Source organism: Erythrolamprus reginae, chromosome 4, assembly GCF_031021105.1.
Source record: "Erythrolamprus reginae isolate rEryReg1 chromosome 4, rEryReg1.hap1, whole genome shotgun sequence".
Classification (NCBI taxonomy): Eukaryota; Metazoa; Chordata; class Lepidosauria; order Squamata; family Dipsadidae; genus Erythrolamprus; species Erythrolamprus reginae.
The window spans coordinates 27089063-27313479 of NC_091953.1; the positions used below are offsets into that span (position 1 = coordinate 27089063).

Genomic DNA, 224417 nt, shown 5'->3' on the forward strand with positions numbered 1-224417 from the left:
GTTACAGTAAGTTACAGTAAGTACTGTTTTTTACCTTGCTCAATACACCATAATATTTTTTAGTTGTTTTAGAACAATGATTTTTTTAAAATCCTAGATAATTGTGCTTCTCTTGTTCTATTTGTTGATCAATTACCTTTTTTTAAAAAAAATGGTTGTCTGATTGATTAATGAACCACCTCTACACTAGAAGAAGCAGGGAGTATGGATCAGACCTCTACACTAGAAGAAGCAGGAAGTATGGATCAGACCTAAGTCTTAACATGAGAATTGTTTGTTTGTTTGTTTGTTTGTTTGTTTGTTTGTTTGTTTCTCTGAAGACTTGGGGTGGCTAATATACCCTACAGATGGTGCTAAACAATTACTGGACAGCTGGGAACTGTAGTTCAGCAATATTTGGAGAACTGTTTGTTTCCCACTTCACTCCAATAGCATTGTTTAGACATCCAAACACCAATATTAGTATTCTGGCAAGAATTCCTTCTTCAAACTATTTCCCTTGTTATTGTCTCTGTACAGCCATGTCCGCTCTGCTTTTTTCCTGTATCCAAGTGATTTTTTTAAAAAACATATTTTGATTTTGAAAGAAGAGTTGCCTAATTAATGATTCAGAAATACCAGCTGAGTTTTATCTGTTTCTCCCCTTTGCAGGAGAAAATTTACAGAAAATCTAAGTGGCTGATGGATTTTATTGTCATGACACCCTACAATAAACTCATTCTGGGAACTGGGTAAGTATCTCACGTACATACACCCACTAACCTGATTAATCATTTCCTTTTATTTCAGGACATTGGGAGAGATGTTTACTAGAACACAGCAATAGCTACAGGATATGGTAAAAAGTTTCAAGATGGACATAGGTGATGAGCACAGCTTGTACCATTATGTTTTTAACGTCAGCCAGTGGTTGCTGCAATAGGGAAGGAAAATGAGGAAAAAATAGCAGTGCATGAATAACCAGAATTGTTACTCATGCCAACTGGAGGATGAATTATTCATGCCAGCTGGAGGAGATTCCTCTTGAGGTGGATGTTTTTAGGTGGGGCTGAAATTTCAGCCAAGGAAACCGACAACCACAACTCTCTGAGTATAGAAGAAAGCTGTCAAACTCGCGGCCCGCAGGCCGGATGCGTCACACGCTGGCCACGCCCACAGCTTTGCAAAGGGGGGGAAGTCCCTATACATCACATGACGCCACCAGGATGTTCTGCCTGACTGGGCTCAGGCAATGCGTAACAGTCCAAGGAAAAGAAATCAAACACACACGTGCTCTGCTAATCAGCAAACTTTTATTAGATAAACAAAAAAGGATTACTCAAAAACAGTTCTTAGTGTCCGAAAACAATGATAGTGCAAGGCTTACTTCAGCCGCATACAAAAACACAGGAAAAAACAAACAAAGACAACCTGGAATGAGCCAAGACGTTTCAGGAGTCCTTTTGAATCTTTGGAGCAAACAGCAAGTCCCAGAGTTTTCACCTCCCACTTGTTTGAAAAAGCTGGGTTGAAAACTCCAACGGCACGGAACAGAAACTTCAGAGCAGGAACCACAAAATAACACAGATAAGCAGCCACAGTTTGCCTTGGCCTTTGTTCCCTTTTATCCCTTTAGCCCTCATTAAGGGAACCACACCCAGCCCTCAGTATAAGAACCACACCCAGCCCAGGTGCTCCTAAAATGACTTGTAATACTCTTTAAAGCGATCCCTTCTTTGCATAGCTCTTCAGCTACGCAGATCAATATATTGATCTGCAGAAGAACCCAGAGACGAAAGACTGTCTGAGGGACTGCATGCCAAATCCCCTGGGCTGTCTGCTGAATCCTGTGTACCAGTGGCCTCATCCTCCTGGCTGTCTGCCACGTCTTCCTGGCTGTCTGCCACATCTTCCTGGCTGTCAGCCAGGCTTTCGCATTCACTTTGTGCCGCATCTCTCCCATCTGTGGGAGCAATGGCTGGCCCAGGCCCAAACACAACACAGGACGACGTGAGTTTGACACCCCTGGTATAGAACATTAATAGCCATATAGATAGAAACATAACATAGACCCACTCTGGGTATGCAGTAAAACCTGTTTGTGAAGGGAACTACGTTTGGATGCCTCTTTGGGACAAAGCAAAACAGCTATGTGGATGTGACCGATGGTCCATTTCATAAATGGATGCACCTCTTGCTTCCGGAAATGAAATGCTGCCCTCTAAGCTTGGCAGATTCCCCTCAGTAACTCAGACAAAGGAGAAGAGATGAAATTGACAAGAGTTCCGTCAGTTTCTCTTTCTCTTAGGTAAGGGGTTCTTATGGCTGCTGAGATTTTTGGTCTCCCCACCCAGTGATGGGTTTCTACGGGTACGGTCAGGTACACAGAACTGGTAGTAAAATTTTGGTCAGGTACACAGAACTCGTAGTAAAATTTAGGTCAGGTATGCAGAACCGGTAGAAATTTTTTGATTTTTTTCCTTTTTTTTCCTTCTGGGCTCTGGGTATGTTTTTTCTATCGCAGTAAATGAGGTTGAATGCGTATAATTTTAGAAGAGCTCTGTGTGTGTGTGTGTGTGTGTGTGTGTGCGTGTGTGTGTACATACACATACAGTTTATATAGAAGATAATGTATGTTTTTGAGTGTGTGTGTAATATGTATGTACACACATGGCATATGTACAATGTTCCCTCGATTTTCGCGGGTTCAAACTTCGCAAATATAAAAACCCTATAATAAAAACATTCAATACTTCTAGGCTGAATTGAGCTATTGCTCAATTATATTGCCCTATAATTTTATAATTATAGAAGACTTCTTTTTTCCATGTAAGGAAATATCAGATAGTTTGCAATCTGGAATAAGTGGGTACTGTACATACAACCCTAAATCAAAATGAAGCTAACCATACAATGTCTTAGGTTCGTGTCTATATAATCCCCCTTAAATCTGAATTCTGGAACTTTGGAAGAAAGTGGAATCAAATATCCACAACATCCATAATTTTACAAAACTGATGTCATCTCTTACAGTAAAACCACTTACATTTTTCTCATAGCAGAACTGCTATGAGGAGCATGTGGAAAAAGTCACAGCACCAACAAAATTACAATATGTGCTTTCTAACATCATTATATGAATGATTGATAATGTATTATTAATATTGTGGCCTGTGCTGCAATATTGCACCATTTGCATGACCGTATGATGACGCAAGTGTCAGAATATCTGAAATACAGAACAATACCGCATGTTCAATTACACTGTCACAAATATGTAGTGACATTACAAAATTGGTTTTATTTCCAATCCATTTTGAAATTAACCCTAACTAATCCTTGTCTACAACTTTGCCATAGTTTGTTTACCACTGTTTGTCTCACTTACGGGGGAAAAAAATCTATAAAGTCTGTGATGTTAACATCTGATCATATTTTAACTTGTGATAGGGATCGTGAACTTCAGTTTTATGAAAGCTCCAACTTTGAACCCTATCTTCAGATTAGCGGTTTGGAAGCTATACCTTTGAATCTAGATTACTGGTAAGCCAATCCCTATCATCTACCATTTATCATCATATTATTTTATTTATTTATTTATTGTATTTGTATGCCGCCCCTCTCCGTGGACTCGGGGCGGCTAACAACAGTGGCAAAAAACAGAATGTAAAAATCCAATACTACAACAGCTAAAAACCCTTGTTATAAAACCAATCATACATACAAACATACCATGCATAAATTGTAGAAGCCTAGGGGGAAAGATTATCTTAATTCCCCCATGCCTGACGCCAGAGGTGGGTTTTGAGGAGCTTACGAAAGGCAAGGAGTGTGGGGGCTATTCTAATCTCTGGGGGGAGTTGGTTCCAGAGGGTTGGGGCCACCACAGAGAAGGCTCTTCCCCTGGGGCCCGCCAAACAGCATTGTTTAGCTGACGGGACCCAGAGAAGGCCCACTCTGTGGGACCTAACTGGTTGCTGGGACTCGTGCGGCAGAAGGCGGTCCCTGAGAAGGCGGTATCATGGTCCTGTCTTATTATATATGATACCAGATCTATTACTATGCTCCATTTTGGCAGTTGGTACTCTTATATAGTTGTGGAAGGTCAGTGGGGCAATACATTTCTCTGGCTATGATTCTTTCTTTTGCTTCCTTTAGTTCTATGATGGTGAATCTATGGCATGTGTGCCAGAGGAGGCAAGTAGTGCTCTCTCTGATGGCACGTGAGCTGTTGCCCCAGCTCAGCTCCATCATGTATGCACATGGGGTGGGCAGCAGGCAGGATGGGGTGGAACGCAGTTCCACCGGTGAAAATGAAAATGCAGCTCCAACTGATTGGCGGCTGTCACTTCCTGGATTACTGGTCTCAGCTCACCTTATCTTTTTTCCCCCCTGCTGTTGCTGCTGTGTCTGCGCTCCTTGCTTTTTTCCTCTTTCCTCCTTCCTGGCCTTGGACGCGCTTCCCTCTCTCCTGCCCGGCTCCCCTCCAGCCTCTCGCGGCCGCCTCCCGCCTAACATGTAAGCAGAAGGCGTGGGTGGAAGTGGCGCTGGTAGCATTTATGCTTCTGGCAGCACCCGTTCGCCTAGCTACCCAGCCTGAGGTGGGGGGCGACCCAGGAAGGAAACGTGAAGCAAATTGTCACCCCAGCGAGTGACACTGGTAAGGTTGTATGTCGAGGACTTAACAGTTCATTTGAACGATGATGAACGTTCAAGCCACTCCCACCTGATCACATGGCTGGCAAGCCACTCCTACCCAGTCACATGACCATTAAGCCACACCCACAAAATAAGCCACACCCATAATGTGGCAGTAAAGATTTTGGTTGTCCATTATTGCACATATGTCTCCCACTGGCCAGCTGATTTGGGGTTTTTTGCTGTACATGCACAGGGGGCTGGGTGGATGTAGTATGTACAAGGGTGGAGACCACATGTTCATTCACGGGGCTGAGGGAGCATGGGGTTTTATGCATACATGTGTCAGGTATGTGAGGTGTGCAGGCATCACACATGCATGCATAGGAGATGGGGAGCATGGGGTTGCATGCACATGCATGGGGGGTTGCAAATACACTGCAGGACACGGGACAAATTGCCCCAAAACGGGACTATCTCACCAAAAGTGGGACGTCTGGTCACCTTAGTTTGGGAGGAGGCCCCAATAGTCATAAAGGTTGGGGAAACAGATTTCCTGTGGCTGTGCTAGCATTCCAGCCACACTAACTAGCATTGGTGGAAATGATAGTTCACTAGTATCCAGAGGGCCACAGGTCCTACACTTATGAGATAAAGATAAAGCCTCATTTATAGCTTTGATAATTAGGTTTCAGAAAATTATAGGAACCTGTAAACATGCAAACCTTTATAACAGGCCAGGAGCTTAGTGGGTTGAAAATGCCAATATTCCAAAAGTCCTGTTCAAAATCTCTGTGCATGATTATGCACATTTGGAAAATGATTCAGAGGACATCCTGTGAATTTTTCATGAGCATAACAGCTCCCTGCTGGTTATAAAATCAACCTAACTTTTCTTAGATTTCTTGCTCAAACGGGGGAAAAAAGATAGTGGTTACTTTAAGAATAGTTTTAATGAGGCCGTTCTTAAAGCATTTTTTAAACTTATACAGAAGCCTGAAGAAAAGTAGGTCACTTTAATAAGTAGCAGAGGGGGCTGCTAAACTTTTATGGGGTTCAAAGCCCCTTCTGAATCATTTTCAAAGCACATTAGCCTTACTCTGTTCGGAGGAGAACTGTACAAGGTTGGCTCATTTTCATTCATCTCCGACTTCCCCCGTTGACAGGAAGATAGGTAACCAAGGGATTTTGTTCAGCTCAATGTAGTTTAACGTGATTGGTAGAACTGATTGCACATTGCTACTCTTTGTGCAAATCATATTCAGATGAAACTGATTACAATTTGTTTTACAGATCTTCTGATGTACAGATGTCATAAGCATCAGAGTGAATATCTGTATTCTAGACTCAGGTGTGGGCTGCTGCCCGGATGGGGGAGGAACACAGTGGGGAAGCGAAAATGGACCCCCGCCCCAGAGCACCCGATTTGATTAGAAAGATTTATTTATTTATTTATTTATTTATTTTATTTATTTTGTCCAATACACAATACATATTGAAGAGGATAGACATGAAGTATTATATATAAAGAAAAGATATAAAAGTAGAGGAGAAGATATATGAAAGGAAGAAAAGATATATATGAGATAAAGAGAGACAATTGGACAGGGGATGAAAGGCACACTAGTGCACTTATGTACGCCCCTTACTGACCTCTTAGGAACCTGGAGAGGTCAATCGTGGATAGTCTAAGGAAGAAATGTTGGGGGTTAGGGGTTGACACTACTGAGTCCGGTAATGAGTTCCACGCTTCAACAACTCGATTGCTAAAGTCATATTTTTTACAGTCAAGCTTGGAGCAAGTAATATTAAGTTTGAATTTGTTGCGTGCTCTTGTGTTGTTGCAGTTGAAGCTGAAGCTGAAGTAGTCATTGACAGGCAGGACGTTGCAGCATATAATTTTGTGGGCAATACTTAGATCGTGTTTTAGGCGTCGTAGTTCTAAGCTTTCTAGACCTAGGATTGATAGTCTGCTTTTGTAGGGCATTCTGTTTCGAGTGGAGGAGTGAAGGGCTCTTCTGGTGAAATAACTTTGGACATTTTCTAGGGTGTTGATGTCCGAGATGTGGTATGGGTTCCAGACATGAACTGTATTCAAGGAGTGGTCTGGCAAACGTTTTGTAGGCTCTGGTGAGTAGCGTGAGATTGCCGGAGCAGAAGCTGCGTAGGATCAGGTTAACAACTCTAGAAGCCTTTTTGGCGATATTGTTGCAGCAAATGCTGGCTGGGGAATTCTGGGAGTTGAAGTCCAAATATCTTCAAGTTGCCAAGGTTGAGAAACGCTGGTCTAAACTCCTCTATATGCCTAGGTGTTTTTAAGAGTTTGAAGAATGCCATCTTGTTTACATTTCATTTATATACTTGCAGGATTCAGATTTCCTTGAAACTTTGTATGAAATTTATTTAATAATGCACTTTGGGAAAAGGAATCCTCAGTCTGAGTATTGTATTGGCAGTTCTGTGCTAGCAAAAACTTCAGAAGAGAAGGATATAGGGGTAGTGATTTCTGACAGTCTCAAAATGCATGAGCAGTGTGGTCAGGCGGTAGGAAAATCAAGTAGGATACTTGGCTGCATAGCTAGAGGTATGACAAGCAGGAAGAGGGAGATTGTGATCCTGCTATATAGAGCGCTGGTGAGACCACATTTGGAATACAGTACTGTGTTCAGTTCTTGAGACTTCACCTACAAAAAGATATTGACAAAATTGAACGGGTCCAAAGACGGTTTATAAGAATGGTGGAAGGTCTTAAGCATATCAGGAAAGCCTGGGATAAACATCTATCCATCCTAAGATAAATAGGAAATAGTATAAGGGCAGACTAGATGGACCATGAGGTCTTTTTCTGCCGTCAGACTTCTATGTTTCTATGTTTCTATTTATTTATGAGGGACAAGAAATTCTTCATTTTCTCCCATACTTCCTTTTCAGCTACACAGGTCATGATGAATGTATGATTCTTTACGGCGATGACCAGGTATGTATTCTGCTCGGAGAAAAGATAAATAAACAAACAGAAGTGTGATATTTACTTCTAAAGGTACAATCACGGAATTATGTGTGAAGTGGGAAGAGAGAAATTATAGGTCCAAAGTGCTGCTTATTGCAGGAATGTAAATGAAAGAATCCTGAACAAATGGAAAACCACCATTGACAGGAAACTTTTTCTAATTTTCAGAAATTCTTCCTCTTCCTGTAATTCAGATATATTATTCTGCATTCTAAAAAAAGAACAGGTTTTTTTTAAACTTTCTGCAGGCATTTGAATCCGAGTATCATGCAATAGTCCTCCAAATCCTCAGAGAGGGGTAGCATATAAATCCAATGAATGAATGAATGAATGAATGAATGAATGAATGAATAAATAAATAAATAAATAAATAAATATCTCTGCTGAATTGTTTTTGTTTTTTTCTGTTACAGTTAAATAAACACAACTTCCTCAATCTAAAATAAAAAATAAAAATGGAAATAAAAACTAAGCTATATGAAAAGAGATTTATTTATTTGTTTGTTTGTTTTGTCCAATGTACAATAATACACAATGAAGGTTATATCCTCTATAACCTTCATTGTGTATTATTGTACATTGCACAAAACAAACAAACAAATAAATAAATATCTTTTCATATAGCTTAGTTTTTATTTCCCTTTTTATTACCCTGCCTATCATGGTCATAACATGGTTGTAAAGTGAATTAGTCATGTAACCAGCCTAATTTGACAATCTTTTTTATACAGATTGCATCTGTAGCAAACGAATGTGTTGCTACAGATGCAGTTTGCCAAAACCAGAAGTTAATGCTGGTTTTCGGCAAAATTGTTGTAAAACATTGTTATGTGACTGTGAGGTGCTCCAAACTGCTATAAAGGTGGCTCAGTTGCTGAGCGCCAGAAGTACAGTCATGTGACCATGGAGGGGCGTGACCATTAGAACTTTGAATCCCAAGTTGAAAATACTCCCCAGGAAGGTCCTTTGAACTTCAAATGATCTCTAAGTGACCAGTCAGAAGTTGAGTACTATCTGTATATAGAAAGAAGCATTCCTCCTTGCAATGTTCTGGTCTTGAGTCATTAGAGTTAGAAAATGTTTCACATCCTAAAGATACATAATTGTGATCTTTCAGCACTTGACCAGAAATTTATAACTTATATTTTTGTAATCTATAATATAACAGGAATATATCTTTGTATTTTCCTTCCACCCACCCTTGCTTTCTTGTAGGGTTGTGTCAATATCTTGCAGTTATATTCTGTGGGTGAGACCCTGAGGTAAGCACTTACAAAAGTCCAAATATAATATAAATGTATCTCACACTACTTACCAGAGCTTACAAAACTTTTGCCAGACCCATCCTCGAATACAGCTCATCTGTTTGGAACCCATATCGCATCTCAGACACTAACACCCTTGAAAATGTCCAAAGATACTTCACCAGAAGAGCCCTTCACTCCTCCACTCGAAATAGAATACCCTATGAGACTAGACTTTCAATCCTGGGCCTAGAAAGCTTAGAACTAAGATGCCTTAAACATGATCTAAGTATTGCCCACAAGATCATATGCTGCAACGTCCTGCCTGTCAGCGACTACTTCAGCTTCAACCTCAACAACACAAGAGCACACAACAGATTTAAACTTAATATTAACCGCTCCAAACTTGACTGTAAAAAATATGACTTCAGTAACTGAGGTGTTTAAGCGTGGAACTCATTACCAGACTCCATAGTGTCATCCCCAAACCCCCAACACTTTACTCTTAGACTATCCTCGGTTGACCTTTCCAGATTCCTCTAAGAGGTCAGTAAGGGGTGTGCATAAGTGCACTAGAGTGCCTTCCGTCCCCTGTCCTATTGCTCTCCTATGTCTCCTATACCTTTCTTCTAGTCTTATATCTCTTCTTCTATTCTTTCATTGATATGTTCTATTACTATACCTTCTTTTCTATTATTTCTTAGATATATTTTACTATGAGTATCTCCTCTATAACCTTCATCATGTATTTTACTATGTGTATATATACATATACCCACTAAAACTCTCATTGTGTATTGGACAAAATAGATATATATATATATAGATAGATAGATAGATAGATAGATAGATAGATAGATAGATAGATAGATAGATAGATGATAGATAGATAGATAGATAGATAGATAGATAGATAGATAGATAGATAGATAGATAGATAGATGTAACAGAAAGCATTCATTTGGCAATTTGTAATTCGTGCCTGTTAGAGGGATGGCATCAGTTCTTTCAGATAAAATGATATACAGTGATCCCTTGTTTTTCGCAGGGGATGCGTTCCAAGACCACCCACGAAAAAACGAATTTCCATGAAGTAGAGGAAATATTTTTTTAATGTATTTAACAAGTATTTGTACTTTTAAAACCCACCCTTTGCATTAAACAGTCATTCTATAATGTTTCTCAGCTGGAGCTATATGTGATATCCTACTAGTTTCTTTAATAGAGTACAGTAGTACTGTAGAAGAATTTTATGAATTTTCAATGGATTTAATGAATTTAAGTCCCCTTTGAAAACCCGTGAAGTAGCAAATCCGCAAAAGATGAACCGCGAAGTAGCGAGGGGTTACTGTAATTATCTTTTCTGGATATCTTTCAGGACATGGAAGAAGCTGCCCAAAGTGGAAAATCTCCCCAATATAAGGCTTGAGAGTGCTATACTTTCCCCAAATGTCACTTACATCCGTTGGAAAGTTCACGGAGACTGGGTGACTCAGGTAAATAGAGAAAGGTCTTTGCACTTCTGATCTAGAGAGAACATGGGATTCTATTCAGTTTTTTAATACATTCAAGTGATGTTAAAGCTTCTCCCAATAATCCAAAAAACCTCACAATTTTTTCCAGAAACACAGAAAGCGTTCATTATTAAGAAACAGTTAAACTTTGACTCTGAATTGATGGGCGTATTTTTCCAGGGTTTTGTAATGTTTAGACAGCTATGTTATTTTTTAAAATATAAGTTAAGAAAATAAAATTGTATGTTAATTTTTATTGAAGGTATATGTGATGTATGTTTTTTTTTGTTATGGATGTGGAGAAGATTTTTTTAAAAAAAAAACTTTAAAAAAAATAACAGTAAATTAAATAACAACAATATTTTCATCTCACCAGGATCTGGTTGAATAATATTCTTTTTTCTGGCTTTTTAGCTGAGTTACTATGATTCAATTAAGGCAATAATTTCTGCTTCAAGCCATGAGCCTACAGCCTTAGTAATAGGTAATTATGTAATTCTTTATATTGTATATTGTTTGTAAAATCTCCCCTTAAAAATACTTCATGATCTTTTATATACCAACAGGTTGGTGTTGTCTCTTAGTAACTACAGGGGGTAGACAAAACAATGGAAACACCTTGCAGCTCTTCCGTGGAATTCAGATTTGTGAAGCTCCCTTCAAACAGTTTTTGTGGAAACTGCATTCTGTACATGTCTATTGAGCTCTGCAGTGATTTTAGGAGCTGCGGTCTTGCGATCCGCTCTAACAATTCGCTTTAGAGTCCGACGGTCTCTCTCCAACTTCGACTTTCGACCAGACCTGTGCTTGGCTGAGGACGTTTTCCCTTCTCTTTCAAAAGCAGTCATTACTTTTGAGACATTACCTCTTGAAACGCCAAGGGCACTTTCTGTTACACTAGCGCCTGCCATTTCAAGCACCAACAATTTGGCCTTTTTGAAAGTCTGAGAGGTCTGCCATTTCTAGAAGGTTATAACCAAAAAAAAAAAAAGGTAGTTTAAAAAAACATATCAAATAACAGAATTTTAAAAAAACACAAGTTTTGATTGATTTGAACATGTTCAAAAGTTATGATGCCAAAAAGTCACGTGTTTCCATTTTTTTGTCCACCCCCTGTATATAAAAAGATTTTCTTCATAAAGATCTATGTATACAAAATATTTCTCCATAAACACCTGATCCTTCAATACTTCCACCAGTGCATCTATGATCACTGTTACCAAGGTAGTATACCTTTCTGCTGTTCAACCACTTCTTCTTCTCCTTCCTTCACTTTCCCAGCATTAGAACCTTCTCCAGAGACAGAAGTCTTCGAGTAATAGCAATAGCATTTAGACTTATATATCACTTTACAGTGCTTTACAGCCCTCTCTAAGCCATTTACAGAGTCAGCATATTGCCACCTATAATCTGGATCCTCATTTTACCCACCTCGGAAGAATGGAAGGCTGAGTCACCCTTGAGCCCGGTGAGATTTGAACTGCCAAACTGCAGGTAGCCGGCAGGCAGCATAAGTACCTGCAGTACTGCACTCTAACCACTGTGCCACCTTGCCTTAAATGGGTCTAAAATAGGATAATTTGAGATTGCCTTTGGTGAAGACCTATAAGTAACACTTATATGTAAAATAGAAAATGTGTAGATTAAGCTTTCAGCCTTAAATGTACACTGCTCGAAAAAAATAAAGGGAACACTTAAATAAACAACACAATATAACTCCAAGTAAATCAAACTTCTGTGAAATCAAACTGTCCACTTAGGAAGCAACACTGATTGACAATCAATTTCACATGCTCTTGCGCACATTCAACTTTGTACAGAATAAAGTATTCAATGAGAATATTTCATTCATTCAGATCTAGGATGTGTTATTTGAGGGTGGGTTTTTTTGAGCGCTATATATATTTAGACATATTTCCAATTTTCTTTGTTTAATTAATTTATTTGCCTTTATTTTTACAAATAACACAAGAAACATATCCAACATGCCTTCATCCTCCTATTTTCCTCCCAACAACCCTGTGAGTTGGGCTAAGAAAAAGTAGCTGACTCAAGGTCACCCAGCTAGTTTTCATTTATTTTTATTTATTATTTATTTATTTATTTATTTATTTATTTATTTATTTATTTATTAGATTTGTATGCCGCCGCTTTCCGTAGACTCGTAAACAACGAGGGTTTTAGTGGGTATATATCTATATACACATAGTAAAATACATGATGAAGGTTATAGAGGAGATACTCAAAGTAAAATATATCTAAGAAATAATAGAAAAGAAGGTATAGTAATAGAACATATCAATGAAAGAACAGAAGAAGAGATATAAGAATAGAAGAAAGGTATAGGAGATATAGGAGAGCAATAGGACAGGGGACGGAAGGCACTCTAGTGCACTTGTACTCGCCCCTTACTGACCTCTTAGGAATCTGAATAGGTCAACCATAGATAATCTAAGGGTAAAGTGTTGGGGGTTTGGGGATGACACTATGGAGTCCGGTAATGAGTTCCACGCTTCGACAACTCGGTTACTGAAGTCATATTTTTTACAGTCAAGTTTGGAGCGGTTAATATTAAGTTTAAATCTGTTGTGTGCTCTTGTGTTGTTGTGGTTGAAGCTGAAGTAATCGCCGACAAGCAGGACGTTGCAGCATATGATCTTGTGGGCAATACTTAGATCTTGTTTAAGGTGTCTTAGTTCTAGACTTTTTTGTGTCTAAGGCAGGACTAGAACTCATGGTTTACTGGCTTCCTACTCTGGTGCCTTAACCACTAGATCAAACTAACTCTCATAATTCTTTTTTAAAAAATCAATGTACACTCACTCTGTGTAAGAATGTCAGTGTAGGAAGATTTTGTGCAGAAAGCTTTTACTGAACTCTCATATCCCTCTACAGGTTGCATTCTGGGAGCTACCAATGTTGAGCAACAAATGAGAGAAATAAAAGAAAATAAGAAAGAGTCAAAAATAAAGAAAGCACAGGAAATGTTAGGAACTCCCTCCCAGAGAGCTGAAGGGGATCAGCTTATTTTTCGGGTTCATAAAGGAGTCAAAACATTTGCACTTAGTAAAAAGAATAATGCCATAGTAACCGGCGGAATGGATCGAATTATTCGAATATGGAATCCATACATGCCTGGGTGAGATATTTCAACTATTCTATTCTGCTCTATTATAGTCCTTAGCCAACTATTAGTTATTTTAAATGCATAAGGTGCTATTTTTGTTTAGAATATACATGCATGGAATTAGTATGATTTGTAAAGAAAAATGTAGAACAGATGAATTCCTAATTCACCGTTAGTTTAATACCCCTTTAAGAGTTCCTTACTATAGTTATGGAAGGAGGAAATAATATTTTTCTTGTTGTTGTTGTTGTTGTTGTTGTTGTTGTTGTTGTTATTATTATTATTTATTATTATTATTATTATTAATTAGATTTGTATGCCGCCCCTCTCCGTAGACTTGGGGTGGCTCACAACAATAACAAGAACAATGTAAGAACAAATCTAATAATTTAAAAAACGCTAAAAACCCCATTATTAAAAGCAAAGATACAAACAAACATACCATGTATAAACTGTATAGGCCCAGGGGAGATGTCTCAGTTCCCCCATGCCTGACGGCAGAGATGAGTCTTAAGAACTTTACAAAAGGCAAGGAGGGTGGGGGCAGTTCTAATCTCCGGGGGGAGCTGGTTCCAGAGGGCCGGGGCCGCCACAGAGAAGGCTCTTCTCCTGAGTCCTGCCAAACAACATTGTTTAGTCGACGGGACCCGGAGAAGGCCAACTCTGTGGCACCAACCGGTCGCTGGGATTCGTGCGGCAGAAGGCGGTCCTGGAAGTATTCTGGTCCGATGCCATGAAGGGCTTTATAGGTCATAACCAACACTTTGAATTGTGACTGGAAATTGATCGGCAACCAATGATATAAATAAATCTAAGGAGTTGTTTATTATTTATTCATTATTCTTTAGATTTTCATTAAATTTCTTAAGGAGCCCGTGGCAAAATAGGATTTGTTGTAGAGAAGAAATCTCCGTTACCTTTTCCATTCTCACTCATGACCCATTCCTACTAAGAATTTATTAGCTTCATTTTCACCTCCCTTGACTGTGAAAAATAGAAAGATATGCCACTACCGTCCAATACTGCTTTGTCTTTTGGGACCATTGAAATATAGTTGCCCCTTCATGAAATCTTTAAAAGCTTGGCCTTAAGGCAGTTTCCCTAGTAATACTTTCCTAGTTTCAGACACCTGTTGGGTTTTGAAGAGTAATAGTTTGCATTTTTTCAACCATCCCACAAATTAATAATATTTTTGAAGATACAATTCAAGTCAGGTAAAATTATTTTTGTTGTAATATATTTGTAAATTTTACCATGTTTCCCTGAAAATATGACCTACTTCAAAAGTAAATCCTAGCTTAATTTTTGCATGTGTTCCCAATATAACAATATAACTCTCTACATGGGGCTACCTTTGAAGAGTGTTCGGAAACTTCAACTTGTCCAAAATGCAGCTGCGTGAGCAGTCTTAGGCCTTCCAAGAAATGCCCACATCTCACCATCACTCCGCGGACTGCATTGGCTACCGATTAGTTTCCGGGCACAATTCAAAGTGTTGGTTATGACCTATAAAGCCCTTCATGGCACAGGACCAGATTATCTCCAAGACCGCCTTCTGCCACGTGAATCCCAGCGACCGGTGAGGTCCCACAGAGTTGGCCTCCTTAGGGTCCCATCGACCAAACAATGTCGGTTGGCGGGACCTAGGGGTAGAGCCTTCTCTGTGGGAGCCCAGGCCCTCTGGAATCAACTCTCCCCAGAGATTCGCACTGCCCCCTCCCTCCTTGCCTTCCGAAAGAGCTTAAAAACTCATCTTTGCCGCCAAGCTTGGGACTTTTAGATCTTCCCCTGACCACTGAATGCCTTAAGTATGACTGCTGAATGTTTGGTTAATAGGTTAATTGTTTGGTTATTTTTTTTTCTTTTAATTGTTTTTAAATTGTAGTATTAATTGGATTACATTATTGTTCTGTATTTATATATGCTGTGAGCCGCCCCGAGTCCTCGGAGAGGGGTGGCATACAAATCCAATTAAATAAAATAAATAAGCCCTATTCCCAAAATAACCTCTAGTTAAGACCCCGCCCACTCTGGGGTCCATGGAGTGGGGCAAGGCACACGGATAAAAATTAAACTAGGGTGCAGTTTGGGGGGGTTGTAAAGATGCCTTATTTACCAAGCCTTCAAGATCCCGACATCTGCCTCACCTTGCAGGCCCACTTCTTCTGCGACCACTTGCCGCCGTTCATGTGCATTGGCCCCTGTCTTTCGTTTTGCCATCAAAGGTCTTCTGGAAATGCCTCTGCAGTTGATAAATGGGATCTGGATTGACATGTGCAATCCATAGCTCTGTCATCAGCCGCAAAGGGCTTTCAGGAAGGCATCTGAGGGCAAAACGGGAGTCGCGGTGGGTGGGGGTACAAGCATCAATCTGGAACCTGTTTCTCAGATGATGGTGAAACAGGCCAGGGATAATACATGCAAGTGGCGCCAAGCAGTCGAAGAAGTAGGCCAGCAGTGGGCTCCTGCTGAGTGGGACTGTTTGTACCACGAGGTGAGTCATTAATTATACATCCTCTAGAAATAAGATCTGGTGCCTTTTTTAATGGCAAAATAAAAGTAAAAGTAAAAGTAAAAGTAGAAGTAGAAGTAGAAGTAGAAGTAGAAGTAGAAGTAGAAGTAGAAGTAGAAGTAGAAGTAGAAGTAGAAGTAGAAGTAGAAGTAGAAGTAGAAGTAGAAGTAGAAGTAGAAGTAGAAGTAGAAGTAGAAGTAGAAGTAGAAGTAGAAGTAAAAGTAAAAGTAAAAGTAAAAGTAATAATAATTTATTAGATTTGTATGCCGCCCCTCTCCGCAGATTCGGGGTGGCTCACAGCAACAATAATTATTTATTTATTTATTTAATTTATTTATTGGATTTGTATGCTGCCCTTCTCCGGAGATTCGGGGCGGCATACAAATCCAATAAATAATTTGTTTGTTTGTTTGTTTGTTTGTTTGTTTGTTTGTTTGTTTGTTTATCTATCTATCTATCTATCTATCTATTTATTTATTTATTTATTTATTTATTTATTTATTTATTCTATTTTTATGCCGCCCTTCTCCTCAGACTCAGGGCGGCTCACAACATGTTAGCAATAGCACTGTTTAACAGAGCCAGCCTATTGCCCCCACAATCCGGGTCCTCATTTTACCCACCTCGCAAGGATGGAAGGCTGAGTCAACCTTGAGCCAGTGTTGAGATTTGAACCGCTGACATACAGATCTACAGTCAATAATAATAATAATAACAACAATATAACAAATCTAATATTTAAAAGACATCTATCTAAAACCCATCATTAAAACCATGCAACACAATCATGCCGTACATAAACTATATAAGCCTGGGGGGTATCTCAATTCCCCCATGCCTGGCGATATAGGTGGGTCTTAAGCAATTTACGAAAGGTAAGGAGGGTGGGGGCAGTTCTAATCTTTGGGGGCAGTTGATTCCAGAGGGCTGGGGCCGCCACAGAGAAGGCTCTTCCCCTGGGGCCTGCCAAACAACATTGTTTAGTCGACCGGACTCTGTGGGACCTTATTAGTCGCTGGTATTCATGCGGCAGGTATTCCGGAGGTATTCTGGTCTTATTTTCAGGGAAACATAGTTATATTTACAGCCATGATGTCCAGCTAGTTTCTAGTCGTCAAGAATGACTTGAAACATCAAATAAATAAACTACTATTATTACTGGCTCATTGTAGTATATACTCCATTGTGTCTTTCTAATTGGTCAAGATTTAATGTTCTTACTGAATTTCAGAAGACCCACAGGCATTCTCAAAAGTCACATGGCCCCCATTTTCTACGTCTATGTATCTGAGGAGGATAAAATATTTTCCATATCAACAGACAACACCGTTAAGGTCTGTCTTTTTCATGTTTCAAATTCTATTTTCTTTATCCTAGTTATTTCTCTTCAATATAACGCAATTCTTTCCTTGCAGATATGGGATGTGGAGGATCAGACATGCTTATTTACCGCTTGTTCAAAAAACAATGGAATTAAAGGAGAGATTACTACTTGCCATTATATATCAGGCACTCGATCACTCTGTGTTGCCACAGATACATTGGCCATTCTTCACCTAAGATTACGGTAAAGTAAAAAAGCAACATAATCAGAGTTCCTAATGTTTGGACAGATCCAAGAATTGCATTTATGGAAAACCCCAAATGTAAGAAGTTGTAGGATCTATTGAAATAATGTGATTATTACGTTGGGACATTTCAAGAGAATACTTGAAATGTTGTTGCATTTATTAGATGTTGTGGTTGGCTCTGGTCCAGCTCCTGCCCCAGGGAATGGGGAGGTAGATTCAGGGGAAACCTCAACATGTCACAGGCCTGTGTTATTGCTGACAGAATCAGTTCAGAGTTTAGTTTCCTCGGACGAAGAAGAAGGTGGGAGTGACTCGGCAGAGGAGGGCTTGGCACACAGCCCAGGCAGTCAATCTTCCTTATCTTCTATTGCTTCAGATGATGACGTTTTGGATCCACGCAAGCGCAGAATTATGCGTAGAAGAGACCAAGTAAGAACATATTACAGGAAATAAGGGAGGCCACCTGTGTTTGGGTGGGGCTCCAGGAATTAGGGCTGCTGCTATAAATAGCAGCATGTGGGTTTGGCAAATGTTGGAAGAATATCTGTTCGCAGTTTCGTCAGGAATCTTGTGTGCTGGACTTTGTTGCTTTTTCATGCCTTTGAAACCAAAGCAGAGCAACGTGTGTGTGTGTCCCACTTCGTTGGACGAAGAAGGGGTGTGAAGTTTCTCCACAGCTGCTGGCTAAGTACTTAATGACTGCTTAAGGGAAATTGTATAGACTACCCGGTTGTTTTGGGAAGAGTGCTCTTGGCAATACAAAAAGAGTGCTTGGTTTATTTTGACTTTTGTGATAAAGAGTATTGTTTTGAATTTTCAAACGTGTGTTTGCCTGAAATTTGTACCCTTGAATTTTCGGGAGCTCCTATCAGAGAGCCCGGCAGAACAATTAGAATTGCACTCTTAAGCAAAATGATGCAAAGAAATAACATTTTGTAAAATCTAGATGAACATTTACAGTAATTTCAAATAATTAGTGATGTGATTTTTGCATTAGCTTGTTGGAATCTATCAAAACATGTAACTTAAGGCATTTTCATTACTAGACCATGTCATTATGGTGTTTTGGGATAAGTAATCTCTAAATTTCCAATACTGCATTGCAATGCTGAATCAGGCTTAGCGGAATTGACATTCATAAACTTTAATTAAGTTATCTGCACATATTAAACTAAGACATATTAGGAGGGTTAGAAACCACAGAGGAAAAGTGATACCCATACATATGTAGGCACTTTTGGGAGTACCAAATTGTTTACCTAATAACAGTTTTATGTTTAGTTACAGGAGTGACATTAATTAAACCTGAAATACATCTTTTAGTTAATTTTTACTTCAAAAGTCTTTGTTTAAAGGTTTTATTTCCTTTATAATTTCAGATTCATTCAGAGAAAAACATAATTTCAATTTAATTTTACTGAGTGAAGAATTAGCTTCAATTAATGAAAGTAAAGAACAATAAATCTAAAAGATTACAGATTCAAATATGTGTTATTATAGTCTTAAATCAAAATATAACCAAAAACACAATCAGTAGAAATAAATAAAGCAAGTCAAAATTAAGATTTCAGCAGTATGATATAGTTAATTCAGGTTTGATGGATGCTTGTTAGCCAAATAATAGCCAATATGCTATATAAATGTTTATTTTAGCTTTCTGTTTGTCAGTTTATGTCAGTGTTATGTCTGACTAAACCAAGCGAGCTAGCCGCTGATTGGTTCTGACGCGGCTAGCTCTCAGAATGCCGCCAAAAATAAACGGCTGTCTGAAAGTTTTTCCCGCGCTGTAAAAAGTATATTTTTATAATCAATATGTATATTTATGTCAATATGTATATCAATATGTATATTTTATAATCAATATGTAAAAAGATAAAGGTTTCCTTGTTGGGATTTGGTGTTTCAGAAGAAGTGTTGGCTGTCCTGTTTAGTACTGAATAAATCGTTTGAATTGAAAAGTTGCCTCCCATGCACTGATTTTACAGTCAGAATAAAATTTACAATGTAAGAGAATATGATCAGTCAACTTGCTCTCCTCTGTTTCATACAGGGATAAATTTGGGGAGCTGGAACATTATTCTATTCATTCTGTAAACTTGCCAGTGGGAATGAATTGAAAAGGTGGGACCTAGGGGAAGAGCCTTCTCTGTGGTGGCCCCGACCCTCTGGAACCAACTCCCCCCAGATATCAGAGTTGCCCCCACCCTACTTGCCTTTCGTAAGCTCCTTAAAACCCACCTCTGTCGTCAGGTATGGGGGAATTGAGATATTCCCTTCCCCCTAGGCTTATAAAATTTATGTATGGTATGTCTGTATGTATGATTGGTTTCTTAAATTGGGGTTTTTAAAATTACTTTTAATATTAGATTTGTTATATTGTCTTTTTTACTGCTGTTAGTCATGTTAGTCACCCCGAGTCTGCAGAGAGGGGCAGCATACAAATCTAATAAATAAATAAATAGATAGATAGATAGATAGATAGATAGATAGATAGATAGATAAACAAACAAACAAACAAACAAATAAATAAATAAATGAACAAACAAACAAACAAATAATAAATATTGGGGGATACCCAGTGATATCTGGAATGAGTTAGTTTAGATAATCTGCAGGTGAATGTCATTGTTTGAAAGAAATCAAATTCAATTTATATGCATTCAATTTACTACTCTTTTAACACATACACTTTTTAAAAACCAGAAAATAATAATTCTGGGGAAAAAAATCATGGGATAGCACTTTCTTGTGATATTTTCCCAACCTAGTACATCTGTATGTATCAAAAGTGACTAATAAAAGCAGCCTTCGCCAAGCAAAGAGAATAGCGTGTTACCTAAAGATATTATATAAAGAATACTACAAATTGAAACAAAAGGAGGCACAAAGGCTTAGTGGTTAAAGACACTAAGCTTGTCAGCTAGAAAGTCTGGCTTTGAGACCTCAGTACCATGCAATTCCCCTTCCTTGCTCCAGCTCCTGCCTCACTTAGTACTTTGGAGGCATGCAAATGTGAGTAGATTAACAGGTACCACTCCAGTTGGGAAATAATAGCATTCCATGTGCGTTGGTGTATAATCATGCTGGTCACATAACCACAGAAATTGTCTTTGGACAACGCTGACTCCCTTGGCTCAGAAACAGTGCAGTACTGCAAGCTGCTTCTGCTGGCTGTAGTTCACCAGTTCAAATCTCACCAGGCTCAAGGTTGAACTCAGCCTTCCAGCCGTCCAATGTGGGTAAAATGAGGACACAGATTGTTGGGGGCAATATGATGATTTGTAAACTGCTTAGAGAGGGCTGTAAAGTACTGTGAAGTGGTATATAAGTCTAAGTGCTATTGTTATTGTTTGTTTATTTGTTTGTTTGATTGATTTTTATACTGCCCTTCTCCTTAGACTCAGGGCGGCTTACAACATGTTAGCAGTAGCACTTTTTAATAGTGGTGGGCGAACCGAACCCGCACAATTCACGTCCGTACTGAATTTTGCGGTGTTCGGTATGCCGAACCTGAACCTGACATTTTTTGAAACTTTGGGCAAAGTTCGGGGTTGTGTTTGGCGTTCGGAGCTTTGACGTCACCGGCAGTTTGCTAAGGACGCCAAGGTGATCACAAACATCTTTATTTTTACGTGAAGACCTCCCTTTGAAGGAGCTGGGGAATCCCTCCCACAAAGAGATTCCAGGGGCGGAGCCTTGACATCACCGGCAGGTTGCTAAGGATGCCAAGGTGATCACTTCCTGGATTCAATGGAATCCAGGAAGTAATCACCTTGGTGTCTTTAGCAACCTGCCGGTATACGTGACATCAAAGCTCGGAATGTCTTGGTGGGATTCCCCGTTCGGGTTCGGGTTCGGGTTCAGTTCGGGTTTGGCCGAATTTTGCGTAAAGTTCGTCCGAACTTGCCGAACCTGAACACCATTGGGTTCGCCCATCACTACTTTTTAACAGAGCCAGCATATTGCCCCCACAATCCGGGTTCTCATTTTACCCACCTCGGAAGGATGGAAGGCTGAGTCAACCTTGATCCAGTGATGAGATTTGAACTGCTGACCTACAGATCTACAGTCAGCTTCAGTGGCCTGCAGTACAGCACTCTACCTGCTGCGCCACCCCGGCTCTCGGTTATTGCTATAGAGTCAGACTCAAGTGGACAGGGAAACCTTTATCTTTTTACATATTGATTATAAAAATAATTTTACAATGAATAGATGTTATATTTATGTTTGGTTCCTGAATTTTTTTTTAAACACCCTATTGTGTGATTTAATAATTCTTAAATGTAGGAAATTTTTAATGTGTCCTATTTTCATCTGCAGTTTTAGAAGATTAATACAGAAGGCAAGAAAGGGGCATGTATCTATTCTGGTGAATATAGAAAAATGCAGACTTCACTTCCTACTATTTTGTTAATTTTACATAGACATAAAGTTTATCTTGCCACTAAGACTGAAGAATAGAACAGAACAGAATAGAATTCTTTATTGGCCAAATGTGATTGAACGCCCAAGGATTTTGTCTTTGGTGCATAAGCTCCCAGTGTAAAAATACTCATCAACTTTATTTAGAGATAATAAATTCAACAAAACATACTTATTAAGATTAATATATTAATACATTTGTTTGGACTGTTATTTAAGAAAAAGATAATCAAAATTGGGATTTGGAGGAAAGATTCATTTTTGAATAGTTGGGATGCTACAGGTTTGTTAGTGAGTAGTTGGGATGCTACAGGTTTGATGTACTGTAGTGGTAGTTTTTCCTTTTAATTATAGTATAGTGCATTTATGTATATTTTGCTAATTAAGCATTAGCAGCAAGACAAATAACATTTAAATTTATTAATAATTTGATTCTGTTGTTGTCTCTAAAGTAGATCAGCTCCAGATCTTTATGCAGTAACTTCCCATAAAAAACCAGTTTTGTGCTGCAAATTCAACAAAGTGTTCAGGCACGTTGTGAGCTGCTCTGAAGATTCTGTAAGTGAAATGATAATTATAAAATTCTCTTCAGTTTTGCAAAAGAAAAAGGATCTGTTTACTGGAGATGTGTGGGCTTCAAACTTAATTCAGAAGAAAATCAAGCATAAGCAGAAATATCCTCTCTCTCTGCTCTTCATTAAAGAAGTTACAGTTATTTTCCTGGGGCTTCCTACAAGATGACAATTTAATCAATGGGACTTGGAGCATGCCAACTCTGTCATATTGTGTGAGGTGGAAAGAAAAAATGAGATATAGGCTGTTCATAGAATAGAAGAATAGAATAGAATTTTATTGGCCACGTGTGATTGGACACACAAGGAATTTGTCTTGGTGCATATGCTCTCAGCGTACATAAAATAAAATATACATTTGTCAAGAATCATGTGGTACAACACTTAATGATTGTCATAGGGGTCAAATAAGCAATGAAGAAGCAATATTAATAAAAATATTAGGATATAAGCAACAAGTTACAGTCATACAGTCAACATGGGATGAAATGGGTGATAGGAATTATGAGAAAAACTAGTAGAATAGAAGTGCAGATTTAGTAGAAAGTCTGACAGTGTTGAGGGAATTATTTGTTTAGGAGAATGATGGCGTTCGGGAAAAAACTGTTCTTGTGTCTAGTTGTCTTGGTGTGCAGTGCTCTGTAGCGACCTTTTGAGGGTAGGAGTTGAAACAATTTGTGTCCAGGATGTGAGGGGTCAGTAAATATTTTCCCCGCCCTCTTTTTGACTCTTGCAGTATACAGGTCCTCAATGGAAGGCAGGTTGGCAGCAATTGTTTTTTCTGCAGTTCTGAAGTCTGTGTCGGTCCTGTTGGGTTGCAGCACCAAACCAGACAGTTATAGAGGTGCAGATGACAGACTCAATGATTCCTCTGTATGTATGTATGGTCTGGATGATCAGACCCTGTGCCATGAGGGGTTTTATAGGTTACACCCAGCACTTTGAATTTCATCCAAAAATCTACTGGCAGAGCAGCTTGTAGAATAGATTTCTCTGCAAGATAGTTATTTTAGAATCATGGAAGTAGCATTTCTATATATGTCTCTCTTTTTTTTCTTTTTAAGGTGGTCAAGGTATGGGATTTCGAAAGCGGAAACCTTTTATTTGAATTTGGCAATGCTCATGGTGATTCTGCAATTACGTGCCTCGCATTTGATTTTAGTGGAAGAAGGTACCTTTGGAGGGTTTCAGTGCATGAGAAGGGCTGTGATTTTTTTGCACGTTGCTAAATTGCAATCATGTTTCAGACTTATTACTGGAGGAAAAGATGGCTGCTTGAAAATATGGAATTATAATAATGGGCAGTGTCTTCACACTTTGAAAAAGGGTAAGTAGAACATTGATTGAATTATCTAAACATTCATTTCAAGAAAGGGGAAATAAATTACAAGTCCAGCATTATGTTTTTCTTCCCTACAGAAGACAAATATGATGAGGTTCGCGATTGTGCTTACGTGGAGATCAACAAAAATGAGTAAGTCATCCACATTTGTCACAACGTGTGACATTTTAGTGTAGGAAAGGCTAATAAAAACAATGTGGGGTTGGTTTGTTTTTGTGTGGCAGGTTCATATAAGCAGGCTTCTTAAAAAAATAAACTTCAATCCATCAGGTTGTTTTGACAGATGACATAGGAAAGATCTCATACGTTTTCCTTATGTTAGGGAACTATCTGAGTTTTCAGGTTCAGAAAAATAGGTACTTTCTCAATAGGGAGCCCTTGCTCACGGTCACTCATGCTCTTATCACGTCGAGGTTTGACTACTGTAATCCTCTCTACATGGGGCTACCTTTGAAGAGTGTTTGGAAACTTCAAATAGTGCAGAATGCAGCCGCATGAGCGGTCATGAATGGTGGAAGGTTTTAAGCATAAAACGTATCAGGAAAGACTGAATGAACTCAATCTGTATAGTCTGGAGGACAGAAGGAAAAGGGGGGACATGATCGAAACATTTAAATATGTTAAAGGGTTAAATAAGGTCCAGGAGGGAAGTGTTTTTAATAGGAAAGTGAACACAAGAACAAGGGGACACAATCTGAAGTTAGTTGGGGGAAAGATCAAAAGCAACATGAGAAAATATTATTTTACTGAAAGAGTAGTAGATCCTTGGAACAAACTTCCAGCAGACGTGGTTGGTAAATCCACAGTAACTGAATTTAAACATGCCTGGGATAAACATATATCCATCTTAAGATAAAATACAGAAAATAGCATAAGGGCAGACTAGATGGACCATGAGGTATTTTTCTGCCTTCAGACTTCTATGTTTCTATGTCATGGGTCCTCCTAGATATACCCATGTCTCTCCAATACTCTGTGGACTGCAGTGGTTGCCGATTGGTTTCCAGACACAATTCAAAGTGTGGTGATGACCTATAAAGCCCTACATGGCATTGGACCAGATTACTTACGGGACCGCCCTCTGCCACATAAATCCCAGCGGCCGGTTAGGTTCCACAGAATTGGCCTTCTCCAGGTCCCGTCAACCAGACAATGTCATTTGGTAGGGCCTAGGGGAAGAGCCTTCTCTGTGGGGGCCACGTCCCTCTGGAATCAGCTCCCTCCAGAAATTTGTACTGCCCCCACCCTCCTCGCCTTCCACAAGAGTCTTAAGACTCACCTATGTTGCCAGGCCTGGGGCAATTAGATCTTGGCCCCCTGACCAATAAATGTGATGCATGGTGTGATTGGATTGTCTGATTGAGTAATATATAGGGTTTTTAGCTGTAGATTTTTTAATGTATTAGATTTGTTTTGTACGCTTTGTTTCTATATTTATTCTGTGAGCTGCCCCAATTTTTTTAGAGAAGTGCAGCATACAAATCTAATAAATAACAATAATAATTCTGATTGTTGAGGTATTTTATTACACTCAAGGATATAGAGTAGCCCTGGAGAAGGGAATAAATAGCTTGGTTTGTTCTTGTCTTTAGCAGTTAAATATGCAGAAATAAGCATGTAAAACTTAATGGCATGAAGGTAGAGTTTCATACATACAAAATCCTGTGAAAAGAATTCAATGGTCATTCAGAAACTGATATATACCGAAGACAGAGTTACAGAATTAAGATGAATGCCTGATTGTCAAAACTTGGGAGAAAATCTAATAAATGAAACCTCTTACAGTAATAAAGAATGAATGAAAATTTTGAGAGTATACTGCTCAAAATACGAACTCCATTCTGCAGCATGACAACTATAGTCTGAACTGAAGAAAAAGATCTTTTTAGCTCAGCTCAGCTGAAAGCAAATGAACTCCTTGAAAAATTAGGGACAACCGAAGATTACACCTATATTTAAAAATGAATAGTAGATAATTCAACTCACTAACAGTTTAATAGCATAATTTAGATAAGAGGGATAGTGAAATATAGCTGGCCCTAGCAGCGACTGCTGTTGCATAGCAGAAAGACTATAATAATTCAAATTTCAAACATTAATTGCTTTTGCAGGTATATCATAGGTGTGGGATGGGACAGAAGAATAAATTTGTTTTATGTAAGTATACAAAAAATGGTATCATTCTTAATTGATTGTGGAAATTGTTGTGCCAAAATAGCCTTGCACATAAATAATGGCCTTGTAGTGATAACACTTTCCATTTTAGTGTAGGAAGTGACCCATGAGTTTAAGTGGCCAAAATTGCATTACAGTAAAACCTCGTCTTACGAACCTAGTTGGTTCCAGAAGGAGGTTCGTATGGCGAAAGGTTCGTAACACGAAACAATGTTTCCCATAGGAAACAATGTAAAAGCGATTAATGCGTGCAAGGGGGAAAAAAAATCGCAAAATGGCGCTCCGCTGGGCGCCACCACCCGGCTGTCACCTTTTAAAACAGCCACGGGGCTTCTCGGCGTTCTCCCGAACCCGAACCCGAACTTTTGCCGAACTTTTTGGGTTCAGGTTCGGGAGGCCGCCGAGAAGCGCCGCCGCCCGCCTGTCACCTTCTGAAACAGCCGGGGGGCTTCTTGGCGTTCTCCCGAACGCCAAACCTGGAAGTTTGGCAAAAGTTTGGGTTCGGGTTCCGGAGGCCGCCGAGAAGCGCCCGGCTGTTTCAGAAAGTTACAGCCAGGAGGCGCCGCCCGGAGGAGTGCCATTTTTACAAATCAGGGGCGGCGTTTTCAGCCGATCTGGAGGCTGAAACGGAGGTGGGGAATCCCAATAGGAAATTCCATGGGCGGAGCTTTGACGTCACAAAGACGTCCTTCCTGGTCGGCCGAAACGTGGCAAAAACGGCGCTCCACTGGGCGGCGGCGCCCGAACCCGAAAAGTTCGGAAAAAGTTCGGGTTCGGGTTTGGGAAAATGCCGAGAAGCCCCCCGGCTGTTTCAAAAGGTGAGAGCTGGCTGGCGGCGCCCAGCGGAGCGCCATTTTGCGATCTGCGGTGGGTTCGTAAGTCGAAAAAAGTTCGTAAGAAGAGGCAAAAAATTTCCGAACCCTGGGTTCGTATCTCAAAATATTCGTATCACGGGGGGTTCGTATCAAGAGGTACCACTGTACTTAATTAATTATGGTCCCCAAAAGCTGGTGTTCTGCTTTCACTGTAGTACCTCTACACTGCCAGTAGTAAATTCAAGAACAGATCAGCAAGAAAATCTGAGAATTATTATTATTGTTCTGTACCTGAATCTATGGGCAAATACCACTTATTATTCACAGTGATCAATCCACATGAAGCAATGAGAAGGCCCTTTCACAAGTGGAAGACACTATTCCACTTTGTACACAAGATGTAACGTAACCAGATGGATGGATTTGTGTGTGTGTGTATATGTATATGTGTACTTTAAATTCAATTTAATGTTAGAACTGGATAACTGTTTAGGAAAAATATAAAATCAATAGTAGCATTGTAAGTCTTCAATGGAAGGATGGATTGCAGTACAAACTTCAAGGGAAGCCACAATCTACTCACAGGAACAAATGGTGGTAATTTATCGAACGCACAACTCAGATGAGAAAGAGGCGAGTCAGATCTGGGTAACTATAAGGCAGTAATAGAATTAGAGCTAGATTTTATTTTTGTATGTCCGAAATGCAAAGTTCATGTTGGAGATTATAAATGATTATCTTAGATATAATTTTATTTGGATATTTTCTGTTATAGGATTCCACAGATGATTTCTATCATATTAAGAAACCTCAGCCCTACTGGCAGGATGACATAGTAAGAAACATTTGGCATATAAAGTGCCATATAAGCAGTTTGGGATGGGCAGTTTGATTATATTTGGGGAGTTGGAAAATGAATGAATAGAAATAAATCTCCGACGTGATCCATCTTTGTGGATTGGCAATGCCGGATTGATTTGATTTGATTTGATTTGATTTGATTTGATTTGATTTGATTTGATTTGATTTGATTTGATTTGATTTGATTGCCGTCCCTCTCCGTAGGCTCGGGGCAGCTAACAACAGTAAAAAGACAATATGAACAAATCTAATATTAAAAGTAATGTAAAAAACCCCAATTTAAGAAACCAATCATACATACAGACATACCATGTATAAATTTTATAAGTCTAGGGGGAAGGGAATATCTCAATTCCCCCATGCCTGATGACAGAGGTGGGTTTTAAGGAGCTTGCGAAAGGCAAGGTGGGTGGGGGTAACTCTGATATCTGGGGGGAGTTGGTTCCAGAGGGTCGGGGCCGCCACAGAAAGGCTCTTCCCATGGGTCCCGCCAAACGACATTGTTTAGTCGACGGGAGCCGGAGAAGGCCAACTCTGTGGGACCTAACTGGTCGCTGGGATTCATGTGGCAGAAGGCAGTCCCTGAGATATTCCGGTCCGATGCCATGAAGGGCTTTATAGGTCATAACCAACACTTTGAATTGTGACCGGAAACCGATCAGCAACCAATGCAGACTGCGGAGTGTTGGTGTAACATGGGCATATTTAGGAAGGTCCATGATAGTTCTCGCAGCTGCATTCTGCACGATCTGAAGTTTCCGAACATTTTTCGAAGGTAGCCCCATGTAGAGAGCATTACAGTAGTCGAGCCGCGAAGTGATGAGGGAATGAGTGACTGTGAGCAGTGAGTCCCGGTCCAGATAGGGCCGCAACTGGTGTACCAGGCGGACCTGGGCAAACGCCCCCCTCGCCACAGCTTAAAGATGTTTCTCTAATGTGAGCTGTGGATCGAGGAGGACGCCCAAGTTGCGGACCCTCTCTGAGGGGGTTAATGATTCCCCCCCCCCAGGGTAATGGATGGACAGATGGAGTTGTCCTTGGGAGGCAAGACCCACAGCCACTCTGTCTTATCAGGGTTGAGTTTGAGTCTGTTGACACCCATCCAGACCCCAACAGCCTCCAGGCACCGGCACATCACTTCCACTGCTTCACTGACTGGACAAAACCTGAAAGACCTACTTTGTACTTTCCATAGGAATACATCACATGAGCTAGCTCCAGATAAATTCACAAACCATCCTTCTGCCTAAAAGAAGAACAAAGCATAAATAAATCAGAGATAGAGAGAGAGGGACCCCCATCTATATCTTGTGGACTGGAAGCATTATTCTGGTGAATCAGATGAGGCCTGCATCAAGTTGGAGCTTTTCACTTTCAAATAGATGATCTGTTAATCCTGGGATTTACAGACCAATTTGTCTTTTTTACTTATCCAATGTCGATTATCAGATGTCACCCCATGAGGTTCAAACTCTCTTTTTCTGATGAGTTCCCATAGGATAAAATTAGTCACATGGTGCTTTCTTGTGGCCAGTGTGACTGAGACCACATTTAAGTAAATGAACATGGCAGTAACCAAAAATATAGGCTTATTCTTTTCATAAAAGTCAGCCTATTAACTTTATTTTATAAAGTAGATTTATTTCTAGGGTGTACGTAGTGGCCATGCTGAAAACTGTAGACTTTACAACTCATGAGATCTTATACTTACTTACTTATTTACTTATTTACTTATTTACTTATTTACTTATTTACTTATTTACTTATTTACTTATTTACTTATTTACTTATTTACTTATTTACTTATTTACTTATTTACTTATTTACTTATTTACTTATTTACTTATTTACTTATTTACTTATTTACTTATTTACTTATTTACTTATTTACTTATTTACTTATTTACTTATTTACTTATTTATTTATATTTATTTATTTATTTGTTAGATTTGTAAGCCGCCCTCTCCGCAGACTCGGGGCGGCTAACAACAGTAAAAAGACAATGTAAACAAATCTAATATTAAAAGTAATTTAAAAAAACCCAATTTAACAAACAAATCATACATACAGACATACCATGCATAAATTTTATAAGCCTAGGGGGAAGGGAATGTCTCAATTCCCCTATGCCTGATGACAGAGGTGGGTTTTAAGAAGCTTACGAAAGGCAAGGAGGATGGGGGCAACTCTGATATCCAGGAGGAGTTGGTTCCAGAGGGTCGGGGCCACCACAGAGAAGGCTCTTATATTGAATTGTGTAATTTCATCTAACTGTGGTTTGCATGTTGCGATGGATGCCGGAGAAACACACGGACCACAGAGCTGGGATTTAATGGATCACTTTATTTATTAAATCAGGATCTGTAGAGGTGAGATAAATGGGGCGGAAATTCAGATTCAAAATACCTGGGCAACTATGGGCAAAGCTCCCTGCTGAGCAAAGGAATAAAGCCTTTGACCTTGACCCTGGCCATGAACTTGGCCTTGGCCTTGACCTTCCTTGCTGTTAGCCATGCCCAAGGCATGTGGGAAGGCTCCACCCAGGAGGTCGCCTGTAGGCTTGCATGGGTGAGCCCCAAGGGTATACCCCCTCCTTCATCCTGGCCGGGTTGGCACTTGAGTCTCCGGAGAGGGGCAGTCCTTCACCTTCCAAAAGGTGCTCCAAAGGAGATCACGCAGTTGCTGTTGGACCCCTTTTTCTCCCCCATAACTGCCTTCCCCAGTGATCAAAGGGATTTAATCCAATTAACCTAGTCCTAGTAAAACGACCTATACTGGCAAACCCTGTCGCGGTGTGTGAGTGATTAAAGTCCGTTAGAACCTTAACCCCGCGGAGTCGACGGATAAAAGCCTTAGTCATTTGTTCAAACAAGATATATTTATTGTAAAAACAGAAATAAACAAAATAAAACATGTCTCGAGGGACAACGTAATAAAAACGTCTTACATGATGGAGGATTAGAAGAGGAAAAAAAAGGAGTGAAGAAGGAAGTGAGCTGGCAGGATATTGCATCATAATAGGAGGATCTAATAAGGCACACTTTAGTTAACTCTTTCATTACTAAATGTCTCTGAGGGGCTGTCAATATTCAGTGTGACACACCCTAACCACCCCACTCCCCAATCACACCCAGGGTGGAGTAGGCAAAAAAACGGCTGAAACGTAAGTGTGTTGCCACTGCAAAAAATTCCTATTTGGCTCCTGTAGGTGACCCTTAGTGTTAAATCACCCATCCTCGTCGCCACTGTTAAATCACTGCACCGGAGACTTCTGTTTGTTCATAACCGTTTATTCAATAACACACAACGAGCAAGCGTTCCCTTGAAAGGCAACTCCCAACAAGGGCAACGGCTAACCCGTTGCCCTATTTATACCTTTTTTTAATACGCGGGCTTTCTAACTGACAACCGTTTAACTTTGGCGGCAACTTACATTTAGCTGCTTCTTAACCAATCGGTGAATTTCTTCAATTTATTTAAACGAACACAACACTTAGTCACACTGAGATAAGGGGAGGGCAGGCAGGCGCCTGCAATCGTGCTGATGAGCCAAAGGGGAAAGAGGGCGGGTGGTGGTGAGCCAGCCTCTGTATGCGGCTCGCCACCCCGCCCTCCAGCTACGTCATGCCCCTGCACCAAACAAGGGGCATGATGGTTGATTGCGCAAGGGAACGATCAGCCAACAGTCCCTTGTGGTACTCCCGGTGGTCTGTGCTGCCCAACCCTTTCGCAACCGCAGACCAGCCTCGAGCGGCTGGCCCTCTATTTGTGTAAAATACAATCGAAACCAAAATGCGAAGAACTTGAATCAGTTTTGTTCATTTTTTTTTTTACTTTTTTTCTTACCTTTTTTTAATCCAGAAGTGGGGACACAAAGAAGACATTCTCTGCGTTGCTCAGTGTCCCCCAAATCTTCTTGCAACATCCAGTTACGATGGTGAAATTATTGTTTGGAATATGGTCTCAGGTCACATAGACCATAGATTCTACATTCCAATGACCACAGCTGCCTCTGTTCAGTCTCAGAGTAAGTTTACTGATCAAAAAAACCCCTGTAGAATATAGTTCTCACATTGCCATCAAGAATTATTTTTTATGAATCATTGCATATGGAATTGCATAGAAATGGAAAATATGGGGGAAATTCACATTTGAAGCCTAACCCATGTTTGGGATCGTTAAAACAGCTCAGGTTTTAGCACACTAGGAATAGTTAAGTCAGCCCATTTATTTTGTTGATGTTGTTTTAATATATATATGTCATTTCCTGATTTCCAGGTGGGTGGGCAGGAAATGATCTTATTTGCCATCAGTCCTTAAACTGTTTAATTAATGTATCTCAGTCATGTGTTCAACACAGACTTTTTGACTAACATTAGAAACAGATTTCTGCTGGAACTTTTTTATTTTATTTTATTTTATTTTATTTTTTTATTTATTTTTTTATTTATTTATTTATTTATTTATTATTTATTTATTTATTTATTTATTTATTTGTTCATTTGTCCAATACACAATACATATGGAAGAGAATAGACATGAAGTAATATATATAAAGATAATATGTAAAAATAGAGGAGAAGATATATGAAAGGAAGAAAATATATATGATATATGGGATAAAGGAAAGACAATTGGACAGGGGACGAAAGGCACACTAGTGCACTTATGTACGCCCCTTACTGACCTCTTAGTCTACGGCTCAGATCTTTGAAATAATAAGAACCTTAAAATAAGATCTCTATCCATTTATTTCATTCAGATGTGGCTTTATCTGTTGTAGTAAGATCTTAGGGCATAGCTTATACAATTAAGACGGATTGGTCACATTCACAAGCAAAAGACTAAAATAAAATAACAGGCAATAGATCAGGGTGGGAGAGGCTAAATTTTAGTAGATTAAAGCAACAAACCTTTCTGAAAGGTTTGATCCCCAAAAGACTTCGTCCAAATATACAATTCAGATAAAATTAAATTAAGTGTATTTGTAGCAGATGTCTACATTTACAATTGTAGCTTTAAAAAGTATTGTACATAACATTCCCAGAGCAGAGGGCCTCTTATTTACTTATGCTAAAATTTAATCATAGAAATTAAATTTTAACTTTAATAATATGATAATATGGATATTTGACTGCATTCACATATTGTGCCAAGTCTTGGTTAATTTAATTATGACATAATTGGCAAACAATAAATGTCTGGATGCAAAGCCAAGCCAAACTAATTTCATAATAATATATTAGGATAAATGCAGTTGGGCTATGGCTTTTGTACAGCGTAATAAAAAACTCACATTTCCCTACAGTGATTATGTATTTTTCCTTCCTCACCAGTTGATGTGACCAGGATAATTTTTCTAAAAGCTCGTGCTGTGAAATTCGATTCAACTACTGCATCTCTGGTTTCCAATGGGCCACAAGGTAGAATTCATGAATGATATAAATAATTAACAAAACAAGCCTAGCAATAACTTAATTAATTGATAACCCCAATTTGGAGATAAATTTTATTTCATTTCATTTTGCTTATGTTTTTACAGACTAGATGAGGAAATGATACCTCGGTGTGAAGAACCTTGTAAAAACAAGTAGAAAGATTGTAGAGAGAGTCCTAGCAATCTTAGTGAAATTTACACTCAGTGTAATTTTATAAATTTGCCTTCGGGCATTCAGTTACCGTTAGTACAAAAGTACCCTTGTTTAAATGTTACCAAATATTTCATCTTGTGTCTTTATGATCCTCCCACTGGCCAGGTTATCTGCATTTCTGGAGCCTGTTTTCAGAGGACCCACTCAGAGCAAGTTTTCAACCAGTAAGTTTAATTGGTAAAATTAATGGCTGTAAAAGTTAGAAAGAAAACTAGTTTGCTGTAGTGATTAAAGCTAGAAAGTGATTAAAGCCGCTCCGAGTCTTCTGAGAGGGGCGGCATACAAATCTAATTACAGTGTTCCCTCGATTTTCGCGGGTTCAAACTTCGCGGAATGTCTATACCACGGTTTTTCAAAAATATTAATTAAAAAATACTTTGCGGTTTCCCCCCCATACCACAGTTTTTCCTGCCCGATGACATCATATGTCATTGCCAAACTTTGGTCTGCCTTTAAAAAACATTTTTTTAAAATAAACTTTAATAAATAAACTTGGTGAGTAATAATCTAAATGGTTGCTAGGGGAATGGGAAATTGTAATTTGGGGGTTTAAAGTGTTAAGGGAAGGCTTGGGATACTTTTCATAGCCAAAAATAGTGTATTTACTTCCACATCTCTACTTCGCGGAAATTCGACTTTCGCGGGCAGTCTCGGAACGCATCCCCAGCGGAAATCGAGGGAACACTGTACTACTACTACTACTAATAATAATAATTATTATTTATTTACTTACTTACTTACTTACTTACTTACTTACTTACTTACTTACTTACTTACTTATTTATTATATTTGTATGCCACCCCTCTCCGCAGACTCGGGGTGGCTAACAGCAATAGTAAAACAGCATATAACAAATCTAATGTTTAATAATTTAAAAAACCCTTGTTAAAACCAAACATACACACAAACATACCATGCATAAATTGTATAGGCCTAGGGAGAAAGGGATATCTCAATTCCCCCATGCCTGACGACAGAGGTGGGTTTTAAGGAGCTTACGAAAGGCAAGGAGGGTGGGGGCAGTCCTGATCTCTGGGGGGAGCTGGTTCCAGAGGGTCGGGGCCACCACAGAGAAGGCTCTTCCCCTGGGTCCCACCAAACGACATTGTTTAGTCGACGGGACCCGGAGCAGGCCGACTCTGTGAGACATAATAATAATAATAATAATAATAATAATAATAATAATAATAATAATAATAGAAACTGGAACGCTCTCAGTTCTAGATCAGCTGACCTTGAGCCAGTCACTTTCCCTCAGCCCCAGGAAGAAGGCAATGCCAACCTCTTTCCAAAAATCTTTTCAGAAAACTGCTGGGACTTATTCAGATAACTGTCAGGAGTCAAGGCTGACTTGAAAGCAATCAACATCGTAATACGCTAAATCTAGTTTAAATATATGGCTGATTGTGTGATGAATTATAAATAGATCTTCAGCATGTATACTGATAAATTTACAGTCCTTCATTTCACTGATTGAAGTTTAAGATCTTCGTCGCAGGAAGTACTCATTCTGTTAAATCTTTATGAATGCAAAATTTTACGTTGCCTTGTGGTATAAACCAGAGATGGCCATTACAATATGGATGTTTGCTTGTTTGTTTGTTTATTCAATTTCTATGCCGCCCTTCTCCTGAGATTTAGGGCGGCTTACAGCAAATTTATGCAAAACATGTTGGAAATCTACAATAAAATCTACATTAAAATGTTGTCTTCAAACCCCAATACTTAAAATTAATCAGTCACATCCATACATACATTCAATCATTAGCTGGGGCTAGATATTAGCAGCTCAATGGCCCCAAGACTGTCAGCAAAGGTGGGTTTTCAGAACTTTACAGAAGGCAGGGAGAGTGGAGGCATTGCAAATCTCTGGTGAGAGTTTGTTCCATAAGGCTGGGGCTGCCACAGAGAAGGCTCTTCCCCTAGGTCCCACCAGTCAACATTGTCTGGCAGACGGGACCTGGAGAAGGTCAACTCTGTGGGACCTGACTGTTTGCTGGGATACGTGAGGTAGAAGACGGTCCCCTAGATCAGTGTTTCCCAACCTTGGCAACTTGAAGATATTTGGACTTCAACTCCCAGAATTCCCCAGCCAGCAAATGCTGGCTGGGGAATTCTGGGAGTTGAAGTCCAGATATCTTCAAGTTGCCAAGGTTGGGAAACACTGCCCTAGATAGTCTGGTCCGGTGCCATGTTATTGGACTTGCCTAAGGAATGCAGTCTCCCTGAAATCTCATTCTTTGTAATGTATACCTCTCCTTATACTGTATAGTCATGCAGTTGTGCAGTTTTCAAAATAGTGCATAATTTTACAGTGTACCTCTGTATACTCCAGTCTAGGGGGAAATCCCTGATCAGCAGCATTGCTGTGACTGAAGATGATTCGTATATATATGCAGCTGATGAAGATGGTTATGTGCATGTCCATGACATCCAGAATTATGCCCTTCAGGATGCAAAAGAAGAAACACCAAAATGTATGTGTACATGTATAATACAGCTTTGTATCTGGAACTAGAAGAATGAATGTTTAAAAATTAATCTAGATTGCATTATTTTAAAAACTTGAATTGGTCCAGATATCACTCACGGAGTGTATTCCTACACTGTGTGGCTTAATTTTGTAAATGGGCAATATTCTTCAATATGGCTGGTGAAATAATCACTTAAAACGTAAAATCAGAGCTGTTTTGATTATATTTCTCTAAGCAGTACTCCTATTTAATGAATGCAATAGACAACAAACAACAGAGAAGATATTATATTTATAAAAGCTGTAAGAGGCAAGTTTGGATGGAATATTAAAGTGACCATTCTGTACTCTTTCTTTTAAAAACTGGGTCTATATACTGTATTTTCTTGCTCTGCAGGCCACTTTCCTATCATTACTCAAGCTAGTTGTTTCTTAACAGGGCATATATGTTGCTCAAATCGTGTTTTGCGTAAATTATGGATGTTCCCATAGACCTAGCTAGATAAATTATGGACATTCCCATTGTTCTGCCGGCGTGTTTCAACCGCCCGTAATTACAGGGTAATTAGTCCAGGAAGACACACACCACACAATAAAAGGAAAACAAAAAACGTTTCTATAAACATAAAAACAGAAACAGCTCCCTTTTTAAATATCAAAGGGATTTTCTGGTACACACAAGGCACAGGTTAAATGCAATCCAATTGCTCACCCAATAACTGGGAAATTGAGTCCAATTCTAAAGTCCAGAGAGTCCACACACAATTTTCAACAGCACAAAAACCATGATCTTGACAAAACAATGAATCAGATAAACTGCCATGAGACTAAAACACCAGTCTGCACTTTTATCTATAACACTAATTGCAGCAGCCCCACCCAACCACAGGTGGCCTCATTTTCTCTTGCAATAATCCTTCAGTTGTTGTCTCCTATGCATCACTCTACGCATGCGTGGATGTGTCATTAATTCTTGTTCAAAATCCAAGGATGATACAGATGATTGATCTCCTCCTGGGCTGTCTGCCAAACTCCCCTCTTCCTTGTCACTCACGCTTCCTTGGTTAGAGGAGGTTTTGTCAGCAGATTCCATCGGGAGCAAAACAGGCCTGCGGCATGTGGATGTTTCCCCCACATCCACCTGCACATTCTTTGGGGCAGGAGCTGGGCCAGAGCTAACCACAACACCCATAGACCTAGAATTCTTTATTTTAGCAGGTAAAGACATTCCTACCTATATTTTGAGGGGTATGAATTTGAATCTTCCTGAAAGTTAAAACGCAATAAAAACGTGTCTGTTATTTTCTTCCAGTCCTGGTTATGGAATTATTTTTATCGCACCGCCAAGCCCGAAGTAAACGTTGTATGGTGGGTGTTTATGGGGGCAAGGGAAAGTGGTGTTATATAGACTGGAAGAATATTTGAGCCCATAAAATTTCCATTGATTTCCCCCCCCCCCCTGTTCTGAATGCTAGTGAGCAGAGGTCAAATTGGAGAAGGGTGGAATAGAAATCCAATGAAATTAAGAAAGAAAGAAAGAAAGAAAGAAAGAAAGAAAGAAAAAATGAAAGAATGAAAGAATGACTGATTAAATAAATTCAGCAGGTTCAGACAGGTTCTATAGAACGGTGGTGGCGATTATTCACAGTTCATAGAACTGGTAGATCGTACCACTGTCTGGCCCTGCCCACCCCTCCCACTCAACCCTTCTCTCCTCCCACTAAGGCTCATACAGAGGAAACATGAGAAGGTGAGAAGCAACCAGGTTGAACGCTAGAAGACTTGGCCGAACTTTTCTGTTGGTTCTGTGGGTGGGGCTTGTTGGCTGTGGCTTGGCCACGCCCACCAATCCATGCCCACAGAACCGGTAGTGGGGGAATTTGAATGTCACCCTTCTAGTGAGTATATACTACGGAGGTTTTAATAGGAGCAGAGCAAGGTGCTCCAAAATTACATCCCCACTATAACCTCACGCTACAATCCTGGACTCAGATATTTTTAAATAATACAGTCCTAAGGTCTCGTGTATTATATATTTAAACACGTCCTTAATATATATACTGTAGTGTTTTTCTTTATTAATATAATTCTGAACAGTCCATGAATAAACTGATATTTTTCTTTTTCGTTGCTTTAGATGTGAACCATTGGCGAGCTCATCTAGGTCTGATTCTAACGTGAGTATGATCTTAACCATTCCAAAAGAATAATTTGTGCTTATATAGTAGGTCTGATTATTTTCTTTCAATCCACAGGTTAGAAATTATAGATGAAGATAATATCCTTTTATCCTGTTCTATTGATTGTACAATTCGTTTGTGGAGCCTGAATGGAGAATACGTCGGTAAATCAATATGTTTGTAAAGCGTGAGCATAATTCGATACCCTTAAGTGTTAGTAAACATTTAGAAGAAGGAAAATTGGATAGTTGTAGTAACACATCTTTCTCCCACTAATGGATAATTAACCCTTTTTTGGGGTGTTCCTTTCTCAGCATTGGATTTTGAAGGCACCTACCCTCTGTTTTATTAAATCTTGTCTGGTCTCAGATTCTTCATATTTGCTAGTTTCAACATTGCAATATATTTCCTTCTTCCCTTCATAGGAACTTATGGCCAGGAAGAACCTTGGGAAATTTTTAACACATCCTCCTGGAAACATCCCATGGTCCCTTATGAGATTTTGATAGATCCACAGAGTATGCCCATACATCCTATGCTGGAAGACACTTCCTCTGACCTGCAGATCGACAGTCGAGATGAGAATAAAAATCCTTCCAAGGTTTTATTATGTTAACTTACAAGCTTACTCAGACTACGTTTTGGTGCAGCTTGCAGGAAAAAATTAAACTACTTGTATATTGGGATGGAGTATGGTCAGAATTCCTGTCACAGAATAACCAGATCATCTCTACTTTGCGGAAATTCGACTTTCGCGGGCGGTCTGGGAACGCAACCCCTGCGAAATTCGAGGGATCACTTTATAGTAATAATAATCCCTAGGTTCTATTTTTATACATAGTTGTTACAAAAATATGCACAGATAAGTTGTTTCAGCACGATACACACTGTATCTTATTATCAGGATTAGATTCTTGCCCTCACAGGAGAATTTGCGTATTATTTTTCATGTGTCGATAAAGGTTACATTTAATACCTTTTGAATATATAGAGATAATCCTCAACTTACAACCACAACTGAGCCCAAAATTTCTGTTGCTAAGTGAGACAGTTAAGTGAATTCTGACCCATTTTACTACCTTTCCTGTCACAGTTGTTAAGTGAATCATGCAATTGAGGTTCGACTACTGCAATGCTCTGGACATGGGGCTGTCTTTTGAAGAGTGTTCGGAAACAGCAAATGGTGGAAAACGCAGCCGCACGAGTGGTCAGGGGCCTCCCCTGATATGCCCAGGTCTCTCCTGCACTCCGCGGACTGCAATGGTTGCCGATTGGTTTTCAGACACAATTCAGTGTTGGTTATGACCTATAAAGCCCTACATGGCATCGGACCAGATTACTTGTGGGACCGCCTCCCACTGCATGAGTCCTAGCGACCGGTTAGGTCCCACAAAGTCTGCCTTCTCCAGGCCCCATCAACTAGACCAGTGTTTCCCAACCTTCGCAACTAGGAGATATTTGGACTTCAACTCCCAGAATTCCCCAGCCAGCGTTTGCTGGCTGGGGAATTCTGGGAGTTGAAATCCAAATACCTTCAAGTTACCAAGGTTGGGAAACACTGAACTAGACAATATCGCTTGGTGGGGCCTAGGGGAAGAACCTTCTCTGTGGGGGCTGCAGCCCTCTGGAATCATTTCCCCCCAGAGATCCACACTGCCTCCACCCTCCTCCTTCTGTAAGAGTCACAAGACTCATTTATGCCACCAGGCTTGGGGCCATTAGACCCTAGATCCTGGCCAAACAAATGTAGTGTATGTTTGTTGTGTGAATGGCAATGACTGATTTTAATACTATCAAAAACTACCCCCCACGCACCCTTTTCCAAGGCCGCGCAAGGAGCCGGGCTTGAAGTTGGGGGTGGGGAGCGACGAAAGTACGGAGGCCGGTGAAGATTGTTTTGAATGTTGGCCGCCCCCGCCCCCCCAGTGCCTCCAGCCCCCTCACCACTACCCCCTGCCTGCCCGATCCGCCCCTCTCACCGGCTTTCTTGGGGCGCGGCTCCTCCTGCAGCAGCGCTGGCGGCTACGGCTTCTCGTCCTCCTCATTTGGCCGCTAGCCGCTCTGAGCACTTTGAGAATGCCCGCCCCGCCCCTCTTACTGAGAGCGCTTTCGTCCCATCAGCAATGACGGGCGAAATTTTTGAGATGACAATGCTGATTGACCGAGATTTCGGCCAATCAGCAATGGCAGACGAAATTTGGTGATGACGTATGACATCATCGGGCAAGAAAACCCGTGGTATAGAAAAAAAAACCGCGGAGTATTTTTTTAATTAATATTTTTTGAAAAACCGTGGTATAGCCGTTTCGCGAAGTTTGAACCCGCGAAAACCGAGGGATCACTATATAGCAGTTAGAAAATTAGAACGCTTCCTATCCTTGTTTCGGTCTTTTTCCATCTGACATAATTTTCTGAACAGCGTTTCAAGAGTTCTGTAATGCACATTATGATCGCAGCAATTTTGTGACAATGCTAACATTAGCTGTCTATACTTTTCATCAGAAGGTTACTTGTGATCCACATTCATCACGAATTACTGTTACTGATGAGGATATTGAAGAGGAAATTAACAAGAGGCTTTATTCGCAAACTTCAAGCAGGCGGTAAGAAGTTGTGGTTGACAAATGAATGGATGCATTTTCAAAGTGTTGTTTTTCTACCTGAAATTTCCTTTTTCCTTTTTTTCTTTTAGAATAAAGTATGAGAGATTCAAGCTTTCAAATAAATGGATTAAACACAATGGACCAAGCATTTATCATGCCATCGACTATTATGAAATTGATAATTTCCCAGGAAACTGTGAAAAACCAGACTTGTCTGTCCTTGGGGTAGACATATTCAGTGCTAATTATCAAGGAGAAACAGAACAGTAATACATTAAAACACTTCAGTAACTTGTTAATCTCATAATTGGCATTTACACAATTCAGAGAATTTTCTCCCTGTTAAAATCTAATAAATGGTACTGTTTTGCAGACTTGTTTCACACATGCTAAGCCCTGGTTTGACTAATTGTGTTTTACTGAATTGGGCACGGTTGGTTGGGTTCACATTTAATGAAAGATAACCATGGTTTTCTAAACCACTGACACAGGTTGTAACATACAGTACCAGGCTAGAGTACAGAGACTAAAGCTAAACAAATTTTATGTGACCAAGTTTTCTCCATGGACCACCAAAAATTTTTCACAGACCACCAGTGGTTCACGGACCGCAGGTTGGTGATTTGTGTTCTAGACAACTTTAAAATTGAAGCTTTCTAAAATAAAAGCTTGATCTGAAGAGGCCCAGTGTATCTTCTTTTAAATAATAGAGAATAATGTATACTTTCAGAAAGCCACGTCAATTTTAATAGCTCTGTAGAAGTATAGGCTGAAGTGTAACAGTGTCCTGTTTAGTATTACTAAGATAAAGCAGTTGAGCTAAATCCTGACTTAGTCACGTTTGGAGTAGATCTATTTAAATAATTGGGAGGAGTTAGACCAGTTAGACCAAGCCCCCTTTCTCTGTTTACGAGATGTAATGTGTGGTTGTGAATGAATTGACTGACTGATTTTATTATATATGGCATTTTAGTAGTAGTTTTTAATTAATTAGATTTGTTGTTGTGTTGTTTTTGTATCCTGTGAGCCGCCCCAAGTCTTCGGAGAAAGGCGGCATACAAATCTAATAAATAAAATAAATAAATAAATTAAATAAATAAATAAATAGTGTGATTACATTTAAGAAAACTTTCTGTTATTATATTAACACTATTATTATACTGCTACATTTCTCCTATTCTTTTCTCCCCTGGGCCTATACAGTTTATGCATGGTATGTTTGTGTTTATGTTTTCTTTTAATAAGGGTTTTTAATGACTTTTAATTATTAGATTTGTTATATATTGTGTTATTATTGTTGTGAGCCACCCCGAGTCTACAAAGAGGGGCAGCATACAAATCTAATAAATTGAATTGAATTGAATATTTCTATGGATCAGGCACACATGCACAGAAATACACAGCAAACAGTGTATATCATCTGTGCTGTTTGGCAAAATAATAATAATAATAATAATAATAATAATAATAATAATAATAATAATAATAATTTATTAGATTAGTATGCCGCCCCTCTCCGAAGACTCGGGGCAGCTCACAATAATAAAAAACAATATTATAGCGAAACAAATCTAATATTAAAAAAGAAGCATATAAAACCCTATCATATTTAAAAACCAAAAAGCACATACATACCAAACATAAAATATAAAGAGCCTGGGGGAAAGGTGTCTCAACTCCCCCATGCCTGGCAGTATAGGTGGGTCTTGAGTAGTTTACGAAAGACAAGGAGGGTGGGGGCAGTTCTAATCTCCGGGGGGAGTTGATTCCAGAGGGCCGGGGCCACCACAGAGAAGGCTCTTCCCCTGGGGCCTGCCAAACAACATTGTTTAGTCGATGGGACCCGGAGAAGGCCAATTCTGTGGGACCTTATCAGTCACTGGGATTCGTGCGTTTGCAGAAAAGTTCAGGAGGTATTCTGGTCCAATGCCATGTAGGGCTTTAAAGGTCATAACCAACACTTTGAATTGTGACCGGAAACTGATCGGCAGCCAATGCAGGCCACAGAGTGTTGTAGAAACGTGGGCGAATCTGGGAAGCCCAACGATGGCTCTCACGGCCGCGTTCTGCACGATCTGAAGTTTCCGAACACTTTACAAAGGTAGCCCCATGTAGAGAGCGTTACAGTAGTCGAGCCTCGAGGTGATGAGGGCATGAGCGACTGTGAGCAATGACTCCCTGTCCAAATAGGGCTGCAAGAGGTGCACCAGGCTAACCTGGGCAAATGCCCTCCTCGCCACAGCCGAAATATGATGTTCCAATGTCAGCTGTGGATCGAGGACACCCAAGTTGCGAAACCTCTCTGAGGGGGTCAGTAGTTTCCCCCCCCAGGGTGATGGATGGACAGATGGAATTGTCCTTGGGAGGCAAGACCCACAGCCACTCCGTCTTGTCTGGGTTGAGTTTGAGTTTGTTGACACCCATCCAGGCCCCAACAGCCTCCAGACACCGGCTGCGAGGCAAGGGCCTTTTTTCCTTGTTTTCGTCCCCCAAAACTAAGGTGCGTCTTATACTTCGGTGCATCGTATATTCTGAAAAAATGTGGTAACTCATGCTCTCATTACCGTCTGAAAAGACTGTTACAATGTGCTTCACATGGGCTTTAGAAGTTATCAGGAAATTGCAAATCGTCCATAAAGCAAAAGCCTGCGCATTTCCTTGCTCTCATGGCCGGGAGCAGGTAACACTAGGTGTGCTGGCCCTGCATTGCAGTGTTTCCCAAGCTTGGCAACTTGAAGATATTTGGACTTCAACTCCCAGAATTCCCCAGCCAGCATTCGCTGGCTGGGGAATTCTGGGAGTTGAAGTCCAAATATCTTCAAGTTGCCAAGCTTGGGAAACACTGCTGCATTGGCCATCAGTTGATTTCTAGATACAATTTATAGTGTTGATTTTGACTTATAAAGCTACTGTCTTGGCATTTAAATACCTCCACCACCACCTACTTCAATCACCATCAGACTCACGTATTAGAACATCCAGGGAGAAATGGCACATGATGTTTCCAAATAGACATCATGTACAGGCGGGGATTGGCATTCACGGAGGGCGGCATGCGCAGCTCTACCTCTCCGTGCGCGTGTGCGTCCAAGCGAGATTTTGCTTTGCTTTGCGCAGGAAGAAAATTTTTGCAAGGGGATGCATGCAACAGAGAGATTTTGGCAATTTTTTTGCTTCCAGACATGAGCAGAAGCCAAAAAATCACCAAAATCTCACACACGCGCAGGCCCCTTCACAAGATTTTGCTTCCTGTGCATACGCAGAAACAAAATCTCACTTGGAATTGTTCGCGCCACACCGGAGATGCAGAATGTGTGCAGTTCAATTTTTGCTACCGTGCGATGGCGTCAACCCTACTGGTAGGAACCCGCTACTGATCGCGTATGTGTGTGGAATCTAAGGGACCGCCTTCTGCGACACGAATCCCAGTGACCAGTTAGGTCCCACAGAGTGAGTCTTCTCCGGGTCCCGTCAACTAAACAATGCCGCTTGGCAGGACCCAGGGGAAGAGCCTTCTCTGTGGCGGCCCCGGCCCTCTGGAACCAACTCTCCCCAGAGATTAGAATTGCCCCCACCCTCCTTGCCTTCCTAAGCTACTTAAAACCCACCTCTGCCGCCAGGCATGGGGGAATTAAGATTCCTTTTCCCCCTAGGCCTTTACAATTTTATGCATGGTATGTTTGTATGTATGTTTGGTTTTTTTATATTAAGGGGTTTCTAATTCGTTTTTTAGTATTGGATTATTATTGTACACTGTTTTATTATTGCTGTTAGCCACCCCGAGTCTTCGGAGAGGGGCGGCATATAAATCCAATAAATGAAATGAAATGAAATGAAAAAGTGCTGATTTTCTGTTAGAACAGCCTCCTGATGAAGATCAGGTTAAGCCTCGCTTGGCCGGATTCCCACAAAAGGTTACAAAACATATTTTGGAGGTCAGTTTATTAAATTTACACTGAATGCTATCTGGTTCTTGGTTTTTGTTTTATTATCAAATCCTTTTTTTAATGGTCTTGGGTCAAAGGTCTTACTATGGGTTTTGAGATTGGTTTTAACCTGACCTTGATGTCAGCCCTGACGCATCAAAGCTGCCATGGGAAACACATTCAGACTGACCTCCAGTTGCTACCGCTTGAAATCCAATTGCTGCTGCGGGGGAGTTGTCAGGAGGCAGCTCTGTTTACTACTGCCTGAACTCCCGTTGCTGCTGCTGGGGAGTTGTCAGGAAGCAGCTCAGCTGAGAGGCCTATTTATTTATTTATTTATTTATTGGATTTGTATGCCGCCCCTCTCCATAGACTCGGGGCGGCTAACAACAATAATAAAAACAGCATGTAACAATCCAATAATAAAACAACTAAAAACTCTTATTATAAAACCAAACATACACACAAACATACCATGCATAACTTGTAATGGCCTAGGGGGAAGGAATATCTCAACTCCCCCATGCCTGGCGGCATAAGTGAGTCTTGAGTAGTTTACGAAAGACAGGGAGGGTGGGGGCAGTTCTAATCTCCGGGGGGTGTTGGTTCCAGATAGCCGGGGCTGCCACAGAGAAGGCTCTTCCCCTGGGGCCCGCCAAACGACATTGTTTAGTCGACGCGACTTGGAGAAGGCCAACTCTGTGGGACCTTATCGGTCGCTGGGATTCGCGCAGTAGCAGGCAGTTCCGGAGGTAATCTTGGACAAGTGGAGAGGCCCAACTGCATGGGGAGAGATTTTAGCCTCCTAATCATGGCTTGTGAAGTTCCCTCGATTTTTGTGGGGGATGCTTTCTGAGACCGCCCGTGAAAGTCGAATTTCCGCGAAGTAGAGATGCGGAAGTAAGTACACCATTTTGGTCTATGGACAGTATCACAAGCCATCCCTTAACACTGTAAACCCCTAAATTACCATTTCCCATTCCCTTAACTACCGTGTTTCCCCGATAGTAAGGCAGTGTCTTACTTTCTTTTTACCACCAAAAGCCCCCCTATGTCTTACTTTCGGGGTATGTCTTATATTGGAAAAAATAAGACACACCCGGCCAACCCACCTACCCGAACCCGCAACACCCGTGTCCGGTAAAAAGTAGTAGCACCCTCCCCCCCACACACAAACACACGGAGACACATTCGCATCCCCGCCTGTCCGCCCCGTCCTTCTTCGCCCGCCTCCTTTCCGGCAGCTCCGGCCGCTCGCCTCGCCCACCCACCCGGCGTCTCCGAAGCTTACCGGTCTCTGGCGGGCGCCTTTCGGCAGGAGAAGCCTTCGCCGGGCTGCTTCGCTGCTTGTTGCTGTTCCTGCTGCTCCCGCCGTGTTGCCTGTCCCGGCCGGTAAGCTTCGGAGACGCTGGGTGGGCGGGCGAGGCGAGCGGCCGGAGATGCGCCCTCCTTCGCCCGCCTCATTTCCGGCAGCTCCCCGCGCGCCCTTCGCCTCGAGCTCCCTCCGGAGCCTGCCGCCACCGCCGCGCTTCCTCCGCCGGCCGAGGAGTCCTCCTTATCCGCGCCGGGTTTGGAGTAAGGCTTGAAGCTGGACTTGTCCTCGGCGGGCGAGGCAGCGGCCCAGGCCGAAGCGGCGCGGCTCTGGCGGCGGCACGAGCGGGAGCTCCGACTGCGCTTCCTGCGCAAGCCCAACATCGACAAAGAGACGTCCAAAGGCGGACCCTTGAAGCTCAGCAACATCGGCGCCGAGGACAAGTCCAGCTTCAAGCCTTACTCCAAACCCGGCGCGGATAAGGAGGACTCCTCGGCCGGCGGAGGAAGCGCGGCGGCGGCAGACTCCGGAGGGAGCTCGGGCGGTGGCCGCTCCGCCGCTTCGGCCAGGGCCGCCGCCTCGCCCGCCGGGTGGCCCAAGCTCTGGGCGCAGCGCGCCACCGCGCACAGCTCCCTCGCTTTTAGTACCGTGTTTCCCCGAAAGTAAGACATATGTCTTACTTTCGGGGTATGGCTTATATTAGCCGACCCCCCTGAAACCCCCCATATGTCTTACAATCGGGGGGGTCTTACTATCGGGGAAACACGGTATTTGTCCACCATTATTACTGGTACTCACCATTGAATAAGACACAGTGATCCTGATATTTCTAAACAAAATTTATTAACAATAATTACTTTTTTTGTTATTTATTTGCAAAAATTATTAGTTTGGCGATGACGTATGATGTCATCGGGTGAGAAAAACTGGTATAGGAAAAAAAACCTGTGAAGTATTTTTTAATTAATATTTTTTGAAAAACCGTGCTGTAGGCTATTTGCGAAGTTAGAACCCGCAAAAATCGAGGGAACACTGTACATGCTTATGGGGGTAGTGGTGGAGCTGATAGGTGGGCATACAAGGTGGAGCACGGTCCAAGGCTGACATTTCATTTCATAACTTTGAGTGATTGTGAGTATATATGCCTGCACGTTGAAGATAAATATACTGCTCAAAAAAATAAAGGGAACACTCAAATAATACATCCTAGATCTGAATGAATGAAATATTCTCATTGAATACTTTGTTCTGTACATAGTTGAATGTGCACAACAGCGTGTGAAATTGATTGTGAATCAGTGTTGCTTCCGAAGTGGACAGTTTGATTTCACAGAAGTTTGATTTACTTGGAGTTATATTGTGTTAAGTGTTCCCTCTTTTTTTAGCAGTTATAACCCTATCCCTTGATTGTTGAATGTTTTCTTGTTACGTGGATATGGAATCTGACAGTTTTAATCTTGTCTTCTATATACTGTAAGCTACCAAAAGACACTTTGATTGTGACAAGGTAAGGTAAACACTACCCAAGTGTGATACAAATAAAGAAATAAAAAATATTGTGGTTATCTGGATGTTTGAAGATTATCTTCGCAACTCCTAATGTAGCATTGGCTCTTGTTCCAGTGGTTGCATTTTTTTGGCCATTAGCTTTTATCAATGAAATGTTACAGGGAAATATTCTGAATGAAACAGTTGAAATTATTATTTGAACTATTCACAAAATGTGGACCTCAACCTTAGTCTTGGTTTATTGCTTTATTTCACTTTCCATTTTCAACTTTTTTGCATTGTTACTTACTGTGTAATACTCAAGCACATTCACCTCTTTTTCAAACTACACTCCTAACCTATCTACTCAGCTTCTTCTTATTAATTCTTTTTTCCTCAAACTACCACAGTAAAATACTTAATAGGCCTTTAACATTTTGGATTTAGTAGACAAAATTTATGTGCTACTACACATAGATACAATCCTATCCCAAATTTATCATGTATAAAATGCATAAAAGGGCATGGGCAAAACCCCAAATTTAAGACAGCTGCTCACTGTCCACCAATTCTAGCATTTTTTGCTGCATTTTCATGAAGATTCTTTTGAAAGCTTTTTATCTTTCAAAAATTCCCAGTCTGTTGCTAAGCATTCATTTTAGCTGAAATGAAGTTACCAATACAGTAATACCTCGTCTTACGAACTTAATTGGTTCCCGGAGGAGGTTCGTAAGGCAAAAAGTTTGTAAGACGAAACATTGTTTCGGCTGGCCAGGAAGGACGTCTTCGTGATGTCAAAGCTCTGCCCATGGAATTTCCTATTGGGATTCCCCACCTCCGTTTGAGCCTCCCAACCGGCCCGACAGCTCCGCGGCTCTTTTGAAAAGCTGACAGCCGGGCGGCGGGGCTTCTCGGCGGCCTCCCGAACGCCGAACCCGGAAGTTCGGCAAAAGTTCGGGGTTGGCATTCAGGTTCGGGAGGACGCCGAGAAGCCCCCCGGCTGTTTCAAAAGGTGAACCGACGGGCGGTGGGGCTTCTCGGCAGCCACCTGAACCCAAACTTTTGCCGAACTTCCGGGTTTGGCATTTGGGCGGCGGGTTCGTAAGATGGAAAAAGTTCGGAAGAAGAGGCAAAAAATTTCCGAACCCCAGGTTCGTATCTCGGATTGTTCGTATGGTGAGGGGTTCGTATCATGAGGTACCACTGTATCTGGTTACATTTTTTGTCCCCCATTCTCACTGCCCTTAAATCAGGCAATCCCTCGCCACTTTGCGATTCACTGTTTGCTGCTTCGGTGCATCGCGGGTTTTTATAAAATATTTTAAATATATATACAATAGCAGTTTTCTTCAGACAGGCTCCTCTCTTTTCCCCAACCCCCGATTGGAGGCGAAGCTTTGTCAGAGCCATTCTGTTGCGATTCTGGTCCAGCAGATGGGTGGGACAGGGTGGGAGGCCATCACTACCTTTTTCCCCAGCCGACAGGGAGTGCCAGCAAGAGCCAAGCCCGCTGGCGGCAGCCAAGTTTAGAAACTCAGGGGGCTGTTTTGGCTGCCGAGCTGCTCTGGCGGGTCCCCGGGGAGCGTAAATGTCCCGCCCCTGCCCACCGCCTGCAAAATGCCTCTCCGCAAAACAGACAATTGCTCCGAGTCTTCTTCCCTTCTCCCTCCTTTGCCGAGCTGGCCTGCTTTCTTTGCGTGTTTTGCGCTCCCCTTACCTGCTCTGTGGTGGACCCTCTCCTCTGGTGTGTCTCTCTCTCACCACAATTACCCGTCTCTTCCCCTTCTCTCCTAGTTTAAGGCACAGGGAAAAAGGAGCGCTGGGTGATGGGCGGGCGGCATTTTTTAACGTTATATTACGTTGTAAATACAGTGTCCCTACTTCGCGGTTTTTCGTTTATTGCGGCTGGTCCTGGAACGGAACACCTGCGATAAACGAGGGATCGCTGTACTGTACTTGATCTATATGCCAGTTTCAGCCCAGCTTGTACATACAGTGGGAAAACAGAATGGAGACTGTGATCCATAGGGATTTATATACCGGTAAATCTTTTCGGCCCTGAGAGGAGAATCTAAGGATCACATTTAGATTTGCGACATAGGAACAGAATGGGTGCTGCTTGTGTACTTCTCCTCTCACTATATAGACAATTCTTAATGTGCTAGAGTGCCTAAGGGTCCAGAAATAGGGACCAAGGCTCGAAGTGGAATTTGTTGAATGCCTATTGATGGAATCAGTTCAGCAAAAAATAATCAATTTTGGTTGAATTTTAAGTGAGACTTTTAAAAATATTGTGTCCTACTATTAGCTTCCAAGACAAAGGTAGAAAATTGAACAGGACAAATAAACAAAGCTAATGTTTTAAGAATTGTAACCATTTTCATGAACTTTATTAAAGCTCACTAAAGGCATCACAGGAACCAACAACAAAACCCATGTATTATACCTTCATCTGGTTTTCCACACATGAAAATGAAATGTAAGCAATTGTGCATGCTGCTTCACATACGTCTTCTCATCCTCTAGCAAATGTTTTTGACAATGATAGAAATAACTTTTTTTAAAGCTTGGCTTTCATTTTGTTTTGGACCGAATGCCTTTTCAATGGAAGGAACAAATAATTTTGGAGACAAAAAGAAAAACTACCTTGGCATCTACAAAAGGTCTAAGTGCACTCATTTCAAAGGAGCGGTGCCTTTTGCAACAATTTCAAGACACTTTGGCCTTAATTGATACAAAGGTTTAAATTCCTGCACAGAAGATTTTAGTCAGTGTTCACAATTCCACAGGAATCTGAAAGTTACCAAGGCAATTTTCCTTTTAAAATTAACATGATTTCAACTTCTAGCTTGTCAATATATTCGTTCCCCACATAATACAACAGAATTCCAAAATATAAATAACTCCCCAAACATATCTTCCCTAATATCACATAATACATTTTACCACAATAAAATTCCTCACTGAAATGCGATAGGTCTAGTCCAAGTCCATGCTAACTGGGCTTTCGTTCATGTGGCAATTTCCATTCTGTTGCATGGTCTCAATGTTTTTGATTTCTTCTTCTAATTCTTCAGTTTTGTTGATTGAAGCTGTATCTGGTGGCTCTTCCTGTTTAGGAGACTCTATTTGTGGCTTTGGTTGGTTAACAATGGGGTCACATAAACTGTGCATTTCCTACAAGAGGGAAACATTACAAGAGTGACAAAAGGCAACTTTCATTGTGAGTCCAAAAAGCAAATATTTTGCTTTTATTTAGGCTTGAGTTAGATGGGATACATACAGATGGGAGGTTGAACAACTAATCTTGTGGTGTGACAGTCTAGAACTGAACACACTAAAAACTGTAGAAATGGTGGTAGATTTTAGGAGAAACCCTTCCATCCTTCCACCTCTCACAATACTAGACAACACAGTATCAACAGTAGATACCTTCAAATTTCTAGGTTCTATCATATCTCAAAACCTACAATGGTCACCTAACATCAAAACCATCATCAAAAAGCACAACAAAGAATGTTCTTTCTGTGCCAACTCAGGAAGCTTAAACTGCCCAAGGAGCTGCTGATACAGTTCTACAGAGGAATCATTGAGTCTGTCATCTGCACCTCTATAACTGTCTGGTTTGGTTCTGCAACCCAACAAGACTGACACAGACTTCAGAGGACAATCAGAACTGCAGAAAAAACAATTGCTGCCAATCTGCCTTCCATTGAGGACCTATGTACTGCACGAGTCAAAAAGAGGGCGGGGAAAATATTTACTGACCCCTCGCACCCTGGACATAAACTTTTTCAACTCCTACCCTCAAAAAATCGCTACAGAGCACTGCACACGACACAAGAACAGTTTTTTCCCGAACGCCATCACTCTACTAAACAAATAATTCCCTCAACACTGTTGGACTTTTTACTAAATCTGCACTTCTATTCTACTAGTTTTTCTCATCATTCCTATCATCCTTTTCCTCCCGCTTAGGACTATATGACTGTAACTTGTTGCTTGTATCCTAAGATTTTTATTAATATTGTTTCTTCATTGCTTATTTGACCCCTATGACAATCATTAAGTGTTGTACCACATGATTCTTGACAAATGTATATTTTTCTTTTATGTACGCTGAGAGCATATGCACCAAGACAAATTCCTTGTGTGTCCAATCACACTTGGCCAATAAAATTCTATTCTATTCTATGTAATGACTCTGAAAGTAATGCTAAAATTATTTTGCAGTGCAAGTTTACTAACAAATGTAGGAGCCCTATTGATTCTCAATAACTGATGAAATCACAATACATACATGTAGAAATTAAATAAATAAATAACTAATACCAGACATCATTCATTTTTATCTTGCTCAATTTCTCCCTCATTTTGGCATGCAATAGTTATATAGGAAATGAGGAGAGACAGTGGAACTGTTTTATTTTATGTTAATACCATTACATTTGTTATGCTCTGTCCTTTTTTTATTCAGACCAGGTTTAAATTAGAAAAATGAATCATAAAAAACATATGTGATTACAAGGAAGCTTTTTTAAAAACATGTAGATCTGCATCGTAATTAAAACTTACCCTCAGCTGTCTTCTGATTTCACTTGCACGCATAACAGGATCTTGATCAAGATTTTGTTTGGCTTGGATGTTTATAATGTTGTTTAGCCATTCTGTTGTGTCACTGATACACTTCTCAACTTTATTCATTTCACTTTCATCAATATGAATATATTTCTCATCCTGAAACAAAAATGCAACATGTTAGTTATTGATATAGGCATTTTTTCAAGGCCATCTCAAGCTTTAATTATCAGCACTAATATTATTGTTCACCAATTAAGGGCTATTTTATTAGTCAATAATATTTATTTATTAAATTTATATAGCCCTCCCTAATTCCAGGCTATCCCCCATCATACTCCATAGCAGTAACAGAATCAGACAAGTCACTTGATAAGCTCCGAGGCTCCCAAACCCATTGACAAAACTATGCCCTTCAAGGTATTGTGGAAAAATAATGTGGGTTCCAATCTCATCCCTGAAAGAATGATGTTCCAGTGGCAGGAAACTTTTTTTGAGATCACATCAGATGTACTTCCCTGTTGGGATCTGCAATAGTTGTGACCTGCTATCTGTCCTGCCTTCTGCTTTAGAAACATAGAAACATAGAAGACTGAAGGCAGAAAAAGACCTCATGGTCCATCTAGTCTGCCCTTATACTATTTCCTGTATTTTATCTTACAATGGATATATGTTTATCCCAGGCATGTTTAAATTCAGTTACTGTGGATTTACCAACCACGTCTGCTGGAAGTTTGTTCCAAGGATCTACTACTCTTTCAGTAAAATAATATTTTCTCATGTTGCCTTTGATCATTCCCCCAACTAACTTCAGATTGTGTCCCCTTGTTCTTGTGTTCACTTTCCTATTAAAAACACTTCCCTCCTGAACCTTATTTAACCCTTTAACCCTGTTCTATTGGCCAGAATTGGGCAGAGATGTTCCATCAAATAACAGGGTCACAAGCCATGTAGGGCTTTTAGAGATGATAAGATAGAGGTACCTTGAATTGTACCCAGAAGCAAATTGGCAACCAGTGCAGCTTTCACAATGTGGCTGCTTCGTTTTGAGTCAACTGAAGCATCTGGATGCTCTTCAGAGACAGATCTATGTAGAATAACTTATAATAACCCAAATGAGAGGTGACCAGGGCATGGATGACTATAAAATATAAATAAGTTAATCGTAATTAATTTAAACTCAAAATGTAAATTCATCATGTATATTTTTCCTGTCCCTTCCATTCAGTCTCAGCAAAGCCACTTATTACAAGGCCATACTTTCATACACCCAAATTTCTGACTTATTATATAAGAAATAAGATTGCTTGTTATGTTGGCTTGCTGCTTAAGTAAACATCAGTCGCAGTCGGTGTTAATGGGGGGTCAAAGGTTGACCCCTAGGTCTCTCCCTTGTAGGGTGCCTCAGGGTCGGTCCTCTCCGCCCTGCTATTTAACATCTACATGAAACCGCTGGGTGAGATCATCCAAGGGCATGGGGTGAGGTATCATCAATATGCTGATGATACCCAGTTATACATCTCCACCCCATGTCCAATCAGCGAAGCAGTGGAAGTGATGTGCCTGGAGGCTGTTGGGGTCTGGATGGGTGTCAACAAGCTCAAACTCAACCCCGACAAGACGAAGTGGCTGTGGGTTTTGCCTCCCAAGGACAATTCCATGTCTGTCAATTACCCTGGGGGGGGGGAATTATTGCTCCCCTTGGAGAGGGTTTGCAATTTGGGCGTCTTCCTTGATCCACAGCTAACATTGGAACAACATCTTTCGGTTGTGGCAAGGAGGGCGTTTGCACAGGTTCACCTGGTGCACCAGTTGCGGCCCTATTTGGACAGGGAGTCATTGCTCACAGTCGCTCATGCCCTCATCACCTCGAGGTTCAACTACTGCAACACTCTCTACATGGGGCTACCATTGAAAAGTGTTCGGAAACTTCCGATCATTCAGAATGTGGCCGCAAGAGCTATTATGGGGTTACCTAGGTTCGCCCACATCTCTCCAACATTCTGTGGCTTGCATTGGCTGCCGATCAGTTTCCGGTCACAATTCAAAGTGTTGGTAATGACCTATAAAACCCTACATGGCATCGGACCAGAATACCTCCGGGATCATCTTCTGCCGCACGAATCCCAGCGACCGATAAGGTCCCACAGAGTTGTCCTTCTCCGGGTCCCATCGACTAAACAATATTGTCTGGCGTGCCCCAGGGGAAGAGTCTTTTCTGTGGCGGCCCCAACCCTCTGGAATAAACTCCCCCCAGAGATCAGAATTGCCCCCACCCTCGTCTTTCGTAAATTGCTTAAGACCCACCTATATCGCCAGGCGTGGGGGAATTTAGACACCTCCTCCAGGATTACAGAGTTTTATGTATGGTATGCTTGTGTTGTATGGTTTTTTAAATGACGGGGTTTTAGATGCTTTCTTTTAATTATTAGATTTGTTACACTGTATATTGTTTTTATTGTTGTTGTGAGCCGCCCCAAGTCTACGGAGAGGGGCGGCATACAAATCTAATTAATAATAATAATAATAATAATTATTATTATTATTATTATTATTATCATTATCATGGAAGGTAAGCAATCTCTAAATTGTGGAGATTTTTGGGGAACTGTAGCTTACTGAGACATTAGATTGTTATATTTTAGATCAGGGGTTCCCAGCCCCTGGGACAGGAACCAGACTGTGCAAGTGGTGGGTGAGCATGCGCGTACACATAGCTCCATCTGCACGAGTGGCAGGCGCTCATGCTTGTTCATGTGCAAAGTTCCATGGAGTTGTGCCACTCACAGAGAACCATTATCTCTTTGCCCCATCCCACCCCTTGCTGGTCCACCAAGCCAGAAAGGTTGGGGATCACTGTTTTAGGTTAGAAAACAGATTGATTGATTGATTTGATTTTTATGCCGCCCTTCTCCTGAGACTCAGAGCGGCTTACAACATGTTAGCAATAGCATTGTTTTTAACAGAGCCAGTATATTGCCCCCACAATCCAGGTCCTCATTTATAAAATTCACATTAAATTACATCTTCTCGCTTTAAAATAGCCTGCTCATGGTTCTTGCACTGAGAAAAACTGTTCCCTCTCCATTTAATTTTCTCATAAAACTTTTAATTCATCAATATTTCAACTTCACAAACATAAATTTTATGCAGATTTTAAGCGAAAACAAGTATTCACACAAATATAAGGATAATGGAAATAAAAACAGTTCTAAAGCTTGATAGGTGGTTGCAATGACCAAAATGTGTTAATATAAATTAATGTAAAAAGTACCATATTTTCGGAGTATAAGACGCATCCATTTACTCCCCAAGAGGTGAAAACCTGGGCGCGTGTTATATACCAAAAGTAGCCCCACCTAATTGTTCAGCCTAATTATTAAAACTCGGTTTTCTATTTTGTGTCCCCCTATTGTCTTGTACCAGAATGATAGTCATGGCATTTCAGTATCATGTATATAAATATTATTATACCTTTGTATACCCCAATACATACTGTTCTGTCTGGGTTCCCCCAGACGTCAACACCAACTAAAAAGAGTAGCCAGACATGCTGGCAAAAAGCAAAGTCATTTTATATCTTTGAAAACAAACACAGATAACAAAAACTGTTCTTACAAACTGGAATGCTATGAAGCTTCACAGAAAAGTCACGACGGCCAGACAATACAACAGGCTTCTTGCTGGCACACACACCACTGTAGATAATAAAACCCACGCCTCTCCCAAGTTTTCAGCCTTCGAGGCCACAAGCCAGAATCAGAGACGCCAAGGATCGAAGCAAGGTCACAGGACTCCCAAAAGATAACTCTCCACAATACAGGAAGGGCGGGCCTGCCTTTTCAACCTTTCTGAGGAGAACCACACCCAAACCCAGCTGCTGCCTATTAGGGATGGAAATACCTGGCTAATTGTCCCCTTCGTTGTGCTGCCCTTCTCTGCCTCATATCTATGATGGCTTGTGCGTTCTCATCTAATGACTCCAGGCTACTCGCTGGGGAGAGCTCCCCCCGGGGGTCTCAGGCTGTTCTCCCTCGTCCTCGTCCTGACATTCCTCTTCCCCGTCTGCCTGTTCCTCCTCCTCCTCCTGTTCCTCGTCCTCCCCCTCTGAGCATGAAGCCGGCAGAGTTCCAGCCGTTCCCTGAGGAGCCTCAGACTGAATCACAACACATACTTGAAAAAACAAACAAAATAAACAATCCTCTAAAATCTGGGATTTCTTACAATTTATTGTTTTTGTAGCAGTGGAGTCTATATAACCATAAGCTGTAAAAAAAATTATCAACTGTTAAGTAATGTCATGCACCACTGATCTGAATACATTTTACAAAGAGAATTTAGAGCACTTCACAGTTCAAGTATGTACTATAACTGCAATTACATACTTTGTTCTTATATTCCTCTGTAATCCCAGCATATATGTGAAGTTTATGCCCCAGTTCCTCTACCAGCTTTGGCCGCTCCTCTGCTTCTTGATATCTCATTTCAATGGGAGTACCAAATTTCTAAAAGAGATCAGAATAGAAACGGGCCATTTTAGCAATCAATAGCACTTTTAAAATCCAACGTATAAAATGAAAGTTAGCTATACCTTTAATCCAGTCAATTTGTCCATGTAGACTTGTTTAGCTTGGTCTTCTCCTTCTTCATATAGCCAATCTTCTATTTCTGACAGCAGTATAGAAAAATTTTGGCGATCCTAAGCAAGAGTTAACAAGTAGTTTATTTTTTAACAGCACCGCCCACCAGCTAATAGTTGGATTAGTTATATTCATAATATAAAATTGCTCTTAATCATATATAAAATAATAATCACAATTAATACATGTTAAGAAACATAGAAACATAGAAGACTGACGGCAGAAAAAGACCTCATGATCCATCTAGTCTGCCCTTATACTACTTTCTGTATTTTATCTTAGGATGGATATATGTTTATCCCAGGCATGTTTAAATTCAGTTACTGTGGATTTACCAACCACGTCTGCTGGAAGTTTGTTCCAAGCATCTACTACTCTTTCAGTAAAATAATACTTTCTCACGTTGCTTTTGATCTTTCCCCCAACTAACTTCAGATTGTGTCCCCTTGTTCTTGTGTTCACTTTCCTATTAAAAACACTTCCCTCCTGGATCTTATTTAACCCTTTAACATATTTAAATGTTTCGATCATGTCCCCCCTTTTCCTTCTGTCCTCCAGACTATACAGATTGAGTTCATGAAGTCTTTCCTGATACGTTTTATGCTTAAGACCTTCCATATGTTTCCATATGTTTAATATATTAATACATTTTTAGGAAGAAAATGAATACACAAGCAGAAGGGAGGTAGATTTGCTGAATAGAAATTGAACAATGGAATCCAAAATGCTATTGCAAACTTAAGAATTTGCCACTGAAAGCTGTGACCATAACAATTAAAGCAGATTTAAATGGCTTTAAAGGAGAATTAAATTAAAAGGATTATCCTTTTTTAATCTGATACTTCATAGTATGTTACACCTCTACCCAGAGAATCCCAAGGCAGCATATGCAATGAGCAATTATATTTAATTAGTGCACTGTAAATATCCTAAACTGGCATTCTGGATGAAATATTTTAAATAAATAAAACAACTACCTGCTCACACACAAATTTTTCATAGGATCCAGACAGCTTGTCTCTAAAATCATAAACGTATTCTTCGACTGCATTCTTTGCGTCATTTCTTTCCTTCTCCAATTTGTCCTGCATGATCATCTTGCCCTGTTTACAAAAAAACCCAGTAATCAGATCAGTCTTTAGTGGTACAGTATAATTGCCTCTTCAATTAAATCCCTTCAAAGCCTTTATTTACAACTCAATGAATGATTCACAAAATGCATTCTGTGTTGCAAAGCTGTGCTTTTCTTTTTAAACACTCACTTTGATAGATAATAATGCAGTAAACAGGATTCTAGCGCACACAAGAAATTTATGACAATAATGAGAGTATCTAAAAACATGCCCAGAAATATTGACCAGGTTTACAGCATCAAGTGTCAACAGCACCTATTGTGGGCTTTGAGCATTTATAAAATATTTTTTTTTACAATATACACTGAGAGATAAAATTTGGCAACCAACTAAATGTAAGTTCTAAAGGCTGAACATTCATTGCACTCCATGCCCCTCCTATACTGTACATGGAACTGATTTAACTAAGTCAACTGCCACTCGTGGAGGGAGAAGAAATGAAACTACACTTGGTCTAAAATACCTAGTCAGTCAGGTTTCAAGATTGCACAGTAATTTCCCATAGTGTCAGGGACAACAACCCTAAACATGAGTAAAATTGTATCAACAAAATTGTATCTTGATTATTGCAATGCGCTACCCTAATAATAATGGGGCTATCCTTGAAGAGTGTTCAGAGACTGTAAATAGTCCAGAATGTAGCTGTGCGAGCCATCATGGGTGTACTTCGATACACCCATATAACACCAACATTCCATGTGCTGCACTGGCTACCGATGTGTCTCCGGTCACAATTCAAGGAGTTGGTTATTACCTATAAAACCCCATATGTCTTAGGACCAGACTATTTACGGGACCGTCTCCTGCCGCATACGTCTCAGATACCAATAAGATTTCAGAGGGTTTACCCTCTCCAGGTCCCATCAGCTAAGCAATGCAGGTGGGCAGAACTGCAAGGCAGGGCCTTCTCTGTGGCTGCCCCGGTTCTATGGAACCAACTCCCCCCCCTCCAATGTCCATACTGCTCTTACCCTGCTGGCCTTCTGAAAGGCTGTGAAGACCTGGCTTTGCCGGCAGGCCTGGGGGCCGTGAATATTACATTTGTATTGGCCAAATTGTGCATGATTGGTATGCAGGTATGTTGATTGGACTGTTTGCCTTGTGGGTTTTTATAATGGGGTTTTATTGTTGTAATATTTAATATCTGACTTATTTTTATATTGTACTGTAGTTTTATATTGCTGTGAGCCACTGTGAGTCCCATTGGGAGTGGGCGGCATAGAAGTCAAATTAATAATAAATAAATAAATAAACAAACAAATCATTGATATTAAAAATCAACATAGTCTCATCCTCAACAGTATAACTCAGAGGTCCCCAACCGCCGGTCCGCGGACCGGCACCGGGCCGTTGGGGGTTTTCAGCCGGTCCGCGGCGCCAGGGCCCCCTCGGCCTTTCCGCACCACCAGCGGCGCTCCCCCCGCCAGCCAGCCAAGCCCCGCACCCGCCGGAACCGGCTCCTCGCTCTCCCCCCGCCGCCCGCTGCGTTTGCAGGAGGTGGGGAGGGTCGGGCGGCCCGCCAAGGCCAGGAGGGACGCCGCTGCCCCCCCCCTTCCCTCTCCGCCCGCCGCTGCGCCTCCTTGACGCCGAGAGGAAATGCCGGCAAAGGCTTTTCTCAGCGGAGGTCTTCAATGTCGGGGGCGCACGGGCGGTTGCACGCGCTCCCTATCTCCCTGCTAGCCCACTCGGAGTATTCAAAATAAGAAAAACCTTTGCCGGCGAAGGCTTTTCTTATTTTGAATATTCCGAGTGGGCTAGCAGGGAGATAGGGAGCGCGTGCAACCGCCTGTGCGCCCCCGACATTGAATATCACCTTCGCCGGCCCCACCTCTCCTGCAAACCCCCTTGCTGAGAGCCCGGGGCGAAAGTGCTCTCGCAAAGGTGAGGCGGGCAGGGCGTGCGCGCGTCACCGCTGAGAAGAACAGAGAACGAGAGTGAGTGATAGCAACAGACAGCAAGATAGAGAGAAAGTGAGAAAGAGAGAGTGAGAGAAAGGGGGGGAGAAAGAGATAGCAAGAGAGAGAACAAGAGAGAGAAAGAGCGTGAGAAAGAAAACAAGAAAGAGTGAGAGAGAGAAAGCAAAAGAGACAGAAAGAAAACAAGAGAGAGAAAGTGAGAAGAAGAGAGAGAAAGAGGGGGAGAGAGAGAGAAAGAGAGGGAGAGGGAGAGAGGGAGAGGGGGGAGAGATAGCAAGAGAGGGAGAGAGAGAAAGAGAGAGGGAAAGTGGGGAGAGATAGCAAGAGAGGGAGAGAGAGAAAGAGAGAGGGAAAGGGGAGAGAGGGGGGAGAGAAAGAGAGGGAGAGAGAGAGGAGATAAAGGAAGAGGAGAGAGAGAAAGGAAGAGAAAGAAAGAAAGAGGGATAGAAAGAGAGAGAGAGTGAGAGATGCTCAGTGAGCCTTTCTTTGAAGTTGCCTTTCTTTCTTTCTTTCTTTCTTTCTCTTTCTTGCTTTCTTTCTTGCTCTTTTTCTTTCTCTCTTTTACCTTCCCTTCCTCTATTTCTTCTTTTCTTTCTCCTTCCTACCTTCTTCCCTTACTCTCCCCTTTCATAAGTTTCCTTGCTTCCTTCCTCTGTTCCTGTCCCTTCCCCCCTTCTTTCTTTCTTTCCTTCCTTTCCTCCCTCCATTTCTTGCTTTCCTTTTCCTTCCTCCCTTCTTTCCTCCCTCATTCCCTTCTTTCACTCCTTCCTCTCTTACTCTCCCCTTTCACACCTTTCCTTGCTTCCTTTGCACCCTTCTTCTGTTCCTGTCCCTTCCCTCTTTCCTTCCTTCCTTCCCACCCTCCGTCCATTCATTCACCCATTCCTCTCTTGATCGCCCCTTTTACGGCGCCGCTGACAGCTAGCTCCCCCCCCCCCCCCCCACCGGGCCATGGAAAACTGGTCTAGCTTAAAGCCGGTCCCTGGTGCAAAAAAGGTTGGGGACCTCTGATATAACTGATCAGTGAAATGTTCATTTTCAATTATTTTTTTCAGCTAATAATTAGCCTCAATACATTCCCTAGAACCAAAATTGCAACTAAGCGGAAAAAACAGAACAGGGATGCTGAAGATAATTTAACATACCTCTGTTTCAATATACATATTCAGCAGATCCTTCCCAAGCTGCCATACTAAATTAGTTTCAATAGGCAAATCAACATTTTTCACTTTTATTTTGGGTTTCTTAGCATCTGGAGGTTGATCACTTTTCTTTTCATTTCCCTAGAGTGAATAATACAATACCGCAATTACATCAGGGCCTAACAGAAAAAAATCCCAGTATAACAGAATCCAGTTTGTCCCAATACTGTAATTTTCTCTTGGGTGTAATTTCAACATTACACCTCCATGAGATCTAAGCTAATGCGGATTTACTAGAAGATTATCATTTATATGAGATTACTTTTACATAGTTACATTTCCCCCGCAACAGAACCCATTGAAAAGACACTCACTTTTTCACCACTGGGGATTTTATTTTCTTCAGAGGGAACCTCAGGAGAAGGGGGAGACTGTGATGTTTGCTGACCATCTGTTTGTACCTGGGACTGAGGTCCAGCCTCAGTGTTGTCTTGCTGGATATTCTTCTGAAATGAGAGCCCAGGCACAAAAGATGTGAAAATGTAACAACAAAAAGCCATTAAGGAAGCAAAAAACACTTAACATTTGATACCTCTGAAAGACAAGATAGAGGATTTCTACATACATAAGCATCATAAAATGGATGGAAATTCATCTCTTGAGAGCAAAGTGCCATTAAGCATCTCTTCAATGTTGCCAGATAGATGAATCACTAACACCAAGCAAATTATATAATTCATCACAATCTCTAACTCTCCTCTTGATGCTGCAGAATTATCCCTCTTCCCAGATTTGAGCTGAAAATGCCTTCTTTTAATGAATAAGCTATTTCATATCCAGGCGCATTTGAATTATTCCAAGACAGGTGCAGAAAAAATTGTCACTCAGTATCAATCAGCTATTGTGATTGATAACAACACTACAAAATGTCATTTCCCTCCATTACTGTTAACTGAGACTCATAGCTGAAGGGATTCAACACTTTGAACTCGTAACATATAGAATTCGTAGTCTATCAATAAGATAATGGGAGTTTACTAGATAATATTGTGCCCTCAGATATTGGGGATTAACATTTCAAAATACAGTAATACCTCGTCTTACGAACTTAATTGGTTCCGGAAGTAGGTTCGTAAGGCGAAAAGTTCTTAAGACGAAACATTGTTTCCCATAGGAAACAATGTAAAAGCGATTAATGCGTGCAAAAAGAAAAAAACCCGCAAAATGGCGCTCTGCTGGGCGCCGCCGCCTGGCTGTCACCTTTTAAAACAGCCGGGGGGCTTCTCGGCGTTCTCCTGAACCCGAACCCAAACTTTCGTGACGTCAAAGCTCCGCCCATGGAATTCCCTATTGGGATTCCCCACCTCCTTTCCAGCCTCCAGATCGGCCGAAAACGCCGCCGCCAATCGCAAAAACGGCGCTCCGCCAAGAGGCGCCACCCGGCTGTAACCTTCTGAAACAGCCGGGTGCTTCTCAGCGGCCTCCCAAACCCAAACCCAAAACGTTCGGGTTCAGGAGAACGCAGAGAAGCCCCCCGGCTATTTTAAAAGGTGACAGCCGGGCGGCGGCGCCCGGCGGAGCGCCATTTTGCGATCTGCGGTGGGTTCGTAAGCCGAAAAAAGTTCGTAAGAAGAGGCAAAAAATTTATGAACCCCAGGTTCGTATCACGAGGGGTTCGTATCACGAGGTACCACTGTACCTTACTGAGGAAAATAAAAATAAAAATTACACTCTAATAACTGTACTGCTCCAATAGTTGTTCCCTATTGATAAGTTTGCAAACATTTGTTTGGTTAAACTAAAAGCCCATTTCAAGTTAAACTCAGTTTTAAACAGTTTCTTGCACTTGGTACTTTTATCCATCCCTGGTTTAAAATTTGGAAGAGCTCAAGAAGCAAAAAATCTTCTAACTGACCCGCCCTTAACGCCCTTTAATTATTATGTTTTGAAATGCTACCATCTTCTAGAATAAAGAAAATTCTAAATTTTCTACAGGACGAGACCAACTTACATCACAGTTCTCAGGTTTTTGACTCTGAGGCTCTATTTCAGCCTCAATATTGGGACTTTCAGTTTCTTCTATTTTCATCTGCTCCACCATTGATGCAGTTGAGACACTAAAAATGCCATGGCAATTGATGCGAACTTTAACTTTAACTTTCGTTTTTTCTCCATCATTCTGAGCTGCTATGTTCTGGATAATGTATTTTCCTGAATACAAGAAAACAATCACAAATATGGAAGAAAAGTTAGATTTCCAAAAGCACGTAGATTTTAGAGTTTACTACAGCAACCATAGTTCCCTCTAAGCTGAGCAGTGAGCAATCGCTCACTTAAAAATCATCATCAACTCAGAGTTTTCCAAACCTGCCCAGAAGCCGAGAGGGAAAGAGTGAGAGGGAAGGAGAGAGAGAGGAAGAGAGGAAGAGAGAGAAACAGATAGAAAAAAGAGAGGAAGGAAAAGAGAAAGAAAAAAGAATGGGAGTAAGGAAGAGAGAAAGAAAATCAAAATCTAGTTTGAAACTAGCTCAACTATTTAAGTGGCATTTTGATATTGATAGAGTTGCCCTATTATGAGCTCACTGTTATAGACACACAGTACAGTATTTTATTTTGAAATTCTCTGAGGCAAACACAGGGTGGGTTTTTTATTTGTTTGTTTGTTTGTTTGCTTATTTATTTATTTATTTATTTATTTATTTATTATTTCTGTGCCGCCCAGTCCCGAAGGGACTGCCGCTCAGACACTATACTTTTCCGCCCACCCCCCCAAAAAATTAGAGGGAACACTGACAGCAACTTGTTTCTTTGGGAGATAGAAAATCCATGCCGCCCATGATATGTTATATAATCTTGTTATTGGTTTAATTTGTATGTTGCAAAGTGGAGGATTACCAGGACATATTTTATTCTTGCAGAGGTAATGTTCCAAATGAATTTCTGTTCTGATTATGAATGCTAAGATATGTTAAACATAAGTATGCTAAGTAACAATAATGGAATTCAGAACAGATGGAAATTTATAATACTGCTATTATGTTTATAAGCAGCAAATCAATTTTCTGCCAAACATATTGGTCTATAATTCTATGGGGGAAAAACTATTTTCATTTTATCAAAAGGGCCTATAGCTTCTAAAGTACTTGATTGTCTTATTTCTTTTAAATATTTCATTTCTACATAGATCTGTTTAAGTAGCATCAGTGAGTACAGAAACAGCATATGGCACAATGGTTTTCAATATATTATTGCAAGTTTTGAGGATTTTCTATAAATACTCACGTTACAAACAAAAAATATACAACTCTGCTATTTCATTATTCAGAATTCACTTAGCTACATAAACAAAACAGTAAAATAAACACATACAGGTAGTCCTCCACTTACAGCTATTCATTAATGATCTTTAAAGTAACAATGGCACTGAAAAAAGTGACTTAAGGCTTTTTTCACACTTACGACTGGTGAACATTTCTATGGTCATATGATATTTCAGATACTTATTTATTTATTTATTAGATTTGTATGCCGCCCCTCTCCGTAGACTCGGGGCGGCTAACAACAGTAGTAAACAGCATATAACAAATCTAATGTTTAAAATAATTAAAAACCCTTATTTAAAACCAAACATACATACAAACATACCATGCATAAATTGTATAGGCCTAGGGGGAAAAGAGTAGTTCAGTTCCCCCAAGCCTGACAACAGAGTTGGGTTTTAAGGAGCTTACGAAAGGCAAGGAGGGTGGGGGCAATTCTGATCTCCGCGGGGAGCTGGTTCCAGAGGGTCGGGGCCACCACAGAGAAGGCTCTTCCCCTGGGTCCCGCCAGACGACATTGTTTAGTCGACGGGACCCGGAGAAGACCGACTCTGTGGGACCTAACCAGTCGCTGGGATTTGTGCGGCAGAAGGCGGACCCAGATATATTCTAGTCCGATGACATGAAGGGCTTTATAGGTCATAACCAACACTTTGAATTGTGACTGGAAACTGATTGGCAACCAATGCAGACTGCGGAGTGTTGGTGGTAACATGGGCATACCTAGGGAAGCCCATGATTGCTCTAGCAGCTGCATTCTGCATGATCTGAAGTTTCCAAACACTTTTCAAAGGTAGCCCCATGTAGAGAGCGTTACAGTAGTCGAGCATTTCCACTTGGGAATTGGTTTGTATTTTTGATGGTTGTAGTCGTGTGATCTCGTTTTGCTACCTTCTGACAAGAAACCAGATTCACTTAACCACCACATTACTAACTTAAAAACTGCAGTGATTCACTTACTAACCGTGGCAATAAAGTTCATAAAATGGGGCAAACCTCTCTTAAGAACTGTCTCACTTAGCAGGAGAAATTTTGGGCTCCGTTGTCGATATAAGTCGAGCAGTATTGTCTATGGACATAGTTAAAGTCCTTTCCTACAGAAGTTATTTTTGTTGGTGTTAATTTATTCAGCTGCGAGAGCAATCATGGGCTTTCCCAAATATGCCCATGTTACACCAACACTCCACAGTCTGCATTGGTTGCAGATCAGTTTCCGGTCACAATTCAAAGTGTTGGTTATGACCTATAAAGCCCTTCATGGCACCGGACCAGATTATCTCAGGGACCGCCTTCTGCTGCACGAATCCCAGCGACCAGTTAGGTCCCACAGAGTGGATCTTCTCCGGGTCCCGTCAACTAAACAATGTCGCTTGGCGGGACCCAGGGGAAGAGCCTTCTCTGTGGAGGCCCCGGCCCTCTGGAACCAACTCCCCCCAGAGATTAGAATTGTCCCCACCCTCCTTGCCTTTCGTAAGCTACTTAAAACCCAACTCTGCCATCAGGCATGGGGGAATTGAGATCCTCTTTCCCCCTAGGCCTCTACAATTCTATGCATGGTATGTATGTATGTATGTTTGGTTTTTATATTAATGGGTTTTTAATCGTTTTTAACATCAGATTACTATTGTACACTGTTTTTATTGTTGCTGTTAGCCGCCCCGAGTCTCCAGAGAGGGGCGGCATACAAATCCAATCAATCAATCAATCAATCAATCAATCAATCAATCAATCAATATTATACCAAGGATATGAACATTTTATGATTGAGGAACAAATCATTCCTGGAAAGTCCAGAATGTTCTGCTTCATTCTGTGGCCTGGGCCATTTTAAAACGATTTACAGATTCTGGAAGCAAATCAAACTCAGAGCAGGGTATGTTCTCTCACAGACAAATCACCCCTGGCCTGGCATGGGTCAGAATTGCCAAATATTGCAAATATTCCTCCTATATCCAATCATAGAAACATAGAAACATAGAAGACTGACGGCAGAAAAAGACCCCATGGTCCATCTAGTCTGCCCTTTTACTATTTCCTGTATTTTATCTTACAATGGATATATGTTTATCCCAGTCATGTTTAAATTCGGTTACTGTGGATTTACCAACCACGTCTGCTGGAAGTTTGTTCCAAGGATCTACTACTCTTTCAGTAAAATAATACTTTCTCATGTTGCCTTTGATCTTTCCCCCAACTAACTTCAGATTGTGTCCCCTTGTTCTTGTGTTCACTTTCCTGTTAAAAACACTTCCCTCCTGAACCCTATTTAACCCTTTAACATATTTAAATGTTTCGATCATGTCCCCCCTTTTCCTTCTGTCTTCCAGACTATACAGATTGAGTTCATTAAGTCTTTCCTGATACGTTTTATACTTCAGACCTTCCACCATTCTTGTAGCCCGTCTTTGGACCCGTTCAATTTTGTCAATATCTTTTTGTAGGTGATATCATATTAAAAACATTTAGAGATTCTTACATACACAACCACTTACCTATCTTTTTTTCAGGGTAGGGGACATTACTGGGATCAGAATAAAATGCCTGGAGTTCAAATGGTCCTTTTCTGTAAAATGTCAAGACTTTGGAAAAAGGAGCTGCATGATGCCTGCTGAAAACTTCATGAATCCTAGTTAGATTAAAGAGGGAAAGGATTTGGAGGTAGTTATGTGAAAGTAGTTTTATTGAATTATTATTGCTCTGCCAGATCCTAACTGCTTAATTATCTATTTATTCCTGAATCCTATATGACTGCCCATTATAATCCAATAGTATGCATATTAAATAAAAAATACAGAAGCTAATACATAGTGTTTGATCCTCAATTTCAAGACTCACTTTAGCCTTTGGGATGGTACAGTGGTACCTTGTGATACGAACCCCTCGCCATACGAACAATCTGAGATACGAACCCAGGGTTCGGAAATTTTTTGCCTCTTCTTCCAAACTTTTTCCGTCTTACGAACCCGCCGCCCGAACGCCAAACCCGGAAGTTCGGCAAAAGTTCGGGTTCAGGTGGCCGTGCCAAACCCAAACTTTTGCCGAACTTCCGGGTTCGGAGTTCGGGAGGCCGCCGAGAAGCCCCGCCGCCCGGCTATCGCCTTTTGAAACAGCCGGGGGGCTTCTCGGCGTTCTCCCAAACGCTGAACCCGGAAGTTCGGCAAAAGTTCGGGGTCGGCATTTGGGTTCAGGAGGACGTTGAGAAGCCCCGCCGCCCGGCTGTTAGCTTTTCAAAAGAGCTGCGGAGCTGTCGGGCCGGTCGGGAGGCAGGAAAGGAGGTGGGGAATCCTAATAGGGAATTCCATGGGCGGAGCTTTGATGTCACAAAGATGTCCTTCCTGGCCAGCCATGTTTTTACTCCTTCCAACAGCCTATCTTAGTCTCTCCCTTGTACACTAATTGGATATAGTTAGAGAATAATCTAACATTTCAATTCTTGTGCATAAGTACAATATTTCAGTGTATACTCTTTCCCCAATTGTTAATAATTCCGAGAATAAATGGATTTTGTTATTATGAGGTTCTACTATCAAGCATGAACCAAATAAAAAGCTAATAAAGTATGCCTGCATAGTTCCCACTCATTTCAAGAGTTCTTTTAATGAGAAATCCCTTTTGTAAATATATATTCCAGAAAATCCAATGCAAATGAGCTGAAGCTTCAGGCAATAAGATAATTAAAATCTGAACCTGGCAATGTATTCATACCTGCCAAGTTATTGTCATATGAAAGATTTAGTATAATTGCAACATACAACTGACAAATTTATATTGTCTAAAAGGTTGAATATTAAAATCAATGTCACAGATGATTTTTTTTAATAGAAATTTTTTATTAATGTCACAGATGATTGTGACAAATGAATTTGAATACATTTTGAAAAGTATCTGAACAAGAATGAAAGAAAACCTGCTCCAGTTTACATATTGCATTACAAGTCTTGGTGATATAGATGGCTGTATAAATTGAATGAATGAATGATTACAAAAAATATGACAGGAGATCAAGAGATTTCTGAATTTGTCTTCACCTCATGTGCTTAGCACTGAACTGGGATCACTAACTACTCAATAACATACTGTTATTTATAACTTAATTTTTTGGTTGATGCTTCTGTAAGAATTCAGTCAAATGTGATCGCTTCAATTTAAGAGGCAGTATTTACATTACAGGGCTATAGCAGAGAAACATGAAATTTGATGTTATCACTCACCCATCCCCATCTTCAGTCTCTGTACTCCACAACAATGATATTGGAAACGTAACTGCATCTGTGATGGAGATTTCTCTAACTTTAAAAGCTGGAGACAGAATTGCACACTGGAAAATGAAAATGCAATACAAGATGTTTTGTTATTTCCTTTCCAAGAAGTCAGATTAAAATAGCTTATTAAAAGAAAGTGAGAATTGATAATTTTATTGATTGAAAAAACAGTGTTCTGGATAACTATTATGCAGCCTAATCAGTGTTCTCTCTAAATTTTTTTGGGGGTGGGCGGAAAAGTATAGTGTCTGAGCGGCAGTCCCTTTGGGACTGTGCGACACAGAAATAATAATAAAATTTCCCTCTCGGCTTCTGGGCAGGTTTGGAAAACTCTGAGTTGATGATGATTTTTAAGTGAGCGATTGCTCACCTGCTCAGCTTAGAGGGAACTATGAGCCTAATATCATAAAGGAGATTTGTAAAATATCATATTTTTAATTTCAACACAGTTTCAGCAAAGGAATATTTTTCCAATAAATACTATTAACTAATTTTTTATTTAAACTTACTATTATCCACAGAGCAAAAATTTCCAGATAATCCCATTAGTCTAAAACTGCAATTATGAAAGGGGGTGTTTTTTTTGCATAACCTTAAAAAAAGAATGGTTTAAAATTGAGTATGATGATATGAATCCACAAACTAAATTAAATTAATACTAATAGCCTTAATAGGGTTTGGCATGTCAAAAGATTCTTGCTTTTGTTTGTTTTTCTGCTTAAAAATTAAAGCTATTTTAGAAAAGACAAACACGGGAGTGGTTCAGGAGAACATGTTTTTACACGAACAATCCCTATAGAAAGGGGACTTTTTTCTACTGGATTCCAGGTATATCTTTATCAGGTCCCTATTTTTAACTTGAGAGAAAAGGTTACAGAATTTATTTAAGCATTAGTCATGCCTAATAGTTTCTTCCAAATTTTTTTCTCTTAGAAACTATCCACTTTATGAAAATAAATCAGTACTGATTAAAGCTTTCTTATTGCTTCAGCCTGACTTTAAACAAACTCTTTTTCCATGGAGACTTTTTCCACAATAAGCAATTGTTCAGTATCCAAACAAGGTCCATAAATACTAGAGTTGGTTAAGTACACACTTCAAATAAGCAATTATAATAAGGTTAACTTAACCCTTGTTCTCTTCTGTTTTCTGTTAATTTGCATGCAAAAAAAAGGCCATAAATAGATTTGGATGAGTTTGGGAACAAAATTAAACACATTTCTCCATCCAGTCCTACTTCTGATTTTAAAATTGCTTTCCTGAAAATACCTGCAAAGCACAGCCTCTTGCAACAGCTTCATCGGCATTCAGGGTTGTACTGACATCTTTGCCAAAAAACGTCCCTATCTTCTCTTTAACAGCTGGCATACGTGTGGCTCCACCCACAATTTCAACAGCATTTATATCTTCTACTTTGAGTTGGATTTGATCCATCAAGGAACGAAGGGGAATGTCTATTCTTTGCAGAAGATCATCACATAATTCTTCAAATTGGGACCTAAAATAAAAATATGTAAATAAGTATGAAAAACGTGCCAAATTTTCAGCTGGTTCAAGAATGGGCCATTCTAACTTCAAAAATAGCCAGTTAAATACAGAACAGACCAACCTTAACCTGTTCTAAAATGAGACTAAACCATTCCTGACAACTACGTAACAATGCCCATGTGATAAAATGTCACAACAAATGCTCAACGTTCCAAATACCTCAGTTAGCTTTGAAAGGTTGTTTACTTGAACCTACAGCTTTATTAAAATAGTAAGAAGGTACTAAGAATAATATACAGTGGTACCTCTTACTTAAGAACTTAATTCGTTCCGTGACCAGGTTCTTAAGTAGAAAAGTTTGTAAGTAGAAGCATTTTTTCCCATAAGAATCAATGTAAAAGTAAATAATGTGTGCAAACCCATTAGGAAAGAAATAAAAGCTCGGAATTTGGGTGGTAGGAGGAGGAAGAAGAGGAGGAGGAGGAGAGTCGCTGCTGAAGGAAGAAGGTTAGGTGAGGGGAATCTAAAAATGTTTAAAAAAAATAAAAAGAGGGACTCTGAGGCGGTGAGGAGCATGCGCCTCCCATACACCCGGCACGAGGCTGCCTCCCATACACTGCGCCAGAGAAACTCAGGCAGGCGAGAGGGGGAAGCCTCCCACTTCTTCGACTGAAAGGCGCCTGCTACTACCTGCTTCCTCTTCCTTCCCATGCTGAAGGGCTCTCCTCTCCTCTCGCTCACTGCCCAGGGCAAAGGGAGCGTTTCTTTTCTCTGGGCGGTGGCAGAGGTTTATTCCCTCTCCAAGCGCCCAGAGAAAGGAAAATGCTTTGTTCGCTCTGGACTGCCAAAGCCTCCTTAAGACCACCGAAAGGCTCCTCTGGCAGACCAGAAAAGCCCGAGATGGCCGGGATTAAAGGGGGAATGGCAGGAAACTGGCCGGGCCTTCGTGCCGCTCTCAAATTTCCTGGGAAATTTTTCCGGGCTCGGGTTCTTAAGTAGAAAATGGTTCTTGAAAAAAGGCAAAAAAATCTTGAACACCTGGTTCTTATCTAGAAAAGTTCTTAAGTAGAGGCGTTCTTAAGTAGAGGTACCACTGTATTCTGAAATGCCTGTTGGGAAGACTAAGGAAATTGCTAACGTTGTCATTTGTGTTCTGAATGTAGATTACCTAGCATGTTTATGTACGCTATAGACAACAACACATGCAAACAAAGGAATGAGTAGTAAGTTTCTGAACAGCTGGATCAAAGCAAAACCCCAAAAGTAGTGGAGAATAATTCTTTGCAGCAATGACAAAAAATAAGATGCCCATAACCAAGACAGTGTTCTCAAAACAAAGTTTATCTACATCAACATTAGTTTTTTATAAATTTGATGAGCTCCTAGAGTACAAAGGGAAATCATAAGTAACAGGGTCTCTATGGATTCAGCATGACAGCAACATCTTCCCAACTGTAATTTATGTATGAGGCAGCTTCCATATTTATGAACTGAACAGAAATATATGAGCAAGAGAAAGAAAATTCTACTGAATTCAGTGTTCTGGTTGGCCACTGTGGGGGAAAAGACAGAACAGCTAGATCGCAGCCTGAACCAGCAAAATGATTTTTTTTAAATAACTCTAGCCACATTCATCTCTTACCTATTCATCTTTGAAGAGATATCCGTATCATTCATAAAACATTCAATGTTAAGTGGAATATCTGTGCTGTTAGAGCTCATTAACTTTTTCAGCTTCTCACATTCTTGATATAAACGAAGGAGGGCTCGTATTTTTGATTTGGGGTCTAGTTTGTATTTGGATTTTATTTCTGCACAGAAGTAACCCACTAGTATTTCATCAAAGTTTTTTCCTCCCAAAAAGGGATCAAAAGCTGTGCCAAGAACCTAATTTGGAAAACAAAATGGAATGTGAATTACTGTTATCATCCATACTGTTATTATCCATGTATGAAACATTTTCAATACAGATATTAAGCCAAAGAGATGATCCTATGACCTAACATTCTTTTAAGAATAAAGTCAATGCTTAAGAATGGATTTATTAGTGTTTTCAAGGCATGACAAACAGTACTGCCAGGGATCAAAAGTTTCCATTTATCCAATCAAGTTATGGATTTCTACAACAGAGACTATTAATTATATTAATTCCAATGCAACATTTTGCAAGCATGCATAGATACCCCCCATTTTCCCCACTTCCATTTTCTTACTCTAGAATGCCTAGACAAGCTGAAGGCAGGGATGTATTGGAATATACTCTCATTATACCCTAATTTTTTTTAAAAAAATGCGAGGAAGAAGAGGCTGAGAAGGAATAACTGGTCAAAAGTCACCCAATGATCCCTGTGGTTGAATGATAAATGTCAACCTACATTTCTACAGATCTAATCCAACACATTCACTAATGGCCCTTCTTTGGACCATCCATAAAACTGGACTTCATATAAAGTCAACTTTGCTCTGTTTTCTAATCTCTGTTTACCTTGAGTTTTCCCTTGTTAAAAGCACAGGCCGATACTTGAAATGCTGAATAACCCATATCAATGAACACCACTGTTCGTGGCTTCTCTTCTGCAACTGGAAGGTCTTGCTTATAAATCCCATAGTTCAGGGCCACTGTAAAACAAAATGAAATAGAAATAATTGTTAACTTGCTTGTGCCCAGTAAAACGCAAGTGAGGGATGATGCAGCTGTAATCTAACATATATGAAAAACATTAGGCTGAGAAAGTCTGTGTTCTTTACAGGGCAGAACTAGAATATCAATTATATTAACACGGGAGAGAATTTGAATGTCTTGACTTGGAAATGTACACAACCAGTCCAGATCCTGCAGTGCAAGCTGTATCAACTCACCTTTGCTAGTCGGCAGACAGATACATTTTGTACCAGCTCCAGATGGTCTTCAAGGCGAGTTCCAATAAAGTGCAGTGAGTATGTTAATTTGGCATACCAATGGAAGCTAAACTGAACCAGTTGAGGGCTTCAAATATTGAGATGCTTTACAGAGAGTCCTCAACTTACAACAGCTCATTTAGTGACTGTTCAAAGTTACAACAGCACTGAAAAAAGTGACTTATCATTTTCCATAGTTGCCACCTTTGTAGCATCCCCGTGACCACGACCATGTGATCAGGATTCAGCAGCTTGGCAACTGCTTCATGATTATGGCCATTGCTGTCCCAAGATCATGTCATCACTTTACGCAGCCTTGTCACAAGCAAAGTCAATGGGGAAGCTAGATTTACATAATAACCAGGTTGCTAACTTATCAATTGCAGTGATTTGCTCAACAACTATGATAAGAAAGGTCATAAGAGGGGTCAAAGCTCAAAATATATTAATAACAGAAATGTTGGACTCAATTGTGGTCATAAGTCAAGGACTAGCTGTATTTCCAGCCACTAAATGTGGGTGGATAGATAAAAACCAACAACTAAATGTGGAATTCAACTTGTTGGTTTTTAATTTATAAAAGCCTGTTTAGTTTGGTTCCTAGCTAATTTCTGGACCACCATCATGTGGGAACAACTCATCCAGCACATGTTCCCAGACAAAATTTGTAAATAGTTGCATATTAACAAGAGATTAAGGGGGCTGGCACAGCAGAGTGTCTTTTTCTTGTGGCTTCATACCACTAAAATCAGATCAATGCCCATCCTAAAGGCCTTTCAGAAAACTAACAATCTTGACGAGCGGTGCAGCATTTGTATTATTGCAAGGGATTATTATTCCATTGTTATCTTGGTTGTGTTGTGAGTGGTCCGTGACCAGGTCAGCTAGTGACAGATTCTGAAGAGGATGAACCTATCTGTACAAAGCATCTTTAACCATATAAAAGTGTTTGAATTGAATCCTTTGCTCATGGGGGCTTCTTTGTTCCAATCTGTTAGGCCCAAAGCAGAACAGGTTTCAATATTGTTTTATTATTTAAAATTATTACCAGTTAAGTGCACATGTGTAGATTATGCTAGAAATAAATGTGAAATGAACTTAAATTACTCACCGGCTGTCATATCATTCATTAGTCTGAGACAATTTAGCCCAACAACCTGAGCTGCATCAAGCAGTGATCTTCTTTCAGCATCAGTAAAAAATGATGGCACCTGAAGAAAGCAATTATGCCCATGTAAACCAGATATCCATGAGGGGAAATATTTTGTTTTAAAACTCAATTTCTCTGAAATAAAAGTCACATGATTTTAACTAGCCATAAAGTCATCCACAAGTACATTCACTTTTCATGAGTGAAATCATTTCTCTTTAGAAACGTACTAATCAGTGCTTAAATTAGAAATTAAAACAAATGATATTTGTTTGATATAAGCAATTGTTGGAAAAAAAGCTAACCTATTTCAGTAAGGCAAACTAACTTAAGGAAGAAAAGGTGGACTCAGCGACTTGTTTTTTATTTTTTAGTCAATGAAAAGGAGAATAATTTTGGAGGTATCATTAACGTTTTTGTTTAGTAAGAATGCTTTCTCTTCCTGATAGGACTATGAAAAAATAAGCTCTAAGAGTTTATAGTATACCTTCCAAAAACCTCAAAATTCCCTTATAATGCACTGTTTTTAGTTTATTACATTTACATTAAATGTTATAAAAAAAACATTACATTAAAGAAACATTTACATTAAAGAAAAACAACATTAATAGAATTCTAACTGAAAAAACTTTTTAAAACTGATTACAGGCAAAACATCATTTGTTATATATAATGCTCCCCCACTTTAATTGTGTCCAATTTTCAGAGACTGCCAGGATAAGTCCCTGAAGATTTCCTGGTAAGATTTTTCAGAATTTGTCATTGCCTCATTCTTAAGTCTGGTCCAAGGTCACCCAACTGGTTTCATGTCCTGGGCAGGGCTAGAAATCCTAGTTTCTAGCCTAATGCATTAATCACTGCACCAACCTGGTTCACTTATAGCAAAATTATTATATAGAATTTAAGTCTTTGTAACTTGCACAACTACTCAACATGCAATTTTTGATATTACGAAAACCTGCTGGGCCAGTCATTGTTTTCAGCTCAACTCACCCCATAAGGTGATGGTTGTGTGGAAAATAGGGAGGAAGGAGTTTTAGGAATGTTTGCTGCCTTGAATTATTTGTAAAGTTATAAAGGTAAAATAATAAATGAATAAATGGAAATCATTAGATATTACTTTTCACCTGTTTTGTATACTAAAGTAGCACTTTGTGTTATTTTTCATTTTAAAGGATTAGTATCATAGAAACATAGAAGACTGACGGCAGAAAAAGACCTCATGGTCCATCTAGTCTGCCCTTATACTATTTCCTGTATTTTATCTTACAATGGATATATGTTTATCCCAGGCATGTTTAAATTCAGTTACTGTGGATTTACCAACCACGTCTGCTGGAAGTTTGTTCCAAGGATCTACTACTCTTTCAGTAAAATAATATTTTCTCATGTTGCTTTTGATCTTTCCCCCAACTAACTTCAGATTGTGTCCCCTTGTTCTTGTGTTCACTTTCCTATTAAAAACACTTCCCTCCTGAACCTTATTTAACCCTTCAACATATTTAAATGTTTCGATCATGTCCCCCCTTTTCCTTCTGTCCTCCAGACTATACAGATTGAGTTCATTAAGTCTTTCCTGATACGTTTTATGCTTAAGACCTTCCACCATTCTTGTAGCCCGTCTTTGGACCCGTTCAATTTTGTCAATATCTTTGTGTAGGTGAGGTCTCCAGAACTGAACACAGTATTCCAAATGTGGTCTCACCAGCGCTCTATATAAGGGGATCATAATCTCCCTCTTCCTGCTTGTTATACCTCTAGCTATGCAGCCAAGCATCCTACTTGCTTTTCCTACCGTCCGACCACACTGCTCACCCCTTTTGAGACTGTCAGAAATCACTACCCCTAAATCCTTCTCTTCTGAAGTTTTTGCTAACACAGAACTGCCAATGCAATACTCAGATTGAGGATTCCTTTTCCCCAAGTGCATCCTATATTATACAAAGAGCATGATACCCTGGTCTTTCGAGAATGAAAGATTCCAATGCAAATCCTATACTATCATGGGATTCATTCAGATTTTAATGTTTCATTTAGATGTTAATGTCAATATCAACTTTCTTTCATCAAGAGCACAACTGCAAGCATTCCACATAGCAGCAGTCCCTAACCTTTCCAGCTCTTCCCAGAAGCGATGCAGGGTGGTTATGGTGGAGGGGATGATTTTGCATTCACAACCTGGTGCATATGAAAATAAAGTTTCATGCGCTCACCTACCGCTTGCATGGCTCAATTCCCAACAAGCTGCAGACCAGTATTGAGCCAAGGACCGAGGGTTAGGCATTCCTGCCATACAGTTCTACCCTGCCTTCAGATCATTCAAGTGATATTCAAAATTGCTTACATTATTTGAGAAACTATTAAACAAATAAAAACACTTCAACTTAAAATTTAGTCAATTTACTTACTGAAATAACACAATCTGTTACAGGTTTCTTAAGGTTATTTTCAGCTGTCTCCTTCAGTTTAGTCAGGAGCATAGCTGTTATCTGCTCCACACTAAACAAATGCTCTTCATCCATATATGTTACCTGCAGAAATTCAAGGGAAGTAAGTTATGTAGCACTTCAAACACTTTACTGTTTCTTTTTAGACACTGAATTTCCAACACCCCTCCCAAACTTTCTTTTGAAATATAAAGCATGTCAATGCTTCTTTTGTTTCATCTCCATAACCTTTTCACAACTGGTTTTTGCTCAGGAAGTTGTAACTATAATACTGACATATTCACCTTTATTCCAACACTCCCATTTTTCATCGGAACTACATAGTAGCTCAAATGCTCTTTTTCCTTCTGAATAAAAGGATCATTATATGCACGACCATGGAACCGTTTGAAATTATATACTGTGTTGTCAGCATGTGTAATTAGCTGTAAAAGGAGACAGTAATATCAGTGGTTAAAAAAATTTCACACTTCATTTACCATTGCTAATTAAAAATAGTAAATTGATGGACAAAAGGAGAGAAGAAATATTTCTATTTTCCTGCCCCAATTATTATTATTACAAATCTCATGAAACTGTTGTAGATGTAGATCTGATGAAACTAGTATACTGGAAATACAACATATTTGGAAGAAACATTATTATTATGGTATGAAATCTTGGATTTCTGATTTAGTTCTTGGATATAGACAGTACAGCAAAACCATGTATTTACTTTGTGCTTTACAGTTCTCCATAAATACCACTGTGTATATTAATTACACTACTGTCCAATTTGTATGCCAAAGATACAAATAACATTTATATTGTTGTTTTTAGAATGCAACTTACCTGATTTTTAGCAGACAGTCCAATTGCCCTGTTTTTGGACCCAAATGACACTACGGAACTGAAATATAAAAAAAACAACATCATTGGAAAGTTTATTCATGTTATATACAAAGGTGTAAAAACACTAAGTCATTATACTTAATATTTCCTTGAAAATTCTGAAGAATTTATAAACAAGCCAACAGTGCAGATACCTTAACAAGAACAATTTCTAAAATTATAGTTATTTTATACAAAGATTTATATTTGATGTGTTAAAATTACTGAAGAATCTTAACAATAATGTAGTTAGAAACATATATCAATCTAACAACATTGACTATTTAAACTGGGGCTACATGGGGCTACCTTTGAAAAGTGTTCGGAAACTTCAGATCATGCAGAACGCAGCCGCGAGAGCCATCGTGGGGCTTCCAAGATTTGCCCACGTTTCTTCAACACTCCGTGGCTTGCATTGGTTGCCGATCAGTTTCCGGTCACAATTCAAAGTGTTGGACATGACCTTTAAAGCCTTACATGGCATTGGACCAGATTATCTCCGGAACCGCCTGCTACCGCACGAATCCCAGCGACTGATAAGGTCCCACAGAGTTGGCCTTCTCCGGGTCCCGTCGACTAAACAATGTCGTTTGGCGGGCCCCAGGGGAAGAGCTTTCTCTGTGGCGGCCCCGGCCCTCTGGAACCAACTCCCCCTGGAGATTAGAACTGCCCCCACCCTCCCTGTCTTTCGTAAACTACTCAAGACTCACTTATACCGCCAGGCATGGGGGAGTTGAGATATTCCTTCCCCCTAGGCCATTACAAGTTATGCATGGTATGTTTGTGTGTATGTTTGCTTTTATAATAAGGGTTTTTAGTTGTTTTATTATTGGATTGTTACATGCTGTTTTTATTATTGTTGTTAGCCGCCCCGAGTCTACGGAGAGGGGCGGCATACAAATCCAATAAATTATTATTATTAATTCTCTATATTTGATCATGACTTAGAGAAGGGACGTCAAACTGGCGACCTGCAGCCCTGAAGCATCATGAGCAGGCCACACTACCCCAGCTCCGCGAAGAGGGAAAATATTGTGAAATGTCACATGGCAGCAATGTGATGCTGTGAGTTTGACCATCTGTGGTTTAGAGAAACAAGGAAGGATTTTGGGCAACACTCAACTAATTGATTTTTTAAAAAACCAGCTTAAATCAAAAGACAGCTGTGTTTTATGTATGCAAACAGTCCACTAAATTATAGAAGGCACAATCTGGGAATGAAAGTTGGGTTGAGTTTGTGTCCTTCATAATATACAGTGCTTATTTTTGTACAGCAGTGATAAAATTATGCTGTGCAATCTTCATTTAATGGATCATATGAAATAGTTTTCGGAAACAAACTAGACAACGTCATAAAGAATAAATGAATGTTGTAATACCGTTTTCAAAATAGCTTTGTTAAAATTAAGAAATGAAAACTGTTCAGTCTCTTAATATTTATTCTAAATTCAGTGAAGGGTTCATCACTTTCTTATTTTTTAAATTACAGTTTCCAATGACTTCCTAAACAGTTAGCTTAAGAGTTCCCAAAGGCCACATGTGGCTCTTGAAATATAACTCCATTAACCTCTACAAGTTTCAAAGCCTTATTTTTAACATGACATAAATGGAAAATTGTTAAATATATTACTGCCAAATAAGAATATTAAAAGATATGAATGTCATATTAATTTCATTTATTAAGTAAACAAAATTAAGAGATCTTCTCCAGGCCCCATCATAAATTTTGAGGACTTGTACAAGCATCCCAAAACCAAGTGGGTCCTTTATAGCCTAGAACAAATTATACATCTCTATTTATACCTTGGTATCAAGAAGAATAAAGATATATCTAACTCTGATTTATTGGGTTAAACTAAAACTATGGTTTAATGGGCTAAGTGTTAGGGTTAAGATTAGAACATCTGAACAATCATCCTAAAGTTAAAAACTAACAATGAGGAATCATATCACCGAGATTAAAATTATAAAGCATGCTAATTACACACTGAAACTCTGCGTGCAAGGGAAGCAACTTGCATATCATAGACCCTTTAAGAAATGTCACTGTCTACCTATTTCTTTGAATTAGTAGTACTGTATCCAATCACTCCCTTTACAAACTAGGACCACCTCTTTTCATCTTGTTTATAAACATTACCTATTCCACTCCAAAAATACAATCCATTAAATCCACAACTTTGGAGTTTAAAGTGTTAAATACCTAATAATACCTCCAGATCGTGCAGAATGTGGCCGCGAGAGCTATCGTGGGGCTTCCCAGATTCGGCCACGTTTCTACAACACTCTGTGGCCAGCACTGGCTGCTGATCAGTTTCTGGTCACAATTCAAAGTGTAGGTAATGACCTTTAAAGCCCTTCATGGCATTGGACCAGAATACCTCCGGAACCGCCTTCTACCGCACGAATTCCAGCGACCGATAAGATCCCACAGAGTTGGCCTTCTCCGGGTCTCGTCAACCAAACAATGTTGTTTGGCGGGCCCCAGGGGAAGAGCCTTCTCTGTGGCGGCCCCGGCCCTCTGGAATCAACTCCCCCCGGAGATTAGAACGGCCCCCACCCTCCTTGTCTTTCGCAAATTACTCAAGAACCACCTATATCGCCAGGCATGGGGGAGCTGAGACATCTCCCCCAGGCTTTTATATTTTATGTTTTTATATATCTTTTTATTATTAGATTTGTTTTAATGTTACACTGTTGTTTATTATTGTTGTGAGCCGCCCCGAGTCTTCGGAGAGGGGCGGCATACAAATCCAATAAATAATAAATAATAATAATAGAGGATCATGAATTTAATCTGAATTTAATCCCTGCTGGTGTCAAGGAATACATCTCAATAATCTCTGGAATATGCAAAGAAGTAGACATCCCAATAACATGAACATGTCAGTCCGATTTTGTTTTTCTAGAAGATCCTCTATTACCTGGCCAAAGGAAAATCCTTGTAGGGGGGGGGGGGGATAGGAAGTGTTTCCCCGTCTTTTACCTCCTATATTAATCTAGTAATGGAAAACTCCAGAAGCTTCCAGATTCTACTTGAAGTTGGCCTAATCCTCCGGTTTATCATGCCTCCTCTGAAACCAGCAGGCTCCTCCTTCCACCTCCCTCATCACCCTCCACACTCCCACCTCCTTCACAAACAGAAGCAGCTCATTATCCAGGGAGTATGTACGCCTAGGCAACAAATTGTGAAAAGATACTGCAGCAGCAGCAGCATCCCACTTCTGTGAACTTAACACCCAAAGAGAAAAGACAACAATAAAATGCCGATGTCATCCTACAGATCCGCCAGTCATATAGCATCTCTGCTCGTTGCTAATTTGGGAGGGCGGGATGGGGTTTTGGTGGGTGGGTGGGGGTTTGGTTCATTTCATTTTCCCTGCACGAACTATACAGAAGGGGTGTAATAAAGCTACACCGATGAGGTGAAAAAATAACAGCAGGGGGGTGAATCCATCTTCTTGAAAGACAGGTGCAGCCATGTGCTCCGATCATTTTTTTTAAAGAGGGGAAATGGCCTTCTGCCTAACGGTGAAAGGCAAGGAGCGAGGATGCTCGTAGGCACGACTACTCCAGAGAAATCTTTACTACTGGCTTTACAAAAAAAGGGATACCAACCTGCAACAACATCCTTACACACAGAATTTTGAATGAAAAGATATGTGACAGGGGATAGATATGTGACAGGGCATCTTAAAAGGGGGGAGATAGTGGAAGAGACAGCTTGATTAAGATACACCCACACACACTGTATTTATGTATGTATATATGTATATGTGGATTTTGTGTGTATATATATGTATTTATGTATGTATATATGTGTATGTATATATGTATGTATATGTGGGGTTTTTTGTGTGTGTATGTGTTTTTGTGGAAGCTGATACAGGAGATGAGCCTGTAGCCTAGAGGCTAAGGCCACTGCCTTACAAGACAGAGCCACAGGTTCAAATCCCAGTAAGGGTGTGGCTACCTGATGAAGGCAAATAAGTGCGAAATAGATCTATAGTAATCTCCCTTCCTTTTCATTATCAGCAAAAATATGTTACATATATACATATACATACATACATACATACATACATACATACATACATACATATATACATACATACACATAATCTATATCTATATATAAAATGCCGCTCAACTCCACAAGGACTCTGGGCAGCTTACAATAAAAAACAACAATTAAAAGACAATTTAAGAATACATTAATAGCCCTTAATGAAATCATCCATCTCTCTCAATCACTCATGGTCGGATCTAGATAGTGACCCATTCGATCAACTGCCCCAAGAAGACCAAAATAACCCTCACCCCCGATATATATATATATATATAAATATAATTACAATTATATTATTTATTAGATTTGTATGCCGCTCCTCTCCGTAGACACGGGGTGGCTCACAGCAATATATATATAAAAGGGAGCATTACTAGTTTTATATATATCGGAGCAGAATATCAGACCAGAATATCTCCCGGACCGCCTTCTGCCACACGAATCCCAGCGACCAGTTAGGTCCCACAGAGTCGGCCTTCTCCGGGTCCCGTCCACTAAACAATATTGTCTGGTGGGACCCAGGGGAAGAGCCTTCTCTGTAGTGGCCCCGACCCTCTGGAACCAGCTCCTCCCCGGAGATTAGGATTGCCCCCAACCTCCTTGCCTTTCGCAAACTTCTTAAAACCCACCTCTGCCCTCAGGCATGGGGGAACTGAGATAGCTTCCCCAGGCCTATATTGTTTATGTATGGCATGTTGTGTGCATGTATTTTAAATTATGGGTTTTTAGTTTTAATTATTAGATTTGTATTGTATATTGTTTTTCTATTACTGCTGTGAGCCACCCCAAGTCTACCAAGAGGGGCGGCATACAAATTTAATTAATAATAATAATAATAATAATAATAATAATAATAATAATAATCAATCGCAGGAGATAGCAGAATTGAGGAGAAGCAGCTAGAGAAATTAGTGAAATATGAAGATCTAAAAATCGAGCTGCAATGACTCTGGCATAAGCCAGTGAAAGTGGTCCCAGTGGTACTTGGCACGCTGGGCGCAGTACCAAAGGATCTCAGTGGACATTTGAAAACCATCGGAATTGACAAAATCTCCATCTGTCAATTGCAAAAGGCCGCTTTACTGGGATCGGCAAACATAATTCACCGCTACATCACGCAGTCCTAGGTGCTTGGGAAGCGCCCGACTGGTGATGAAATATGAAATTCAGCATAGTGATCTCATTTGCTGTGTTGTACTGAAATAATAATAATAATAATAATATTTATTTTATTTTTTTAAAAAGGGAGTGTTACTAGTCTTAGCCGGGTCCAATTCTTGGCGAAATGAAGCTCCACGTCAACCTGGAATGTCAGCCGCAGTACCTGGGTGGGATGAAATCTGCAGCATCCCCCATAAATACACCTCACGTTCGTTTCCACGTTTCCGAGTTGACGAGTGCCGTTATTTGCGGACGGACTGCCTCCCCCTACCCACCCACTCACCCACCGCCTGGCAGCCCGCTACCCCCACACACACACCCACACCGTCCATCTCTCAGCCGCCCCGGATTTACGTACGGAGTGCACCGGTCGCTGAACTCGTTAGCCACGGTCTCTATCCCGCCCGCTCTGGCCACCGCGATGTAGCAGCTCTGCGAGCCAAGATCGAAGCCCACCACAGCCATGACTGGGCAGCTCTACCGGCCGCTCCCGGGAAGGATTTGCACCCGGCTCGCTTGCCTCCTTTAAATTCCCAAGTCAGTCCGAGATGCGGGATGGAGAGTGTGTGGTGGGGGGTGTGAGCCTCTCGCATCCGCTGCGGGAAGACGTGCCACGCTCGCGCGCTCCACCCGCGCGCGAAACTCGCCACCTCCAGCGAAAGGGATATTAAAAAAAAAAAAAAGACTTCCCGATGACAATAGGCAGAAGTTTCCAGAATCGGCGGCGGCGGCTTCTTACTCGCCGGCTCCACGTGCGGCTTCCGCTTCCGCCTTCTCGGGGATTCGCGAATTCTCCCGGGCCAATGGCAAAGCCCGGAATCGGGTGACGCGGCTGTTGCCAGGACGACGTCGGACGCCGAGGATCTTCCCCAAAAATCTTTTGACGCAGGTAAGAGGCGTGGCTTTGGCGCGAGGTCCTGCGAGGGCATGCGCGGATTTTGCTGGCGGGGGGTGGAGGTGGGGGGAGAGAAGGGGAAGCTGAGGGACGGTTTGCTGTGTTTGGGTTGCTCGTAGGGGGGGGGAGTGATTAGGCGCATTTTGAGGGGAATGTCCGTTAATAGGTGCTTGGGGTTTCTTTTTTTTCTTTTTTTAAATTAAAATTCATTTCGATAACGCTTTTGCCCCTTAGGGTTGGTACAGTCTGCCACGGGCTAAGTTCATATTTTTGTATGCTACATTTATTTGGGTCATTATGAGAGGGAAAAGTGCGGTGATGGTGGGTTGGTCAGAGGTTATATAAAACAAAATAAATTGCATTTTTTGAACATATGCCATATGTCATCCAAACTTCAGACCATAACAGGCTGTGTAAAGCTATTTATTTGTTTAAAGCTATCCTCATCATCAACCACTTCCAACATTAAATATAAACTCAAGAAGCCTTGCTAACAAGATACCCGAACTCCTTCTCTTACTAAAAACTGCCAAATTTGACATCATATTTATATGCAAAACATGGTTAAATGCATCCCTCCCTGTCTCCATTAACACTACAAATGACTACTACGTTTTTCGATCTGATCGCGAAACCCTTAGAGGAGGTGGAGTTGCAATCTTCTACAAGAAATCACTCGACCTAAAGCAAATCCAAGTTAAACAAGAACTTTACCTCCCAGAAGCTATTATTTGTGAACTAACCTTAGACACCACACTCCACTTCCTCCTATGCTATAGAGCCCCTGACTACGACATCTCACATGTGAAGAAGTTAACCTCACTACTAACATGGGCAACCTCCTACCAACATCCCCTCATATTTCTTGGTGATTTAAACCTACCACTTATTAACTGGTCTCTAAATGAATGCACAACTGAAACCATTCATTCAACCCTTTACAATGCTATCACTAGCCTAGCATTAGTGCAACTAGTTACTGACAACACCATACTCAACAACTGCCTAGACCTATCTTCTGCAACAGTTTACACTCAATTTATGGACTCTAAGGAAGAACCCTTTTCTAACCACAGCACAATCAATTTTTACCTTAATGTATAGTACATCCTCTCATAAACAACCCCAAAGGCAGGACAACCAATCTTTAAAAAGGCCGTCTATGACATAGAATCTGACCTCTCTTGATTGGAACACAATATTCTACGGCTGTATCACTGTAGATGACTATTACAATATATTTCTGCTTGAAATCCAAAGAGTCATAAAATTACATGTACTTCCAATATTCACCAAAACCAAGAGAAATAAATTACCCATAAAAATAAGAAAGCTACAATCCAAAAAAAGGTTCTTTGGCGTAAAAACAAAACAGGCTATGTTGCAAACTTTTAAAAACGCTATATAAATTTATGTCATCAAATAAAGACTGAATGTACCAACTATCATATAAAACTCGTGCCTTCTATAACTTTATAAACAATAAACTTAAAGACTTAGATCCATCCCACCACTTATGATACCAAATGACAGAGAGTATATCGATGAAACAATTAAAGCCAACCTCTTTAACAACTTCTTCAGCTCTGTCTTTGTGAACAGTAATGGCTCATGCTCAGCATTTATTTTATTTTATTTTATTTTATTTTTATTTTTATATTATTTATTTGTTTGTTTGTTTGTTTATTAGATTTGTATGCCGCCCCTCTCCGAAGACTCCTAGTTGCACCCCAACAAACCTCAATGATCTAACACAAATCAACTTTACTGAAGAAAACGTTAAAAAATCACTATACTGTACAGCCTAAAACCATCTCTATCTATCGGACCTGACGGACTATGTGCATACTTCTTTAAAAAACTCTCCTCAACTCTGGCTGAACCCCTAAGCATAATTTTCAAAATATCTTCTACAACTAGCTCCCTACCTAAACTCTGATCACTAGCCAGTCATCCCAATCTTCAAAAAAGGTGACCCTAACAATGTTGAAAATTATAGACTAATCTCCTTGACCTGCACCACTTGCAAAGTCATAGAATCTATCATTAACCAATCCATTACACTCCACCTTGAAACAAATAATCTACTTTCCAACAAACAATTCAGTTTCAGGAAAAAATTATCCTGCAACCTGCAATTCTTACACTGCAAAAACATATGGACTACCCAAATTGACCAGGATAAATCAATCGATGCAATCTACATGGATTTTTGCAAAGCCTTTGATTCAGTAGTTCATGACAAACTTCTTATGAAACTAAAATCTTATGGCATCTCAGGACCACTGTACGATTGGATATCAGCATTCTTGTCAAACAGACAACAGGTGGCCAAAATAGGTAATGCCATATCTAATCCTGCTCCAGTTAACAGTGGCGTTTCCCAAGGCAGTGTCCTAGGACCCACTCTCTTTATACTCTACATAAACGATCTCTATGACAATATTACAGTGCTGATGATGTTAAACTATTTAATACCTCCGATAACACTTCTACCCTTCAAAAGGACCTTTAACCATGTAGCTGAATGGGCTATAACTGGCAACTCCAAATCTCATCCAACAAATGCTCTGTCCTATACATTGGTAAAAAGAATCTGAATACTAAATACACACTTGGACAAACTGAACTCGCAGAGGACCCTCACTCAGTCAAACACCTTGGAGTATTCATTTCCAATTACCTAAGTGCCAGAGCCCACTGCAACAGCATTGCCAAAAAAGCACTTAGGAGTCACTAACTTAATTCTACGCAGCTTTTTCTCTAGAAACACCGATCTACTAACCAGAGCATACAAAACATTTGTCAGACCAATTCTTGAATACAGTTCACCTGTATGAAATCCACACTGGATAACGGACATTAATACAATTGAAGGAGTTGAGAAATACTTCACAAGAAGAGTCCTCTACTCCTACTCATGGAACAAATTATCTTACTCCTCCAGACTTCAATTACTATGTTTAGAAATTTTACAGCTATGCCACCTCTGAACTGATTTAACCATAAAATCATACATCACAATGTACTCCCTGTTAGCGACTACTTCACCTTTAACAACAACAACACAAGAGCATGCAATAGATACAAACTAAATGTAAATCGCTTCAAACTAGACTGGCAGAAAATACGATTTCAGCAATAGAATGGTCAACGCCTGGCATTCACTACCGGACTTTGTTGTTTCCCCCCCAATCCCAAGACCTTCAACCTTACATTATCTACAATAGACCTTTCCCCTTTTCTAAGAGGTCTGTAAAGGGCATGCATAAGTGCACCTTTGTGCCTACCGTTCCTGTCCTAATGTCTTTTTATCTTTTCTATCTATCTTTTCTATCTTTATACTTATATTATGTTAAACATACTACAATACTATATTTGTAGGACAAAATAAATACATACATACATACATACATACATACATACATACATACATACATACATACATTTACAATAGGTGGGTTGCAAGCAGTTCATTTTAGTTTTGCTTCCTCCCCCCCCCCCCCCCGTCTCCTGAACCTGTTTGGGCCAGAATGCGGCAAAGGTTGTGAATTTTACATTGGCCATCTTCTGTGCTAAAGGGAAGATTTGCTAAAATCCCCATGTGTCAACCTTTTTTGTTTTCTCCTGCACTGAAATTATTAAAACTATTGTGTATATGTTGCTCTTAATGCCCTTATTATTAAACAATTACCAGAATCTCATGCCTCTTCTGCTACCACATAATCTCAGTGGTTATAAACCTTCCTAGTGCCGCGACCCCTTAATACAGTTCCTCATGTTGTGGTGACCCCCAACCATAGATCTAGCGCCAATTCTCCCAACAGAGCTTTAAGCTGATTGGCAGGCAGGTCAGAAGGACACCCCCACACTGAAAACACCTGATTGGTCGCATTGTAAAAATATGTTCCAAGGTGCCAGAATAGAAGCTTTAGTTCCTAACACCATGGGAAATTTGTCTTTTCCCACGGTCTTAGGTGACCCCTGTGAAATGGTCATTCGACCTCCAAAGGGGTCCTGATTCCCAGGTTGAAAACCACTGATCTAGATTAAAATAAAAGCCTGCTTGTGGGGTTTCTGTAGTTTGACAGTTGTCACGTGCAATGTAGGTAACTGGTTTTTTCCTTGCACATTGAGGTTAGGGCAGTGGTTAGATCCATTGTTTTTACTACCGGTTCTGTGGGTGTGGCTTGCTAGGCATGGCAAGAGAAGGATACTGCAGAATCCCCATTGCCTCCTCACTCCTGGGGGAAGGATATTGCAAAACCTCCATCTCTCCTCCAAAATCTCCATCTCCACCTCCACTGTGGGGCCAGCCAGAGGTCGTATTGCCAGTTGTTGTTGTTGTTGTTGTTGTTGTTGTTGTTGTTATTATTATTATTATTATTATTATTTATTAGATTTATATGCCGCCCCACTCCGGAGACTCGGAGTGGCTTCTCTGAACTTCTCTGAACTACTCAAATTTTCCTCTACCTGTTCTCCAGAACCTGCTGAATTTGCGCCCCTGGGCTAGGGTGACTGAAGTTTCCATTAGCAGAGGATGATAAATTGTGAATTATTGATTGCCTATTAAGGGTTATATAGTGATTTTAATTAGAATTTTAATTAGAAATATCCTGTTTCTGTATGTTTTGGTGTATTGGTTTATTGAAAGCTGCTTGCAGGGTTGAAGTTGGGTTATGATATAATTTTTCCAAATGAATAAAACTTTATACTTATTTTGTTTGTTTGTTTGTTTGTTTGTTTGTTTGTTTACTTACTTACTTACTTACTTACTTACTTACTTACTTACTTATTTATTTATTTATTTATTTATTTATTAGATTTGTATGCCGCCCCTCTCCGTAGACTTATACTTCCTTTGTTGGCCATAGCTAGCAAACATCAGCAAAGCCCTGGTTTGAGAAGGGGTTTAAATAGGCTTTAAATCAGGACCCAATCAGATTTTACCTGCTTGAGTTCCTGCTCGACTGGAGTGAAAACGTCTCAGCTTTTCAGGTCATAACACATTTAATGGGTACTTAAGCAATCCAACAAAAGGGTAGAAAAGTAGGAAAATCACATCTCTAATTCAAAAATACATTTGAGAGTATCTAATAAAAACATGTCTGCACCTATCATTTCCATAATTTAGCATGTTTTAGAATTTCATAGAAAATGTTCACTGAACCTTTTGAAAAAACTGCTTAAAGAATTATAAGCCATAAAGACTATTCTTGCAGAAAAGACCATCCACCTAGCTTTTTGAAGTTTGGTAACAGAAAGGGCAAATACTGTATACAGTAATACCTCGTCTTACAAACCTAATTGGTTCAAGGGGGAGGTTCGTAACTTTGTAAGATGAAACATTGTTTCCCATAGGAAACAATGTAAAATCAATTAATCCGTGCAATGAAAAAAAAACGCAAAAAACACCGCCGCCCGGCTGTCACCTTTTGAAACAGCCGGGGGTGCTTCCCAGTGTCCTCCTGAACCCGAACGCCAAACCTGAACATCTGGGTTCGGCGTTCGGGAGGCCGCCGAGAAGCCCCCCGGCTGTTTTAAAAGGTGACAGCCAGGCGGCGGGGCTTCCCAGTGGCCTCCCGAACGCCAAACCTGGATGTTTGGCAAAAGTTTGGGTTCAGGAGGCCGCTGGGAAGCCCCGCCACCTGGGTGTCACCTTTTAAAACAGCCGGGGGGCTTCTCGGCAGCCTCCCGAACGCCGAACCCGGAAGTTCGGGTTTGGCCTTCGGGTTCAGGAGGACGCTGTGAAGCCCCCCGGTTGTTTAAAAAAGCGACAGCCGGGTGGCGGGGCTTCTCAGTGGTGGCGGCGGCGGGTTCGTAAGAAGAAAAAAGTTCGTAAGAAGAGGCAAAAATTTTCTGAACCCCGGGTTCGTATCTTGGGTTGTTCGTAAGATGAGGGGTTCGTATCATCAGGTACCGCTGTACTTGAAAAAGTTGCATTAAAAAAAGCAGAAAATCCCTTCAATAGCATTTAAAAAATACTGTTTTACATCAAATAATGCTAGGGTGTTTCTCATAGTTCCCTCTAAGCTGAGCAGGTGAGCAATCGCTCACTTAAAAATCATCATCAACTCAGAGTTTTCCAAACCTGCCCAGAAGCCGAGAGGGAAATTTTATTATTATTTCTGTGTCGCCCAGTCCCGAAGGGACTGCCGCTCAGACACTATACTTTTCCGCCCACCCCAAAAAAAATTTAGAGAGAACACTGGTGTTTCTTAAGTATTACTAAATGAGTAGCTTTAGAAAACTCATGCAAATTCCATCCAAATCTTATTTATTTAAAAAAAAAATAACATTCTTGTATAGATTTCTTTGGAATTTTGCAACAGTTCTAAGTCAAATTGGATGGTTTTTTTTAAAATATGTCCTATCTTCAGTGTTAGTATTCCGTATTTTTAATATACTGTACATTATAAACTCATAATAGGTTCATATTAAAGAGTCCTATATTGATTATAGCAAAAGTTATAAGATGTTGCTAAGGGCTACATACATGAGGCTATAGTTCTAGTATTCAAATTTATAGTAGTCTTAATGACACATTTTGACAATATAAAATTTTATTTATCAAATTTTAAAACTGCCCATCTTTACAGGCATCCTAATATCATTTTCCCTTTGCAAATTGTGACTTTTTAAAATTGTTTTATAGATGCCTTCAAGGAACTCAGGATGCAAAAGTGTATGCATAGTTATCTCCCCCTCCCCCCAATAATATTGTTAGGCATGATTATTATTTTATTATTAATATAAAACCACTTAAAATGCTTTATGGCTGGCAGGAATGTATATTTCCTTAGCTCTACTCAGTGTTTCTCAATTTCTGCAACTTTTAAGACCTGGAAACTTTAATGTCTAGAATTCCCCACCAAGAATTACCGGTATGTAAGTCTTAAAATTTGCCAAGTTTGATAAACACTTTTCTAAATCCTCCATAGCACTGAAATTCATGTATACCATATGGTATTTGAATAAAAATGAGTAACATTGCATAAATAATGGAAGAGAAGAATTGCACTAATTTGTTCCTTAACTACTTCATAGGGAGTTGAAAGCTATTTCCACTCATCTTACTGTATTTATTTTAATAAGACCTACTTCTTAGTAATATATGCAAATATTTTGCTTAAACAGGCTCTTCATTACTTTGACATTTTGGAAACCCTTATATCTTTTTCCCGCTAAATTCAAGCATTTCCATATAAAAAAGACTATCATTTCTGGAAACAATGCCTTCTAGGAAAATACACCCTCAGAATGAAATATTTCAGAATTTTCTATCAATAAGGAGGCAAACTGTTCCACTGATTAATTGTTCTAATTGTCAGGAAATTTCTCCTAAGTTCTAAGTTACTTCTCTCCTTGTTTATTTTCCACCCATTGCTTCTTGTTCCACCCTCAGGTGCTTTGGAGAATAGGTTGACAACTTAGAACTTCGCCTCTTTGAGCCGATCTAAGTGTAGTACATAAAATTATCTGCTACAATATCCTACCTGTCAACGAATACTTCAGCTTCAACCACAACAATACATGAGCACATAATAGATACAAACTTATGGTAAACCGCTCTAAACTTGATTGCAGGAAATTCAACTTCAGTAACAGAGTTGTCAATGCCTGGAATGCACTACCTGACTCTGTGGTTTCTTCTCGAAACCCTCCAAACTTTAATCTTAGACTGTCTACTGTTGACTTCACCCCATTCCTAAGAGGTCTCTAAGGGGCTTTCATAAGCGCACCAACATGCCTACGGTCCCTGTCCTTATATTCCCTTTTATTCGTATCCATTTCATGTACTCAATCATGTTTAACTGTATATTTATTGTCTAATAAATGCTTGACTAAATAAATAAGTAAGTAAGTAATTTCATATGGTTTTAATAACATTGAGAGTTGCTGTGATAAGTAACTTAGTATTAGCATAAAGGCATACTAAATCCTTAAGCCTAATTAGAATACTAGGGGGAGCTCTTGCCACACAGAAAATATTAGTATAATTCAATTTTTGCTGAGATTTAACAGTATTAAAATTACTGGAGATGGTCATTATTTTCTCAGAACTTTAGGTAATCAGGTTTGGTCCCTGGGATGAGTGACAATGCCTTCTAAGTGATAAGTAATAGTACCTGTTTTTAGCCTAAAGGCATAAGGTATTTTAATGAATACCACTCAACATATATACAGCCTTTCTTTGCTATGCAAATAACTTCGTTATAACTGCTGCAGGTGCTCAGATATCTTTCTTTTTTAGCCTTAAGGAATTTTATATAATGGCATAGGTAATCTGAAATATAATGTTATGGCATGCTTTATTGCTATATAGTTATCTGCAAGATTTGACAGGACTTAGGGCAAAACATCATTTAAAGTATCATCTTATGCACCAGCAGGCTAATCCAAGCTGGTATCTCATATTTTACTTCTGACAGCTCCCTCTTCTTCCACTGATGTTTCAATTATCCTGCTTCCTTATCCTTTTTTGTTTCAAAGCTTGCACTGGGCTTTGAAAAATACCAGCTTCCTGATTTAAAGTAAAATTAAATAATTAAAATAAAAGCGTATGTTATTCAGTTGCTAAGTCATGCCAGATCCCATGGGTTATAGAATGTCATGCAGGAAATAGTATAAGGGCAGACTAGATGGACCATGAGTTCTTTTTCTGCCGTCAATCTTCTATGTTTCTTTGTTTCTATGATCCTTGGGATCAGGAAGAGTCGCACATGATTTAGCAACTGAACAACAATAGCATGTGTAGTATGAGGTAGTCCAGACAAGAAGCATGACTAGCTCTACCCATATTGTAAAGTCACATTAACAGAATCTTACAATTCTGAAAGTACCCCTGCTATCCCTTATTTTTTTACCTTCCTGGAAAGTAGGGAGGTTTCCTTATAAGGTGCATTCTTCCCTCCTCCTTTGAACTTAAAATTCATTTATCAGACTGTTGTCTAGGCTGCGGATTTTCCTCCACCTCCCAAGGTCATTCCCACATACTGTTGGGTTTGGGCCTGGGCCGGCTGCTGCTCCCACGTATGTGAGAGATGCATCACAGAGCGATTGTGAAAGCCTGGCTGACAGCCAGGAAAACTTGGCAGACAGCCCAGAGGACCTGGCAGACAGCCCAGGGGACTTGGCAGGCAGCCCATCGGATAGCCTCTCTTCTTTGGATTCGAATGCCGAACAGATAATCAATATGCGTAGCCGTAGAGCAATGCAATGTAGGGCTCAATTAAGGGATTATCAACAGTGATTATGGTGTCACCTGTGTTTGGGTGTGGTTCACAGACTGAGGGTTGGGTGTGGTCCCCATAATGAGGGCTATAGTTACAAAAGGGAATGGAGGCAAAGGCAAACCGTGGACATTTATCTGTGTGGTTTGGGTGGCTTTGCTGTTCCCTGCTTTGAGATCTTTGCTCTGTGCGTTTGGATTCAACCCAGCATTGTCAGGCAAGTGGGCATTGGGAAACCTGTGAATCACTGCTTCTATCATGCCTCATGAATTCGGAGAACTCCTGGAACTTTCCTGCTACATGAACTTTGTATTTGGTTGTCTTTTCGCTCCACATGCACTTTGTCTCTATCTGAACTTTCGCCTAGAACTGTGTTTTACTCCTGAAGAATAAGGACATTTTGTTTATTGTTTCCTTTTGTGTTTAATACAATTTTGCTGTTTATCACTGCCTGTGTGTGTCTGACCTTGTTTCCTGGACCCTTAATTACTGCCTGAGCCCCATCAGGCAGAAAACATACCATTACAATGAATTATCCAGTTTTTCTGTAAATAGATAATAAAAGTGAAAGGAAGTACTAAAAAGCAGAATTTTGAGGACCTGGAATTTAGAATTTCTCAACCTTTTTTATCCTGGAGGAAACCTTGAAATTATTTTCAGTCTCAAGGAACCCATGCATAGAATTGTTATAGCTGACTGGAAGCGGTGAGACAGGCTGGGATATAGCAAAGCTCTGACGAGCTTTGAGAAAACCCAGTCTGACAAACCGCTGTCCTGTAGGGATGGTGAAGAAGGAGAGGCATCTCAGATGACCCAGAGGAGCAGGCAAGTTCCTTGAGCAATCATAGACAGCTCTTCGGACTGACGGCAGGAGCAGCAGCCATTTTCGAATGACTGCTACAAAGCTGGAGCAACTGAACCAGGTTTATGTGCAGGAGCGGTGTTTGGACAAAGTGCTGAAACTGGGTGAGGAAGTAACCAAAAGGTAAAAGGAAATTTTTAGTCTTGAATTTTAAAGAATTTCTCAAGCTGAAACTGACTAATTGGTACTTGGGAACTGTACAAAGGGAAGGAAAAAAATGAGGCTAAAGTATTGAAGCCCAAGAAAATTACTGATGCCTTGGATATAACTTTAATTGGAGAAATTCAAACAACAGAAGGAAGAAATTAGTGAGAATTTTTAAAAATGGATTTAAAGTCATTTTTGACAACTTTCACAATCAGCTAGGATGAGTAGGACACAGAAAGTTATAAACACTTAGAGGCAAACATCAATTGGAAGGAATTTATTTTATTTTGTGCTTGTTTGTTTGTTTGTCAAGCATGTATAATATAACAGATGTAAGTATAAACATGATTATGAATACAGGAAATGGATTTGAATAAATGGGGACAGTAGGGCGGGGACGGTAGGCATGTTGATGCACTTATGCACCTCCTTTTACAGACCTCTTAGGAATGGGTGAGGTCAACAGTAGATAGAGTCAGGTAGTGCAGTCCAGCATTGACCACTCTGTTTCTGAAGTCGTATTTTCATTTGATAAGAGTTGCTCTCAGTAGTAGCCCTTCTCTTTGTAGGCTGGGTCCATGCCTCATTTCTGTGCTTTGGGCTGAATTTTGGAGGCAATCAATACTTCTTTGGGGAGGAGGGTCATGGCACCTTGCCATTTGAAGGGACTCATCCTGGATCTGGCTAGTTTAAATTTAAGACAATTTTAAGGGTTATTTTTTAAATTAAAAAAATATTATCTTCTCTTCAACCTCTGCTTTTGAATTTTATCCCTAGCAATTTCTGTATGAGTTCTATATTTATGTAAGAAGCAAAGGCTTTAGGCCATTGCTGTTAATGGGCAAAGGATAGTTTTTGGTTCGAGTTTTATTGTTTTAAAACAAATATAAACCATCAGTAATCTTGCTAAATGTGGTAGGTTGTAAGAATATTTAAACAAATGTGTAAATCACTAATCCATTGAACAATGTTTGCAAATTATAATATGCTAAGTCAAAAGCACATTCTACTTTAGTAGTCAAAGATCTTGGAAAAGAAGGTGTAGGCAGGAATTAAGAAAAAGTTACTCAAATATTTTTAAAAACCTCATCTTACAAACGCCTCGTCATAAAAAATTTCGAGATACAAACCCGGCGTTTAAGATTTTTTTTGCCTCTTCTTACAAACTATTTTCACCTTACAAACCCACCATCGCCGCTGGGATGCCCCGCCTCCGGACTTCCGTTGCTAGCGAAGCACCTATTTTTGCGCTGCTGGGATGCCCCTGAGGCTCCCCTCCATGGGAAACCCCACCTCTGGAGTTCCGTGTTTTTGTGATGCTGCAGGGGAATCCCAGCGGCGCAAAAACGGGCGCTTCGCTGGCAACGGAAGTCTGGAGGTGGGGTTTCCCAGTGAGGAGAACCTCAGTGAAATCGCAGCATCGCAAAAACACAGAGGTCCAGAGGTGGGGTTTCGAGGACTTCGATGTTTTTGCGATGCTGCGATTTCACTGATGCTCCCTTCGCTGGGAAACCCCACGTCCGGACTTCCGTTGCCAGCGAAGCGCTTGTTTTTGCGATGCTGGGATTCCCTTCCTGAGATTCCCCTGCAGCATCGCAAAAACACAGAAGTCCAAAGGTGGGGTTTCCCATGGAGGGGAGCCTCAGGGGAATCCCAGCAGCGCAAAAACGGGCGCTTCGGCTGGCAAAAGGGGTGAATTTTGGGCTTGCACGCATTAATCGCCTTTCCATTGATTCCTATGGGAAACATTGTTTCGTCTTACAAACTTTTCACCTTAAGAACCTCGTCCCGGAACCAATTAAGTTTGTAAGACAAGATATCACTGTATAACTAAAAGTATTATTTTTTCTTAAAAATGTGTTTACTCCACCACTCAGTTGCACATACATATAGTTGGGTTTGTAAGTGGAAAATGGTTCTTGAGAAGAGGCAAAAAAATCTTGAACACTCGGTTCTTAATCTAGAAACGTTCGTAAGTAGAGGCGTTCTTAGGTAGAGGTACCACTGTATTCACTTTTAATTTTAACAATATTTATAACATGATTTCTAGCTGAACACACTTATGAAAACTTCCCCACATCTGGAATCTTTTTTCTTTGTATTTCATTATTCTGACAGCTAGGGAAAAAAAATCTTAAATAAATATCTCCATTGCCATTTTTTTGCAGTTGCTGTGTGCAGGCACTGTACCAATTTGGTGCCCAGATATACGTTTCTGTCCTTGCAGGTTAAGATCAGTCATAGACTGCCAGGGCTGCTCTTTGCAGAAAGACCTTCATGTTCCAAAGTAATATATTGCCATTATCTCTTTCAGACAGAAGTGAGCGCTGAAGGTTCTTGAAGCATGAGAGGCAGCCTGATTGTTGCAGAAAGGAGGCAAGAAAGAAGGTGGTATTTCATGCTCAGAGTATCTTTGTGTTTGGCAGAAAAAAAGAGTCGACTTCTGTTGCATCAGTTTACTTGGGGGAACATGAATTTTAGATAAATCCCGTGGCTATTCTCTAACCGTGTAATGCATTATTGATTTAAAAATAGGGGCATGGGCTATCAGCCATCTGTCAGCCACTATTTATGTCGTAATTATAATTTAGGTAACAAACCTTTGGGCAAAACAGTTAGAGGTCTATTAAAATCTACTCAAGCAGAAAATGCAGTTTTCCTGCTTATAAAAGGTAATCTTTGAAAATAGTTTGACTTCTGGGCACTTCATGAATGTTTCTGGATAGTTTGTGTCACGTAATATGGATATGATCTGCCATTCTTTTTGCCTGGCATGTCTTTCAATTTCCCTGTCTAGCCTACAGTCTGTGGATTTCCTGATTTCCTATCCAGATACTGACCAAGTCAGTTGGTTTTTGAGATCCTGTTTGTAACAACGTAAAGCATAAAAAGGATTCTATTGAGGATAACTAGACAAAACATAGGTGTATTTTGCACAAGAAGCCAATATATTATTTTATTTAAAAATAAATTTAAAAGTGTATTAAACTTTTTAAATTAATGTACTAATAGAAACATAGAAACATAGAAGTCTGACGGCAGAAAAAGACCTCATGGTCCATCTAGTCTGCCCTTATACTAATTTCTGTATTTTATCTTAGGTTGGATATATATTTATCCCAGGCATGTTTAAATTCAGTTACTGTGGATTTACCAACCACGTCTGCTGGAAGTTTGTTCCAAGGATCTACTACTCTTTCAGTAAAATAAAATTTTCTCATGTTGCTTTTGATCTTTCCCCCAACTAACTTCAGATTGCGTCCCCTTGTTCTTGTGTTCACTTTCCTATTAAAAACACTTCCCTCCTGGACCTTATTTAACCGTTTAACATATTTAAATGTTTCAATCATGTCCCCCCTTTTCCTTCTGTCCTCCAGACTATACAGATTGAGTTCATTAAGTCTTTCCTGATACGTTTTATGCTTAAAACCTTCCACCATTCTTGTAGCCAGTCTTTGGACCCATTCAATTTTGTCAATATCTTTTTGTAGGTGAGGTCTCCAGAACTGAACATAGTATTCCAAATGTGGTCTAATATTAATAATATTAATCAGATGAGACAAGGTTGGGTTTGGATTGGGTTGGCACTACACTTCAAGATATCTTTGGGTATAGTATACATGGAATTGCACTGTTACCAAATATCTTAACTCCTCAGACTATCATTACTACCATCAAAATAATAGTAACCCCCCACCTTCCAGATACCAAGCTATACCCAGGTTTGAAAAAAAGACTATGTCAGAAACTCCTGCATTACATATTGATTTTTTTAAAAACACCCATCTTAGATTATCCCCATTAGGTGATTTCAACAGATCTGTTGGATGCAAGGAAGGACAATAATACCATCCCATTCATTCCAGGAATTCAATACAGATACGTACCGGTAACTGAGTTCCCTATGGCAGGAAGTGAGCAATCTGTTCCTAGATAGCTAGCCATACATAGTAATTATTTGACTGCAAGCAAGGTGGGCAGAATACATTTAACATAAGTAGTCCCACTTTTTGCTGCCAAAAGTTGTAGTCTGTGGATTGCAGGTTTTCCATTTTAATTTGTGTATTAAAATTAAAAATTTAATTTTTAAAAGAAGTCACCTTCTCAGCAGAACTTTTGAGCCTACAGACTACAGAGCTTGAATCCAGTTGTTATAAATCCTGTCCTCTACCCACCCCAGCAGTAAATAATAAGCAGCAAATATATATATATATATTTAAAAAGACAAAATTGCTGGGAATGTGAAAAAAGGAACTTTGCAAGGACAAAACCGACAACATAGGAGGTAAATACATAGAATTCATCTAGGAGGCATTCCCTCCTCAACCTTGGCAGTGTGACTACTAAAATAATGCTATATTTATCTGTTTGGGGAGTATAATGCAGAGATGTGGTAGCATTTTACAATAATAAGTGATCTCCTTTATTTGTGAACAGGCAAAACAAATTTAATTAAAACCCTGCTGTTCTGTTCGGGTCGTATGTGACCCGAAGCCAAGTTTGAGTCCCTGTAAAAAATTTTCCCTGCATATCTGAAACTTGAAATTTCATGTAGTTTCATCATTTCAGGGGTTCTCTCTATGAGAATTTTTTTGGGGGGGTGGGGGGGGCTTAGTTTTTGCTGGGCAAAAAAAGTTACAAATCTTATGTTCCTGGGTCACCCTGACCCGGACCGAAAACTCTTCATTTGCAGTGCTTATGTTTGGTCTTTTTGAAAGCTTTTTTCACTTGGAAAGTAGTCTGAACATTTCTGCACACAATGATATGAAAATTGAAATGAAAAAAGTAAATCTTATTGGTTTATTTTGCGGATATAATGCACGCCCCCCCCCCCCCGTTTTTGTGAAAAAATTTTCAATTTATGGATAGTTTTGCTTGCAAAATGCATTCTATTTTACTAAAGTTGGTGTGGGATTGGTAGCTTGAACATTTCTGAATATAAGAAAAATATAAAGGAACTGAAAAAAATGATTCTTATTGGTTTTTTAACATCAGAAATAAGGCCTCCCCCCCCCCCCTTGGCTGCTTGCAACCATTTTCACTTTTTATTTTTTTATGCTCCAAATCCGAAATATTCTTTAAAATCTTAGGCATTCATTTACTCAATTTAACAATGCTGATCATCAAAAAATATTTTTGGGGTGGTGGCTAATTGTTTTCTGGGCAAAAAAAAATCATAACTTTGAATCTGTTTCTGTTCGTATGTGACCGGACCAAAAATATTTTTTTTAGGTACTTGAATTTGATCTTTTTGAAAACTTTTTCAACTGGAAAACTAGTTTGAACATTTATGAACATAATGATATGAAAATTGAACTGGAAAAATTGAGACTTATATTTTTATTTTGATCAAAAAGCCCCTCCCCCCATCCTTTTTTAATTTCGTGTCAATTTCTATTTTTTAAGGCTACAAATCCCTAAGGAATTTTCCCCCAAAAGGTTTGATATACTAAATTGAACATTTCTGAATATAAGAAAAATATAAATGAACTGAAAAAAATGGTTCTTATTGGTTTATTTTTGCCACAAAAGGGCCACCCCCCCTCGGCCTTGCTGTGTGCCATTATTGTCACTGTTTATACATATTTGTCTAGAAATATTTGGAATATCCTTTTGAAAATCAACCACATTGTAGCCAGAGAACTAATTTTATGAAACAAATCCATTTTACTAAAAAAAAGTATGTAAGTTTGAAATTAACAGCATAATTTTTATATAAATTGAAATAATTGAGGCATACTTTATGTGCAAAATAAACCAATATGCATCAATTTTTCCAGTTCAATTTTCATATCATTATGTTCAGAAATGTTCAAGCTACCAATCCCACACCAACTTTAGTAAAATAGAATGTATTTTGCTAGCAAAACTATCCATAAAGTGAAGACTATTTAAAAAAAACGGGGGGGCGTGCATTTCATCAACAAAATAAACCAATATGCATCAATTTTTCCAGTTCAATTTTCATATCATTATGTTCAGAAATGTTCAAGCTACCAATCCCATACCAACTTTAGTAAAATAGAATGCATTTTGCAAGCAAAACTATCCATAAATTGAAAAATTTTTCACAAAAACAGGGGGGGCGTGCATTATATCCGCAAAATAAACCAATAAGATTTACTTTTTTCATTTCAATTTTCATATCATTGTGTGCAGAAATGTTCAGACTACTTTCCAAGTGAAAAAAGCTTTCAAAAAGACCAAACATAAGCACTGCAAATGAAGAGTTTTCGGTCCGGGTCAGGGTGACCCGGGAACATAAGATTTGTTACTTTTCTTAAACAGAACAGCAGGGTTAAGTAAATTTGCCAAATCTGCTTTTAGCCTCCTTGTGTTTCACAGCCAACTTGTAAGCTCAGCTACTTAACATACATTAGCCATACCTACCTCTAATTGATTTGTAGATGATACAATGGGAATGGGTCAAAAGTGAGTAAGAAAAATGCCTGGGCTAATATCCAGGAAACAGTTCTGATCATCCATTCTTCTGTGCCATTGTGTTGTGTTAATGTATTCCTAAAGAGAGGTCCTTTTGTAACAAGTGTTATAATAGAGAGGCATTGATCAAGGATTTTAGGAGTTAAGTGTAAATTACTCTAAACTTATATTTTAATGACAAAAATGGACAGCCCTTAAAATGAAAACAGTAGTGGACACAAAAACAAAGTTTTGGCCCAATGTTTTCCTACTTAAGTCCTTCCTATCTGACATGCATAATGGCTGGGAATCCTAGGAGTTGCAGGTCTCATACAACTTAAATGATCATATTTGGAAAGGCTAGCCTACTATCTGCAATAACGTCTTTCCTAACTCTTTTCTATTTTTGAAAATATCTGAAAGTAAACTGCAGAACATCTTTATTCAAAGAATTTAAAGATTAGCAAATAGGTGCTATTTATTTATTTATTGATTGATTGATTGGATTTGTATGCCGCCTCTCTCCATGGACTCGGGGCGGCTAGCAACAGTAATAAAAAACAGCATGTAACAATCCAATACTAAAACAACTAAAAAATTAGTGGTTATTATTTATCAGGATCTCTTTTTTATGTGTAAACAGAAGTCTGAAAGATAGTCAGCTGGCTCGATGAATGTTGGAGAAATACCAGTCAGGTGAGTTCTAAAACATGAGTTCTAAAATATTATTTTTAAAATTTGCATCAACAAGAGCTGTGGTAGCACAGTAGTTAGAATACAGTTTTGCAGGTTAATTCTGCTGACTGCCAGCAGTTCGATTCTCAGTGGCTCAAGATTAACTCATCCTTCCATCCTTCTCAGGTCCGTAAAATAATAACTCAGATTGGGCAATATGCTAACTCTGTAAACCGCTTAGAGAGGGCTATAAAGCATTACAAAGCGATATTGTTGTTGTTGTTGTTGTTGTTAATGTTATTTTTATTTTTTAAATTATTATTTATTAGACTTGTATGCAGCCCTTCCCCAAGGACTCGGGGCAGCTCACAAAATTCTATATAAGTCTAACTGTTATTACTGTTGCTACTTCCAAACATTTGTATGGTTGGTTACCCTTGAATGAAATTGCCTAGTGGATCTACTACTTGGTATACCATGTTCAATACTTGAAGCAAGTCCTACATGCCTTTACTTTGCCTTTTGAATCCTTACTAGGACTTGGACTGTTTATTAACTCTTAATATCTTCTGGTTATGAGTAATTCATTTTAGAATTGGGCTGTACAACTATTATTTTGCTTCTCCTAATCTCTGACTAAGAATGGGACATTAGATATATGTAATTGAATGTGGTTACAGCCCAATTCCCAAACTTTGATGGTTCACAGTAACCTTAATGTCTCCGTATTTTTTTCACAGTGCTGTAGTAGCTCTCAAGATGTGGGCCATGATTCTCCAGCATTGTGGAGCATCATTTTATTATTAACTAGTAAGATATCCTGTGGTGCTTCTGTGAGTTTGCTGCAGTGACCGGGGGCACCATTGTTACAGTTTGAGAACCACGAGTCTAGTGAATAATTGAGCATCCGGGAAGATTTACTGTTCCCCATATTAAAGAGAACATGTTGCATTCACCTGAATAGGGCAATACTTTCTTTACATTATTTTTATCCACCATAGGAAGTTTTTGGAAGGGGAAACATGCATTGAGTGGTTTTGGCATTCTTGAATATGGACTTCTGGATGTTATCATCTCTGGTTTTGTCAAATTTGACTTTTTTGTTGCGGTGTTTGTCTGCTGCTATGTATTCTAGAGAGGTATCTTGTATTCTTTGTTCTATTTTCCAAGAAGGCACGTGAATCAGTTACAAATGGAAATGTCTGCAATATAATATATAGCTACATAATCGCAGTTTCACATTTTATTGCTAGTTCCTAAACGTTTATGGCAACATTTTGCATAGGCAATGCCTTCAGAATTCAAAATAACAATGCAACATGCTGCTTCCTAAATTATCCAAGATTAATGGCCCTGTACAACAAGTCACTCAAAAGAAAGGCATTGCTCAGCTAGTAATTGGTTAGGATGGGATGTCTGAACCACAAAACTAGGAAGTGTTTCATATTATCCCATTTTGTATATGACTGAACTGGGGAATGTATATTTCCAAACAAAGGGTTTATTCGTTTAAGTAAGTTAATTTTTGTGTTTTTGTATTGTTGCCCAACACATCACATCCACTCGAAATAGAATACCCTATGAGACTAGACTTTCAATCCTGGGCCTAGAAAGCTTAGAACTAAGACGCCTTAAACAAGATCTAAGTATTGCCCACAATATCATATGCTGCAACGTCCTGCCTGTCAGCGACTACTTTAGCTTCAACCACAACAACACAAGAGCAAACAACAGATTTAAACTTAATATTAACCGCTTCAAACTTGACTGTAAAAAATATGACTTCAGTAACCAAGTTGTCGAAGCGTGGAACTCATTACCGGACTCCATAGTGTCATCCCCAAACCCCCAACACTTTACCCTTAGATTATCTACGGTTGACCTATCCAGATTCCTAAGAGGTCAGTAAGGGGCAAGTACAAGTGCACTAGAGTGCCTTCCGTCCCCTGTCCTATAGCTCTCCTATGTCTCCTATACCTTTCTTCTATTCCTATATCTCTTCTTCTATTCTTTCATTGATATGTTCTATTACTATATCTTCTTTTCTATTATTTCTTAGATATATTTTACTATAAGTATCTCCTCTATAACCTTCATCATGTATTTTACTATGTGTATATATATATATATATATACCCACTAAAACCCTCATTGTGTATTGGACAAAATAAATAAATAAATAAATAAAATGCTATTGACCTTGCTGGATAAAGCAGATAGGAATCATGACCAGATGAACTAATTCTATTTTATTGTAAAGCTGCAATTTTATCCCTCTTGTCCTTTATAGCCAAAAGAACAGTAAAGGTCTTTTCTAATCCTCCCATTATTTGACGGTCTCATATCTGATTGTTCCCTTCTCCCAAGGTCTTTCCATTACACATGCCATTCCAACCATAATTTGATTTTTGGATTATTCGTTTGACTTCAAAAAGCCTGAACTAGAGAAGAAATTCATACAAATATCTATATTATATAGAGTTTTCATTTAGAGAAAGATGTTCAGCAATTCTGTAGTTGGGTGAAGGGTATTGTCAAATTATCACATTCAGGAGAACATTAAGTATGTTTTAAAAATGATATTTCAATATTGTTCTAGCATACATTTTCAGCACCAATGTAATTTCACCTTCAGTTCCCCCAAAATGGACAAGCAAAATAACGTATCAGGTGTAGCATGTCATGCTGTCATTATGAGATGCAGTTTCACATAGTGATTAAAGGCATTGTATTAGAAACTGAGAGACTATGAGTTCTAGTCCTGCCTTAATCATGAAGCCAGCTGGTTGATTTTGGACCAATCACTCTCCCCCTAAAAGGAAGACAATGGCAAACTACTTCTAAAAATATCAAGAGGACCGCAGGGATTAGTCTGGATAGTCTCCATATACTAGTCATAACTTTCTGTGTTTGCATACAGATAGTCCTCACTTAGTGACAATAGGGACTGATAAGTGCCATTATTGTTAAGCGAAGTATCATATGACTGCAATTTATAATTTTACATCTGAATTCTCTATTAACTCTGTTAATTCCAAATGTTTGAGAAGCATGCAAATGACAATCATTTGACCTCAGGATGTTGCAATAATAGTAAATGGGAAGATTGGTTGCAAAACTGCTTCTTTTATACTGTTGTAACTACAAAATTAGCACTTTGTAAGCAAGCGCTACCTGTACAAACTTTCTGAAATTAATTATTTTCCCAACTCCCAACTGCACCCTTAAAGTTTGAAGGTGTTGTGGTTAGCTCTGGCTCAGCTCCTGCCCTAAGGACTGTGGATGTGGGGGAGACATCCACATGCCGCAGGCCTGTTTTGCTCCTGGTGGAATCTGATGATGAAGGCTCCTCTGACCAAGAAGACATGAGTGACAGGGAGGAGGAGAGTGTGGCAGACAGCTCAGAAGGAGATCGATTATCTAGCTCCTCCTTGGATTTGGAACAAGAGTTAATGATACAGCCACACATGTGGAGAGCGATGCATAGGCAGCAACAACTAAGAGATTATTATCAAAGAAAATGAGGCCACCTGTGGTTGGGTGTGGCTGTGGTAAGTAGTGAGGCTGCTATAACTAGCAGCCTGTGGGTTTGGCCATTGTGGAGGATTATCTGATCATTGTGTTTTGTGCCTGCCTTGCTGACTTCGAACTTTGGGTGCTGATTTTTCCCCGCTAAAACCAGAGCAAAGTGTCTTTCACTTTGTGAAAGAAGAAGGACTGTGAATTGCCTCATAGCTGCAAGCTAAGTAGCTCAGAACTGATAAGGGACTTGTACAAATTACCAGTTTGTTTGGAGATGAGTGCTCTTTGCTATACAAAAAGAGTGCTTAGTTTATTTGAATTTTCGGTATAAAGAACATTGTTTTGAATTTTCAAATGTGTGTGTGTCTGAAATTTGTATCTGTGAATTTTCGGGAGGATTCTACCAGAGAGCTTGACAGAACAGAAGGTAAGTATAATCTTACCTTCACCTAAACCAGTGCAGTTTAACAGTCCAATCCTTAATGTAATTACTTAAAGAATCATGTTTCCTCAGTGAATCTGCTAGAAAAATTGAAATCTTAACAGTGCAAAAAATTTTATTTGCCTGGATTCTGTCTCTGAGATTGCCTTTGGTGCTTAATTTTATTTTAAGCATTACAAAAGATTGATTAAGTGTCATCAACTCATTTTCAACTCCTAGTGATTATGTGTGAGATAGATTTTCTCCTTATTGATCTTTCCCTAACATGTTCTTTCAAGTTTCCCAATAGTGCCTTCATTGCCACTGTAACTGAGGCCATCCACCTTGCTATTGGTTGTCTTATTTTTCTATTTCCTCGCAATAGAACTTTTTCCAGAGCTCAGTCTTCATATAAAATACGCAAAATAGGATAATCTGAATCTACTTTGAATAGGTGTTATAAAAAAAATACACACACACATACAGTATATTTATTATATTTATTATCAGCAAAAATATGTTACACACACACATACACAAATAGAAATGCACATATCATTAGAATTTGCTTTAAATGCTATTAAGGTATTATTTAATCTTGTATTAAATAATACATTAAATTTGATCAGATTACAGTGTTCCCTCGATTTTCACGGGTTCGAACTTCGCGAATAGCCTATACCACGGTTTAAAAAAAAAAATTAATTAAAAAATACTTCGCGGTTTTTTTCCTATACCACGGTTTTTCCCACCCAATAACGTCATATGTCATCGCCAAACTAATAATTTTTGCAAATAAATAACAAAAAAAAATATTGTTAATAAATAATTATGTTTATAAATATCAGGATCACTAAGTGTCTTATTCAATGGTGAGTACCAGTAATAATGGTGAGTAAATGGTTGTTAAGGGAATGGGAAATTGCAATTTAGGGGCTTAAAGTGTTAAGGGAAGGCTTGTGATACTGTCCATAGCCAAAAATGGTGTATTTACTTTCGCATCTCTATGGAAATTCAACTTTCGCGGGTGGTCTCAGAACGCATCCCCTGCGGAAATCGAGGGAACACTGTATACTGATCAAATCCTTATACACTTTTTGTATTGATATTTATCATATAATTTTTCTGCACACCAAGTAATTCATTTTAGTCAATACGATTATTTTAAACCAATGAAAAATCTTTTTGTGGCATGTAATTGATTCTCAAGAAATCATATGCAATCTCTTCAGGAAATCATATACTAAAACCCTGAATGTTTTAATAAATGGCCCTAAACACCTGTAAAATTTAGAACAAGGCATATCTACTTACTAATAAAGGCCCTTGCTCCTTTTTTGTTGTTATTGTTCGCTGTGTTAAAATTTTATGTTGAAAATCTTTTTGAATCTCACAAACAATAATTAATGTAAAGTCTGGTTATTATTATGGGATGGGTACATAATTACACAGGAGTAGCTATCAATCTTTAATGAATAAACCTAACCTCTTTGGAGGGGGGAAAGTGCCAGACAGCTGCAAGAAATTGATTTAATTGATTGGTGCATGAAACTACGGTAATTGGCCAAAAACTTTTTGGCAGAGAAAAAAATGGAATAAGAGCTGAAACACATTTGACTGAATTGATTTAAGTGAGATACACTTCTGAATACCGTATTTATATATAAGATTAAAATTGTAGAATTCAATAGGGTCATATTATTGTATTTTGTCTTTTTCTCCCAGATGAGTATGTATACATTACAACCAGCAGTGGGTTCTAAAACCCTTTACTACCATGCTTCCGCATGCGTGGAAGTGTCCCGGGTGGATGGGCGGAGCCTCCTGCCACTGGCACTACTGGTTCTTAGATTACAGCCCTAATTTCATTTCAAATAGATCAGCATTTCTACTGCATTTTTAATATGTTGCTTTAAAGGGCAATACATTCTTTACTTTTGTTAACCTTTCTGAAATGCCCTTACTGAAGTGTCATGGTTCAATTCAGTTAATGTTAAATATAATTGTTTTCTCTTAAGTTTTCTGAACACTTGGTCATGTTATAATAAAACTCAGAAATAACCTTCTCTAGAGTGATGACATTTAACCTGTTCCTTGTTTCCCTTAAGTTGGAGATGAGGAACCTGAAGCCTCTACATCACTTCTATGCAGTAATGGGCAGCCAAAATTTTTACTGCCACTGTAGGTGTGGCTTATTTTCTGGGTGTGGCTGGCTGGTCATGTGACTGGGTAGGACTGGCTTGCTGGTCATGTGACCAGGTGGGAGTGGCTTGAACAATCATCATCGTTCAAGTGAACTGTTAAGTCCTCGACTTACAACCTCACCAGTGTCTCTCTCTGGGGTGACAATTTGCTTCGCGTTTCCCACACTCTCCTTCCTGGATCGGCCCCTGCCTCAGGCGGGGTAGCTAGGCAAATGGGTGCCGACCAGCTGTTGAGAAAAGAGGGGGGAAGAAATGGGCCCCCTGCAACTCCTGCCAGTGCTGGTCTCCCTGCCGCTTTCCGAGGAGGAGGAAGAGGATGGGAGTGGGGGCGATAGTCAACTGGAACTGGGCACACAGCTTCATTTCCGCCGGTGGAACTGCGTTCCATCCCGTCCTGCCTGCTGCCCACCCCTGCTTCCATGCCTTGCTTGTGTTTAAAAAGCATATGTTTAATTAGCAAAAAATACTGAATGTCCAGGCACTTATGATCATAATACCACCTATCTACATCATGCAACCACAATTTGGGCACTTGGCAACCAGTTCACATTTACAACCATTTGCAATGTTTTGCAGCCATGCAACTGTGATTTGCTACCTTCCCAGCCAATTTCTGACAAGAAGTCAATTGCGGAAGCTGTATTCACTTAATGTCCATGTGGTTTGCTTAATGACTATAGTAAAAAAAAAATTGGGCCTGGTCACGTAATAGCTTGTTTTATGACCTTGATTTATGATGGAAATTTTAGTCTCAATTGCTGTTGAGAACTATTTGTATTGAAATGTTTTCTTACTACACTGCTAAAATAAATAAATAAAGGGAACACTTAAACAACAGAATATAACTCCAAGTAAATCAAACTTCTGTGAAATCAAACTGTCCACTTAGGAAGCAACACTGATTGACAGTCAATTTCATATGCTATTGTGCAAATGGAATAGTTGTGCAAATGAAATATTCAATGAGAATATTTCATTCATTCAGATCTAGGATGTATTATTTGAGTGTTCCCTTTAATTTTTTGAGAAGTATATATTATTTAATCATATCAAACACTCAGTTATACTCACACATTAGTCATATTAGCTTTCCAGCCTGAAATTCCTGTACTCTCTTGCGTATTCTGCCCACGTCCAGACTCAGATGACTTACCATCCCATTTGCCCAAATCTTCTGCTCTAACACTGAAAACAAAGCAGAATCTGTGGGTGAGTGATGTTCACACTCTATATACTTGCCAGGATACAACTGTAACTGACAGGTTAACTGCTTTGTGAAGCCATGGTGCTTGCAAAGAGCTGACAGCGAAACATAATGTGGTCTCCCTAGCCAATAGGTAGGTACAAAGATGGCTCAATCAGTTAAGGTTTATCCGATGGCCAGGCCTGGAATTCCTCATTCTTCCTCTGCTGTTTTCTCATCAAAAGTAACCATGCTAAAGCAAAGAATTTCAGATGTTTTATTTATTAAATACATTTATAAAGCTGCCCAACTCACACATGGTGACGTTTCTTGGAAGCAATCTGCCAATCCACCCAATCCACCCTGAATTTGGAGTCCTTTTGGTACTGATAGGAATAGGATGGTGAGAGGTGAATTACTGGACATTAAAATCATCCAGTAGTGAAATTCTGTTGTTTTGGAGGCAGCGTGCGCAATTGTTGCAGGCTCAACCAAAAATCCACACAGCAGCAGTGAAGGACAGCAAAGAGATCACCAATTTATCTATTGCTTCCTTAAGATTATTTCTTTTTTTTTTACTTTAAAAACTTTTATTGAAAATTCATAAAAACAATGGTACATACAGAAAATAGAGAGATATCTTAATCTCCCTTTCCTTGCTTATTTTACTTTATATACAATTTTACATCTTGTGTGGTTTTTCATATCAATATATTTCTTGCTTTTCTAACCTAATTCTATGTTCATATGTACGGTAAATAAAAAAGGTCAAACAATAAACCAGCAAAACGCACACACACACACACACACACACACACACACACACAAAAGGGGCTAAAATACATAATTTATATCAAGAAAAAGAAGGAAGAAATATTAGATAAAAGAAAAACATACTCAAACAGGCTAATACCTTCCTAATCAGTTTGATAGAATTTGCCAGATCTTTTAAAAAGATCTGGAGTTTATCTAATTATAAATTATGTTTATTTTTGCAAATCTGGACATCAATGAAAAAAGGTAAAGCACTCCAAATAGATTTTGTCAAATTTCCTCTGTGGCATAGGTAGGTTAATTATTCTCCTTTATTTGTTCTCTTTTGTAAGGAATTGTACCATTTATCCCAGGTTTTATAGAAGACAGAGTCTTCTTTTCCTTTGATATGCATCGTTAATCTATTCATTTCTGCCAGTTACATTATTTATTTCTGATGTGTACATTGGTTGGCGTGGAATCTTTTTTCCAGTTTTGTGCATAACAGATTCTAGCGGCTGTAATCAGGTGTATAATTAAATATTTATCATCCTTAAAGTTGCTTAATATAGGTTAGGCCCCCAGGGTTTATATTATTTATGTATGGTATGTGTTGTATGGTTTTAATAATGGGTTTTAGATGTTTTTTTAAATGTATTAGATTTGTTTACATTGTTATTGTTATGAGCCGCTCCGAGTCTCCGGAGAGGGGCGGCATACAAATCTAATAAATTAAATTAAATTAACCGCTAAGAGGTGCTGTGTCAGCTCTTTTGCTTTATATACTGCTCAAAAAAAATTAAAGGGAACACTCAAAACATCCTAAATCTGAATGAATGAAATATTCTCTTTGAATATTTCATTTGCACAACTATTCCATTTACACAACAGCATGTGAAATTGATTGTCAATCAGTGCTGCTTCCTAAGTGGACAGTTTGATTTCACAGAAGTTTGATTTACTTGAGGTTATATTCTGGTTTTTAAAGTGTTTCCTTTATTTATTTTTTTGAGCAGTGTATATTAAAATCAATCTGTGGACCTCAGAGACCCTAGTTCAGAAAAGAAAAAGTGCATTACCATGCCCAAAGGAAAGCTACATTCCCATCAGATATTTTCCCCTGGAATGTATATACCACAATACTCAACCTCACATTCTATATTGAGCCAAACTAGACGTACAGCTGAATTAGAGAGGGGGAAGTGTTGCTCCCTAACCTGTAGCGGAAAGTGCAACCGTGCAAAATGTTTGTTTATTTGTCAAGCATGTATAGGATAGTAGTTTGTATAAACATAACAGGTAAAAAGTAACGATAAAAGAAGACAATAGGACAGTAGAACACGGAGGGTAGGCACAACGGTGCACTTATACATGCCCCTTACAGACCTTAGAAATGGGAAGAGGTCAATTGTAGACAATCTAAGGTTAAAAGTTTTTGGGGTTTGGGAAAGAAACCACAGAGTCACTAGTGCATTCCAGGCATTGATCACTCCATTGCCGAAGTCGTATTTTCTGCAGTCAACTTTGGACTGGTTTACATTGAGTTTGAATCTTATTACATGCTCGTGTGTTGCTGCAGTTAAAAATGAAGTAGTCATTAACAGGAAGGACATTTTAGTATATGATCTTATGAACTACAGTTAGATCAGATCAGAGGCGACGTAGTTACAAATTGTCTAATTCCAGTATTTCAAGTAGAATAGAATTCTTAATGGGCCAAGTGTGTTTGGACACACAAGGAATTTGTCTTTGGCGCATATGCTTTCAGTGTACATAAAAGAAAATACACATGTGTCCAGAATCATGAGGTACAAGACTAAATAGGGATCAAATAAGCAAAGTGGAAACAACCAATATTAATAAAAATATTAAATGATACAAGCAACAAGTTACAGTCATAAGGAGGAAATGGGTGATAGGAACGATGAGAAAAAACGAGTAGAAATAGTAATGCAGACTTAGTGAATAGTTTTGAGTGTTGAGGGGTTTGTTTAGAAGTGTGATGGCTTTTGGGTAAAAAAACTGTTCTCGTGTCTAGTTGTCTTGGTGTACAGTGCTCTGTAGCTGGTTTTGAGGGGGAGTTGAAACATTTATATCCAGAATGTGAGGGGTCAGTAAAAAATAAAGGGAACACTCAAAGAACACATCCTACATCGGAATGAATGAAATATTCTTATTGAATACTTAGTTCTGTACAAAGTTGAATCCGCTGAGAACATGAGAAATTGACTGTCAATCAGTGTTGCTTCCTAAGTGGACAGTTTGATTTCACAGAAGTTTGATTTACTTGGGAGTTATATTGTGTTTTTTAAGTGTTCCCTATATTTTTTTGAGCAGTATATTTTGAATAAGCTATTTTGTTGCCAGCGGAAGGGTGAAGGACTCTTCTTAGGAAATATTTCTGGTCTCTCTCGATTGTATTAATGTGTAATATGCAATGCAGGTTTTGTTATTATATTATTATAGAAAATAACTGGCTTTATCATTATTATCTGCAACCCTAATGCAGCAGTACAGCGCAGTCTATCTGTGCTGCTAAGGGTTCCCGCGCACTGAAACGGCCAAAAACTGAAGCCCAGAAGATCCGTTTGGAGGGGTGCATGTGTGAAAAGCTGATCCCGAAGGTTGGGGGTCGACACTCCCCCACACACATAGAAAAAGAATTCTCCGCGCCGACCGGCGAGTGACCATTTCTCTCACTAGATGGCGCCACCGCCCCCAAACACACGGCTCTCTTTTTTTAATTATTATTTTCTTTCCACAGAGCTGGCCGGCAACCGAGACCATCCCGGAGCCGCTTGGAAATCGGCTCCCGCTGCAGCAAAGACGCGGAGGCCGGCGCGGGCGGGCGCTTTTCCTCTCTCTCTCTTCCTCCGGAGCTGCGAACTCAAGGAAAGAGACGCCGCTGTTGCCGCCGCTGAAATGCAACGCGGGAAGGAGCGCGGTTGGCTCGGGACTCCCGCCGCCTCGGCTGCCTGCTTCCTCCTCTCGTGCTGCGCCTGGGGTGAGTCGAGTTGCGGAGTTTGCGGGGGAAGAGCCCGAGCGAGAACAAAGTGTCGCCGCCGCCTCTTCTTTTTTTCCTGGCGGGAAAAGGGAAAAAGGCGGCAGCGGCGGCACGAGAGGCGCTTTCCAGCCGCTTAGCCCTGCCCGGTCCGCTTTCTTCCGTCTCCCTCCATTCCCCCCCCCCCCGGATGCGGCGGGAGCTTTCACACACACACACGCCTTGGAAGTTTCGTTTCGTGGGATAGGCTGGCGGACAGCCGAGGGGGAGTCGCTTGCCCTTCGCCCCCTCAGCGTTGCTCGGGGCGGCCGCTGTTTCCTCTTCGGGTTAACGTTGCTGGGCAAAAGTCCCGAGTCTTGTTTTTCCTGAGGCTGAGAGGGCCAAGCGGGGGGAGAAGTAAGTCCGGCTACGAGTTGAAAACTCCGGAGTTTTTAAGGGCGCTTTTAAGCTCTTCAAGTGCTTTTCCAGCCGCTAGAAAGCGGGCATGGCGTCAAATTTGCCCCCCCCCCCCCCTACAATCCGCTGAAGAAACTAGAAATTTAATGTATTAGCATAAAATATTATCAGGTAGTCAGTAAGGGGCCTACATAAGTGCACCAGAGTGCCTACAGTCCCCTGTCCTATTGTCTCTCCTATATCTTCTCTTCTAGCCCTATATCTTTTTCTGCTATTCCCTCATAGTTATATTTCACTCCTTTATTTTCTCCTCTATTCCCCCTTTAATACATTCTACCTGATTAGATTAGATTAGATTTATTGGATTTATATGCCGCCCCTCTCCGCAAACTCCTCTATAACCCTCATTGTGTATTATTGTGTATTGGACAAAACAAATAAATTAAATAAATTAAAAAAATTAGCTTGTGGGGAATATCTTCTTTTGATTTTCACTTCTGTTTCTGTTATCAGGTGGCACAGATGCCATATATAGAGAAGGGGAAATTTTGTAGGTGCTGTAGAAGAAACCTCAGGATGAAGGGAAGCACTTATAGTACAATTTAACTTTCTTGGCTTATATATATGTATATGTATATATGTATGTAAGTGTATGGTATATGTATTTATATATGTATATATACATACAATTTACATACATACACATACATACACGGCACTTACAAATATAATATTTTTCTGCTCTAAGAACAATTTACTTATTCCTTCTGGTCCTTAAACCAGAAAGTAGGCATGGTGTCAAATTTGCCCCCTTCCCCCCCCCCCCATCCCCTGAAGAAAGTAGAAATGTATTAGCGTAAAATATTATCAAGTAGTGGATAAAAATTAGCTTGTGGGGGGATATCTTCTTTTGATTTTCACTTCTGTTTCTGTTATTGGGTGGCACAGATGCCATATACGTAGAAGGGAAAATATTGTATTTGTAGGTGCTGTAGAAGAAACCTCGTGATGAAGGGAAGTACTTCTTATACAGTACTAGAATTTAGCTTTCTTGGCTTGATATCTATCGTCTCCCTTCGTTTTCAAATTCAGCAAAAATATGTTGGATGGATGGATAGATAGATACACACATATAGGGATACACACACATACATAGATACACACACACACACACACACACACACACACAGAGCACCTACAAATACAAGATTTTTCCCTCTAGGACCAGACATTTACTTACCCTCCCCCCCATCCTTAAACCAGAGAGTGGGCATGGCATCAAATCGCCCCCCCCAAAAGAAAATAGATGAAGAAATTAGAAATGCATTAGCATGTAATATAAGAAGTACTTACCTTCTTCCTGAGGTTCTTCTACAGCATCTACAAATACAAGATTTTTCCCTCTAGGAACAGACAAAATATTTACTTATTCCCCATGGTCCTTAAACCAGAAAGTGGCCATGGCTTCAAATTTGCCGCCTCCCCCACTCCTGAAGATACTAGCTGAAGATACTAGAAATGCATTAGCATAAAATATCACGTAGAGGATAAAAATTAGATTGTTGGATTTTCACTTCTATAATAATAATTTAATAATAATAATAATAATTTATTAGATTTGTATGCCGCCCCTCTCCGAAGACTCGGGGTGGCATACAATATGTCTATTATCTGGTGGCAGAGATGCTATATATATGTATGTCTGTGTGTGTGTGTGTGTATGTGTATATATATATACACACACACACACACACAGCAAAGAAAGTTAAAGTGGTGTATAAGAAATACTTGCCTTCATCCTGAGGTTCTACAGCACCTACAAGCACAAGATTTTCCCCTCTAGGAACAGACATTTAATTATTCCCCCTGGTCCTTCAACCAGAAACCGGGCATGGGGTCAAATTACCCCCCTCCCATCCTTATGCCACAGATGCGACAACGGGAAGCATGCTGGCCTTATGTATGGTGTGCAGGACATGTGAAAAGGCAAAGGAAGGGTGGATTCCCCAGGCTTTTGTATCTCCCACCAGATCAGGCAGGCAGGAAAAGTCTCTTGGTCATTCTCCCTAATAATTGAGGCAAAGGCAGCTTTTGATAAAATGGCTAGCCTGGCAGATTTAAGCCGTCTGTCACCGGAGCTCTCTTTTTTGTGCGTGCCAAAGAAGCAGCCTGCAAATACAGTACCTGCCCTGCCTCTCTCTTGAGCTGCCACAGAGGCTGCTGCTGCTTTTCTGAGGTAGGGCAAGGGGTATCTTATGATGTTCCTTCCAAGTGTATCATTCATAACCTTTCTGTAATATCTCTTTTTCTGTTCAGACCCATTTTTTTGTGGGTCAAAAAACAGTGATAGCATATAGTTGGAAAGGCAGACTGACTGAACAAGTGATGCCTGAAGTTTAAACATGACAAAAGGAAGGAGAAACAGGTGTCTGAATCATCTTGGCAGAACTGGCTGTGAATTTACACACTGATTATGTATTAAATGTAAAGAAAAAAAAAGCAAATTAGTTTTAGATATGTGGGAAAACAAACATGTATAGGATAGTAGTTTGTATAAACATAACTAGTAAAAAGTAATAATAAAAGAAGACAGTAGGACATGGAGGGTAGGCACAGTGGTGCGCTTATGCACGCCCCTTACAGACTTTAGAAACGGGAAGAGGTCAACAATCTAAGGTTACATGTTTTTGGGTTTGGAGGAAGAAACCACAGAGTCACCAGTGCATTTCAGGCATTGATCATTCTATTGCTGAAGTTGTATTTTCTGCAGCCAAGTTTAGAGCAGTTTGCATTTAGTTTGCATCTATTACATGCTGGTGTACTGCTGCAGTTGAAGGTGAAGTAGTCATTAACAGGAAGCACATTTTGGTACAGTGATCCCCCGCTCGTTGCGAGGGTTCCGTTCCAGGACCCCCCGCAATGAGCGGGTTTTCGCGAAGTAGCGCTGCGGAAGTAAAAACACCATCTGCGCATGTGCAGATGGTGTTTTTACTCCCACAGCGCTAGCGAGGAACCGAAGATTGGGGGCGGCGCAGCTGTTTGCCGCCGGCATGGGGGGCTTCCTAGCAGCCCCCCAAACCCGGGTTGGGGGTCCGGGGGGTGCTGGCGCAGCTGTTTGCCGCCGGCATGGGGGGCTTCCTAGCAGCCCCCCAAACCCGGGTTGGGGGTCCGGGGGGTGCTGGCAAGCCCCCCATGCCGGCGGCGACATTTTAAAATAGCCGCGCCGCCCCCAATCTTCGGCTCCTCCGCGCTGGCTCTCGGCGCTTTCGAGCTGAGTCCGGGAGCGAATTCTCTTCCGGACTCAGCTCAAAAGCGGCGAGAATGAACCGCGTGGGCGGGCGAAGGGCGGGCGGCAGCGAGGAGTTTGCGTGGGCGGTGGGGAAACTCCTCGCTGACGCCAGCAAGAGGGGGAAGACCCAGGGAAGCCGGTTGCCATCTACGCATGCGTGCTACGGGCACGCATGCGTAGATGGTATTTTGACTTCCGGGTTGAAAAATAGCGAAGTACCCTGTTCGCAATGGTTGGGGACGCAATAAACGGGGGATCACTATGATTTTATGAACTACATTTAGATCAGATCGGAGGTGACGTAGTTGTGATGTAGCCGCTCCAAGTCTTCGGAGAGCGGCGGCATATAAATTTAAATAATAATAAGAACAACAACATTATTATTATTATTATTATTATTATTATTATTATTATTATTATTATTATTATTATTATAAATTGTCTAATTCCGGTATTTCAAGTAGAATAGAATAGAATTCTTAATTGGCCAAGTGTGAATTTGTCTTTGGTGCATATACTCTCAGTGTACTGTACATAAAAGAAAATATACATTTGTCCAGAATCATGAGGTACAAGACTTAATGATTGTCATAGGGATCAAATAAGCAATGAAGAAACAATCAAGATTAATAAAAGATTTTTATTAAGATTAATAAAAATCTTAATGATACAAGGAACAAGATAAAATCATAAGAAGGAGGAAATGGGTGATAGGAACAATGAGAAAAAACTAGTAGAAATAGTAGTGCAGACTTGCAACAATGACATGCGTGAGCCATGTTTTTCAGGAGCCAAAATTGACATTTTTCCAATTGGTTATTAACCCGGAATGAATGTCACGTCTATTTAATGTTCTCCTTTATTTGAGGCTTGGTTTTTCCTTAGTTTAAATTTCTGGTTAAAAATGGCAGCTGCTGTAAGTTTTTGGGCAACACAATTAACTGCAGAAAAGCCACTGTGGAGCTTCGTGAGATGGCTACCAAAAGCTGATCGACATATGTACCTTGATGAGTTGGGAGTGATTTAATGTTCCTGTGGCCTCTCTTGTCATAGTATAGGCTATACTGTTAAAGGATTTAAGAGCTTCATAATCTACGACGACATAAGGAATAGTCTCTGAAACTAGCAAAATATATTTGAATGTGACCATATTTACTATGCCCAGTTCTATAATTGGGCAACATTTTTAAAAGATAAAAATATTTGTTATGGTAGAAAAACGTATTTTAATATTTGGTTGCATTTCTCAAGGTTCAACTGATTACTGGCAGTTGATAGATGGCATTTTAAAACTAGCTTTTTTCTTATTATTTATTTTATTTATTCAAGTTTTATGCCGCCCTTCTCCTTAGACTCAGGGCGGCTTACAACATGTTAGCAATAGCACTTTTTAACAGAGCTAGGCTATTGCCCCCACAATCTGGGTCCTCATTATTGAATGTTGGGAAAGGGTTATCATTTATCTTTCTGTTTTTTAGTAATCATTTCCTACCCAGGTTTACATACTGAAATTCTCTTAAGAGTAAAAATGAAAAAACTAGAAATGTATGAGCATAAAGTATTTTCAGGTAGTGGATAAAAAATAGCTTGTTGGATATCTTTTGATTTTCACTTCTGTTTCTCTTATTTGGTGGCACAGATGCCATACATATATATTAAGCCAAGAAAGCTAAATTGTAGTATAAGAAATACCGGTACTCCCTTCATCCTGATGATCTACTACAGCACCTACAAACACAATATTTTCCCCTCTAGGAACAGACATTTATTTATTCCATGCAGTGCAATCTATAACCAACTAAGAGTACAAATCTGATAAAATCTATGTTACATCACAAAGCTATCAATGAAAGATAAATAAAAGAAACCATCCAACACTTGTTGAGTTCAAAGAAGACTAAAACATTGGCTGCCGATCAGTTTCCGGTCACAATTCAAAGTGTTGGTCATGACCTTTAAAGCCCTGCATGGCATTGGACAAGAGTACCTCCGGAACCGCCTGCTACCGCACGAATCCCAGCGGCCGATAAGGTCCCACAGAGTTGGCCTTCTCTGGGTCCCGTCGACTAAACAATGTAATCTGGTGGGCCCCAGGGGAAGAGCCTTCTCTGTGGCGGCCCCGGCCCTCTGGAATCAACTCCCCCCGGAAATTAGAACTGCTCCCACCCTCCTTGTCTTCCGTAAACTACTTAAGACCCACCTATACCGCCAGGCTTATTATAATTTATGTTTGGTATGTATGTGCTGTTTGGTTTTTAATTATGATAGGGTTTTTAGTTTTTTAATATTAGATTTGTGCCATTATAATATTGTTTTTATCGTTGTTGTGAGCCGCCCCGAGTCTTTGGAGAGGGGCGGCATACAAATCTAATAAATTATTTAATTATTTAAATTATTTAAAACCTCCCTCAGAAAAGAACAAAAATGAGAAATTGTGTGTGTGTGTGTGTGTTTGTTTGCACACAGGTATTCTAATTGCTATTCAAAAATTAAAATATAATGTCTGTAGGCCTATAAACATAAGGAAAAGTAATAAAGACAAAAAAAAGGGGAAATGAATATGTCGTTCCAAGTTATATAATCTCACTTCTATCCCTTGGCATACAGAGAGAGAAAAAAGCAGTTTCTGAGATCTGTTAGTGTCTTTTGTGTATTTGTCAATTACATAATAAAATCTAAGAGGACGCCCAATAAACTTCTGTGATTCATTTTAATCATAGTCTTTCATTTGTGGAAAAGCTTTGGACCCAACATAGGCTTGCGCTATTCATAGAGAAAAGGAGGCTGTTGATTCCCCATTTCCCCTGAAGATGCTGCCTGTTGAAAATGTGCTACTGGCAGCAATCGGGAACTTTCAGATCAGCAAGAAAGATAGTGTTTGAGAGGCAGGAGGAAGAATTGATGAAAACCCTCCCTTTGTTACAAGAAGCCTCTGCTAGTTCACATGGAAAACTAACAGTACAGGCACTGTTAAAATCATACCATCGAAAGGTTAGCAAGTACAAATGTTATCTGGAAACATATTATTATTATTATTATTTCTTCTTTTTCTCATGTTCAGCTTATTTAATGTAGCCAAATAAGACCACCCATTCATTGACAGGCCTAGAGAACTCAAGATTTAAATAAACGTTCAAAAAAATCTGCAATCCCATGTTCACATTTATCTCTGCCAAAATCCCAAGAAACTCAAGGGAGTTACTTCTGAATAATACATAAGCCAGCACTCTTAGTTAAATAATTAAATCATTTTATCTGGAACTTTTCAGTTGTAGGAATCTAAAAGTAAGCTTGTATGACTGTTGGGCTAAAGTTTCATCCCCATTATTAAGTGATGATCTGGGAATATGTTTTATTTAGGAAGCATTCACTTTTGACACCTAACCATTGTTTAATTTACCAAACTAATGGAGAAAAGGATTGGAGAAGAGGAGGAGGAATTAAAAATATGATCCGCTTTTACATGCAAAAGGGAATTTGCACATTATACCCATATAGATTCAACTTTGGGACATGAGGCAGTGGAGCAGCAAGTAAACAAATGAGAAAGAAGTACTGACTCAGTGTAAAAAGGAAATGCCCTGTGTATGTTTGACAGTGTAAACATGACTAAAGTGAATTTTATATTCCCATCAGTGTTAGTGAGTCTCCTTGAACTCAACAAATCTGATTTGCATAGGACTGCATTATGAAACACATGTAAGATTTATTTACAGGGTTTCTTTCATGGAGTTAAGATTATAAAGTAAAATGGTTTTGAGAGAGGATTTGTAGCTCAGGGATGAACTGTTTATTGTTTGTTTGTTTGTTTGTTTGTTTGTTTTGTCCAATACACAATGAGGGTTTTAGTGGGTATATATATATATATACATATAGTAAAATACATGATGAAGGTTATAGAGGAGATACTCATAGTAAAATATATCTAAGAAATAATAGAAAAGAAGATATAGTAATAGAACATATCAATGAAAGAATAGAAGAAGAGATATAGGAATAGAAGAAAGGTATAGGAGATATAGGAGAGCAATAGGACAGGGGACGGAAGGCACTCTGGTGCACTTGTACTCGCCCCTTGCTGACCTCTTAGGAATCTGGATAGGTCAACCGTAGATAATCTAAGGGTAAAGTGTTGGGGGTTTGGGGATGACACTATGGAGTCCGGTAATGAGTTTCACACTTCGACAACTCGGTTACTGAAGTCATATTTTTTACAGTCAAGTTTGGAGCAGTTAATATTAAGTTTAAATCTGTTATGTGCTCTTGTGTTGTGGTGGTTGAAGCTGAAGTAGTCGCCGACAGGCAGGACGTTGCAGCATATGATCTTGTGGGCAATCTAAGATCTTGTTTAAGGCATCTTAGTTCTAAACTTTCTAGGCCCAGGATTGAAAGTCTAGTCTCATAGGGTATTCTATTTCGAGTGGAGGAGTGAAGGGCTCTTCTGGTGAAGTATCTTTGGACCTTTTCAAGGGTGTTAATGTCTGAGATGCGATATGGGTTCCAAACAGATGAGCTCTATTCGAGGATGGGTCTGGCAAAAGTTTTGTAAGCTCTGGTAAATAGTGTGAGATTGCCAGAGCAGAAGCTACGTAGGATTAGGTTTACAACTCTTGAAGCCTTCTTGGCTATATTGTTGCAGTGGGCTTTGGCACTTAAATCTTTTGTTATTAGTATACCAAGGTCTTTAACCGAGTGGGGATTATCTGTGATAATTTGATTATTCAGTTCGTATTTGGAGTTCAGATTCTTCTTCCCAATGTGTAGGACAGAGCATTTGCTAGTTGAGATTTGGAGTTGCCAAGTGTTAGACCACTCAGAAACAACTGTGGGTCCTTGGTGCTCTGAACTCGGTTGTTTTCTTGCTTACGTTTCATTACTCAACTAGGTAACGTTGTTAGTAGTAGTAGAAGGGGATAGCTTTCATTTTGTTATCTAAATATTTTTTCTACATGGGATTTATCACCACAATCTGCATTACTCTTGGAGGTGTACAATAAAATCCATTAGGAAACATTATCTTCTAAATGCTCTCCAACAAGGTAATTTTTATTAGCTGATAATATTTTTGATTATCCAGCCACAATCTAAATAAAATTAAGAATGCAATAAATCTTACTTAAGTTTTCTAATAGGCTGAGTAAAGAAAGGTTGAAATTAAATCTGGTCGTCCGTATGGCGGGTCAATAGACGATAGCACTTGGGAATTTGCATTCAGCATGTTGTGAAAAGGATTACATTCCTCCTGAAAGAACGAGCAGTCTCACAGTTTTAAGACGTCATTGCTGAACTGAAAGATAGGGGTTTTATAGAATGCATTTGCTTTGCAGTAAACAAGGAATACAAAAAAAAATTTTTTTCTTACATACAAATAAAAACATCAACATCAACATTAAACTTTGAATATCCAAAATAATACTGGCCAACCTTTCCAAAATGTAAATAGAAAGCCAATTCATAGGCACAGATTCAAAAACAGGACATTCTTCAAGACTACAAGTTAGAGATACAGTGGTACCTCTACCTAAGAATACCTCTACTTAACGAACTTTTCTAGATAAGAACCGGGTGTTCAAGATTTTTTTGCCTCTTCTCAAGAACCATTTTCCACTTACAAACCCGAGCCTTCAAAACTGTAACCGGAAAATGCAGGGAGAAGCCTCCGTGGGGCATCTCTAGGAATCTCTTGGGAGGAAACAGGGCTGGAAAAGGCAGGGAGAAGCCTTCGTGGGGCCTCTCTAGGAATTTCCTGGGAGGAAACAGGGCCAGAAAAGGCAGGGAGAAGCCTCCATGGGGCCTCTCCAGGAATCTCTTGGGAGGAAACAGGGTCTCCCCTGTGATTTCCCCAATCTCATACATTATTTGCTTTTACATTCCTGTGGGAAAAATTTGCTTCTTCTTCCAAACTTTTCTACTTAAGAACCTGGTCACGGAACGAATTAAGTTCGTAAGTAGAGGTGCCACTGTATTAACGTTCCCTCATTTAGAAAAAAAAAACCTTTTTGCTAACCCTCTTGATGTCTGCCTTTGTGGAGTTATTGGGGAAATATAAGGCACAACTGAATGAAAAAGAAGAGTAAAAAAAGAAACAGCAGAAAAAGTGGGAGAAGTAAACCGCAAAGGAAGAACTGGCCCGGTGTGGTGGTCTGGTAGTTGATAAATGAGGGAGATGCTGAAAGCAGCCTAGGAGAACATTTCAATTCTTGCCAGCGCACACAGTTGGCATAGTGAACCTTCAAAACTGCAGCTGTCATGGTGGAGCCATTCAGCAAAATGTCAATGGGGAGAGGAGAATCTCAGCAGAGTTGTGTAGGGTTAGAATGTCATCAACTGTCATCTGTTTCTTCCAAGAAATACAAACCTATGGAACCGGTGATTGATGTGGTTGCTTGACTAGGTCAACCGAAGAGGCGGTCAGAGAAAATGGACAGCAAGAACACAAAAGGAAAGATCAGGGGACAACCTGAAAGGCTACAGGCTCTGTGCAAAATTTGTCAGTTGTTTCATCTGTCCCCTGTTGTAATTCGCCTGTGTGGAATTACACAGTGACTTGTGTGAGAATGGTGGCAATATAATTGTAACTTGTGTGAGATGGGTGGCCATGTAAGACCATTGTGAGATATGACGGTGGGAGGAGGGGGGGAGATACCGAGATAGAAAAAAACCATATTCATCCATGTCTCTAACTTCCAGAACAGCATTGATTGAAGTACATCAAACAGGGAGATTTAACCAGGGCAGATGGTCCCAAAAGTAATCGGATCCAAATCATGCAACGCTTGAATTGCTCTTGGAAGAAAAGAGAAATATCTGATGCAGCACTTTAATCAGTTGTTTAATCATCCCAAAGCATTTATCAATTGTGTTGCTACATTCTGCTGAAATAGGTTAAACAGTTTCCTTCTTACTTAGCAGATTAACTTTAAAAGATATCAGACTTAAAATGATTAATTCCCCAAAAATGCATTGTCCAAAAGAAATCCATACTTTATTGTACTACTACTACTACTATTATTATTATTATTATTATTATTATTATTATTATTATTATTATTATTATTTATTAGATTTGTATGCCGCCCCTCTCCGTAGACTCGGGGAGGTTCACAACAGTGATAAAAACAATACATAATGACAACTCTAATAATTAGAATCTAAAATAACAATAGTACATTTAAAAAGTCTAAAAAGCAAGGAACCCCAATATAAAAAACATACACACAGTCATATAATGCACAAAAACTACATAGGCAGGGGGAGATGTCTCAATTCCCCCACGCTAGACGACAGGGGTGGGTTTTAAGGAGCTTACGAAAGGCAAGGAGGGTGGGGGCAGTTCTAATCTCTGGAGGGAGATGATTCCAGAGGGTCGGAACAGCCACAGAGAAGGCTCTTCCCCTGGGTCCCACCAGACAACATTGTTTAGTCGACGGGACCCGGAGAAGACCAACTCTGTGGGACCTAACTGGCCGCTGGGATTCGTGCGGCAGAAGGCAGTCTCGCAGATATCCTCTTAAACAGCCAGCTCACTGGTAAGCTACCAGTATATTAACAAGTTATCATTGCTGAGAAAGATAGCCATTATAACAACTAGTAATAATGTTATTTCACGACAAGTAAAATCCTGCTGCAGGTCTTTTAATGACTATCCAACTGCTTCTTGTATATCATGTTGCTTTAGAAATTAAATGCACTTTTGATATTTATACAGTACAGTGTTACTTGCCTGTGTTTATTTATGTAAACTACTCGGTCAGACATGAAGATAGTATAAAATTATTCAGGATAATGGGTTTTAAAGCAGAAGAAATAAGGTTCTCTGTAAGCAATTCAAAATAATGTACTGTATACAAAATATATTAAAATTCTTTGAAAAACTAATTGAGGTTGTGGTAGACCATTCATTGCATTAACTAAGCTATATTGGTAAATACTATACTACGTATTATTCCATTATTTATTGTTCTGTCGGGCTCTCTGGTAGAATCCTCTCAAAAATTCACAGGTACAAATTTCAGACACACACACGTTTGAAAATTCAAAACAATGTTCTTTATAATGAAAATTCACTTAAACCAAGCCCTCTTTTGGTATAGCAAAGAGCACTCCAAACAAACTGGTAATTTGTACAAGTCCCTTATCAGTTCTGTGATACTTAGCTTGCAGCCGTGAGGCAATTCACAGTCCTTCTTTCACAAAGTGACACACACTTTGCTCTGGTTTAGTTTCAAAGCGGGGAAAAATCAGCACACAAAAGGTCAAAGTCAGTAAAGCAGTCATGAAACACAAGGATCAGATAATCCTCCACAATGGCCAAACCCACAGGCTGCTATTTATAGCAGCCTCACTAATTACCACAGCCCCACCCAACCACAGGTGGCCTCATTTTCTTTGATAATAATCTCTCAGTTGTTGCTGCCTACGCATCGCTCTCCGCATGCGTGGCTGTATCATTAACTCTTGTTCTGAATCCAAGGAGGAGCTAGATAATTGATCTCCTTCTGAGCTGTCTGCCACACTCTCCTCCTCCCTGTCACTCATGTCTTCTTGGTCAGAGGAGCCTTCATCAGAGGATTCCACGGGGGGGAGGGGCAAAACAGGCCTGCAGCATGTGGCTGTCTCCCCCACATCCACAGTCCTTGGGGCAGGAGCTGGGCCAGAGCTAACCACAACATTTATCAAATAAATTTGAACTGAAAACTGTCCAAACCAATACAAAACCGAAGTGTGTGCCTGTTGTTATTTTCTGAAGCTGTTTAATAATTTCCTCTTCCCATCTCAAATCTCAATGCTGTTGTACCACAAACCTGTTTTCAAATTATGCAAGTTAATGTTAGTTTTGTCTATCTTATGACTTGTAGGCCTTTAATGCCAAACATTTGGGAAGGATATTATTAGTGGTGCTTCTGCTGCTATTCTGATTGTGCCAAGATTTTGATAGTGGCTGTTTTCTTAGACTTGTTATCTTGGCATTGTTTCAGGTAAAATGAACTGTGAACATTTTCAACCACTGAAGAAATCCTCATTAATAAATAAAAATGCTAAGCTTAACTTAAGGGTAAATATAAGTATGAAAAGGGTATTATTTAGAAAAGTGAAGTGCTGGATGACAAAGCTATATGTGTGTTTATTTAAGGCTGTATAGATTTGGTTTTGACTTGAAACTATCTAAACTGGCTTCAGATCAGATCAATATATTTTTTTTAATTCCAGGAAGAATGGTAATAACATTTTCATACTACAAGAAGCAATACAGTGTTAATTTCAAACATAATTATCTCATGCTTGGAACTAATGTCTATAATGATGATTATTATAGACATTCTACACATTTAAGAGATATTATTATCTAAATTGCTTTTTAATATCTATGTAAACATAACGAGATGCACACTTGAGAGGTGAATAACTCTGTTCTCCTTTATTCCAGCTTTAATTCTACACGTTGCTGCTGAAAATGGAAAAGATTGGGTTGAACTTCTCTCAGAGGTACTAAATTTCTTGTCCAAAGATAGCAAGAAACTTTGAAAAGATTTAGCTGTAAAATATGACAAGTTTTGATATACCGGTGAAATAGGTTTGCTTGAAATGCAAAAAAGTTTTTCACAGCTCTGATTGTGAAGAGCCTTGTAATCTCATATGTTAAAATTCTGTTTTGATAGAAACATAGAAGACCTCTATGTCGGCAGAAAAAGACCTCTTGATCCATCTAGTCTGCCCTTATACTATTTTTTGTATTTTATCTTAGAATGGATCTATGTTTAGCCCAGGCATTTTTAAATTCAGTTACTGTGGATTTACCAACCCCGTCTGCTGGAAGTTTGTTCCAAGGATCTACAATAATATTTTCTCATTTTGCCTTTGATCTTTCCCCCAACTAACTTCAGATTGTATCCCCTTGCTCTTGTGTTCACTTTCCTATTAAAAACACTTCCCTCCTGAACCTTATTTAACCCTTTAACATATTTAAGTTGAGCGGCTTATAAATTCAAAATTAAAAGAAACATACGTGAACAGTGTTCCAATAGCCAGGTATTTACACCTGAAATTGAATTATTGTCATAAGTTCGGTTTGGTGGGTAATCATGTGACTGCACTCAATTTTATACTTTTATTTATTTGCCCGGTGTTTTCGCTAGAAACTGGCAAAAAATTATTCATGTGACAGTAGGACATTGCAAATAGTCATAAATGCAAGCCGGTTTCCAACTCCCCAAACAGGGGGCTCTAATTTATTATATTAGAGATACTGAATAATTTTTTATCACTGAGTCATAGTTTAATTATTTTGGAAACTTGCTTTTTACAAAAAAAAAAAAGTCCCCCAGATACACAAACCATCTTTTAAAAGTCTATAAAAACAGCCAAAATGAGTATTAGTGGTAAACAATTTAATATGCACAACAGATCCTGATTCAATTGTTTGAGGTGTAAAATGTCTCTCTAAAGCAGTGGTCCCCAACTTTTTTTCCACCAGGGACCAGTTTCAGCAAGACAATTTTTCTATGGCCCAGTGGGGGCGGAAAGGGGCATGGTTGGGGGCGGGATTAAGCATGGGGGTGCTGGTCCTCCCCGCCCCTCTTTCCCACCATCGTCCTGTGGCCGGCAGAACCTGCCTCCCAAGCCCTCTTGCCCAGTGGGAGCTAAGCGCTGGAGAGAGGGGGTCAGGCTGGCCCTCCTGCCTCCCCCCAGCCAAAAACGCAAAAGCGCCCCGCGGCAGAAGCCAAAAGAGGCTTGAGCCTCTCGGTCCTTCCCGCCCCTCTGTCCCATCCATCGTCCTGTGGCCGGCAGAACCTGCCTCCCGAGGCCTCTTGCCCGGCGGGAGGCGAAGCGCTGGAGGGAGGGGGTGGCGGCATGAGGGCCGGCAGCTGCTGACTCCACGGACCGGTGCAACATGCCCCGCGGCCCGGTACTGGTCCGCGGCCCGGTGGTTGGGGACCCCTGCTCTAAAGGAATTCTACAGAAAGTGTCATAAAAGCACATAAAATTATATAAACAAGGCTTTTGTAAATAACATTTGCAAAAATCATTATCTGACTGCAGGGACGCTGGGGCAGGTGGAATTTGAAGCACTGGTTAACAATCCCACCTGTTCAGCATCACTGTAAGTTTGAACAGTGAGGTGAGACCACCTATAAAGTGTTCACATTTCAAAACAAACTTTTCTTCAAACAGCAAGGAAAATGTAATATCAGCAAATGCAAGCAGCTTGCATAAACATAATATCTAGAAACACATATTTTTCTTTCTGCATGAACCTTTCTGGTACCTACATTCAGGCTCCATGAAATAAGAAATAATACCATGTAAATTTGCATCAAGTATTTTTTTGAACTGTTACTTGTACTGCATTACTGCGGAAGGTGGAGATACAGACTCTATAAAGCTGCTGGTGGTAATCTTTTGGTACCCAAGCATTGTACAGAATTTGGGAAATTTTGAGGTTTTTTTCTATGGTGATATGTATGTTTCAATCTTTTAGTGTTATTTTTCTCCAGATTTTCCTCTCAAAATGTCAGGAAAGTTTCCTGTCTCAAAATGAGTAGTAGTCAGTAGTTACAGCCAGAGGATGCCCTAGATCAGTGTTTTTCAACCAGTGGTCAGTTGTGCTGTGAAGCTCAGCAAGAGAAAGAAAGAGAGAGAGAGAAAGAAAGCAAGAGAGAGAGAGAAAGAGAGGCAGGGAAGGAGGGAGAGATAGAAAGAGAGCAAAAAAGAGAGGAAGGAAGAGAGAAAGAGGGATGGAGAGAGAGAGAGGAAGGAAGGAAGAGAGAGAAAGAGGGAGAAAATAGAGCAAAATGGAGGAAGAGAGAGCCCTGCCCGGTCCGCTTTCTGTCCAAACTTTTTTTAGCCCCCCCACTCCCCACCGCTCAAGGTGCCCCATTATTTTGTATATGTAAAAAATGTGCCGCAGCTCAAAAAAGGTTGAAAATCACTGCCCTAGATCAGTGATGGCAAACCTACGGCACGGATGCCACAGGTGGCACACGGAGCCATATCTGCTGGCACATGAGCCATTGCCCTAGCTCAGCTCCAACCTGCATGTGTGTGCTGGTCAGTTGATTTTTGGCTCACACAGAGGCTCTGGGAGGGCATTTTTGGCCTCCAGAGAGCCTCAGGGAGGGATGGGCGAGGGCGTTTATACCCTCCCCTGGCTCCAGGGAAGACTTTGAAGCCTGGGGAGTGTGAAACACTAGGCTACTGGGCCTACTAGAAGTTGGGAAACAGGTTGTTTCTGGCCTCCAGAGGGCCTCCGAGGGGTGGCAGAAACTGTTTTCCCCCTCCCCAGGCAAAATAATGGGTGGGGGCACTCATACATATGCAATAGTACACGCTTACGGTCTTTTGGCACCCCAGGAAAAAAAGGTTCGCCATCATTGTCCTAGATGCTATAAAAGGGACCTTGATGGCGGTAGACCACTATACAATTCATGTATGGTATGTTTGTGTGTATGTCTGCTTTAATAACGGGTTTTTAAAAATGTTTTTAAATTATTAGATTTGTCTTGAATTGTTTTATTGTTGTTGTGAGCCGCCCCAAGTCTACGGAGAGGGACGGCATACAAATAAAATAAAATAAATAAAATAAAATAAATAAAATAAAATAAAATAGAAAGAAAGAAAGAAAGAAAGAAAGAAAGAAAGAAAGAAAGAAAGAAAGAATGACCCTGGAGGGGTCTGTAATATGGTAAATGATTTAGCTTTACTAGATAAATGGTCAAAGCAATGGAAACTGCAGTTTAATGTTTCCAAATGTAAAATAATGCACTTGGGGAAAAGGAATCCTCAATCTGAGTATTGTATTGGCAGTTCTGTGTTAGCAAATACTTCAAAAGAAAAGGATTTAGGGGTAATGATTTCTGACAGTCTCAAAATGGGTGAACAGTGCAGTCAGGCGGTAGGGAAAGCAAGTAGGATGCTTGGCTGCATAGCTAGAGGTATAACAAGCAGGAAGAGGGAGATTATGATCCCGCTATATAGAATGCTGGTGAGACCACATTTGGAATACTGTGTTCAGTTCTGGAGACCTCACCTACAAAAAGATATTGACAAAATTGAACGGGTCCAAAGACGGGCTACAAGAATGGTGGAAGGTCTTAAGCATAAAACGTATCAGGAAAGACTTCATGAACTCAATCTGTATAGTCTGGAGGACAGAAGGAAAAGGGGGGACATGATCGAAACATTTAAATATATTAAAGGGTTAAATAAGGTCCAGGAGGGAAGTGTTTTTAATAGGAAAGTGAACACAAGAATAAGGGGACACAATCTGAAGTTAGTTGGGGGAAAGATCAAAAGCAACATGAGAAAATATTATTTTACTGAAAGAGTAGTAGATCCTTGGAACAAACTTCCAGCAGACGTGGTAGATAAATCCACAGTAACTGAATTTAAACATGCCTGGGATAAACATATATCCATCCTAAGATAAAATACAGGACATAGTATAAGGGCAGACTAGATGGACCATGAGGTCTTTTTCTGCCGTCAGACTTCTATGTTTCTAAGAAAGAAAGAAAGTCTGATGGAAGGGAGAGGAAATGAAGAAGAGATTACAGGGCTGCAGGAGAAATTCAGTAAAGTTAGATCAAAGTGAGCAAGGAATTGGAACAGCTTAAAGAGGTTGTATGTTGCACGTTTTTGAGAAATACTTTAAACAAAATGACTCCCTTATGCCTGTTTATGATACTTCTGCATTTCATTTGTTAGGAAGTACTTATTCTTGAGTAGTGAGATTGCCACATGATGTATAGGCGATTTCAGCAAGTATCTGCTATCAGTTGCTTAGTCACTACTGAATAATAGTCAAGATATTTTTAGAACTTGGTTTCCAGGGTGATGCTATGGTGAACTTTTTGCTCCAAAGCACATTGCTAAGTTCTGACATCTCTGTATGTAACACTGAATTATTAGATTTTGTTTTGGCCTTTTCAGCCGTATTTAGATTGTAATATAATTTGGATTTCAGCTTTCCCGGGATGTAAATTCTCACTAATATTTGGTCACATGGACTTAAAAAGTAGTTTCTATTAACTATCTATATAAGTTCCAATCAATTATTATTATTATTATTATTATTATTATTATTATTATTATTATTATTAATTAGATTTGTATGCCGCCCCTCTCCGTAGACTCGGGGCGGCATACAATTGTAATAAACAGAAATTTAAAATGGCAAATTTTATCACAGGAGCTAATTTTTTATACTACAATTTCTAATAAGGTGGTATAAAATAATGTTCTGCCAGGGGCCGTTTAATAAATCTATTTAAGCTAGAGATAGTGTAGTGCGGTAACTAAGAATGTGAGCAGGCAATTAAAGACTTAGCTATCAATACATTTGGCAGCTTCAGGCAAGGTCCTGTTTTTCTGCTATATGAAAATAATAAGATCAGCCTAAATTTAACTGGGCTTTTACAAGAATTACTGAGTTGTTAAGTGCGAGGCTTATTAGATACTCGAAACTTGTAATATGCTGAAATATTTTTATTCAAGGTTGTGAATACTTTTAACTACTTGTAACTGTCTTAAAAGGGATTTTCCTGCCCCCCGCCCCCGTTCTATTGTGTTGTTAATGTAATTTCTGATTTCTTAATGCAGATGCCAGGAAAAAAAGGGGATTCAAGCCAAATAAGCAAAGGTAAATAATCTTATTTGATATTAATCTTTATGGTAAATCTAGCAGTCAGGATGAATAATATGTGCTGCATTCATTGTTACATTGTGCCTGGTAGTAAGTACCTTCTTAGACCTTAATCCTTGTAATGCTACCATAGTATTATGACTGAATCACAAATTTACATTATTTACTTTATCCTCACAAGAACAACTTGTAAAAACATAAAAAGACTTCACATTAGATCAGAATTAAGTGTATGCTTTATGTCTGACTTGTATAATGAAAGAATAGCAACTACATTTTCATTCCTGTTCTACTCTAGTTGATATTAATTGCTATTCTGGAAGGCTATAAAGTTCAGAATAACAAATACCCTCTGCTCTATTAAGTTCTCCTTTCAGTAAAATATGTTGCTTTAACTAGGACAGATTGTCCACTTAGACTAAGGGTGTCAAACTCGTGGTGTCACGGTGTTGTCACATGACATATCGGGACTTTTTCCTCCTTCACTAAACTGGGCGCGGACTGCAGACCGAAATTTGACAGCCTTCATCTATCTTAATGCTATCTATTCCAAGAGTAAGAGATATGATATCTAGTTGCACTGCAATTATTTGCCATCAACTGAGTTAGCTAACGGCAGTGGAAGTCCAAAATATTGGGGTTGGGATGGGGCTTGCAATAGGTCTCCATGGATATGGACAAAGGTCTTTCTCCTCTTCTGCCATTTCAGTGTGACTAATTTTAGTGAAGATCCAAGGGGATTGATTGATTATTGATTGATTTATTTGATTTGATTTTTATGCTGCTTTTCTCCTTAGACTCAGGGCAGCTTACAACATGTTATCAATAGCACTTTTTAACAGAGCCAGCATACTGCCCCCACAATCCGGGTCCTCATTTTACCCACCATGGAAGGCTGAGTCAACTTTGAGCCTGTGATGAGATTTGAACCGCTGACCTGCAGATCTAGCAGTCAGCTTTAATGGTCCGCAGTACCGCATGCTACCCACTGCGTCACCTCAAGCCAATTACGCATTGACTGCTGAGTTATGGACTCTCCTTCCTTCTTCTGTTTCTAATTAAGTATTTCTGATAAAAAATCTTCTTATACTCCATCTTGACAAGGCTATATTAGTGTCTGCCTTAGACTTTTATCTGCTTAATATCATTCTTTCCGTGGTTATTTTTATAAATAGTTTGAAACAAGATGGTATTAAATGATATTATTGAAAAAAAGCATTAGGATCAGAACACTAAACAACATAATGATAGTACAGTTGGATCTCCGTATTCATGAAATACAGATTCAATGTGTCAGTGAGTGATGAAGAGAGACACATGTTTTTAGTCTTTCAGTAAGTGTCATTAAAGAAGGATAGTTTGTGACCTTTGTGTGCATTTGCGTTTGGCTACTTTGACTTGACTTTTATTTATTTATTGTTAGAGTTGAAAGGGACCATGCAGGTCATCAAGTCCAACCCCCTGCCTGAGCAGGAATCCTAAAGCACCCCAGCCAAATGGCAGTCCAGTCTCCTCTTGAAAGTGTCCAGAGTTGGGGAGTTCACAACCTCCGCAGGCAGGTTGTTCCACTGGTTGATCGCTCTGACCGTCAGGAAGTTCTTCCTTACTTCTAGGTTGAATCTCTCCTTGGTCAGCTTCCAGCCATTGTTCCTCGTCCGGCCCTCTGGTGCTCTGGAGCAGTGTTTTTCAACCAGTGTGCCGTGGCACATTAGTGTGCCGCGAGACATGATCAGGTGTGCCGCGAAGCTCAGCAAGAGAGAGAAAGAGAGAGAGAAAGAAAGAGAGAGAGAGAGGGAAAGAAAGCAAGAGAGAGAAAGAAAGAGAAAGAGAGGAAGAGAAAGAAAGCAAGAGAGAGAGAGAAAGAAAGCAAGAGAGAGAGAAAGAGAGACAGGGAAGGAGGGAGAGATAGAAAGAGAGCAAAAAAGAGAGGAAGGAAGGAAGAGAGAAAGAAAGAGGGATAGAGAGGAGAAGGAAGGAAGGGAGAGAAAGAGGGAGAGAAATAGAGCGAAAGGGAGGAAGAGAGAGAGATCATTTTTTTGTCCAAACCTTTTTTAGCCCCCCCACTCCCCCCTGCTCAATGTGCCCCATGATTTTGTATATGTAAAAAATGTGCCGCAACTCAAAAAAAGGTTGAAAATCACTGCTCTGGAGAATAGAGTGGCCCCCTCCTCTCTGTGGCAACCCCTCATATATCTGTATACAGCTATCATGTCCCCTCTGCCCCTCCTTTTCTCTAGGCTATCCATGCCCAGTTCCCGCAATCTGTCTTCGTAAGTCTTGGTTTCAAGTCCCCTAATCATTTTGGTTGCTCTTTTCTGCACCTTCTCCAGAGTTTCAATGTCTCTTTTGAAGTGTGGTGACCAGAACTGGATGCAATACTCCAGATGTGGTCTGACCAGGGTGTAGTAGAGTGGTATTAATACTTCCCTGGTCTTCGAGTGTATCCCCCTGTTGATGCAGCTTCGGATAGTGTTGGCTTTTTTGGCCGCTGCTGGCATCTTCAGGCATCTGTGTAATTATTTAGGCAGAGAAAACATCTTTCGGGACGTTTTGATGTTTTGGGAATTTGAAAGAAATTATGCTTCTGAATACTATAGAAGTTGTATAGTCTCTATTCCTGAGACTGCATTATTAGTATGAACATTAATAAAAATTTGCTCTTATTTGCTGACTTTTGATGAACGATTTAGCCTTCTATTTTTTATATTGTGAATTGCTTTCTTTCTGGCACAGTATAAATATATTAAAGTTAATTGTTGTACAGTGTTCCCTTGATTTTTGCGGGTTCGAACTTCGCGAATAGCCTATACCACGGTTTTTCAAAAAATATTAATTAAAAAATACTTAGTGGTTTTTTTCCTATACCACGGTTTTTCCTACCCAATGATGTCATATGTCATTGCCAAACTAATAATTTTTGCAAATAAATAATAATAATTATTAATAAATAATTATGTTTATAAATATCAGGATCACTAAGTGTCTTATTCAATGGTGAGTACCAGTAATAATGGTGAGTAAATGGTTGTTAAGGGAATGGGAAATGGTAATTTAGGGGTTTAAAGTGTTAAGGGATGGCTTGTGATACTGTCCATAGCCAAAAATGGTGTATTTACTTCTGCATCTCTACTTCGTGGAAATTCGACTTTCGCGGGTGGTCTCGGAACACATCCCCCGCGGAAATTGAGGGAACACTGTATAGGTTTGACTAGAGGGCACCTTGATACAAAGAAATGGATTGGAAGGGATGGTCATACCAAGAACAGTTAGAGCCACAGCCCAGATTATCAGGGATGGTTCCTGATGTGATTGTCTTAAAGCAAAATACAAACATTGTTTTTCTGCTTCATTATTTGATAAAAACTTAAATATTTTAAAGAAAAGTTGCAAGCAGAATTGGGGAAGCAAAGTCCCTGAAAATCTTTCTGGGCAGCAATGAAGCTTTAAACATCTTATTGATGAATGTGAAAGCTGTTTTAAAACATTGATATGAATATTAACCAGCTTTGTTTATCAGTAAGAGCCCCTTTCTCTTGATCTTAGCAATAGGGTCAGGTATGGCCTGGGAAATGAATGGTTGGTGGATAAGAGGAAGAATTTCTTTAAGCTGTCTTTGGACCATCCTTACTTCTAGGTTGAATCTCTCCTTGGTCAGCTTCCAGCCGTTGTTCAGTGCAGTCAGGCGGTAGGGAAAGCAAGTAGGATGCTTGGCTGCATAGCTAGAGGTATAACAAGCAGGAAGAGGGAGATTATGATCCCGCTATATAGAATGCTGGTGAGACCACATTTGGAATACTGTGTTCAGTTCTGGAGACCTCACCTACAAAAAGATATTGACAAAATTGAACGGGTCCAAAGACGGGCTACAAGAATGGTGGAAGGTCTTAAGCATAAAACATATCAGGAAAGACTTAATGAACTCAATCTGTATAGTCTGGAGGACAGAAGAAAAAGGGGGGACATGATCGAAACATTTAAATATATTAAAGGGTTAAATAAGGTCCAGGAGGGAAGTGTTTTTAATAGGAAAGTGAACACAAGAACAAGGGGACACAATCTGAAGTTAGTTGGGGGAAAGATCAAAAGCAACATGAGAAAATATTATTTTACTGAAAGAGTAGTAGATGCTTGGAACAAACTTCCAGCAGACGTGGTAGATAAATCCACAGTAATTGAATTTAAACATGCCTGGGATAAACACATATCCATCCTAAGATAAAATACAGAAAATAGTATAAGGGCAGACTAGATGGACCAGGAGGTCTTTTTCTGCCGTCAGACTTCTATGTTTCTATCATGTTTGGATCAAAATGTAGAATACCATAATTAGCATGGAGGTTTAATGTAATTGCATCTACAGTATAGCAATATTGACATTAAGTCCCTCTCCAAGGAAGATGGGTGGTTAAAAAATATGATAGGCAGTATACGGCTCTTTACATAGAAGAAATCAATACCTTTTAATCATTATACATATGTAATTATCTTCAGGATCTGATGATTAACCGGTAGTTGAAACAAGTGTGAATTCCAATAGATTCTCTTATATATGTTAAGAAAACCATCATTCTTGTAAGTACCACGGTGCGAATTATTTCTGTACCTATTAGACAAGTTTAGACATAATGCATCTGAGAAAATGAGTAGCGTTTAAAACAGTTTACTCTAAATGAAATAGTAAATTACCTTAGGTTCAATGCACAAATACTTTTCCAATTCGCTATACAAATTCATGTAAAATTATATGTGTATTATTATTATTGAGGACCCAGATTGTGGGGGCAATAGCCTAGCTCTGGTTAATAAGTGCTATTGCTAACATGTTGTAAGCCGCCCTGAGTCTAAGGAGAAGGGCGGCATAAAAATTGAATAAATAAATAAATAAATAAATAAATAAATAATATCTTATTTTCCACAATATGGTTTGTGAGTTGTTAATAAGGTTCTGGCATTATTCTTTTATTTAAATTTAAAACTTTTTTTTTGCTTTTTTCAGCCAGTTTATTAGAATTCTGGAGATGCTCATGTATGCATATATTACTTGAAAACCCAAGATGTTTTTCAGTGGGCTATTCACAATGATGCTGAATTCACTTAACAATTGTTGACATTTATTTATTTATTTCTATTTACAGAGCTAAGGGAAATAGTATTTGTCATTCAGAGTCAAAAGAATTCTTATCATTTGAAGAAAGCAAATGATCTTAAACGAAGTATTTTAAAACAGGCTGCCTCTTTGGGAAAGGTACGCTATTATGCTAAATATATTTATCTATCTCCTTCTTTAATGTTTGAAATTTGAATTATAATTCCAGGATTTGTTTTTCAATTAAAGCTAAAAAGATTCACCTCTACAACTGTGTAACAGTTGACTTCTAAGCTTCTGTTCATATATTTTTAAATTATTTCTTAATGTAATGCTCATGTTATTTGATTTTTTCTTTGGTTTGCATGAATTTTTTCTCCTCATTGTGCAAATTAAAATGCATATGTGAGTTTTGTTTAATTGATCATAACAAGGTCCTAACTTATTAATATGTATTTCTTACATGTTGTTTTTTATTGACAAAACAGATGGTAAATTCTTAATTTAAATAGAATTTTATTTGCATTGCTGCCTGTTAAATAAAATCAAGACTATTGTGGGTTCATGGGAGTTAGAGGAGCTAACTGCAAGTTAACTGTTCTGTCGGGCTCTCTGGTAGATTCCTCCCGAAAATTCACAGGTACAAATTTCAGACACACACAAGTTTGAAAATTCAAAACAATGTTCTTTATAATGAAAATTCACTTAAACTAAGCACGCTTTTTGTATAGCAAAGAACACTCATCTCCAAACAAACTGGTAATTGGTACAAGTCCCTTATCAGTTCTGTGATACTTAGCTTGCAGCTGTGAAGCAATTCACAGTCCTTCTTTCACAAAGTGAAACACGCTTTGCCCTGGTTTAGTTTCAAAGCGGGGAAAAATCAGCACACAAAAGGTCAAAGGCAGAAAAGCAGGCACGAAACACAAGGATCAGATAATCCTCCTCAATGGCCAAACCCACAGGCTGCTATTTATAGCAGCCTCACTAATTACCACAGCCCCACCCAACCACAGGTGGCCTCATTTTCTTTGATAATAATCTCTCAGTTGTTGCTGCCTATGCATCGCTCTCCGCATGCGTGGCTGTATCATTAACTCTTGTTCTGAATCCAAGGAGGAGTTAGATAATTGATCTCCTTCTGAGCTGTCTGCCACACTCTCCTCCTCCCTGTCACTCGTGTCTTCTTGGTCAGAGGAACCTTCATCAGCAGATTCCACTGGGGGGCAAAACAGGCCTGCAGCATGTGGATGTCTCCCCCACATCCACAGTCCTTGGGGCAGGAGCTGGGCCAGAGCTAACCACAACATTGACAAGGTTAGCTCTGTCACAGTAATTAATTGATTACAGTCCTTGCTTAGCAATCCAAATGGACTGGCAACTTAGTCACTAAGTGTCAGTCACTAAGCAGAGAATCACACAATCACATCAGGTTTAGAACCTTACTTCCCCTTTGGTTATTAAATGAAAGGCTATGGTCACTAAGTGAAACATCACCTGATCATGGCTCATGTTTTTATTTCTGCCTTCTCTGTTAACTTTGCTTGCTTGTCACAGCCAGTTGTAAAGACAAAAATGGTGATCACATGACCACAGGATGCTGCAATGTTTGTAAATATATGCATTTTTGCGTAGCACATGAATGGTAATTACATGACTCATGGGCACTGCAATGGTCATTAATGTGAGGATTGGTCACAAAGCTATTTTGTTTACACTGTTTTAACTTAGAACAGTCCTTAACCAAGGCAGTCTGTAAGCAAGGACTCTCTGTAGAATCCCCTGGCAGGCTCCAGCTACTGCCTGAAACTGACCAGACTTTAATCAGTTTCACCCAGAACGCTTATGTTGTTCTAAAAGTTGGCATTGAGACGAAGTTACTTTTTCATAATCATCCTAATTGCAAAAGGTTGCTGCCTCTAACTATTTATCAATAGACATACAGTGGTACCTCATCTTACGAACGCCTCTTCTAACAAACTTTTCAAGATACGAACCCGGTGTTTAAGATTTTTTTGCCTCTTCTTCCAAACTGTTTTCACCTTACGAACCCAAGCCGCTGCTGCTGGGATGAAGGGGTTTCTTCCCCCCCTTTTTTTTGAAGAAAGAAAAGAGAGGGGCGGCTTGGAGGGGGAAAAGACTGCATTTAAATAACTAGGAGAACAGCGTGTTTGCAGGCACTCAAAGAGTGTCTTTTGAAGAAAGAAAAGGGAGGGGCGCCCACCTTGCCTTTCTTCCTTCCCACTCACCCTTTAGCCTAGCCTTGCTTCTTCCACCCGCCCCCTTTAGCTGCTCCTCCCTGCCCTCTGTTCGCCTCCCTTCTAAAGTTTGGGATTTTCCTGAAGGATTTGCACGCATTATTTGCTTTTACATTGATTCCTATGGGAAACATTGTTTCATCTTACGAACTTTTCACCTTACGAACCTCCTCCTGGAACCAATTCAGTTCGTATCATAAGGTACCACTGTATTTTGAAACTACAGTGATCCCTCGATTAGCACGGTCTCGATTAGTGCGAAACGCTACAACACGGTTTTTCAAAAAATATTAATTAAAAAATACTCCACGGTTTTTTTGCTATACCATGGTTTTTCCTACCCGATGACGTCATACGTCATCACCAAGAGTCACTTCTCTGTCTCTTTCTCTTTCTTTCCTGTCATTCTCTGCTTCAATCATTTTCTCATTTCTCTTTTTTTCTCCCCTTTTTTCTATCATTTCTCTCTCTCTTTCTTCCTCTCTCACACTCTCTTCCTCCCTCTCTCATCTCTTTCTTTCCTTCTCTCTCTTTCCTTCTCTCTCCCCTCCTCCACTTGCCCACGAGAAGAAAAAAAGCAACCTCTGCCGGGCAGCTCCCCTTGTGCCCCCGCTTTGTGCCTGCCTCTTGTCCCTCTCTTTTGGGGATTTTTTTTTCTTTTCTGTCTGAGTGCGTCTGTGTGAGCGCGAGAGAGGGAGTGCGTGTATGTGTGTGTGTGTCTGTTGCGGCTTGGGCTGGTCGGCCTCGGAGGCGGGAGAAGGCGAAGAGGTAGCAAGCAGGGAACCCGGCGGGGTGGATGGCGGTGGCGGCGTGTGTGTGTGTGGTGGCCGCCTTCAGCTTGGGGTCACCGCCGGCGTGCTCGAAGGACGCGCCGCCGCCCGCCTTGGAGCCCTCGAAAGCCTCGTCGTCTTCTGTGCTCTGCTCGCCGCTGCTCTCCAAGCGGGGCGCAGCGGCTGGGAGCGCGCGCCTTTTCTCCCCTGCGTGGATCCTGGCTAGCCGTCGCGCCTCTCTTGAAGATGGGGAGCCTGGCAACGCGCTGTTTTCCCCCACCGAGGACAATCGGGGTAAACTCTTTTAGTTGGGAACCAACCAGCCCGGTGCTCTTTTGGCTCTCTTGGGGTTTTCCCTTTGCCTGGGCAGCAGGAAGACCCAGGGAAGGTTCCTTTGGCCGCCCAACAGCTGATCTGCTCCGCAGCGCGGCAGCAGCGAGGAGCCGAAGATGGGGTTTCCCCTTTGCCTGGGCAACGGGGAAACTCCATCTTCGGCTCCTCGCTGCTTCTGCGCTGCGGAGCAGATCAGCTGTTGGGCGGCCAAAGGAACCTTCCCTGTGTCTTCCCCGCTGCCCACACGCAAACTCCACCATCTGCGCATGTGCGGCCATGGAAAAAAAAGGGTGCATGCGCAGATGGTGTTTTTACTTCCGCACCACTATAACACGGAAAATCAATTAGCGCGGGAGGTCTTGGAACGTAACCCCCGCGCTAATCGAGGGATCACTGTATAAACAAGAAGGTGATTGATAACTAAATAGCAGTTTTAATTCCATCAACACGACAAGAAAATTATTATTGGAACCAAGGGAAATTATCCCTTAATCTGTAAAATTTTTTAAAAATGAATAAAATCCATGAAAAGCTGGGAAAATGGTAATATATCTGATATGATTTTCATACACTGTTGTGTTTCTATTTTCTATCTGCCTGATAGAAAATTATGCATTTTCTTGTTTCTATCTGGATGTTTGTAGTTTCCATCTGCTTTGTTATTGGATTGTTAATATTCCTGCACTCTATGTTACCGCAGTATCCTTCCATTTGTTGACTACAATACAGTGTATTTTCACAACGGTAATAAAACATAATGAAACATTTTTTCTATTACATTTATTTAGAATTATTAAATGTACTGTTATAAATAGTATATCTAAGAAAGAAGAAAGAAAGAAATAGGTTGCATTACTGCTATTCTGAAAAGAACCACTATATTGAAGAAAGACATTTTTTATTTGCATGATAAATAATGAGGGATAAAACATATAAAATTAAAGTAAGTTATTGCTAGCACATTGTAGCTACCATTAGTGACATACAGAATTGTTATACTCTCCGAAGTCCATTCCATATGGGCATTTTCCTACACCATCTCTCTTCCTTGCGCATCAAGTAAATTAAAGAATTTTATTCCTGACATGAGAGGAATTGAAATTGAATCGAATAACATTTTTGTTACATATATAAGATAGTAGCTTCATTCTCTGAAATTAAAAATAATCAGTAGATAATGAAAATGCACATTGCTTAAAACAGTGATAGCGAAACTTTTTTTCCTTGGGTGCCGAAAGAGCGTGTGCACGTGCTATCGCGCATGTGCAAGTGCCCACAGCCATAATTCAATGCCTGGGGAGGGCGAAAACAGCATCTCCCCCCCCAACCCCCTGCCCCCCCAGAAGCCCTCTAGAGGCTGGAAACAGCCTGTTTCCCAACTTCTGGTGGGCCTTGTAGGCTCGTGTTTCTCCCTCCCCAGGCTCCAAAGGCTTCCCAGAAGTTAAAGGAGGGTAAAAATGCCCTCCCCCATCCCATTTTGGCTCTCTGGAAGCCAAAAACACCCTCCCAGAGCCTCTGTGTGAGCCCAAAAAAATCAGCTGTCCAACAGACACATACACATTGGAGCTGAGCTAGGGCAATGGCTCACGTGCCAGCAGATATGGTTCCGCGTGCCACGTGTGGCACCCCTATCATAGGTTCGTCATCCAGGGGATGGGAGAAGCTGTTTTCACCCTCCCCAGGCATTGAATTATGGGTGTGGGCACTCTCGCATGCACAATTATGGGTGTGGGCACTCACACCCATGTTCTTTCGGCACCCGAGGAAAAAAAAGGTTGACCATCACTAAATTAGGCCGTGCCCACCAGCCAGCAATGGAGCAGAGAACCCCTTGCTAATCCTTATTATAGGGGTCACAGGAACTTATCAATTTGTTCATTTCATCTCACTATTTTGACAGCTGCACTTGTTTCCTATTACCGTATTTTTCAAAGTATAAGACTCACCTTTTTCCTCTCTAAAAGAGGCTGAAAATTTGGCTGAAAACTCTAAATGTAGCTTTTTTTGTTTGCAGCTCCCCCTCCCAGCCCTAACTTGGTGCTAACAATGTTCTCAGCTCTTACCTTGCAGGCTCTTTCATTGTTACACTCTGCAAAGAATATTTTCTAAGCCCTATGTCTTTGCAGGTTTTTTTCCCCATTGCTCTACTTGCTCCAAATGTTTCTTTCCAGCCCTAACAAGGTGCTAACAATTTTCCCAGCTCTTACTGGCTTGCAAGCTGTTTCATTGTTACTCTCTCCAAATAAGGTTTTTTTAAAGCCCCCACCAGGGGATAAAATAATGTGCTGAAGCTGACCAGACTAGAGATGCTAGCCAGATGAATATCTGTTAGGCAGATTCCCCCCCCCCCATTTTCCTCCACCAAAACAAAGATGTGTCTTATACAGTGTTCCCTCGATTTTCACGGGGGATGCATTCCGAGACCACCCGCGAAAGTCGAATTTCCGCGAAGTGGAGATGCGGAAGTAAAAACACCAATTTTGGCTATAGACAGCCAAAAACTACCCCCCGCGCACCCTTTTCCAAGGCCGCGCAAGTAGCCGGGCTTGAAGTTGGGGTCGGGGAGCGACGAAAGTGCGGAGGCCGGCGAAGATTGTTTTGAATGTCGGCCACCCCCTCGCGCCCCCAGCTTCTCACCGCTGCCCCCCGACAGAGCGAGATAGAAAGGAGAGAGGGAGAGAGAAAGTGAGTGAGAGAGAGCAAGAGTATTTTTTAATTAATATTTTTTGGAAAACCGTGGTATAGACGTTTCGCAAAGTTCGAACCCGCGAAAATCGAGGGACCGCTGTACTACAAAAAATACAGTAGCTTTGGGTTTCATTCAAGGTGCTAGTTGTCACCTTTAGAGTTTATATGACTTGATGTCTTGATATTTTTTGGACTTCTTATCTTCCAATACAATTTGGAAGTGCAGGTTCTCTTCTAATTTCTGCTTTTAGGGAATGTCATAATGAAAACTCAGAAGAAATCCTTTTCAGTTCTTGTCTCTTCTGTGAAATAGCATTCTGAAAATGTGATTGCATTTTCTGGCCAATATTGATTTGGGAAGATCATTAAAATTTGCCAATTTCTGAAGGCCTTTGAGTTGGGATTTTTTACTGTTGTGCCTACTATTGTGAAGTGTTTGTCTAGTGTAATTAATATTTGAAATATTATATTGTGTTTGAGTTTCATATTATAAAGGTGTTATTTTAAAACTTTTTTTATAATCTTTTTAACACAACAATACTTAAGCTTAAGGAAGAAAGAAAATGATAAAAGTTCCAAATTAAAAATTTAAATAAAGAGAAAAAAGGAAAAAAATCTATATTTTGTTGTGGTTGGCTCTGGCCCAGCTCCTGCCCCAAGGAATGTGGAGGTGGATGCAGGGGAAACATCAACATGTCATAGGCCTGTTTTATTGCCGACAGAGGCACGTAGTGCAGTTTCCTCGGACAAAGAAGAAGGTGGGGGTGACTTGGAAGAGGGGGGCTTCCACAGCCCAGGAAGCCAATCTCCATTATCCTCGGTTGATTCGGATGAGGAAGTATTAGACCCACGCATGCGCAGAATTATGCATAGAAGAGACCAATTGCAGAAATATTACAGGAGATAAGAGAGGCCACCTGTGTTTGGGTGGGGCTCCAGTAATTAGAGCTGCTGATATAAATAGCAGCGTGTTGGTTTGGCCGTTGTGGGAGATTATCTGATCGTTGTTTTTCAGGACTGTGCCTTTCTGTTTGTTGATTTTTCACGACTTTGAAACCAAAGCAGAGCAAAGTGTGTATGTGTTTCACTTCGTGGAAGAAGAAGGGCTATGATGGTTCTTCACAGCTGCTAGCTAAGTACTTAAAGACTGATTAAGGGGATTGTACAGACTACCAGGTTGTTTTGGGACAAGTGCTCTTTGCAATACAAAAAGGGTGCTTTGTTTCTTTTGAATTTTTGTGATAAAGAACATTGTTTTTGAACTTTCAAGCGTGTGTGTCTGAAATTTGTACCCTTGAATTTTCGGGAGACTCTTACCATAGAGCCAGGCAGAACATATTTATGTTATACTAAACAAATACTGTTAGTGAACAGTAAGGTTTACCAATGAATTCACTACTATAACATGAACAACAGAAGATATTATTGTAAGATATCACCAAATCTCTCCCATACTGCAGGACACATATTGCAGCATTTTTTTTTATTAGTAGGGAATCTTGCCTTTTCCAAAATTGATAAATCATACATTCCCAGCAATCATAGTTTATCATCTCAAATATATCACTTTTCCATTTTCTTAATATAATTACTTTTTGCCACACTCCTCATGGCAAAATACAACCGCAATTAATTCTTAAGTCAAATTTCCAAAGTTGATATATGAGGGTCGCCCAGAAAGTAATGCACCACATTTTTTTTCTTCAACAATTATTTATTGAACACAATGAAACCTGCACAAAAGAAAGAGTGATGTTTCTTCTACACTCCCTATTTTCCATGTAATCTCCGTCCCGTTCTATGGCCTTCCTCCAGCGAGACAAAAGGGGTGTATGCCCTGTCAGTACCACTCCTTATTCTGGTCACGAAACCATTTCTGCAGTGTGCGAATCACTTCTAATAGCCTCACCCTCTGATCTTCTGTTCTTCTAATGGCCTCACCCTCTGTGCCCAGTGACTAAGCATACTTCTGTCAACTGTAGATTCTCCATAAACTGTGCACAAACATTTGTGAATGTTCCCAACAGTTTTTTTCTATGCAGTGAGAAATTCAATGACATACATCACTTACAGACGCCATTTTGAAACACTGCTGTAGCTACGCTATTTGTCTGAAGAAATGCAAAATTTACACACGCACTCCTGACAATTCAAATAATGTACAACGTTCCCTTGATTTTCACGGGTTCGAACTTCTCGGAACGTCTATACCACTGTTTTTCAAAAATATTAATTAAAAAATACTTTATGGTTTTTTTCTCCTATACCACGGTTTTTCCCGCCTGATGATGTCATATGTTATTGCCAAACTTTCATCTGCCTTTAAAAAACATTTTTTTAATAAACTTTAACAAATAAACATGGTGAGTAATAATCTAAATGGTTGCTAAGGGAATGGGAAATTGTAAATTTAGGAGTTTAAAGTGTTAAGGGAAGGCTTGGGATACTGTTCATAGCCAAAAATAGTGTATTTACTTCCGCATCTCTACTTCGCGGAAATTCGACTTTCGCGGGCGGTCTCGGAACGCATCCCCTGCGAAAAGCGAGGGAGCACTGTATACCTAAAGTTTTGCATTTGTATCATTACTGTAGGCTGAGAAAAAAATGTGGTACATTACATTATTGGCGATCCTCGTATATGCATTGCATTAACATCTTTTAAGATTTAAACATTTTTCTCACCAATTTCCTTATATACATTCATGTTCTGTTCCTTCCAAAATACTAAATGATCACATGCCCATAACATACGGGTCAGTGAGCCCTTAATTTACACCTCCAGCATAACACATCTGTTTTCCACGCTTTCAGATGCATTAGTTGGGAATGCCAGTATACCCTTAATACATTTTTTCCTACATAGTGGTACCTCTACTTATGAACTGAATTCATTCCGTGACCAGGTTCTTAAGTAGAAAAGTTTGTAAGAAGCAATTTTTCCCATAGGAATCAATATAAAAGCAAATAATGAGTGTGAATGGAGAAACCACAGAGAGGGTGGAGGCCCTGTTTCCTCTCCGGAGATTCCTAGAGAGGCCCCATGGAGGCTTCTCCCCATCTTTTCAGGTCTTGTTTTCTCCCAGGAGATTCCTAGAGAGGCCCCATGGAGGCTTCTCCCCACCTTTTCTGGTCCTGTTTCCTCCCAGGAGATTCCTAGAGAGGCCCCACGGAAGCTTCTCCACGCCTTTTCCGGCCCTGCTTCCCCCAGGAGATTCCTAGAGAGACCCCACAGAGGCTTCTCCCCTAACTTCAGTAAATAGGATAAACGGCTGTTCAGCCGAGGGCTTTTAATGGTTAAATAGCTGGCATTAGGAAGTACCTACATAAACATAATTCTTATAATTTATGAGATATAAATGTTATGCTGCAAAATCCCAGGAATCTATTTGGAGTAGGGCCACTTTTTATTGCCTTTTACAACTCATACCAATGTAAATAGTTGATGGTGTAACTGCTTGCATTTAAGCTGCCATCCTACTTGATTAGTCTTCAAAAGGATTGTAATTTGGCAGTTGTGCAAAATTAGAAATATTATGATCCTGGAAAATAGCAAATTCTACAATATCCAAAATTGATTTTTTCAGTTTTAATATCTAGGTATGGTTTTATTCATTACAATCTGTCCTATACTGCAATATCTTCTGACATATCTCTCAAATCTATCCTTATAAAAATGTATCATAGATTTCTTTTATATCCCTATTTAGAAATCTACTGTATTTAAAAAGGACATACATAATATATATATATGTATATGTGTGTGTGTGTATATATATATATATATATATATAATGATGAAGTAAACACTAGCTAATTGCTTGAAATAAAATTGTTTTTTAAAAGTATGAATAAAAACTGCAGATGAAATGTATTCAAGTGTGCACATTTTATACAGCCTCACCCTGCTTTTCTGGGGAGGGGGGAAAAGAGAAAACTCATAAATCACTAGAGAAATTGGTTGGAATAAATTTATAAAAATGATGAATGGGGTGGATATAAAATTGATAAGAGTCAGCCATTTGCAATATACTCTCATAGTTGATTCTTGTATAGCCATGAATATCAAAGGGAAGAACAAAAAATCCCTGTCCTTTATTTAAAATCTGTTCAGATACTTATCTTCATGTTTGCTATAATGCAAATATAAAATTAGGTATTTTATAATAAGATATTTTGTACTAAAAGTAGTAATTTCCTGTATATTACTAAAAGTAGTAATATACAGGATACAATTCCAAAAATAGCACTTCATCTTATTAAAAATAATATGGATCTCAGTAATGTATATTTGCATGGACATTCATAGTTAGGCTCACAAAATAACTTTTATATTATTAGCTTTTCTACTACTGCTTAAAATATACTCAACTCAAAAATGGGTATCAAAAATCAATATGTTGATTTTTTTAAAAAAACCCAAAATAAACAGTGTATTTAAAATATGATTCACACTCTTAATCTCAGGTCAGAATGTAACTCCTAGACCTGTGATAGCAAACGTATGGCAGGCATGCCTCTCTGTGGACACACCGACCGTCGCCCCCTGCCCATCTCCACTGTGCTTGTGCATGCCTCCCTTTGACCAGCTGGTCTTCAGGTCTTTATCACACATGCGCAGGGAGTTGGGCACACGTGGGGGAAGCTCATGCACATACGCGGGGGCAGGGGGCATGCACAGGGAAGCGCTCACATTGCATTTTGGGGCCTCGTGTTTTGGCTTTCAAGTTGGTGCAGGAGGTTTTCCTGCCCCAAAACGGAGCACGGGGCACGTGCAGCCCACCTGTGCCCCATTTTGGATTTCAGGTTGGTGCAGGAAGCCTTCCAGGCCCAAAATAGGGCACGGGAGGGGAGCACGGCTCACCCATGCCCCATTTTGCTTTCCAGGTTGGTGCAGGAGACCTTCTGCACCATTTTTTGAGTATACTCAAAGCAGCATGAAGCCAATAACTTCAGCCTGATGATGGCGAATGTGATTTCGCCGAAACGTCCCAAAGACACTCAAAATATTACACGGGGGAAAATCTGAACTCACAACAATCTACATATATATTTATATTTATAAATATAAAGGAGGAGGCCTTTGACAGATTATGCCAGGTCTGGACAGAAAACAAAAATCAAAAGAAAGACTGCAATAGCTTTAAATTCAAAAAAAAAATTCATACCAGGTTCTCTGGGTCTAGCTTGGTGGGGGTGGGGGGGTCATGTGACTGAGTGGGCGTGGTAACGAGTGACATCAACTTGGCCCACTCAGTCACATGACCCCACTCCACCAAGCTATGCCCCTAGAACTGATAGGTGAAAAAAAATTGTATCCCGCCACTGTCTGATATCTTAGGTAGGTAGCGTTGCCTGAAGATAGGTTTTTTTAAGCTAAATAAATATTCTAATAGAACTAAACAATGCCGCTTGGCAGGACCCAGGGGAAGAGCCTTCTCTGTGGCGGGCCCGGCCCTCTGGAACCAACTCCCCCCAGAGATTAGAATTGCCCCCACCCTCCTTGCCTTTTGTAAGATACTTAAAACACCTCTGCCGCCAGGCATGGAGGAATTGAGATACCCTTTCCCCCTAGGCCTTTACAATTTTATGCATGGTATGTCTGTATGTCTGTTTGGTTTTTATTATAATGGGTTTTTAATTGTTTTTAGTATTGGATTATTATTATATGCTGTCTTATTATTGCTGTTATCCGCCACGAGTCTCTGGCGAGGGGCGGCATACAAAGCCAATGAATGAATGAATGAATGAATGAATGAATGAATGAATAAGTAAATAAATAAATAAATAAATAAATAAATAAATAAATACTCCTACTAATACCTGCACATTCAATTTTTGCAAAACAATAAAAATACAAAGGCACAGAATTTCTTCTTTTCAGATCTATGGTAAAATGTCTTTCGCTTAATTTTTATTGTTTTTGAGCCTTTTATTTCCAGGTTAGTGAAGTGTTCAAAAACAGCATTTTGCCTGTGCATTCCACTCTATGTTAAAAGAATAATTAAGTTTAAGGAATTTAATAAAGATAGAATTGCAGCTCGGTTGCTTTTTCAGAGATCTCAGAAATGCTGAGCTATATCCCTTGGGGCTAGAATCGAATAGAATTTTATGGCCAAGCGTGATTGGACAAACAAGGGATTTGCCTTGGTGCATATGCTGTCACTGTACATAAAGGAAAAGTTTGTCAAGAATTATAAGTTACAATACTAAATGATAGTCCAGGTACAAATAAGTAATGCAATCATATTAAGAACCAGTCAACATAAATTGTAAGGATGCAAGCAACAATATTACGGTCATACAGTCATTTGTGGTTAGCAGCTGACATATGCTTGCAGCTGAAATATAGCAGCTGAAATACGCTTGTACAAGTTTTATGCCTGATATTTGCATTTCATTCACCTTCAGGATTCTGTGCACACTCTGTCAATGCCAGTTTTCTAAATATCAGTGGATTAGAATGTAACATTTATTTTCAGTAAGGTTCCTATGTGAATCTACTTGCTTGAATAGCTAATCTGATTACATATTATTAATACTTCTCCTTTGAAAATACTCTTGTGTTTAAAATAATTTTGATATTTATGAATAGGAATGTTTAATCTATGGGAAACATGAAACAAAGTTTCCCATTTTTAACTCTGTTAAAGGTGTTAATTGCTCTGTGGTTATGTATGGTATATTTGTGTGTATGATTTTTAAATACAGTAATGGGGCTTTTAGACTTTTAATATTAGATTTGTTATTTTGGACTTTTAATATTAGATTTGTTACTGTATATTGTTTTATCACTGTTGTGAGCCGCCCCGAGTCTGCGGAGAGGGGCGGCATACAAATCTAATAAATAATAATAATAATAATAATAATAATAATAATAATAATAATAATGTGTTTTCTTAAAAGGAAATGCCTACTGTTCTGCTTACCCATCAGATGGACAGACATGAAGGGACATGGACTATTTTACCATTAATGCATGAGTAAGTGTAAAAACAAGGTATGACATTTTGAACTACAGGCTCTTGGAGTTAGAAGGGATCATTTAGGCTGTTAATTTTTATCACACTGCTGAGTTCACGAATAAGTCTCCACTTGAAAACATCTAGCAAAGGAAATCTCTTTCCCTTCGTAATTGGTTCCATGTCAAATTTACTAAGAATTTTTCAGAAACTGCCTTATGCTGTAAAAAGAGCATTATTCTGTGCCCTGTGTTTGTTGATAAAAAAAACCCAGATCTTGGCTTTTCATATGACAATCTTTCAGAGTGCTGTCATAGTCCGATTTCAGTTTTATTTCTCAGTAGTGAATATGCCCACATCCCTCAGTCTCTGCTGGTAAGACTTAATTCCAGAACTTTGATCATCCTTGCAGATCTTCTTTTCATGTTCTATCATTTTTTCTGCATCTTTTTCGAATGTGTTGCCCAATAATGAAAATGGCTCTGAAAATGCAGCTTGGCCAGTGCAGAAGAGAACAGAATTGTTTCTTCTGGTAATGTCAAACTTTGTTTCTGATTAATGTAAATTATACTTCCACTGTATTGATTTTGCCTTTTCAACTTGCAATTAACTACAATCATGCCTCGCCCTAGTTTAATGAAAGGCTGTCAGTGAGCAATCTTCGTACAGTCTTTGTCAGTGAGCATTCTTTCAAGCCAACTGTGGCTCCTTCCAATGGACTTCACCCAACCTCTATAGAAAGTTACAAGTTACTTTATCAAATGCTTTGCTGAAAGTCAAATGATATTAGATCCATATTATTTTCATGATCTACTAAACTAAAGAAATTACCTAATTGAAAAGGGAAATAATATTCGTGTGATTACCTCTTGATAAATCCATATATACTTCTGGCAACTAATAAATGGTGTTTTGAGATATTTACAAATGGTCACTTTGTCATCGGCTTTATCATTTTCCCAGGTATCCGTTAGTCTATTTCGACCTTAGAAAAAGACAGAAAACAGTTTACCTCCTATAGCTATCTGGTTCTTTCCACTTTCTCAAAGATAATGGATAGAAATTCGTTCAGTCACCTAAGATGCAGTCCATCAGACTCTGGAGATTTAAACATATTCAGGGTCAGTTGTTCTATGCCTTGTTTTCTGTCAGCTTTCAGGTAAATCCTGTGCTTCAGCCAACTCATCACCGTCTCCTGACAGAATGCATTTCAGAGGACACTGAACCAAAAAAAGTAGTTACACTTGTTCTTTGCTATGCCTTTTACCATTTTCACTCTGAACAGTTGAAACACTATACCATTAGAATTTAGAATGTAACTGAAAAGACCCTTAATGGTCTTACTATCATTCATTAACCTCATTCTTATTCTGAACTTTAGCTTTCCCGATTCAATACTGATTCAATCTGTACAATACCAGACTATCTGTATATGCTTTTTTGTGGTGATTTTCCACCTTCTATGTGTTCTGTCGGGCTCTCTGGTAGACTTCTCCCAACAATTCACAGGTACAAATTTCAGACACAGACACGTTTGAAAATTCAAAACAATGTTCTTTATAATGAAAAGTCACTTAAACTAAGCACGCTTTTGGTATAGCAAAGAGCACTCGTCTCCAAACAAACTGGTAATTTGTACAAGTCCCTTATCAGTCCTGTGATACTTAGATTGCAGCTGTGAGGCAATTCACAGTCCTTCTTCTTTCACAAAGTGAAACACACTTTGCTCTGGTTTAGTTTCAAAGCGGGGAAAATTAGCACACAAAGGTCGAAGTCAGTAAAGCAGTCACGAAACACAAAGATCAGATAATCCTCCACAATGGCCAAACCCACAGGCTGCTATTTATAGCAGCCTCACTAATTACCACAGCCCCACCCAACCACAGCTGGCTTCATTTTCTTTGATAATAATCTCTCAGTTGTTGTTGCCTATGCATCGCTCTCCGCATGCGTGGCTGTATCATTAATTCTTGTTCTGAATCCAAGTAGGAGCTAGATAATTGATCTCCTTCTGAGCTGTCTGCCACACTCTCCTCCTCCCTGTCACTCATGTCTTCTTGGTCAGAGGAGCCTTCATCATCAGATTCCACCGGGGGCAAAACAGGCCTGCAGCATGTGGATGTCTCCCCCACATCCACAGTCCTTGGGGCAGGAGCAGGGCCAGAGCTAACCACAACACTATGCATATTTTTTTTTTATATTTTCAGATCCTTATGAAGCTTTTGTGTAGCTTCTAGTTTCTTTTTTGCCTCATTTAAATTATTTTCATTAGTACTTTTGGTATTTCACTGTTAGACACTCTTACCAATCATGAATTTATTTTCCCATTTGCATCTTCTAATATTGTTCATTACTCTGAATTTAATAAAATCCATCTCTTGAAGACTAAGATACATGTTTGCTTACATTTAGTTTTAGTTTCCCTTAATGTCCCAAATTCTTCCAATGTTCCTACTATTTTCAATTCATCAACTAAATCTCTCCTATTTGGTAGGATCAAGTCAAGAATAGCAGATCCCATTATACTTTTCTTCACCTTTTGAGGGAGAAAAGCAATGAGCAAGACAGCTCCTACATTTCCTGGAAGAACCATCCCTGGCAGTGTTTCTCAGTGGATGTCAGGTAATTCTAAGTTCTAAATTCTAAGAAATTCTAAGTTCTAAAATCTCTTGATTCTTTGAAAGATTGGCAGTTTGGTTTAGAGCAGCAGTGTCCTAGATTTGCTGGTGAAGGAATTCTGGGAGTTGAAGTCCACAAGTCTTAAAGTTGTCACGGTGGAAGACCCCTAGTTTAGAATACATTGTCAGCAATTTTTCTTGGTTTTGTGATTGGCAGGAGACATCAGCAACATCTGTTGTTATTGTTCCTCTACTTATTTTGGTCTAGATTCTTTAAGTGAGGCCAAGTTCATCCCCTTGTATCTATGTGCAGTATTTTCAATATTTAATGGAATTTTCCCTCTTTTCTATAAATTCTCTTCTTTTTGAACAAGCTGAATTCTTATGCTCTAATCATGAAAATCATCCCAGTGATTTCAGTTATACCATACTTATTAAATATGTACTAATCTTGTTTATCAGTCATAGTCTGAGCATTAATATACAGTGAACCCTCGAGTTTCGCGTCCTCGAGCATCGCGAAAGGGCTATTTCGCGAGTTTTCAACCCGGAAGTAAACTCCACCATCTGCGCATGCGTGCCTTTTTTTCTATGGCCACGCGTAGATGGTGGAGTTCCCCAGCTGGGAAGCTGGGCGGCTTCCCTGGGTCTTCCCCCTCTTGCCCCGGTAAGACCCCAGCGGCAGCGCGAGCAATGGCGTGGGCGGGCGGGCGGCAGGCGCGGGGACACCCCAGCTCCGCTCCCCAGCTGGGAAGCGGCCCCAGCAACGCGCGCGCGCTTGGGGAAACCCCAGCTCCGCTCCCCAGCTGGGAAGCGGCCCCAGCAACAGCGTGGGCAGGCGGGCGGTGCGCGCGCGCTTGGGGAAACCCCAGCTCCGCTCCCCAGCTGGGAAGCGGCCCCAGCAACGCGCGCGCGCTTGGGGAAACCCCAGCTCCGCTCCCCAGCTGGGAAGCGGCCCCAGCAACAGCGTGGGCGGGCGGGCGGTGCGCGCGCGCTTGGGGACACCCCAGCTCCGCTCCCCAGCTGGGAAGCGGCCCCAGCAACAGCGTGGGCGGGCGGGCGGCACGCGCGCGGGGAAACCCCAGGCGCGAGCAACGGGGTGGGCGGGCGACGGGGGGGTGGCTGTGGAAGTAAAAACACCATCTGCGCATGCGCAGATGGTGTTTTTACTTCCGCACCGCTACTTCGCGAAAAATCGATCATCGCTTGGGGTCCTGGAACGGAACCCTCGCGATGATCGAGGGACCACTGTATAGAAAATGAAGAACATGCACTTTGTAAGAAGATGTTACATTTGAGTTGTCATTGAGTCATTGAAGATAACAACTTTAGTAATTATTTATTTTTACAGTATCAGTTATTTATTTTTTGGTATACAATATTAAGGAACATAAGTTCTTTGACCACATATATCCTCAATTACCTTAAAGTTTTCCTAATCGGACATGCTTGCATCAAAAGGTATTCTAAAGCTTAGTACAGTGCTACCACGACATACAAGTTTAATTCATTCCAGACCCGAGCTCGTATGTCGATCAACTCGCATCTCGAACAAATGCCTTTAGACTTTGTTTTTCGCGCCGAGATAACTGGAAGCAAGGAATTATTGCGCCACCTAGTGGAAGCTCGGCTCGTATCCCGAATTTGAGCTCGGGTGTCGAACAGAAATTTTGCTCGCGTCTCGGCTCGTAACTTGGAATACTCGCATGTGGAGCAGCTCGTATCTAGAGGTACTACTGTATATGTATAAAAAAATCAAAGGATCAGAGTAAGATACCAGCCCATACTACAGTACACCCAGATTTATAATACTATTAAGAATTTGTATGACTAACAAATAAACCTCCACGATATACTATTACATGAAGAGGGGAAGATTAAATTTACATGCACATTTATAATTCTGAAGGTCTTAAAAATAGTCCTGGAATGCTGGGAGTGCTGTGGAAATTATAAGGAATTCCAGCTAAATGTAAGATGTTTATTTCATCAGTGAACACACAAAAAGTTGGCATCCCATTACACTAGTTCTGTAACTAGATGTTCTCCTGGAATACAGTATTATGCTTCCCCTTACTAGTAATCTTCTGTTTTGGCAGCTTCTCCATCATTTGGCAGCTTCTCCATCATTTGCCTAATCCATGCTCCCAGATATGAACACACGAGTCACTCAATCAGACAGGTCCTAGAGTAACCAATTATTATGACTTTCTTATCCTTTTACTGATAGCAGCACATCCCCTCTGCTTTTCAGGACTGTTACCCTGCAGAGATTGAGAGGCTGTTTCTTCTGTAGGACACTCAAAGGCATTTCTCTATTCCTTTGCTGTTGAATATCTCCAATACCTCTTGTTCCTCATTTCTCTCTCATTCGTGGGCTAGCTGTTCTAATTGCTTATTCTGTCTGTTCTTATAAAGTTCAGGGGTTTTTAGGTTAAAAACTGAAGTCCACTTTTCTATGTGATAACCCTTCAGGTATTTGAAAACTGCTGTCATATTTTTCATGAGTCATACTGTATTTTTGGGTCTAATCATATCTGTTGTGGTTAGCTCTGGCACAGCTCCTGCCCCAAGGAATTTGGAGGTGAATGTGGGGGAGACATCCACATGCCGCAGGCCTGTTTTGCTCCCAGTAGAATCGGCCCATGAAGTCTCCTCTGACCAAGGAAGCATTAGTGACAGGGAAGAGGGGAGTTTGGCAGACAGCCCAGGAGGAGATCAATCATCTGTATCATCCCTGGATTCTGAACAAGAATTAATGACACATCCACGCATGCGTAGAATGATGCAAAGGAGACAACAACTGAAGGATTATTACAAGAGAAAATGAGGCCACCTGTGGTTGGGTGGGGCTGCTGTAATTAGTGCTACAGATAAAAGTGCAGCCTGGTGTTTTAGCCTCATGGCAGTTTATCTGATTCATTGTTTCGTCAAGATCGTGGTTTTTGCTGTTCAGGATTGTGTGTGTGGACTCTCTGGACTTTAGAATTGGATTCAATTTCCCAGTTATTGGGTGAGCAATTGGACTGCATTTAACCTGTGCCTTGTGTGTACCAGAAAATCCCTTTGACATTTAAAAAGGGAGCTGTTTCTGTTTTTCTGTTTATAAAAACTTTTGGGTTTTCCTTTTATCGTGTGGTGTGTGTCTTCCTGGACTAATTACCCTGTAATTACAGGTGGTTGAGACACGCCGGCAGAACACATATCCAGATCCTTTTAACCTTATCTCATACGACTTTATTTTCACACTTTTTCCTTCACCGTCTGGTTCAGTTTTGGTTCTCAGTATTAGACAAAGTACTCCAAAGTGTTTTTAATATGAAAGTGAACACAAGAACAAGGGGACACAATCTGAAGTTAGTTGGGGGAAAGATCAAAAGCAACCTGAGAAAATATTATTTTACTGAAAGAGTAGTAGATCCTTGGAACAAACTTCCAGCAGACGTAGTTGGTAAATCCACAGTAACTGAATTTAAACATGCCTGGGATAAACATATATCCATTGTAAGATAAAATACAGGAATTAGTATAAGGGCAGACTAGATGGACCATGAGGTCTTTTTCTGCCGTCAGTCTTCTATGTTTCTAAATGGGGATGGAGGAAAGTAGAAGGGAGCCCTTACTTCTAGTGGTCTAGGCTTTCTTGTGTCTGTTTATGCACCCAGAATAACATTTGCCTTTTTGACAGCTGCATCACATTACTGGCTCATATTTCATTTTTGTTCAGTAAAGACACAAAGATCTGCTATCTGTTTCACTTGTAGTACTAGTGGCAAGTTTTTGTCGCCAAACCTATGTTTTGCCTTATATTTTTCTTGCTCAAGTGCAGAGTTTTACATTTTTTCGATGCTGAATCCCATTCTATTGAGTTTTGCTGAGCCCTCAAGCCTATTTAGATCCTTTCCAATCTTTCGTGTTTCATCTAAACTGGTAGGCTACCCTTTGAAGGTTTGTATCATCTGCAGCTCTTATAAATTTCCTTCATCCAACTTAACTGAAAAATGTTGAACAGTTGACTCCATGGAAACTGATTGGCTGCCCCAAACTTTTACCATTTCTGCAGTACATTCCACTCATTTACCAGGAACTAATCAGTCATTCAGACAACAGTCACCAAGACAGTTCATTCTTTACATTTGGGCTGTTTAGATACATACATCAAACAATCAATATCATTTGTCAAAAAGTGGGTGAAAATAGCAGCAGCAGTAGCTATATTTTTTTCTTTAGAATGGGTTTATACAGTGATACCTCGTCTTACAAACGCCTCATCATACAAACTTTTCAAGATACAAACCCGGGGTTTAAGATTTTTTTGCCTCTTCTTACAAACTATTTTCATCTTACAAACCTACCACCGCCACTGGGATCCCCGCCTCTGGACTTCCATTGCCAGTGAAGCACCTGTTTTTGCACTGCTGGGATTCCCCTGAGGCTCCCCTCCATGGGAAACACCACCTCCGGACTTCCGTGTTTTTGTGATGCTTCGCTGGCAACGGAAGTCCGGAGGTGGGGTTTCCCAGCGAGGGGAGCCTCAGTGAAATTGCAGCATCGCAAAAACACAGAAGTCCGGAGGTGGGGTTTCCCATGGAGGGGGGCCTCAGGGGAATCCCAGCAGCGCAAACACAGGCACTTCGGCTGGCAAAAGGGGTGAATTTTGGGCTTGCACGCATTAATCGCTTTTCCATTGATTGCTATGGGAACCATTGTTTCGTCTTACAATCTTTTCACCTTAAGAACCTCGTCCCGGAACCAATTAAGTTTGTAAGACAAGGTATCACTGTACTGTATATCCAAGTGTGGTTTGAACAAAGCAGTAATCTTTTTAACATCCCTGAAGCTACTGAAGATGAACTTTTCTGAATAGCACTTGGTGAATTCTTCATTATTGCCATTTTACTCTATTTCACTTTGAATTGTTTATATTGATTTGTTGCTATTATTTCTTTTGACTTTTTGATGACTAATGTTAATGTATTTCTCAATATCACACATATTTTCCCCTTGCATTTCTGTAAGTTTGATTAGTTATTCATTACTTTAAATTACTTACCTTTACCATAGACATTTTAATATTGAAGACAGTAGTAGCCCCTTTTTTTAATGTTTTGTAAATCATCAAGACTCGATATTGATTTGGTTTTTAATAAGTAATGTCCACAATAGAGCAAGATTATCAATATAAATATTTCCTAATATCAGCAAAAACACTTGAGTTACATAATTCTCTCTAAACCATGTTTACAATAGATTAAACTCTTTTTCTTCCAGGTTTTCTGTTTCATATAGCAAAAACTCATCGTGGATTTTTTTCTGCGAAGAGGATACAAGAATACAGATAATAAAACTACTGAAAACGCTTAGAAGATATGACAAATCTAAGGTGATTTTTTAAAAATGATTTCTTAATGTTTGACTCCAAAATGTACTACAAACTGAAAAAGAATAAAAAAACTGAATTAATTTGCACTTTGATAACGCTATGACTATAATAGATGAGAAAGAACAGTTTTCTTATTTAATATGCATCGTGCCTAAAACTTTGATGAGTGTAATTAATGAAAATAAATTATATACTGACAGTTGCATCATATTGCAATTACAGTTTTATATTAACATTGTAAAAATTAAATCTCAATTATCAAGATCTATTTAGTATAAAAGATTGAAACTACAGTATTATTGCATAGAACAGTGATTTTCAACCTTTTTTGAGTCGCGGCACATTTTTTACATTTACAAAACCATGGGGCACATTGAGTGGGGGGGGAGCTAAAAAAGTTTGGTTAAAAAAATTCTCTCTCTCTTCCTCCCTTTCGCTCTATTTCTCTCTCCCTCCCTCTTTCTCTCTTCCTTCTTTCCTCTTTTTTGCTCTTTCTCTCTCCCTCCCTACCTCCCTCTATGTCTTTCTCTCTCCCACCTTCCCTCCCTCTCTTTCTCCCTTTCTCTCTCTCTCCCTTTCTCTCTTGCTCTCTCTCTCTTGCTTTCTTTCTCTCTTGTTCTCTTTCTCTCTCAGTTTCTTTCTTTCTTTCTTTATCGTTCTTTTCTCTCTCTCTCTCTTGCTTTCTCTCTCTTTCTCTCTCTTTCTTTCTTTCTCTCTCTCTTGTTTTCTTTCTCTCTTGCTTGCTTGCTTTCTCTCCCTCTTGCTTTCTTTCTCTCCCTCTCTCTCTCTCATTCTTTCTTTCTTTCTTTCTTTCTCTCTCTCTTGTTTCCTTTCTCTCTCTGTTTTCTTTCTGTCTCTCTTGCTTGCTTGCTTTCTCTCCCTCTTGCTCTTTCTTTCTCTCTCTCTTGTTTTCTTTCTCTCTCTCTTGCTTGCTTGCTTTCTCTCCCTCTTGCTCTTTCTCTCTCTCTCTCTCTTTCTTTCTCTCTCTCTTGTTTTCTTTCTCTCTCTGAGCTTCGCGGCACACCTGACCATGTCTCACGGCACACTAGTGTGCCGCGGCACACTGGTTGAAAAACACTGGCATAGAAAACTCTTTTAAAGAAGCGTTTACAAAGAGCTGAAATACAGAAAGTTGCAAGTTGTTTTATATCTAGTAAAAAATAGTACAAGATATTCTAAAATAATTATTATATATGTAAATATATCAACAACGTATTCATAGGAATAATTTACTATTAATAATAATTTTCAATGTCTAAGTGTGGAGCTGGGTAAAATAGCAGATTCAGTGACTTTCTCAGAGGTGTTACCGGTTTGTGGCCAAGAGGATAAAACAACGTGTATCATAGAGTTTAATGTGTGGTTAAAGCAGTGGTGTAAAGCTGAAGGTTTTGGCTATGTAAGTCATGATGTCAGTAGGTGGTCTAATAGGGAGTTGTTTAAGAGGGATGGTTTGCATCCATCATACAGAGGTACCCAGGTACTCGGTGAGGAATTCAGAACTTTTTTGGACAGGCATTTAAACTAGGTAAAGGGGACAGAGATGTAACTGATGTGGGTGATTTCTGTCCCCGACCAATGAGGATAAAGCAGTTTTTGGAAGCTTATGAAAAGGGAGCTGCAAATAAAATAGATGTAGTTGTTGATGATAAGGGGCAAACTAATAATGAAAATAATGTTCTTCGTGTAATGTGCACGAATGCTCGAAGCTTGAGCAACAAGCTCTGTGAATTAATGGCCATAATATCTAGAGATAATTTGGACCTGGTTGCCATAACTGAGACATGGTTTAAGGATTCTAATGAATGGGAAATATCCATACCAGGATATACACTGTATAGGAAGGATAGAATAGAGAGAAGGGGAGGTGGAGTAGCCATTTATGTTAAAGAAACTCTAAAAACAACACTAATTCAAAATACATGTCAAGATCTAGAGACCCTCTGGATTTGCATGCAAAATAAAGACGGTTCTGTCATTAGAATTGGGGTGATCTATAGGCCTCCAGGGCAATCTGAGGAATATGACAACAAGATGGTGGATGAAATTACCCAAATGGCAGTAAAGGGAGATATTGTGGTTATGGGTGATTTCAACATGCCTGATGTTGACTGGAATATCCCCAGTGCCCTTACATGCAAAAGTAAGAATATAGTAGAGGCCTTTACAGGAGCAGCTCTGGCACAGCTGGTTAAGACACCAACTAGAGGGGAGAATATTCTAGATTTAGTTTTTACGAATGGGAATTGGGTTTCAGATGTCAAGGTGGGAGAAAATTTAGGTTGCAGTGACCATCTATGTTTGTGGTTTGATGTAAAAACTCATTGTGAGCAATCCTATAATGCAACCAAAGTATTGGATTTCAGAAAAACAAATTATAATGCAATGGGGGAATATTTAGATAATGAATTAAAGGGGAGGGATAAAATGGCAGGAGCGAGCACCCAGTGGACTGTATTTAAAAAGGCCATCTTAAAAGCCACTGGACTGTATGTAAGACAAATAACTAAAGGTAAAAGGAAGAAGAAACCGCTATGGTTTAGCAATGATGTAAGGACTATAGTCAATGAAAAAAAGGCTGCCTATAGGAGGTATAAAGAGTCTGGAAGTATAGCTGATAGGGAGGTGTATAAAATGAGACAGAAGGAGGCGAAACAGATAATATATGCTGCTAAAGCCTCAAAAGAGGAAGAAATTGCCAAATCTCTAAAGAAGGGGGATAAAACCTTCTTCAGATATATTAGTGATAAGAAGAAGAAAAACTGCGGCATCACGAAGCTTAGTACCGGGAAAAATACATGCATTAATGGGAATAAGGAGATCGCTGACCATTTCAATAGCTACTTCTGTTCAGTTTTCTCAAAAGACACCTTACAAAATAATACTATAGAGGGATATAGCATTGCCTCCAACTGTACGGATTCAGCTCCAGTGATCTTAGAAGCCGATGTCTTAGAAGAACTTGAACGATTAAAGATAAATAAGGCAATGGGTCCAGATGGCATCCACCCCAGAGTTCTTAAAGAACTCAGATCTGTCATTGCTACCCCCCTGACTGATTTGTTTAACCAATCCTTGTTAACAGGAGATGTTCCTGAGGATTGGAGAATGGCAAGTGTTGTGCCTATCCACAAGAAGGGCAGTAGAGAAGAAGCTGGTAACTACAGGCCAGTTAGCTTGACATCAGTTGTCGTTAAAATGATGGAGACTCTACTGAAAAAGAGGATAAATCAGCACCTAAAAAACAATAAATTATTGGACCCAAATCAGCATGGCTTTACTGAAGGCAAATCATGTCAGACTAATCTCATTGATTTCTTTGACTATGTCACAAAGGTGTTGGATGAAGGTGGTGCCGTGGATATTGCCTACCTGGACTTCAGCAAAGCCTTTGATACGGTTCCACATAAAGAGCTGATAGATAAATTAGTGAAGATTGGACTTAATCCCTGGATAGTTCAATGGATTTGCAGCTGGCTGAAGCATAGACACCAGAGGGTTGTTGTGAATGGCGAGTATTCTGAGCAGAGTCAGGTTACAAGCGGTGTGCCACAAGGGTCTGTTCTGGGTCCTATTCTTTTTAATATGTTTGTGAGTGACATAGGGGAAGGTCTGGTAGGGAAGGTTTGCCTATTTGCCGATGACTCTAAAGTGTGCAATAGGGTTGATATTCCTGGAGGCGTCGGCAATATGGTAAATGATTTAGCTTTACTAGATAAATGGTCAAAGCAATGGAAACTGCAGTTTAATGTTTCCAAATGTAAAATAATGCACTTGGGGAAAAGGAATCCTCAATCTGACTATTGTATTGGCAGTTCTGTGTTAGCAAATACTTCAAAAGAAAAGGATTTAGGCGTAGTGATTTCTGACAGTCTCAAAATGGGTGAACAGTGCAGTCAGGCAGTAGGGAAAGCAAGTAGGATGCTTGGCTGCATAGCTAGAGGTATAACAAGCAGGAAGAGGGAGATTATGATCCCGCTATATAGAATGCTGGTGAGACCACATTTGGAATACTGTGTTCAGTTCTGGAGACCTCACCTACAAAAAGATATTGACAAAATTGAACGGGTCCAAAGACGGGCTACAAGAATGGTGGAAGGTCTTAAGTATAAAACGTATCAGGAAAGACTTAATGAACTCAATCTGTATAGTCTGGAGGACAGAAGGAAAAGGGGGGACATGATCGAAACATTTAAATATATTAAAGGGTTAAATAAGGTCCAGGAGGGAAGTGTTTTTAATAGGAAAGTGAACACAAGAACAAGGGGACACAATCTGAGGTTAGTTGGGGGAAAGATCAAAAGCAACATGAGAAAATATTATTTTACTGAAAGAGTAGTAGATCCTTGGAACAAACTTCCAGCAGACGTGGTAGATAAATCCACAGTAACTGAATTTAAACATGCCTGGGATAAACATATATCCATCCTAAGATAAAATACAGAAAATAGTATAAGGGCAGACTAGATGGACCATGGGGTCTTTTTCTGCCGTCAGACTTCTATGTTTCTATGTTTCTATGTTTCTATGTAATAAGAAACTCAGATATTGGGAGATCTTGCATACATGTGTGAAAGTATTATTTCTGAGTGGTTTCTTATCTGTTGCTAAAATTAGATTTGGTCATGGGAATATTCTTCCATAAAGTTAACACCTATTAATTAGCAGTCTAGTTCACACTTATTAATATAGTGTTACTTAGTTTTCAAGTAGTTGAAGGCTAGGAATATGCATAGCATAGTAAACATATTTCATTTAGAACAGGGGTGTCAAACTAGTGGCCCACAGGCTGGAGGCATCACCCGCAGGCCACGCCCACCCTAGATCCGCAAAGGGGAAAAATGTCGTGAAACATTATGTGACAGCAATGTGAATTTGGCAATTATGATTTAGAACAAATGAGCCCTAAACCCAGTACAAGTGGAAGAAACACACAATAGAATTTGTGTCTTAGAGCAGTGTTTTTCAACCAGTGTGCCGCGGCACACTAGTGTGCTGTGAGACATGGTCAAGTGTGCCGCGAAGCTCAGAGAGAGAAAGAAAGCAAGCAAGAGAGAAAGAAAGAAAGAGAGAGAGAAAGAAAGAGAGAGAGAGAAAGAGCGAGAGAGAGGAAGAGAACAAGACAGAGAGAGAAAGCGAGAGAGAGAGAAAGAGAACAAGAGAAAGAAAGCAAGAGAGAGAGAACGAGAGAAAGAAAGCAAGAGAGAGAGAGAAAGAGAGGGAGGGAAGGAAGGAGAGAGAGAAAGACAGAAGGAGGGAGGGAGAGAGAAAGAGAGCAAAAAAGAGAGGAAGGAAGGAAGAGAAAGAAAGAGGGATGGAGAGAGAAAGAAGGAAGGGAGAGAAAGAGGGAGGGAGAGAGAAATAGAGCGAAAGGGAGGAAGAGAGAGAGAGAATTTTTTTGTCCAAACTTTTTTTAGGCCCCCCCTCCCCCCCCGCTCAATGTGCCCCAGGGTTTCGTAAATGTAAAAAATGTGCCGCGGCTCAAAAAAGGTTGAAAATCACTGCTTAGAGCAGTGATTTTCAACCTTTTTTGAGCCGCGGCACACTTTTTACATTTACAAAATCCTGGGGCACACCACCAACCAAAATGACACAAAAAGACAGTAAATATTATTTATTTATTTATTTATTCATTCAATTTTTATGCCCCCTTCTCCTTAGACTCAGGGCGGCTTACAACATGTTAGCAATAGCATTTTTTAACAGAGCCAGTATATTGCCCCCACAATCTTGGTCCTCATTTTACCCACCTCGGAAGGATGGAAGGCTGAGTCAACCTGGAGCTGGGGATGAGATTTTAACTGCTGACCTTCAGATTTACAGTATTTCTACATGTATTTATACATAGAACATACAATCCCATGTAACATCCCCTTATAAATACAGTCAATCATCAATCATCCCTCCTCAAATTTATACTACTGTCTCATTTCTGTCTCTCCCCCCGCCCCTTATATGTCTGTGTGTACTCAAACCATTTCCAAAACCAGGTGAGGGCTGGGGTTTTATTCTCTTTTATTCTTTTCAAAAACAGGTGAGGGCTGGGCTTTTTTTCTTATTATTTGGGTGCTTTTTACCATATGCTTCAAGAATCACCTCTCTCTCTCTTTTGTTTCTCCTCTCATTCTCTGCCTCAATCATTTTCTCATTTCTCCTCCCCTTTTTGTTCTTATTTCTCTCTCTCTCTCCTTTCCTCTTCCTATCTGTCTCTCTTGCTTTCTTTTTTTTCTCTCTCTCTCTTTCTTGCTTTCTTTCAGTATCTCTTGCTATCTCTCTTTTTCTCTCTTGCTTTTCTTCTCTCGTGCTTTTTCTTGTTCTTTCTCTCTCTCTGTTGCTCTCTCTCATTCTCTTATTTTCTCTCTCTCTCTTTTCTTTCTCTCTCTCTGTTGCTCTCTCTCATTCTCTTATTTTCTCTCTCTCTCTCTTTTCTTTCTCTCTCTCTTAGTCTCTCTCTCTCTTGTTCTCTCTTATTTTCTTTCTCTCTCTTGTTCTTTCTCTCTCTGTCATGCTTTCTCTCTCTTGTTCTTTCTCACTCTCTCTCTCTCTGTTGCTATTAGCACTCCGGATCGGGCAGGCAGAGACATCGATGAGAAGCCATGGGCGCGAGGGGGCTCCAGAGAAGGAAGGATCGGGCGGGGGGGGGGCTCCTGCAAGTGGAAGCCTCAGCCCTGGAGCCCCCTCGCGCCCATGGCTTCTCGTCGATGTCTCTGCCTGCCCGATCCGCGGGAGTGCTAATAGCGGCGGCGGGCAGAGACATCGACGAGAAGCCATGGGCGCAAGGGGGCTCCATGGCTGAGGCTTCCACTTGCAGGAGCCCCCCCCCGCTATTCCCGCCGCCGCCGCCGCCGCTATTAGCACTTCCACGGATCGGGCAGGCAGAGACATCGACGAGAAGCCATGGGCGCGAGGGGGCTCCAGAGAAGGAAGGATCGGGCGGGGGGGGCTCCTGCAAGTGGAAGCCTCAGCCCTGGAGCCCCCTTGCGCCCATGGCTTTTCGTCGATGTCTCTGCCTGCCCGATCCGCAGGAGTGCTAATAGCGGCGGCGGGCAGGAGCCCCCCCCCGCTATTCCCGCCGCCGCCGCTATTAGCACTCCGGATCGGGCAGGCAGAGACATCGACGAAAAGCCATGGGCGCAAGGGGGCTCCAGGGCTGAGGCTTCCACTTGCAGGAGCCCCCCCCCCCCTATTCCCGCCGCCGTCACCGCTGCTATTAGCACTCCCACGGGCGAGGGGGCTCCAGGGCTGAGGCTTCCACTTGCAGGAGCCCCCCCCCCCGCTATTCCCGCCGCCGTCGCCGCCATTAGCACTCCCACGGGCAAGGGGGCTCCAGGGATGAGGCTTCCACTTGCAGGAGCCCCCCCCCCCGCTATTCCCGCCGCCGCCGCTATTAGCACTCCGGATCGGGCAGGCAGAGACATCGACGAAAAGCCATGGGCACAAGGGGGCTCCAGGGCTGAGGCTTCCACTTGCAGGAGCCCCCCCCTATTCCCGCCGCCGTCGCCGCTGCTATTAGCACTCCCACGGGCGAGGGGGCTCCAGGGCTGAGGCTTCCACTTGCAGGAGCCCCCCCCCGCTATTCCCGCCGCCGTCGCCGCCATTAGCACTCCCACGGGCGAGGGGGCTCCAGGGATGAGGCTTCCACTTGCAGGAGCCCCCCCCCCGCTATTCCCGCCGCCGTCGCCGCCATTAGCACTCCCACGGGCGAGGGGGCTCCAGGGATGAGGCTTCCACTTGCAGGAGCCCCCCCCCCCGCTATTCCCGGCGCCGTCGCCGCCATTAGCACTCCCACGGGCGAGGGGGCTCCAGGGATGAGGCTTCCACTTGCAGGAGCCCCCCCCCCCGCTATTCCCGCCGCCGTCGCCGCCATTAGCACTCCCACGGGCGAGGGGGCTCCAGGGATGAGGCTTCCACTTGCAGGAGCCCCCCCCCCGCTATTCCCGGCGCCGTCGCCGCCATTAGCACTCCCACGGGCGAGGGGGCTCCAGGGATGAGGCTTCCACTTGCAGGAGCCCCCCCCCCCGCTATTCCCGCCACCGCCTCTATTACCACTCCCGATGCCACAAGTGAAAGCCTCAGCCGCTACTATTGCCATCCCGCCGAGTCCCAAGCTCACCTGCTGCAAAGAAGGAAGGCACGAAAAAGAAAGGCGCGAAAATGAAGGTGTGAAGAAGCAAGCCGGGACACTCAACTTCCGGTTTGGAAGCGGAACTTTGCGGCACACCTGACCTTGTCTCGCGGCACACTACTGTGCCGCGGCACAGCGGTTGGGAAACGCTGGCTTAGAGCACTAAGCTGAGATTTTCTGTCCTCTTAAAGAATATTATTGATTGAAATTAGTTTATCTTAGGGGGACGGGGATAATGCGATAAGCATTTAGAGGATACTTTTAAAGAAAGAGAAAAATACTTTCTTGAGAAATTCAGCAATTGGATTGAGGAAAGTATTTTAGCAATTTTTTATTCTTACCTTATTTCTTTTGTTCCTGTTTTTCACCTATTCCAAAGCAGGTGTTTTTTGGGTGGATTGGTGGGATGGTGGAGGTGCTTTGTCTTTAAAAAAAATTTTTTTACTAGCTTTCTGTATATTAGATAGCAGTTAGCATATACTGTTTCTTCACCTACTCTTGCAGCATGGTCTGACTCACATATAAGCTGTTAAACATATCTTTTGTTTTGGGTTTAGAATGATGTTGGAACCATCTGTTTTTGCACAAACAAGCCCATGTGATTTGTTGATTAAAATATACTTTTAAAGAATAGATTTGATGTTATGTGTGAGTGTATGAAGTAAGCATATACAGTACTTTACTTCTTGGTTAAAAGTTAATTTTGTCTGCCAGCCAATTTTGTCTGTGCAAATCTAGACTTTAATTTTGCTGAAATGCCACCACTAATAGAACCTCCAATCAACATAACAAATGGTGAAAGATGCAGTGAACTGTGGTTCCTTCGTATCGGGAAGGTCACAAGTTTCCAAACCTTCACAATTGGTTTACATGTTTAAGTTTGATAGATGAAGCATTAGTGTGATTTATTATACAATTAAGGTTGCTTTTACTCTCTGTGCATTTGTGCACTCAAATAAGTTTATAAAGAAAAATACAGTCTTATAAGGTTCTGTGGACCATGTAATAGATCTTCAGGATCTTAGTGAAGTTAAATTCAGTAAGCACTTTCAATAATATTTCTGTTCTCCCGCAGGAATTTTTTTTAGGCAAAGCATTACATGATGATGAATCTACAATTATCCACCATTATGCCTTTGCAGAAAACCCTACAGTTTTCAAATTTCCAGATTTTGCTGCTGGCTGGGCACTTAGTATTCCACTTGTTAAAAAGTAAGATTGCATGATGCAATTTCTTATGAATTGTTTCACTTTATAGTTGGTGTTTTTAAAATGCTTTGGAAAAATGATGCTTTTAAACATTAAAAGTATTTCCAGTTTGGTGTGTATATAGATAAAATGTACTGAGAATAATCACACATCAGCTTTTGGCTCATTTAAAGCATTTAAAATCCAGTTTCATGGACCATAAAAGTGACTATTCCACAAATATATGATTATCTATCTATCTATCTATCTATCTATCTATCTCACACTATTTTATTTCTTTTACAACTTTATGGAATTGATCAGCAACTAATAAATTTAAACAGTGAACTGGTAAAATTATATAATGGGTGTTACACAACTTGCACAGCAGATCTGTCAGTGCTTTGACCCTGTGGCCTAATTTAGCAGAAAGCTGAAAGAGAATAAAAGTGAAATGATTGGATCAATACCCTGCTCCATTGGATCCTGAAAAGAAAACAGGATTACGCAGCTTGGCTTTTGTTCTTCATACAAAATGTGAAAAAGCAGTATTAAATAAAAATGCTGCCTCTTCATAACTGACCCACCTTTTTATTTTATTTTATTTTTTTATTTATTCATTTGTCCAATACACAAATACATAGGAAGAAAAATAGACATGTAGTAATATATATAAGGGTAAAGTGAACTTAGAGGAGAGGATATATGAAAGAAAGAAAATATATATGATAAGTGAGAGAAAGGAAAGACAATTGGACAGGGGACGAAAGGCACACCAGTGCACTTATGTACGCCCCTTACTGGCCTCTTAGAAACCTGGAGAGGTCAATCGTGGAGAGTCTAAGGGAGAAATGTTGGGGGTTAGGGGTTGACACAATTGAGTCCGGCAATGAGTTCCACGCTTCGATAACTTGATTGTTGAAATCATATTTTTTACAGTCAAGTTTGGAGCGGTTCGTATTAAGTTTGAATCTGTTGCATGCTCTTGTGTTGTTGCGGTTGAAGCTGAAGTAGTCATTGACCGGTAGGATGTTGCAGCATATGATCTTGTGGGCAATACTCAAATCGTGTTTTAATTTCACTTAATGTGAGATAAAATAAAATGGAAAGTTAGATGTAGGATGGAATCCAGAGATAATGGGTAGGATCATACAGTCAGACCTTCCTCTTCTCTGCTACAGTATCATGATTTGGTAGATGTCTTTCCTATTGGCTGGTGATGTGCTAAAGAGAAAGCAGCAAAGCTGAAACAATCAGCAAATTACTTAGGTTACTATTATACATTGCCCATGCCTAATGAGGAGAAAGCTATTTGGCAGGACTCAGAACAAAGTCAATAGAGGCAAGTTAAGATTAGGCATTTCATGCCAGTGTAGTTTTATGTGAATCAATGAAAGATGGGTACACTTCAACTCAGCTTTTGAAAATGATCCAAAGAGAATCAGAGACTGATGTTACTACAATATAGACAGGATCACAGCATGTAAATGTTGAAAAGCAGAAAAATAGACATTATTGGACTTTACAATATGGTAGCATAGTTTGAAGTCAAATTCAGAATTTCTATAGCAGTGTTCCTCTGGTGCCCAACTATAAATCAACATAGCAAGCTTGCTGTACTCATGTTATAGTCTGTTTCCAATAGAGGCATTCTGTCAGGCAACCAGATACATCACCAGACCAAATCCCAGGATTACAGCTGAATTGGGAAACTGTTTACACTGGGGTTGTTTCAGTACAAAATCCAGGATGGAAGTGATTCAAATAATCTGATACATAATAAAATGCAAAGCAGTGGAAGTGAAGAATTAAATCAAACAGTCAAATAAGAAATGCTCACAGATAAATAAAACATAATGAGTAGAATGTATTTATTCATATTTATGTGGCTGCCCATCTCACAAACAAGTGATTCTGGGTAGTAAGCAGAGTTATAATACAATATATGCAACATTATTATTATTAAAAAAACTTTAAAACTATAAAAAGTACAAAACTAAAAGAGAAAAAAATGTTGGACAAAGAATACATATAGAGATTAAACTACTATATATATAATTTTATATAAAATATAAACTATAAAATGAAATATATAAATATATGTTCATATTAAATTATATATTATCAATTTTAGTTAATACATTACTATTTTAATAACAGGAGGAATAAGAACTGTTGCAAAAGGGACGCTTCAGGCCAGGGATTTAGGGAATACGAGAAGGAGCAATTCTGCTTTAATTATGTTAGACATAGCAGGGCAATTTCTTAGACAGGTTTTTGGGATGCGGTTACACGCTACTTAGCATTTAGTCTTTCCAGAATCCAGGTGGTCCACGTTTGCCTGCCTCACAAGTTTGAAATACTAAATATTTGCAGCGAATACACAAAATTGAGCTATTTAATAAAGCGTGCTTAATATTCTCTAACTCTGGTGCTTGACACTTGTGATCAGTTTGAAAGATGTTCTCATCTGTTTTTCTGGATAACCTGCTTGCAGATTACCTTCAGTTATGTTGGGACTGCAACTCTCAAAATTTCTAGTGACCATGATGAAATGGAAATTCTAGGAGTTGGAGTCCAAGAATTACAGTATGTCACAGAAGTGAGTACATTCCTTCACTCCAACCCTAACCCAGAAGCACTTTTCAGGCCTCCCAAACCTTCTGTGTGCTGCGTTTTTCGCCACGGTTTGCAAAAACGGGCATTTTTGCCTTTCCCCCAGCGGCACTCTGTAGGCCTACCAAACCCTCTGCGCACCTTGTTTTTTGCAAAAACAGGCCCATTTTTCACCAAAATGGGATGTAGGGGGCAGAGCTTTGTTTGCTGTGTTTGGTGTATAAGAAGAACCAAAATTTCCACCCTCTTTTTTTTTGGGGGGGGGGGGGGGGGAGGGGGTGTCTTCTGAGAAATACGGTAAATATATTTTTCATGTGACATGGCCAAACATATCTCCAGATCTAAATCCTATTGAGTATCTTTGGGGCATCCTGAAATGGAAGGTGGAGGTGCGCAGGATCTCTAACATCCATCAGCTCCGTGATGTCATCATGGAGGAGTAGAAGAGAACTCCCAAGAGGGTTAAAGGCAGTGTTGAAAAATAATGGTGGCCACACAGAATATTGATACCTTGGACCCCATTTGGACATTAACACTTAGGGGTGTACTCACTTTTGTTGCTAGCAGTTTAGACCTTAATGGCTGTGTGTTGCGTTGTTTTGACGGGACAGCACAACTACACTGTTATACAAACTGTATACTCACTACTTTACATTGTAGCCAAGTGTCATTTCTTCAGTGTTGTCACGGGAAAAGATATGCTTAAATATTTACAAAATGTGAGGGGGTGTACGCCTTCGACATACTGTAAATAGTGCCAGGTTGGAAAGGCTGACTTATTGCAGAAGGATTTATCACAGGTTTTGAATATTCCCTGCCTACCTGAAAAAGGAATATTATTAACAACTAAGAATCTTAGGTGCTGAATTTCTTATGGCTTAAACACATTTTTCAAGATAGTTTACAATACTGTACTGCTTTTCAGAAAGACAAAGTATCTCTGTCATCATACAATCTATATTTTTAACAGCAAGAATCAAAAACTCAGTTGGCCATCTTTCTCTCTCTCTCTCTCTCCTCTCTCTCTCTGTCTCTCTCTCTCTCTCTTTCTCTGCCTTTGAGTCAGTGTTGACACTTGGTAACTGCCTACACCAGTCCCTGCTGTTTTTTTGGAAAAATTGTTTGCCCTTGCCTCTTTGCTAGGGCTGAGACAGGATCACTGGTCCAAGGGTCACGTAGCTGATTTTATGCCTAGGCAAGACTAGAACTCCTAGGCTTGTAGCCTGATCTTGTAGCCTGGTGTCAGGCTTGTAGTCTGATCTTATAACCACTACAACAAACTGGCTGTCTTGGTCAGTGAACTGCCCATATATTAAAGCTGAAAATAGTTGCACCAATAACTAAACAAAGCAGTACAGTATATCAAGATTAAAGAGATATAGCTGACTTTATCTTCAAACTGCTATGCAGGATCTGGTTTTGACCTCCAAGGAGGGTTCATCTTGGTAGCTACTTCGGCTGCTGTGACGGCAAAGAAATAGAAGTTCTCTGCTATTATTGGAACAGAGTGGGCATTATCTGTATTCTAAGCATTGTATTCTGTTCCATGAGTCACAGATCACTTTTTTTTAACCTTGACCAGATTCTATCAAATAGTAATTGATATTTCATCTCTTTTAAATTTGGAAATCATCATCTAAGGCAGTGTTTCCCAACCTTGGCAACTTGAAGATATTTGGACTTCAACTCCCAGAATTCCCCAGCCAGCATTCGCTGGCTAGGGAATTCTGGGAGTTGAAGTCCAGATATCTTCAAGTTGCCAAGGTTGGGAAACACTGATCTAAGGTATGGTTACAGAATTACTATGTAGTGGCTGGCAACTTCATTTTAAAAGTTTGATGTTTTTCTACATATCAGTATTATGTTTTTATTATTCTTATTGCTTAGGCTTGCAAAGAGACTGAAGAACGAACCTTTAAAGTCAGATTTTACAATAGATTTAAAACACGAGGTAAGCCGTTTCTGTTTCACTTCAACATGATTTACTTCATATAATCAGCTTCCAATCAATACAAAGAAGTTATATTACTATTTTTGTTCATTATGTACAATAATAAAATTCAGATAACAAAAGTATTAGCAATCTCATCTCTGGTAGCAATTCCTATGTAACCAAAAACCACATTATATTGGGAAAATAGCTGATTTTTTTTTTAACCTGGAGACCTACACATCTTTGCTGTAGTATAAATTGGTTTATTGATCTGTGCTAGAGGCAAAAGCAAGCCTAAAAGTAGGTGAGGTTTACAGCCTCTCTTTATAGAATTTTGTATTAAAAATACATTAGCTAAGAATATTGCAAGGAGCAAGTAAAGGGATTATGAATACTGTGTATTCATACTCTCTGTCCTCTGCAGGATGCCATTCAGTAACTCTTATCGACATACTGCTTTATTCATGAGCTTTTCAAAGGTGAAACCGTGTCATATCATCTTGAAGAAGACAAATGAATGACTGTAATTGACAACTCACTGCTGCAGGTGAGAAACTAACAAGATCCGTGGGCTCATGAAGTGTGCTGTCTGCTAGCAGCATAGATTATTGATGGGACAGAACAACTTTCAATTATCTCTCGCTGCTTATCCATGTGGGGACAAATGATATTGCCAGGAGTATCTAAAATATCTAATGAGGAAGAAAGATCAAGAAACAGGAGCCTAAGGTGGCATTCCCATCCATCTTTCAAGTCTATGCAAAAAGCACGGGAAAGAAAAGAAGAATGCTGTTGATGAGAAATTTATGAATTGGTATAGATACAGGAGATATAGTTTTAAGGACTAGGATTGTGCAGAAATATGGATTGGAAGAGCAAAGAATGATTTGGTATATACAGTGTTCCCTTGCTTTTTGCGGGGGATGCGTTCCGAGACCGCCCGCGAAAGTCGAATTTCCGCGAAGTAGAGATGCGGAAGTAAATACACTATTTTTGGCTATGAACAGTATCACAAACCTTCCCTTAACACTTTAAACCCCTAAATTGCAATTTTCCATTCCCTTAGCAATCATTTAGATTATTTACTCACCATATTTATTTATTAAAGTTTATTTTTAAAAAATGTTTATTAAAAGCAGACGAAAGTTTGGCGATGACATATGACATCATCGGGTGGGAAAAACCGTGGTATAGGGAAAAAACCCGCAAAGTATTTTTTAATTAATATTTTTGAAAAACTGGCATAGACTTTTCACGAAGTTCGAACCCGCGAAAATCGAGGGAACACTGTAAACAGATATACCATACATGTTGCTCCTATCACCATATGCAGTTGCAGCTTTTCCCAGAATCGAATAGCTGCTCATGCATGTAATAAATCACATTTTGCCCTTTGAGTGTGGCATAAGATGATAAAAATCTAATAAAACTGAATTTGTTCAAACCATGATGAGTTTTAGCAGGTAGGCTTTAGATGGAATCCTAAGCATTTTGTGCACTGCAGAATGAAATGGGAGTGTTAACGTAATGGGGGCCCTGTTAAAGAATTCAACCTTAAAATTAAAAAAAAACGTATAAAATTCACGATCTTCATTGTCTATTGTTTTTCAACATATGAGAAATAAAAAGATGGGTTTGACATGTTAGTACAAGAAGATGTATCTGATTTAGTAGAAGTACGAAAGGCCCAGTGGGATGTCTCCGAGGATTATAGTTCAGCAGCTGAAGGATCTAATATGTTCAAAAGGAACAGAAGCAAATGAAAGGGAGGAGGAGGAGATGGATTAAATATTAAAAGTATTCACACCTGCTCAGAAGTTCAAGGAAATGAACCTGTCAAGAATATCTAATTAAAACAAGTAAAACAATGTATAAAAATTGCATTGTTGTTTATGTCTGCTATTACATCCCCAAGCAAAAAGACAATGTGGATTAAACTTTCCACAAGCAAATTTAGATCTTACAAACAGGTTTCAAGTAGCGATGCCAAGTAAAATTAATTACTGACTTATATTTCTGAGGCAAACACTGCCAAGCATAGTTATTTCAGGAAATTCCCAGCTTTCCTTTCTATATTATCCTTCTAAAGATAGTGGAAGAGATAAAGTGTAGTCTTCTTGACTTGAAATAAATCAATAGAGAATATATATAATTGATGAAATTGTGTTGGAAAGCACTTACCCTGGCAGGGAGGCGAGATCAAATGTGAAACTAGCCTGGAGTCATTGTGCAACAGAAAAAAAAGCTAAGGTCTCCTCCCCCACCCTGCTCCTGTAATTTCCTTGGAATCTTATCTAATTGTTTCTAATTAGAGAGGCTGTCAGATTGGGAATATTTCTGTAGTATAGGCAGAACATAATAAAATAGTTATCTCAATATCTGCAACAAACTGGTTGTTTGCACCTGACAAATGGAAATAACAGGAATACTGTACTGAACAAAAGTGATTGTATAAGGCTAATTTTTTTTATCTTAATAGAATTAAAGGCTGAGGTTAATTGAAGGCTTATCTTGGACCAAGAATGGGATGGGGTGGAGTGGAATGGAATGGAATAGAATAGAATAGAATTTTATTAGCCAAGTATGATTGGACAGACAAGGAATTTGACTTGGTGTATATGCTCTCAGTGTACATAAAAGAAAAGATAAAGTGGATTTTAACAAATTGTAACAAATTCAGAGCAATGATAAATAGAATACCATGGCAGAAGCTGGGAAAATTGCTCATAGTCCCAAAGAGGTAAAAAATACAACACATGTTGCTGCACAAAATATCCACCAGGATTTAAAGGGAGAAAGGGGTCTCGGTACAGGGCAGATCATGAACAGAATTGTAGAGTAGATTTCAGAAAATTCTGCTGAGAACAACAAAAGATTCTTATAATAAGATTTTTATAAGAATTAGCATATCCAGGTGCTAACAAATGCCAAAGTGCTACTTTGTCAGTTTTCTCTGAAGAGAGGATATATATTCTTTACAGGAGCAGCTCTGGCACAGCTGGTTAAGACACCAACTAGAGGGGAGAATATTCTAGATTTAGTTTTTACGAATGGGAATTGGGTTTCAGATGTCAAGGTGGGAGAAAATTTAGGTTGCAGTGACCATCTATGTTTGTGGTTTGATGTAAAAACTCATTGTGAGCAATCCTATAATGCAACCAAAGTATTGGATTTCAGAAAAACAAATTTTAATGCAATGGGGGAATATTTAGATAATGAATTAAAGGGGAGGGATAAAATGGCAGGAGCGAGCACCCAGTGGACTGTATTTAAAAAGGCCATCTTAAAAGCCACTGGACTGTATGTAAGACAAATAACTAAAGGTAAAAGGAAGAAGAAACCGCTATGGTTTAGCAATGATGTAAGGACTATAGTCAATGAAAAAAAGGCTGCCTATAGGAGGTATAAAGAGTCTGGAAGTATAGCTGATAGGGAGGTGTATAAAATGAGACAGAAGGAGGCGAAACAGATAATATATGCTGCTAAAGCCTCAAAAGAGGAAGAAATTGCCAAATCTCTAAAGAAGGGGGATAAAACCTTCTTCAGATATATTAGTGATAAGAAGAAGAAAAACTGCGGCATCACGAAGCTTAGTACCGGGAAAAATACATGCATTAATGGGAATAAGGAGATCGCTGACCATTTCAATAGCTACTTCTGTTCAGTTTTCTCAAAAGACACCTTACAAAATAATACTATAGAGGGATATAGCATTGCCTCCAACTGTACGGATTCAGCTCCAGTGATCTTAGAAGCCGATGTCTTAGAAGAACTTGAACGATTAAAGATAAATAAGGCAATGGGTCCAGATGGCATCCACCCCAGAGTTCTTAAAGAACTCAGATCTGTCATTGCTACCCCCCTGACTGATTTGTTTAACCAATCCTTGTTAACAGGAGATGTTCCTGAGGATTGGAGAATGGCAAGTGTTGTGCCTATCCACAAGAAGGGCAGTAGAGAAGAAGCTGGTAACTACAGGCCAGTTAGCTTGACATCAGTTGTCGTTAAAATTATGGAGACTCTACTGAAAAAGAGGATAAATCAGCACCTAAAAAACAATAACTTATTGGACCCAAATCAGCATGGCTTTACTGAAGGCAAATCATGTCAGACTAATCTCATTGATTTCTTTGACTATGTCACAAAGGTGTTGGATGAAGGTGGTGCCGTGGATATTGCCTACCTGGACTTCAGCAAAGCCTTTGATACGGTTCCACATAAAGAGCTGATAGATAAATTAGTGAAGATTGGACTTAATCCCTGGATAGTTCAATGAATTTGCAGCTGGCTGAAGCATAGACACCAGAGGGTTGTTGTGAATGGCGAGTATTCTGAGCAGAGTCAGGTTACAAGCGGTGTGCCACAAGGGTCTGTTCTGGGTCCTATTATTTTTAATATGTTTGTGAGTGACATAGGGGAAGGTCTGGTAGGGAAGGTTTGCCTATTTGCCGATGACTCTAAAGTGTGCAATAGGGTTGATATTACTGGAGGCGTCGGCAATATGGTAAATGATTTAGCTTTACTAGATAAATGGTCAAAGCAATGGAAACTGCAGTTTAATGTTTCCAAATGTAAAATAATGCACTTGGGGAAAAGGAATCCTCAATCTGACTATTGTATTGGCAGTTCTGTGTTAGCAAATACTTCAAAAGAAAAGGATTTAGGCGTAGTGATTTCTGACAGTCTCAAAATGGGTGAACAGTGCAGTCAGGCAGTAGGGAAAGCAAGTAGGATGCTTGGCTGCATAGCTAGAGGTATAACAAGCAGGAAGAGGGAGATTATGATCCCGCTATATAGAATGCTGGTGAGACCACATTTGGAATACTGTGTTCAGTTCTGGAGATCTCACCTACAAAAAGATATTGACAAAATTGAACGGGTCCAAAAACGGGCTACAAGAATGGTGGAAGGTCTTAAGTATAAAACGTATCAGGAAAGACTTAATGAACTCAATCTGTATAGTCTGCAGGACAGAAGGAAAAGGGGGGACATGATCGAAACATTTAAATATATTAAAGGGTTAAATAAGGTCCAGGAGGGAAGTGTTTTTAATAGGAAAGTGAACACAAGAACAAGGGGACACAATCTGAGGTTAGTTGGGGGAAAGATCAAAAGCAACATGAGAAAATATTATTTTACTGAAAGAGTAGTAGATCCTTGGAACAAACTTCCAGCAGACGTGGTAGATAAATCCACAGTAACTGAATTTAAACATGCCTGGGATAAACATATATCCATCCTAAGATAAAATACAGAAAATAGTATAAGGGCAGACTAGATGGACCATGGGGTCTTTTTCTGCCGTCAGACTTCTATGTTTCTATGTTTCTATTCAAGAAGTCGTGAAGCTGGAGGTGGGATTCAGGGAACTACAAGCACTCTACTATAAACAAACACTAAATTTGACAGTGATACTTGGGAAGTTTATAGAACGAATTATGCAGTGATTCATTTTAAGCACCTTGAAAAATATGGTAATTAACCAGAAAAGTATATTTCAGAAACAGTTGCCTAACCAACTTTTTTGATTAGTCAATTTAGCAGGTTGCAGGAATACTATAAAGATAAGCACCTTTATTTCAGTAAAACATTTGACAAAAACCTTGTCAAATTCCAAATAACAAACCAGCTAAGGATGTTCTGGGTACACAAGAATTTACTAAGTAGATACCAGGATCAAAAATTGGATTCCAAGAGTAATTATTTGCTACATACCTGCAATTTTACACATATTGAACTAGTATAATTTCCTAATTTTTTTAAAAAAACAATAATTTCATTATCTTTTGTATTTGCCAAACCCTACCTTGTTCACATTATAGTTTAAAAAGATTCAGATAAACTGAAACAGGTTTAGGGAAAGACAACTAGTGTTCTAGATAGAATGATTGAAGGAACTAGGCATGGTCAGACTTGTTATTAAAAGACAGGAGGATGATATAAAATATTCAAATATTGGATATCTGAATATCTAGGAATGTGACCGAGAAGAAAGCCAAGACCTGTTCGCCTTCACTACAGATAACAGAATGAGGAATAATGAATTTAAATTATACAAAGGGAGATTCTATCGGTATACAGTGATCCCCCGGTTATTGCGTCCCCGACCATTGCGAACAGGGTAATTTGCGATTTTTGAACCCGGAAGTCAGAACACCATCTGCGCATGCGTGCCCTTTTTTTCTATGGGCACGCATGCGTAGATGGCGCCGGGCAGATCAGCTGCTGGGCGGCTTCCCTAGGTCTTCCCCCTCTTGGCGGGCATCAGCGAGCAGTTTACCCACCGCCCACGCAAACTCCTCGCTGCTGCCGCTTCGCTCGGGCCGCTTCCCAGCTGAGTACTCAGCTGGGAAGCGGCCCGAGCGAACGGCTTGTCCGCAGCCTGCCTGCCCGCGCGCCCGCGGCTCGCGCGCCCTTCTCCCGCCCACGCCTTTCGCTCGGGCCGCTTCCCAGCTGAGTACACGGAAGTTTGACGTTTGTCTTCGGGACTCATTGGAAAGCCGCGCGGGTGTTTTAAAACGTCACCGCCGACATGGGGGGCTCGCTAGCACCCCCCCGAACCCCCAACCCGGGTTAGGGGGGTGCTAGCGAGCCCCCCATGTCGGCGGCGACGTTTTAAAACAGCCGCGCCGCCCCCAATCTTCGGCTCCTCGCTAGCGCTGCAGAAGTAAAAACACCGTCTGCACATGCGCAGATGGTGTTTTTACTTCCGCAGCGCTACTTCGCGAAAACCCGCTCGTTGCGGGGGGTCCTGGAACGGAACCCTTGCAACGAGCGGGGGATCACTGTACTAGGCAAAAGTTCGCATTAGATCTACAGTGAATTAATTTTCAGAGAGATGGCAGTCTTTATACAACTAGACATTTTCAGGCAGATATTTTCTTTTATTGAGCAAAGTGACTATTTTATGATTCTTTGATTTCCCTCAGAAACTTCCTCAAAAGCTCAATCTCATCCACTTCAGCATAGAGATGTTCATTGTTCAATAATGGTAATTCCAAAGCCAGCAGTCTCTACAACTGCCTCTTATGCAGTGGGAAAGAGCCGATCTTTGTAAATAAGCAATACAGTGATCCCCCGATTATCGCGAGGGTTCCGTTCCAAGACCCCTCGCGATAATCGATTTTTCGGGATGTAGTGGTGCGGAAGTAAAAACACCATCTGCGCATGCGCGCCCCTTTTTCCATGGCCACGCATGCGCAGATGGTGTTTTTACTTCCGCACCTGGGAAGACCCAGCAGCTGAGGAGCCGCCTGCCTGCCCGCTTGTCCGCCGCTTTTCCGCCCGCCGCTTTTCCGCCCGCCGCTTGTCCGCCGCTCTGGGAGTTGAAGACCCAGGGAAGGTTCCTTCGGCCGCCCAGCAGCTGATCTGCTCGGCAGCGCAGTAGCAGCGAGGAGCCGAAGATGGGGTTTCCCCGTTGCCCACGCAAAGGGGAAACCCCATCTTCGGCTCCTCGCTGCTACTGCGCTGCCGAGCAGATCAGCTGCTGGGCGGCCGAAGGAACCTTCCCTGGGTGCCGCCCGCCGCTCGAGAGCAAGAGGGGGAGAGATAGAGAAAGAGAGAGAAGGAAAGAAAGAGATGAGAGAGGGAGGAAGAGAGTGTGAGAGGGGAAGAAGCAAGATAGAGAAAGAGAGAGAGAAAGAAAGATGAGAAAGAAAGGGAGTGACGTCATCGGGTGGAAAAATCGCGATATAGCGTTTCGCAAAGATCAAGATCGCGAAACTCGGGGGATCACTGTATTTCTGAAAAACAGCCTACCAGCATTTAGATCTTTATTTTTCTTATACATCCTGTTTTATACCTTTAACAATGTAGAGATTGTAGACATTTTTGAGAGCCATTGAAAATTCTTCTTTCCCCAGAAACAAAGCTGAATTTATTCATGAGATATATGTTCAAACCTTACTAACTGTTCTTCCTTTTATTGTGGCACTGTATGGTAATAATAATGTTATTAAAGTAAAAAGAATTGTGATTCACTCTGACTCAATACAAAGCACTGAAAAGTATTTGATGCCTCAGGTCATATTTTTCTTGATTTCTTCATTTATGTTCGGTGCTCTATGGCCTTGGATAGAATATACTTATTTTTAATATTTTAATTACAATCCATATTTTTTATTATATTCATATTTTTTTCCCTGGCACATGCTGGCTGTATTATGGATATTTTTTTAAAATATTCTTTTGAAAGCCATTTTTTTCTGTTTCTGAAAATAGTTTGAAATGGCAGGCCCCTCCTGCATTATAACTTAATCCAATTCTTCACCAATGTCAAATTGCATTTGAATCAGAGGCCGGTTCCTACCGGTTCTAACCAGTTCTTTAGAACTATTAGTAAACCAGTGGTGACATCATGGAGTCAGTTCTGTCGGTCTGTGGTTGCCGCCATCTTGTTTTTTGCTTCTGCGCATGCACATAAGCTGAGCTTTTGCTGCATGGGCGTGCAATACACGCACAGCCATGCAACACGGGAGGAAGCAAACCAGCGGTGACTTAAATTAGAACCCACCCCTGATTTGAATCGTTAATTATTTTCTAAAATGCTGCATATTTTATACTACATTAAGAAATAGTAAATCAGTGTTTCCCAACCGTGGCAACTTGAAGATATTTGGACTTCAACTCCCAGAATTCCCCAGCCAGCGAATGCTGGCTGGGGAATTCTGGGAGTTGAAGTCCAAATATCTTCAAGTTGCCAAGGTTGGGAAACACTGTAGTAAATCATTCTACTTTCGCATAAACATGATTTTAAAGTAAGTCTCTTACTTTTATTATTTGTTTGCCAACTGTATTTAAATGTTAAAAGTAGCTGCAAAGAAGCAACCACAACTGTCCCCTTTGTAACCCTCCCTGCCATCTGTTCTTGACAGTCCTGACTAAACTTATTTTTAAATTGTGTTGTCATCTTCCCCACTTGGGAATAAACAATATTCACTCAGCTGTTTTATGAAGTAACTTAGTAACATATGTGGTAAAATTAGTAAAAGTGCAGATTTGCAAATAAAGGACTAGGAATACAGACTCCCTGGCTTGAAAAAAAACTAACTTTCTCCCTCCCTCCCTTCATTTCTCTACCCATCTTATATCTGAGTGGCCTTCAAGGTTAAAACTAAACAATAACGGGGGGAAATATAAGCGTGCAAACATTACAACAGTCTTCTTGATTTGCTCTTACTCTAAGCTTGGTTCCTCAACCCTCCCAGTTTTCCATATCTGAGAGAAACAAAAAATTGTGACTTTTGTCAGGGAAATATGTTCAAAGAAAATATGGTTTCTGGGCATGTTCAAAAGCAACATCTAAGGAACATGTCATACATTGTTTTTTTCTAATTCCAAATTGAGTCTGAGAAGATTATAAATCTTATAAAGCCATCTGTATTTTTTCTTAGCTACTCCTTGCTAACGTCTCTTGTGAGGGACATAAGAAGTTGCCTTATTGTAGTTCGGACCATTGCTCTATCATATTGCAGTGTCTGATGCAATGGTTTTTCAAACTTGATAATGTTTAAGTTGTGTGGACTTCAACTCCCATAATTGCCCAGCCACCATGTTGCCAAGTTTGGAAAATGATGTTCTAGACCCACTAGAATGGCTCCTCAATCATATCATGATATTTCCAGGCTTTATTGGAGTTACCAGGAATTGTCTGCAGGATTATGTGCTGGAACTTTTCATCTTTGTGATGGAAATGTATCATTTTCCTTTGGTTGATTTTTATTTTAATTGAGAATGAAACTGTGTCTTTTTCTGCTTTGCATTTTTTAAGGTTTCTTGGTAAATCTCTAGGAAACATCAAGGGTTTATATAACATTTCTTGGAAAGTTGATAAATAACTTTAAGTGTAATTCTCTCTCTAATAATGTATATAGATAATGCATAACTACCTTTGTATGTGATTACATTTTGAAAGATTGCGTTATATATCTGGGACAAAGGGAATGGACCACAACTCACACCGGTGCCTGAATTCTGTACAGAAGATTTCAACTCTCCTAATGGTGTTACCTGTGCCACTGCATTCACGAATTTCCTCCCACAATGTGTAAGTACTTCCTGATTGCTTCTCCCGATAGAGAATACAGAGAAAGTATTCCATTCTATCCCATATATATCTTGTTAGAACTTTCCAAATAGAGAACTTTGCAGGTATAAACAATTAGATAAAATTGAAGGAAAAAGTAATTAAGAAAAAAAACCGCCATGTCTGTTTATACTGAAATTTGTCACTGATTAGGTCAAACATTACCAACTATTTACTCTTGTGCTGTAAATGGAAAGACCTTAGTCAGTGGTGGGATTCAACCGGTGTAACAACCGGTTCACTGAGTGCGTACTTTGCATGCGCATGCTCGCTCCATATGCGCAGTGCATTTGAAAATAGCTCTAAAACTTGCTTTCTACTGCACCCATGGTGAGTAAAACAGCTGAGGCACAGCAATCTGATCTGCGCCTATCATCTGGGCTTCAAAGGTCAGTATAGCACAAGGGCAGGCGGACGGGCCCACATTTATTTATTTATTTATTTATTTATTTATTTATTTATTTATTTATTTATTGTCAAGTACATATTGGTGGTATGCAAAGATATAATAATATTCATATACATGATACTAGTAAAAAGAAACATTAGGACAGGGGATGGAAGGCACACCGGTACACTTATGCACACCCCTTACTGACCTCTTAGGAATCGGGAGAGGTCAACAGTGGATAGTCTAAGGGTAAAGTTTTTGGGGTTAGGTGATGATACTAAAGAGTCAGGTAGTGAGTTCCATGCATCAACTACTCAGTTACTAAAGTCGTATTTCCTGCAGTTGAGTTTGGAGCGGTTTACTTTAAGTTTGTATCTGTTGTGTGCTCGTGTCTTGCTGTGATTGAAGCTGAAGTAGTCGTTGACAGAAAGGACATTGTAGTAGATAATTTTATGGGCTATGCGTAGATCGTGTTTAAGGCAACGTAGTTCTAAACTTTCTAAACCTAGGATTGTAAGTCTAGTTGCGTAGGGTATTCTGTTGCGGGTGGAGGAGTGGAGGGCTCTTCTGGTAAAGTATCTCTGGGCATTTTCTAGAGTGTTTATGTCCAAAATGCGGTGTGGGTTCCAGGCAGATGAGCTATATTTAAGGATTGTAGGACAGGGGGCATAAGGCGTAAGTTTTGTAGTGTGAGATTATTGGAGCAGAAGCTACGTAGGGTTAAGTAAACAACTCTTGAAGTCTTTTTGACGATGTGGTTGCAGTGGGCTTTGGCACTTGATCTTTGGCACATGATCATCAGAGTGAATCAGTTTGTTCTCAATTGATCCGCGGAGGTACTGGTTCAGTCCAAATAGACTGAATAGACAGTAAAACAGACTTTCCACACTTCAGGATGAATCTGTTTTTAGCATGTAACTTGCAACTTCTATCTGTGCAGCAATTGTGGCTTAACTAAATAGGTAATGTTTTGCTCATGCCTGAAGCTAGTAAAGTGGATGTTTTTTCACTGCCTTTTCAGCATATATCTTTCTATCTCTCTCTGTATGTCTTTGTCTTTCTCTCTCCCTCTCTCTCCATTATTGGCTTTGATACAAAGAAAATGCCTGATAACAAAGGTAACTTTTCAGAAAACATAATTAAAATGTGATTGGGAAACATTACCAATCTGTTTTTAATAGTCAGTTTCATCATCATTTCTTTATTTCCCTTGTAATCGTGCTAGGAAATCTATCTGATTTATTTTTTTTCAATCCATTCCAAAGTTGACATTTGCTTTTAACAGGTGTCATTTTCCCAAATATGCTAGAAAACTGCAGAATTTGTTTTCTTAGATTCTCGGTATTTTTCTTCACATATACAAATAGATTGGGGTGGTGGTGGTTTCCCCTCAAGACATTTGAAAGGTCTCCTTGATTCACTATATCTAAATGTCATTTCATGCAAAAGAGAAAAAGCAGTTTGAAACCTGCACTGTGTGTTAATACTCTACTGCAAACTTGTCTTCTGTATTAAGAAGTCTGGTATGTCTTTGATTGATTGATTGGATTGGATTGGGTTTATAGGCCACCCCTCTCCGTGGACTCAGGGCGGCTCACAACATGTCAACAATAAAACAGTGTACAAAATACAATTGGATCTAATTAATATAAACAGTTAGTTTAAAATTATAAAAGTTAGATATCAAAAATCATTCACTCAAATACAAACCAAGTACACTAAGCATTCAGTGACCAGAGGCTGGGATCTAATGACTCCAAGCCTGGCGGCATAAATAAGTTTTCAAGTTCTTACGAAAGGCAAGGAGGGTTGGAGCAGTACGAATCTTTAGGGGGAGCTGATTCCAGAGGGCCGGGGCCTCCACAGAGAAGGCTCTTCCCCTAGGTCCCGCCAAACGACATTGTCTAGATGACAGGACCTGAAAAAGGCTGTGGGACCTAACCTGATGCTGAGATTCATGTGGCAGAAGGCGGCCCTATAGGTATGTATGCTGCCCCAAGTCTTAGGAGAGGGGCAGCATACAAGTCTAATAAATTATTATTATTATTATTATTATTATTATTATTATTATTATTATTATTATGTCAGTACAACACAGCAAACGAGATCACTATGCTGGATTTCGTATTTCATCACCAGTTGGGCACTTCCCAAGCACCTAGGACTGCGTGATGTAGTGGCGAATTATGCCGATCCCAGTAAAGCGGCCTTTTGCAATTGACAGATGGAGATTTTGTCAATTCCGGTGGTTTTCAAATGTCCGCTGAGATCCTTTGGTACTGCGCCCAGCATGCCAAGTACCACTGGGACCACTTTCACTGGCTTATGCCAGAGTCGTTGCAGCAGTATTATTATTATTATTATTATTATTATTATTATTATTATTATTATTATTATTATTACTACTACTACTACTACTACTACTACTACTACTACTACTACTACTATTATTATTATTTATTATAAACAATACTTTGAATTGTGTTCGGAAACCAATTGGCAGCCAATGCAGTTCACGGAGTGCTGGAGAGATATGGGCATACCTTGGAAGGCCCAAGACTGCTCGCGCGGCTGCATTTTGCACAATTTGTAGTTTCCGGGCACTTTTCAGAGGCAGCCCCACGTTGAGAGCATAATCCTAGCTTTTTGAGTTTAATAATAATAATAAAGCAAATTTAGAGCCAGATCCTATATGTGCTTACTTACAATGTCATCTACTCCTGTTTTTCATGGAGAAGGAAGAAAAGGAACATTGCAGAGTAGAATGTGGTTCTTCAAGTTGAAATTGAAAAAAGGAGGGGGACCAGTTTCAAGGTGTCGCCCATTACAGGGGTTGGTTTGTTGGAGTATAGTTTTTTTTATTTCTGGTATTTGCCTGGTCTAGTCCTTGGAGTTTTCTTACAACAGTTTTCTCTTCTCCCCGAGGCTAAGAAAGTGACTCTGGTAAGGTCACCCAGCTGGCTTTCTACCGAATGTGAGACTAGAATTCACAGTTTCTGGCTTTCTAGCCTGATATTTTAACCATTAGATCAAATTGACTCACCCTCAGATTTAACATCTCCCATTGTATTGAACTACAATTTTTGTTTGCAAATTGCTGTTTTTACCTAGAGTATTGTATTGGCAGTTCTGTGTTAGCAAAAACTTCAGAAGAGAAGGATTTAGGGGTAGTGATTTCAGACAGTCTCAAAATGGGTGAACAGTGCAGTCAGGCGGTAGGGAAAGCAAGTAGGATGCTTGGCTGCATAGCTAGAGGTATAACAAGCAGGAAGAGGGAGATTGTGGTCCCGCTGTATAGAGCGCTGGTGAGACCCCATTTGGAATACTGTGTTCAGTTCTGGAGACCTCACCTACAAAAAGATATTGACAAAATTGAACGGGTCCAAAGATGGGCTACAAGAATGGTGGAATGTCTTAAGCATAAAGCGTATCAGGAAAGACTTAATGAACTCAATCTGTATAGTCTGCAGGACAGAAGGAAAAGGGGGACATGATCGAAACATTTAAATATGTTAAAGGGTTAAATAAGTTCCAGGAGGGAAGTGTTTTTAATAGGAAAGTGAACACAAGAACAAGGGGACACAATCTGAAGTTAGTTGGGGGAAAGATCAAAAGCAACATGAGAAAATATTATTTCACTGAAAGAGTAGTAGATGCTTGGAACAAACTTCCAGCAGACGTGGTTGGTAAATCCACAGTAACTGAATTTAAACATGCCTGGGATAAACATATATCCATCCTAAGATAAAATACAGAAAATAGTATAAGGGCAGACTAGATGGACCATGAGGTCGTTTTCTGCCGTCAGACTTCTATGTTTCTATGTTTCTATTGTTGGGGGCAATATGCTGACTCTGTAAACTGTCTAGAGAGGACTGTTAAGCATTATGAAGCGGTATATAAGTTCAAGTGCTATTGCTATTTTAAAATGGAAGACAGGCAATCCATTTTCTTTAACCCTCATCCATAATCTGTTTGTCGTGATTTGCTACGTAGGGCTAATATTAATGGGATCTGCAATAGGGCAATAGCAATGCTGTCCTATAGCTGAAAGAATTATAAAGTCATTTATGTAAAACATTTCAAATGTTCAATGCTGGTATTATAGTAATCACCAGTGAGCTTGGATATTTTGATTTTTATTTCAGTCTTTTCAATTGCTTCTGAATCTTGGTGATTCAGTGATCATCACTGTCAGTAACTGCTTCTTTGTGTTCTTGTAAAGTCATACTTGTGTCGTGTTACCACCTTATTGTCAGTTGGTTTCTTTTTCCAGTGCTTTCGATTTGTCCAAACAGTAGAATCTTTTCTGATGACTTGCTGTTGCATTATGTGTCCAAAAATATTTAATGGTTAGGCACATTATAAATGCTTGCTTTTAGCAGCCTGGTTTCACTTCCATCTAATTCTGAGCGATTTGTTCTTATTTCAGTCCAAATTATTGCTATTTTCTCCAGCGCCACAACTCAAAGGAATTTATTTTTTTTTGTTAAGCCTTTCCAGTGGCCATCTATAATAACTAATAGCAACAGCTTTGACACCATGTAACTTGGATGTCAGTGGCAAATGCTGGCATTTTGGTATGTCGCATGAGCTTGTGATAGTCTTTAACCAAATGATAGTAACCTCCCGTTTCGTGGCTAAAGTGACTAATCTTGTGAATTTTTCAGCTTGGGAAGAAAAGCTCTTTCTTTTCTTTCACATTACAGTAGTTCAACTTTTTCTCTGCTGATTTACAGAGAAATAAAGACTGCCATTATCTGTTGACATACTGTAATTTCAGGCATAGTAGGAGAACGGTGATTAAGGAATTTGATTAAAAAGCATCTGATGCAGTGAGCTGTAGTTCAAGAAAGCTTTTAAATAAAATGCATTAGTCAGAAAAACTACTATCACATCCCAGAATTTTTGACATTTCAGTTCTTGTTAATATTGAGCAGCTGTGGCGTTTCCCCTTTCTTCATCTTCAACAAAGGATTCCTTAAGTCTACCCTGCTTATACCATCATAATATATATCATGAACATATCTGAAGTAACTATTGTTCCAAACAATCTTACAGTAATTTCAAATATTCCTTCTGCTATTTGTGCATTTCTCATGATAGGTTCTGCCTTTAAGTTTAAGTTAAATACTGTGTTCAGTTCTGGAGACCTCACCTACAAAAAGATATTGACAAAATTGAACGGGTCCAAAGACGGGCTACAAGAATGGTGGAAGGTCTTAAGCATAAAACGTATCAGGAAAGACTTCATGAACTCAATCTGTATAGTCTGGAGGACAGAAGGAAAAGGGGGGGCATGATCAAAACATTTAAATATGTTAAAGGGTTAAATAAGGTTCAGGAGGGAAGTGTTTTTAATAGGAAAGTGAACACAAGAACAAGGGGACACAATCTGAAGTTAGTTGGGGGAAAGATCAAAAGCAACGTGAGAAAATATTATTTCACTGAAAGAGTAGTAGATCCTTGGAACAAACTTCCAGCAGACGTGGTTGGTAAATCCACAGTAACCGAATTTAAACATGCCTGGGATAAACATATATCCATTGTAAGATAAAATACAGGAAATCGTATAAGGGCAGACTAGATGGACCATGAGGTCTTTTTCTGCCATCAGTCTTCTATGTTTCTATGAAAGTGACAACAGATAATCCTGGTGCACTTTGTGCCAAAGTTGAATCACTTAATTCCTCCATATTCCCTTCTGTTATTTTTGGTTATCATACAAATTCTTCAAATGGCAGATGAGATGTTTTTAAGAGATACCCACAACTTTTTGTGCAGCCTACATATTCAGAACAAAATCAGACATTTTTAGAATTCCCTTGCCTTTTCCATTATTCATTAGATGCTTGTAAAATGATCTCAAGGGCTCCTCACCCTTCTAAACCCAGTTGGTACATCATGCAGTTCTCTTTCCATGGGCTGTTGAACTTGGATTGTAAAATTCTGGGCACTGTTTTATTTGTGTGTGAGATAGGTAGCCTGAACTTTCTTCACTTGTTTGTTTGTTTGTTTGTTTGTTTGTATGCCGCCCCTCTCCGTAGACTCAGGGCGGCTAACAACAATAATAAAAACAGCATATAACAAATCTAATATTTAAAATAACTAAAAAGAACCTTATTAAAAACCAAACAAGCACACATACAAACATACCATGTATAAATTGTATAGGCCTAGGGGGAAAGGATATCTCAGTTCCCCAATGCCTGGCGGCAGAGGTGGGTTTTAAGGAGCTTACGAAAGGCGAGGAGGGTGGGGGCAATTCTGATCTCTGGGGGAAGCTGGTTCCAGAGGGCCAGGGCCGCCACAGAGAAGGCTTTTCCGCTGGGTCCCATCAATCGACATTATTTTGTTGACGGGACCCGGAGAAGGCCAACTCTGTGGGACCTAACTGGTCGCTGGGATTTGTGCGGCAGAAGGCGGTCCCGGAGATATTCTGGTCCGATGCCATGAAGGGCTTTATAGGTCATAACCAACACTTTGAATTGTGACCGGAAACTGATCGGCAACCAATTATTTTGCAAACTTCTTAACTTACATTTGAGTTTTCACAACAAAGCCATGCAGATAGTCCTTGCTACCCTTCATTCAGCAATCATTCAAAGTTACGACAATGCTGAAAAAATAACTTAACTTTACATGCTATTTACAATCTTTTCAAGTATCTCTCAATCACCTTTATTGTCCGTAGCATTGTCTTGTGCTTGACCTGTGTTTTTTTCCCCTCCCCTCTTTTTGCAGGGCAGATTTATTGAAGAGAAAGGGATTGCAAGGAAATAAGCTGTTTGCTCTTCTACGCATCGAGAGCAATGCGATTGCATTGACAGCAAAAAAGGGTCAAGCAAAGGAGAGGCTGTCTACAGAAATTGCTTGCTGTTTTTTATCCCATCTCCTCTCACATAGAGGAGAGATTAGAGAGAAATTGACTGCAAGAAACTATTGTAAATTGTATGCATAGCGTGAGTTTAGCTTCAGCCTCAGGCTGCAGTGCAATCGCATGGCTTTTGGTGTGTATAAGACAGTAAGCAGGCAGTGGGGCATTCCTAAGGGGAATGGGGTGAATGGTTAGGATGCAAACCAAAGAGAAACTGTGAAACTGGCTCGTCTTATCTCTTTCCAGCCATAAAGTACAGTCACAGTCACATGATTTATCCCTTACTAACCGCTTCGCTTAGCAGTAGAGTCGCAGATCCCAATTAGGGCTGTTAAATGAGGACTGTCTGTATTGCTTTGAAAATGGTGTGTTAGCATTTTATTTATTATTACTTATGGTTTATTAATTAGATTTCTATGCCACCCATCTCACAGAGACTCAGGTATTTGATATTGAAAGTGCATTCCTTTTCTTAAGCTTAACTTTAATATTAATATTAGCTTTAATATTTAATATTAACTTTAATATTTAAGCTTAACTTTAATATTAACTTAAGCTTCAGAGATGGGCGGCATACAAATCTAATAATTTGAATTGAATTAAAATTTAAGGAAAGTAAGATTGTTCAGTTAATACACATTTATTCTACTCTCCTTCCAATTTGGTTTTCTGATTTTTATCTTAGCAGGTATTTTCTGCAACTACTGGTTTATATATTTTTGAGGTATTTCTCCATTCATGGATTTGCCCCCCCCCCCAAGTTAGTTTCTAAGTTTTCTACATTTGTGGTTTTATCAAGTGGAACAGAGGGGGGGGGGGAGAATGAGATTTTTATATGGCTATAAAAATATAGCTCTTATTGCAAATATGTTTGTGAATGTTTGTACCTGTTTATAAATATTTGACCTGGTTACAGGAAAAGATTTTTTTTTAAAGTCCTAGTAGAATCCTAAGAAAATTTGATCTAGCCAAAATTAGTGAGATATGACCTCCTTAACTCCCTCATATTAAAATCGATAAGTTTCAACCAAACTTATCTTAGTATAGTATCATTCATTGCTGTAGTTAAGACTGTTCCTTTTTCTTATTAGTCACTAGTCATGACTGCAATCTGAATGTCTATTAAAATTTAAGCAGCAAATGCTGCCAGACAACATTTGATTATTTACATTTTCAGATATAGAATAAAGAATAATATTTTGTGGAGAATGGAATTGCGTTCTTCTCCAGTTCTTTCCTTAAAAATAAATGGATAATTATCAATCTAACTTTAAAAATACATAAATTGAACAATATATGGAGATCGTATTTTATTTTTAGGGTGATCCTGTGAAGAAAATGGATATCTTTATTGCTGTAAAAACATGCCGGAAATTCCACGGAGACAGAAGTAAGTTCTGGTGTTAAAAGTATATTTACATTTTTTTCTGAAGCTGTTTTTATTAATTTATATAACATCTTGAAAAGTATAGTTAGCCTTTTCATTTAACATGTTTCCTTTTTGAACATTTCACATATACTAGAACAGTGATGGTGAACCTTTTTTCCTGGGCGCCAAAAGCCCACATGCAAGGGCGATAGCGCCCATGTGCACACCCACACCCATAATTCCTTGGAGCCTGGGAAAGATGAAAACTGCCTCCCCTGCTTCCCAGAGGCCATAAACGGCCCATTTCCCGCCTTCCAGGGCGACCAATAGGCCTAGGCTCTAGAGCAAGAGTGGGCAATTAATTTTGCCATGGGGCCGCATGAGAAATAGGGATGGTTTTAGAGGGTCGGCCTAAAACACTGACCACTCTAAAGACCCAGACCCTGGCCTGACCTAAACACCCAGACCCACTCTACAGACCCCTAAGTGTTTGCTTTACGGCAACACGGTGCACCATGGTCACTGCGCTGGAGTGTTTGCGTGGTTTCTGTGCTCGGCCACTCTTGGTAGGAGGTCGGGGTCCGCTCTTCATTATTTATTTTATTTATTTATTAGATTTGTATGCCACCCCTCTCCGTAGACTCGGGGCGGCTAACAACAGTAAAAAGACAACGTAAACAAATCTAATATTAAAAAAATCTAAAAAACCCAATTTAAGAGATCAGTCATACCATATATAAATTTTATAAGCCAAGGGAAAGGGAATATTTCAATTCCCCCATGCCTGACGACAGAGGTGGGTTTTAAGGAGCTTACGAAAGGCAAGGAGGGTGGGGGCAACTCTGATATCTGGGGGGAGTTGATTCCATAGGGTCGGGGCCGCCACAGAGAAGGCTCTTCCCCTGGGTCCCGCCAAACGACATTGTTTCGTCGACGGGACCCGGAGAAGGCCAACTCTCTGGGACCTAACTGGTCGCTGGGATTCGTGCGGCAGAAGGCGGTCCCGGAGATATTCTGGTCCGATGCCATGTCATGATTCATCAGGAAAGCAGGAACCGGAGGAGTCCCAGCAGAGCTCTTTCATCCTCGCACTGGAGCGGACCCTGACCTCTGCGGACCGGTCACAGATAGTGGGCGGGCCGGTCACAGACAGCGGGCGGGCCGGATGTGGCCCGCGGGCTGCCCCTTGCCCAGGTCTGCTCTAGAGGCTTCCCTGGTGTCTTGGGAGGGTAGAAATGCCCTCCCAAGCCTCTGCGCAAGCCTAAAATCAGCTGGTTAATGTGCACATATACGTGGGAGCTGAGGTAGGGCAATGGTTTACGTGCCAGTAGATATGACTCTGCGTACCATCTGTGGCATGCGTGCCATAGGTTCACCGTCACAGTACTAGAAAATCACTTGTGAGAAAATTAGTCAGAAAAATGGTAAGGAAGGAAATTGAAATTTGCATTGAGGGTACAAATCCACAGCTTTCAAAACAAAAACATCTGCTGTCGTTTACCTTCTCAAGAAAAAAATGGGATATAAATCTAACAAATCAATAAAATGTTTATTTATTAGATATGTACATATGTGATTTTATTTATTTATTTACTAGGTTTATTTATTTTCCACCCATCTCTCACTGACTTTGGGCAGCTTAAAATTTACTATAGGGTTTTCTTTTTCTTTTTTAGCTGCTTTGGATACATATGACTGGGAATCTAGTGCCATGAATTGACTCACATTTCACTCAAATTTTTTTTGTCATTATGTGATTCTTATTGATATTCTGATGGAAGCCAATAGCAGCCCATCTCTAATGATTTTGACATAATTACTGCATTCCTCAGTGCTAAATTAGAGGAAGAAACTTGCATGGTTAAGCACATGGAAGTGAAAAGCCTAGCGTGGTGTACAAATTGAACAAAGCCATTTATGGGCTGAGCAGTCAGCTAGAAATTGGAATATCTGTGTAGATACTGCATTGAAGGGCCTGGGGTTCAAGAGTTACAAGGCTGATGATTGCATATAAGCTGGAGAGTTACAAGGTGGAGGATTGTCAAGTACAGTGATACCTCGTCTTACGAACTTAATTGGTTCCAGGATGAGGTTTGTAAGGTGAAAAGTTTGTAAGATGAAACAATGTTTCCCATAGGGATCAATGGAAAAGCGATTAATGCGTGCAAGCCAAAAACTCACCCCTTTTGCCAGCTGAAGCGCCCGTTTTTGCGCTGCTGGGATTCCCCTGAGGCTCCCCTCCATGGGAAACCCCACCTCCAGACTTCCGTGTTTTTGTGATGCTGCAGGGAATACCAGCAGGGGAATACCAGCAGCGCAAAAACGGGTGCTTTGCTGGCAACGGAAGTCCGGAGGTGGGGTTTCCCAGCGAGGGGAGCCTCAGCGGAATCACAGCATCGCAAAAACACAGAAGTCCTCAAAACCCCACCTCTGGACTTCCGTGTTTTTGTGATGCTGCAATTTTGCTGAGGCTCCCTTTGCTAGGAAACCCCACTTCCAGACTTCCATTGCCAACAAAGTGCCCATTTTTGCGCTGCTGGGATTCCCCTGCAGCATCACAAAAACACGGAAATCTGGAGGTGGTGTTTCCCATGGAGGGAAGCCTCAGGGGAATCCCAGCAGTGTAAAAATGGGCGCTTTGCTGGCAACAAAAGTCCGGAGGCGGGGCATCCCAGTGGTGGCGGCTTAGGTTTGTAAGGTGAAAATAGTTTGGAAGAAGAGGCAAAAAAATCTTAAACCCCGGGTTTGTATCTCAAAAAGTTTGTATGACGAGGGGTTTGTAAGACGAGGTATCACTGTATTAGCATATGTGGATGATCTTTGTTTCATTGCAAAGATGAAATAAAATAATATTTTTTTAGAGCTGTATTTGAAAACCTGCATTGACAGTTCCCTCCAAATACCACAGTAAAAGGGATACTCAGGTATTTGTCAATGTAGGTCTTCAAACAAAGCTCTTAAAATATTATTTGATTTATATCTCTTCTAGTCATGAAGGGAAGAATGTTAGAATATTGATTACTGGGAGAACCATGGTAACAAGATCAGCCAATGAATAGGCATAGCAACTAAGTCAACCAATGAGAGTTAAACACATATGAGTCTGTGCAGAGAATCAAACTTGAAACCTAAACTAGAAGGCTGGGCCTGGCTCAACCCAATCTGTACTTTGTCTGCTCTGAACTCTGAAATCAAACTGATCTCTGCTGATGGTCTTGTATATATATTCTTGTATATAAAGAAGTTTCTCATTTAAATCAATCCTGCTGAATCAGTTACCTGTGTGTGTGCTTTCTGGATTTTGCAACAAACTCTGTCAGGACAACCATGACGTGACTCATTGAGAATCTCCATAGACACCTTTGCATACAGTATTGTATTTCATAAACATATACAGCTAACTAAATACTCCATATTTAATTTTAACCAGAGTTTTGTTGGAAGTGAAAACTTTGGCCCACATGAAGCATCTGTGGCTGCTTCTTTCTCTTCTGATCACATCTCTTTGAAGCATAGTTTTCCTTTCAATCATAACTGTCCTCTATTTTTTGCATCCCATCTATGTCAAACCAGTGACTAGTTTGGTAGGCTGTATTGTGAATTAATCTGATGTCCTTGTTTGAAGGAAATTGCCTTCAGCGTTTTTCTCTCCTTTCAAATCACAACAAAGATGTATTGATCCTACTGTCTCTGTAAACTGTTATATCAGTGTGATAAATGAGTTTCAGACATTACTTTTATTCTTTGAGTCTTTTTAGGCTGATGAGAGAATTTATTTTCTCAGTACCCAACTATTTCACTCATCACTTGTTTTAATTATAGCAAAGTCTGCTGCTTTTTAAACTCCTTTCTGAAGAAATCCAACCACAGTTTTTACGCTCTTTGCACACTCAACCTTTCTGTTTTCCTTTGTGTATTCTCACCCATCACATGCGTCAACCAATCCTCAGCTGCATAATCATGCAAACAATTCCATAATTTGGACTTCAACTCCCAGAATTCCCCAGCCAGCAAATGATTCTTGCTGAATGCATCTTATCTTTTTATGTACACTGAGAGCATATGCACCAAAGACAAATTCCTTGTGTGTCCAATCACACTTGGCCAATAAAGAATTCTATTCTCCAATGCACTTGCAAGGAGAGTCCAATGTGGGTAATTCCCCAGTCTCATTGGAGGGACTGAGTTTTAATTTAAACATTATGCAGGTACCGCCCCCTAGCCTACCAGTCATCAAAACTCAGTCGCAGTAATGGGACATTTTTTGAGTTTCTCCTCATAAGTATTAGTAGTAATAGATGATTAAATATCTTTGTAATTGTTTTTCTCTGTTCACTAATGCTTTTCTATATTCTTTTCTTTGTTTGCAGGTCTTTCCTTGTATTGGATTGGCTTCTCCTTTGCAGCGACGGATCAGACCCTCCGAGGGTTCTGTCCGTCTGACTGTTATGCCCTGCCCCCCCCCCCTTGTTCCATGGCATTGACGCTCACGGGAAGCTGAGCGCAGCCATGGGGGGGGGGCATTAAGTTTATAGGGCGACCAGGTTCCCGACCCCCGAGGTCGCGCCTGGGATGGGAGACGGTTGCCGCCGGAAAGGGCCTGCCCCGCCCGGCGAATACTACCATAGCCAAAGATCTGGCAACCATGGGAAGGCTGCGGCTTTAACAGCAGGGCAAGCCCCAAGGAGAGAGGGGGAATGTTAACAACGGATCCCTGCATAAACGCCAAAACGGCGTCAGAGCCAGCCTTCGGGTACAAAAGGGCGGGAGCGGCTGTTAAGTTTCCCGCCGGTTGCCAAGGCAACGGCGCGGCGGCCATTTTGTTTGGCCGATTGCAGTCAAATCGCTGGGGGTGAGAGGAGCGAGGAACGCTCCGAGGCAACCCCCCCCCTTTTTGCCTAGTAACACGCAGCCGCATTGAGGACACAACCTCATTGCTTTGTTAGCTGCGTTTGCGATCGGCCTTATCGTCTGTATACAACCGTGAGTGATCAAATATGACAGATAATTCGGCCCATTTGGGGGAGGAGGGGGCCACCTCCATCAGGCCCACTACCCCCAAGGACAAGCCTTCTTCTGAAAAGGCCAAGACTAAATCCTCTCAGACCGCCTCACTTAAGGAGGCTGAGAAGAGGATACGTGCACTGGAGAGGCAGCTAGAAATGGCCCAGAAACAGCCACCAGCGCCTCAGGCCCAGCCTAATTATCTTCGGGGGCCCACGCCCCCCCCCGGCCTCCCCCTTGCTAGGCATTGCTGGGGTTGTAGGCTCGGCAACGGAACGTGATTGGTCGCCTGAACGCCCCCTATTGTCTTCAGGACCCCAATATACCTTGCCCATGGCCAGCAACACGGGTGCTCAGCATAACCAGCCCACAGCCACCTTTACACCTTCTGCTGTGGGTCTGAGGAGCTCGTTTGATACATGGCAGAGCATGCCTCAGGATCTACTGAACCTAATAAGCAGTGTTTATGCCCAAGGGATTACAGTAGGGGCACAACAACAGGCCCCTGGGATTCCCATTCCACCAAAACATAGAAATGTGTGGGCACCTCCTGCTCCAGCCTCCTTCCCAGGTTCCATGGAAGAGGACCTCTATCCCAGAGAGGATGACAGTGAAGATGGCGAAGGTTTGTCGGGGGATGAGCAACCACCCGAACCTCCAAGCCTTGTAGGTCTCTTCAAGCCCTCTCTCTTTCGGATCATGTTAAATAAGGCGAAGCTGGTCTTTGAGGGAGCAGGAGAGGGGAAGTTGCCTGCAGAAAACACTGCACAGGCCTCAAAAGGGGTCCTACTTTCAGTACCAAAAAAGGAACCAGAAACCATTCCCTCCTCTGATATTTTCCTTGACAATATTAAAAGACCTTGGGAAGCGCCAGCAGCAGCGCAAGGCCCCTCTCTGATTGATAGGAAATACTACACCTTCGATCAGGAGATGGAATCGCTTTTAACACCTCCAACCATAGACACTCCTGTGGCAAGTTTGGTGTCCAACGCCTTGGTCCCTTCGGAGGTTTCGGAGGGTCTGAAGGCGGAGGATAAAAGAGCCGAGACGGTAGTCATGAAGACTCACCAAATGGCAGCCTGGGCCTTGCGAGCCGCCTCGGCTGCCTCATTTTTTAATAGGGCAACTATCCTGTGGATACAGGACATGCAGGCACGTGCAAGTCAGGAGGATGGCAGGTTCCGCCAGGATTTAAATAAGCTGCTGGCGGCAACGGAGTTCTCCGCAGATGCCACCATGGATGCGGCAAAATTTGCATCCCGTGCGCTGGCATCCTCTTTGTCCTCCCGGAGATTAATTTGGCTACGAAGCTGGCAGGCGGACGTAAAATCAAAATGACGCCTAGCTTCTGCCAAATTCCAAGGGGAACAGTTGTTCGGCGATTCCCTTGAGAAGGTCCTTATCAAGGACAAAGATAAGAAGAAGGTGCTCCCAAGATCCAACAGGAGAGCAGAACGACGGTTCACTCCTTTCTATAGAAGGCAGAACTTTCGTGCAGAGCCCTCCTCAACCGTCTCTCAGGGTTCGAGGAATTTCTCTCAGGGCTCTTTCAACCAGGGAGGCTTCCGTCAGGACAGACCGTACTTCGCGGACCGAGGCAGACCCTACCAGCAGGGACGCCGTCCTTACAGAGGTTCCAATTTTAAGGGTTCCAAACGTGGGAAATGACTCTTCGGACCCCTACCCTCTGGGGGGCAAGCTCCTCCACTTCGCCAACGCTTGGAGGGCTGCATCCCTGGACTCCTGGGCCGTGGCCACGGCAACGCAGGGATTGCGGATCAACTTTCTCCGTGTACCCCCACACCGCTTCATTACTTGTCCTCAAGTGACAGACCCCCAAAAGAGTGCACTGTTGCACCGGGAGATAGAGCACCTCCTGGAGATAGAAGCGATAGAGGAGGTCCCCTTTCACCTGAGGGGAACAGGTTTCTATTCCATCGTTTTCCTTGTCCCCAAATCTTCGGGCAGGGTCCGTTTGATTCTAAATCTCAAACGGTTGAATCTGTATGTGCGTTATCAAAAATTCAAAATGCACTCCCTCAGGTCTATACTGCAATCCATACGGCCGGGAGACCTCCTCTCCTCCATCGATCTCAAGGAGGCCTACCTCCATGTACCGGTATTACAGGAGCACAGACAATTCCTCCGGTTTTCCATCAACGGATCTCATTACCAATATCGAGCGATGCCATTTGGACTGTCGTCCGCACCGAGGACGTTCACCAAACTTCTGGACGTCCTCACGGCCACCTTGAGACACAGGTCAGTGCGACTCATGGCATACCTCGACGATGTCCTGATCCTGTCAAAGTCCCGGGACCGGGCACAGCAGGATCTCCAACTGACCCTGTCGACCCTAAGAACTTTCGGGTTTACCATAAACCTGGAAAAGAGTCAGCTAATTCCATCAACCAGGTTAGCTCACCTGGGCACCATCATCGATACAGACTTGTGCCAAGTTTTCCTATCGGAGGACAGACAGACCAATATCCGGACTCTACTACAGGACCTGTCTTATCAACCAAGACCTTCCCTGGCCTTTCTCTCCAAAATCCTGGGCACGTTGGTTTCTTGCATAGACGTGGTTCCCTGGGCCAGGTTACACATTCGAGACCTCCAATGGTTTCTCCTACCCTATCAAAGGAGAAAGACCAGCCATACCAGGATGCAGGTGATTCTCCCTGCAGCGGTCAGGAGATCCATGCGTTGGTGGACCTCAACCGCTATTCAAAGGGGGTCACCCTTTCAGGGACAGGACTTTATCACTCTCACGACGGACGCCAGCCTCTTCGGATGGGGTGCTCACCTTTCATCCAATGTAGCCCAGGGCTTGTGGACTCCTCGAGAGTTGGAAACCATCAACATCAATTTCTTGGAATTGAGAGCAGTGTCTCTCGCCCTGCTAAGTTTTTCTCATCTGGTGCAGGGCAGCCATGTCCTGGTTCTAACGGACAACGTTTCCGCTCGCTCTTACATCAACCACCAGGGCGGGACGAGATCCAGGCGCCTGATGCAGGAGGCCAACAATCTGTTCAAGTGGGCAGAGACCCACCTGGCCTCTCTCGCAGCCGAGCACATCTCAGGCCAAGAGAATGTAACGGCGGATTGGCTGAGCCGCAGGACTTTGGACCCGGGGGAGTGGCAGCTGGATCCAGGAGTGTTCCGGGCATTAATAGCTCAGTTCAGCACACCGATCGTGGACCTCTTTGCTACGTGCCACAACGCTCAGCTACCCCGCTTCTTTTCCCGGTTCCCATCTCCGGGTTCAGAAGGGGTGGATGCTCTACGCCTCCCCTGGCCAGTAGGGCTCCTGTATGCATTCCCTCCTACTCGTATTCTTCAGAGAGTGCTACACAAGATCATACAGGAAAGAGCCGAAGTTCTGCTGGTAGCACCTTTTTGGCCTCGGCGGGCTTGGTTCTCGGACTTGAAGGAGCTGTCCGTCTCCCCTCCTTGGAGAATCCCAGACGACCTGGTAGCCCTCAGTCAGGGATGCATCGCGCATCCAGAGCCTCAATGGTGGAACCTGACCGTGTGGCACTTGAGGGGGACCGTCTAAGGCAATTACGTCTCCCTGACACGGTCATCGCTACAATGCAGGCGGCACGCAGACCTTCTACAAGGAGGATTTACCAATCCACGTGGTCAGCCTTCTGCACCTTCTGTGAGGACCGGCAGCTAGATCCGGTAGCAGCCTTGCCTGGTACTGTTTTGACCTTCCTCCAGGCGGGATTAGACAAGGGACTGGCTCCGAACATGTTACGGCGCCATGTGGCAGCTCTGTCTACAATATTGAACCACGACCAGTACCAGCCCTTGTCAAGACATCCTTGGATTCGGGATTTCTTAAAAGGAGCGTCAAATATTAGACCGGCTCCAGTCCATAGGTTCCCCTCGTGGGACCTATCTCTTGTCCTTAAGGCCTTGACAGCTCCACCCTTTGAACCGTTGAGGACGGTATCGCTGCGGTTTTTATCCATCAAAACGGCCTTTCTGGTCGCCATTACCTCAGCCAGGAGGGTGTCGGAGCTGTCGGCCCTGTCAGTAAGAGCTGACCTTTGTCTATTCCATCCTGACAGAGTGGTTCTTCGACTGGACCCGTCTTTCATCCCCAAGGTGAACTCTGGCTTCCATAGAACTCAAGAGATAATATTGCCTGATTTCTGTACACATGGCACGCACCCATCTGAACTCAGATGGCATAAATTGGACGTGAGACGGGCAATAAAACTTTATATTCGTAGGACACAGGCTTTCAGGGCATTGGAAGCATTGTTTATTTCCTTTTCATCGCATGGACAAGGTACTAGAGTGTCTTCCCGAACTATCAGTCGTTGGATAAGGATCTATATCACTGAGGCCTATACAGCTTCAGGACAGACTGTTCCTCAGGGAATTACTGGACATTCAACACGAAGTGCGGCTGTTTCGGCAGCATGGTCTACACAGGCTTCGATCGAAGAAATTTGTAGAGCCGCCACGTGGGCGGCTCCATCTACCTTCATCAAGCATTATCGGATTGATACCTTTGCTTCAGCGGAAGCAGCCTTTGGGAGGAGGGTGTTACAAAGGGTGTGTTCTACTTGACTGCCCTTGGTCCTGTTTTCCCTCCCTGTTTATGTCTTGGGTATATCCCACGTTGGACTCTCCTTGCAAGTGCATTGGAGAAGAACCGTTGAAACTTACCTGAACGGTCTTCTCGATGCACTGCAAGGAGAGTCCAAATCCCACCCAATTGGTGGACCAAGGGTCTCTCTTTTTGTCTGGCACTGTGAAGAAATTGGGCCTGGGTGTGCCTTCCAGTTGTTAATAAAAAAATTTATAGTTTACTGCTCCTTCGTTTCTTTATGACTGGTAGGCTAGGGGGCGGTACCTGCATAATGTTTAAATTAAAACTCAGTCCCTCCAATGAGACTGGAGAATTACCCACGTTGGACTCTCCTTGCAGTGCATCGAGAAGACCGTTCAGGTAAGTTTCAACGGTTCTTCTATTCTATTCTATTCTATTTTTCATATTTCTACAGCCACCAGCATTTTCATAGTGTTTCTGACTTCCTTTTCATCCTTTTTTTCCCTTTGATGTGAACATTTAAGGCATTAATTTCACACTGTTCTGCGCAAACAACGATTTCTAATATCAGGATTACTTTGCAAGTCAATATATGGTGGCTGCTGTATCCTACCAAGCGGTTTCAAATTCATTTCCATTTTGGTGCTGCATAAGAATTACTTCATTATCAGAAGTACTGCAAACACATAAGCTATCTATGACTAGGATACCATCTAAAAGGATATACTGTACTAAATCGAACTTGGCGTGAAGACACGGCAATGTATTCTAAATGGGTATTATTATTATTTCCAAATGGTTCTCCTGCCTGTGTCTTCATTTTGTTTTTAATTCAGTACCTATTGTGAAGCAAACCTGGGAAAAAGAATCCACTTTCATGGAATACTACAGTGATTATGCAGAAAGTTCAATACCTACTGTTGACATAGGAGTACCAAATACCGAAAGAGGTGAGTTTAAATGACATACTTTATTTGAATTTATTTATTTATTTATTTATTTATTGGATTTGTATGCCGCCCCTCTCCGGAGACTCGGGGCGGCTAACAGCAATAACAAGACAGCATATAATAATAATCCAATACTAAAAACAATTAAAAACCCATTATTATAAAAACCAAACATACATACAGACATACCATGCATAAAATTGTAAAGGCCTAGGGGGAAAGAGTATCTCAATTCCCCCATGCCTGGTGGCAGAGGTGGGTTTTAAGTAGCTTACGAAATTGTTACAACCTGTGAGAGAAATACGTATCTCACAGGTTGTAACAAGTGTTCCACCTGAATGTCTTTGACAAATGCTTAAGTTAAGTTCGCTTTATTATCATTGCACTTTGTACAATGAAATTAAATGCCATCTTCAGTGTACATCATACATTAGAAGAACTATTTAAAAATAAAACAAAAACACACATCCTTCACATTCTACACAGCTGAATGGAAAGCCTCTGATACTGCATTAATATTATTAATATAATTATTAATATAATTTTATTGCTAACATGACTCCAAGTTTCAGCCTGAAAAGTGATACTTAAGATGCAAATGTTTAGCTTTTGTAATGTGTGATTGGGCTGAGCAGGAATGGTCAAATATTGGAGCGGAGCCTCCCATAGACCTAATGTTTGTCTACATTACAGCAAGGAAAGGCAATTATATTGAAGCATCCATATTACTTTTCATTTATTTTTCTGTCTCTGAGCCAGTGTAGGCATTGCCATGAGGTTAAAAGGTTCACCCCATTTTTGAGAGTTTGGACACTGGGCATGGCTGTTTATTTATATATTTATTAGATTTGTATGCCGCCCCTCTCCGTAGACTCGGGGCGTCTCACAACACAATAAAACAGTTCATGACAAATCTAATAATTTACAATTTAAAATATTTTTAAAAACCCATTATTAAGCAGACATACATACATACAAACATACCATACATAAATTGTATAGGCTCAGGGGAGATATCTCAGTTCCCCCATGCCTGATGACAAAGGTGGGTTTTGAGTTTACGAAAGGCAAGGAGGGTAGGGGCAGTTCTAATCTCTGGGGGGAGCTGGTTCCAGAGAGTCGGGGCCGCCACAGAGAAGGCTCTTCCCCTGAGGCCCGCCAACCGACATTGTTTAGTTAACGGGACCCGGAGAAGGCCCACTCTGTGGGACCTAATCGGTCGCTGGGATTCGTGCAGCAGAAGGCGGTCTCGGAGATATTCTGGTCCGATGCCATGAAGGGCTTTATAGGTCATAAAAGGTTTAAAAAGAAAAGAGCTTTATTCTAATTGCATCAAACAAACCAAAACACCGTCCCAAATCAGCATTTTTATGGATGAATTATAGTGGAATGATCTGTGCTGCAGAGTAAATGGCCAAAGATTACTCTCTTTTTAAACTGCTGTATTAAGGATAGCCAGCCAAGCAGATTTTGTCTACAGATTCTAGTCTTGTTTAGACGTTCTAATTAATTGTTACTAAGCTGATTGACCCATACTTTAACAGAGCATGCCTTATTTGGATATATATCTCCAAAGTTTTACTTAATATCTACTTCTTAGGATTTTTTGTTTTGTTTTGTTTTCTTGTATTACTTTCCAGGACATTGTGGAAAGACCTTTGCCATTTTGGAAAGATTTTTAAAACATAGTCCTGCTAAAATGCCTTGGTTAGTCATTGTGGATGATGATACCTTGATAAGGTAAGAATTTCAGAATCAAATTGAATTGAATTATACTACTGTCTGTTTTTGCTATCATTATTGTTATTTCTAGCAGGATTGCAGACTCCAGATGAAATATGAAACATGACGATTCATGATGCAATGTCATTTTGGGAGAATCAGACAACAAATCCAAACAGAACAAATTAAAAGCATCTCCCAAATTTTAAGTTTATTACTGGATTTTTGACCACATTGGGGCATAAATTTGAATTTATCTTCATCCATCGTGTTTGAGGAAGACCTTAACATCTAATGGGTTGTGGGCTGTACACGATGTGTCTGCAGGTAGTTGGTGTTCTGCCGGCGTGTTTCAACTGCCCATAATTACAGGGTAATTAGTCCAGAAAGACACACACCACATGATAAAAGGAAAACCCAAAAGTTTTTAGAAAAACAGAAACAGCTCCCTTTTTAAATGTCAAAGGGATTTTCTGGTACACACAAGGTACAGGTTAAATGAAATCCAATTGCTCACCCAAATAACTGGGAAATTGAGTTCAATTCTAAAGTCCAGAGAGTCCACACATAATCTTGAACAGCACAAAAACCACGATCTTGACGAAACAATGAATCAGATAAACTGCCATTAGGCTCAAACACCAGTCTGCACTTTTATCTGTAGCACTAATTACAGCAGCCCCACCCAACCACAGGTGGCCTCATTTTCTCTTGTAATAATCTTTCAGTTGTTGTCTCCTATGCATCACTCTACACATGCGTGGATGTGCCATTAATTCTTGTTCAGAATCCAGGGATTGTACAGAGGATTGATCTCCTCCTGGGCTGTCTGCCAAACTCCCCTCTTCCCTGTCATTCACGCTTCCTTGGTCAGAGGAGGCTTCGTCGGCAGATTCCATCGGGAGCAAAACAGGCCTGCGGCATGTGGATGTTTCCCCCACATCCACCTGCACATTCCTTGGGGCAGGAGCTGGGCCAGAGCTAACCACAACAGTTGGTAAGGCCTATACGGGCACGAAATGTTCTGCCATATGTTGGGCTGAACATGTGGGCAGAACCATTGTCACAGCACTGCGCTAAAATTGATTTAGTGTCTAGAAAGGGGACAGTTTTGAAATATTGCTCTAGCGTTAGAATTTATGGGGATATATGGGGAAAATAGAGAAGCTGTGGCCCAGTGGCTAAGACGCTGAGCTTGTCAATCAGAAAGTTCAGTAGTTCAGCGGTTCGAATCCCTAGTGCCACATAATGGAGTGAGCTCCCGTTATTTGTCCCAGCTTCTGCCAACCTTACAGTTCGAAAGAATGTAAAACATGCAAGTAGAAAATAGGGACCACTTTGGTGGGAAGGCAATAGCACTCCGTGCGCCTTCAGCATTTAATCATGTAGACCACATGACCACAGAGACATCTTTGGACAGCGCTGGCTTTTTAGGTTAGAAACAGACATGACCGCTGTCCCTAGAGCCGTAAACAACTAGCATGCATGTTAGTAGTAGATCCTTGGAACAAACTTCCAGCAGACGTGGTTGGTAAATCCACAGTAACTAAATTTAAACATGCCTGGGATAAACATATATCCATCCTAAGATAAAATACAGGAAATAGTATAAGGGCAGACTAGATGGACCATGAGGTCTTTTTCTGCCGTCAGTCTTCTGTGTTTCTATGCATGTGCAAGGGAACCTTTACCTTATGGGTAAAATAAGTATCAGGCTGCTACTGGAACAGTGAGGGACTCCACACTGGTAGCGGAGCTCTGGGTGACTGGCGGCTAGATGCGAGCATCAGAACAAGACTTGGCTTCTACGCATGCGCAGGAAGCAAAATCTTGTGAGAGGATGCACACATGTGAGATTTTGGCGATTTTTTGCTTTTGCACATGCGCGGAAGCAAAAAAAATGCTGAAATCTTGTGCACCCGCGTCTTCTAAAGAGATTTGCTTCCTGTGCATGTGCAGAAGCCACATCTTGCTCTGACGAGCACACGTGCACGCCGGTCACCCAGAGCTTCGTGCACATCAGCACCGATAGCGGCAGTAAGTTGGAACCCCCGTCTGGGTAAAATGTACAAATAATGAGATGGCATCAGTTGCTCAAAACAAGAAGCTCACTCAAGTAGTGCGGAGTGGAGCATTATGATGTCTAAGCCAACAATATTTATCTTCTGTCTTGGTCATGCGCTAAGCACTTAGCATGTCTTAGCTCAGGGATAGGCAAAGTTGGCTCTTCTATGACATATAGACTTCAACTCCCAGAATTCCTGAGCTAGCAATATTGGCTCAGGAATTCTGGGAGTTGAAGTCCACGTGTCATAGAAGAGCCAACATTGCCTACCTCTGTCTTAGCCCATCACTGGAATTTGGGATCTTGCAGGCGCTGTTCTTCACTGAATGGCTATTTCCTTCTGTATGCAGTTTAGTCTTGCCACATCAGGCTCTGTTTCCGGGGGGGGGGGGGGGGGGAGGCAAGATTGACATAGTTGATTATTGACTATGGCTCATCTTTGGATCACACAGGTTGACAAGCATGAATGTTTACTTGTCACCTAAGGGCTTCCGTAGATTTTTAAGAGGCTGGACAACGATTTATCTGAAATGGTATAGAGCAGTGATGGTGAACCTTTTTTCCCTTGGGTGCCGAAAGAGTATGGGCACGCGCTATCGTGCATGTGTGAGTGCTCACATCCATAATTCAATGCCAAGGTGAAAACAACTTCTCCCCCTACCCCCCGGAGGCCCTCTGGAGGCTGGAAGCCGCCTGTTTCCCAACTTCTGGTGGGTCCAGTAGGCTCGCCCTCTCCAGGCTCCAAAGGCTTCCCTGGAGCTGGAAGAGGGTAAAAACACCCTCCCTCACCCCCCGGAGGCTCTCTGGAAGCCATAAATGCACTCCCGGAGCTTCTGTGCGAGTCAAAAATCAGCTGGCCAAGACACACATGCACGTTGGAGCTGAGCTAGGGCAACAGCTTGTGAGTCACCAGATATGGCTCTGCATGCCACCTGTAGCACCTATGCCATCACTGGTATAGAGTTTCCTGCCTGCACAGGGGTTGGACTAGAAGACTTCCAAGGTCCCTTACGTGTCTGTTATTCTATGATCATGAGGTATGTTACTAGGGTCCAGTTTCTAGGACTCTTTTTTGGGGGGAGGAGATGGATTGAACCTGGTACGCATATAACTTTGCTTAAGAAATTCATTGCAAAAACACTTCTCCATTAGCCCAACATATCTTAATATCATATTTCATTTTTCACTAGAAAGGAATACGATTTTCAAGAGAACTAAATCTTTATGCATGACAAATTTTAATAAAAAATAATGAAGGCGCTTTCAAGCCATGTCCCTTTAAAATCTGACCGTTACTATTTATGCACATAATGCAATGAAGTATTTTATTCTAGGAGACCATATGATGGGGAGAGAGCGTGCCAGATTTCAAACAGATGGGTTAAGGGAGATTATGCAGAGAAAGAAGTGTCCTTAAGGAATGGTGGTGTTTATTTCTGGATACAGTAGAGGTGATTTATAGTTTTGACAGTATAGCTGGCTGGTCTTTATCTTAAAATAACTAAGTTTTTAGGAGAGGCCAAGTAGCTCCCAAAGCATTTTCACAAATCATGTAGAAGAAAAAAAAGACTGGATGATACTGAAAGGAGGCTACATATGATGCAGCTCTTTTCCAATCCCAAATTTTTTCCAGCTCCCATAGTTCTCTGATTGCAGCAATCAAAGATGGCCTTTGTGATTTAATCACCCACTTACAGTATCTTTCCTGCCCAGCATCTTTCCTCCATCTCCTACACTGTCATTATGCTTTATCTAAGTAATAGAAACGCCTTGTCCTTTTGGCATACCTGCTCATCAGCTTTTTCTAAGGTATTAGCAATCTGGCGAAACTAATCAAGACTATTCATGTAAGCCCAGAACAGATGTCTACTCAGGTCTATTTACTATTGTCTAGGTATCAAAAGGAGCTCTTGTTCCAAATTATCATTCTCCAGTTTGTCATCTGGGCTTTGACCAAGTGTAATGTACAACCATAGCAATTATGCGAAAAGCTTTGGAAGTTGGGTTCAAAGTTTTGCAAGCAGATTTTTTTTTACAAAAGCAGATTTTTAAAACAATTTTAGAAAAATAGAAACATAGAAGACTGATGGGAGAAAAAGACCTCATGGTCCATCTAGTTTGCCCTTATACTATTTCCTGTATTTTATCTTACAATGGATAGATGTTTATCCCACACATGTTTAAATTCAGTTACTGTGGATTTACCAACCACGTCTGCTGGAAGTTTGTTCCAAGGATCTACTACTCTTTCAGTAAAATAATATTTTCTCACGTTGCTTTTGATCTCCCCCCCCAACTAACTTCAGATTGTGTCCCCTTATTCTTGTGTTCACTTTCCTATTTTATCCTTCATGCCTCCAAACCTTTCCAAATATTTGGAAGTTTTCCTGAGCGGTCTTGATTTTGGTATTGGAGCCTGATGGGTAGAGTCAATGACTTCTATATTTTTTTATTCAAATTGTTTTTTCCATGTATGGATGATGCTTATTTTGATTCTGGCAAACTGCCTTGAAAAGCGTTAGCCAGTACCAGGTTTGTGACTCCTCAGATGTCCCTGATTTTTGGGACTCTGGGGTCAGTTGTTTCCTTGCATATATTTCATTACCAAATTAGGTAATATCACCAGTGCAACTTTAGAGAACCAAGGACTCCACAGTTAAATTCAGAACTACAAATATTCTCTTCCATTGGTAATCTCCAATTACAGCATTAAAAATTAAAATCATCGCAACATGAGGAGTTTAAAACATGGCACGTACGATTTAAAATTACATTTTTCCAATTAATACAATAGAGAGAAAAAAAAATCTCTTTCCTGTTTTCTTACATGCTGAAATAACCAAATAATGTAATGAATGGAAGGGAATCTGACATGTTTAAATCCCCATTATATTTGTTAAATTGAAGATTCAGTGTGGCATCCAATAATTTGTATTTTATACAAAAAATAAGCATGATTTAAAAACAAGAAATTTACCAGAAGCTACACCTAATTTTCCATTAAATTCTACAGTGGCTGTAGATATAAAATGTAATTCATTTTCAATACTAAGAATGATTTTTACATAGTCTACTCAATATCATTCATTCATTCAATATATACTCTGCCCATTTCACTATCTAAAGTAATTATGAAAATGCTAGCATCGTTGCACTACATTTTAAAAATTAGTGTTCACAATATTTAAAGAAAAAGAATCTTCACATAATGTGGTTGTATTCTTTTCGAATAGCTGCATTTGGAAAAGTACTAAGGAGCAATTCTTGCATTGGGAACATAGGCAAAATATAACATTTTTTGCAATAAAAGAGGTCATATGATGTGAAAAGTTCTCACTTTTTTTTTCTTTTTGAACTAATGATGAAAGTGGCATGCTTCTCAAAAATCTTTCCCGGTGTCCAGGTCTTGAAGCAACAGTCTGCTATTTACTGATGTGTAAATGAATTAACTGATACCAAACAGATATTAGAAGAAATCCATTTAAGCATGCATTTTTTTGGTATTTGGAATATGCAGCTTTTGCTGATCTATTGCTTATATTTCATGTTCCATATTGGCAATAGAATCACTGCAAAGTTAATCACACAGCCAGCACTTCTGTAAAAGTAATTAAAATGTCACTGTTTGATGCCAAATATCCTTATGTACATCACACTTGAATATAAATGTAATTATATCATATAAATTCACCCAGGCCTCTTTTCTGCATAATTTGAAAGCTAGTCTATATTACTGGAGCAGAGTGATTAAATTAAAATTAAAATTGTATTTTAAATTAAAAATAAGACTATACCCACTTGGTATTTATCTTGCTACATATATTATACCTATTGAAAAATGCAATGTAGTATATATTCCCAAAATTAATATCCCACCAATTTCCAAAGAATCCTAAAAAATTAGCATAATAAATAATAATTCAAACCAATAATTCAAACATTTCAGATTTGACATCAAATGCTAAAGTTAAGGAGCGACGTTAAAAATGACCTTATGCAACAAGATATTCAGCCCCTAACCCTAACCTCAAATATCATTGGGAACAGCAGTACATTTGCCACTCTCCAAAGCACAGGCAGTATGAATTTTTGGCAATAGCTAAAAAATTTAAAAGGTCTGCTTCTGTGTCTGTGGAGCTTCTCAGTCATCCAAGTCAGGGGTTGGTTCCTCCCGGTTCGGACCAGATCGCCGAAATTATTAAAAAAAAAAAAAAGATTTATTGAATTTTAAATAGAGGGGAGGGGAGAAAGGGAAAATGTACAGCGGGGTATATATAATGAAATAAGATCTCTATCTAAACATAAACTTATACACATGTGTTGACATAATTTCAATTCATATACAGTAATACCTTGTCTTACGAACTTAATTGGTTCCGAAACGAGGTACGTAAGGTGAAAAGTTCGTAAGACAAAACATTGTTTCCCATAGGAATCAATGTAAAAGCAAATAATGCGGGCAAACCCATTAGGAAAATCCAAACTTTAAGGCTTAAAAAAAAAGAGGCAGGCGGACAAAGTGAAGGCTAACGGAGTGGAGACACAGCGAGGAGAAGTGAAGAATGGAGGTCCTAACGGAGGCTAGCGCCGCCCCAAATCTCTCCCAAATTGCTCCCCCAAAAGCTTCGTATCCTGCCCCAAATCTCTCCAAAAATCACTCCCCCAAAAGCTTCCCATCTTGCTCCAAATCTCTCCAAAAATCACTCCCCCAATAGCTTCCTATCTTGCTCCAAGTCTCTCCAAAAATCGCTCCCCCAAAAGCTTCATATCTTGCCCCAAATCTCTCCAAAAATCACTCCCCCAAAAGCTTCCCATCTTGCTCCAAATCTCTCCAAAAATCACTCCCCCAATAGCTTCCTATCTTGCTCCAAGTCTCTCCAAAAATCGCTCCCCCAAAAACTTCATTTCTTGCCCCAAATCTCTCAAAAAATCACTCCCTCAAAAGCTTCGTATGCTGCCCCAAATCTCTCAAAAAATCGCAATGTTTTTACTGTTTTGAAGATTTTTCCTGTTCTGCTGTTTGTAAAAGAGCCCTCCCGCTCACCCCCATGTGTAAACTGACCTTTATTCCTTTGCCCGATGCACAGCTGATCAGCTCCTCAGCTGTATTTTGGGCGATTCCAACTGCTGAGCATGTGCAGAAGCCAAATTGCACGAGGGAATGCACACCCAAAATGTTGCAATGCGAATTCAGGGAACGCCCCTGATCCAGGTCATTGTTACCTCGAAGGTGCTTTTTCAAAAGGCAACTGCGCTGTTCTTTTCCCTTGAGGAAGAAAAAGAGAAAGTTTCGCTTCTTATCTAAGAAGCTTCATCAATTCTCATGTTTGGGGGGGGGCAGAAATGGAAGGACGGGTACTGACAATTGAGCCTGGATGGTGAGAGGATGGAAGAATAGATTCTGTCTGGATGATGGGAAGGGGAAAAGATAGAAGGACTGTATTTCTTTGCAACGAACTGGTCCTTAGCAATCTCCCTGAAAGCCCATGGAGCCACATGGGAGTTTATCACCTGAATCACAGTGCAATTGGTTGTGGAATCTTCTTGGATCTGAGAGAAAGCTGCTCAATTTACCTCTTTTCAAACCAGTGATCTTCTGCATCCAAAATGTGGATTTCAGAAGAGCGACCTTTTGGACCACTGAATCTTGTCCTGCGGGATTTGACCTCCTACCTTGTGCCTTATGCCCTTATGAAATAGTTCTGAACCTGCTTTTGTGTTTCTCTCCATCCAAGCACAGGCACTTGTAGCGTCCCTATCCAGGTGGATGAAACAGGATAGGCAGATTCCTTTACAAAGGAGAGGACCCTGTAGAAAATCTGGTACTAAACAATATGCAACTTTATTTTATTTATGCATTAATCAAATTTATATAGACACCCATTTCACCGAAGGTGATTCTGGACAGTGCATAGCAATAAATAAAGCAATATAAAACATAAAAATCTTTTTAAAAAAGAAGAAATCACAGTAATAAATAAAAACAAAGATTCTAACCATGGACGAAACAGGATAAAAATGACCCCCATTCTAAGTTAATATCAGCACCTTGAAACTTGAATTGAATTTGGGAATAAAACTACTGAGACGTTCCTAAAGTGTCAATTTGGTTCATGGCATTTTGCAGCAACTGTAGTGTCCTGATTGTTTTCATAGACACCCCTAGGTGGTACTCATCACACTAGTGAGATAATAAAACCAGGAACAACTATCATTAAAGCCTTCTGCTCTAAGTGCTGCATTTGGTAAACCAGCCAAAACTGGTACAATGACTCCAGAAAAATTGTATGTTCGGCAGAAACCCAGAGTCCATGGGCCTGCCTCTCAGGAGGAGAATGACCACATCCAGAAGTGAACGAGAGCTGCCAGCAAAACCAAAAATGACTGAGAAATGCCATATGGAAATCTCCCTAATATTCTGAGCATAATAGCTCATGGATGTGGATGATCAGTGCTGAAAAAAAATCTTCCTTCTGTAATGGGATAACCAAGATTTGGATGTAGACCTCTGTGAAAGGGGCAAATGTTGAAATGTGTATCATAAATTCACAATAGGAATACAGTGTCCCCTCGATTTTCGCGGGTTTAAACTTTGCGAATAGCCTATACCACAGTTTTTCAAAAAATATTAATTAAAAAATACTTCACGGGTTTTTTTCTATACCACGTTTTTTCCTGCCCGATGACGTCGTACGTCATCGCCAAACTAATAATTTTTGCAAATAAATAACAAAAAAAATAATTATTGTTAATAAATAATTATGTTTATAAATATTAGGATCACTAAGTGTCTTATTCAATGGTGAGTACCAGTAATACAAATAAATAAATAAATAAATAAATAAATAAATAAATAAATGTGAGTAAATGGTTGTTAAGGGAATGGGAAATGGTAATTTAGGGGTTTAAAGTGTTAAGGGAAGGCTTGTGATACTGTTCATAGCCAAAAATGGTGTATTTACTTCCGCATCTCTACTTCGCGGAAATTCGACTTTCGCGGGCGGTCTCGGAACGCATCCCCCGTGGAAATCGAGGGAACACTACTGCAATTCAAGTACAGTGGTCCCTCGATTTTCGCGGGTTCAAACTTCGCGAAACGGCTATACCACGGTTTTTCAAAAATATTAATTTAAAAATACTTTGCTGTTTTTTTTCCTATACCATGGTTTTTCCCGCCCGATGACGTCATACGTCATCGCCAAACTTTCGTCCACCTTTAATAATTTTTTTAAAATAAACTTTAATAAATAAACATGGTGACTAATAATCTAAATGGTTGCTAAGGGAATGGGAAATTGCAATTTAGGGGTTTAAAGTGTTAAGGGAAGGCTTGTGATACTGTTCATAGCCAAAAATAGTGTATTTACTTCCGCATCTCTACTTCGCGGAAATTCAACTTTCGCGGGTGGTCTCGGAACGCATCCCCCGCGAAAATTGAGGGAACACTGTACTTGCATCAGATATCAGACCACATAAAGGTTATGATCATGAAATCACAGGAATAGATCTTTATTACAATCATAGATGAGCATACATCATCAACGTCATCATGATTTGCTGCAGACATCAACCATGAGTTTTGTCATTTTTCCAGGTGTTTGTGTGTGTGTGTAAATATGGAAATACGTTAAATGATTCACCCTGACAAAAGTTTTATAAAAATAACTTTTGTCTTAAAATATTAAAATTAGGAGGTCTTTATATTGAAGAAAAGACCCAAAGAGTATGGCAGAAAAGCTTATTCTTTTATAGTAATATTTGATAAATTATATAGATTTCTTTTAGAAGCAAAGAAGTTTTTTTAAAAGTAACTACTGAAAATCTTTTAAATATTCAAAGACATTCTCTTAAATATTCCGTTTCAGCAATGTACATGTGCTTGCTTAAGTTGATAGCTTCAGGGTTTGGGATTTTTTTAAAGTAATTAAATTATTAGATGATATTTCAGTATGTGGTTTTTGTTCTAGCATCTCTAGGCTCCAGAAATTACTCAGTTGCTATGACTCAAGTGAGCCAGTGGTTCTCGGGGAACGCTACGGCTACGGTTTAGGATCAGGAGGCTATAGTTACATTACTGGTGGAGGAGGGTAAGTCACCTAAATTATTCAAAGGAGTTAGATATGAGCAATAACTTAGTTTTCAATAGTTTTCATGATGGATAGATTTCTGCTCCTATCAGGCTCTGCCACTATGAGATTTTTATAGTCCTGTTGTCATAGAATTTGTATAAGAATATGAAATATAAAAGTGTCCTAACTTTGTAAATAGCGCTATGGTAACTTACAGTAACATTTCTATAGACCAGTGTTTTTCAACCAGTGTGCCGTGTCACACTAGTGTGCCGCGAGACACGGTCAGGTGTGCCGCGAAGAAGGAAGCTCAGGTTTCAGTCTCACAACTTTTTGCTGAGAGAGAGAGAGAAAGAAAGCAAGAGAGAGAGAGAAAGAGAGAAAGAGAGAGAGAGAGAAAGCATGAGAGAAAGAAAGTAAGAGAGAGAAAGAGAGAGAAAGCAAGAGTGTGAGAGAAAGAAAGCAAGAGAGAGAGAGAAAGAAAGCAAGAAAGAAAGCAAGAGAGAGAGCAAGAGAGAGTGTGTGAGAGAGAAAGAGTGAGAGAGAAAGAAAGCAAGAGAGAAAGAAAGCAAGAGAGAGAGAAAGAAAGAGAGAAAATCAGAGGAAGGAAAGGAGAGAGAGAGAAATGAGCAAAAAGGGGAGGGGAAAAAGAGAAATGAGAAAATGATTGAGACAGAATGAGAGGAAAGAGAGAGAAACAAAAGAAAGAGAGAAGTGACTCTTGATTTAAAGCATATGATAAAAAGCACCCAAAGAATAAGAGAGAAACCCCCCCCAGCCCTCACCTGTTTTTGGAAATGGTTCAAGAATGTGTACACACACACACACACAAAATGGGGGGAGGAGACAGGGATGGAAAAAGAGAGTGTCTTAGGGTGTCATTTTGTGTCATTTTGGTTGGTGGTGTACCCCAGGATTTTGTAAATGTAAAAAATGTGCCGCGGCTCAAAAAAGGTTGAAAATCACTGCTATAGACAAATAAATACAGTATAGCGAAAAATATATAAGAAATCAAAGCATTGTGAGTACAGTTTGAGATCAATTCTGATTGTTCAAAGCTATATATTTGAAAAATAGTTTCTGTGAAATGCATGTGGGGATGAGGCTATTACATGATTTTTCTAAAATATCCATGGGTTGGGCCAAATAAGAAAGCTGTTAGACTTTTTAAAATACAGTACTGGCTTAATGTCAGTGATCTATAGATAATAAAACAAGAGTTACTGGCTACTCTTTTTAAAGTTTTGCTGTGAAGGGTATTGGGTTTTTTTCCCAGTTGAGTTATACAGTATTTGGAAGTGGTATTGACCAATTTAGATGCTCAATCGAGCATCTAAATTGGTCAATACTAAAACAGATTCTACTATCAGTAACAACTAATGATATCCATGAAATTATGTTGATATTATTAGAGACATGGAAGAACATAGACCGTTATGATTTCATTCGGGGACCAGAGCAGTTATAACCTGTTTGCAATGACTGCTACAAACTCATAATTGCTAGCGGTAGATAAAACGTTTTATTCAATAATAATGCTTATCTTCTTGACTGTCAATTTCTTTTTGGGTTTGTCTTAAAAGGATGGTCTTCAATAGAGAAGCAATCCAAAAACTTTTTGCTAGTAAATGCCGGTGCTACAGCAATGATGCCCCTGATGACATGGTCATTGGAATGTGTTTCAGTGGTTTAGGAATTCCAGTTACGCATAGCCCTCTCTTCCATCAAGTGAGTGTTCTTATATGTAGCTAAACTTAATTAAAATGATACAACAGTTGGGAAACATGTTACAAAATGTTTTTTTTCAAGAGTCTTTACTACTTAGAACTGAGAACAGGGATGCAAAGACATTTCAAAAGTATAAATGGAAGGCCAGAACTTTGGCATTGAAGTACAGAACACACATTATTAATAGAATAGTAAAAGATTCCCCCCCTTTTTTTATCTGTACAAATTAAATCCTTCCAGAATAATAAATTGGAAACAGGTGACATACAACAAATATCCCAGTGATTCAAATCATGCTTATTTTCATAAATAGTATCAATATTTATCAATATCTGATTTTGGTACAAATCCCATCTAGAGCATCTTCTCACAACACATCTGTCAAAACATTACAAGACATGTTTAGATCATTTTTTTAAAAAAAAAATCAGGAGAGATTAAATATTTCCTTGTGGTTTTAACCACATATTTTGTGGTCTTCAATTTCCACATATAACTGCAGAATTTTCTTCCCTAATTTGTGTTTTATCATTGTTCAAACAAATGTAATTTCCAAAATATAATGTCTAACTTTTTAATACGAGATGATTATCATCAAATTTATTTAGAACCCTTTTGTAATAGTGACATGAAAGCAATAGAAAATGCTGAGATGGGATTATATGAAAAATGGACTGCTAAAGTTTCAGTGAAACATGAATATCATTAAAAAACTTATAGAATTAGCATAACTTCTGAAAAATGTTGAAAGGTGAGGAATATCAGAAGTATTTAGTGGCTGGGGAAACTTTTTCTGTTTCAAATAAACATTTATTTATTTAAAATATTTATATTCTGCTTTTTTCATAAGTATACAAACTACATTAAATAATAAATTAGCAATTTATTCATATTATTAGCTATCTAATATCAACAATTAGCAGCCGTTTCGTGTTTGAACTATAGAGCTGGTTTCTATTAGGAAATGGTCCAATACTATTTCACTTTATCCTTCTAAAAGATATAGACTCTGTGGATTCCACTTAAATATTCTAATTTTTGATAAAATATACAGTAATTAATGTCCTGGAATAATCTTATTACTGCAACTGTTGATTGAACAATTCAGATTATGAAATTAAAACACTGTTGTCTCTTAAGATTTTATTTCAATCTGTCCTCTAATTATGGAGCAAGTAAAACAACTTATTATGCCAAAATGCTTAACTTCAGATAAAGAAATCCTTTGGTGCAATCCACAATCATCCAGTTTTTCATCTATCCAGCCTTCTGGTACAATAAATCCCTACAGTAATTTTAGCATTCTGCAGAGTCATAAAGCAAAATGTATGAATCTTAATATGAAAGCAGAATAAAAATTGATTAAATAATAAATTAAAATATAAAACAAATCAGGCAGAGGAAATTCTATAATTCCAGATCACAAACATCCATTTTGCATATTGATGTTTGATTAGCCGCAACATTTCAGGGATGCTAACATAATTTTTTTCACATTTTATTTGATTCTTTAAAAAAAGACATTCTTGAATTGCAAAATAACTTCATTACAAAATATATATGAAAGTTTAAGGACAGAGTATAAATAACAATTGCTATGTTGAAAATTAAGAAGTCGCATAATTTTTCCAGTGCAAGCACAGTTCTTAAAGTATAGCCCATTTATTTATTTATTATTCTCATTTCTTGGGATTTAGTTTAACATTTAAATTTCAAATGAAGAAAACAAAACAGATGAAGAAGTAAAATGTTGTAAGCCACCCCAAATCCTTGGAGAGGGGTGGCATATAAATACAATCAATCAATCAATCAATCAATCAATCAATTATTATTATTTCTTTATATTGCTTCAAAGGCCAGAAGCTGTACTCTTTCCTTAATTTCACTATCCTACTTTCTCAGGTCTAAACTACTTTTCTGTTAAATAAAACAATATTTTGAACTTACTGGAAAAATATACTTAGCTTTTCTATTTTCTTTCAGAGTGTAATCTTTTGTTGACAGTAGAACAATTTGCTTTATCCATTATTGGTTATCAGATAATGGGATTTAGTAATGCTTCTCCTAAAAAGAATAAATACAGCTTTGTTTACTATATACACAGCAGTTACATTAGCTATTTGCAGCCATTCAAATTGTATATGCAAAGTTTCATTGGAATAATAATAGCCCTGTCTGACTGCCATATTAGATTCATCTTGTCACAAAGACCTACATTTGTAAAGGTCAGCGTGAACAGATTCTCTACAAAGACACAGTACGGTGTGCGTATCATGTTATCCACTTCACAGGGCTGTATCTGTATCTGGTTTAAGAATATATAATCTTTGCTTCTTTTTTATAATTGAAGACAATACAGTGGTACCTCATCATACGAACTTAATTGGTTCCAGGAGGAGGTTCGTAAGGTGAAAAGTTCGTAAGATGAAACAATGTTTCCCATAGGAATCAATGTAAAAGCAAATAATGCGTGCAAATCCTTCAGGAAAATCCCAAACTTTAGAAGGGAGGCGAACAGAGGGCAGGGAGGAGCAGCTAAAGGGGGCGGGTGGAAGAAGCAAGGCTAGGCTAAAGGCTGAGTGGGAAGGAAGAAAGGCAAGGGGGGCGCCCCTCCCTTTTCTTTTTTCAAAAGACAGTTTCAGTGCCTTTGCAAGCATGCAAAATGTTTACTCCTCCAAGCTGCTCCTCCCTTTTCTTTTTTAAAAAGACACAGTTTCAGTGCCTTTGCAAGCATGCAAAATCTTTACTCCTCCAAGCTGCCCCTCCCTTTTCTTTCTTAAAAAGACACCGTTTCAGTGCCTTTGCAAGCATGCAAAATCTTTACTCCTCCAAGCTGCCCCTCCCTTTTCTTTCTTCAAAAAAGGGGGAAAAAAGAAACCCCTTCATCCCAGCAGCAGCTGCTTGGGTTCATAAGGTGAAAATAGTTCAGAAGAAGAGGCAAAAAAATCTTAAACACCGGGTTCGTACCTTGAAAATTTTGTTAGAAGAGGTGTTCGTAAGATGAGGTACCACTGTATTTTAAAACTATGCAACTCATTCTCTCTTTTACTTCAATTCTAGGCTCGTCCAATGGATTACCCGAAGGACTTCCTATCCCATCAAGTTCCAATCTCATTTCATAAACACTGGAATGTTGATCCAGTAAAGATTTATTTCACGTGGTTGGCTCCAAATGTACAAGATTTGGAACATGGAAGTAAACATGCCAGAGAGGATTTATAATCTGTGAAAGTATTTAAATATTGTTTTGGTCTTAATGTTTAGAATGTAGATAAAGTTTTATTGCTTTATTTATAATTATTTGTTGCCCATATTGTAGAAGACAATATGGGCAGAATCCAGTACCACTTTTTTGGCACAGTATGCTGCTTTCTTCCTTTTGGACCACTATAATTTATATCCCATCATTTGAACCACTGTTTAGGGATATAGTGTCTGCACAAGGCATTTAACCTCTCCACTGCCACCTTGTGCATTACTTTGTGTAGGTACTAATGAAGGACGGTTTGCCAACAAGTTTATATTAAATCTTGTGAGTATACACCGCACAGTTATTACTAGACCATGCTCTGAATATTGCTGCTCTAAATCAAATGGATGCAAACTTTTTTATTTGTGCACTTATTCTTTCTTTTTATTGGCCTTAAAGTTTTAAAACTAATGCCTCTGTCCTAGATTTTTGTAATCGTTACCACCTTTAAGATGCTTTTGCCACTTCATCAACAGGTTTTTCTTTGTTCCCTCTAATTCTTTTGCTTCCCAAACAAAAGAATATGTTTTGAAGGAAAGGAAAGGAAATAGAATACCACCTCCGCATACACATTTTATCTCATGTAATCATTTTGCAGTTGTTTTTTTTTTAAAAAATGGGAACAGCAAAATAGGATAAATTGTTTGCCTAGAATCAGAGTAAAAAGTATTGTCCTCATTTTGTTTCCTCGTCTAGCAAGGTTTCACTGCCGTGTGACTATAACATGGCATTCCATTTCCCATAAGAACTTTAATTGCTTGGAATCAATTCAAGAAGCAGCAGTTACTGGCAAGGATTGCACATACTTCAAAAATGGTTAGGAAGAAATGTTTCACCTTCACAGCAGCTCAGCATTTTTTATTTTTTGATACTCATTAAAATAGCCTTTTCCCCCCCAAGCTTCTGTGCACGTTTCCGTCTGTTTTAAGAGCCTTTGTGTTGTGCTTTCCCAAACATCCAAAGCTTCCCTGTTTCTTCATCCCCCCCATCCTTCTAACAGCTTTAAAATACTAATGGAACAAACAAACTGAATCCAGGGAATCAAAAAGTAAATTAGGGTCCTTTCGTGAAATATCTACCATCATCTCAGACTCCTTTAAGTGTCCTCAATGGTCCTACTTAAGATGGCTTGAATTGAAATGTTTGAATTAAAGGAGTCACTGTCTTCTATAGTTTCTGTATTTCCTTCTCTCAGTGCCTTAAACAATGGATACATCTGCTGATTCAGATCTACTATGCTTTTTGTACTGAATGGGATGGATTATTATTTATGTTTGCCATGTGAAATAAAACAAAATGGTTTAAAACAGAATAATGTATTGTACTGTCACTTTTTCTCAATAGAGCAGGAGCTGAGAATTCAAGAAGACCCCCAAATTTGATTTGATTTCATTGATTTTGATTTATTGCATTTGTATGCCGCCCCTCTCCGGAGACTCGGGGCGGCTAACAACAACAATAAAACAGCGTACAATAATAATCCAATACTAAAAACCATTAAAAACCCACTAATATAAAAACCAAACATACATACAGACATACCATGCATAAAATTGTAAAGGCCTAGGGGGAAAGAGTATCTCAATTCCCCCATGCCTGGCGGCAGAGGTGGGTTTTAAGTAGCTTACAAAAGGCAAGGAGGGTGGGGGCAATTCTAATCTCTGGGGGGAGTTGGTTCCAGAGGGCCGGGGCCACCACAGAGAAGGCTCTTCCCCTGGGTCCCGCCAGACAACATTGTTTAGTCGACGGGACCCGGAGGCCAACTCTGTGGGACCTAACTGGTCGTTGGGATTCATGCGGCAGAAGGCGGTCTCACAGATATCCTGGTCCGATGCCATGAAGGGCTTTATAGGTCATAACCAACACTTTGAATTGTGACCGGAAACTGATCGGCAGCCAATGCAGACTGCGGAGTGTTGGAGTGACATGGACATATTTGGGAAAGCCCATGATTGCTCTCGCAGCTGCATTCTGCACGATCTGAAGTTTCCGAACACTTTTCAAAGGTAGCCCCATGTGGAGAGCGTTATAGTAGTTGCTAGGAGGCGTGTTACCCCTTTCATATTTGAAGATCAAAAGTCAGCAAAATTCAGGAGGCCTAAAATCAATAGCTACTCAGTCTTCTCAGGAATAAGGTGAAATCCATTCTTACCCAGACTCTCACAATCTCCAGAGAAAGAATCATGAAACAAGTAGTACTTGGTTTGTCATGGAGCAGAATTATACAACACCATTGGGAAGATGCATCCTAACATGATGAATGAGTGACCAAGCAAACTAAATAATGAGAAGAAATATCTGCTTTCCTGTAGTCTAAAACCATATTGCCACGCCCTTCTCTACCCTTCATTTTTGGCATGGTTTTTTTATGGCTTCTCCTCTCAATTACTGGCCCTGGAACATCTGTCCCTTTCAGTTGTCTTGCTGCCAAAAAAAAATAAGACTTTAACTCACAAAATGCCACTGTCTCCGTGGATCTCCATACACAGAACAGGGTGAGATATCATCAATATGCAGGTGACACCCATTTTTATATTGCTACCCCCAAGCCCATCCTACCCCAGTGTCTGGAAGCTGTTGGGACTGGGTGGGCCAAACAGTTCAGACCCAACAAAGATTTTCAATTATCCAGGTCATAGTTATCCCAAAAGTGCTTTTCCAAAAGGCAATTGGATATCCGAAAGGATATAATGGAACTGGGAAAGGTGCAAAAAAGGGCAACAAGTATGATCAAGGAAATGGAACACATCCCTTATGAAACCAGGTTGCAATGCCTTGGTCTCTTCACCCTTGAAAGACGGCGTTTAAGGGGTGACTTGATCGAAGTGTATAAAATCATGCATGGGATAGAAAAGGTGGATAGGGAAAAATTCTTTTCTCTATCACACAATACTGTAACAAGGGGGCACTCCCTAAAGCTCATAGATAAGAAAGTGAGAACAAATAAAGGGAAATTTTTCTTCACCCAGAGTCGTTGGTTTATGGAATTCACTTCCAGAAGTCGTGATAGCTGTCAGCCTTAATAGCTTCAAGGCTGGATTAGACAGATTCATGGATGTCCATGTGCCGCCTCTATGTTGGTTGAGGTAGGCAGGATTCCCTTGGGTACCATTTGTTGGGGGTCAGGGGAAAGGAGGGTTTTGCCTTCTCTTTCTGCTCAAGATCCCCATGGACAATTGGTGGGCCACTGTGTGACACAGAATGCTGGACTCGATGGGCTTTGGCCTGATTCAGCATGGCTCATCTTATGTTGTTATGTTCTAACTGGACTTTCTGAAGAATGGATGAGAAGTTAGAACAGAAGAAGCTTCTTGGATAGAACCTTTTCAAGGAAAAACCAGGAAAGTCCAATTGCCTTTTGAATAAGCACTTTTGGGACGGACTCAACCCTAGCAAGACAGAGTGGCTGTGGATATTTGTATCTTCCAAAGACAAAAGTTATTTCATCTTTCATTTGATTCTGGATGGGCTTGCACTACCCCAATCCCATCCAGAATCAAATGATGATTAGGGAATGAGGCTGAAATGTATAAAGAATAGTTGCTGGAACTGGGTATGTCTAGTCTGGTGAAAAGAAGGACTGGGGTGAAATGATAGTAGTGTTCCGATATCTCAGAAGAGGAAGTTGAGCTTTTTTCCAAAGCAACTGACAAGAAGCAATGGGTAGAAACTAATCAAGGAGAGAAGCGACCTAGAACTAAGAAGAAATTTCCTGACAGTTAGAACAATTAATCAGCTTGCCTCCAGAAGTTGTGAATGCTCCGACACTGGAAGATTTTAAGAAGAAATTAAGACAACCAGTTGTCTGAAATGATATAGAGTTTTCTGCCAAAGCAGAGGGACTAAAATACCTCCAATGTCCCTTCCAATTTTTTTATTCTATTTTGTAAACAATTTTATCTTGTTGAGCCCAAAAGTAGCATTATCTTTGGCAACCTGTGACCCTGTTAGCCTTTCCTAAGGTTCTGACAATCTAGATGTTTTCCTAGGCATTTGAGCCAGAGTCTCTGCTGTTGATTTCATTGTATGTATGCCCCCAGACTTCAACACCAACTGGAAAAAGCAGCCAGACACGCTGGTAAAAACAAAGGCACTTTATAGTTTGAAAAATAAACACAGAGAAAAACCTGTTCTTCCCAACAGGCAGGCTATGAGACTTCACAGCAGAGTCCTGATGGCCAGACAATACAGCAGACTTCTTGCTGGCACACCCACCACTGTAGAGAATAAGACCCACACCTTTTTCCCCCAAGGTTTCAGTATTCAAAGTCACAAACCAGAATTCCAAGACGCCAAAGATCACAGCCAGGTCCCAGGACTCCCAAAGATAATACTCCACAAGCCAGGAAGGGTGGGTCTGCCTTTTCAGCCTTTCCAGAGAGCACCACACCCAAACCCAGCTGTTGCCTCTTTAGTGCTGAAAGTACCTGGCTAATTGTCCCCTTCGTTGTGTTGCTCTTCTCTGCCGGAGATCGATTATTGCTTGTGCATTTTCATCTAAGGAATCCAGGTTGCTTGCTGGGGAGAGCTCCCTCTCAGGGGACTCTGGCTGTCCTCCCTCTCCCTCAGCCTGAGATTCCTCCTCCCCGTCTGCCTGAACCTCCTGTTCCTCATCCTCCCCCTCTGAGCAGGAAGCCGGCAGAGGATCAGCCGTTCCCTGAGGGGCCTCAGACGGAATCACAACAGAAAGTATCGTAGAGTATTTTTTAATTTATTTATTGGGCTTTTAATCTGTAGAAAATGCTCTATAAAATCTCAATAAACTCAGTTTTAATTTAAAAAATTAATGAAACGGCTCCCAATTCCTTCTCCCCAAATGGGGAGGGAATTAAAAAACAAGTGGCATGAAATTGTGCGTGTATTTTCGCTCTCTAAATCAGGGGTCCCCAAACTTTTTACACAGGGGGGCCAGTTCACTGTCCCTCAGACTGTTGGAGGGCCGGACTATAAAAAAACCCCTATGAACAAATCCCTATGCACATTGCACATACCTTATTTAAAGTAAAAAACAAAATGGGAACAAATACAATATTTAAAATAAAGAAGTAATAAGTAATTAATAATTAAGTAATAAAGTAATTTATACTTCTTTATTAACAAGTAAATTTAAACTTAAATCAACAAACTCCATTTCTCCTTCCTTCCTTCCTTCCTTCCCTCCTTCCTCTCCACTTCTCTCTTCCCTCTTCCTTTTCTCTCATTTGTTTCATTTTCCTCTCCCTCGTTCTTTCCCTCCATCATTTTCTCATTTCTCTCCCTCTCTCTCTTTCCATCTCTCCCTCTTCCTTTCTCTCTCCCTCTCTATCTCTCCCTCTTTCTCTTTCTCTCTCTCACTCACTCTCTTTCTAACTCTCCCTCTTTGTATCTCTCACTTTCTCTCCTTCCCCCCTCTCTATTTCTCCCTTTCTCTCTCTCCCTTTCTATCTCTCCTCTTCATTTCTCTCTCCCTCTCTATTTCTCCCTCTTATTATTTCGATGGGTAAAATCTTGTGTGCTGCCACGGGCCGGTTAAAAGACCTCAGTGGGCCGCATCCGGCCCGTGGGCCCTAGTTTGGGGACCGCTGCTCTAAATGCATAATTCTGCTCCAAACATGTCAACAGGCAGTTGCCAATCCTAGCATGATCCCAACCAATTTTATCATGAATTCCCTTGAATAATGGAGTATTTTTTTTTTCCTTTTGGGGTTTCAAAAATGAAAGGATCTTTGCAAAGGTTCCTCAATGTAACTTATTGTTGTTCCGGATTTATGCTTTTGGCTCTGTCAAGCATTAAGGCTTAGATTGCAAATGAAAATCAACTTTTGAGATGCAAGCTAACGCTTTCTTGCTGCAAATCACTTGATTTCTCAGCCAGCAGCAGGGCATCGTCTGCATATAAAAGTACGTATAGATTCATGTCCCCAGCCAACATACCTTTTCACCCCAAGCGTCCCTGTTATATTTATCTGTAAATAACATTAGACAATCAAAGAGGCACACCATGCAGCTTGTCCCTGCATAGTATTAAACAATTTGCTAAGCACGTAATTTATTCTCATGCATGCTTTACCTCTGTCATATACTGTTCTCATTACAATCAGCAACTAACTGCGACATCCTATTCATGGAAAGCATTTCTTAATTCAGACTATTGATTTTCTCGTGTTTAATCAGTGAACGTGTGATAAAACACCTTTCTTGTATTCGTACATTTCTTAATGACTTGGTGAAGAATAAAAATACGATCTCCACATATGTTACTTGATATAAAGTAGCATTTTGCAATTATTTTTTTGTTACACCCCCTCTCCCCCAGGAGAAGTAAACATTTTGTGACCCCCTAACTCTCCACTGGGACAATTGTTTGCAATATTCAGCAAATTTTTGCTAAAAAAACTTGAGCAGTTTATCAGCGTAATTGGGGTGTAATGTGTTTAAATGACGCCTTCATGTTCTCTGCCAACATTTTTAGACACAGTAAACATTCCGGTCTTTCATCATCTCCCACCATAGTCGCAGTGTGTTCTGTCGGGCTCTCTGGTAAAATCCTCCCAAAAATTCACAGGTACAAATTTCAGACAAACACACATTAGAAAATTCAAAACAATGTTCTTTATAATGAAAATTCACTTAAACTAAGCCCTCTTGGTATAGCAAAGAGCACTCGTCGCCAAACAAACTGGTAATTGGTACAAGTCCCTTATCAGTTCTGTGATACTTAGCTTGCAACTGTGAGGCAATTCACAGTCCTTATTTCACAAAGTGAAACACACTTTGCTCTGGTTTAGTTTCAAAGTGGGGAAAAATCAGCACACAAAAGGTCAAAGTCAGTAAAGCAGTCACAAAACACAACGATCAGCTAATCCCCCACAATGGCCAAACCCACAGGCTGCTATTTATAGCAGCCTCACTGATTACCACAGCCCCACCCAACCACAGGTGGCCTAATTTTCTTTGATAATAATCTCTCAGTTGTTGCCTATGCATCGCTCTCCGCATGCGTGGCTGTATCATTAACTCTTGTTCTGAATCCAAGGAGGAGCTAGATAATTGATCTCCTTCTGAGCTGTCTGCCCCACTCTCCTCCTCCCTGTCACTCATGTCTTCTTGGTCAGAGGAGCCTTCATCATCAGATTCCACCAGGGGCAAAACAGGCCTGCAGCATGTGGATGTCTCCCCCACATCCACAGTCCTTGGGGCAGGAGCTGGGCCAGAGCTAACCACAACACATGGTGTCTCTTAAGGGTTTGTAATCTGCACTTTGCATCTCCTGCTCTATGCTGTGTGCTACTGTTCGGTGCAGAAAACCCCTACTCCCTGTGGCAAAAAAAGCATCGCTCCGGGGCCACCCCCCAGGCTGGCCCACCGCACTATTTGAGAAACACCGAAATAAACATTGCACACTCCAGATTCTGCTTAATGTTCTCTTTTCTGTACTTTTAACCAAATTTTGAATGTGCCTTATTTCATTGAAATGTTGGTTTGAATAGCCGTGGAGTTTCTGAAATTTGGATGGTGCCATAGACATCTTCATCTGCCTGAATATTTCATTGCCAAAGAAAGTGGAGAAACTTGAGGGCAGTTTATGCTACAGGATAAGGCTGCACAGAATCGGCCTTCTCCGGGTCCCGTTGACTAAACAATGTAGGTTGGCAGGATCACAGGGGAGGGCCTTTTCTGTAGCTGCCCCGGCTTTATGGAACCAACTCCCTGATGTTCGCACTGCTCCCACTCTACTGGTCTTTCGAAAAACTTTTAAGACCTGGCTTTGCCGACAGGCCTGGGGACCATGAATCTTAACATCTGACATGCCCAAATTATGTTCGAGTGGTATGTATGTTGTTAGATTGGATTTAGGGTTTTTATAGGGAGTTATTTTAGTTTAGGGTTTATAATGGGGTTTTATAACTATTATTAATATTTGATTGTATTGTTTTTATTGTTGTACGCCGCTCTGAATCCTATGGGATTGGGCAGCATAGAAGTCAAATAGATTAAATTAAATTACAGGCATACTTTTAAAAACAATGCGAATTGGTCTAGAACAGGATCTCCAAACCCCATGCCATGGTCCACTACCGGTCCGTGGCCTATTGAGAATTGGGTTGCGCAAGTGGGCAGCTGGAGCCTGCATGGACATGCACACGCACAGCTCAACGTGTGAGAGCGGCAGGCCACAAAGATTGAGAACAGCTGGTCTACAATATTATGAGAGATTCTCATCATCTGTGGTTTACTAGGTCTACCTTTTTACTCTTTTTGATGA

At 40.2% G+C, this 224417-nt stretch overlaps 3 protein-coding genes across 8 annotated transcripts in view; 2 read left to right on the plus strand and 1 right to left on the minus strand.

Annotated features, from left to right (window-relative positions):
• Positions 1-41081, plus strand: part of LOC139166409 (cilia- and flagella-associated protein 337-like) — a 70371-nt gene extending 29290 nt beyond the window's left edge. For 2 of the 5 annotated variants that reach the window (XM_070749881.1, XM_070749884.1), the window contains 24 exons: positions 652-731; positions 3430-3522; positions 7549-7594; positions 8843-8889; positions 10250-10367; positions 10800-10869; positions 13281-13524; positions 17256-17358; positions 17440-17591; positions 22470-22575; positions 23654-23760; positions 23837-23916; positions 24009-24063; positions 26043-26088; positions 27697-27756; positions 31645-31810; positions 33120-33206; positions 33540-33598; positions 35771-35912; positions 38046-38085; positions 38164-38252; positions 38514-38689; positions 40591-40691; positions 40781-41081. In XM_070749881.1, coding sequence (XP_070605982.1) covers positions 652-731; positions 3430-3522; positions 7549-7594; positions 8843-8889; positions 10250-10367; positions 10800-10869; positions 13281-13524; positions 17256-17358; positions 17440-17591; positions 22470-22575; positions 23654-23760; positions 23837-23916; positions 24009-24063; positions 26043-26088; positions 27697-27756; positions 31645-31810; positions 33120-33206; positions 33540-33598; positions 35771-35912; positions 38046-38085; positions 38164-38252; positions 38514-38689; positions 40591-40691; positions 40781-40961 — 2448 coding nt within the window. In that variant the 3' untranslated portion in view covers positions 40962-41081. Of the gene's footprint in view, positions 1-651; positions 732-3429; positions 3523-7548; positions 7595-8842; positions 8890-10249; positions 10368-10799; positions 10870-13280; positions 13525-17255; positions 17359-17439; positions 17592-22469; positions 22576-23653; positions 23761-23836; positions 23917-24008; positions 24064-26042; positions 26089-27696; positions 27757-31644; positions 31811-33119; positions 33207-33539; positions 33599-35770; positions 35913-38045; positions 38086-38163; positions 38253-38513; positions 38690-40590; positions 40692-40780 lie in introns of those variants that run through there. The other 3 variants (XM_070749882.1, XR_011558950.1, XM_070749885.1) reach the window with 3 other exon arrangements.
• An 8695-nt stretch (positions 41082-49776) lies between these two features.
• HSPH1 (heat shock protein family H (Hsp110) member 1) lies at positions 49777-83367 on the minus strand. The gene is made up of 18 exons (XM_070749859.1): positions 82850-83367; positions 77223-77280; positions 76676-76816; positions 76353-76475; positions 73906-74005; positions 72382-72515; positions 71539-71783; positions 69678-69906; positions 68358-68464; positions 66639-66772; positions 62838-63037; positions 61201-61332; positions 60830-60967; positions 57613-57738; positions 56587-56694; positions 56381-56500; positions 51993-52154; positions 49777-50594 (listed from the first exon to the last, which is right to left on the minus strand). The coding sequence occupies exons 1-18, from the start codon at positions 82954-82956 to the stop codon at positions 50397-50399; spliced, it is 2562 nt and encodes an 853-aa protein (XP_070605960.1). The 5' UTR covers positions 82957-83367; the 3' UTR covers positions 49777-50396.
• Positions 83368-111611: 28244 nt separating this feature from the next.
• Positions 111612-217484, plus strand: B3GLCT (beta 3-glucosyltransferase). Of its 2 annotated transcripts, none has more exons than XM_070751699.1 (15): positions 111612-111813; positions 124923-124981; positions 130094-130133; positions 135272-135381; positions 148175-148251; positions 156120-156231; positions 165432-165568; positions 170048-170111; positions 180007-180138; positions 188766-188835; positions 199225-199338; positions 200979-201078; positions 211093-211212; positions 212778-212922; positions 215983-217484. In XM_070751699.1, exons 1-15 carry the CDS (start codon positions 111732-111734, stop codon positions 216142-216144), a joined length of 1524 nt encoding a protein of 507 aa, XP_070607800.1. In that variant the 5' UTR covers positions 111612-111731; the 3' UTR covers positions 216145-217484. The 2 variants fall into 2 exon arrangements, with proteins under 2 accessions (XP_070607800.1, XP_070607801.1); XM_070751700.1 differs by lacking the exon at positions 111612-111813 and adding an exon at positions 112171-112206.
• The last annotated feature ends 6933 nt before the right edge of the window (positions 217485-224417 follow it).

Bases quoted from the DNA above. Each gene is read 5' to 3' on its own strand.
- B3GLCT (XM_070751699.1), top strand. From the start codon at position 111,732: ATGCAACGCGGGAAGGAGCGCGGTTGGCTCGGGACTCCCGCCGCCTCG. The intron at 180,139-188,765 runs GTAAGTACTTCC...TTTTATTTTTAG, and splicing joins CGAATTTCCTCCCACAATGT to GGTGATCCTGTGAAGAAAAT. The intron at 199,339-200,978 runs GTGAGTTTAAAT...ATTACTTTCCAG, and splicing joins AGTACCAAATACCGAAAGAG to GACATTGTGGAAAGACCTTT.
- HSPH1 (XM_070749859.1), bottom strand. From the start codon at position 82,956: ATGGCTGTGGTGGGCTTCGATCTTGGCTCGCAGAGCTGCTACATCGCG. The intron at 63,038-66,638 runs GTAAGTGGTTGT...TCTTGTATTCAG, and splicing joins CTACCCTGAAAAAAAGATAG to GAAAATACATTATCCAGAAC. The intron at 56,695-57,612 runs GTAGTTGTTTTA...ACTCTTGCTTAG, and splicing joins AAAAATTTGTGTGTGAGCAG to GATCGCCAAAATTTTTCTAT.